The following is a 288,358-nucleotide window of genomic DNA, read 5'->3' as shown; positions in this document are numbered from 1 at the left end:
GTGCTGATTTTAACCTAAAAAGCAGAAATGTTTTATGAAAGACAGAGGAACAACTACAACGAAAGCACTCAAACTTGCATTTACTTGAACTTGAGTACCCAATGCTGTTTTTGAGGTACTGTCACCATTCTATGACTGATTAGATGATGGTGGGCAGTGTCAACCCTACAGGGATAGGAATGCTTAAAAGATGTTGTTTCCTTTGTCGTTCACAAGGTTTTTTTGACACAGCCCATCACCGAAGGTTGCTAAAGCAAGCATTCGTGGTAAAGGGGGAGGGGTGCCTTTTCTTAATCTATCATCAGTTACAGGATTAAAAAAAAAGAGTGCTTGGAAATAAATAGTCAGAGGGAACCAAAAAACTGATTCAGGGAACTCACTAATGACAAAAAGGGTTTTATTTATAACCGAGACAAAAGTCAAGTAAGGAACCACTGTCAGCTGATAGCGTTGTATACATTTATGGGTTAAGTTTTACTTCCGCTTACGTGCTTCTACCGTAGCTTTACATGCTCGAACCCAGAACCTTCCCTAAGCTAAAGATCTGGCGAACCAAAGGCAATTTGCACCCCGAGTTGCATGCGGGATTTCCACGGACCTCAGATTCGTTCCCGCCGGGACGGAAAGTTTGAACCGGCCGCGCTTCTTGCGAAACGGCGCCACTGCAGATGGCGCTCCAACACCGCTCTGGGGAAGGGGGGCGAGGCTGCGTCCTGGCGCCACGGGAGGCTGACGCAGGCCCGGGATAGGGGCGGAGCGCTTCGAGCGGCGTTTACAGCCGTCGCCGCCACTTGGTTGGAGGGGTCTCTGACCGGAGTTTTGCCGGCGAGTTTCTTCTTTCGCCGGCCCTCCTCCGACCCCCTTCCAGCGCCATGTACCGGGCCCTGTACGGCTTCCGGTCGGCCGAGCCGAACTCTTTGGCCTTCGCCGTTGGCGAGACCTTCCTGCTGCTGGAGCGGAGCAACCAGCACTGGTGGCTGGTGACCCGGGCGGGCTCCGGGGAGACGGGCTACGTGCCGGCCTCTTACCTGCAGCGCCTACAGGTCAGGCAGCGGGCAAAGGACGGGCGAGGGCAGCGGCGGGGTCGGTAGCCACCGGCGTGGCCGAGACAGCTTTGGAGGTTTCTGCTGCTTTTCTGGCGGTGGCAACGCGCGCGCCTCTCAGAAGCGCAGGGTTAAGTGCCCGCAGGTCCGAGGCCCAGGCTCGGTGCCGGTGGTGCGCCGTGGTGGGACCTGCCTGAAAATCAGCCAGGCTAAAGGGTTTGCTTCGGGTTTTTTTTTTAATTAAAAAAAAAATCCTGTTCGGAACAGAATGGTTCTGTGTATGGAAAACGGAACTAAGCCTGGCCATCAGTCATCATTGCACATTTCCATATCCATGTAAGGTACGGTTAGGCAGTGGCATAGGTAGGTACTGTATTGATGTGGCTGACACTGATGATAATCAGTGGGAAGATCTTGTGGAACTTTTCACGTAGGTGCGAGAAATACAAGGAATGTAGGCACTTGCTATCTTACAGGTGCAACTTCCCAAAAGTCAGGCATGCTAAAATAGAAAATGGTTCACCTCCATGTGAAGCCACACAATGGGTGCACTGTTTGGAAGTGTCTGAACAGGAGCAGGCCTTTTTCAGGGGTGATAAATTACTTGTATTATTATCTATTTGCACTCGATGGAGGCTCAAGTAACAAGGAGGCGCAAAGGTGATTTTGAGAGGGAGAGAGACTGTTTTATATTCCATTTCCTCGGGAAGGAAATTCTGCACTGATTCTTTCCTACTGTTGCTCTGTTACAGATTTTCTGAAGTTCTATTGTTCTTGGGATGCGCTTTTCCCATCTATGTTTTCCTGGAACAATGAGCTTCTGTGTGGGTTAAGCAAACAGTTTCAACTGTAATAAATATTCCGTAGAGGATATTGGCACAATCTTATTTTGATAACTGCATTGGTATACAAAAGAAGTAGAGGGAGATGGGAACATCTGTAGTCTTTTCTACAAACTCTAATGAGAGGTAAAACGATGAAATTTTTGTGATAGTGCTGGGCATATAAGGAAGAAAAAGTGAATGTAACAGAGAACATATTGATTTTGACTTTGTGCCGTCAAGTTATTTTTGACTGCTAGCGACTGCCTAAATAGATTTCCTCCACAATGATCTATCCCTAACCTGGTATTTCAGGTCTCCTAATTATGCACTGATTGCTATTGTGAGGCCATCCATATTTTTGCTGATCTTCCTTCTCTTTCCTTCTGCCTTATTCAGCTTTAGAGAATCAGGTCATTGTATAATGTGTCCAAAATAGGATAATTTAAGCCTGATTATTTGTGCCTGCCTCAGGTGAGAAATTTGGATTGATTTTTTTCAATGATCCATTTGTTTTCTTGCCTGTCCATAGTATTCTCCAGCACCATGATTGGAACATTCTTCCAATCCTGCATTTTTAAAGTCTAACTTTTAGTCTGGTAGAGTGTTACAGGGAATACTGTATCTTGCATGATTCTGATTTTTGTAGGTATAGACACGTATTTGGCATTTGAGTATCTTTTCCAAGGCCTTCATGATTGCTGTTCCAAGTGCTAGTCTGCAGTTGTTCTTGACTGCTTGCTCCTTTACGATTGATCCTAAAAGGCAGAAGTTATCCACTACTTTGATATCTTCATTGTCAGTTCTAAGGTTGTGTTTTCTGCCTGTTGTCATTATTTATATTTAATTTAATCCCATGTTTTCACTGTCTTCTTTGACTTTTAGAACATTGAATAAAAAAGGAGGGAGCATGTAATGATGTCTAATTTGTTCACCACTCTGGAGCCAATCTTTTTTGCCATGTTCTGGCCACACTGTGGCTTCCTGACCTGAGGACAATAAGATCTTTGGGGATTCTCATTTTTCTGAGCACTTTCTGCAGCTTGAAGTGATTGATATAATTAAAGGCTTTTCTATAATCAATAAAGCACACACTGTTGGGTTTGTTTGTTTGTTTTTTTGGTATTCTTTGGCTTTCTCAGTTATCCGGCATATATCAACAGTGTTCCTCTGCCTTTTCTAAAGCCAGCTTGTATATCTGGCATCCCTTTTTCCATGTAGAAATCTAATTTTCAGTGGATGATCCTAAGCATTATTTTGCTGGCATGTGAAATTAAGGATATTAAGGTCTTACTCCAACATTTCATTGCAGAAGGGGAATCAAAGCTATATTAATTTTAATGTTATTAAGTAGAACTTACATATGGTTGAAACAAAACCAAATATTATTTGTTTAGTCTACATACTACCAAAATGTCTTGGTGAACTACAAAAACATGAATGATGGCAAGACTTCTCATTTACTCCTGATATATTCAAACATTTAAAGCTTGTAATGGTTTCCCATCACCAATATCCAACATGTTATAACTCCACTGTAAATCTTACAAACCTATTGGCCATGGGGAGAATCCATGTAGAACACTGAAGCCGAACGGTATATTGTCACGTGTAAAATGGTAGTGGTGGTGGAATTTGTGAGTTGAGAGATAAGAGAAGGGTCTATCTTGCAATTATTCTCAGATATTATCTTGATTGATAGCCCCTACAAAGGGAGAACTTGAATGTTGTCTTCAGTATTTTATTATGTTTCTGAAAGTACATGCTTGTACATGCCTGTATATGTGTGTCCATTTGTACCAATAATTTGGCATTTTGCTGGGGAAGATTTTTGAAGCAGCCATTTTGCATCTGTGGAAAGAGTGCAAGATAATAAATGCATGGGAGAGCCGCTTTGGCTGTAGCAAGTCTATTTCTCCGATGTAAAATATAATAGAAAGAGGCTAATAACAGGCCTGCTCAACTGCTGATGAGGGGGCCAGTCGGCTACGCATGAACAAATGTTGTAGCAATAGTGGCAGTAATTATAGCCAAGTCAGACAAGTTTGCAATTATGGAAAGTGAAAGAACAGATTGCTTCAGCCCAAATAGGAATCAGAGTGATGAGTGATAACACCCTTTTTGCTAATGTGAGGGTGTATTTAGTAAAGAAGTCCTAAGGAGAGCATAAACATGAAAATGAGCATTTTCTTTGCATCAGGCACCCTTTGGGCTAAAGTGTTTTTGTCCTGTTGCTGGAAATTACATGTGGTTCTTCTGGGTTTGAGGGGTCTTAATGGAAGAGCACAGTTTGCCTTTATGCAGGTGGTCCTCCTTCCCCACCAATAAGTGGCAGTTTTGGTGTGAAGCGACACCAGGACCAACTCTTCTCTCTGCTCTAGTGCTGATCCAGTTCACTGCCTCCCACATAACAGATGTTTGAGAAAGGAAAATCATTCATGCATGGGCAAACTACATGACGAGCATCACTGTCAGTTTAGCCTTAAGTTATGTAAACAACTGTTCTTGTTTTGGGATTCATGTAAATGAACGTGAATGAGAAGAGAAAGCAAGGTAGGATTGTGCATTATGTCTCTCAGTATTCTCTGATTTTTAAGAGCCCTCACTCAATAGTAGAGTATTAGTTTGACAATTGAAGAGCAAAGAGAGCTATGCACTGTCCTGCTAGTTAAATTGTACAATAGAGCATCTACATATTTTGCCTAGAAAAAAAGTGTGACATACATATTTGCTTGTGTTCTGAAAGAAAAAATAGTCTTTGCCCCCAATTCCTTTTATTTATTTATTTTATTTTTTATTTGGTTATTCCTTGAGCCCTTCTAAATTTATTGCTGAGGCCAATATTAGTTTAATGTCTTAGTCTATGCGTACTCCATTTTGGATGACAAATGGCAGCTTTTCCTCAGAAAAAATATTCCTAAAAGTTGGCAATTTTTTTTGCTCTGTTGTTTTCAAGTTTTCAATTCTAGAGCTTTGCTTCAGGTATATTCTTAGTATTTTCCCATCCCCATTTTAATACCATCTGCCATAGTTGACAGTTATTGAATATGATGGATGTACCATCGCCAAACCTATGCATATCTTTGGAATTTATTTATATTTAGTTCCAAATATATTTTATAACAAGTGCTGGATTTAACCACCTATTGACCAACTTGTAAAGTTGGGCTTAGGTATCTTGCCCAGCTACTTCATTTAAATATTGTAAATAGTAATGCATCACATTTAAGAATACTTTTGGTCTAAGCCATACAATTAGATGTCTAGAAGGCAGCTATGACCACAGGCAGTTTAACCAGCCTTAGAATTACATCTTGCTCAATATACTTCAGTCTGGTTATGATTGCACATACATTAGATATATAATTATTGAGTTGCTGTATATTATCGTGTCCAATTTAAAACTTCAATTGCCACAATATGCTTCAGCTATTATTAGATTCCCCTTTTATACTTTTAATTACACTGCATGTCATTCATTTTTGGGGTGTAATTCAAGACCTAAAGATAATGCTTAGTTTGTCTCGCTCTGTATAAATCTGAGTGCTCCTCAAGATTTGCTGATAACATTTCAAGATTTTCAAAACGGTAATTGATGGAAATGTAGTAGAATACTTCTTTTGTTGTGTATACTCAATATAAACATTCCTGTCACCGCAACTTGATGTAAGGAGTTCAGAGATGGTCATGATGAAAATACAGGTGAAACTCGAAAAATTAGAATATCGTGCAAAAGTTCATTTATTTCAGTAATGCAACTTAAAAGGTGAAACTAATATATGAGATAGACTCATTACATGCAAAGCAAGATAGTTCAAGCCATGATTTGTCATAATTGAGATGATTATGGCTTACAGCTCATGAAAACCCCAAATCCACAGTCTCAGAAAATTAGAATATTACATGCAATCAATAAAACAAGGATTGTACCTAGAACAATATCGGACCTCTGAAAAGTATAAGCATGCATATGTACTCAGTACTTGGTTTGGGCCCCTTTTGCAGCAATTACTGCCTCAATGCGGCGTGGCACGGAAGCTATCAGCCTGTGGCACTGCTAAGGTGTTATGGAAGACCAGGATGCTTCAATAGCGGCCTTCAGCTCTTCTGCATTGTTCGGTCTCATGTCTCTCATCTTTCTCTTGGCAATGTCCCATAGATTCTCTATGGGGTACAGGTCAGGTGAGTTTGCTGGCCAATCAAGCACAGTAATCCCACTGTCATTGAACCAGGTTTTGGTGCTTTTGGCAGTGTTGGCAGGTGCCAAGTCCTGCTGGAAAATGAAGTCAGCATCCCCATAAAGCTCATCTGTGGAAGGAAGCATGAAGTGCTCCAAAATCTCCTGTTAGATGGCTGTGTTGACCCTGGACTTAATGAAGCACGGTGGACCAACACCAGCAGATGACATGGCTCCCCAAATCAACACAGACTGTGGAAACTTCATACTGGACTTCAAGCATCTTGCAGTGTGTTCCTCTCCATTCTTCCTCCAGACTCTAGGTCCTTGGTTTCCAAATGAGATGCAAAAGTTGCTCTCATCAGAAAAGAGGACTTTGGACTACTGAGCAACAGACCAGATCTGTTTTTGTTTAGCCCAGGTAAGACGCTTCTGATGTTTGTTGTTCAGGTGCGGCTTGACAAGAGGAATACGACATTTGAAGCCCATGTCCAGGATCTGTCTGTGTGTGGTGGTTCTTGATGCACTGATTCCAGCCTCAGTCCACTCCTTGTGAAAGCCCCCAACACTTTTGAATGGCTTTTTCCTGACAATCCTCTCCAGGCTGCGGTCATCCCTGCTGCTTGTGCACCTTTTTCTTCCACACTTTTCCCTTCCACATAATTTTCTATTAATGTGCTTTGATGCAGCACTTTGGGAACATCCAGCTTCTTTTGCAATTACCTTTTGAGGCTTTCCCTCCTTATGGAGGGTGTCAATGATGGTTTTCTGCACAACTGTCAGGTCAGCAGTCTTTCCCATGATTGTGATTCCTACTGAACCAGAGTGAGAGACCATTTAAAGGCTCAGGAACCCTTTGTAGGTGTTATGTCTTAATTAGCTGATTAGAGTGGGACACTTTGAGCCTAGAATATTGAACCTTTTCACAATAATATAATTTTCTGAGATTGTGGATTTGGGGTTTCCATGAGCTGTAAGCCATAATCATCTCAATTATGACAAATCACGGCTTGAACTATCTTGCTTTGCATGTAATGAGTCTATCTCATATATTAGTTTTACCTTTTAAGTTGCATTACTGAAATAAATTAACTTTTGCACAATATTCTAATTTTTTGAGTTTCACCTGTATATGGCAACCATTATAACACAGTTTTGCCTGGGAAAACAGAAAACATGAGAAAGAAACTCAACATTGCCTGACCTTGGCTTTCTTTGCCATATGAGGGAAGGAAGGAGAAATTCTGTTAGGCTTTCAAGATTCATTGATTATAGACTTCCGGTTTGAGCGTCTCCGGTGACAGACCGAAACCGCGACTGTGCGGTTTCAATCCGTGCTCGCTGCTGGAGCGCCCTGAGCTGGCTGGTTTCGGGGCTAAGCCACCCCGTAGAGGTGGTGAAGAAGGGGGAGACTGCCTGCAGGGTTGAGGAGAGCCGCATCTCTCCTCCTCAGTTGGCCATTACTCCCTTTCCCGAAGGCAGTTGTAGCGGTGGTCAGAAATGGCCACCACAAAGAAGAACTCGACTGGAAAAGAATGTGCAGGAGGAAGATAAGAGAAAGTTTTGGTTGACCGGGTCAAACAGCATAAGCAACAAATAAGGTACCCTGGAATTTAAACTAAAAAAAAAAAAAAACACTGTTCCCAAAGAAGATTTTTAAACAGCGAAGGAGAGAGAAAAGGGAAAGGATTTGGTTTTTTTTCCCTCCTTTTCCTTTTCCTATACTGACAGCTAAGAGACTTAAGCAAGAATTTGGGGAAAAAAATCCACTTTGACATTAATAGGCATTTAGTGCTGAAAATAAAAAGTCAAAGGGATAATAAAGATTTCTGGATATTTAAAAGCTTTTGAAAACAGGAAAGGAGAGAAAAACAATAAAAGGGTAGGATCTGGAAGGGAGGAGAGTGCCTGGAATTAAAAAGAATTTACAGTAAATTCTCAACAAGACTTCTAAAAGATACATCTTAACTGAAACATGGCAACAAAATAGTAAAACCCCAGGAAGAGAAAGTGAAAAAAGAAATAAGAAGTAACAGCTCGGGAGTATTTGGATTACTTGGTGATTCTGGATTCTTGGTTACTGCATTTGAATGACTAAAATCAATCGGGTGGTTGTTTAAAAGTGTCTAAAATGGCTCCACTCTTAGACGAACTGAAAATGGAACTTAAAAGGTACAAAGAAGATGCACAAGAAGGGAGAGGTTCTTTTGGCTTTGTATTTCAGTTCTTAGAAATTGAGATTTTGAACTATGAGAAACAACAAGAAATGCCTGCAGAACAAGAAGATTGGGACAAAGAAGAAGCCATCTTTAATGAACAAGTAATCTTAGGTGGGGAAAAAAAGGAAAGAGGGGAAAGAGAACGGAAAGTTTAAGACTGGGAAAAACAACCCCCAAAAAGAATAGATTGAAAAATAAGTATAAAACCAGAAAGCAACCAAAGAGGAAAATGCAGAAGAGAAAATTAGAAGTAGAGAGACAAGGGGGTAAAAAGGGGAGGGAGAAGAAGAGAGGGAAGAAAGAAAGGAAAAGAAGTTATAATGGACAGAAACAAGATATAGAGAAACAGGGCCTATTTAGAGATAATGGGTGAAAATCTAATTGAAAAAGGGATTCTGCAAAGGTACATAAGATAGTATTGTTATATTAGAAATAGAAATAATTTCAGACAATATGAACTATGGTTAAAATGTTTGATAAAATAGTTATCGAAATTTAGTGGAATGTTTGTCAATAAATAAATGTAATAAAGTGAATACTTAACGATTTATAAAATGTGAAGAGAAATAAGGGAAAAATTAATTATGGAGATTATACGTGTCTTTAAGAAAGTATGATATTTAATTGAAAAGAAATGTTAAAGATGTTAAGACTTTAATGCATATTAATGATAGAACTGAATTGGAATGGAGTGAGGGTTTTAATTACATATATTTATAATCTTTTTTTTTAAAGAATATAGCATGTATTATAAGAATGTACCAAGCAGAATTTGATTGGAAGTTATGTATTATGTATTATATTGAATGTTACAACCTTAAGGTATATATTGAAGTTTAAATAAGAGTTGAATGAATAAAATTAAAAGATATAAAGGTGTCATACTCCAATTAGTAACTACAGGAGAAAATTTGTTTAATGAGAAAAGATAATATGAAATTGAAACAGGACAGACAAAAATTTAAATATAATGATTTGAATTGAGATGAGATAATCAAAATAAAATTGAGAAAATTAAGAGGGGAAAAACTATATAGTAAATGCAAAATAGTAATAAGATATGGAATAGAACACAAAAATGAGCATGAAATTGAGTTTGTATCTGTATAAAGAAATGTAACCCGAGACCATGCTATTTTCAAAAAAGATGTTTTACTTGTATTATGGTTTTTGTGTGTGTGAAAACCCAAATAAAACTTTAATTAAAAAAAATTGTTGATTATAGTCTATATTGATAGAATTCTGGTATTTCTAGTGGTGACTATTTCCTGGCCAGATCAACCTTAGGTTTATTTTAACTTTTAAGTTTCTTTTTTCTCTACTGGCAATGTTCTCTTTTGTTATACTTTCATTTCTGGTTTTTATTGGCTGTGTGTTACTTATTCGCATGCTTTCTTTTTTTCTCCATATTTTATTTGTAATTATTGTTTCCTGGAGTTACTTCTGCAGAGATGTGCAAAATGTTTTGAATGCAAAGCATTTGGTTCTAGAAATTTCCTGTTTCGAACTAAAAATTGCTGCTTTGACTTCATAGGAAGTGTCCTGATCCTGTTGTAATCTCAGAACACATTCCTTTTTTTCACATTTGAAGTGGAGGCCTTTTGAATGTGGAACTCTTCCAGTACAGACTGTGTGCTTTTACATTTCCGTAAGACAGGCAAAAACATGATAATTGTAAAATAGAAAAATAAATGAAATATGGACACTCTGAAAAAAAGATCATTACTATATATTGTATGTGCATGTTTGGAGCTCATTATAATCAAATTCAGAGAAACAAAAGGTAAAGTTATGTAAGCACGAAATTTTGTATGGATGCCAAATCTAGCAGTACAGAGGTAAATTTAAAAATATAGATTCTACACATTTAAGGCACAAAAATGAAAAATGCACATTTAGTGCTTCCTTATGGAAGAAAACCATCTTAGACGTTCCTGCAGTTTTTTAGAATTACTGTGAGTGGTGACACTTTTGTCACTGTATTTAATTGATAAGAGATGGGGAAAAAATAATAGCTAGCCTTCTGATGAGGAGAGTAATTTTTAAAAATCCTTTACTTTCCTTGACATCATCTGTGCTAAACTCAACAGAGGAAGATCACTGTATAATCAAAGGGTTGGTTGGAATAACCATACAGAATAAAGATACTTTGATTCCTTTCCCCCATACCCCTCCAGACGAACCCAATCTGCACAAAGAGAGGTTGCTGCAAAGATCAGGGCTAAGGCCCTGGCGCCCAAGAAGATATCCAAGGCCGAACTCAGGGCTGAAAAGAGGAGGCATGCTGCCTTGGAGAGGCAGTTTGCAAAGACCCTGGAGCAAATGAGAGGGCAATTGCAAAAAGCTCCCCCTCCTGGGGAATTACAGGTTTGCCCAGAGGGTGCCTCCAGTGGGGGGGAGTAGCTACCTCCACCAGCCAGCTCCCATCTTGGTCCTCTGAAATAATTGAGGAACAATTCTGCCCCCAGGATTTAAGCAGATCTGGGCCCAATTTTAAACAGGCCCCTTGGGGTGCCCCTCAGCAACAGATCATCCAGGGTAGCTTGAGGCCTAGGCCTGAGGCTACCTTTACACCCCTGGCTGCCGGCCTTCGCCCAGCTGACCCACCCATGGGTAGCAGACCTGATGAGATACAAGATATGGTATCTGTAGCCATCAGGCAGGGCCTAGCAGAAAGATTTCAACAGCTTCTTCGCCCTTTGTCCCCACTATGGCTCTATTTCCGGCCTACTCCCAAGGCATTCCTCCTCAGCAGAGGGGTTTCCCCGACATCAGGAGTATAGTGGCCCTTTTACCCACTCAAAGTGGGGAGATTATGAGGAGAGGGATTATACCAACCCCTCCGATCGCAGTCACTCCTCAGGGTCTGAGCAAGAAGAAGGAGAGATCAGAGACCAAAAATTATCAGATGAGGAGGATTTTTGGCCTGAACAACCTCCCTCGGCTGTGGTCTTTAAACCTTCTTTATTTAAATCACTCCTTAAACCATCACAAGGTTCTGGTCACTGCCCAGTTGACTCCTGAGGAGGTGACACCTGAACCACAGGGGGATCCTTCTGTTCACAGGGACTCCCTCTTCTTCAAGCCAATAGTCTATACGAAGGTTCTCCCCTCTCTGTTGTTTCTCAACCTGGTTAAAGAGCAGTGTGCCTCCCCTGCTGCAGGGCCTTGCCCCTCATCTCACGATAGGCAATTCTATAATGTCGGTCCCTCCTTGGCAAGTGCTCTTGCTGTGCCCTCTGTTGATGCTTCAGTTGTAGCCTCGTTTTCCTCTTCGGGCACTCCCACAGATCCAGAGGATGTACTCAAGGCCGAGGACAAACGATCCAAGCAGATGCTCAAGCGCACTCACTAGGCTGCAGCTTGGGCTGTCCGGGCCTCGACTGCAGCATTGTTTTCCACAAGAGTTTCACTCCGCTGGTTCCATCGACTACAAGATTGGCTACCACCAACAGATTTCAGATTGCATCAGGATCTGAACAAGATTATCGCAGCAGCGGAATTCACGGCAGAGGCCACTCTCAATTCGGCAAAGTTCGCCTCCAGGACCATAGCCTCCTCGGTGGCTGCAAGACGGCTCTTGTGGCTGCGAAATTGGCAGTCTGAATCTTGCCAAAGATGGAAGCTGGCTTTGGCTCCCTGTACAGGTGACAAGCTCTTCGGCGACACCCTAGAACCTTACCTCATCGAAGCCAAGAACAAGAGGAAGGTTCTTTCTTTGACAGGAAAGAGAGCAGACTACCGCCCAGCTCCTTACTTCTGTCCTTCTTTTTTTTGGGCCGAGCCTAATACTCATTTTTCCCGACCCCAGAGGGTGTACCCCCCACACCAAGAGCATCTGGCAGACAACAACAGAATATGCGTAAACGGCCCTTTCGTGGAGGAGGTCATTCATTCTGACGCTCCAAGTAACAATCTGTTTTCCCCCCAGTCGGAGGTCGTTTGGCATTCTTTGCCTCCAGATGGGAGGAGTCAACATCGGACACCTGAGTACTCAGTATGGTGAGGTCGGATTTGCAGCTAGAGTTCCTCTCGCCACCCCCAAATTTTTTTGTGAACTGTCCCATATCTCGGGATAGTTTGAAATGGGCCCTTATGGAATCAGCCATCCAACACCTGATGGACACAAGGGCCATTCAACTGGTTCCAGTGGCTCAGTGAGGGCTTGGCTTTTACTCTCAGATCTTTGTGGTCCCAAAAGCATCAGGGAGGATGGCGAACCATCCTTGACCTCAAGTTTGTGAACGAGTTTATCCCATGCAGGCGTTTTAAAATGCAGACCCTGCACTCAATCCTAGAGAGGGTTCGGGAGGGTGACAGTAAACCTTGGACTCTTGTTTCACCCTCTTTCCTCTTGCATTTGTTTGTTCTCTGCATTCTGCAACTATAATTAGGGCTAGCTATGTTTTGTTTTGAAAAACCCATGTTATTAAGTCTACCCTATTTAAAATAACTGTAGGTTATCTTCACTGCATTTCCAAGCCCATATGAAACAGTAACATGTGGTTTACAGGGATGCAAAATAATCTGAATGTTTTCTTCCTTGGTAAGAAGGAGAGGGAGCTTGTTGCAACATGTTCTTGCTCATGCATTTTATAATTGGCTGTACTTTAGTGTGATGATTGAACCACAGCATTATGATCTAGCACGGGATAGATACTGTATTCCATCAGGCCTTTGAGATCTATATATTCGTTTTTCAGGGCAAAATTGGGCACACTTGTATTTTGCAGTTGACATAGTTGCACTAGACATCTTAAGAAATTGTAGCATTATCTCATTAAATACTGTGAATTAAAATTAGCTGAATAAAGGGACTCAGTACCCTAGATTGCTTTTCCTTAAACTGCTATTCCTTAGCAGTTAGAGGGAAAGCATTAGCAACTCTCCCCATGGGGAAGATGGCAGCTTCAGTGGGCCTGTTTTCATTCTTTCTATGGTTTAGGGAGAAAATAAATGCCTGCTTTTCTTACAACACTGCTGATTTAGTCAAGAGCACCTTCCCACCCATTCTGATACACATCTTTAGAAACAGATAAAAATAGAGTTGCACCTTTATTTTTATTTCCTTCAATATAATAGTTGAGGTGAATGAATTGTACAAATGCCATGAAATGAACTACATTTCTACAGCTGTAGCAATATTGCCAATATTTAATGTTTAAAGCCAATCTTTTGTGCCTGAAGTGTTAGCTAATATTTTGTATACATGATTTGATGTAACTGGCATTGGAAGGCACAATGGAGCTATCAGGTGCTGTTGCTGAGACTATGAAGTATGACCTTGGCTGTAGCATCAGGTTAATTGCCCGGAGTCATTAGACATGCTTCTACACTCTGCACAATTATTAGGCAAGTTGTATTTTGGAGGATTAATTTCATTATTGAACAACTACAGCGCTCTTGGTCAATCCAAAATGTTAATAAACCTCAAACCTGAACATTTAAGAAAGTAAAAGTGAGGTTTTGGAGAATATATGTGTGCACAATTATTGGTCAATTGTTAGTATGCAGAATTATTATGCAACTAAATGAAAAATGAAAATTTGCCCATCTCACTCATTTATTTGCATCTGTTAAAGTGAGAATAATAAACAAACAACTTGAAATGTACAAATAAACATTTCTGACATATCACACAAAAAAAATCATGACCAACATAGCCACCCTTCTTTTCAGTAGGTTTGGGAGTTGAATTTGAATCCATCTTCAACCAAAAAAGGTCCAACTAACTCACCTTTAATAGTACCAGTCCATACCAGTATCCCACCTCCATCTTGCTGGCATCTGAGTCAGCCAATTTTTTTTATAGATCCAGTGAAGTATTCTTTTCTAAGTCATTATCTTGGGTTGTTAGTAGTACATCTATTGTTTAACTTGTCAGATAAAATTTATTCTAAATCTGTCATTTCTTCAATAACGCCTTTTGGACGTGACTACTGTCGTAGTTGGTTAAGGTGGCTACTAATTTTTCACTCCATTCTTTAAGGATCTCCTTCAGTATTCACATTGTTATATCATTTTGTATTTGATAGGCTTGCATAAAATTTTGCATTTGATAGGCAGACTAAAAACTAAATCTTTATTCTTCACTAGAGTCCAATTTATAAATCATGAAATTATTTATGTCTGTTATGTCTTCCAAAAACCAAAACAGATCTATTGCCCACAAGAAGCTCTTGTTCTTTATAATTAACTACAGAATTTGAATGTAAAAGTTTCAGTATTCAAATTTATCTGGTCCCATAGTCTGTTTATAACTTTCCAAGATCAAAGTCTTATTTAGCTTTTTGCTCTTTATTTCAGATTCTTTAAGTTCTTAAGCTTATATTTGATTTTGTCTTTTGTTCACAGTTGAAGATAACTTCACCCAATGAAGCCTCTTCAAACTTATCATTCTAAAGGTCTAATAGCTTAAAAAATCTTAATAAGCAATTTGCAAAGGTAATTAGAAAGTGAGGTTTGTGAATTTAGTGTGCTTTAAAATGTTTATGAATTCTGTTATCTTCCATCACTCAAACCTATGGAAAATTGCTGTCCTGCCGTCTCCTTGGAAAAAGTAGCCGTCCAGAGCCCATATAGACAATCTCCTGCCCTCTCCTTATCCACAAGGGTTCCAAGAGACTAGACTGGTTCCTTTGTCTTTGCTGCAGTCATCGGCTCTGCAGAACTATCTTCCGTTCATCGTATCTCCTTTAGAAGTCAACTGCAATAGAAGCTTTTATCTGAGACAGAATAATTTATTGTTGGAGACTAAAGTTATATATGAAGTAATAACAAAATCAATTTAAAAGCTTCCTTGGGAGAAACGGATTTATTCTTTGTGTCAAGAAAGGGAATAGTTGCTGAATACGAAAGAAAATCCAGTGTAACAAATGAGGGTCTTACCGTTAGTTTAAACAGCTCATACGTTATCTTAATAATAAAACGTAATTACGAAATGGAAAATTGGATCTGCTCCAAATTTAATATTTTAAGTTAATATTTGACAATCTTATACCCACCAATATTTGACAATCTTTTACCGTCCGAAAATATTGGCATCACAGATTCCAGCATGCTGGTTGTTTTGGTTTTGTTTCCATTATACATATATGTGCCCTCTTTCCCTCCCGTGTTCATGTACAACTGAACTGGTAAATGCCTGATTGGGGCAGAGTATTATATGAAGATTTATTTCATTTTTATTTATTTATTTTACCATCACCATATACAATCTGTTTGCAAGACGATATTGGGAAAATGCCGCCCTATTTATAGACTACTAATATATTCTTTCGGATAGAGAAAGATAAGACATTGTACTTTTGCCTGCCATGACTGTTGTCATCAACAATGAAATGAAGATGAGTTGATGTAGCCCTCAAAGAAGTTTCTCTTGTTTTGTCAGAAGAAATGGAGAGGGGAATGTTCATTTGTCTTGAAAGTCTACAGTACATCGTATAAGTACAAACAGTGATGTAATTATATGGGCCAACTTTATACAGAAGAAAATTCATGTGAAAGCAATTGATTTCATGCTACACTTTCAACTGGTTTGCAACTAGTGCTGCATCTGGTGTAGAAGGAGTCCTAGAAAGATGATTATTTTCAGACTATGTAGTTTGGTTTCACAGATTAAGGAATAAAGAAAAAAAATCTTTGATTGCAAACAAGGTGTGGATTAAAGGAATGCTGCATTTTAAAAGTAGGACAGAATTTTAAATAGGATTGAAGTGCTGTATGGAAGTAGCCAAAGCAATATGATTTGTGGTTTCAGTGCAAGTGAAAACTCTTATTGTAAAATGAGGGAGTGACTGGTCAACAGCCAGATCATACTCCTTTCATCAAGTAACAAGATCATTATATGGCAAACTCCGCCCCTTTCATATTTGCATGTGATATCACAATGCATATACCGGGGTCCCCAAACTTGGCAACTTTAAGACTTCTGGACTTCAATTCCCAGAATTCTCCAGCCAGCTATGTTGCAGTCCACAAGTCTTAAAGTTGCCAAGTTTGGAGACTTCTGACATATACAAAAGGGGACAGGGTTGCATCATTCTGACCCTGCCACCCCTAATTCTCCCTGCTGGAGATTCCCACACCTGGTAGTTTCTAACCTTCAAGGATTTATGAACTGAGCTTTCTCAGTTCTCTCCCCCAACCTATTTTGTATTTGCTTACATTGGTTCAATAGTTGGGTGTGATTTGTCCTCAGCATTCCCATTCTTTCACAAACATAAACATCATCAAATAATATGAAGAAAAACATGAGTCAACAAAATTAAGGGATATTTCTGGGCTGTTATTGCTGGCAGGATCCAATACTTTTCAACCCAATACTTTAGTTAAAGTTATTTCAGGAAGGTGTGGCAAGGATCTGTGTTGTTTAAGAGTACTTTCTCTAAATTTGGAGAAAGGTGAGATGATAAAAGTCTTCCTGCCTTCAATAATATTTCAGAGGCACCCTTAACAGCGATAAAATTTCTCTGTTTTCCAATATCTGTGTAGCAAGTCTCATCTTTTTTATCATAAAAGTTATTCATGTTGGCTTAAGACAGGGATCCCCAAACTTGGCAACTTTAAGACTTGTGGACTTCAACTCCCAGAATTCCTCAGCCGGCTGAGGAATTCTGGGAGTTGAAGTCCACAAGTCTTAAAGTTGCCAAGTTTGGAGATCTCTGGCTTCAGACAAGGAGATACTTTGGAACACCAAGGATTTGTCTGCCCCTGTGAGGCTGATCTCTGTATTTGTCTCCACCCACTATTAGGACTGTCTTTCTCTCTGGTGAATGGCCACATGATGGTAGTTTTGATATGAATGGGAAGCCAGTCAATATTGTAGAGTGCCTGCCCTTGCTAGTTTTATTTTCACAGAATCATAGGGCTGGAAAGGACCTCAGAAGTCTTCCAGCCCCCTATTCAAGACAGGAGCCTTATATCATCCCAATCAAATGGTTGTCCAGTGTATTCTTGAAAAACTCCAGTGAGGGAGCATCTACAACCCCAGGAAGTAAGCTATTGCACTGATTAATTGCTCTTACTATAAGATTTTTTTTCCTTTTGTGCATTCTCTTTTCTGCTTATGCATTCTCATTTAAGCAGAATGAGCACTCCAGCATTGTCAAGCTAGTTGAGAAACCAGGCATATTCATCTCAGTGTTGATTAAATCAAGGTATTTAAGTCAACGTGCCTTTGCTTTCCTGGACATATAGGATCTGGCCAACAGTGCTCAATTTTGAATGCAATGAAAGGAAACGTGGAGTTTTACAAAATATGCTATCTGTTTTGATTGTCACTTTCTTTCAGAGAGATAATGATTTTTTCCCCTTTCCAAACAGAGGAATGAATGTCCCAGGAGCGTATATTGTTATGCAAGCAGCACTATGATTTTTCCCTCTAATATAAATTCTGTTTAGATGGCATATGATCAGTCAGTCCTTCTCCATTAGGATTTGCTCATATGATCAAGAAAGAACCTGATTAGAAGACTAAAGTCAAGGCATATGTTACTTGACCTTAATGTAAGGGCAGTAGAAAAACTAACCTTGACTGAGGCTAAAAAATGTAGTCATCAGGATTGGGCCCAGTTGTTAAGGTTCAGATGGAAACCAGAACTGAGTGTTTAGTCAGGAAGTTGAAAAAGATTCTAAAAGAAGCCAGTATTGTATAGTAGCCTATTAGGGCTAAGTAAATTTGATGATGAGCTCTTGCAGTTGTCTGATTTGAAGGAGTGTTCTTTTTCAATGCATTACTTATGCTTTACCTGTGGTTGATTTCCAGCAAAGTCTTCTCTGCTGTAACTCCGCCCCTCTGGGGAGAGGTTTCGCCCTACCCTCCTATCCTTCCACAAGGACAAGAAGACTTGCTCTGCCAGTTGGCCTGGAAACCTAACGGGAGTATATCACTGGAGGTGGCCACTGGGCTAATTAGCTGACCATACCTCCACCCGGTGCTTCCTGCTCCTCCTCCGCCCATCATTTTAATTTCATATTGTTGTACCTCGATTGTTTATTTTTATTGTTTTATTCCTTTGTTGTTCTGTTTACGTTTTTTAATCATTCTCCCCTCCCCCCCATTTTATTATACGCAAAGTAGCCCCACGGCAAGATGGGCAGCAAATAAATTTAATTAATAAATAAATAAAGTCACAGAACTGATTTACGAACAAATATGCAGAAATGCAAGTTAAGCGATGAAAGAGAAGGGTGTTTAGTGGTGGAAACAGAGTTATGAGAGTGAGCACTCAGATCTGCCTTGTTTCCAGTATCTTAATCAGACGTGAACTTGCAAGTGACAATATTTTTTGAAGGGAGAGATCGGCTTGGTGGCTTTTGATTGGATTTTCAGACTGCAGATTTGGTTTTTTAATTAGCTTATTGTGTGGTTAAATTTAAGCTGTGTATCTTCTGCCTTATTATACTCCAGACTTTAGTGTTCCCTCAGAAGGGAAGGGTTTTTGTGATAAAGAGTGTGTACAGTGAAAATTTTTGTTCCTTACAGTTTATTAATCTAATTTCAAGGCTTCTCTCTCCTACTTCTATCTTCCTGTCTTCATCAAAGCCTCTGAAGATCCAGTTTGGCTCTGACAGCTCTATTAAGCTGACAGTTGAAACTTAGGTGGAGTTGTTAAATTCGTTTATATGTGTTGTGATTAAGGTTGGAAGATACACACACATGCACACACACATTCTTAATCTTTTTTCTGTATTACATATTTTTTTCTTTATTCTCTTGCCCCAAGTTCAGTTTGTATTAGTTGTTATTATTGTAATAATACATACATACATACATGCATGCATACATACCTTTTCAGTACAAAAAGGGGACCCAAACATCTGAGTTAAGATAGGACAGTTAACATTCTTCTTTCAGATGAAATTAATAAGATCTTTTTCTCATCGGAAAACTTTCCCTTTCTCATCGACCCTATGAAGATTCTAAGAGATGACAGAAAAATTGGGTGGCCTCCTCCAGGACAATCATATATATGTAAGGTTGTTCTAAAAGTCAATCATCAAACAGTGATGTCAATTTTCTGTTTAAAAAAATATATGAAGATTTTCTTACCATCATTATTAGTTTCTGGTCACAGCCCTAACTTTTAAGATTATATAACTTGATTATTGAATATCAGCACAATGTTTTGCTGGGGTTTTTTTTAAATTACAAAGCTATAAAATGTTCTTTATTTTATGCTATTTTCATGTTGTATCCCAGAAGAAGATAGAGGCATACTACTTCCATATGGCAGTATGGATTTTTTTTCTTGTAGTCACCAGAAATTCATCCCAGCTTGTTTGTGTAACTCTGGATAAGCATACAACAGACTAAAACAGAAAATCTTAAAAAGAAGAATCCTCATAAGAAAAAAAAAAAAAAAGAGCCAGATTGGTGTTATGATTAAAAGCACTGGATTAGAAACTTGGAAACTTTTAAGGTCTAATCCTGCCTTAGGCATGAAGCCAGCTGGGAGATTTTGGGTTAGTCACTTTCTCAACCCTAGAAAGAAGGCAAAGGCAAACCACTTCCGAAAATGTTGCCAAGAAAACTGCAGGGATTTAGAGATTGCCGAGAATTGTGACAAACGTAAGGGCACACAAAAAGAAAAGCAAGGAAAAACCACCCCAAAATGTACTCACAGAGAACAGCTCAAGTTGAATCTGCAGCATCAGTGCCGTTTTTTCTACCTGCCATGTAAAATGTCAAGAGAGTGTGGGAACTTTCTTCCCCATTTTTTTGGAGGCACCTTCTGGTATAGTTGCAGATGGGTGGAGAAGGGATCATGGGAGATGAGATTATGTGGGTGCTATCACTCTGATGTTTGTGGTGGGGCATGTTAGAGGGATTTTTGCTGCTGCTGCTGCTGCTTCTGTGCGCCCCTTATATGGATATGGGAACATTCCTCCCTCGTTCATAAATGTGTTTTCCATGTTGCAAAGATATTTTTTCAAGAGGCAGCTGGACTTTCTGGTTTTTCTTTGAAGACATTTTGCTTCTCATCCAAGAAGGATCTTCAGAAAGTCCAGCTGCCTCTTGAAAAAGCACTATTGGGACAACCATGACCTGGAAAACTGAGAATCTCCATAGTATTTTCCATGTGTTTTTCCTCTTCTTATATATTGTGACCTGCTATCATCTAGATTCATTATACCACTCTACTCTTTCCCATGATTTCACGTGATATGTGTTAGGAATATAAGTCACCTAACAGGTATTTGGGTTAGAAATATATAAACCAGGATAAACATTTCAGTACTATATCTTTAAGGGAATGCAAGAGCATGCAATTGGGTGTGGTTTCTCAAACGGCCATAAGATGGAGCCAGAAACCTGGGTTGTTTAATCTGAGTCTCAGAAGAGAGTGTGAGTGTATCTCTGTTTCCTTCTGTTGGAAAGTATTGCCGTTGCTCCATTTTTCCTAATTGACTGATATTACTGGATTTAATGTAAGTCTGTTACTGAACTGTTTTTTGACACTGGACTTTGATATTTGGATTATCCCTGGATTGAAAAACTGACTGATTTACCTGTGAATGACTTTTGGACTGCTTATCTTGAACTTTGCTTAAACTGTCTGGAAGTAAAAACCTACATTTACTGTACAATGTATCTGTGTACTGTGTGTGTATTATTCAAACACTACTCTCAAATACGTCTCCCTGTATGCGCTCATTCTCCTAACGGGGAATTACCTCAATAATATGCAGTCTGTGATAAGAATGGGTTGCATTTTAAGACTGTTCTAAAAAAGCTCTTTTGCAGATTAATCCCTTTCTCCCTTTGTGGGGATAATTGGCAGCATTGCATTACTGGCTAATACACTTCTTGAACTCTTGACAATCTAAGAAGATAATAAAAAAGAGTTAGTATTGAGCTAATAAAAATAAGCTAGCTTCTACAGGACTGGTATAAAGAAATTTCAATACATCAAAGTGCAATATAGAAATTGTAATTATTAATAGAGATTAAGATAAATAGCACTACCCCAAAAGGCTTATTTGAGTGTATCTTCAGAAAATAAATTCTAGGATTAAAGTAAGCACTTGAGTTTAGCAGAGGGCTTTTACAGTCAGTTCTAGATACACACACAAAATGATGTCAGGGATAAATTAAAGTTCTTGCTTTAATTTCAAAGGAATAATGATTTCTAGGTCAGGAATAGGGTAATGTGCAATTTTCCAAAATGTTGCCAAATGTCATCTCCCAAATCTTTTAGCTTTGAATGCAATGCAATATAGTACAATGCAATATAATACAATACAATATTGTAGCGATTTAACAATCGGCATTGGTGAGAAGCAGTTTTTGTTGTTGCTGGTCTTTATTTTCTTCCTCTGATTATTTGTCAAAATAATTCCAAAATCCAGAATAATTGCCCCAAGATGGCTGCTATTTACCAAAAATGTGTAGCAGAAGCAGGGGTGGGATTCAAATTTTTTAACAACCGGTTTTGTAGGAATGGCTTAGGTGGTGGGCATGGCTTGGTGGGCATGTGACTGGGTGGACATGGCTTGGTGGTCATGTTATTGGCTGGGTGTGGCCAACTCATCATCACATCAAGGCATGCATCTCCTCGCCTGGCCACTCATGACTGTGGGGATGCTGCAACAGTCGTAAGTGTGAAAAACGGTCATAAGTCACTTTTTTCAGTGTCATTGTAACTTTGAATGGTCACACAAGCAAAGTACCAGAAAAGAAGGAGAAAAAAACTCCGCAGACGTTCCTGAGACAGGAAGTCTAGTCCTGCCAAAAATGGTTCTAGAAATTAACAGAGAGGCAATGCCAGAATGTTTCCTTCCTTCCTTACAGGATTAGGCCAGTAATTTCTTCTAACAACCGGTTCTCCGAACTGCCTAGAACGTTAACAACCAGTTCTAGCGAATAGGTGCGAACTGTTAGAATCCCATCCCTGAGCAGAAAGAAGTTCAATTGTGAATCAGTATTATTCATCTACTTTGGCCCTGACCTTCTGTTTAAAATATAAAGTTGCCTTTTTCTTCTTATAGCTCTGCAGATTTGTTGCCTCCAAGAGCCAACTCCTCATTGCTAATGTCTTAATGTTCATGCCATATTTACATACATACATACATACATACATACATACATACATGTTATTCAGCTTTGTTCGGGTATTTTCCCACGTCATTATAGTTGTGCTTTTAAAGTTGTAGCAATGTTTCGGCAGAATCTCATCTGCCATCATCAGGCTTCTGTATTGTGTTCGTCTGTGAGTCAGACTTTTACAGTTGTTTCAGTTTTAAATTTGGGGCTAGCCTACTGCTGTGCCAGAATGGTTTTTTCTTCATCCTGATTGGTTGGGAGTCTTGGTCTGTATTGGTCTTGGAGTTTGCTGTGTTCTGCTTGATTGGTGTTTCTAATATCTTCTGTCTGTTTTGTGGCTTTTTTTGTGTCTTGATTGGCTGGCAACATTGTGTTCCTGTATTGGAGGCTTTTAGTGCAGCTTGGCTTCGAGTAAAAGCTTTCATGTGTTGGACATGTGTTGGACCAACACATGAAAGCCACAGGTCATAGCATCAACTTCAACGGCACCGAAACCCTAGCCACTGTAGAAAACCCCAGCCACAGAATTATCAGAGAAGCCATAGAGATTGAAAAAAGACCTGAAAGCATGAATAGAAGAGATGATTCCACCAGACTGTCAATTATTTGGAAGCCTGCGCTCACAAACAAAAAAATCTCCACACCACTAGTCAGGCAAACATCTGGGCACAAACAGATCCCCCCTGATACCTCCAGCTCAAACACACCCCAACCAGGCACCCAGATGAAACCTAGCTTCCTAACAAATGATAGCCGTCCATTTACTTGAAGCCAAGCTGCACTAAAAGCCTCCAATACAGGAACACAATGTTGCCAGCCAATCAAGACAAAAAAAGCCACAAAACAGACAGAAGATATTAGAAACACCAATCAAGCAGAACACAGCAAACTCCAAGACCAATAAACACAGACCAAGACTCCCAACCAATCAGGATAAAGAAAAAACCATTTTGGCACAGCAGTAGGCCAGCCCCAAATTTAAAACAGAAACGGCTGTGAAAGTCTGACTCACAGACGAACACAATACAGAAGCCTGATGATGGCAGATGAGATTCTGCCGAAACGTTGCTACAACTTTAAAAGCACAACTATAATGACGTGGGAAAATACCCGAACAAAGCTGAATACCATACATGTAAGTACCCGCAAAAACTTAAGAAAACATATATGTATGTATGTATGTATGTATGTATGTATGTATGTATGTATATGAAATATTGTTGTACGTAACATCAGTCTCATTATTAGAATGATAAAACCTGCAGGTTGGAAGTCAAGGGGGCATTTCTCAAAGTAACCCAATTTATCTTTTTTTATCTTTGATAAATACTGTAGTTCCTGAAGACCTGGAGAATCATCACTGACAATGTGTTGACCTGGCTGATTAGTAAGAGTAGTGACATAAAAGTGAAGGAACAGATGTAAAAAAGATGTTGACAGAAATTTGAACAGTTGGGATGACATAGCAGGGAAGGAGATCTGAACAGAGGAGCTAAAATATTCTATGCCAGAATAGCTGAAGTTCCCTTTCCCAGCCTGCTTGTTCACATAAGAATAACTTGGCATACAATGAATTGAGAGTAAATAGTCTGCCAACAAGCAATCTGTGAAATTCACACCCACCAGCATACTGTTGTGGATATATATAGGAATAACTCTTGCTCCAGTCAGATTGTGAAGATAAAGTGATCATTTTCGGCTTATGGGCCTGTTGTAACTTTTCTTCAAAATGGAAAATGCCACTATTTTGCTGTCATTTTACACATCTCAACCAAAAATAGAACTATCATCATCAGGGATAGGGCTTGCAGTGCTTTGTATTCAACTGCAAAAGGCTGCTTTGGAGTACATAAAGGTAAAGGTTCATCTTGCACATATGTGCTAGTTGTTTCTGGCTCTAGGGGGCGGTGTTCATCTCTGTTATAAAGCCAAAGAGCCAGTCTCCATGGTCATGTGGCCAGCAGGACTAAACTGTGAAGGTGCATGGAACGCTGTTACCATCCCATCAAAGTGGTCCTTATTTTTTCTACTTGCATTATTATATGCTTTTGAACTGCTAGATTGGCAGAAGCTGGGACAAGTAACAGGAGCACTCTCTTACGCGGTGCTAGGGATTCGAACCACTGAATTGCCGAGCTTTCTGATGGACAAGCTCAGTGTCTTAGCCACTGAGCCAGCAGGTAGTACTTACATAATATTTTCTGCCATTCCTTAAAGCAGCTCTGCCTTCCCAGTTGCATTACAATCTCAGGAAGATACACATTTAAATATGTGCAAACCCATACATTCCCAAATGCCTTGCTGGATCAGGCCAAGGATTCATCTAATGTGGTTCATAAAAATATCCACCCCTGTGTTGGTTTGGAGGCTTATAAGGACTGTCCCTTTCAGTAATTGGTATTTAGGAGCTTTCAGTCTGGAGATTTTGTTCACCAATCATGAGGTCATGAATTTATAGAAAATATATGGTATATGTTTAACTTTTGGCAAACATATATCTATGGAGATTCTCAGTCATCCAAGCCATAGTTATCCCAAAGGTGCTTTTTCAAGAGGCAACTGGACTTTCTGGTTTTTCTTTGAAGACATGTTCCTTCTCATCCAAGAGGCTTCTTCAGCTCTGACTGGATGGTGGGGAATGGAAGGATGTATAATCCTTGCAACAGCTGGTCATTTGCATACTTTTAGTGAGTCATTAAGGCAACTTGGAGGTTTATCTGTGTCATCAGGGTCACCTGAGTGATGCAAATGGGTATGGAGCCTTCTTGGAACTGTTGATAGGATTGTGTTGTAGACTGGAAATATTTTGGTAGATACGTAGTTGGCATTCCTATAAATAGTGTAATAGGAAAAAGGTGCTGTATTCACAAGGATTAGACGTGGGTCCTCAGCTCTTCAGTATTTTCATTAATGATTTGGATGAAGGGGTGGGGGCCGTTAAGTTTGAATGGAGATCTAATACCTGGAAGACAGAATTCTAAACAATCTTGGTGGGATAAATGTTCTGAAAATAACAAAATGAAATGAAATAGGGTATCAGGTTTGTCATTTTGGAAAGAGAAGTTGTTGTAATTCATTTTACTTGAGACTTCCCTTAAAGACAATATCAGGAAACTTCTACTGACATAAAATGCAATAGCTAGAATGCTTGCAAGGAGACTCTAAGTTGCAGTAACTCACTCTGCTGGTTGCCTATTTTATTGTTTGCTGATAGCCACTCATGCCATATTCATCTCCCATTGAATTACTGCAGCATATCTACATTGGGCTGGGCTTGAAGACCATCCAGAAGCTACAACTGGTTTGTAATGCAGGGGCTCATTCAGTTCTGGGTGCTCTGTGATTCATTCAAATAACAATGCTGCTGCGTGAGTTGTGAATTCCCTTCTAGAATTTGCTTTAGTTTTTGAGTCTCCTTTTAGATTGCAATGCCAGCATAATATTTGGAATACCATAAATGGGACATGCCCAGGACAGAATAGAGTGGAAAAATTATTTACCATCATCTGGATTTTATGCTTCTATTAATACGTTACAAAGCAACATTTGCCTTTTTAGCAGCTGTATCACATTGTTGGCTCGTGTTCAATTTGTGATCTACTAGAATGCCCAGATCCTTTTCACTTGTAATGCTATCAAACCAAGTCTCCCCTATCCTGTACTTTGTTTTTTCCTACTCACATGCAGAACTTTTTCAATCGTCTTTTTCTAGATCTTTAAAAAAACTCATGTTTCTCTTCTAAAAGAGAATTTCAGAATATTGTGTTATCTGCAAATAGATAAATCACTTTATCATCCCCTTTTCCTTCATGATTAACAGCACAGAGCCCAGTTCAGAGCTATATGGTTCTCCACTTGATAATATTCTATAAATTGATATAGAAGCATTTAATATTCTCTGGGTATGGCCATTTAGCCACTTATTAAACCATTTGACAAATGGTATCATTGAGCTAATATGCTAGTGTTTTATTAATATGCCAGACTTTGTCAAGTGCTTTGCAGAAGTTAATGTATACTATTGCCATATTATTTCTTCAATCTATTAAGCTGAGTAAACTCTGTGAAAAATGAAGTAAAGGTTAGTCTGATTTTACTTGTGGGTGACGAACCCATAGCAGGTCCTGTTATATGCCTATCTACACAAACTCACAAAAGAGTTGTTCAATAATGAGCTCAAGGACTTGGACTTTACTCACTTATACACATTAAGCTTGACATGTTTGTAATTTCCAGAGTGCTTTCTTTGTTGAAAAACAGGAAAAATTATTCCCTAGATATCGAGTTGTTAAGAAGTAAACAAGCCAAGAATTCACCAGACAAATCATGACTCTATTCATTTACAAACTGATTCTGGTTTGTTCAATAAACAATAGTTAAAGCAATATTTTAGCATAGTGGGAGATATGTAGATATGAATTGGGTAACTTTTTAAAATTGTGTTAGTCCTTCAGGGTTGTTTTCCTCTTTAATCTTGTCCATCAGCAAATATCATCTAAGGATGATGGAAAGTGGAATCTAGCAAGAGAAAGTTGCAGGGATGTGTAGTCATGAGAGAAATATAATGGTAAACACAAGGAAATTTTGCTCAATAAGAAGATGAGAGAACTGCGGGATTAGAAGAATGGATCATTTAGTAAACTCAAAGGTGTTTTTTCCAAAAAGCAACTCAATGAAAGAGTAAGACAGATTAATTTTACAATACCAAGAAAGTCCAGTTGCCTTTTAGAAAAAGCTCCTTTGGGAAAACTATGCCCTGGATCAGGGGTGTCAAACTTGAAGGCCCGCAGGCCGGATGTGTCACGCACAGGCCATGCCCACCCCTGTTCTGCAAAGGCAAAAAAGTCGCAATACGTCTCGCTATGTCACGTGACGCGATCGAATTTGACACCCATGACCTGGATGTTTGAAAATTTCCATAGACATCATTTAATGAGGTAAAGATCATTTGGGGCCCATATGGATACAAATAGGATGTTGACATCATGTGGGAATGTTCCCAAAGTGGCTGCCTTAGTAAATTTGACCCGTTACAAAACTTCAATTTATCTGTTGGATTTCTGACAGAAAGCATTTTATTTCCTAAATATATCTTTGGGGCATGTGGAGATCAGAAAGCATTTTTAGAAATAAAGATTGTGCTTGAGGCTATTGCTTTTTTTTGTGGCATGCTCATGTCTCATTTTTTTTTAATTAAAAGAATCCAAAAAAATAAAATCAATGGGGCATGCATTGTTCAGTTGGCATAATTAACTCTCCATAGCTGCAGTACTAAATGAATATAGCTTAACTATAAATTCTAGTGTTTCATAATTCATAAAATTAAAGTTGATGAGCAGATACCGAGCAATCCTAAATATAGGTTGGCTTGTTTCTGATTACTGTAGAGCAGGGGTGGGATTCTACCATTTCACTAGAACCAGTTGTTAACATTCTAAGCTTTCTTCTTCATTCTTCTTCGTTCTTTTTGCTTTCCCCCCCAAAAATGTGTGCCCAAGAGTAAGCCTATCTTGTATGTATGTACGTACCATATGTACTGTATGTCTATATAAAATGTTACATAGCAGAAAAAATTTATATATTTGGAGTATAGGGTTTTTTTGGAAAGTAAGTGATGAGACCAGTTATAATTTATAGATAAGGATTTAGTTAGGTACTGGCAATATTTTTTATAGTTCCTTAAACAGGTAGTCCTTGACTCATAACCATTCATTTAGTGACCATTCAAAGTTACAACAGCACTGTAAAAAGTGACTTATGACTGTTTTTCACAGTTAATGTACAACCTTTGCAGCATTCCCATGGTCACATAATCAGTATTTGGGTGCTTAACAACTGGGCCGTATTTATGATGGTTACAGTGTCCTGAAGTAATTTGATTACCTTTTGCTGCCTTCTGACGAGCAAAATCAATGGGGATTGATTACTAACTTAATGACCATGCTAGTAACTTAACTGCAGTGACTCACTTAACAACTGTGGCAAGAAAGGTTGTAAAATGGGGCAAAATTCACTTTTAACAACTGTCTCACTTAGCAGTGGAAATTTTGGGCTTAATTTTGACCATAAGTCAAGGACACCTGTAAAGTATAAATATTTAGGTTGCTGTTAGAAGTTAGGGAAATAACCAGAACAGAAGAATGTGTTCTAGAGTGTTTTTATGTATATTTCATTTATACTTATGGTAGTAGTTATTTCTACTTTACTATCTAGTCTAGAACCTCAGCCCCTTGTTATTTGTATTCTATTATTCTAACAATAAAAATATATTTTAAAAACAGAAGCTTCATCTGTATTTAATTTAGTTAGGCTGGTTTCCACTCCGCATATAATGGATTCTGTGGGGATTTTTTTAGGTGCTATAGCATAGTTGAATCCTTTGGTTAGGACATCTGTTTCTGTTTTGGTGAGTTCTCTGTTGGAAACATTGTATACTAATTGTTTCAGGTGTTGTTGTGCAACACAATGTTGCCAGCCAATCAAGACCAAAAAACGCTACAAAACAGACAGAAGAAACACCAATCAAGCAGAACACAGCAAACTTCAAGACCAATAAACACAGACCAAGACTCCCAACCAATCAGGATGAAGAAAAAACATTCTAACAAAGCAGGAGACTAGCACCAAATTTAAAACAGAAACGACTGTGAAAGCCTGACACACAGACGAACCCAATACACAAGCCTGATGATGGCAGATGAGATTCTGCCGAAACATCACTACAACTTTAAAAGCACAACTATAATGACTTGGGAAAATACCCGAACAAAGCTGAATACCATACATATAAATACCCGTGAAAACTTAAGAAAACAAATATCAGACTCTATGGGGAGGAAATAAACAGCCGGACCAAAACCTATGAGAAACTGGAAGTTAAAAGAGCAGGAATACTATGTGACCTCAAATTCCTAAGCAGCTGCAGAGACAACAATGCAACACTGACCTGCTTCAAATTAGCATTTCATCACAGCACAGCAGCTACCAAACGTATCCTGAAAAGAACTGAAATGGCTCTACTCAGGAATGAGCTCCACAGAAAAAGATTCCAACTTGACCAGTTAAACAAAGACACCTGGAATTGAGCAACAAAATCCACCCTCTACTTTGGGACAAGATCAAACAACTCACAACTCGGAGAGCTGAAACTGAAACCACTTACAAAAATGACAAACTCCTGAAGAAACTAATGAAATTAGAACATGATAAGAAAGCCCCCAACAACTCACAACACCTGAAACAATTAGTATGCAATGTTTCCAATAAAGAACTCACCAAAACAGAAACAGATGTCCTAACCAAAGGATTCAACTATGCTATAGCACCCAAAAAAATCCCCACAGAACCCATCATATGCTGAGTGGAATCCAGCCTAACTAAATTAAACACAGTTGAAGCTGATAGAATAAGACACCAAGTCACTAACATCCTATGCACAAGCATACTTCCAGCAGATAAAGGTAATGCCACAGTAGTAATGGACAGAAAAGACTACAAAACAAAACTGACAGACCTACTCCAAGACTCCACATACAAACCATAAACACGGACCACATATCTGGAAAAAATAACCAAGAAGAAAATCATAACGAGCAACATGAGCAGAGATTCAACAGACGATCATCCCAAGAGAAAAATCTTCCAGATGCCCCAAACTATACGGCCTCCCCAAAATACACAAAGAAGGCATACCTCTGAGACCCATAGTCAGCTCCAGAGGAGCACCACTACAAAACCTAGCCAAATACCTAGCAAAACAGCTACAGACCCATGCTGAAGCAGCAGCTTCACATGTACAAAACTCATACCACTTCTTAGAAATGATCAAAGATCTATTTGTGGAACAAAAAGATCTGCTTGTAAGTTTCGACATGGTTTCACTATTAACTCAAGTTCTGATAAAAGAAACCCTAGAAATAATCAGATACAAATACCAACCACCCAAACACCTCATGGAACTAGCAGAACACTGTTTAACCAACACATATTTCATATACAAAGATACAAGCAAATTGAAGGAGCCCCCATGGGATCACCACTGTCACCCGTTATTGCAAACCTGTTCATGGAAGAATTCGAATCCAGAGCCCTGGCAAATGCCACCCACAAACCCAAACTATAGTTAAGATACATTGATGACACATTTGTTATTTGGCACCATGGAAAAGAAAACCTAAACAATTTCCCAACACACCTAAACAGCACACACCCCAAAATCAAATTCACCATGGAAACGGAAACAAACAAACAACTACCATTCCTAGATGTACTAATCTACCAAAAAACAGATGGCACACTAGGACATACCATATACCAGAAGAAAACACACACCAACCTCTACCTTAATGCCCAATCCAACCACCACCCAGCACAGATAAACTCCATGGGCAAAACGCTAATTGCCAGAACCAAACACCTGGCAGACAAGACACATATAAAGACTGAACTATGCACCCTGACCAAAGTACTGACAGCCAATGGCTTCCACAAAAGCAAAATCACAGGCCTGATCCACAAAAACACACTGAGACATAATAAAGACCTAGAAGATGAACAGACCTATGGAACAGCTGTCCTGCCCTACATAAGAGGCACTACAGACAAAATCAGTAAGATACTACACAGGCATCACATCAAGACTGCCTTCAAAACAGACAGAAAAATAGCAGCCATCCTAAGAAACCCCAAAGATAAAATTGACCTGGAAAACCAAGGCATATATGAAGTCCCCTGCGCATCATGTCCTGCCACATACATCGGACAGACCAATAGAGGAATAAGTACCCACCTGGATGAACACAAAAATGCAGTAAGAAAGCTGGAACACACTTCCTCACTAGTCCAACACATGAAAGGCACAGGTCATAGCATTGACTTCAATGGCACCAAAACCCTAGCCACTATAGAAAACCCCAGCCACAGAATTATCAGAGAAGCCATAGAGATTGAAAAAAGACCAGAAAGCATGAATAGAAGAGATGACTCCACCAGACTGTCAATTATCTGGAAGGACTTGCCTAGATGGTTGCCAGGAGCCAACACTGACTTGGAGGCACAAAAAAAGTGTATTTATGTATGAATGTGTTTGTGTGTATGTATGTATGTATGTTGTCCTCACTGAATAGATTAAGACGTGGCCTCTGTGTGTGGTGTTCCAAAACAAGGATATGAAGGAGACATTTTGTCAACCATTTTATGTGTCATCCACCCAAACAATCTTCATATGGAATAAAAACCACATGAGCAGTAAGATGTCAGAGCAGAATAGGGATTTGTACCAAAGCAACTGGGGCAACCACTGTGGAAAAAAAAAACCAAAACATAAATATAATCATTTTCACAATAATCAATCCTGTTCTTGAGCAGTTACCCATGTACAATTCGTGTTGCTTTTTTATCCTATTATTCCCTCCAGTTCTTTGTTATTTCAGAGAATAATGACAAATATAATATTGGGAGTAAAGTTTTCTGTCTCTTACAGAAACTATACACACTACTATCTAGTTGTCAAGATCTCCCATCCTCAGAAAGAAGAGTTGATTTTCAGGTGTGCAAGCCTAGTTGAAACTGCAGTAGCAACCAGAAACTGGACTTGTCTACACAAAGGGATAGACTTTAAACTATTTTTAATGTGTTTTTCAACCAAGGTAATATTAAATTTCTTGTGCATTTTGAAATGCCATAGATTATTAGCAACATTATCAGTGGGTTGAATTATTTATTTATAAAATTTATTGATGGCCATATTAACATTAAGGTAACTCTGTGATTCTCTGTCCCTCTCCCCCCTCCCTATATTTCTGTTGGGGGGGGGGTGCGTGCACACACACACACACACACACTACACACACATAATATGAAATTGATACCTGCAAATGCTATCATCCAATTACAGATACAAGAGGATGAGGGCAGATATTTGATACTTAATTATTGCAATAAGATCCAAGCAGTAGTTTTCAAGTATCAGCGGAAGGCAGTAGATTACTGCAGTAAGGAAACCACTCTATATTTCCTGATTAGAAAATAGTTTCAGAAATTTTGGATGCAACCAGGCTTGGAATTTAACCCATAGTTGTATTCACTATAAGGCAGAAATTATATTGTGCCTTTGGTAGAAAATGGCAATTAGAATGTTCAGGCACTGGACTAACACCCAAGAAAGAAATGGTGAAAATATTTCGGACTCTTTATATAGAAAAAAAGGGAGAAGCATGCATAATCAGAAGAAGATGAACGTGCCATTTTCATATCCACTGAAGCTGCATGGGTTCAAGCTAGATGAAAGTATAGGACTTCTTCCAACTATGCCTTATCTAAAAGGCAACTGGACTTTCTTGGGGTTTTTTTTCCCCTTTGAAAATGTTTCACTTCTCATCCAAGAAACTTCTTCGGTTCTAATTATTGCACAAGCTGTTAGAATTGTAGAAGCTTCTCGGATGAGAAGTGAAATGTTTTTATAGGAAATAAACCCAAGAAAGTCCAGTTGCCTTTTGGAAAAAAATACCTTTGGGACAATCATGACTTGGATGATTGAGAATCTCCATAGACATACAGGACTCCTCCAACTTTTCAACTCAGCAGCAAATTAACTCCCCCATCTCAAAGACTGAAACAGCTATTTTGTCCCAAAGTAACGAAAAGTGGTTAGATAGTGGTACCTGTAAATTACACATATAGTAGCTGCAAACAAAATGATCTGCATGGTTCCCATCCCGGTGACACTCTGATAGACATTGGAAATCTGATTATTTTTCCCGGTTTGGGACAGGGTGATGGTGATCCCTTGTAAGATTTGGTTTGCTTTTTTGTGTGGTTCTTTTTAATGCACATTCAATTCTTTTTCTCTCCCTCCCTCTCTCCTTTACTTTCTGAAATGTAAAGCACTCAGTTGTGGGATGTTCTTAAAATCAGGGTTAACAAATACATCAGTAGAGGAAACCTTCGATTCTTGCCACACTGCAAGAATCAAAGCAAATCGCTAGGAGGGAAAGAAGTGAGATTTTTCTTCCCTGACCTTGCTGGGTATTACTGACTTCTTCCTGCTGTTAGCTGACAGATGAGTGATGTGTTCTCTGCTAGCCAACTGAGCTTTAGAAAGTTTATGGGGCAGCTAGTGGTTGCACATGCCACCATTTTTTTACAGCTGCGGGCTATGGGCAATTGCATTTGCTACTAGAATGTAATGGTGACCAACTTGGACAGTTATAAATGAGGCATGGACTAATTTAATCTTGGTGGTTGTATGTCAGTTCTGTCATCAAAAGCAATATGTTTCTAAATATTAGTTTGGAGAGTATGACTAAGAAAGTACTATTGTGGTCATAACCTGCAATGTTTCTTCAATTTCAAATTCAGAATAGAGACGGAAGGACTTTGGAGGTCTTCTAGTCCAACCTTGTGCTCAGGCAGAAGACCTTCTACCATTTCAGAAAAACGGCTGTCCAGTCTCTTCTTAAAAACCTCCAGCGTTGAAGCACCCACAACTTCTGAAGGCAAACCGTTCCAATGATTAATTGTTCTCCCTGTTAGGACATTTCTTCTTAATTCCAGGTTGCTTCTCTTTAACTACTGTAAAAACAATGCTGTACTGAAATGGTGTAGCTTAATTCTTATGTACTTACGAATTCTCCTTTTCTTTTTATGCCTTAGACATTATTAACATACACACACTTTGATACAAGAAACATGAGGTAACTGACTTTCTTCTTGATTATGTTGATAAAGCAACTAGCAGATTTATATTTTGCTTGTAAACAATGTAGTAGTTTTTGAAGGACAAATCCTCAGGATGTTGCTTCCATCTCATCCCCCAATCTAGAGTCATATTTAGACTTTCTAATTTGGAACTGAAACTTCCGATGTGATCGGTAGAGGAATGAACCATGGTGAGGCAGTGAAGGGCAGTGAACTGCTGAGACCTACTTGACTAGCATTTCTGTGGCTATTTTGGCTTCTACTGTCGACTGGACACCTGCTGTTTTTCTCTTTATCCTGGAATATTGAACTCAAAAGAGTTGTCAGGCAGGAATTCCGCTGTTTAATGTGTATGTGTGCTGGATGCAAGAGGAAGAACAGCGGGGAGGAAGATATCTGAACATAAAAACTCTGAGAGCTTCTTATCTGGCCTTCTTTGCTTTGTATTCAGATCAATTCTGCCAATCACTTAGGCAGATTTTTAAGGTTCTCAGATTTCAGGAAACAAGAACCACCTGGATTTCTGGAAAGTTCTTCATTGCTAGTAGGGTAATGCTACAGCATCTTGAAAGCTCGTTCCCACTATACTTATATTTGCAATTTATACTTTGGGCTCAATTGTGATTGTAAGTCAAGGACTACCTGTACTGGGAGCTATACTCTTGCCTTAGGCATGAAAGACAATAATTATACTTGCAATTTCCCCACTATACTTATATTTGGCATAGTTAAGGCAGAGTTGCTCTGAGTCTCTTTCTCACACTTTCACCTTTCCTAGGGTGGATGTGCCTCCTTTGCCACAGTTCTGTTTCCTCTTCCATTTTCTTAGGAATCAATAGACATCCCATCATAGAAAGTGACTCTAGATAGGAAGCAAAAGAAAGAGGGGAATCAATCAACTGTTGCCCTGATAGCTAATTTGGTGTAGTGATTAAGGTGTTAGCCTAGAAACCAGAAGACTACAGGTAGTCCCCTACTTACAATTGTTCATTTAGTGACCTTTCAAAGTTACAACAGCACTGAAAAACGTGACTTTTGACCATTTTTCACAGTTACGACCTTTGCAGCATCCCCATGATGATGTGATCAAAATTCAGGTGCTTGGCAACTGGTTCATATTTATGGCGGTTGCAGTGTCCCAGGGTCATGTGATAATCTTTTGTGACTTTCTGACAAGCAAAGTCAATGGAGAAACCAGATTCACTTAGCAACCAGATTACTAATTTATCAACTGCAGTGATTTACTTAACAACTGAGGCAAGAAAAGACATAAAATGAGGCAAAATTCACTTAACAAATGTCCCACTTAACAATAGAAATTTTGGGCTCAAAGTCAAGGACTACCTCTACTGGGAGCTATACTCTTGCCTTAGGCATGAAAGACAATTGGGTGACCTGGGGCCAGTCACTCTCTCTCAGCCCATCCCAACTCACAGAATTGTTCGAAAACAATAGAAGACAGAAGGGTTATTATTACATATGTTTGCCATCTTGACTTATTTATTAAAATATAATAAAGGTGAGATAAAATTCAAACACATACAAACCTGACAGCAGGGCTGCCCAACATTGGCAACTTTAAGACATGTGAACTTCAACTCCCAGTATTTACTAAGCAAGGACACTCCTGCTTACAGTAAATTTGGTGAGGAGAAACAACACTGTCCAACCCTAATGCTGATGTGTAATAAATGTAGGTTGGGGTGGTGGTGGTGGTTTTATTAATGTTGTTTTATTTTCCTCCTGGTTCAAAGATGGAAAGAAGAACTCTTTAATGCAGCCTGGGGAAGAGCCAATGTCAGAATAATTTATTTCATATTGCAAAGATAGTGCAGATCATTCAGAACTTGAGTACTTTTCATCTGCCTGAGTTACTACAAACCTGACTAATATTCATGAAGATTAATACATCCAAGTAAAATTCTGGCTCCCTTGGGCCCTGTCCTAAAAATCTTTGAATGAAGATTTGCAAGTTGGTTAAATACTTGTATCTCAGTTTTATTGTTTTACAAAAACCTTATAAATGTTTCAATTCTATCATGACATTGGGAATTGCAAAACTTCCCTGTGCTGAGTTGAAACAGAAGGCATTCAAAGGAATGTGATTGCCTCAGTGTTTGTTGAAATGGTTAGCATTTATTGAAATGTGATCTTCCAAGAGAAGTAACAAAGCTATTCTGGAGGGAAGTTCCTACATTGTCAGAATGAGGGTTGATGCTGATATGTCCATCCTGGACACAGGAGCTATGCACAATTTTCAAACAAAGCACAATAAGAAAAGCTGTTATCCAGTATCTTGAGGCACCAGCCAGCCTGAAGACAGGAGATGGAGCTTGTGTTTCCTGCCCTATTCTCCTTAGGAGAATGTGCCGGGTGCTACTTTCCACCATGATCTCTTAAGACCTAAAGTAACTCATAGAGCAGCAGCTGCTGTCAACCTGACCCAATCACAACCTTGAACGCTCCTTGCAAGAAGGATGCTCCTACAGGTCATCAGATCCAGCCATTGCATTGCACAGCAATGTCCCTTAAAACACTGCAGCAGTGAACAAGAATATTTAGCAACAATTCCATAAAGAAAGTACATTTATATAATCTTTCCTTTGGTTTAAAGCTAAAAATGTGGCGTATGTGTTTAGAGGGGCTTCATAGCAATTTGTGTTTTAAACACTACTCTTGAGACATAGGTTTTGCCAAATTGTGGGCACTATGCAGGGTATTGCAGATGTAAATGCAGCTAGGACTTGAGATACAACAGGTCATTTAATAATTGTTCAAAGTTTACAACAGACACATCAAAAATTGCCTATGACTCTATTTCAAAGTTATGATGACTGCAACATCCTGTGGTCTTTGCCCTTATGACCAACCCCTGGGATACTGCAGTCTCTCCCCCTTCCCACCCCTGGGACATTGCAATGCTTGGTCCTGCTTCCCACCTGCCTCACATGCCACATGTGTCACCCATCTTTTGAAGCTCTCTGGACTTCATATTGGGGAAGGAGGGCAGGCCAAATGCAGCCACATTTTGTTCCACCTCCTTGTGGGCAGGGACAAAATGGCATCCTCCAGACAAACTGCTTGATTTTGCTGCCTTAATGAGGTCTGCAAGCGCTGCAGAAACTTCTGAATGCTGCAGAAAAGTTTTACAGTGCCGTGTAGGCCCTGTTGAGACAGCATCACAAAGCAGTTTGTCTGGGGGATGCCATTTCATTCCAATCCCAATGTAGGCATCATTTTGTGGGTAGGACAAAATGGTAGCCACTTCCAGAACTGTATCATGCGGTCACACAAAAAAGTAATCCATTCCAGTGCTCTGAAAAGCCTTGGGGCTCTTCACTTGGTGAGTGGGAATTGGGACTTAGGCCTGATGAGACCTGGTAGGAGTTGGAAAAAGCCTATGGGAACTTAGCGGAAATGGTAAAAGGTATTTTTTGGGGTGGTGGACCCAAGTGGCAGAAAGCAGAGCACAGGGCACAGGGTGGGGTGGGGGAAGGCCTTGGGAGGATCAGGGCAGATGGGCCTGTGCTAGGCCTTCAAGGGCCTTCTCCACCGCTGAGGCTCCCTCTGCTCCACTTAATGATCCGAGAATTAACAATTCATAGGGGAAACCAAGGATGGGGAGAGTCGTTAGGTCAGATGTTTCTCGTAACTACCACCACAACATTTAACCATAACGGACAGGCTCCTTTACAGTTGTGTGTCAAGGGTGTCCTACGATATAAGATTAAAATGAAAATAAGACCGCACTTGTCAATATTTCATTTCAAAATGTAACACTTGAGAAAGCAAATTCCATGGAAAGCATTTTAACCCAGCACCTGGGCCACATCTGGCCCTTTCCAGTCCTCATGAGGTCAATCAGAAATAGGTGTATGCCATGCACACAATACAGCTGCATGGCTTTTACTTTGAAGGTGCCTGCAGTTTTTTTTTCCAATTTTCGTATGTGTGTGCATGTTACCTACATGCCTTCACAGCCTATTGGTTTGACCTTACACAACAGTCCTGGTTTCTCATGTGACTCCTTGGAAAAATTAATTGCTGACCCTGCATTAAAGGTTGGTTGAGGATTATATCTCCCGTTGATAAAGCACTACATTGTGCCCAAAACGTTGGGCCCATTTGATCATGCAGTTTTTAATATTTTCATCTTCCATATTCATTTTCAATAAAAGTGTATAATTTTGCTACATTTTAGCAATAACATGCTCATTGTTAGCGCATAAATCCAATTCAAAGTAAGTTTTCTCATTTGTAAAATCATAATTCTTGTTGTCCAATTTAAAATTTTCTGTCAACTGAACATAACCAATTCATTGACAAGTATGACCTTCCATTTCCAGTTGTTCTCTTGATTTTTATTGATTTTAATTTAGGCTTTCCTTCAAAACTGGTCAATGCTGTAAGTCAGCATAGATCAACCAAGTTTATGTAACTATCATTTCTTTTCTAAAAAAGCTTTTTCGTGTGACAGCCATAAAGGAATCTTGGGAGTCAATCTTGCTTTATACCTATTTCAAACTCAGTATTGCCGCCTAATGAAGTGATTATTAAAATCTATATTAATCTTTATCATACCATAAATAGCTAGCTACCCAAATGTCAAGTTGTATATCTTTCTAATTCTAATAATCTCCTATTTCTCAAAGTTACCCAATATATTCATTCATGTCTTGTTCCCTTCTGTATCTGACATGGTTTAATTAAATCGCCATTGACACATATTCTTACCTTCTGAGACCATGTGACTCTCTCTTCCTTTTCAGGCATCAGATATTGGTGAATTATGTTCACACCAGACTTGCTACTACCACTTATTATACAGCTGTGAAGAAGACTTTCTTTTATATAACAATGTGCTAAACATCTTTTGACTTGCTTCCATGCCTTAATGCGTTCTGCTGCCAAATAGACGCAAGGAAGGTCTTTTGTATTGTTTAAAGGGGAAAGTTGATTTGTGAAGAAGTAAAATCAATTAAGTAAAAACGAGTATTCTCCCATGAGCTGTTCAGAGCATCCAGTAGTGGGAGGTGCTTCAGTCTCTGCATGTCTAGGCTGGGCTTAATTTGTGGAACTCTCCTCCTCCTCCACGGGACTCCTCCCCAGCGTTCCCCAGTTTTTTGCTTAGCCTCGTTGTGGATAGGCAGTGCTTTTTGTTCTTCCTTGGCCGAAACAGGAGTATTACTCAGCAGGTTTGGATATAGTCCAGTTCGTTTTTTCAGGCTTTTAGCCTCCAAATCACTTTACGATCTCCCGACGTTAGCTCTCTCCATCTGGTCGTCGGAGATCATTTGCATTTTCGGGCAGCGCTGTTTCATGCCCGAAGCGGCGGGTGGCTTCGGCATTGCTCCGAGCTCCCCCCCAATCTGCTTGTTCTACCCCCTGCCATTGTGATTCCATATTTCCTTTCTCTATAGCGGCAATAGCGGCAGGGGCATTTTCGCTCTCATCCGAGTCATATCGTTGAGTTTTCCCCTCAGAACGCCATCTTGGTGTGGAAAGCAGTAAGAATTCTTTCCACCCCTTCCCCCGCCGTTCCTTTGAGCTACAAGAAGAAGCTGTCGGAGGCATTTCCCCACGTGGCAGGAGTTTGTTGCTGGGAAGCATGCGCGTGCCAAAAATAACACCCATTGTTTTTGCCTTTACTTAAAAAAAAACAAAAAACTGCGTGGCCGCGCTATTTGTAACTCGAGCTGTGTGAGGTAGTTTTCCTTCCCGATCAGAGGTTTTTCCTTGTGATAACCTAAGGAATTATTACACCTCGTTTTCTTATCAGATTTGAGGCCATCCATGTATTATTGTTGGCTTAACCCTCACAGCCTTACCCAGCGGCACAACAGCGAGCACCCTGGCCCGTGTCCGCCTGTGCAGGGAAGCTGTTGAAGCCCTCTCTTTATTATCTTGGTCTTTCAGGTGTTCTTAATTTGGCTGTTTGGATATTCACTCTATCAAGCTGTTTCTCTATTAATTTATATATATATATATATATATATATATATATATATATATATTTATATATATTTATATATATATATATATATATATGGGTGACTTTCATTCACTCCAATAATAATAATAATAATAATAATAATAATAATAATAATAATAATAATAATAATAATATTCAGTATTAATATCTTAATAAGGAAATATATTATTACTGTGATACGACTCATATATACATATATTTTAATTGAAAACAAAACAAAACAAGGGGATAAGATATTATCAGGGCAACTGGTCCCTTCTTGGATCAGGCCCCTGGGCTTGCCAACTGCCTCAACAGTATCGCTTTGAATAACGAACATACTGCATCTCTTTCAATTCAAAATGGCAGGCGGTAGTAGCTCTCAACCCTCAACATCAAGGGTCAAAGCTAAATCTCAGCACAAATCCAAGCCAACAAAAGGTCATTCTAAAGCTTCAGAAAAGGATGCCAACAGGCGCCATAAAGCATTAGAAAAGCAAATAGATAGGTGTGCAAGGGAGGCACACGGCCTCACAGGACCTTCTGCCCCCCAGTCCAGTACTGTCTACCTCCTCCTCCCCCCCCTGATCTCTCCCTCTCATCCAGACACAGCTTGGTTTCCCAGAGTCAACAGGCCCAGTTACCTGGAACACAGACCACGCAAAGGGCTCCTGAAGCTATATTCACTCCGACGGATGCCGGTCTTCGGCAGGACGACATTCTTCCAGAGGAAGTTCCAGAGAGAATGAAGGCATGGATGGAGCTGGCAATCCACCAGGGAATTGCAGCAGGTCTTCAACACGCAGTTCTGACCAGGGAACACCTGGTAACCACTGACTATGATTCTCAATCTCTAAGGTTGTTGACCAGATCGGAGCAACACTATACCCAGGTACAGTTTCAGGGGGACATGCCCCTTCAGGGGCTGCAGGAGGAGGAGGAGGCAGAAGAAGTGGATCACATTGATCAAATGGAACAGATTGGGTCAGGATCAATACATGACAGTGACCCGGCCCTGTCAGAAGCAGACCCCCTAGAAAGTGGGATGTCTGAGGATGAGGGCCTTATTCCTGATCAACTATTCAGATCACTTTTGTTTAAGACAAAAAACATTGCACGCCTGAACAAGTTGACCCCTTCTACCACTCCAACTCCTTCAGAAGTGGGACCAGAAGATCTAATTTTCAACCAACCAGTAGTCGAGGCAGATGTGATTCCAGTTCCTCACATGTTTTCAGACCTGGTACAGAAACAGTGGGCGTCTGCAGCGGTGTACCCTGCCCCCACGGAATATGACAGGAAATATTTTAATTTGGCCCCTGATTTCTCAAAATTGTTGAATACTCCCGAGGTAGATGAATCTATACTGGGATTAGTGTCCTCATCCTCCATTCCCAGTGAAGCGCTGGAGGCATTAAAGCTGGAGGAAAAACGAGCCGAGCTAGCCCTACGCAGGGCCCATCAGTCTGACGCGTGGGCCATCAGAGCCACGGCCGCTTCCTTCTTTACCTGTGCTTCTCTCAGGTGGCTCCGTCTCTTACGGGAGCATGTCCCTAATTCCAACATTAGAGCGCACCAAGATATTGCAAAACTAACAGCAGCCGCTGAATTCTCAGCTGACGCAACTCATCATGTGGTCAAGTTTTCAGCCAGGGCCATTACCTCACATGTCACAGTGCGATGCTTACTATGGTTAAAACATTGGCAAGCGGACATTAAACACAAATGCAAGGTGGCTTCATCTCCTATTGTGGGAGACAGACTCTTTGGCCCTGCCCTTGACCCACTGCTAATCAAAACCTGAAACAAAAAGAAAATTCTACCTTCCCTTTTTCGGAAGTCAGATTCTAGAAACCCTCAGTCCTTTCAGAGGGGATCCTTTCAGCCCTTTTATCAGGGATTCTTCTCACCCAGATACCAGAGACCCCCATCTTTCAGCAGCCAGAGAGGTTCGACTTCGGGGATAGGAACAGAAGGGGTGGCCAATCCAAGAGATCCTTTCGAGGAGCAGGAAATAGGTCTTTCCGGCGTCCAAGATAACTCCCCGGACCCAGCTCCCATTGGCAGACGCCTTAAATTATTTGCAGACCAATGGGACTCCTCAACGTCTGATTCCTGGGTCAGAGACACGATCAGATTTGGTCTTGCGCTGGAGTTTCAATCCACTCCCCCAGACTTTTTCATGTCATGCCCTGTTTCCAGAGTTCCGGTTAAACATAATCTTATGGAAACAGCTATCCATCATCTACTGGACATACGAGCCATCCAACCAGTAGCTACTAATCAACGAAGGCGAGGTTTCTATTCACATCTTTTTGTTGTTCCCAAAAGTTCAGGGGGGTGGAGAGCAATATTGGATCTGAAACGTCTCAACTGTTTCTTAGTATATCGCAAGTTTAAAATGCACACCCTGCAATCTATCTTACTTTGCATCAGAAAGGATGACGTACTTACGTCCATAGATCTAATGGAGGCGTACCTACATATTGCTATTCGGCCTTCCCACTATAAATTTCTGAGATTCTGTTATAATAACCACCATTTCGAATATGTGGCCCTTCCTTTCGGACTAGCTTCTGGCCCCAGGACCTTCATGAAGGTTCTTGCAGCGCTAGCTGCTCATCTCTGTGATATCCCCATACGACTCCAGTGTTATCTTGATGACATCTTGATTTTGTCATCTTCCGATCATCAAGCAGTCAGAGATGCTCAGAACACATTACAATCCCTACAACAACACAGGTTCTCAATAAATTGGAAAAAGAGTCATTTAACACCATCGACTCGGTTAACCCATCTGGGGGCAGTCATAGATACGGTGGAAGGCAAAGTTTACCTGTCACCAGATAGACTAAATAGCATTCAGCAATTAGTTAAGGAGATCAGGGGTCTTAAGAGGGTGTCCCTAGCAGAACTATCAAAATTGTTAGGCAAGATGATCTCATGTATATCTATCATTCCTTGGGCCCGGCTCCACACTAGTTCCCTCCAGTGGTTCCTGCTCCCATACCAGCGCTCTGGCCGAAGCAACTCCAAATACAAGGTCAAGGTAACATCAAAGGTCCTCATATCTCTCCTCTGGTGGACCAGACCAGTCATCAACAGAGGCTGCCTCTTCAAAGAGCCACACAGACTTACCATCACCACCAATGCCAGCCTGTTTGGATGGGGGAGCGCACATTCAATCGCTCACAACCCAAGGCCGCTGGTCCGCCATAGAACAGTTGTGCAGCATAAACTGGCTGGAGCTTCGAGCAGTACACCTGGCTCTCCGCAGCTTCCTTCCACAGGTACGCAATCAGCACATACTAATATTGACCGACAACGTAACAGCGAAAGCTTACATAAACAAACAGAAGGGCACACAGTCGAAACATCTCATGCGGGAAGCGGAGCGTTTGTGTCGTTGGGCGGAGAGCAACCTACTTTCCATCAGAGCAGAGCACATTTCGAGCCTGTCGAATACACAGGCAGACTGGCTAAGCAGGGCCACGATCGATCAATTGGAGTGGCGCCTCCATCCGACTCTGTTTCAAGAGGCGGTCAGGACATTTGGACAGCCGCTGGTGGTGGACCTGTTCGCTTCTCCCCTCAACGCTCAGCTCCCGAGATTTTTTTCCAGGTACCCCTCACAAGGAGCGGAGAACTTCAATTTGCTCCACTGTCGTTGGCCCCCGGGACTTCTGTATGCATTCCCACTTCCATTGCTTCCCAAGGTCATCCAGAAACTGCTAGATGAGAGGGTGGAGCTGCTTCTAGTAGCTCCTTACTGGCCCAGACGGCCGTGGTTTGCAGACCTCCGTAGTCTATCTATATCAACACCATGGAGAATTCCGCCAGACAGGGTCTTGCTAACCCAGGGACCCCTTCAACATCCAGACCCTCAATGGTTTCACCTGACCGTCTGGAGGTTGAGCGGAGTCGTCTGAAAAGCGAAACGTTTTCCAACAGAGTTATCTCCACCATCCAAGCTGCCAGACGCCCCTCAACAACTCGCATTTACAATGCCACATGGTCCAGTTTCTGCAAATGGTGTACCGAGTCTCGAAGATCCCACCTCTCCTTCTGTGGCTCAAATCCTAGAGTTCTTGCAAGAGGGACTTGACAAGGGATTATCACCTAATACGTTGAAAAGACAGGTGGCGGCCTTGGCATCAGTTCTCACTTGTGAAGGTCTACTATCTCTTTCCCATCATCCATGCATACAGAGTTTCCTTCGAGGAGCCACAAATTTATGCCCTCCAGTGGTTATCCCACCTGGGACCTTTACAATGTCCTCGTTGCACTCACTAAGGGCTCTTTCGAACCCTTGAAATCGTCAAGTCTCCAATTTCTGACGTATAAAATAGTTTTCCTTGTAGCGATCACTTCTGCTTGTCGTATTTCAGAACTTGCAGCTTTGTCTATCAGACAAGATCTTTGTGTTTTCCATTTTGACCGGGTGGTCCTTCGTCCTGATCCTACGTTTATTCCCAAAATTAACTCGGCCTTTCATAGGGCACAAGAGCTGATACTTCCTAATTTTTGTCCCAGACCATCCCAAGGGTTGGAACTACAATGGCATAGGCTTGATGTGAGGCGAGCATTGCGAATGTATATTAACCGCACAGCAACTTTCAGAAAAACGGAAGCCTTATTTGTGTCGTTTCAGCCCAGCACTCAGGGATGCAAGGTCTCATCTTCTACAATAGGCCGTTGGCTACGGGCCGTGATAGCGAAAACGTATCAGACTCAATCACTGCAGGTACCCAGGGGCATAACAGCTCATTCAAAATGGAGTGACGCAACATCGGCAGCGTGGACCACACAGGCACCAATAACTGAAATTTGTCGAGCCGCAACCTGGGCCTCTCCATCCCCATTTATTAGGCATTATAAAATAGATGTGTTTGCATCCGCTGAGGCCTCCTTTGGCAGAAGAGTTCTGCAACGGGTCCACAGGGACCAGGAGGGGTTTCCAGGCCAGACGGAGTCCCTCCCATAGGACAGGCCAAGCTTTGGTATGTCCCACTACTGGATGCTCTGAACAGCTCATGGGAGAAAGGGCGTTGGTACTTACCTGACACGCCCATTCTCTTTGAGCTGTGAAGAGCATCCAGCCCCACCCTTTTTCCATCTGGTGGGGTCCTGTTTCGGCCAACGTATTTGTTAGGGCATTGAGGACGAGGGCGTTTATTTCTCTCGTCTTCGCCAAAACTGGGGAACGCTGGGGAGGAGTCCCGTGGAGGAGGAGGAGCGTTCCACAAATTAAGCCCAGCTAGACATGCAGAGACTGAAGCACCTCCCACTACTGGATGCTCTTCACAGCTCAAAGAGAATGGGCGTGTCAGGTAAGTACCAACGCCCTTTTCATGTAGGGTTGAGGAAAACTTGAGCATGGTTAGAAAATGTTGGTTTTCTTTTGCCTAAATAGTTACAATCTCTTAATATTTCTTTTTCTTTTTTTCCCTTTTGTTCCTGTCGTAGGTGGAATTGTAAAATAGTTTCTAAGAGAACTGAAAGTGGCATTGTTCATGATGCAAACATTCCTTTTTCGTGCCTGTTTTAAACAAATGGTGTGAAATGTTTATCAGGGAAGACAAAAGAGCAATGTTACATTTGATACCACTTTTCAGTGAGTGGAATGTATTACATTTATCCTTTAGGCTGTGTTTTTTGTGAAAAAGTTTGTCCCCCCCCCCCCATACATTTCTCTTTATCTGTCATTGGAGTAAACAGTCTTTGCTCTTTCTGTCTGTTTCTCTATTATGTGGCTTTTATGGAGATTATCACTGAGAAGCTAGATGTTGTTGTCTAGACTATATTTATCTGTTCTCTCAATTACCTGTATCCTTGCTTTTTTTTCTGTCTCCTCTGCCAGAGCAAATAGGACATGTATCTGTAGTGCAGTCCTCACACAAATGTGGATTGCTAAAAATAAGAGGGCCTGGAATAATGGCTCAGCAGTCTGAGCATTTGTATTAATTTATTGTGAATGTGTATCTTTTATCTTCTCTCAGCTGACCCTCCCTAAATAGTACCAAAAGCCATGCTAGCTGGAAATTACAGGACCTGACTGAATCTTTACACATTTCTTGGTCACCTGGGAGGGAAGGCTACAGAAAGCTCATTAACAGTTTGGAAGTGGAATAGATGTACTAGCCACCCCTTCTCAAGTAGATCCGCTCAGTGGTAATCACTGCATTTTGTAATTTTATCCCAGTCTCACTTTTTCCTTCCTACAGGTCACATGTCTTGATATTATTTGATAAGAAATGAGATGGAAGAGTTGAATAATTATCAAGATGTGGATTAACGAGCCATGTGGTTTAAAAATTAGAAATATCTCACATTTACTCGGAATAAACAGAAAAATTAACACACAGCACTTGTTAGGGGGGGAAAGGAGTATTTCATAAAACAGATCCAGAATAACTTAGTATACCAAAGAAATATGTAGTATTCAACAATCTGTACAGTCCACCCTGATCTTTATCTGGGTCCTTAGCTATGAAGGAAGTCAGTGTCACCTCAACTTTAAATGGCAGTTGTAAACTTGAGAAAATTAAATCTCCCAAAGACATTTACAGGAGGAATCCTATATTATATTAATCTACAGTATCCCAAAACCAGTGTTAGTGCTATGAAGATCTATAAGCTATTCAACAGATAGTCCGTACAATAATTTGCATGTGTTTTACTGTAGATCTTTCTTTGATTATTTTCAAAGTAATACATGTGCAATTTAATTCTCATGTGGAATTCTTGAGCTCTTTTTTTAGTAGCATTTCAGCCATAGGGGTATCAATTTTTGCCTTACATGCTAAGAGACATTGAGAAATAGCTTCATGATCTGTGTAAATGGTCGTACATATTTGCCCCCTACAATCTTGTGATTGTATTTTGGGCTCTTGGCAAATTATTCACATTTATGACCAGTTGTCACGTGCCTTGCAATCATATGATCAATATTTTCAGTCTTCTCTGCCAGCTTCCCTGAAAAGTCAATGGCAGGGAAGGTTGCAAGTGGAGGAGATGGAGGATTTGAGATCTATTCCCCCAGTGCTGTAAGATTTCCCCTTCTCTCTGTGCAGGGAAGGGAAATCGTTCCACACGCATTCACTACTTTTCCCCCCTCCCCCAAATGCTAGAGAATGAAGGCAAATGCCAGCCTTGTGAAAAGCTTAGATTTTTGGGGAAAATGCTAGTGAACACCAATTGTTCTTGCAATCATTTGGAAGGGCCCTTCTCCAAATTGCATGATTTGAAGAAGGAACTTTCCGAGCCATCATGAGAATTGGGCCCACTTGCAGATGGTCTTTTGTAGTCAACAGCTGTAGAACAATGCAAAGGTACATGGACCTGAGTGTAAATGAGGTGGGGAGAAGTCCTGGGCCTCTGGTGGGAGGCTTAGGCGTTTCCCTCATTCCATCATGCCTGGGAGGCCTGGACCCTCTCCCAGTGCACAGTTTAACAACCTGCACAGTTAGTTAATGACCACAATTGGGACAGCTACCAAAGGATTACAGTCATTGAGAGAAACAGTCATATAATATCTCACTTAACGACTTCCGACAACTGCGATTCTGGGCCCAATTGTGGTCATAAGTGGAGGACTACCTATAGTAAGTTAAATTTAAGTGTTCTCCTTTAATTGTAATCTGTAGTTCTTTCTAGTTCTAGTGTTCAATCTTCCAAATCTCATCCTCTCATTTCAAAATAAAAGCACTTTCTCATAAGAAGGATTCTTACAGTTAATTCCAAACTGTTACTTCAAAACCATCTGGACCCTTAGTCCACTTGTAACTTTCCAGAATCAGCATCCTAATCATCCTTTTGTTGTTTATTCCAATTTTTTAAGTCTTTAAACTTGTTCAGTATTTAAAAGGTTTGGAGTTTTTTTTGCTAAGAATTGAAGGATCTCCACCCGCATGTTGTAAAACCTGTGGATCCAAAGTTTCCTCATAGTTGAAAAGGCAAGCAATATCTAAAAGTGATGGGAAAGGGAGAGTGCAAAGCATGTTGTTTTGCATTGTTGTTCCTTGCCAGGAGCAAATTGTATAGATCCCTTGTGACCAATTTCTGAATTCTTGTCTGGAGAAGAATTATGAAGAGCCAACCTAATCTCTGGTTGTTCATTCAGCATGGTCATCGGCTACGCTTCTTCGATTTTTCTTATCCGGAAGTCAAATCATATGTATTTTCAAATATGGACTAACTGCAAAGAAAGGATAAGTGGCTTGTTTGAGAAATTTGGGCTCAGGAGGATAGATTAAAGAAATCAATAAGATAATAAAAGGGATGGGGAAATGGATGGGTAGAAAATTACTTTTCAATCTTAAAAAACAACAACAGAGAAATATGCTAGCTTGGTATTTAATAAGAAGTGCTTCTGTCTTATGCTGAGTTATGGAAGTGGCTTCTGTGTCTTATTTTTCTGCAAAAGGACATATCTTTTTGAGGTTCATTCATGTGTTTCAGAAAGAAAGACATTTAAAATGAGCAGTTATACCATACCGCTGTAACCATTTTAGCTCCAGTTCTCTGATATATGCTTATACCCATGTGCGTATGCAGTATTGAGAGAAAGATAAATAAATTCATAGGGTTGATTTATTGGGAGACAAAAAAATGTTTTTACGTAATGCCAATTATTAATATCCTGGAGATCACCTTTTATGTTATGATTGCATATGATGGATGTTTTACTGATGCATGTTTTTGCAAACTGCCAAAATTTTGGAGCTGATTTGGTGATATTCAGAACAGATAGGTAGGTAGATAAGTTAACAGACAGTCAGAAAAGCAAGAGAGAACAGAATGACCAGTCTTCTCCCCCATTATACCAGATAAGAATATTCAAAGGATAAAATTCCTCCTGTAATAAAAGACAATTTCTGATCAAAACAATTGAATTATGCAGAACTATGTTTCCGTCTGCATCTGAAAGAAAACAGTCTGTTTTGACTTATGTCTGGTATAAAACGTCCCCAGTATGCATATTTTTTTGCAAATACATCTTCCCCAAAATAGCTCTTCTGCTTTTTTGCCCACACTTGGGGCAAAAAAAATGATACCCCAAATCTCTTGCTACAGACCTATGGTGATTGTGATTTAAGGTTTACTTCTAAATGCATCTTGAAATTACTTTTAAGAATAATTTGTTGGCATCCATTTTGATCAGAAAGCGACAGTGCTGGAATAATCTCCATTTTAGGGAATAACTAATCCCACAAACTAGAGCCCACTGTAACTACATAGCCAAAAAGGCGTTAAGAGTTGTTAACCTAATCTTTCATAGCTTTTTCTCTGGTAATATTACACTAATAACTAGAGCATACCAAACATTTGCTAGAACAATACTCGAATACAACTCATCAGTCTGGAACCCACATTACGTATCTGATATTAACACAGTTGAAAAAGTCCAGAAATATTTCACAAGAAGAGTTCTCCACTCCTCTACTCGTTGCAGAATACCTTATGCCACAAGACTCGAAATTCTAGACCTAGAAAACCTAGAACTACGCCGCCTTCGGTCCGATCTAAATATAGTATATAAAATCATACATTGCAATGTCCTACCTGTCAATGAATACTTCAGCTTCAACCATAACAATACAAGAGCAAACAATAGATACAAACTCAAGGTTAATCGCACCAAACTTGATTGCAGGAAATACGACTTCAGCAACATAGTGGTCAATGTCTGGAATACTCTACCTGACTCTGTGGTTTCTTCCCCAAACCCCAAAAACTTTAACCTTAGACTGTCTACTATTGACCTCACCCCTTTACTAAGAGGTCTATAGGGGGCGTGCATAAGCGCACCAACGTGCCTACCGTCCCTGTCCTATTGTTTCTTTTATTTTTTTTTATTTTTCTTATATGTATCCATGTATTCATAATTACGTTTTTTCTTATACCTATTATCTTGTAAACAATTGACAAAAATAAATAAACAATAAATAAATAAATTTCTGTTGTTAACATAGTCACGTCTTATAGGAGAAGGCAAAGCCGTGCTCTTTAGATCACAATGAAATGCATTCAAAGAACATCTCAAGGTTTCTTTAAATTTTGTGCTGATATCTTTACATTTTACAAGGACAGCTTTGTAGAGAGACGTGCAGACTGCTCTGCTGAGCCCTTCAATTCTCTTCCACTTACTGCTAAGAGAATCCTTGGGATTTGGATTGCTAGTTTACCGTTCTCTTTGTACATTTTTCTCACATCTAGCTAGGAAAAAAAATGTAACTAGTGGCACTTTCTTTTGTGTTTGTCCCCTGAGTGGACAGAGAAGTGCCTTTCCATCATTAGTGTTTTATTAAAATACACTTAGATTTACCTATGTCCCTCATAACTTGCAAATGATACTTTGCTGCTTTCTTCATGTGGGAGGCTTCATACCAGACTCACCGCTGGTTTCATTGATCCCTTTCTCTCTAATGCCTGCCTCTTTGCAGCTGGTCATTTTGGTTGCTGACAGGGGATTGTGTGATGGCAGGCAGCTTTTCTTTCATAACTATGTGTTGATGTTGGCTATCGATCAAGCAATGAGCCAAGTTTCAGCTTGGGAGTGAGGTCATTTTATTCTTCCTCTCATTTCCTTTGCAGTCAAGTCCATGCATATATCTAAGAATCTAGGGCAAATTCCCCAGTTCTACAAAGAAATATTTTCTGCAAGTATGGCCTTTTGCATCATTTCTCTTTCTGCTACAAACGAAAAATAATATACGCTTCTGCTTACTGTGTATCCATCCATACTCTTAATTTGCATGCAATGATGGAATAGAAAAGGAAGGTGTGGCTTTATAAAGAAGCTGTCAGAGGTTTTATGTATCATCTGATTTAATCTCAGTGCAGAATAGTTTTTAATAGGTTTCACAGAAACTGTTCCATTTTATGAAATGATAAGCTGCGTTGAAGATGTCCTGAAGGAAAGGAGGAATGCAAATCTAACAACGAATAATTTTCTCTTTTAGTTAACTTGAGTAGAAGATAGTATAAGTATTTTAGTTAAGTAACAGGTTTGCTATTAACTATTTACCATTTACTAAGATTAATTCTTCCAGTAGCTGGGGTGTGTGTGTTGAAATAATATTTAAATTGCTTTTCTGTAACCAGGGTATAGAAAAGCAGTCTAAATATGCTGTTTGAGAAGTATGTAAGGTATCAATTTTTTGAGAAGGGCTGATGGAAATCATGTTGGGATTTTGATTTGTATTATCTTGATTTAAAAGAAACATTTCTGTGTTTGAATGGAGATCATATTACTCATTCCTTTCAGCTTCAGTTTATGTATAATTCGTTGAAAAGTGAATTTGCAACTAAAATGTCATCCTTGATATTGGCAATATGGTTTACCTCAGTGGTATCAAACTTAATTTGATTTCATTGAGGGCCACATCAGGATTCTGTTTGACCTTGGGGAACTGGGTTGGGCGTGGCCAGCTTGACGTCATTTGTGTCAGAGGTGCCTGTGCTGGCCTGAGCGCTCTGTCAGTGAAAACAGGCTGCCAAGCTCAGTTTTTGGCCTCAACGGCCTCCTGCACCCTTCTGCCAGCGAAAACGGAACTCAGGTGTGGCCGCCTATGCCCCCTTGAGCTCCGTTTTCATTGGCAGAGGACTGTAAGAGGCCATCACAGCCCTCCCAAACTCCATTTTCTCTGGCAGAGGCACTGTGGGCAGGTTCTTCGCTGTTTCCAGGGTGACCCTGCGGGCCAGATCTAAGCATCCCATGGGCCAGATTTGGCCTGTGGGCCTTGAGTTTGACACCCCTGTTCTACCACCTGGTCTTACCTAGACAGCCACAGAAAGAGAAAAGCTCACTAAGTCAGAATGTTACCATTTATCTAGATTTACTTCAAGGCAGAGTTTTTGAAAAAAATGTTTACTATCAGTCAGGATTAGCAGGGTAAAATATCTACCTGGCCTCACTACCATATCTGAGGGATTATGCAAGACCCAATAATGTAAACTACATAAATGAACTATCAACCTATCAAAGAAAACCTCAAATATATTTAATCCAGTTTATTAGAAAAGTTCTGTTGTCCTTTATAAATTAGCACAGTGCAGTTTCTGCCTCCAGTTTATCATAACAGCGACTAGGGACAGCTTCATATTTTAATCTAATATATTCCGATTAATTTTAATTAATGTTTAATAATTGTTCACTGCAATGATATATTTCCCCACAAGAGAAGAAGCTTGAGTATATTACTCTTTCTCTCTTCTTTGAATACATATTCATATTGGCCAAAGTGACTGACTGCCCTGTTTGTTGAGGTGATGGCTACAGGAAAGAAGTAGAATTTAATGCATGAAGATATGTGCTGGCTCCCTCCATGTACTACTAATCAACTTTTTTCTCCAACAAGTTAGGAGAATGGAAATCCTTTTTGTTTCCAAAACCTGTTGCAGTAAACCAATTGTGATATTTTAACTGTGATTAGTTTCCTTAACATTAACTGTTGACTCTGAACACCTGTAACATGCTCAGGAACTAGCCATTAAAAAGGATTCTATTTGCTTGTGTGACTGTTACTTCTATACTATCTTTTTGTTTAAATCATGTCAATGTTGCATATCAAAACAAAAAGGATATGAAATGATGAATTCAAGTGACCATGTTTTGCATTAAAAATAAAAAGGTGAAATTTCCATCAGGCCAGTGTGATTTTGGCAAATGTTCTCATCTTTTGATCTGCTGTGGTGATGACCTAATTCTGGAACCTTTTAACTGGAAGCGCTGAAGGAACTGGCAATTAATAGGATAAAGCACCATTTTTTGATGTTGTGATGCTGTGGAATAAATGGAATTAACAGTTGCCACTTTGATTTAAATTTTAATTGGGGTTAAGACAGCAAAGCAAGTTTAGAGCAGATAATGGTTAAATATTATGCCTGCGCAGGACGACATAGTAAAAAAAATAAATCCACCCAGATGTTTGCTTGCTGGTTTTGTTTCTTCGCTAGCCAGGGAAAACATTCAAATTGTTCTTGACATGTGTGGCATGTTATTGCAAAGCCTTTTCCTCAGTATATGAAGCATCTTGCTTTTAATTCATTATGTGACCTTTGAAATGAAAATGCTTTGGGTCTGTGCTGTTTCCTCTAAATTGGGAGAGACAGGGAAGAAGTGGAATATTATTGTATTTTATCTGGCCTTCCCAAAGGAAATGAAAAGCTTGGTTTGAAAGGTAAATTTTTTCAGGGATATGTCATATCTAATAGGCCCATCACCTTAAATATGTAAATTACAAGCAGAGCGCATGCCTCCATCCATCCTTGGCATAGCCAATAGATCCCATTTGTCTAGAAGAATGCTTTTCTGAAAGATATGATTATTCTAGAACAAGTTCTTTGGTATGACTGGCATTTAAACATAGTGTTTTGAAGAATGACATTTAGAGAAATAGTCTTGCAGGAGTGATTTTTTTATGTGTGACAGGAGGGAGGGAATAAAAAAGAAAAATGGTTGAGGGCTGGGTTATAAAAAAGTTTTTGTTATTGCTAAATAGCATATATGTGTTGAAATAAGACAGCCCTAATTTAGGTTGAGTTGCCCCTGCCTTCCTTACTATATTGTCAGCAAATCTGGGACACTTTTTTCCATTTAAAAGGTAATGGGGAGGGAGGAATCTTCCCTTCAAAGTAAATACAGTATTTTCCTGAATGGTATCAAAATCTGAATCATCTGAAGTCTGAAGACTGTGAGCCATGACTGCAAGAGGAAGGAAGATTTTACTTAGAAAGGATGAAGATAAGCTTGTTCAGAAATTTTGAGGAGCATCTTGAATGCTTGAATATACATTCTGTGGATTTTATTGAAAAGGTATCAATATTATAAAGACAACCTAGGTGGCAGAAGATGAATCTCATCTTAGTGATAATCTCGAGCAAAAGTTTAAAAGTGCAGATTTAGCAAACAACATAATTTTGTTTGCTCTTAGTATATTTTGTCAGGGAAGTTCAAAATTGATTCATTTCTGCAATTTCACCTTTGCCTGTAAAAAAAGATAACTAATAAGTGCACGTGAAAAGACGTCTCTGAATTGAGTGAAAGTCATGTCAACTCATATTATCAACCAGTGACCACTTTCACAATTTCCAATACTCCAGTATTAAATTGGACTAAATAACCCTGTGGCCTGTTGGGTCATCATTTGAGAGAAACATAGTGCATGCAGTCTGGTGTGACCATAGTGAATATTTAATTTTAGAGTGACCATATCATTTTTACTCCAATGCTGGTCTTCTGATCATCTAAGAAGAGTATATATCATAAATGGGAAAAAAATAATTGTAGTGGCAAATAAACTAACAATAGGACAAGATTTATTTACCTGAGCAGATCAACAGAACAACCATAGGCAGGCAAAAAAGCAATGGGAGTGAGAGCAACTTGTGACTTCCTGCTGGCTTCCCCGTTGACTTTGCTTGTAGGAAGCTGCAGGGAACATTGAAAATCATGATCATGGGACAACAGGGACTATGCATCTGCCACAATTTTGCAAATACAACTTGGCAGAACATTATAAAAATTTCAGTGCCACTGGAGTGATGGGTCCCACATATTTATACATTCTTTAAGTTAGTGGATTTTAGTACCTTGATTCAAAAATTATTGCAGTATAATGCACCATTTGGATTAACCAGAGGGTACAAACAAATAAACACAATGAAAATTTAATAATATAGAAATAGAAGATTTTGGTCATATCAGACTGTACTGCTTTTCTGTCAAAGAATGACCCAACAGGTTGCAGGGTTGTCTAGTGTTAATGAAATTTTAAGAGAAAGAATAATAATACCTTTTAAAAAGATGCACCGTGTAAATCTGATAATAGTAGCTTTGGAAGTATTTTGTGTGCATACTGTTTTGCAATTTGTCACAGAAACACAGTTCAAGGAAATTTCAGCTGAAGTATTTAATGAATGAATTACTGCAGGTGAGATTGTAGGAGAACAAGGGAAACCTAGATGAAACTATCACTAACAGATCTTTTGAATATCTGAATTGTTTATTTTAGCTCATAAGCATACATATTGTTCGGGAGAATGATGCATATAAATTGATCTTGGTCTTCATGGAACAATTATGGTATCTCATTATGGCATTGAAAGAAGATTTATAAGCAGTGTGGAATTTTTTTTTTAGATAAAATGAAATAGCAATATTTTATTTGTGTATTTTCTATGAAAGTTCTTTTAGATAATTTCTTTCAGATATTCCAAATACTGTTTATTGTTCATTGTTTCCTTTCAACTTTATCTTTAAGTTCAAAGCAGTAACATTTACAGTTAACCTAAAAAAGAATGTATGTTAATACACTGTTGTTAATTCAGTTCAAGATATATTGAACTGTAACTCTCATAAAACCCTACTGTCTAGAAATTGTGGAGGTTGAACCTATCTAGGTGAAGTCAAACTAGGGAAGGCTGCTGATAGGCCATGGCTGGGTGACCTCAGGAAGTTCAGCAATTAAGATTTGCAATATTACTTGAAGGCAATATAAAGAATAATTACTGTTTATTATTTCAATATAAATTTGGAGTGTAAATAATACTTTGGTACAACATGCATTGCATAAACTTTATATAAGCTGAATGGCTTACTTTGGAGAATAGTTATTACACTCTCCAGTGCCTGAAGGTAAATACAGTATCTAGCTGCTAGATTTTTTTCATTGCTAGGATATGGATGGAATCTAACCCTTTGGTTTTTCCAAAAATGAGCAGTGATAGCAAAAAGAGATAAATGTAAAATTATTGCCTATCTTACAATGAATGTAGAAGAGTCACTATGGCAATTTGAATGTGAAATTGATCTGAAGAGCTGCTTTGTACCTGTGAAGTTTTGGTATTGATCTTCATGTAATGAATTGCAGGGACTTCAGGGCCTAGGATGCGTGAGTAGAACTGTGATGTATATTCCACTACTGTCAGAACAAATGTTTTTTCTATTCCACCAATAAATCTTACATAGACAAAAGCCTTTTTGTATACAGAAAAAAACACCGTTCATTCAGTTTATTTCAAAAGAATTTCCAACAAATACCTTTATCAAGTAGTAAATGGAAATGGATTTTGTTATAAATGAATACTGTGGGTTATAACTACAAAAAGATTGAGCATATTTCAGAGGCCACCTGTGCAATAGATTTAAGATGACTACATTTGTCAATTCCATATTGTTATTTATAAACCTTGATGGGAAGATGAATATGCTTAATGTAGCATGTGTTGTGTTCCTTAGGTGCTAGAACAAGATGTGGTTCTGCAATCTATTGATAGAGCTATTGAAGCCATTCATAATGAGGCAATGAAGAATGGAGGAAAATACAACTTGGAACAAAGGGATGTTCTTCAGTAAGTAAAACAAACAAAAACATTCAGCACAGTATATGGTTATCTGAAAGAAAACACAAAACACAATTAAACTTTACATTGTCATAATTAAAACCATGCTAGGTAATATAAGAAGTACTAAGCTGGCTTTTCTTTCATTCATCTTTTCTCCATGTAGCACTTTATTTAAGTCACATGGTATGGTGATGTCTCTATTTTTTAACATCTTGTTTCCCCCTTGGAGTGCCTTTGTTTCCAAAGAATTGAATATTGATTTGCAGACCAGTATCAATGTTTGTGAAGGCATAGCATCATTTGAAAGAGTGGAAAAATGGAAGAGAATGATTGAATATCAAGATGAATGAATCAATGAATTAATGAATCAATCTAAGAGAGAAAGCAGTAGTAGTATGCTGGAAATAAACCAGAGAAAGTTACAGATAAATGAGATTAAAGGCTAGGTATAGGAGAAAAGGAAAATTGGACTGCAGGAAAAGTCAAGCTAAAGAGAGGATGTATTGATAGAGCAGAAGAATGTGATTTTTTTTCAAGAATCACATTTGATGTAAACAAATTTCTCAGATGACTATTCAAATTATGATATCACTAATTCAAAAATCCTCTTAACTGACAAAATAATGACTTACAGTGGAGCTAGATGCTCTGTAATCTAAATTAAAAGTGGTAGTCTAAAGCTAAAAGAATCTATGATCCATAAATGATTTTAAAGTCCAGTTTTCATCAATCCTCACCATTAGCCATGCTGATTGAGACTGAATCCAGTAACATTTGAAAAATGATCAGATTGTCTCCATCCCTGTAGCATTAATCTTTTGTAGTTGAATTTCCTCATGGGGTAATAAGGAGCTTCTTAGTTCCCTATACCTTAGTTCATATAGGTAAAGGAAATAGCTTGATTTATCCCTTGATTTAAAAAAAAGTGCTCATTACGTATACAGATTTCAGCTCATTGTATCGCTGATATATTGGACATTCCTGAAACCTACCTTCTCAGTGTGATTCTTTGCTACATTATCAGAAAATTGATCCATCATCGAAAGGAAACAGTTTCCCGCAAAGGGCATTCACTGTCCACTCAAGGAATGACCTCATCCACTAGTGATCATCTGGATCTAGCCAGGCAACCCAATGGTGTCTGCAGAACTGGATATGAACGACACCACAGTTTGCCTAACAAAGACATCCAGGAGGAAGAAGGTGACCTTTACCAGGTAGGACCTTTGCTTTATTTGTAAGTTTTCTCCAGCATGCTCGAGTCTAGGCAAGCAGAACCAATTGCTTGGCTGGTGTTAAGATGTACTGTTGACTCTCTATATTGATCCTGAATAGGGAAAAGGAATGAGTAAAAAGCTGCATTTTACCTACCAGAGTGAACATCTGTTAATAAATTTTGTTCACCTGCTGACTAACTTTTTTGTGAGTTAATGGAGAACAGTGTTTTCAATAGTCTTACAGTCTAAGACCAGTCAAAAATGAATGGCAGCAATGACTTCTTCATATACTTTGATGATTGCAAAAGATGACTTTTGCAAAATGGCTGTTTTATGTTAGACTAGGCTGGGGTGATCTAGAATTTTATTTACTGGTTTTTAAGTATCTCTAGGAATGAAATTTATCAGGACATCCAGCAGTATCACAATATACTTTTAAAGAGTTGATTGTGTTGCAGGAATATATTTTTAGTATGCTACTGTTTATTATCTCATTCACTTCTGCCAATACTCTCCGAGCCTTAGTTAAATATGAAGAATTTAACTGATTATCAGATCTTCATTGGGATAATTGTATGGCTGACTGAGTGGGAATTCTGAATGCAATAATTTCAACCCATCTCAGAGCACCTGATTGGGAAAGGCTGCCTTAAATATGTTTTGTTACTAATGTTAAAGTAAACTAAACTTAAACTAAAAACTGAATGCAGAAAAGGTGAGACAGAGACCCAGTTACATCAGCTGTTCCTGTTAGATATCACAGAGAAGGCATTCTGAGAGTGCCATTGGCTAGGGATCTGTCCCTGATAGATCCCAGAAGAAGTGCTTTCTCTGCTATGGCTCCTGTCTTATAAAACATCCTTTCCCCTGAAATTAGATTGGCCCCGTCCCTTTTGATTTTTCAAAAGGCCCTCAAGACTTGGTTACACTGCAAGGCCTGGGGTTCCCAGGGAACTAGAGGTTTGTCTCCTCAGCCCCACTGCTGAGGGGGCCATTTCTATCCTCCCTTCACTCAGGGTTAGTATTTTTGTTTTTAATATTATTTACTGCTGTGGTTTTTAAAAAGATTTTTATCTGTTTATATTAGTTGTTTTATTTATTGTTGTATCCTGCCCAGTTTCCTTTGAAAAGATGGGTGGATGTACAAATTTGATTAATAAATGACAGAGTTTTATGTGAATATTATTTTGCATATATGTTTTTGTTAGTTCCGAAGTTAATGATATAGCAGGGAAATAAATTTCTGCAAGGTACAAGCTTATGTCTTAGTTAAATGAAGGCAAGCTCTTATGATTGGGAAATACAGGAGAATGGGGAAATTAATGTTGATGGAAATTGATGGAACAGGACCTGTCGCCTTCCAAAATAACTTCTTTTTGAGTGTTGACATCTGTACCCAAGAGAAATAAACTCATTTAGCCTTTGGGCTTTTTTTTTTTTGTGTGGAAAAGAAGATAAAAGCTAGTTAGATTTTTTCATGGGGAGAAAAATGAAAGGCAGAACTCCTCTGCCCATCTCTATTCCCTGTCATGATCCTTTTGTATCAGTGAAGTGCATTGACAAATAATGGGAAGACAATTTCCTATAATCCAGTTTGTGGCCAATCTCTTCTCAGTGTATTCCAAATAGAATGTGCTTTGCACTTTGATAAATAGATGATGTACTCAGAATCAGGATGAAATATATTTGTATTTGGGGTGGGTGAGTGTGTGTGTTTGTTAATGATATAATTTTTAAACTTCAATCTCTTCCCTTTAATTTGAAAAGTGATTTTCTAGCTTTAGGTTTAATTTTTGTTTTCTAAATAGCCTGTTTCTGATTAAATTGATTAAGTACTGTTTGCATCTGGGAAACGAATATGAAGGGCAACAAATCCCCTCTTTCTGTTAAAATCATTGGATAGTAGGATTTGAAGAATTTTGAGTGCTTGGAGAATGTGTAGTCTGTTTCCAGATGCTTTGATAACATAGGGCAGTTTTCTCAGGTAAGATAGAGCTGCTGTGGAAATAGGTTTAAAATGCATATTCTTTTGATCAGCATACATTCAGACTTCAGCAAAATACAGTTTGGATATCTGTCTACCATTGGCCATTTCCCTCTCATCCCCACCCCCCCATGCACACTTTCTCCCCAAAAGGCCTTTCTAGCTCACAGTGACATGATCAGCCTGAGTTTACATATTCTTAAGATTACAGCCATTTGAGAATATGACAGCTGATCTGGTCTCAGAGATGAAGGTTTATAAAAGGAGAAGAAAATGGACAGGAGGAAACACTGTCCTACTCTAATGCTTTTTATTAATGTATTTTATTAAATTTAGACGCCAGATGATTATGGACAGCTTAAACTTTCAAAAAGCAAAAGAATAAAAAAAAAACATACAAGCAAGCAAAAAAAAAAAAAAAATAACCAACATGGACTCAGTTGAACCATTCTACCTCAAGACCTAGGAGAACAGCCTGGTTTTCAAGAACATTCAGAATATCAGCAGAGTGACAACCATATGGCTCTCTGGGGGAAGCTGTTTCAGAAGGCAGGTGGTGCAACAGAGAGGAGGTAGCTGGTAGATGACCCTGTTTAATCAAAGGCACCTGGAGCATACCCATTCTGTCCAATGTTACTGGATAAGCAGAGACTATTGGAGACAGGTGGTCCCTCAAAGAACTAGGCCCTATGCTATGAAGGCCTTATAGGACACTTTGAATTGTACATGGAAGCTAATCACCCACCAGTATGGTTCATAAAGGATTGGGAACCCATGGGTATACTGTGGCTCTCCCATTGCTGCTTGCACCATTGCATTCTGGACCAGCTGTAGCTTCTGAGGAATGAGGATTATAAACAATAAAAATCCAACATTAAAATAGGGCCATGCAAAAAAAAAATTATACCTGCATCCACTATATACTTATCCAATAATTGGTGGGGTCACGCATCATCCTTTTCTAGACATGAAATGCATTTATAGGAAAGAAGCAACCTAAACACGCCCAGCCCTAATATGTACTGTATATTAATAAAATAAATGTTGCATTAGGATATATTGTGACCTGATACACTGTTTCTGAGAAAATAGCTCCATGTCATTAAATCCAACTGGCTCAAGAAAAGAGGATCCCATCTGGCTGTAGTTTTGTAGATAGGGTGTGGTTTGTTTGTTTGTTTTTGATCCAGCCATCATTTGTATATCTTGACAGCTGGAGTCAAGAAGAAGTCCCAAAGTGCAAAGTTGCTCTTATAGGGGACATGTTGCTCCATCCAAAGTAAGCCTCACATCCATCCCTGAATCCAGTTTTCTTCTTACCAACAGCACCACTCTTAGTCTGAATTTAATTTAATTTTGTTCTCCTTCATCCTGCCCGTTATCTTGATTGCTCCTGTGGAATTAAATAAAAGAAGCAACAGAACTGGCACAAGCATAGTGATGGCACCCCATTCCAAAGTTCTGAATAAGTTCCAAATAATCTCCCCAATGGTTTCCGGTAGATATTGAACAAGAGGATATGATAGAGCTTCATGGGACACCATAACACCCACCATCTCGATGAGTCCTGGCAAGAAAGACTGCAATCTCTGCAAAACAATTTCCCTAAGGCCCAAATTCTCCAGATGTCCAACTCCATCAGGGGTGTTGAAAAGTGCCAAGAAATGAAGGAGATCTAGCAAATAGCAGCCCTTCAAAGCATTCCAGGTCAGGAAATAGGAACTACTGGAAGTCTGATTTATTTTTATTAAAAAGGTGACAGAAAGCCTGACAGAATTTTGATTTCATTCTCTCTTATATTCAAGAGAATCAAGGTGAGGAATATTGAGTGTTCATCACGTCCTGGTTTTTTTTGGCCAAGCTCATGTTTTCCTAATGGCTGCTACATACAGTATCTTCCTCAGGGCTACCTCAGTACTCCTCCATACCAGTGTTGCATTTCTCCTCACTGATTTCCAATGTAACTCATTTGCTGGATAATCAACTTTCATTATCCACCTTGAACAGCAAGGTTATAGTTTTCTCAACCATCTTATTCAGAAATGGAATATTAGAGCCTGGCTTATAATTATAAAACTCTTCGAGGTGCAAAGAGGACTTTTCAATAAAGGTCACATAACTTTCTTTTTTAAGTAAGTGGCAAGACTTTTTTTTGCTGAAGAAGTCATTAATCATTTCTGGTAACTATGGGTGATTCCAGTGTGACTAATTAGTTAACCAGGTGGGGAAAGAGTTGAGCAAGCAGATGGTGGGCCTTAACTTTTCCACATCGTCAGTATGTATAAGCAATAAAAAAAAAACACATCCATATGAATAGGAACTTCCTCAGTATTGGAATCTGCAGCAAATTCAGTCTTTTCTACAAAAATGATGGAAAATTGCTCTCAGCCAGCTTCGAGCTGTTCTGATTCCCTTCCCTCAATATCTTAATGGAAGAAATACTGTGCAGCATTGAAAAGCTTTTGCAGAACTCTTCAATGCAAATGCAACAGAGGTAGAGAAGAAGTAAACCCTCTCTGCTATATCCATTGTCACAAAATAGGATTGCATGCAGGCCTTGAGGAGAACTCAAATCCATGTAAAAATCAAATTGTACCCAGATTTTCTGCAACAGTACTCCAGCCTACTATTAGTCTGCTTCATCCCTTTCAATAGTCTGGTGCCCCAAGATGCCATGTGATGTCTGTTGAAGAGAAGAGGGCATTGAGGAACCATCTGGATGAATTTCGTGTGCCACAAATTGGCCAGGTTTATCAGTACTGATGACAAACTAGGCTGGAAATTTGTGAAGTTACATTCAGAAAAGCATCTAGATCCATCAACCCACTTGGGTTAAACCATCTTAATTACTCCTGTATCCCAGCAGAAGTTTATAGAAAAATGCTATCAGTGTCAAAAAAATGTGCAGGTGAGTCCTTGGGTCATGACATTAGGTGGGCCTGGATTTGCCGTTGCTAAGCAACACAAACATGGTCAGGTGTGGCATCACTTGACCATGCCATTTAGCAACAGCAGTTCCAGCAGTCCTGGTTGCAGTTGTTAAGTGAGGACTGCATGGATTCTTAAGAAAGCATCTTGCATGACAGTGACTTCCAACTTCTTGCTGGCCTTCCCCTTCTCTGGGAGCCTGGGTTCCAATTATGTGACCCTGGGGGATGTGCTGCAACACCTGGAACTCTGAGGATCAGTCATGTCCACCTCATTCAGCATTCTTACTAAGTTTGAACAGTTGTTGAATGAGTGGTCATAACCCAAGGACCGCCTTTCAGAGTGAGCTTAGCAGACTGAGATGTTAAATGCATCCCAATATGTTGTCTGAGAAACAGACTGTGCTGCATAGTCACACAAGAACTTATATCATTATAGAGACCGGGTCCATATTGTGTTGTTTCAGTGCTGCTGAGACAAAGGAAATCAAGTGTTAAGATGCTGGTGTAGTGCCAGAGGGAAACATCTAGCCCAGGGGTGTCAAACTCAATTTCATTGAGGGCCGCATCACGGTTGTGTTTGACCATTTTCTCTGGCGGGCCAGTCCTTCTCTGTTTCCAGGTTGGCCACGTGGGCCAGATCTAAGCACCCCGTGGACCAGATCTAAGCCTTGAGTTTGACACCCTTGATCTAGCCCATCTTGCTGTCATCCCTTCCTCCAAATAAAAGAGAAAGCCTTGCAGTCAGTATTCCCAACCCTCTTTGCGTCCAGAAAATGTGTAAGACTTTGAGAAGTGGAGTAACTGGAGGAAGCTCTGCACCACTCAGTGCTTTTCTTGTCATGGGCCTCTGTGAGGAATGATGCCATCGTAAATGGCCTTTCCTACTCTGAGATGCTTTTCCTAGTCTAAATTTTTTAAAAAAAGCTCTGGATGCATTAACATGAAGGAAGCCTGCAGGGTTCAGTCTTTTGTCTTTATCCTTTCACAAGGATAATTTGTTGCATGGATCACTCCCAGTGCCTCTAATGTGCACATGGCTTGCTGCCTCTGCAAAGGGGCTGTGAGCGATAGAGAGTGTATGTGTTTGGCAGGTCGGTGCAACAGGAGTCTGGCGCTTTGCTGAACATAGCAATTAAACATGCAGCTTTTTCTGTCTTAAAGGAGGGAGGGAGGCAACACGTGTTCCGATGTTGTGCTAGGTTCATACAGGAAGCTGATTATTAATGTTATCCTCTAGAGGCATCTTTCAGAAATGAAAAGAGCACTATTGGGACAAATTTGCTGTTGCCTAGAAAATAATGTTTTTGACACATTACCATTGCTCTCGCTGATGACATTGATTGTTCTAAAATGCTTTCTTCTAGATTTCTGCACAGCCATGCCGTGCCACTCCTCTTATTCCTCCACCACCAGAGAAACGCAAGAATGTTCAGACAACTGCGCCCATTAAAAGTAAGAAATTGTCTTGCATGTTGATACTATTGAGGATCGAAGAATGCTAAATATCACCTTCACTGGCTTGGCAGCAAGTGGCTCCTTGTTCTCTTGAGGATGAAAAAGAAAATACTAGTGAATTGGCAGGAAATGGAACTTCTCCAGAGATGGGCCACTTGTGGTCTTTCAGATGTTACTGAACTCCAGCAGAAAAGTACACAATTCTTAAAATTTGTACATTTCAAAATAATACATGCAGAGTGGAGTTTTTGGGAATTAAATTAAATTGCAGTCTGATCTGTAATATGTATTTAGCATATCTTTTTCTCTTGAATCTAGTCCAACTTGTTTCCAAATAAACTCAGGCTGTCAGGCTGAAGCTTCCATTTTATTTTGTACATTTGCTGATCAGGTGAAACATATAAACTTTTCTTCTGAAAATAGACATTCCCATTTGCACACACAACCTGATAATGCAATCCTGAAATTTGTTTTCACCATCTAAAACTGGTCACAGCATATCTAGGAGCAAGTTTCTGAGAGGAAATGTCATTAAAAATATGCTTTTCTATTTCCTCTTCAAAGATAAATGATAGAAGGAACTGCTACTGTTCCAACTTTCAATTAATGTGGTCTTCTGGCACACGGGAGAAAGCAAATAGGAAAAAAGCCCACAGCATCAAACTGCCACAGATGAGGAACTTGACATAGATTATTTATTGTATGATTTCATTTGAGGTGAAAGATGATACAAAAACATCCATATTCTTGTATTAAATTAAAAGTACAGGATTAGGAACACACAATAGCTTGTAAATTTGGCCAAACCATTCCAGGTAGATCATGGTTCAACTGGACTGAAACTCAGAACTTTTCAATTATTCTGGATTTCTGCCAAGGCAGAGTCTAGAACAATCTTGCAGGGACCGTGAGACAAAGGTGATAGATCTTAATACTCTCTCTCCCAGCTCCTATCAAGTCACATGCCCAGCATCTTTCTTCCTCTTGCCTCTCCTTTGTCACACCTGAATTTAAGCAGTGTACAGATAGTTCTTGACTTACAACCACTCATTTAGTGACAGTTCGAAGTTGCAGTTTCACTAAAAAAAAAAGTGACTTATGGCTGTTTTTTCACACTTATGATCGTTGCAGCATTCCTGTGGTCATGTGATCAAAATTCAAACACTTGGCAACCGACTCATATTTATGACAGTTGAAGCATCCAGGGGTCATGTGATCTCCTTTTGTCACCTTCTAACACTTAATACTCAAATTACTAATTTAACTGCAATGATTCACTATGGCAAGGAAGGTCATAAAATGGGGCAAAATTCACTTAGCAAATGTCTTGCTAAGCCACTAAAATTTGGGACTCAATGATGGTCATAAATCGAGGACTACTTGTATACCCAAACCCCCCTACCCAATCTTCCCTGGACATTCCTTCTGTTAATCTTCTCTTATGTTCCACTCTCACTATCTCCAACCCTGGGACATCTCTGCCAAACATACATGGTTTGGTCCATGCTTGGAAAAACCACAACTAATTTGTTCTGGGTAGAGACCATTCAAAATTGTCTATGTTTAACCACTGTATCTTGGACAAGCAGGAAGAGAAGGTTCCATAATAAATACTATTTATTTCTTTAGTCCTTCTAGATTACAGGTAGAGATTTCCAGTTCTCCCTTTAAAATAGATGGGAAAATTAAAAGGGTGTTTTCTGAAGCTCAGAAAACGGGGGTCTTAATACTTTATTCTACTCTATACTTTATACTTTAAGCACCAAGAAACAAGAGTGATCTAGGTGAGCACAGGCAGTCATTTGGAACTGTTCGGTACAGTTAAGAGTTTTGAGGACATGTGCCTAATTCTCTTGCAAATGGCTGCTGGGGTGGAGAATTCCTATTTAGAAAAATGTTGCCTTGGTGTAAAGGGAGACTCTTAAAACATCCTTTTACCAATAGGTAAAATGCTTCCAGCCACCTCTTTCCCTGTATCTTTCCTTCCTCGTAATCTATATCCAGCTAATTTTGGGGCTGGTGGTGGTGGGGTTTATTTTGGACTATAGAGATCCTAGGGTAATTTGAATAAATAAAGCTGATGCTAGGGGCTGGTATTTTGATTTGCAGAAGCCAATTTCCCATTTAATTTTTCCTTCGTATTAAAAATACAAATTAGGTGGACCGGGAGCCCAGGAAAGAGAGATGGAAGATCTCCAGGGATTGCTATTCATGTGTGCCCTAAAGGCCTCATTGCATACGGCTTTGTTAAAATGTTTTCCTTCGGTCCATGAACTGGCAGAAAAGCATGCTGGTATATGAGTTATGGGTGCCCTGATTACCAAGTCCTGTTCTCTCTCAGTGATACAGTTTGTAAAATAGTAGATTGCCACGTAAAACCCATTTTTGACAGAAGCAATGGAACCCTTGCAATACACTCATTGATGAGAGAATCCTTATCTGTTTTCAGTTTAAATCACAGGTGTCAAACTCACTGCGTCGCATTGCTGTCACATGACATTTCGCAATGTGTTTCCCATTCGCGGAGCTGGGGTGGGTGTGGCCTGCACGTGATGTATCCAGCCCACGGGACACCAGTTTGACACCCCTGGCTTAAATTGATCTGTGAAGCTCAGAGTTCTAGTCCTTTTTAAAAAAAACACAGATGGAGTGCTTTTTCAAAAGCTTGCTAAATCTGTGTATATTAAATACCTGTAAGATCTGGCATGTGCTTCAGACGGACATGTCTGTTCTTGAACAGATTCTTGTGCAGAAGCCAGATGTTGAGCCTCTCGGCTACAAAAGCCATAGAATATAGTGCCTACATCTGGAGAGCAGGGGATATTCCTGCATCTGCCAAAAGTAGACAGTATAGAAACTGAGCAGATCTCAACCCTTGTCTACATCATCATCCACCTTATTAACAAGATGTCCTGCATTATGTTCACAATAAAAACTGCACTGGGAGAAGATGGAGAACACTAACATTGAAACAGCTAAATATAAGCAACCTTTGGTTTAGGATGAGATTCAGACAATGACTTCAGGATATGTCATATAAACAGTTATTATAAAGGGGCACATTCATGTTGCAGGCAGGAGGACATGAGAATGAGTCCAAAGTTAATCAGGTGTTAGAATCAGTATTGTTGGCATTTGAATGCAGAAGTGTTTTTTCTTCTTCTGCAGATAAACAAACTATCTTTTTTGCTGCTTCAAATAATCTTCCTTGTTGTAACTATGAAAGACTGGCTGAGAGGAACTGAGTATTTGGTGGGATGGGAAGATAAGGAATAAAACACAGGAAGCACAGACAGAATCTTAAATAAGACAGCTCAGCATTTAGATTGTGTGCACAAACAAGCATTGCTTACTTGGAGTTTGGCAAGTATGGAAATTTATTGTTACAAAATACAATAAGAAAACTATATTCTTCAGGTTAGCCGAGAGAAATAGATTGTACAAGTCTAATTCATTAACTTTTGATTTATTAGGCATAGTCCATGCACTGCAAAAGTCCTCACTGATTAATTCCATTCCTTAACAATGCTGGCCATGTAAATGTAAACATTTAGAGCTCAAGGAAAGCAAAGAATGGATTCATGTAGTATTGGCAGTTGTGGCTCAGTAATAATGAAGAAGGATCTGGGAAGCCTGGAAAATGTCATTCCCTCCTGTTTAATGATGAGCAGAAATGACCTTACGAGACTATTGACTCCTCTTGCAAAGAGACACAGCCAAAGGACGGTCACACTTGCAAGATTCTCTTAATGTAACTTTATGATAAAGTAGAGTTAGCTTGTCTGACTGTGTTTCCTGCCTGGTCTCTCAGAGGACTGACAGCCAGATCTCAATGAAGCACTTCCCAGATGTATTCTGTGCTTAGTCTTTTCAGCAATCATTGCTGTAGCCAAAGTTCACTTTTCTGCAGAACTTGTTGAAAATGCATTGGTTGGCTAACTGGACCATGTAATTAAAACAATACAACAAATCAGCATGAGTTTATGTTTCAGTTACATTCACAAGACATATATCATCTGTACTTGATTCCCTAGTGCTGAAGAATTTGGAGTTACCATTTCTCTCTCCTGGGTGTAAATGGGTCATCAGCATCTGAGCCATAGCTATTAGGGAATAAGTGGATTTCAAGTCCTAAGGCCACATGAGTGAGGAAAAGGAGTCAATTGTTTTCAGCCAGATGTGAACCTCTGCTTTTAGGCAAGCTGTGTACTGTTTTCTCCCGTGCTCCATGAAAGCATTGCATAAAAAATCATTGGGGATTTTTAACAATAGGCTTCTTTTCTCTCTTTTAATGTCAAATAAATGATGCATTATTAAAAAAAAACAATATCTGTAGGCATAAAATGAAAAGTATTGCCTAAAAAACTCTGCTCCTGCATGGATACTTTCCTGTCAAAACACGAAAACACCTTTCGGTAGAACAGACATCTCCTTTGCTTCAAAAAGATTGGCGATCAGGAATACCCAAGAGACAGTTAATACAATTTTGCTTTGAGATAAATGAACCAAGAAAAGTAGTTTAACTACTCTGAAAGCTTCCGCAATAAGGTTCTTAATGAACTCTTCCTTTGCAGTTTTTTTTTTAACCCATTCTCTTTTCCTTTGATTTTGTTGCTAAGATATGTCAATTGTTTCCTTTCAGATGCAGTTGGAATCACTTCTGGGTCAGTTTCTAGCACCTCTACTGAAAGCACAACTTCACTGGATACCTCGTACACGGGTTCCACAGAATCAGGTCTCCCTACAGCTACACCCAGCCCCGACAACACTCCTCCCCCTGTTCCTAGCAGAAGTGCCCTCACCATGGCATCCTCCAGCTTAGATACGAGTCCTGTAGTGCAAAGAAAGCATGGGAGTGCCAACAAATCCCCTCAGACCAAAAGGGCTGCCCCACAACCTCCTGCCCAAATGGAGGTTTCAGATACAGGCGGTGAAAAGACCTTAGAAACAAAGAAGACCACACCAGCCACATCTACAGGGGTAGAAAACTTTGATTCTCTTTGCCTGGAAGACGAGAAGGCAGCCAATACAGAGGAGGAGGTGGAACAAGATTCATCTGGCCTAGTAACCACCGTGCCAAAGACGATAGGGGCTGAGTTGATTGAGTTGATCCGCAGGAACACAAATCTCAGCTATGAGCTCTCCAGAGTTGCCATAGGGGTAGTAATTGGGCATATTCAGACTTCTGTTCCAGCCCTTAATAGCATCATGGAGCAGATTCTCATCTCACTGGTGGAAAGCAAGGTAGGAGACGTGTTTCTTTTCGCCTCCATAGAATATATGTTAAGGCATTGGTGCCCGATATTTCTGGCATTCTGGACCAGCAGGAGGGGGAGAGGTGATGGTTCCAAGGGAGTGGTGGGGTAGTGTGCGCTCATGCACACACATACCACTCACACAAGTGCACTCACACAAGTGGAGCTGCGCACATGTGTGTGCTCGCCCGCCACTTCCTCAGCCCAATTACAATTTCGAATTATAAGCCATCCAGAGTCATTAACTGAGATGGGTGGCTATAGAAATTGAATGAATGAATGAATGAATATATAAATAAATAAAGCAGTACCAATTTGGATGGTTTAGGAATTGCTCTGCAACTTGGAAAAAGAAACATGTGTTGCTTAGGGGAAAATACTGGAATATATGATACTGTAGACCTAGAAAATATGGCTCCTGATGTTGTTGTTTTCTGCTTTTTTGTACGCTCAAAATTATCCTAAGGAAAGAAAAGAGACATTTTTCCTAGCATAAGGAAAATTTGGGTGACCTTAATATGTAATTCCACATTATATTCTAGAGAAAGTTTCTGTTTTGTTTTGTTTCCCTCAGCAGATACGAAATGAGCTAGAAAAGATTGTCACTTAATGGTTTGGGGAAGAGAAAAGGTACCCTGGTTTTTGTTTTGCAGGAAGAAAAGGAGGAAGTAATAATAGAATAAGATCTTCAGTGCTTAAGGGGATTGTGGAGGCTGTGTAAGACATTATACAGTACCTATAATCTCTGTGAAGCTTTATATGTCAAGGCTATATCAAAAATGGAGACACTCTTTTCTTCAGCCAACACTTTGCCTCCCATCTGATTAACTCAATAGAAATGGCAGGGCCTTCATACCTTTAGTTGTTATGGCTTTCATTTGTATTGGGGTAAAAATGTTGCTCTACTTTACATTTAATTTCAGCTCAATCTTGGATTACGTACATGGTTTGCAATAGTAGCGAATATGGTATGTGGTGCTGTATATGGTGCTGTAGGTTACCTTTCGAAGCACAATAGTTACCATACTACGAGATATCTCACGTAATTGCATCATTGGTCAGGGCTTAGCAGTGTTGCATGATCACAAAGGCTCCAGTGGTGCCAGTTCATTGTCATGAAGATCCTCTGATTTTTAAATAGGAAATAAGATTTGAATGAAGCAAACTTCTGAGATTGGCCAGAGGATTTTTTTTTTTTTTACAAATTCATGCAATAGTGGATAGTCATCCTGGAATACTTATTTCTTACAGGTAAGTTAAATCTGCCCCTGGGCAGAATGGAAGCCAAAATGTATCTAATCCTTTTTTTCCAAGTGAAATAAGAGATCATCATTGATTAAAGCTTTTCTCTGCTCTGAACTAAATCTCTCACCTTATGTTGGGGAATCATATTATATTCTTTAATTACTTGTATCCCTTTATTCTGTCTTCCTACTTTAAATTAAAAGTCAAAGCACTACTTTACTAAATCAATTTTAAAATCCATTACTACAGACTTATTCCCAGTGTGCTCTTTTGAAGGATGGATTGCTTGAGATTTGCCTGGTGGTTCTGTGCATGCCTTAGAAAGATAAAAGAGGACAAAATACATTCCAATCTCTAATGCTGTGTGTAGCCTGCTAGGGTACCCTAGCATACATTCTGTATGTTACTTCTACTTATTATTACTTCTACTTCTCCAATTTACATACATCACCTTAAATGTAACAGGAATGGAGGTGAGCTGGCCAAGATAGTTCGGGATCATTCTAATGTATGGCAAGAATATAGGGGAAAAAATTCAGCACAACAGCTTTCCCCAGTGTTTTGAGCTTCTATTTATCTCCTTCATTATTTTTTACAGTAGCATTTTAGTTCAAGCGGCTGATGTAAGGAGAATAGCATTTCACATTATGACCAGGGGTTAAAGGCCTAATAACACATGGAATAAATTCTTGGGGTCATAAAGCCATGGGACAGATGTCATTGTGTGCATGTTCTTCTGCTTCCACACATTTCATATTAACATAGAAATGTGGCAGATAGGCAAGCAGGCATCTCCCATCAATCAACAGCTAAACATGCCAGGCGTGCATCCATCCCTCATTTAATAAGTGCACTTTTAAATTATCGCTTTTACAGCTGCATGCAATGCTTAGCATTTGGTATGTATTAAGTTGGGGTCGATTGAAGAAGCAACACGCAGAGAATAGTGACTACAGCTCTTTATTGAGTAGATCAGTACAACCCAGTCCCTTGCCTGTCCGACAGCTCGCCCTTTTAAAGGGAGCTGTTGGACAGCTCAACCAATGAGCTCAACTTATCTTACCGCCGGAAAGGCGGACCAATGAATTTAAACTATTATATCCCGGTGGAAAAGCGGACCTGAGTGAGGCCTTCGTTCCTTGGCTTCACTTCTCATTAGCATATTCAATACCATGTACTGTATGTAATATATATCTGGAAGTAGGATGGAAATGTATCTACAAAAACTAGTATTTATTGAAAGTTTGAATGGAGTTTGAAATGTTCACCTCTCCAATTTCATGTTAATCCTTTTGCCTCCTCTTTCCTCTTTTCTAAGTTTGGTCATTGTTCCTCTGTATAATTCCTGCAGTTCCTTTGCTTGCAATATCTGTTACCTTCTTCATCTCAGAAAAGTTGGTTGCTATCCAGACGAGTAGGGAAGGCAGAGACAAGATTTGACTTAAGCTCAGTATTGCTATCCTTTAAAATTTGGAATTCCCTTGCTATGAACTCAGCTGGGGAATAAATTATGCAGAAGTTGCATCAAAACTCTCTTTTGAGAAACTCTTTAATGTTCTATTTCTATGCAATATTTAGTTTTATGAGTTCTGTGTGGAGCTGAATGGAAAGTCATAATAATACATTATAGCAGACTTTCCTTGTGTGCATATTCCTTTCTCTGTGCATATGAAATATTCCTGCTAGAATGCTTCTGAGCATTGCTGCCTGCATGGAGGGAAACAAACAGACCTGGAACTGAACAAGTAACATGTTAAGAGGTACCTGTTACCGGTTGCCACTCTAAATAAGGATGGTTGTCAGGGCTGCCACATTTGAAACAAACAATAGACATTTGGGCTTAGTAATCATTAATACCCAATTGAACTTCTTTTACCTGCAGATATTTTGTTGCTCAAGGAAGGGAAAAAACTGTATATATTTGTAAGTCATTGATATAGGATTGCCATGAACCAAGAGTGATTAAATAAATAAATCTGGGGGAAAGTTTGATTGCTAGCCCCAAAGATGGTAGGAAAGCTTGAAAATCAAGAAAGCATAGTAAAGTAGCAGAATAGTGGCAGGCAAGGAGGGTCTCATTCTTTCAAATTCTGCTGTTTTCTGCAATCATTAGCAGCATTGTTCTGTATAGCATGTCTGGTACCCAGTAATAGTTATAATTACAAAGGTAGAAGAGAAACATGCGGTCATTACTCCGTCCTGTTTGCATAAAATTTTCAAAGAAATGACCTTAGAGAGAAGCTCAATAAATTGTATTAAGTGTCTATCTATCTGTCTTGGCGCTGTTGAACTGTGCTACAGGTGAAACTCGAAAAATTAGAATATCGTGCAAAAGTTCATTTATTTCAGTAATGCAACTTAAAAGGTGAACCTAATACATGAGATAGACTCATTACATGCAAAGCAAGATAGTTCAAGCCGTGATGTGTCATAATTGAGATGATTATGGCTTACAGCTCATGAAAACCCCAAATCCACACTCTCAGAAAATTAGAATATTGTGAAAAGGTTCAATATTCTAGGCTCAAAGTGTCCCACTCTAATCAGCTAATTAAACCATAACACCTGCAAAGGGTTCCTGAGCCTTTAAATGGTCTCTCAGTCTGGTTCAGTAGGAATCACAATCATGGGAAAGACTGCTGACCTGACAGTTGTGCAGAAAACCATCATTGACACCCTCCATAAGGAGGGAAAGCCTCAAAAGGTAATTGCAAAAGAAGTTGGATGTTCCCAAAGTGTTGTATCAAAGCACATTAGTAGAAAGTTATGTGGAAGGGAAAAGTGTGGAAGAAAAAGGTGCACAAGCAGCAGGGATGACTGCAGCCTGGAGAGGATTATCAGGAAAAGGCCATTCAAAAATGTTGGGGACTTTCACAAGGAGTGGACTGAGGCTGGAGTCAGTGTATCAAGAGCCACCACACACAGACAGATCCTGGACATAGGCTTCAAATGTCGTATTCTTCTTGTCAAGCCGCTCCTGAACAACAAACAACGTCAGAAGCGTCTTACCTGGGCTAAAGAAAAACAGAACTGGTCTGTTGCTCAGTGGTCCAAAGTCCTCTTTTCTGATGAGAGCAACTTTTGCATCTCATTTGGAAACCAAGGACCCAGAGGCTGGAGGAAGAATGGAGGCACACACTGCAAGATGCTTGAAGTCCAGTGTGAAGTTTCCACAGTCTGTGTTGATTTGGGGAGCCATGTCATCTGCTGGTGTTGGTCCACTGTGCTTCATTAAGTCCAGGGTCAATGCAGCTGTCTACCAGGAGATTTTGGAGCACTTCATGCTTCCTTCTGCAGATGAGCTTTATGAGGATGCTGACTTCATTTTCCAGCAGGACTTGGCACCTGCCCACACTGCCAAAAGCACCAAAACCTGGTTCAATGACCGTGGGACTACTGTGCTTGATTAGCCAGCAAACTCCCCTGACCTGAACCCCATAGAGAATCTATGGGGCATTGCCAAGAGAAAGATGAGAGACATAAGACTGAACAATGCAGAAGAGCTGAAGGCCGCTATTGAAGCATCCCGGTCTTCCATAACACCTTAGCAGTGCCACAGGCTGATAGCTTCCGTGCCACACTGCATTGAGGCAGTAATTGCTGCAAAAGGGGCCCAAACCAAGTACTGAGTACATATGCATGCTTATACTTTTCAGAGGTCTGATATAGTTCTAGGTACAATTCTTGTTTTATTGATTGCATGTAATATTCTAATTTTCTGAGATTGTGGATTTGGGGTTTTCATGAGCTGTAAGCCATAATCATCTCAATTATGACAAATCACGGCTTGAACTATCTTGTTTTGCATGTAATGAGTCTATCTCATATATTAGTTTCACCTTTTAAGTTGCATTACTGAAATAAATGAACTTTTGCATGATATTCTAATTTTTTTAGTTTCACCTATACCTTATTAGAGATTGTAAAAAGGTGCTCATGTTTAAAATGGTCCTTAGCCTTCTGGAGTAATGAGGAAGAAGATCGAGAAAAACATACAGAACAACTTCTGCAGGAATACAGCCAACTTGGCACAATGGAAGAAACATTCCATCTGTTCGTACTGAAAATGAAAAGAGAGAACGTTCCCTAAATAATTATATTTTTTTGCGGGGGAATAAGATGGATAGTTTCCAGCATATTGTTTTCCACTCCAAATTAAAAACATCATACCCAAAATTGCTGAAGACAGATCTTGGTTTTACCTATTATTATGGTTTGTCATACAGTCAGCTAGATGTTCACACTAGATTTGGCATTTTTGTTCACCTATTGAGTCCTTCCCAAGCACCTGGGGTAGGCAGATGTGAATGTTTGATGGTGTTACAGGTATCGTCACAGAATGTAAACTGAATGTAAGCTGCCTTTTGTAATTGACTGATAGTGAATTTGTCAATGCCAATGGTGTTCAAGTTGTTTTGAGATTGCGTCCAAGTCAATCTACCTATTACTCTTGGTACTACCTTTGTTTTCTTTTGCCACAGTTGTTTTATTTCTATTTGCAGGTTGTTGTATTTTGTTATCTTCTCCAGTCCACTATCCAGCCTTTTTTTGGTCTTTCTTATATAGACAGTTGTTAAATCTTGGGTGGCAGGTGTGTGTGTCTGTTGGAAGTCTAAAGTCCCAGAGCAGTTTAACTTTTCATTTTCTATTTATTTATTGTGTGATCCCACTAGTTCTTGCTTGCATGCAAATGGTGTTTCTTGCAGATTTTCCAATGCACTATTGTTGCTACTTCATCCTGCCGTTGTTTGTAGGTAAATCTGTGCAATCTTGGTGTAGGCAGCACTTGCCATCTGTTGCTGACTTCTCAATTCTGGCTTTGTATGCATTTGTTCTTATGGCTTGGTCTTGTGCAGCCAGAATTAGCTCTTCTGTCTCTTTCTTCAACTTTCTCTGCTATTAGCTATTACTGGGTCTTGTTATTATTTGCTTCTGCTATTTTTTCAATGTATTGGCCATGTAATGCTTTGTTTTCTCATGCCTTATTTCTGTTCTTCATTTGGTCTTTCTTGTAAGCCAGTTTGGTCTCTCCAATATTTAGGAGGCCTTTCCTGGTATACTAGTTTCAGTGCATCTTCTTCACTATCCTTCAGATATTTTTCCAATGCCCTTCTTTCTTCTTCAACCATCTGATATACTTGCAACATTCCACATGCACCCATTTTCCTTGGTAAGAAGAGTCTGTCAACATTGCTGCATGGATGAAGGGTGTGATTCATTGTCATTGTTTTTCTGGTCTTCCTATCCATGGTCTAAATACCATGTTTGATCCAGCCCACTTTTCTAGCTGTATATCAAATGATTGGAATTGCCCAGATATTGATTCTGACTCCATATCTATTGACTCCTTATATTTCTAGGCACTTGATTATCCAATCATATGGCAGAGAGTCAAATGCCTTCCTGTAAATCAATCCATGCTCCATTCAAGTTTTTACAATGATGATGATGATGATGATGATGATTAATCGCATAGTCAGCCAGATGTTCAGACTGGGTTTGGTATTTTTGTCTACCTTTCGAGCCCTTACGCAAATCTGGATGTTTGATGGTGTTACAGATATCACCACAGGGTGGAAGCTGTTCCAAGTAAAACTGCCTTCTGCAGTTGACTGATGGCAAATTTGTCAATGCCTATAGTGTTCAAATGGTGCTCAAGTTGTTCTGGGACTGCACCCAAGGCGCCTATTACTATTGGTACTACCCTTGCTTGCCTTTGCCATAGTCATTCTATTTCTATTTGTAGGTCTTTGTATTTTGTTATCTTCTCCAGTTGTTTCTCTTCTATTCTGCTGTCTCCAGGCATTGCCACATCCACTATCCAGACTTTTTTGTCTTTCTTATCGACAGCTGTTAAGTCCGGGGGTGTTATGTGGCAGGTACCTTTCTGTCTGGATTCTGAAGTCCCAGAGCAATTTAACTTTTTCATTTTCTATGACTTTTCCTATTTTATGGTCCCACCATAATAATTGTGATTCTTGGGATCTTCCATATCAGGTGGTAAATAGCTGCCAGCTGCTTGACCTGATCCCAACTACCTAGGGAATTCTGAGAGTCAAAGTTCAGAGATCTTAAAAGTTTTTAAGGTTGGGAAACAGAGCCCTAAGGAAAGCCCTTTCCTTCACCACGGGCCACCTTTAAATACCTTTTATGGCCATGGAACATGGCTACAGGCCCCCAAGATTTAACTCAAGATTTAAATCATAATATTTCCTCAAGCCTTCGCGCGGACTCCCTGTAGTGACATCGTGCCCCCCCCAGGGGTCTGCAGGCCACAGTTGAGAACCACTGCCCTAAGGCATATGCCAGCAGTTAGACAGAAAAGAAAACATGCTAATAGAATGTTATTGTTTAAGACTGTTTCTGGGTGGGCTTGTTTTAGAAAACTGGTGGATGAGGGAACAAGAAAATAGATTTGAATGAGAATAGTCATCCAAAACTAACAAAGCAATGAACCCTACTTATAATGTTATTTCAGGTTTTATGTTATTAATTAATTATAAATGCAATAATCACATTCAAATTCATCTTTAATTCCCTCTAAATAATCATCATCAGAGCCGTACATCAACTAATTTTGATGCTGAATTTTTGATGGCCACTTAAGGTTCATACATATTAATAAAGGATTTAAGGTTGATTTTAAAAGTCCAACATGTTTCTTTTAAAATATCCTAGTTTCCCTATCTTTTTAAGTATTGCTGCTGACAGATAGTTTTCGAATATACTTCGTTAGATTCCTAAAATTACTTGCAGGGATATGTAAGGTTGTACTTTTTGCCATACTTTTGAAGAATATTGGCTTTTGTAATCTCTTGGGCTTCATATAGAGGTAAAGCATTTTCAATGCATCTATAAACCATATTTTATGTTTTTCCTGTTCTGACATCTGCATTCTGTTCCCCAGGAATTCCAGTAATGTAGAAGTGGCATAGAAAGATATTATATTTTTTCCCTAGAAATGTCATCAAAGGAAGCTAACTCATAGTGTGAAATTAAAATATTCCAATTACATAATTTACTATGTGAGTCCACAACTGACTCTTTCATTTTTATGATTAGGGTTTAAAAGTGGTAGGTATTTGCTTAATTTAAAGTTGGGGGAATAGCTGCGAACACAACACAAGGTTTTTATATTAAATACCACAGGGTGTCTTGAAAAGCTAAAAAATATGTGAAGAATGATGATTGTGCCCCATTTAGGGGAGGTCCAGGGGCTAAAGCTCAGAAGTATTGTTGCTCTGTAGTCAGGCAGACCCTCTGCAATTTCCCCCTGTGGGAAGTGCTCTGGGCTCAAATTTTAGTCTCCTTACAGCAGGAGATGAAAATGGAGCTTTTCTGGAGAACATTTGGGGTCTGATGCTAAATGGTACCTGGGATATCAGATTTTGTCTTTGATTGGAAGTTTATATTCTTTTAATTGTTGCTATTTTATCACATGACATACAGTAGATCACTGGAAATCTGCTTACATTGTGGCAGGGTATAAGTTAAATTAAAGATTTGTTATGGCTGACCCCAGGGGTGGGATCCGACAGGTTTAACTACTGATTCGGTGATTTACAATGTGCTTCCCTGCACGCTGCATGGACAGCTGAGCAGCGCTGTGTGCAGGGAAGCAGCATTTGAAAAAGCACTTTTTTCCTGCTTTTTCAACCACAGCTGTGCCTCGAATGGCAGCTGAGGTTGAAAAAGCAGGAAATAAAGGTCAGGTAAGAGCCCCGGTGGGCGGGTGGCCAAAACAGCAGCAGACATAGAACTGGTTCTGTGTCTGCTGCTCTTCAGAGCTACCGGTTCTACAGAGCCGGACAGAACCGGTAGAATCCCACCCCTGGCTGACCCACTATATAACATAAGCTTAGCATAAACTCATAATACCAACAGGCAAAAATAATAAAAAAAAAACACCAAACAAACAAACAACTGTTGCAAGGCGCTTTAAGAATACTACTCCACATATAGGTGGCATGTCTCAATTCTCATCCTGGTCCAATGCCTGAGGAGAGAGCCCTCCAGATTTTGGGGTAAGCTGTAAATATATAAAGCTAAAACGAAAGAATATCTCAAGTAATATATAAAAGTCTTCTATTAAGAGAGGTCCTGAAAATATTTTTTTTAAAAAACCCAAAACAACTCTGGGAAGATAATTTGGGATTGAATCAAATGTATTGCATATGGCACACTATTATTTTGAAAACCTGTCACAGCAAATCATCAGAAATTGGCCATGAAGATAATCCAGAGCACTTTCTTCCACAAAACTTTCCTCACATGAAATCAAAACTTTAGTGATAGTGTTAGTGAGGTTATAAGCAAATTGGCACATGTTGCTATTATTTGGTGCCAGTGCCCAAATAATCATTCTTTTTGGAACAAACATCTGATGAAATTGAGAAACAGACTCATCTAGCAGTCCTTCACAATGAATCCTGCAGTTAGTTTATCATTCATTTTCCTAATGCATATAAATTGGTGGAGCTGGAGAAATAAATCCAATTCCTGTAGCAAATATGTCAGTGATCGACTGTTATTTAAAAGTATGGTAAATCGCTTTGGCTGAAAAATTGCTACATGGCAGTTCATAAAGCTAACATCTGGCCATCATCCCTTAGCTATGTGTAAGTTATTTGTATAGATAAATGTACAAATAAAATATTATCCTAGATTAAAAAATGAATATAGATACTTTAAATGCTATCAGATTGAATCTTCATGATATAAAATTCCATTTTCAGGAAGCCATGAAAGTTTTGACAAAGTCTAAGTATTTGGCATATGTTTTTGTTTATAAATCAGGCTTTATTTTAATACTCGGAATCAATAGCAAATGAGGAAGGAAATGTTAAAGGAAATAAGCTGATATGATTATTAAGACTGAAAGCAGCAGGGATTTTTATTTTATTTTTAGTAAATCAGATGTAGGCCGATTTCAAGCTTGCAGGATATCTTGTGTTTTGAAATCCATTATTCAAAGTATATTGTGACAATTGGCAGAAAATTCTGATTTTTAGAAAAGAATTATGAGGCTAGCAATTATTTGAGGATTGGAATTAAATGGAACTCACTGCCCTTCTGTGCAAAAACATCCCTAAATTGATTATATTGAATACCAAGGGTGGTTTGTTTTTTTTTCATTCTAGCAATATAATTTAGGATAATGGGCTGGCTCCTTCCATTGTTGCTATCAGAATGCTGTAATGTTAACAGATGCTTAAAAACTAATCAGGCTTGGATTTTGTTCATAGGATAGCAGAACTAACAGCAAATCCCAGATCTGTGTGCTAGATTGGGAAACACCTCCATATTATTTTCAAGAAAGTTACCAGGATACTTCCATGAAATCACCAGAAGTCAAACTCACCTTTATTCTTCTGATTCTCAAAAAAGAGAGGCAAAGAGGCTAGCAGGATTGACTACAGGCCAGTCAGTTATACCTTCTGCCCATCGTAAACAGAGCCATTAAGAACCATAGCCTTTATTAGACTACAGGGTTCATTCTTGGGGTGATGGTTTCCAAGACATTTATGGAAAAGAGCAATAATGTGTTGCTCCTTCTGCTAAAAGGTCATACTTTTTATTAGGACAGGGTTAAAACACGTAGTAGATAGCTGTTTATCTGTTTTTTATCCCAGACTTCTATCAGGAACTGAAGGTGGCACACGTAGCACTTCCTTCCACCTCTCCCCACACCCCCAAACAGGAGGTATTATTTGTCATCAAGAAGCAAAACTATTCTCTTAAGTAATGCCAGTGCTGTTCCAGTTCAGCATCTCAAGTATAATGTCTCTTTCCTAACAAATGAAGGAGGTAGGAAGAAAATATAGCCGTAACAGTGTCTTGTTTACTTTGCATATTAAAATGATCAGAGTGATAGGAGGAAAGGGTTCTTATTAACTTTGAACCTAAAAAAAAACCCAGGCAAAACGTTTGTACCTTTTTCTAGTTAAATTTTCAGACACTTTGTTATCACATTGTGATAAAATCAGTCTGGTGTTTCGAGCTTTATGGGAAAACAGGAAGTACCCAAACTTTGGGGGGAAAGATTCCAGGATTACCCAATCACAAAAATTTAATAATGGTTTCACAATTCTCCTGTAATTGTGAATTCATTTGATCAGTCATGTTATAAATATAGCTCTTGTAAGTTCAAAACCCTATCAGTTTTAAGGTTTTTGAATTGCCATCTTTCTCACAGAAATTACTGTGCAAAAAGATATTTTATGCTAATATTTTCACTACCTTGGATGTACGGATCTTCAAGGAAAGTGCTTTTTACTTAACTAATTGTTAAACATATTTGCCTTCTGTTTCCCAGGAATCTGAGTGGAATAGGCATTTTTGTTTTCGGGATACTACTATAAATGATACTTCTTGTTGTGTTCTATAAGTGATATTAACCTCATTCAGCCTCCAGTGATACCTGTGAGCGATGAGAAAAAAGATCAACTTCTTTGATTGTTATATCGTGCAGAAAGGCAAGATACATACGATGGTAATAGTAGTCATCATTATCATACAGTAATCCAAGTGGATTTGGCACAGCTTTTTACAGCTGAAGATGATGTACTGATCTCCTGTGTTCTAAATTAGCATATTTACAGGGTTGTTGTTTTTTTAAAAGAAAGTATTTGAAATCTTTGTAAACCAAAAAAATAGCAGGAGAAAGATGGTTGGCTATGTTTGCCACCTATTTGAAAAAAAATAAAGGTGGGGTACAAATAAGTAAAAAAATATATGAAAGGAGTGGCTATAAGGTAGAGGGAGGGGGGAATCTTTGTAAAGCAGATATTGTGTTTGAAATTTTTAATTTTCATTTGAGTTGGTTCTGCCTGAAATATCATCCCAACTACAGGTAATTCCAGAAAAGATTTAGTTGATCATTAGCGTTCTCAGAAGGCAAATGCAAAACATTTTTGCGAGGTGAATTAATCAGAATGCAAAACATTATCCCCTCACACCTCCAAATATTAAATTTATTGAAAACCAAATATAAGGAGAAAAAGATAATAGCTGCTATATGAATTATAATACCAAATCACAATATTTATTTTTATTTGTTTGTTTGTCAAACATGTATAAGATAACAAGTATAGGTATGAACATAAACATGAACGAAGGAAATAAATACAGATAAATGGAGACAGTAAGGCAGGGACAGTAGGCACGCTGGTGTGCTTATGCAAGCCCGCTTTAAGGACCTCTTAGAAATGGGGTGAGGTCCACGGTAGACAGTTTGAGGTTGAAGCTGTGAGGGTTTGAGGCTGTAACAATGGAGTCGGGTAGAGCATTCCAGGCGTTGACTCCTCTGTTGCTGAAGTCATATTTTCTGCAATCAAGTTTGATATAATAATATAAGGTTATTGCTTCTCTAATACAGTAATAACTTTCATATGAAGAAACTTCAAAACAGAACGCTGATTACAGTAGAGATAATATTTGTTTATGCAGGAGAAAGAATGGCAGAACCTGAGGATGGAATGAAAAGAGGAATCTGCCTAGAATTCTTGCATAGCCACAAATGGGTCCAACCTGTCTTGAGTGCCGTTGTCCCTTAACTACGGTAACTCTAACCAAGTGTTTATCATTAGATGAGAAGATTCCTGTCTATAGGCTTTAGCAATAGATCAGTCTAATTGAATCTTCACATGTGGACTTGATCTTTTGCACCTGACAATTTAGCAACTGCAATTGTGACTGACAACTCAGTTGTTAAACAAAGCAGTCACTAAGTGGAACTGTGACTGTCCTTGTAAACACGTTTCCTTTGTTTTACAAACATGTGAAGGTCATGAATGTGAGAAGTTACTTTTTCATCACTGTCATAACTATGAATGGTTGCTAAATGAAGCAGTCACTCAGTGAGGAGCATCTGAGCAAACAAACTGCTTGAAATCTATTTTGCAAGATCTTCTAAATTAATATCAGTGATGTCATGCAAATGAAGAAAAAAACTATAGCTAATACTAGGGAAGATTTCATTAATTGTTAGGATCATTTTTCTTGGTTTTTCCTGTTTTTGAGGCTGATAAAGCTGAGTTGCCACAGATGGAAAAGTCACAGGTTTCCCTCATGACAAAGGCTGGAAAATGACTGGCCAGACAAATCAAGATAGAGGTTGTAATTGCACCTGAAAATTAAGAGTACAAAATATTTAACTCCCTAGATGTTCAATCAGAAATCTTGTATATGTATCTGTTTGGTCCTTCTCTAAAAACCTGCATCTGTCTTTTTCTCTCAGAGGTAATGAGTATGGCAAAAGCTTCGCGGTGACACAGTTGATGCTACCAAATGTGCTCTGTGTTAGAGAATTGTCTTTTATTCTTCTCTAGCTCTAGGAATCACACACAGTTCAGAAGGAATTTGCTATCTGTTGAATTTATAATTGTATAATTATTATACAAAAAAGCCATCACTCTGCTAAACAAATAATTCCCTCAACACTGTTCAACTATTTACTAAGTCTGCATTACTATTACTACTAATCTTCTCGTCACTCCTTATCACCCATCCCCTCCCATTTGTGACTGTATGATTGTAACTTTGTTGCTTGTATCCTTATGATTTATATTAACTGTTTCCTTGTATGATTTGATTGCTTATTGTACCCTATGACTATCATTAAGTGTTGTACCTTATGATTCTTGACTCTTGACAAATGTATCTTTTCTTTTATGTATGCTGAGAGCATTTATACCAAGAAAAATCCCTTGTGTGTCCAATCACACTTGGCCAATAAAGAATTCTATTCTATTCTATTCTATTCTATTCTATTCTATTCTAAGCAATAATAGAATTCTAAACAATTCTATCATTGCTTTGCTGAATTTCTGAGGAATAATAAATCAGATGATTCTGATTATCTTTATAAAATATCTTCCTTTGTTTAAGAAGCTAGCAAACATCTGTTGAAAGATACATTAAGCTCTCCTGATGATTAAGACCAGAAGAAAAGAAAGAAAAAGCAGTGCCCTGTTACTTTGGACCCCTGGCCCTTCAGGTCCAGCAGTTTCTTTTCACAATTCTCATAGATTATCATATATCCTAATAAATATCGTAGATAATTGTTTTAGAAGCATTTGAACAGAAAGGCTGGGGAAACAGTGTGGGGTGCATGAATGCAAGCTTGGGGAGGCCAGGGAAAGAGAAGTGGGGCTGGGAAAGAGGGCATGGTGTAGGCAAGAAAAAAAGGTTTGGGGTGCATGCCTATGATCACACAGAGGCCCCAGGGAAGGAGGATGCTTTTGGCTGCAAGTGGGCAAAGGGGGTGCTGTAAAGGCCAGAACTTCAAAGACCAGGTGTAAGTCCCTTCATTCAGTGCCATTGTAACTTTAAACATTCACTGAACAAATGGTCATAACTCGAAGACTACCTATATTGGAGGGATAGAAATTCATACACTTTTGTTTCTCCTAGCAACCGTAGCAATGGGCCCTATTTCAAAGAGGCACATTTAGGGTTTCCATATAAAGTTATTCACCTAAGTATTTCAGAAAACCTGTAAGTCTAGAAATCTACATATTTTTCAAAAGAAATGTGCTTCCATAAATAAATAAAAAAAGGATGCACCATATTGCTAGATAGTATAGAACATATGTCAGATATTAGCAACTATTTGAAAAGTATTTGAAAAGTTGGAGCATCTGCGGTAGTACCTCCTGTTAAAATGGTGCATTATTTCTTATTCTTTCAGGATCTCTGTTCAGGTTTGCCTTCTGGCCAGATTTGCCATGATGAAGAGAGATTGAAGGTGATATTTACAGATATGGCTCGGCACAAAGATGATGCCCAACAGCGCAGTTGGGCCCTCTATGAAGATGAAAATGTCATTTATTGTTATTTGGAAGAACTGCTTCAGATTCTGGTAATTCGTTGCTTTGGCAGAGACAGGCTCTTTATAAAGTTTATTTGCTCAGCACTTAGATTATTACAAATGGAAAGCAAGTGATAAGATAGCTTAATGCCTGGATGGGCGGTTCACAAAATAGAGACCCTTGAAATCAGGAGAGGCTCACATTTTTGGTGCCAACCGATTAAAATTCTCAAATGGAACAATAAATGTTACTTTCTTAGTGAGATAATAATAACACTCCTAATGCTACAGTCAAGTTAGATGAGATCCTAAATATTATGTTGTTGCCTCTTGGGCTAACTCATCTCAAGTATAGTCAGAATAAATGTTCCAGTAATTGTCAAACTCATTAGACAATTTTTAATCCTCTCCAAGTGGATAATAACATTCATCTTTCATCTGGGTTTGGCTCTTTTTCAAGCAAGTTTATGAGTTTACTCCAAAGGCTCTTAAGTATTTCTTCCTGTAAGAACGTATATAAAACAGAATTGTTGAGAGGGAGAGAGAAACATTCTTGTGGGCAAAGTCTTTCATGTACTTTAATGTACGTACAGTTTTAACACTACCAACATTGGAAATAGACAAGATTTTGGAATAACATTGCCTTTGTTGCTCTCTTCTGAACATTGATTTTTTTCCCGCTATTCATTTTTACAGACAGATGCAGATCCAGAAGTATGCAAGAAGATGTGCAGGAGGAATGAGTTTGAATCAGTATTATCTCTTGTGACATATTATCAGATGGTATGACATTGCATTTAGGGCATATAAGTTTGACCAAATCTTGAATAGTTTAATTCTTCCTTTTATATTAATAAATTTGAGCAGAAGTAAGACAGCATAGTTATAAGAAAGCTCTTCCCACTCCCCCGCCCCCAAATTTCTAGGTTCTCTTATTTTAGGTGTGTCTTCAATCGGTCTGACTAATTAGTAAAAATAGCAGGCAAGGCAGCCTATACTAAAGTATGAACTTGTGGGCAAAGTATAAGAACAATGGCTAAATTACGAAGTCTGGTGTGACCACACTAAAACAATAGAATATTCTCAAAGGTTGCTTTGGATTCTCTATGTCAGGAAAAAAGTGGATGGAAATAACAATAACATTCGGGGTAAAATGCATGCTTTTGTAGGAGATGACCAGGCTGAGCCCAAGGGAAGGGTCAAACGTGTCATCAGTCTCAAGTCCCTTCATGCCCACAAGAGATCTAAGTTCAGCCCACCTTGAATTCCTTTGACTTTTTATCTGCCAATTTGCTTTGAGCATTAGTAGTTCAGATTCTTGTAGAGACCATGAGTTTTCAATACATTTTTATATTCATTTTAAACTGCCTGGATTTCCTGATTTTCCCATGCTTGACAGCCTTGTTTTCCCCAAAAAAGTAGAAATAATGAATACCAGAGTCCCTCCTAGCAATTTGAAAGCTAAATGTAGCTTCCCTACTTTAAGGAAGAGAAGTAGCAGCCTTACTGGCATTGGAAAGATTCCCACAGGTGCCTTGGAATATTAGCAGATTGTTCCCATTTCTTGGTTAATTGAGACACATCTGTGTATTGGGTTGGAAATTAAGCTACAGGTAGTCCTCAACTTGCAACTATAATTGGGATTGGAATCTTGGTCATTGAGGGAAGTGGTCATTAAGTGAGATGGCCACTTTTCTGCTGGCAGCCATAGCCCCTACAGAACATTATTCCCCCTGAAGTTTGGCAGGCCTCTCTCCTTCAAGCCTTCTGAAAAGTACTAAAGACCTGGCTTTACCCCCAAAACACTGGGATAGCATCAGGGGACTGCATGTCAGGAGCCCGACTTAATGCCAGGTGTTGTTTTAATGTTTGCTGTTTTAATCGTTTAATATGATTTTTGTGTTGTTTTAATTGTGATTGGGAGTCATCTGGCGTTTGGTATAAGATGAGTGGCCATACAGTATAAATGTTTTCAATAAATAAAATAATTTGTTTACTGAAATTATTGCGGTCAGCATAGAATAATTATTTTCTGAGTTTACCTGGAATACTTCACTTTCTGAATAGCAAGTAAAAGAAACATACATTATTTATAGTTAGGTATTTTGTTAATTAAAAACAATTTTCTTCTTAAGGAGCACAGAGTTTCATTACGCCTGCTGCTTCTGAAATGTTTTGGAGCAATGTGCAATTTGGATGCTGCTATTATTTCTGCTCTGGTTAATTCTGTTCTGCCAATGGAGCTAGCCCGAGATATGCAAACTCATACCCAAGGTGAGGCATATTTTATACAGTAAATCTTCCTATAGCTCAGACAGAATACAAATTTTTCTTTTACTGATGATATGTTACTACATTTTGAGGCTCTTAAGGAGTATATTCCAAAGCTATATTGCAATAAAGATGCATAGTGATGGTCTGTGTTGAACATGATGTTGTGGAAAATCTGGATATAGATTTAACTAATATATAGTAATAAAGTTATGGATCATCACCTTTTCCTTTTCACTGAGAATCCCTGATACGGGTAGTTAGGGGGGGAATTACATTAAAGACTATAATGGTAACTCCTTTATTAGAATATAGGAATGCTATAGGCACAATATATCTTGAAGAATTTGACAATGGACCCCATAACATGCTGATGGCAAACTGTAAAGGTTGAACTGGAAGATGAAAATGTAGAAGATAATACAGCTGGTTTGAAATTCATTCACCAAAACAAGGCTATTTACTCAATGATTTATCATCAGTTTGGGGAAAAGTATTGACAGAGGTGTCCTAAGGTTCAGTTCCTGGGTCTTCTATTCTTCAAGGTTCCATTAATTAATTGGTAAAGGCGGAATACAGATCAGATTTGTGGATTATATCAATTTGAGCAAACTGGCTAGTATCCTAGAAGACAGAAATAAAAATCAAAACAATATTGATGAATTAAAGAAATGAACAGAAAGTAACAACAAAATTTAACCAAGACAAATGAGGACTTCACTTAAGAAATAAAAACCAAATGTGTAGATATAGGATTGAGAATATATAAGTGGGTATTATTACATGGTAAAAGTTACTGGAGTAATAAACTGAATATCAGCCACTAAAAAAAGAAAATGCTAATTTTGGCTGCACCAACAGAAATACAATTATAAGAAGTAATGTTTTCACTTTATTCTGCTTTGGTCAGATCCTACTTTAAAGACCAAGTCTCATTTTGGATACAATGATACAGAAAAACTTGCATAGATTTGGGAAAAGGAAATGAGGGTAATTGGCAACTACAGATTAAGACAATTTGTTTATATTTCCTATTTCTAAACTGCCTATCTCCCTCAAAGAGCAGCTCTATTGGTGATATGTTTAATATTTAAAAAGAGAGAGAAAGGAAGGAAATGAAACCACTGTCCAAATATCTGGAAAGCTATCTCATAGAAGGTCAAGATCTATTATCTAACATTTGAGGGTGCTGGAGACTGAATTAAGTTACATTAAAAGAAGATAGATTCTGGTAGAATGTTAGAAAAAAAAACCTTAATATTAAGAGCAACTTGACAATGAAACCAGTTACCCAGAGTTGCTGAATTTGTTCAGAGATATCTGTTGGAAATGCTTTGTTTTGGATTTCAAAACTGAACAGCAGATTTGACTTGATCCCCCAAATGGCCCTTTCCAACTCTATAGTTCTATGAAGTTTTTGGTGGTAATCAGTTTTAGCAGCAATTTTCAAAGGGAATCTCTATTTTCCTCGTAGTGCATGACAATTACGTACTGTTATGGAGAAATGAAGAAGAAGGCATGGATGTGGCTAGAACACAGCTTTTTTTTCTTTCTCTCTCTCTCTCTGTCATTTGGAGGAGTTAAAATAAGAACCATGGATTGGGCAAAGTTGTCTGTCCAACTCCCAGAGCTCTAAAACATACCGGAGACTGGTGTTTTACAGTTCTTCATGGCAGCATCTGTAAGGACACTCTGGGTGATCCCAATTCCTCTCCTTCATACAGAGAGGAATTCAGGGAGCCAGTTCCTTCATCGGCTTCATTTTCCATCGTGATCATTGGTTCCACTAAAAGTGAAGTTATCTTAGTCTGCCATTGCTTCCCTGGAAGTCTGCCATAAGGGTGGTTTTAAGGTGGGATTCCGATACTCTTGAATAACTTTTATATTGGACTTCAGCTTTGACAGCAAGAACCATCATTGGCACTTGATGGAGCCCTTGGAGAAACATTCATTTAATATTGGTGAACATTTATTGGCTGTTAACAAAAAGCATGGAAAATTTGCCATAGTTGTTTTGTTAATATATTGGCTGTAGCATCAGCAGGTAGCAGCAGAAGCTAAGCATGGTCCGTTCTGCATGGTACTTAAATAAGAAAGCCCTTGGAACTCAAGGGTTGGTGGGTGAATGACAAGGTTGGAAGAAGACAGGGACAGGTTACTTCACAGCATTGCCAAGAAAACTTTATGCATGGCCAACATTGTCTTATTGGCAGGACAAAAAAAAAAAAGCACTCAATCTTTATAATTAGATAGATTACCTTTATTTTAAATGACATATCACTAAAAAAATCTGATTTAGTAGGAATGACATTTCCATCTAGGATTTAAATAGATCATATTAATAAACATGATCAACTGTTTTAGTATACAGTATTTTCCTTTTAAGAAAAAGCTTTAAGATAAAAAACTTCTAAGAGAATACATTGGAGTGCATTTGCCCTAAGTATCAAAGACAGCTGATAAGACACTAAAATGGCCTTTCTCTACTGCAAACAGAAAAAATATGATAGACACAGAGGGCTGAGCTGGAGAACATTTTACATTTGATCAAAGCCCTGCTCTATCTGGGTCTGAATCTGACCATCAAGACTGCTGGGCAACCTTAACAAAATGAAAAGGGAAACCCTGAATAAGTGTCAAAGCCATGTTAGAACTCATTAGTAGGGATATGCAGTGCTTCTTGTTCAAAGACATACAGGTGCCTTGGAGTGTAGGTATGAATGTAGCACCTATGTACAGTTGTTTGAAGTAGCCACACCTTTCTCTGGGAGAAGATTTGTTGGGCTGAAGAATTCTCAGCCAAATGTGATGCATCATAAAGCATCCTTTGAATACGAAATCCTATGTAACTGTAATAACTACCTTTACACATAACAATGCAATTGCTATAGGATACATTCTGATCCCAGTACTGGATATGGCGTTTTTTATGCCTCTCCTTTTGAGATTTGGCTGTGTACACATACGCACTCACTAGTTTTCTTTTTATCATCGGAGTTTATTGATTGTCTGCCATGTCAGAAGACCGAATATTTCTACGTTTGTTTGCAGAACTTTTGGGACACCATTTCTCTCTGCAGCTTGATAGTGCAGATTAAAAATGATGCTGACACTTCATGTTAGCAGGATGATTGCCTCTGCTTCAAAAAGGGGTGCTGGCTTGCCGCCACCTAAACAGCAGGATTCAATTCCGTCCCTCACTAATTTCAGTCTGTTACATTCTGCTATATTCAGTCATTTCCTCTAAGAAATCCCTGCTATCATTCATTCAGTGTTTATATTCTTTTACCATTGTATTTGTTGGCAGCCAGATAAATGGGGAGTCTCATTGTGTCTTTATCTTCACCCTTTTCCTGTCTTTCCAAGTCCACGTGCATAGCCAGTTAACTCACACAAAATATGCATGTTGTGATAGGGTTTTATTTTTTTTGCGTTTGTGTTGTCTCTTGATACTTCCTTGTAGGTAGGACATTCCATCTGTTTGGTGTCAGACTCTGGCTTTGTGGTTGGTATTTCTTTCCTAAGTGGCATGAACTTAGAGTGGCACTATAAGCACCTTCACCTTTTTACTATTGCTGCTACTCTTACACTTAATTCTGCTTTTCGATGTCCAACAATTCAAGTCTATCAGCAGAGGGACCCGTGAGGTTAGAATAGGAACCCCTCACAAGTCCAGCTACTGAGGTATCAGTTTCAGAAAAAAATGTGTCTTATCTGTTTGCTCCTTGACATGTTTTCTAACCAAAGCTTGTCTTTTTCATGGCTATGTGTTACATCTATTTTGCATGCATGTCACTGCTAATGTGTTAGACTCTTCATTGATTGGTACGTGTTCATTGATGGGCAAAACTATCATGACTCTTTCATTGATGTTCAAATGGTGGTTCATTTAAAATAACAATTGGCAAAGGAGGACTGCAGCAAAAGATGCCGAGCACTTTGCACTGCTTTCATTCCTTTCTAAGAGCTATTTTGTAACTCAGTGCTTGGGTGATTTTTTTTTTCCCCCACCCCATTGCTGTCAAAGAACTGTAAACAGGATTTCTCATGAAAAATGACTTTGCATGGTATAGTGATGGAAGCTTATTTTGGTGCTAGCCACTTGGGTATTGAGGCTGATCCATCTTCTGATAGATTGCAGAGTGTCTAATCCTTTTTTGTGGCTGGCAGAGATCAGGGTAATCCTTGCTGACTCTCAAGCAACTCAGATTGGTGCCAAGCCTGCAGTAGCTATTCCACAGCATCCCAATTTTAGCTTCCCAATTTTAAAGAGAAACATAGGATGGTAAAACACTAGACTCTACCTGATTTTGATGAAACAATACAACACCTCCACTAACACTGGCATTATGGCTGCTGCTTGGTTTTCCTTTGTGATTTATCCCACAGTGTTTCTTGGCTGTAGGATTTTACAATATCCTTCTGAAAAGCTTTATATAAGATACAGCAAGGCCCAGTTAAACTAGAACAGTTGTAATCTGGTCTCTACATCAACTGCCCCAAATTACTGTAGACACAACGTCAATGTTGATCCTGCTTTCTTGAACATCACCTTTCCCCTGCTTGCTGCTTTGTTTTGCAGTATTTAAAGTAAAATAAGATGTACCTTAATGTTAAGTTCAGAAAATGTTGATGTTGACCCAAAACTGTAGGAAAAGCATTTTTCAGACGCTTCTGAAAACTCGTTTAACTATGTGTGTGCTGCCATGAGCTGCACAATATTGTGATTTGCAATATTATAACTTCAGAAGAGAAAATAGTTGATTGTTGCTTTCCCCATAAAATTGTTTGTAACTCCCCTCTTTTAAAAAAAAACAAAAAAAAACTATACCTGTGATACAACAATGGCCTTTTTTGGTAGAATGGTTTGCTTGGGACACTCTTATTTCCTTTAGTTTAAGTAACTAAAACAAATCTTGTGATTTCATATTAATGCATTTATGGAATAATTATGTTGACTTACCTGCTGTCTATTTTTTGAAGTTCTAGTGATTTGATGTAATTGTTGCAGATCTTGAATTATCCCTGGTCTTTCCCTGTTCAGCAAGTAACAGCTACTGGCCTTTGTAACATAGTAGCAAAATATAATGATATATTTTATACTTGAATTGCCTTATACTGGAAGCAGTGAGCTAATTGGAGCATGGATATTGGTTCATAGATGCCTGGCTTGTCCCAAACAAAGCATGAACTCCATAGGTTAAAAATCCTGGCAATGTTTTGTTAACTGCCCAAAGGCCATTCGTTCCTCTGCCAGGAGAGTAAATGAGTAGAATTCAAAGTTACTCCTGGTTTTTCATCTCTACAGGTAATTTGCCTGTAGAGATGAACATAAGGCGAAGGGCTCAGAGAAGATGTCAGAGAGAACCAGATGTGGTCTGTCAGCTGCCAGTTGTCATCCATTCCCTTTGAAAAACAGCTACAGCTGCTACAGTGATAAGTCTGTAGGGCTGAAGCTGGAAAACAAATTTAGCACAAGTGGGGAGATAAGGAGCGTGGGGGGAAGAATGATGCAGTCTTCCAGAAAGTTGGTTGCCAGTTTGGTCCAGTGCAGGGGTTTCAAACTCGCAGCCCACAGGCCAGATGCATCACATGCTGGCCGCGCCCACGCCCAGTTTAGTGAAGGGGGGAAATGTCCCGATACATCACATGATGACACCGTGACAATGCAAGTTTGACACCTCCGGGTCTAGTGGTTAAGGCATCAGGTTAGAAACCAGGAGGCAGTGAGTTCTAGTCCAGCTTTAGGCTTGAAAGCAGGCTGGGTGACTTTGGGCGAGTCCCTCTCTCAGCCTGTGAGTCACAATTTTTAAATGGCATACATACCCTGTACTGAGAGAGTGAATGGGTGTACAGTGATTTTCAAGCTTGGCAGCTTCAAAATGTGTGGACTTCAACTTCCAGAGTTCCCAAGGCAGCATGCTGGCTGGAGTGTTCTGGGAGTTGGTCCACACATCTTAAAGTTGTCTAGCTTGAAAAATATTGCTATAGAGTATATCTCTTTATTCTGTTTTATATCAGAGCAAAGGGAATGCATCCAAAGCATGGACCTCTCTGCTTTCTTTTCACATTTTCAAGAAATTTAGGTCAGTCCTGCCAATTCTGATTCAATAAATCAGAATTGAGCTACCGTGTTTCTCACATAATAAGGCCGGGCCTTATTTTTTTTTGAGCCCCGAAAAAACGGCTAGGCCGTCTTTTCGGGAGTAACTTAATTTCCCCCCTTTCATCCTCATCTAGAGCGCCCCGCAGGCAGCCTCGCCACCAGCCGCTCCTAACGGGCGATCATGGCGAAGCGCAGAGAGCTCCCTACTCCCACCAAACACCTTTGCTGCAGACCCAAGACCTTTGGCACCTGCCTCTGTTGCTTTCCCTTCTGCCCATTCCGCTGCCGTTTGGAGTGCCGTTGGAGCTGCTGCCGCCGTTTGGAGCTGCCTCTGCCGTTTGGAGCTGCCTCTGCCGTTTGGAGCCACCGCTGTTTGAAGCTGCCGCTTCCGCGTTTGGAGCACTACCGCTGTTTGAAGCACCACCGCCACTCCAAACACAGCGGCAGCTCCAAACACGGAAGCGGCAGCTCCAAACGTGACGGCGGCACTCCAAACGGCGGCGGTGGCTCCAAGCGGCAGAGGCAGCTCCAAACACGGAAGCCGAGCCACCACCGCCATTTGGAGCTGCCGCCGCTGTTTGGAGTGCCGTTGGAGCTGCCTCTGCCGTTGCCGTTTGGAGCCGCCGCCGCCGTTTGAAGCTGCCGCTTCCGCGTTTGGAGCACTACCGCTGTTTGAAGCACCACCGCCACTCCAAACACGGCGGCAGCTCCAAACGCGAAGCGGCAGCTCCAAACGTGACGGCGGCACTCCAAACGGCGGCGGCGGCTCCAAACGGCAGAGGCAGCTCCAAACACGGAAGCGGAGCCACCGCCGCCGTTTGGAGCTGCCGCCACTGTTTGGAGTGCCGCCGTCACGTTTGGAGCTGCCGCTTCCGCATTTTGAGCACTACCGCTGTTTGAAGCACCACCGCCACTCCAAACACGGCAGCAGCTCCAACGCGGGCGGCAGCTCCAAACGTGACGGCGGCACTCCAAACGCGGCGGCAGCTCCAAGCGGCGGTGGTGGCTCGCTTCCGTGTTTGAGCTGCCTCTGCCGTTGGAGCCGCCGCCGCCGTTGGAGTGCCGCCGTCACGCGTTGGAGCTGCCGCTCCGTGTTTGGAGCTGCCGCCGTGTTTGGAGCGGCGGTGGTGCTCCAAACAGCGGTAGTGCTCCAAACGCGGAAGCGGCAGCTTCAAACGGCGGCGGCGGCTCCAAACGGCGGCAGCAGCTCCAAACGGCAGAGGCAGCTCCAAACGGCGGCGGCGGCTCCAAACGGCAGAGGCAGCTCCAAACGGCAGAGGCAGCTCCAACGGCACTCCAAACGGCGGTGGTAGCTCCAACGGCACTCCAAATGGTAAGTCCCCCCACCCTTCCCCCTATTTTGCATGTTTTAAACTAGGCCTAAATTTGGGGGGAGGGGCTTAATTTGATTTTATGCCTAGAAAACATGCTGGGTCTTCCTATTGGTGGAGGCCGTATTGTTGGAGAAACACGGTAGAAGGGAGCTTAGAGGTCTTCTAGTCCAACCCCCTGCTCAAGCAGGAGACCTTATATCATTTCAGACAGATAGCTATCCAATCTTTTCTTAAAAATCTCTAATGATGAAGACTTACAATTTCTGAAGGCAAGCCATGCCACTGTTAATGGTTCTCACTGTTAGGAAGGTTCTCCTTAATTCTAGTTTGCTTCTCTCCTTGATTTGTTTCCGTCCATTGTTCCTTGTCTTGCCTTCTGGTGCTATGAAAAATAAGTTGACCCCCTCTTCTTTGTGGCAACACTCAAATACTAGAATACTGCTATCATATCACCCCTAGTCCTTCCTTTGTCTAGACCAGCCATGCCCAATTCCTGCAACCATTCTTGATATGTTTTTGTGTCTTTTTGTTGCTCTCCTTTGCACTTTTTGTAAAGTGCAATTAGTCTAATTAATTTCCAATTAATATATCTTTGTGTGATTGGTAGTGCCAGCTGATGGAGATTGATAGTCATGCCATCCCGGTGTGAAATAAAATGACACAGGGGATAGGAAAGGGACAAATTTAGTATCAAATAAATTTATGCTAGTCGTCTTGCAAGATGGATAACCTAAGCATCAGTCCTTATTTAAATGACTTTCATTGGATTATTCATTATTGCATATAATACCACAACTCCGTATATTTCTTCATGGCTTGATGATCTATTATAAATAAGACAAAGTGTGTTTTGTGGTGGCCATGTGCCTCTTATGCAGCATTTCTCACATAAACCCCTGTTGGAACATGCCAACTAATTAAGATTCAGGAAAGACAGCGGATGTGATTCTGTGGAGCATTCATGTATAGATGCTGCAAGTGAAAATTATGCTGTAGTAGGAGACTCTGGGACAGGTTGATGCATGAGATCCGTATGTGCTTTGGAAGGGAAGCAAAACTGCACACCTGGAATGTTACCGAATCTCAGAAGGCTTCCACTCACATTTGCTTAGACTGATCTTTCCCAGAGAAAATATTTCCCTCGTTTTACAGAAGGCACTTAAGTTATAGCTAGAGGATACATGTGTATTATATTAAATGTACTTTATATGGAGATCTATTTTTAACTTTTATTTATTGTTAAATATTGTGCTTTTTTTCCTGTTGGGAGTTAAGTTTGAAAATAGGCAACAACAGTCAACGTGCTACAAAACAGTCTGTTGGGAATGATAGTCACCTAACAGTTGGGTTGGAAATATATAAACCAGGATAGTAATTTAATACTGTATCTTTAAGAGAATGCTGTAACTGTGATTGGCTGAGGTTCCTCCGACAGCCATAAGATGGAGCCAGAAACCTGATTTCTTCCTCTTCGTGCATTTTCCCTATTGCCTTCTGCCTGATCGTCATTCTGCTTGGATTGCTGTGAGTCTTGCAACTGTTAGCAAACTGTTTACTGAACTTTGTTTATGATACTGGACTTCATTTTTGGATTATCCCTGGACTGATTGTATTGAATACTATCTGCTTTAACCATGTATGATTTGTACTGTTTGTTGGACTTTGTTTACCCATTTACAGGAAGTAAAACCTACATTTTACTATTCGGTGTATCTGTATGCTGGTTGTGTGTTATTCCTCACCACTCTCACTACGTTTCCCTGAGTGCACTCATTCTCCTAACAGGGAATACCTCAACACAGTCCACGTTAGTGGACATAAAGCGTTAACTTCCCCTACCTATCCTACCTTATTTTATAAAGGGATTGTGCATAAATTTTCATAAGGGTTTAAGCTTTAAGATACATCTGAAAACAGGCAACCATCCAACTGGTCACAATTTTTGCCCAGCCAACAAGTAGCTAAGAAGTTAATTATTATGTATTTGAAGAAAATGACCTAGTTGCTTAGCCATGTCATAAATCTGTCTACTTATCTTACAGATTAACCAGCCTTGTCAGTTTTTGGATTTCAGATTTTCTGAAGGGTAGTTCAAAACAGAAATATGTCATCTGAATGCTTAAGGAAAAAGTGTCAGAAAAAGGCACACAATAATTGGTTTTAATATAGAATAAGCTGGTGTCAAGCACTCTAACACATTGCTAGTTCCTACAATGAGTAGTGCTTCCTAATGTATCACAAGGAAACTACACCCGTGGTTCAAAAAATGGAGGAAATGTCTTTGAAGCTTTAACCAAATTAGAAGAAGATGATGATGTACACCAACTCTAAAATGATACTTGTTATAGAACATTTACACTCAAGGCTTCTTTGTGATTGTTGTGGGCTAGTATACAGTATTTTATACTGAGATATGTACTAATTTAAAATGTCCATATGTGGTTTGGTTTTTTAATGCATTTGTTATATATACTTTTCAGTTGTGGCTGTATAGATGTCCAGCAGAGAAGATAGATTATGTACTGAAAAATATGGTAAATTCTGAGACTATACATGCATGATACTCTACCATGGCAATATTGTTAGAGTTGAAGATTTTTCTTCCCTCCTAGATCATCAGAAGATGTGTTACTCTGCACTGGTGCTGGCAATGATATTTTGTATGGGAGAACCTCTTCCATACCATCACTATGGTGAGAATGATTTCCAACAGAGGGAGAAATAGATGGCAAGTAGCCATTTAATAGGACTTATGTACTTCTAGATCTCTCTTACTCTTTAACTCTGTTGCATTTCCAGATCTCTCTTATTAATTTGGAAAGTACCCAAAATATGATAAAATTACTTAAGTCCTTAACAGAAACTGGTAGGCTTCAGGGATTCTAGAACAAGGTCCCAATGTTCTTTAAACCTTTTGCATTGTATGTCAAATATATGTGTTATTTTTAATCTATCAATATAATAAACATTCTGATATACAACATCAAGAGAATCTATGCTATCAGGTAGCACAGAAGAACTTTAAATAAAATAAATGTCTAATGTTGTATTGGAACTAAAAGGTTTTTTTTTACTGCATTAAATAGATATAAAAAGACCCTGATAGATTTGGGGGATACTTTAGAAAGAGCAAAGGGTAGCTTTATTTATTTTATTTATTTTTATTTGTCAATTGCTTACAAGATAATAGGTATAAGTAAAAATATAGTTATGAATACATGGATACATATAAGAATATATATATATATATATGGATCTTTGGTTATTCGGGTTTTCTCCCGCGTAAGATTCAAAGTATCTAGGCAACGTTTCGGCGAGGTCCCACTCGCCATCTTCAGGCTGGTGCTTACGGCTTAGTGCCAGTGCAAGCAGTGCAAACATATATATATTCTTACGTTTTTGCGGGTACTTACATGTATGGTATTCAGCTTTTTTCGGGTATTTTCCCACGTCATTATAGTTGTGCTTTTGCTACAACTTTAAAAGCACAACTATAATGACGTGGGAAAATACCCGAACAAAGCTGAATACCATACATATAGGACAGGGACGGTAGGCACATTGGTGCGCTTATGCATGCCCCCTACAGACCTCTTAGGAAAGGGGTGAGGTCAATAGCAGATAGTCTAATGTTGAAGATTTTGGGGTTTGGGGAAAAAAAACCACAGCTTATAGTGTAGGGCAACTTGCTAAACAGAAATGAGTTTTTTTAAAAAACCTCAAAGTAGAAACTGATGCAATATCTGGATTGCATTTTTTTTTGTTTTTTTCACCAACAAGTAAAAAGCAATAAATCACCAATTTATCTTCCAAGCACTGATCCAGATAACCCTGTTTCTTCAAACTATTGTTTGTCTAGCAGAATAGATAGCAACTTTAGGGGCAATAGCAAAGTATTAAAGAAGATGTCAATTCCCTTGGAATTTTGGGCGCAACATGTGCCAAGCAATGTAACAGAACAAACATTGATTTTGTTGCATCATCTTGGTGTGATCCTACAATTGTTTTTGTAAGATCAGCTTATTCTCATAAGCTGTAGAGCTTTCATAATACCGTATTTGCCGGCGTATAAGACGACTTTTTTGCCCTGAAAAACATGCCTCCAATTGGGGGGGTCGTCTTATACGCCGGGTCATCTTATATGCCGGCAAATAGTAATTGGGAAGCACTGCGGCTGCCCGCGGCTGAGGCACTTTTGTGCACCGTGGAAACGAATCCCGTGAAGCCGAAAGGAGCAGCCAGCCTTCTCCCAGCTCCCAAGGAAATGAGGCTCGCACCGCCCGAGCTCCGCTGAGGTATCCGGCTGGGGCTGTCAGGAGTTGTTACCGCTGGCGCGGCTCCGCGCAGCTCCAGTCCCGCATTGCCTCGGGAAGGGAAAGGCAAAACCAGGAGCCGCTGCTGCCATTGCAAAGCGCCGCCGCGGCTCTTCCTTTTTGCCTTTCCTTCCCGAGGCAACTGGACTGGAGCAGCACTGAGTCAGCGCCACAACTCCTGACAGCCCGCCGGATACCTCAGCGAGCTCGGGCGTCGAGCCTCGTTCACTTGGGAGCTGGAGAAGGCTGGCTGCTCCTTCGACTTCAATCGTTCCACGATGCACTAAAAATGCCTCAAAAAAAAAAAGTGCAAAAGTGGAAGGCGTGCGGAAGAGAGGCGAGTATATAACAAACTATATTTTGAGTGGAAATGTTGGGGGGTCGTCTTATACGCCGGGTCGCCTTATACGCCGGCATATACGGTAGGTATAGCAAACAAAGATGGGTGGCTAATGTTTAGGCCTAATTGTAACTAGACAAACTAAGTCCACATGTGTTTCGTGATGTTGTAGGTAAGGAGAGTTATCCCTGGCATAGAGATAGCTTTCAAGAAATCTGCTTCTTAGTGATGAAGGGTTCAATTTTGGAGTGGGAGTCTTTCCTGAATCTTCAGTAGAAACATTAGAATGTGGCCTTCAGGCAGACAGTGAGAAAACTCACTTGGCCTTCAATCTCCCCAAATGCTTTTCCTCTCAAATTGAAAAATGGATATTGGGAATTGCAACTGTGCATGGGAGATACAAGAAAAGCAATAGTGAAAAAACTGCCCGTTTAATCTTCCCTCCAGAGCCGCATTTCCCCAACCTTTCCAGGTTGGTGGTGAGGGGGGAAGTGGGGATGGTTTTGTGTGAAGGGCAGGTGCATACACAGCTTCATTTGTGGGAGCAGTGGATAGGCGCACCCACTATTTGCGGAAGTGAGGCTGCAAGTGCTGGGCACCTGCCACTTGTGTGAGTAGGGCTGTGCATGCATGCTAGTCTATCACTCATGCAAGTGGGGTTATGCACACGTGCCAGCCCGCCACTCACTCGGCCCGGTTGCAAATAGGCCATAGCCTGGTAGTGGGCTACGGCCCACAGGTTGGAGACCCCTGCTCTGTCTAGAGCATATCCTTCTCCCCTCCAAACTATTCTCTCCCCACCCGCTACTTTAGAAATCTTCCATGGGAGATCTGAGTTCATGGTATAGGTCTACAAATAACCTGGAATTTGTCTCCTACATATCTCAGCAACTAGTGGCAACTAGCTTCAAGAATGGCTGGTTTTAACCAGCAAGGCTGTTACCCAGCTCATGTTAGAGTTAATTCTTTCCATGTAATAATGCAATGTCTCTGTCCTTTATTTTTTTCTACAGAGCATCTCAATTCCCAATTTATTCAGTTCCTATTACATGTGATTGAAGATGGACTTCCCTCAGATAGCACAGATCAGCTGCCAGATCTATTCATTAATGTTCTCCTGGCTTTTAATCTTCACATTCCAGGTCAGTAGTGGAAGTTTTTCCCAACTGAGAATATATTGGGGTTTCAATTAATGTGGAACTTCTTTTCATTGTCATAAGCTACCTTGAAAACACCCTCAATTTCCACATGTTGTAGAATAAGGTATATTCTATGCTTCAGAATTCTGGAAGTAAGAGGGTAGATATTCTTAAGTAATGCTAAACTTTTTCCTAAACTTAACCAGCCAATCCTTAAACAGCTAAACTTGGTATGGCAGCGCAGTGCCCCGCGAACATCTGATAAATTGTCCCAATGTTGAGCAAGGTTGTGGTCGTTTTCTAAAAGATCCTCTCCCATGTAATCCCATTTCTACAAAGATAAAAACTTTGTAATGCTGTTGAAGCAATGGCTGAAACTTCAGGAAGACCCTGAGGTTGCATGCTAGACTTGAATGGGGAATCCCCACCCCATCCAAGACAAAAAGTTTTTAAAAATCCTAGATCCAAGGGGTCCAAACAGCCACAGCACTCAGTCGTGACAGGATTGAGCCTGAGTCTGTTCCTTCCCCTACTCAGACCTGAACAAAGTCCAGACACTGTATTGTTGCCATCCTCTCCCTATTCCTAAATATCTCTTTTCTCCCAAAGCTAAATATTTTTCTCCAGAGATATAAAATTGCTTCTTAAGGGAATTTCTCATTAAAACTTTCTCCTCGGGCAAAGGATGGACACGGATAGCCACCTCCGGCTTCAGAATTAAAACAAAATTTATTGAGTAAAATGAGCCCAAGAAGCACACTGTCTTTAATCCTGCATTTGGTTACATCCCCATCATAATACTAGGCATTCCTCATGACTTCGCCTGCATCCGTTAAAGTCTATGCCAGCCACCGCATCCTGCAGTTAACTAAATTAAGAACCATATCTTTAGTCTGAATCTCTCCAACACTCATGAAATAAATTTATATTCTAATATTTTGAGGGCAGGGTGAAGAAGCATTTTCTATTTTAATTGTACACATGATTATTTATAAGCCTCATGTCACCTCTTAATTAGCCTTTTGACAGGCTATCCTGTACTACATATAGCCTCATTAATGTATTACAGTGCATTCATTTCATTCGCAACCCATGGGAATGATTTATCTTGAATCAGATGTCCCCTTGCTTCTGCTGCTTTCCCCTGTGACTAAAGCACATGTTGGGAGAGTGTGGATCCCATAATCCTTCATTTTGCAACTAGAAATTCACAGTTGTAATAATGAGATAAGATTTCAGCTTTGCTTATCACGGGACTGCCTTGCATTTTATAATACCACTTCATAGTCCTGCTGGTGTGTAAAAAGCCTGGGTTGCATGGGTTAAAACTTAAATAATCCTCCGCTTCAAGGGAGAGAGCACTTCACAGGACTCTTGTCAGTGTAATTCTACAGTTAACCAGGCATCTTCCTCTTTTTAGTGAGTGGCAGATTTTCTGCTGTGCCCTATGAATCTCATTAACTGTAGAAGCATTGGAGTCTCTTTTACAAAGATATTCTATTGGACAGTACTTTCTTCTGGAATGCCTGCTCTTTCATATTCTGGCCAGGCTGAAAACCTTTTGGGAAGCAGCTTAACTTATTCTGGCTGGTAGTGATTGCAAGCTTTAAAAAAAAGAAAGAAACAAAGCAAGACACACAATACGCTGTCTTGCCTCTTAAATCCCAAGCAGTTTGGCACGTTCTTACACTGTCACATGGTGGCTGTCATATCTTAATTGCTTAATGCATTTATAAATGATGCCATCCCACATTGCATCATTTTGATGGAGGAAGGAATAAAAAAAACCCACTATAATCAGCAGCTTGTCATATAGATGAGGAAAAACATCATTAGTATTTGGATGGTGATGTAGTTTTTTTTCCCCTTTGAAACACAGAATTAATCATGTGACCTGATCAAGTTCACTTTCTTTGCTCTTTTATTCATTATTTTCTTTCCTTTGTTATGTGGCTTAATTAGAAATTAGCCAATTACATCTGCAGGACTACCCAGCTTTGGAAAATATTCTTTTCTGTTTGGGATACAGTGGAAAACCATGGTGTACTGTATGACACAATAACATAGATTCCAAAGGGAGAAGCAATACCAGTGGGTCACCACTGTGGGGCGTTGGTATGAGCTCTTACTAGAGATTTCTTACCAGCTGCAATAAAGAAGAGTAAGTGCGCTCAGTTTTTAAAAAATATTTGTGGGAATAACTTAGACTTTTTAGTTAATTAGATGCCATTTATTGATTGAAAAGTTAGAGAGATTTCAGCTTGTTTGTCATAATATAAGTCTTCAAGTACAATTCCATTGCATAATAAAAAAAAAACTACATTACCATCCAAATACTAATGATATTTTTCCTTATCTATATGACAAGCTGCTAATTATAGTGTTATTTTTAATTCCTTCCTCCATCAAAATGATGCAATGTGGGATGGCATCATTTATAAATGCATTAAGCAATTAAGGTATGACAGCTACCATGTGACAGTATAAGAACTTGCCAAATTGCTTGGGACGAAGAGGCAAGATGACATCACAGCGTATTGTGTGTCTTGCTTTATTTTTTTTTATCTTTGCCAAAATAGCATTTTTAAAGAATATATCAGTACAAAATTCCCATAATTTCCAAATAGCCTGGCTGGAGCATATTCAGATTGGAGAAGTCTGGAGTAATTCCTGATGAACATTGTACAACCAGCCTGTTCTGAAATTAAAACAGTAATGCAACCCAAGTACTTTGCATTAATTTATCAAAGCTTCTGTGGTTTGTTCTATGACTCTTAAAATGAGAGTTGGGGTTTATTTTTTATTTATGTGTTATGCAATTTATTTTATAATATTACATTTTATCTCATTTCCGACTTACAATTACTCACTTCTGTTTTTTGAGAATGAATAATGCTCAGATTCTGTGTATCAATTAATTCCTTCAATAAACAAAATCAATATGGAATAATGGCAAAAATGCACATTTTAGAAGTAATGCTATTGATTGTAGAGTTGTGCAAGTAAAGAATAGGTGCAGTTAGGTATTCCAGGCCGATAAAAGATTTAGGAGGTAGTTTCATAAAGAGATATCTGCAAACTTAGTCATAATTATGTTGGTTGTTTTTTTAAAGAACCATATACAGTACATATCCACTTGGGAGGTGACCAAAGCGTGACCAACTGATCCAAGAAAGAGTGCAATTGGTACAGAGCACAAAGCACTATAAAGCAGAGGTCTCCAACCTTGGCAACTTTAAGACTTGTGGACTTCAACTCCCAGAATTCTCCAGCCAGCTCTGCTGGCTGGAGAATTCTGGGAGTTGAAGTCCACAAGTCTTAAAGTTGCCAAGGTTGGAGACCTCTGCTATAAAGAACTCCTGGCCATGGCTGCCATCTGCTCTTTAAACAGGAGTCAAGAAGGATCTCCAAATTTTATAACAATTCTGTTTTGAATAATGCAACCCCATCTAAACTAAAGATGGAAAACCATTGATTCAGGAGACCCTAACCCCCAAAGTACTTCCTCTTCCTGCTAGGATTGAAATGAACCCTGTTCTTCCTCATTCAGACCCCCACAACTTCCAGGCACTGAGACAGAAACTCAGCAGCATCTCTTGGCTGGCCCGGGATGGGCATACATGGCTGAGTATCATTGCCATATTGGTGACATCTCACTCTTATGTTATTGAATGACCTCACCTGGTGATTTCATGTAGATATTAAATAATGGGAACATCAAACCATGAAGCATCCCATACAAGATGATTTATTGGGCAGATCCTGGAGGAAAGAGGAGAACTAGCATAATTCCATGTTTCCAACTCCCTGAATCAGTCCAGAATTATACCATGGTTCATGATGGGAAATCATGATAGGAGATCAAAGAGAGCAAGAAGGAATGCACTACTCTCATTCTGCTCCCTTCAGGTGCCGTCTACAACTAAAACTAATGCATTTTCAGTTCCACCTTACTGGAAAGGGTCCAGGTAATTTAAAACATAGCCCTTTGAAGCCACAAGACAATCACCTTCTCTAAAAAGGAATGGTTATAAACAGGCTGCAAATTGTCCAAAATTGTCCAAAACTCTAGGAATGGCTTCTTGAGGACAGAGCAGATTGCTGACTCCTTAAGGGATAGCAAAACTGATCCTTCTCAAAGATTAGTTGACAGATCTCAAAGACTGCCAACTAGACCAAATCACAGGTCTCACCGGGCAACCTTGGAATGATAAGGCTCTGACACTGAGATGATCCAAGAAACCTGTCCACTTCCTTGAGAATAACAACTTCAGGATCAAACTTAGCCCAGGATGTGCTTCAATCAACTAATAAACCCTCTTCTTGTTTCTTAGTTCCAGAGCATAATGTGATCATGGTTACTGTGAAGAAGCACTCTAACATCAAAATATTTACAGAGAAGCTGCTACTGCTTCTGAATCGTGGAGGTGAGGTCTCTTGCTGTTTTATTATTTATCCAGTTTGAGACAGAACTAATGGGAGAGTTGATCTAGGAAACTAGAGGCAAAGAAAGATCGGTAAACAGCCTCTCAGTTCCAGGAGGTTTCTGCTTTTTAAAAGGTCTAGGTTAGGAAAGCGTGTCCAGCATCTGCATCCGAGACATTGACCTGCTGAAATGCTGGCTTGGTTTCCGTTCAAATGGCCTGCTATTAAACGGTTTCCTAAATTGTTTGTCCTTGTAGACAAACACTTGCAACACTGGGATCATGGTTCCTAATATAACCAAAAAGAGCACGATCTTGTCTTCATGAACACCCATCCCTAATGCCTGTGAAAATCAGCCGCATTCTCTTTTCTTCCTTCATAAGTTTGGTCATTGACTTCCAATGAAGATAATGTTCCACACCCTGTGAAATTTCCCAGTCCAGGATATGAGAAGCATGATAGCTTAATTTATTTCCCTATATCTGCTTTGTATGCCACAAGAAAGCTACAGTCTGGCTTCTTAGGGGATTCTTTTCTCTCCCCCTCACAAAAAAACCCCTCCTCCTCTTCCATCTTTCAATTAGTTTAACCACGGATTACTTTTTCCAGCAGTGAGCACTGTGTTAAATCTCCTGAATCTGCAGAGCCTATAGAAAAGCACTTCATTTAAAATCTGGAAAGCCTTATTTCTAGACAGCCTAATACCATTGTATCCATGCTTTCCTCGCAAAGCTTTGTGCAGTTTAATGCCTTTAGGAACAAAAAGGCTATATTTGTTTGTGTGTGAAGAGATAAATGTGTACTCATTTTGAAACAAAGGAAAAATTAAATCAAATTATTTTGTTTGAAGATTAATAGATTCCTTTATTTCTGGTTTAAAGTGTTTTTTTTTCCAAATGAAAATTGTGTTCTTTTCATATTGCCAGCCAGGAGCTGATTTTAGTTTTATATTACTCAACAGAGCTTTAGCTTATTCCATTGCGAAAATGTCCATTCTTTGAAGAATCCACTGAATATTGAGTAGCAAATTAAATTTTTCCATAGAAGCCTCTTTAGAGATATGTCCTGCTTTATGTTTTTTAACATCATGGAAAATATCCATTGGTTTCATATTTCTTCATATAGACAGCAAAAAAAAACCTATTTTTGAAAAACAATTACTGGTCAAATAAAATGTTAACAGTTGTTCATATATTAAAACATAGACTGGTTTACTGCAGCGAAGGGCCAGGTAGCTACTTTTTGCCCATTTACACATTTAATAGTCCACTTGCACCAATATTGTTCAATGAAAAAGAGCATTTTGACATTTGATTTCAATGGCCAAAATTACACCAAACCAGTGCTGTGGATTCACATCATTGTAGGTAGGAAAAAGAAAGACACTGTAGTTCTATGAAACACCCAAGCACTCTACATGATTATCATACTCTAGAACTGACACTGAAAACTCAGGGCATCTCCAGTTTATACTTCAAATGGAAAAGGGAACCGAGAAGAAAAGTGTTGCAGAAGTGTGAATTGAAGGACAGGTTTGAGGGGAAGCTCAGGGTCCTAGCTGTAGAAAATTATATATCAGAGAAAGGTTAATGAATATAGATTTATTGACACGGAAGGCAAGATCTCAAGGAGATTCTCATGGAAAAAGGAGATGTCGCACAAGAAGAAACTTGAGTAAACGTAGCTTCTTCCACCAGAATATTTTAATATCAGGAGAGTTTCATGAGCCGAAATATTCTCTTTCAGACAATTAACCTGGATAATTAAAAAGCACACAAAATTTTATGCTTTATTGATACACCTGCTGTCATTGTAGCTGGAGTCAGTTCACTCTATCTAATGTTTCCTCTCTGGAATAATTTTCTTTAATAAAAGAATGTAAGCTGTGGCTTGGAAGTATTCGATCTGCCTGTATTGCTCATTCATGCACACACTTCCTTCCAGAATCCTTGCTGGATTGGTCTGAACAAATGCTACTGTAATGCCTGTACCGTGTTCTATGGAATAAATGACTGCGTTTTTGCCTAAATGAGAAATGGCAGCGCATGACAGAATATCCCCCTTTCTATTCTTTTTTATCAGATGATCCTGTGTGCATCTTTAAACATCAGCCCCAGCCTCCGCATTCTGTGTTGAAATTTCTTCAAGACATCTTTGCTTGCAAGGATACTGCGAGCATCTTCTACCACACAGACATGATGGTAATGATCGACATAATTGTGCGACAGATTTCGGATCTCTCCCCTGGAGAAAAGGTATAAAACCCACAGGAGGAAAGGTAGTACTAGATTTTTCTCCTCAAGAGGGAAAACGTGACAAGATGAATGTTTGGCGCAGATATGAGCTAGAATGGTAGAAGAAGCTTTTCTCTCTTCTGTGATCTTATTGCTATAAAATGAGAAAAGGAATCAATGGTCTCCCATATCACTAAACAACAACTCCAGCTGCCCTAGTCAACTCAATCAGTGATGGGGGGGTGTTGTGATTTAGGAACATCTGGAGAGCCAGAGGCTGTTCTAAAGCATGTACAGTCATCTCATATCTACAGAGTTGAATAGATTAATAAGATCTCATTTAGATTTAAATTAAATTAGATGTCTATGGTAGGTAATAGTCAAGCTACAAATTGCATTAATTATGTGCCTAATTACCTAAAGTGACATGCACAGGATTCTGATTCAAATTAAGACCACTTTGCACATGGAGTGGAAGTTTAAACTGCTTGCTCCCACTCTTGAGCTTTTCCCACGCAGCCGAGATAGAGGAATTAAAGAGAACAAGAAGAGGATGCTTGCTTCCTTTCAGTGCCAGTAGAAGATTTTCCTTTTATCAATGGAGGCATTATTAGGATACAAGTCGTGACATTTCTTGCTGAATTTATAAGGAAGCTGTTCTTTCTCTTTTTCTTCTTTTTTCAAAACACTATTTAAAGAAAACACAACTTTAAGGGCATTTAATCAATGCTTATTATACACTGTACTCTTGTTTTTACTTCAGAATAAAAATCGAGGACGATTGCAATCTAATGAAAACAATGATATGTTTAACTTACATGAAATAACCAGGAACATTTTTTTTATTTATATATTGGAATTGTTGCCTACAAATAATTGTACTTTCTGGGATCAGAGATACCTTTTCTGGTAGTAATGGCATGTCGAAGCACATTATGTTAATGCTATAGATTCTGCATTGCCTCCAAAAACCAATTCAAGATGTTACCATTGAAATATGAAGTCATGATGGATTTACAGATGGATTAAAGCTCAGAATGCTGCATTTGAAATTACCCAGATTTTTCATAACAGATGCAAAACAAATCTTGAATGGGTACAGATGTGTTTGGTTCTCAGTCTCTCCATGGTAAGAGGGTGCATCATAAATAAAATTATTTGGAATATTTTTTTAAAAAAAATATGTTTGAAGAATGTACATTCTAACTGACAGATTCAGCTCAAATGTTTTAAGGTCTACATTTCTAATCTAATAAATGTAAGCAACTAACTGCTATGTTTTGAGAGTTCACTTTACGATTATGACAGGTGAACTGTGAGGATTGCAGCTGGCCTCAAAAACTGGACTTTGGGTGGGAGTGGGGAGTTGACATTGAGCCCATGTATTTTTTTCTTCAAAGAGAGAGAAGGACTTGAAAGGGGAAATGTCAATATAACTTTTAGATTCCTTTTTTTTATCATACAGCTTAAGTAAAGTATTATGGAAAACTATCCAGCCAAACAGGTTTTTCAAACTACTTGGGGTGGGGGGGGGGCACTTATTTAGACGAACATGAAAACAAGAACAGCTCAAGAACTCTCTCAAGTTTATTCTGATGGCTTCTGAGGGAGTTCCTGCACTTCACAAGGATTGGCTCTTTCCAAAGCATTTGTCTTTCCAGAAGGCTGCCTCCCCCCCCACCTCAATTTCTCCTCTTTTCTCAATTGTTTCCCCCACCCCACCCCCCCGCTGTCTTCTGCTCTTACAGCTGCGGATGGAGTACCTGTCTCTGATGCATGCCATCATGAGGACCACCCCATACCTACAGCATAAACATCGTTTAACCGACCTGCAGGGGACCTTGCAGCGCATCATGGTGGAAGCAGAGGACAGCCAGCAGTGCCAGATGGACAAAATGATAATCCAAGAGATTTATAAAGAGTTTCCAGAGATAGCTCCCGGAGCCAGCTAATTGATCAAAGGGAAGAAATAGTGTGGAATAAAAAAAAAATACCTCTTGTGGCTATGTCTTTCCCATCCTTTCCACTAGAGCTCCTGCCTTATAAGACCTGCAGGGGAGCCCTGGAGTTTCAAGGGAGTATTAAAAGGCCCAACAAAGGAAGTTTCCACATAGATGCCCACCAGCGTGAAGTGCATTAAAAAATGGCCTTTCTGGGTCTGTGACTGGGGTTGGGGGAGACCTCACAGATTAGAGGGGGATTTGGCTTTTTAGCGCCATCGGCATGATTTGACTGAAAGCAGGAGAATATTATTATTATTATTATCTCCCCGGTGATTTTTGCACTAAAAAAAAAAAGGGACAAGGGTGATTTAAATAACTTTATGCTGTCCTTAAGATCGCAAAGCAAGAAGTCTCCATCATAATTACCTGCTTCTTCACACATTTGTTGTTATGCAGCTAGTTACAAAATGGAGTAAGCCAATGATATGAACAACATATGCTTCGGTAATTTCGTGTCCGCAACATCTAGTGCAAAGTTGCTACACTGCTAGTGATGAGGGGGAAATGACTTGTTTCTCCCAATGTGCCCAGTGAGTTTTCTGATCCATGTATACCTATATGGGTTCAACATGCCAAGCTCCATTCATGACCCTGATCCAAGCAAGCGCCCGCTCGTCTTAAATGCTTAATCCAGTGGTGTTTACATCTGAGTTTCTTGCACGCCGAACAAGGACAAGAATACTGATTGTCCAGGCACTGCAGCAAGAGATCCTTCAAACAGCCTGCTACTTAGACTCACCGTTAAGGCGTACCCTCTTTGAAAAACACTGCTTCTTTCCTGGTATGTGCTAGTATTTTTGCCTCTGGCACTGCACGTATGAGCACGGTGTCTGTAAGTGGCAACGCACAGTGCGTGATCAGCCTGCGGGTGTTTTTTGCCTTGAGCTTAGTAGCAATTGGTTCTGCCTAGCTTTACCTTTTTTTATGTTCAAAAAGCTACCTGAGCCTGATGTCTGCTACTGCTGCTCCTTAATATGCACAAGTTGGGAGATACCTAATTCCTCCAGATCTGCTGCAAAGTAGATTTGCCCCCTTTCCCATTGGGAAAGCCTTTGATGGACTGGGGCTGTAATATCTCAATAAACATGCATGCTGCCACAGCTCTTTATAGTGGGTAAATAAGAGCTTTGCAACCATTGCTGTAGCAGTAGCCTGTATTTGAACTGGAAACATTTGGATAACCTCTATAAATCTAATGGATGCAGAAATAAATTTGAAACAGTTCCTTAGGATAGGGCATCTATTTGACAGCAGTGTCCATCTAGGGAGCCTCTGTCATTTTCTGTCTTTCAAGTAGAGAATCAATACATGTGCCATCCAAAATAAACAAGCAGATATATATATATCCCTTGTGAATGTTGAAAAGGACTTGTATTTTCATAGAATCAAATTCCTTGTGAATGTTGAAAGGGAATTGTATTTTCGTAGAAGCAAATAAATGTAGTCCATAGAGAAAAACATTTCCTCATTCTTGTCTCATTCGAGAGCCTTTCTGTGTTGCAGGGTGTTGTGTGTGTGCATTATGAATGGCTACATTCCACTACAGTGCTACCGCCTGGCTAGCCTAATGCATCAGCATTGTGGATTCAGACTTTTATTTGGACCTTCAAGTAGCAAAAGGAAAACAGAAGTGCTACTTATTCAGATGCATGCCATCCTCTTACTCTCCCTTTCATGTCCGTCCTGTTTAAAAGTATGTTATGCCATGTAGCTATATTTTTAAGCCACCTAAAACCACAGAATGGGAGTTTGTGGCATAGAATTCTTGGACTAAAACAGAAATGCGGGATGGCAAAATTTAAGAAGAGCTGGCCTTGTAAGAAGTTTCACACAAACACTGTTTATTTTGGGGGCAGCTCTCTTTGTGAACCGAGACTGCAGCCTAGACTTATTTCATCCTAGGAAAAGAAAACTTTGTGGTAATCCCCTCTTTGTTCTGTTCTTCCCATCCCCAGCAGTGTTTGTACAAGAAGGAGCGAAATAGCGAAGGGCCAGTTTGTCACTGGGTTAGAATTCTGATCCAGAAATAACAATCTGAAGATTCATTCAGCATGGCCTGGGCAAAAATGAGTGTGGAATAGCAATGTTCTACAGGACAATTCAACCGGGTTAGAAAACTGAATGCAAAAACTCATGGAAATGTTGTGCAGGTTTTTTTAAAAACATTGAATATCCAGGCAAAAATGTGATGTGTTTTGAACTTGTACTTCAAAACATATTATCAGTGTAGAAGATGAAATAGATTTGCCCCATGTTGTGTGGCTATATAATTGGTGATAGCAAAGCAATAATTTTTGAGTCTGGAAGATAAGGCTGATTTCCATGTTTCCATCTTTCTAAATTTACTCTTGAAAACACCAAGCAGTTTGGCAGGTATAAAATGGGTGAATGCAGCAAGAAAACCACCCACTCTTTGAAATTGATGGCTTATATTTGATGCATCATATATATAGCTAAAGATGACAGCTTATTTATTTATATAATGGATTTTTAGGGCTCTCCAGCACAATCAATGTAATTTTAGACAGTGTGTAGCAATCAAGTCAGAAAAGATCTGTTACCAAATGTGAGTTTGTGTGTCATTATGTCAGTTGTGGACTCCTGGCAACAGCCTCGATTAATCCTTGCAATTTCATGGCAAGATTTTTCTCAGTGGTTTGTCATTGGCTGCTTCCTTGGGCTAAAAGAGAGTAACGGGCCTAAAGTCATCCTGCTGGCTTTGTGCTTGCTCACAGTTTCCCAGTGTCTACCTTAATGCCTTAACCACCTGTTAAGTGATTGTTCAAGTGAACAAACTTGTTCACTTTTACATTTTTAGGACAGCAGTATACCAATATCATATGAGTAGCATAATCTTTCCTGAATGCTATTTTGTTCCAGTCCAAAGAATTCCTCATTTCCTTTGCACAGATTCAATGTATGCAAGGAAGGAATTGCCATGAATCAAACTAATGACCTATCCAGTGTTTTGCCTGGCAGAAATTAATCTAGATCCTTGTGATTAGATCTTCAAGAGGTTATTGCACTAATGAAGTACTCCATTCCTTGCCTTTCCTCCCAAATTTATTTGGACATACTGACGACAATCAATGTCAACATGAACTAATGCTGAAATAAAGCTATAAGTACACCTGTTGCCTTTGAATTTGGGTTGCTCAAAATATAATATTTCAAGCATTTACCTTCCAGACCAATTCTTCCATTGCTGTTGTGCCAGTTCTTCCATTTAAGAAATTGGTTCACAATGTTAGCAGCTACTACTGAGTATGAAGATCTCTGGCAGGATCAAGATAGGGGTAATGCATCTGTTCTTGGTCTACTTGACTTCTCACCAGCTTTTGATACTGCCAACCATGGTATCTTTGTGAAGCAGCTTCAGGGGCCGGGAGTGGGAGGGCACAGTATTGTCCTGGTTTAGTTCCTTCCTCCAAGGCTGTTGCCAGTGGGTATTGATCAGGAGCAGAAGACTTGCAGGGGTCAGTGCTTTCTCCACTCCTGCATGAAAACTCTGGTTGAGCTCATCCTGGGGTGAGATATACCATTTCTACACTGACAATACTCAATTGCACATCTCTACAAATGATGAGTTAAGTGATACTACAGTATCTACTCCGCTTGGAATCAAGTCAATGCACATGCACAGAGAGTACAGTACTACACTCTGTGCCTGAAGGCTGTTGAGGTATGGATGAGGAGCAAAGAGTAAAACAACCTAGCAAGATAGAATGGCTTTTGAGTGTTGGAGCTCTTTGGCTCATGGGGAATTACCATCCTTGGTCATGGATGGGGTTGCACTGCCTCAGACTGGTGACTGTGCATAATCTGGGGCTTCTCCTGGACTCCAACTCCTGCTGGAGGAACAGGTGGCAGTCATAGCCAGGATGGCTTTTGCACAACTGTGTATAGTGCACACATTCCTTCTCACAGTCACCCTCACTGTGGCTATATCCCCCATTTACATGGGGCTGCCTATGAAGAGTATCCAGATGACTCAAATGTTGGCTTAAAATGCAGTGGCTCACATCGTATTGCCAAAGCCCAAATTTGTGCATGTGATGCCTCTTGAAAGAGCTGCACCGATTGCCATTTTGCTTCTGGGTGCAATTCATGCCATCTTTAAAGCCCTGCATGTCTTGGGGCCAGGTTATTTGAAGGACAGCCTTGCCCCAGTTGCGGTTACCCAGCCCACTGGAGTGCAGGACATGTTGGGGATCCCATCTATTAAGGAAAAACATTTCTGGGTCCAAGAAGAAAGGTTTCTCTAGTAACTCTCTCCCTATGAAACATTCTCCTAGACATAAGATTGGTCCCTATTTTGTTACTTTTTCAAATGGTCCTGAAGACATGGTCAGTGGGCTTGGGGACCCTGGGTTGAAACAGAGCCAATCAAATGGCTTGTTTGATGTTGTTGGACATCATGGGGAGGGGAGAAGATGAGGCATTGGGGTTTTAAACTTTTTTCATTGGTGTATGCCACCCAGAATCATTGTGTGTGAGTTTGGGGCAGTATAAATTTGTTTAATAAATAAAATACTGAACAGCGATCAACTACTATCTTTTCCTTTCCCCCACCTTTATTCTCTTTTAGCACTCAAAATTGGCTCAGGCCTGCAATGCTTGTCTGCCGACCATGGTGCCAGTATGTCTGTGAAGCATTTTCAACAAGTTGAGAAAGAACTAATATTGCCGAAGTGCCTGATAAGGCTCCTCCACGATATTGTACAGGAGAATGAAAAGGTTTAGCCAAGTACTTATATATTGATAAGCGTCTTTGTAACTGTTAGAAAGCAAAAGAGACAACTTGCCAAACAATTTGATCGGAATAGAGCAGGCCCAGCATTTCATGAGATGTTAACTCTTGAAATGGCTCAATGAATTTCCTACAGGAAACCTAAATACTGTCCATATAAAGGTGCCTTTATATATTTCTGTATGAATGGATTGTGTGTTTTCAGCCCCCATTGAGCCCACAGATGTGCAATTTAGTCATTTTATGTAATTTGATGTTAGCTATTTGAGGAAGTTCAAACAAGAAGCAGAACAATGAGTACCAACTCTACCTCTATTGTAAGGTTACATTAACAAAATCGACAATAGCAATGCAAGATTGAAACTACGGGAAGTCCCTTCTGAAATGCTTCCTACACCTTCTCTCCTTTCTGTGGGCAGAGATACCTTTTATGTGCTGGTTGTCCAGCCTACAGCTCTTCCTCCTGTCTCCCAAGGTCATTCACACACATACCATTACACCTTGATTTCCTTTTTTTGTCATTGCAAAATTTGTACCTTTTTTATACATTGGGTATTTCCTAAAGTGCTAAATGAGCATAGATAACATTTATTCTAATGTACAAAATGAAGGGATTTTGTCTGAAAGCAGTTTGTCACTTTTAAATTTTTGATTCATTAGTCGTCAACAGACAAGCCTTGCTCTATGTTATCTGAGTCTCCAGAACAATTTGTACTTGGATTGACATTTATAGAGGAGCCGGTTACCTTTTCTCAAGGAGGTATATGAGTAGTCCTCAACAAGCATTTGTTTCATTTGTTTGTATTCAAAGTTTGGGCTCTTGACACTTAACAACCACATGGGCTTTTCAACTTCCCTCCCCTCCCCTCATCTCTGGCTTTTTAGCCCCCTGGACTCTCCAGCGCCTTCTGACCTTTGCCTTCTTGCTCCTTTGGCTGGTATGCCTGGCCTGACTCTTTGTCAGACAGTTGCTGGTCACACGAGGCTTTCTTCCCCAGATCACACATGGTGGTTTCCTCATGAGGAAAATGGCCACCCAAAGCCAGCAGCCGCCTCATAAAGTGCCAGGCCAGGCATACCTCAGCAGCAAAAGCAAAAGACAGTAGACGTCAGTTGGGGCAGCAGAGCACAGGGGGGCAGGGGCCTCAGATATGATGTTTGAGGCAACTTTGGCTGAAACTGAAGTGGGGCAGCTGTGGCTTTGTGCCACATTGTGTTTTACACTGTGAAGGGCTTTGTGCTGCAACTCAGGAGCTTCTGAAGCCCAGAGCCATGATGTTCCAAGAAGCTCCTTTGTGGCCAGTGGTGGGATTCAATTTTTTTTTACTACCGGCTCTGTGGGCGTGGCTTGGTGGGCATGGCATGGCTTGGTGGGTGTGGCTTGGTGAGCGTGGCAGGGGAAGGATACTGTAAAATCTCCATTCCCTCCCCACTCCCCTAACCTGCTTGCCAGCTCCATTCTCCTGTGCAGGGCAACAAAAGAAGACCCAGCCAAGCAGCTGGGAGGCAGAAAATAGATGGGGACAGGGCCAGTCAGAGTGGTATTTGTGGGTTCTCTAAACTACTCAAAATTTATGCTACCGGTTCTCCAGAACTGGTCAGAACCTGCTGAATACCCACCTCTGCTTTGTGTCATGTTTCTGGGCCAGCCTGGGGCTGCTGAGGTTTCCAAGAGCAGCCATAGATTTGTGGTGTGGCTTAGGAGCTTCTTGTGGCCCCTGAGCCAGGGTGCACTTGCTACAATGTGGCAAGCAGTCCCAGAGCCCCGGTTGTGGGGCTGTTTGCCATCTCACAAGGCATAGTCCTGGGTGACCAAATGGACAGAGATGGGGGAGAGAGAATAGGCAGTTGGGGGGAATTGAGGGGAGGCAATTCCTTACCTTGGAAGATCTGAAGCTCGGGCTCGGAGAACCAAATATAGAATGGCTTGGATAGGTATGGGTCCTTGGATAACAACCGCATCACTTAGTGACAGGAATTCTGATCCCAATTGCTCTAGTCTTGTCTATCATCACCTCTAGTCCTGGTTCCAGTGTAAATCATTGACACTGATTTGTATTTTTCCTCCCCAAATTGTATAGTGGTGTTTTTTAAAAAAGTAATTATCAGGATCCAAATTGCTTCTGAGGTAGAATTAATAACTAAAAGCTGCATTTTTCTCTGTTACATTTGTAAAACCTCTTCAGTGCTGAACTGTGTTCAGATTCATTAATATTGCTTAATGAAGGGCCTTTGATTTCTACAAGTTGCACGGCAGAATTTTAAAAAATTGTTTTTAACATAATATATTTACATTTTTAACTTTTTAGCAGTTTATCTTTTTAATGTAATATATCAAATCTGATTTTTTTTTAAAAAAAAGAACCCTTGTTTTCAAGAACTATTTCTGCTAGAAGATCTTCTAATATACATCCATATATTAGAAGATATATATATATTCCCTCTGAGTCTGAAAATCGTTAAACCAATTAATAGACCATAAGGTACAATCAGTCTCTGGAAAAAAAAAAGTTGGTCACAATCCCTTGGTTCCTTTTTCTCACTGAAATTGCTGCACATTTTGGAGCTGGTGAAGCTCACCCATCACCCAGCATTTCAGACAAAGGCAAAGCTTGCCTGTTATTAGGAAAAAGCGAGTGCTGAATATAAAAAGATGGGAATGGAAGGGGTAATCAGAGCTATCGCTATTATCCCAGCTGGCAGTTCCAAATGTCCTGCCTGCCTTTTAGAAAGGAAAGCAAGAAGCAACCACGAACTTATACTCCCATCCACTTACAAGCCTCACACCAGCTTGGTTACTTTCCTCTAACATGTCTTTGTTTCACAGTGCCACAACGACAAAATGCTTCTTTTGTAATACCTTCCTGTTCCTACATAGTTAGCTTTCCTCCATGTTTCTCAGCTCATAGCTTTTCCTAGATTTTCTAACAGTATTCTCTGCCTTGTTTCGTAGATTAGCCAATTGTCCAGTCATGGATCTTTTTATTTTATTTTATGAAGGACTTTGACTGTATACTGTTTTCTGATACCTAAAACTAAATCTTAATAAGGCTGTAAGCTCCTGTTATTCTTAGAAAGATACTGAACTAGCTTTATGTCATGAGAACAATGTCATTCATCTCAAATGCTAAAAAATATTGCTGTCTCCTTTCCAACCCCAAGTAAAGAATTTGTAGTATTTGTGCTATTTCACTCTTCCCTAAGATCTAGGATAGTTGAAGATACTGTTGTAATATATTGTATGTGTCTGTTATTTTCCCTGGAGGGGATAAATCAAATTAAAAATCAAGGCTCTGCATTCATATAAGCCAAATCGTGCATGGCAAGGACACCAAGAATCCATATTAACATTCCTCTTCTTCACTTACTCTTGTTTTGGATTTATCACAGAAGGACTTTGGATCTGCGTTTTATCACACAGAAATACTACGAATGCTCCTGGGTGTGGAGGTGAAAGCCACAAGGAGCTACTTATCTTTTTTAAGAAGTATTCTCCTAAGACTAGGCTACTAAATCTTCTTCACAACAGCTGGAAGAAGAGAGACTGCACAAATTCTGCCCAACCTCAGCTCCTGATGGCAATAAACATCAGTTTCAAGGCAGCTCATATGATGCAGAACTTATAATTATCTTGCAAGTATAGACTCTGAGCTGCTTGAAGTAAATATCCCTGCTTCTTTCTAGGATATATCCAGCTTAATCCTAAAATAGAATTAATCTGAAGCAACTAGAGTGGACAGTTATTGATCTGTCCAGAACTTGGGGAGAAGGAGGGGAATGCAGGGAAGAGAAGTAAATTGGAATAGGCCAGTAGACAGTGTTACCAAACATGTTGGTTTCATTTTAAAAAAAGTTTTACCCACACTTGTCCCTAAGGATACAGCACAACCAAACACATCATTTTCCATCACTCTTCCCATATGTATACTGTGTTTATAATCTGTGAGTTTCTGTATCTGGTCCCTACAGCTTTAAGGCTTGTAGAAATCATGTGTTTGTCTTTGAAAACTGCAGTCAGGAAGCAGGTTTATAGAAAATATCCCCAAATCCATAGTTCTTGGAAAAGTATGAAGAATCTATACCTTTCAAATAGAGTAGATCTGTGATTTCCCCCTACTCTCAGCCAACCTGCCGTGACACTGCAAGGACCACAATGCAGAAATGTACATTGACTTGAATACAAGTGGAGTGTTTTCTTGAAGGTCATATAAAGATTTTGCACTAGCAAAATTCAAATTCAGGGAGCTGAATACAGCTATAATCTCTCTCTAAGAATGGAAGTTTGGAGCCAGTTTGCTATCCAAAGTGTTTTACCTTGATGAAATGCTATCCGTTTACATGAACAGCAAGCCCTCTTTTCCCATTTTCACTGGGTAATGTCAAAGTAATCAAGGGTTGCCCCCCAACTTTTGGGACATCAGGGACCATGGAGAGAAGTTTTCCTTTGGACCAGAGGGAGTGTGGTTTCATGTGCTGCCTACATCCTGTGGAAGGGGCTTCGCTTGTTTGTGCAGGTCAGTTTCTGACCTGCCATGGACCCCTACTGGTCCACAGATCAAAGGTTGGGGACCCCGGGTATAGATGAATGAAGCAGAATGCTTGGACTTCTTGTTGGCCAACAGAATGGATAATAGGATAAGAATACTGTACATTGTGAAGGGACATTGACTATTGAAAAGTCATTCTGGGTTTTAATGGTTTCGGCTCACAATTCTGTCAAGCAAACAAAACAAAACAATAGTTGGGGGCAATATGTTGACTCTGGAAAACTGCTTAGAGAGGACTAAGCACTGTGAAGCGCTATAGAAGTCTACGTGCTATTAGGTGTCATCAAATCGGTGTCAACTTTTAGCAAACCACATAGATACATTTCCTTTGACCCCCACACTACTCCTTCAGTTCTTCCAATGGAAGAGCCAGTGCTGCTCCAATATAGGCCAATCACCTTGCTGCTGGCTGTCTTCTTCTCTTGCTCTCACTTTTCCCAGCATCATAGTTTTCTCAAGAGAGCAAGTTCTTCACATAATATGATCAAAATATAGTAATTTGAGCCTGGTTAATGTGTGTCTTAAATGAGACTCATCTCCCCCTCTTATCCATCTGCAAACAGCAGCATTATTTATAAAACTGTGTGATTAATCAAATGACCACTTTTCTGCAACATCATCATAATAGTTTGGCTTTTTTTAAAAAATAGAAACATTTTTGTCATAATTGCTGATGTTTACAGTTCAGAGGACAAATAGAGTTGAATAAAAGGAGACCAGTGTACTGCACATGCATCTTAATATAGATAAATATTTGATTTTTTTAATTCACTTTTTTCCAATTCAAGTGGTTTGATAGGCAGGGGTTGGTCATGCACAACAGCCTTCACAGTCTCATTTGTTCCATAAAAAGCAGTCATTTTCTCCAACTCTAACCTGATACAATGAGAAACCAAATAATATATCTGTAATGACAAACGTTTGCCTGACAGTGGGGAAAAAAATCTTCATATAGGGCTGTCAGCTGCCTTGCTTTTTTAAACCAAATGGATCCAAATTGGTAATTTTTCCCATCTTAAGAAATGCTGCTGCATTACTGTACATCCTTTCCAGAATTCAAATTAAGGCAGTATCTTTTGTAGCCACCTTAAAGCAGAGTATTTTTTTTTTACTGAACTTCCAAGAAGTATGCACCAGACATGATGGTTAAAACAGAAGATAAGTGGCAGGAGATGGAATATGTCTGTACCAATTTAGTTGTATTTCGAATGTCTTCTTCTTTCCATGAGCTTTTGAGAGAGACTGATACTCCGTGGAATTTGTATAGCTAGAGTTTTTAACATTTTGGCTGTGATACACTATAGCAGGCAATGACATTTTAGTCCAGCCTGAACCTTGTCGTCATATTTAGTCCATATAGTTATGTGAACCCAGCATATTTGATTAATTGAATAAGCATAATTAAGAAATGTAAGTCTTAGCACAAACACAACTATTATCTGCAAATATAACCTGCTACAAAAATGGCTAGAGCAGCAATTACAAATGAGATAAAATCTATCTAAAAGAAAACATGGATAACTCTAAAGTGATATGCTATTAAGTGCTTCTACAATCAATGTTCCATCAATTTTGTAAACTTATAAAGTCAGTTATATGAATGTGCACACACCCATCTCACTGTTTAAAACGGAGCAACAATTGCCAGTGGCAGAGAAGGTTGACGGATCCTTGAGATTTGGAGTCTTTTTTCCTTTCTCAAGAGAACAAGACTTCTGCTGATCATAATGTTACTTCATGTGACTGACAGCAAACAGATGTTTCTCGTCTTTACCATCAGCTACCTAATAACATAAAACTCATTCTGCAAATCAAAATGTTCCCTAGATAAGCAGACCATAGTATTGTTGATGCCATGCTACTGACAAGAAGTTGAAAGTTACACTTAGTTTTAAAGTAATAGCCAAGACCTATTTGAAACTTGAAAGTTTAAGAAATTTAAGAAATATCTATACCTTTCAAGAGTAGAGCACTAAATGTTAAATTGTTGTTTCAAGTAGGCAGTGATGAAGAATATTTCAGTTTGAAAATGACTGATTTTTAAAAGTAGAGATTTTTAGTTAGTGCTTTCAAGTCAATGTTGTCATATGGCAACTATCTGGACCACATCCTGCATTTTTCTTGGCAAGATTTCAGAAGTGGTTTAACATGCCTCCTCCTCTGGACTGAGAGAGTGACTGGTCCAAGGTCACCTAGATAGCCTTCGGGCCTAAGGCAAGACTAGAACTCACGGTCTCCCAATTTCTCACTTGATGCCTTAACCACTTCACCAAACTGATTCTCTCTACATATAGATAAAACTATTACATTAATTCAACTACAGCTTGCTATTTTTGTTTGTTTGTTCTACGCTGCCTATCTCATCTAAGTGACTGGGTGGTTTACAACCAGGGGTGGGATTCAAAATTTTAACAACCGGTTCTGTGGGCATTGCTTAGGTGGTGGGCGTGGCTTGGTGGTCATGTGACTGGGTGGACATGACTTGGTGGTCATGTTATTGGCTGGGTGTGGCCAACTCAATATCACTCACATCAAGGCACCATCTCCTCGTCTGGCCTCTCATGACTGTGGGGATGCTGCAACAGTTGTAAGTGTGAAAAATGGTCACAAGTCACTTTTTTCAGTGCCATTGTAACTTTGAATGGTCACTCCACACAAGCAAAGTACCAGCAAAGGGGGGAGGAAAAACTCCAGAGAAGTTCCTGAGACAGGAAGCCTAGTCCTGCCAAGAATGTAATAAGGGTTAATGGAGAGGCAGTTTCTGTAAGCAACACCAGAATGTTTCCTTCCTGCCTTCCTTACAGGATTAGGCCAGGAATTTCTCCTAACAACCGGTTCTCCGAACTGCTTAGAATGTTAACAACTGGTTCTAGCAAATAGGTGCGAACTGGTAGAATCCCACCCTTGTTTACAACAGCAACATTTTGTCATTGATATGACTACTGAGGGTAATGATTGGGATGGGGAAGCTGTAACCTTCTGCTTTTGGATTACAAAGCTATCTGGTATGGTTTTGTAAGTGCCCAGTATTTCTCACTATTGGGTACATGGGCTGAAAGTTGAAGTTCTGGAAAGCCACAGCTCCCTCACCCTACATGCCAGTCTCCAATCTTATCAAAGATAATTTTGATCTTCATTACCTACGTTCATCATTTCTCCTGAACATCAGTCTGCCTTCTATTTGTATCAGCTCTTCCTTAGCATGCCTATGGCATAGTTTCTGAATTCCCATTTCACATTTTTCTTAGCTAATTCTTCCCAACTCCTAATTATCTATTCTGTCCTGCTTTTCTGATCATCACTTAGCAGTAAGGTCTGTTCCTTGTCGATCATCATGTAATTGCTTCATTTCTGCAAGTAGCTAGCCGTAAGCAAGGCACAAGGCACTGCAAGCTAAATAAAACCTAGTTAACATTTGTTTTATTATCAGCTGCTGAGGTTGGGGGTAATTGCTGGACATCTTTAACCTTATTTCCATTCAGTCAGACTATGCCAGAACTTATTTCCATCACGTTCTACTTGGGAAGTCGCTTCTGCAGATTAGTTTTCTCTCCTCTTGGTTGAAATAATGAAAGCAGCTCCTATCCCTCATTTGAAAAGTTCCAGTAGACTTCTGTTCTTCTGAATGACCTGCTGTTTAAACAGGTGCTAAACTTTGTGTGGTGTTAATTGGTTGGCCTTTGGCAGAGCAATCTCTATCGGGGTCCTATAATTGGATTTTTGTAAGTTGGCAAGATCACCCCATTATTCAAACGTGGAAATCTAAATGCAAAGGAATAGTGACAACTAGGATTAAATAGGCTGCAGACCTGTTAAATATTATCTCACTTGAGCAAATAATTAGATTTTACTGCCACTGCGGCAAAGTTGAAAGCTTGCCTGATTTTGTAGTGTTCACATGCCACTCAGAAGAAGGCTTGCTTTCTTCCCCGTCTGTGACCATGATAGAGAATTAACTTGCAAAGCCTTTTTACATGATTGGGTGTCTGCAATAATAGCCAGCCTTAAACTGAACAATCCCGATTTTGCAGACAATGAGCATCTGAGAGTTGCCTTTCCACAGTCGTAATGGGGACAATAAACCTTTGCTTGGAATTCTCTTATAAGCTCAGCTTCTATTAAATCATTGTAGCAGCATCTGATTAGCCAGCTGAGCACTGGCTCATGCCATCCACATGCCATAACCAGGGGTGGTCAGGGCTGTACCACTGGAAGCCATCATTGGAACTGGCAATGGAATATTAACCCTCTCATACAGAGCAGAATCCAATTTCATCAGCTGCCTTAGCCGAGGAGAGTCAGGAATGTTGAGGTTATAAAAAAAAAATCCAGGAATCAGTGCCTAAGACTTAGCATATCTAAAGTCTCTTCTGATTTTCTGTTATTTAGCTGCAGGTGTGATGTTTCTCATTCTGGTGCCCTTTAAAAGAGCTATAGCTTCCATCACCATCAACAAGAAAGATGGTTAGATTTGTAACTTAGCATATCTGGAAGAGCCATACGGGAAAATAAAATTTTGACTGGTTCCGTTCAAATGAGGGAGACTTTTCAGCCAAAAGGAAGAAATCACTTTTTGGTCTACAGTTTTATATTCTTCCTTACTGATTCAGTGACCATCTAAACCAGGGGTGTCAAACTTGCGCTGTCATGGCATTGTCACGTGACATATGATGATTTCCCCCCCTCCCTTTGCTAAACCAGGCTTGGGTGTGGCCAGCTCATGATGCATCTGGCCTGCAGGCCAGGACAGCCCTGATCTAAACCATGTTCCATTGAATACATTGGAGGCGGTCAATGTTTGAAGCCTATAGGCAAATATGTTTGTTTTTAAAATATGCAGTGAATTATTCAAGGAGAGCTAATGTGGTGCAGTGTTTAAGGCACCAGGCTAGAAACCAGGAGAATGTAAGTTCTAGTCCCTCCTTAGACATGAAAGCTGGCTGGGTGAGTTTGGGCCAGTCAATTTCTCTCTCTCAGCCCACATCATTCAGCAATAAGTTGTTCAGTCAATTCCTGTTTCAACCAATGGATCAACACTTGATCTGGGGGTGAGAGTGGGGGAACAGATCTAGCACTTGTGACAAAACATTGGGGGGAAAAACAGTGAATTAGTTATACCTATTCCTAATATATTTCCAAATAGTCTATTTCAGTGATCCCCAACCTTTTTGACGCCGCGGCCCGGTACCGGCATCAGCTGGGCGCCGCGGCCCGGTACCGGCATCAGCTGGGCGCTGTGGCTCGGTACTGGCATCAGCTGGGCGCCGCCATCTTTTTTGGATGAAAAAGTGCTTCCGGTGACCTCACGGAAGCACGTTTTCATCAAAAAGATGGCGGCGCTAGCTCGTGAGCTTTTCCGGGTAGAAATGGCTTTCTACCCGGAAAAGCTCACCAAGCGCTGGCGCCGCCACCTTTTTGATGAAAACGTGCTTCGGTGAGCTTTCTACCCGGAAAAGCTCACCGGAAGCACTTTTTCATGAAAAAAAGATGGTGGCGCCCAGCAAGCCAGCGGCCCGGTAGGAGTTGTTCCGCGGACCGGTACCAGTCCATGGACCGGTGGTTGGGGACCCCTGGTCTATTTCATTGAACAATTAAAAATTTAGTCTGTTAAGTCAGAAGTGAATGAAAAATATCTTGATTTCTATGATCACTTTTTTCTCTTAATTAAATTGATTAAAAATCCAAGTTGTGCAATTCTGTAACTCAGCTGCAGGTTGGAGCCATTTAGGGCAATATTATACATTGTTTCTAACCCTTGGTTGAGCATATACAGTGAAGAACACCTTCTGATTTCTTTCTGGATTGCTCCAACCCAGCAACCTCCCCACAAGGATCTGAATTGTCAAATGGAAAATCCAAAACTCAAAGATGTTGTCAGTCACCATACCACCAGGAATGTTTCTGAAGAGGTAGCTTCAAAACCTGTTTTATGTTGAGTAGATATTTAAGGATTCCAGAGTAAGTTCTGCTGTGATCAATAGACTTGCCCTTAAATTTGAAGTACCCAACTATCTTCAGGTAACAGAATCCCCACCAGTAATTTAAAAATGCTGCACAAGTCTTATAAAACCAGAACCACTGTTCAGAAGTGGAACACTTCATAAAAGAAATAGATTTCCCAAATGCTTGATTCATTTAACAATGGCTCACGAAACATAGCGTCTTTTATTCAATTGATTTTTCTTCAATGCTTTTTTTGTTGTAGTTTTGTTGCTGGCACCTAGCAAATGAGCTGTTAGTGCTGTTGCAAAAGAGCAGTGAAATTCCATATTAGGAACAAGGGTGAAAGAAGGAGGTGTGTTCATACTGCAATTTGTCTGACAGGCCTTTTCCAAGAAATACCTGATGTCACTGTATCCTGAGCTCAGAATAATACATAAATTAGCCCCCTTGAACAGGACTCAGCAGATGTGGTGATTAACCAAGATCAGCTCCTGTTGGAGCAAGGGGAGAAAATGGATGAAACTGGTCTCCACTGGCCTTGAGGGAGTTGGCAATTCTTCCAGAACAAGCTCCTGAGTTTTAAAGTTGAAATGTAATTCTTGTAACAAGTGAATATTGCTCCTTGAAAATTAAAAGGAAGAAAGCTCTTCATAGTGCCATATGGATATGAAAGAACCTAGGCTGGTGTTGTAGCTAATAAGATATAGATGTAATTCCAGCTTTTATTTGTTTATTTCTTTATTAGACTTGCATCTGTCTAGCCATTCGATTAGACTTGCATGCCATCCATCTCCCCTAGATGTGCAAATACAACGGGTAATAAAAAATCATTTTCTAACCAATGCATTTATGACAAAATTTTGTATGCCTAACAAAAATGCACACAAGAATGAGAGTAATGCTTTTGTAGCTGTACAAGAACTTTATCAGAATGAGACAGCAGTTACCAGTGAGATATATATATGTATGTATGTATGTATGTATGTATCCCTCTCCCTTCTTGCCTCCCTGCCTGCCTGCCTGCCTCCCTCCCTCCCTCTGTGTGTGTGTGTGTGTGTGTGTGTGTGTGTGTGTGTGAGAGAGAGAGAGAGAGAGAGAGAGAGAGAGAGAGAGAGGGAGGGAGGGAGGGAGGGAGATGTATTCAACCATTTCACTTAACGATCAAGTTATTGGAATAGAATTCAGTTGGCTAAATGAGGAAAGGGTGTACCAGTTGCAAGCATATTCTTCACATACACCACACGGATGGATGGACAGACAGATGGACGGATGGACGGAAGGACAGACAGAGTCAAAAGTAGCTGGAGGTTTATTTGTAATGAGATTCCAAACAGTTAATTTCTTCCCCCTTCACCACATCCTGACCAAGATAGAGCTCCCCCATAACTGTTATAGACATTTTAAAAGAATGCTCCTATATTTTACTGAGGGAGGTGTCAGATGTGGGGAAACAGAAAGAGGTGATCCAAAATACAAGACAGTTTCCCTCTTGTTCTCTTGGTTATCTGATGCACACCAAAGCAATGGAGATATTATAACAACTAAAGGAAGATTCAATTGCCAGTATGGATTGGAGGGATTTTAGATGAATATAGACCAATATAATTTCCTTCCTGTTAGTTTATTGAGCCAGGCAGTTTAGGTAGAGTGCTGAGGAGTCCCCTTGCTCTAGTTTCAATATAAAAAATGCCACAGATGAAAAGAGTCCAATTCTCAAACAAAAAAGGAAGTATTCGTCTTTTGAAATGACTCCATAAAACAAGGAGTATATGTCCAAAAATGTTGGGCAAGCTAAATAAAATAATCACTTTGAAGATCATTTTCTTGCCTTCTAATTACTTGCAGGAACACTTGCTCACTGGGTTATATCCCATTTCTTTTTTGTAACTGTTTTTTTTTTTCTATTCTCTTTCCATCTTAATTGATATTCCTCATTTGGGACTGAAAGTATACATTAATGTACACTCTTGCATGTGCCCCAGGCTTACCTGGGAAAAGAAACATTGGACACATGGTAAGCTGTAAGCACAGCTCCAGAAATTCTCTGCATCTTTAATGCACCAAATGCATTTATCTTTCCCTTCATAATTTTGGATAGAGAGAATGGTTCACTGTAGAATGCACATTTAAAAAAAACAAAAACCAATGAGTAGAATTCAGTCTACTTTTCAACATAAATTTTAGTGAACAAAAAGAAATAAAGTAAAAACAAATGCCATGCTTCCTATATGTAATCTACACTGTGTATATGTCACTCTAAATGCAATCTTCTCCTTCCCTATTTTAATTTTTAAATGAGCTTCCTGGAAAGTTAATTTTTACCCACCTCCATCTCTTCTGATGACTTAAAATCTATTTTGAAGAGAAATCCAACTGCAGCACTATAAAACGAGAAGCTCCAGCTAAACCCACATTGTTTGCCTGGAAGTGGCTGGCATCTTCCTTGCATGCTAGCTTGCCAAAATGTAAATATAGGGAGTGGTGGAGAGGAATTAATAAACTGGGCATCCTGCAGGCACTCAAGACAGATTAAGGATGCTGAAATTTCATCAGGCTATTCCATGCCTGCCTTCCTCAGGTTAGTGCTCTTGAAATGTGCTGGGAGAGAGACAGTGTGATGTAGTGGTTAAGATGTTGGATAAGGATCAGGGAGACCCAGGTTCAGATACAGATTAAGAGGTGGAAGGGACCTTGTAGGTCATCTAGTCCAACCCCCCCCCCAAGCAGACCCTATACCATTTCTGATAGATGGCAGTCCAGTCTGTTCTTGAAAGCTTCCAGGGATGGCGCTCCCACAACTTCTGAAGGCAAGCTGTTCCATTGGTTAATTGTTCTCACTTTCAGAAAATTTCTCCTTTAAATAAGGTTGAATATCTCCTTGTTCAGTTTCCATCCATTATTCCTTGTCTGGCCTACAGGCGCTTTAGAAAATAGCTTGACCCCTTCCTCCCTGTGGCAGCCCCTCAAATATTGGAACACTGCTATCATGTCTCCCCTGGTCCTTTTCTTCACTAGACTAGCCGTTCAAATCCACCTTCAGATGCTAGAAGCCTATTGAGAGACTTTAGATTATGGTTGTAGGGAAAAATTGAAGGATGGAATACTAAATATGCGAAATATGCAGGAGAAGCAGGATAACCTTCACTACCATCCACATCACCATGGTGGAAGATGTTAACTAATACATCTGGAAAGCACAAAACTGTCTGATGTCATTCTAGATCTAAATTTTTACTGAGCAACATGTATTGATTATGTGCAACAATAATTCATTTGAAGCCCCTTTATTATATTTTACCTCCAAGCACCCATGGTTTTCCTCACCTCATATATCCTGCTATAGCACCACAATCATACACCCAAACTCTAGTTTGGGCATTTTAAGATATCATCTGTGTTCTCACAGCACATTAAACCACAAACTAATCAACTATTTTAACCAAGAGTGCTATTTGAAACCAGAGCCTGTGCTTAATATTTGACTTGGTGTATGTTGTGTAAACTCAGGAAATTGGTTAATTGAGCAAACGTTGGTTCAGTAAACCGTGACTAATCACAGCATGTGAACACAGCCTTGCTGAGCATCACAGGAGGCAGTAGAGCTGAATCTGAGTTTTGTTGTAATTCACAATCTCATTGTGGCTGAGACAGCTAACCTGGTGTCTATAACCAAGACCTGGTGGAACCAGAAGAGGGATTTTCCCCTCTATGAATTTTGCCCGCTAAAGTTTTAAGCATGGTACCAGCTGCAATGATAAGGCAGGGGGCATAGAGCAGCAGTTGTCGATCAGTAAGTTTTAACAGCTTTCAGTGGCACTGTCCCCAAAATAACTAGATGTGAATTCCTGTGATTGAAGTTCACCATTAACAATTCCCAAAACCAGAAAAAAACAAATTACCCAAAACAATAAGGAAGCTTCAATCCAAAAAGAAATCACTTTGGCGGAAAAACAAATCTGGTCACATTGCCAACTTCAAAAGCCGATGCAAAAATTTATGCCACCAGATAAAAACGGAATGCACCAATTATCACATTAAACAAGAAGAAAACCTTCTACACACCAATTCCACCCACGCTTTCTAGAATTTTATAAACAACAAACTAAAAGACTCAAGGTCCATCCCAACCCTGAAAGGACCTAATGGTAAAGACTGCAATGATGATACTATTAAAGCCAACCTCTTTAACACATTCGTTGGCTCAGTATTTGTAAACAGCAATGGATCATGCCCAGTATTTCCTAGTTGAACCACAGACAACTATAATGATCTAATACATATTGATTTTACAGAAGACATTGTTGAAAAAGCACTGTGCAATCTAAAACCATCTCTATCTATTGGACTGGACGGAATATGTGCCTACTTCTTTAAAAAGCTACCCACTGCCATAGCTGAACCTCTAAGCATAATCTTTGAAAAATCTTTCAGGACCAGCTCCTTGCCAAAACTATGGTCACAAGCCACGGTCATCCCCACCTTCAAAAAGGGAGAGCCCAGCCTAGTTGAAAATTACAGACCAATCTCTTTATGCTGCGTCACCTGTAAAGTCATGGAATCAATTATTAACCAATCCATCATCCTCCACTTAGAAACAAACAACTTACTCTCTAATAAACAATTTGGTTTTAGGAAAAAACTATCATGTAATCTGCAACTCTTACACTGCAAAAACATATAGACTACACAACTCGATCAGAGCAAAGCAATAGACACAATCTACATAGACTTCTGTAAAGCCTTTGATTCAGTGGTACATGACAAACTACTCCTAAAACTAAATTCTTACGGTATCTCTGGACACCTGCACTATTGGATAGAAGCATTCCTGTCAAACAGACAACAAATGATCAAAATTGGGAGCGTCCTATCAAATTCTGTACCTGTCAACAGTGGTGCCCCCCAAGGCAGTGTTCTAGGATCAACTCTTTTCATACTCTACATAAATGTGATCTGTGATTATATCAAGAGCAACTGCATTCTCTTCGCTGATGATGTAAAGCTATTCAACACCACAGACAATACTGCTACCCTTCAAAAAGACCTTGACTATGTATCAGAATGGTCAAAGAAATGGCAACTTCAAATCTCAACAAATAAATGCTTTGTCCTACATATTGGCAAAAAAAATCAGAAAATAAAATACAGGCTGAATAGTCAAGACCTTGTTGATGATCCAAACTCTGTCAAAGATCTTGGAGTATTCATCTCAAATGACCTAAGTGCTAGAGCCCACTGTAACTACATAGCCAAAAAGGCCTTAAGAGTTGTTAACCTTATCTTACGTAGCTTTTTCTCTGGTAATATTACACTAATAACTAGAGAATACAAAACATTTGCTAGACCAATACTCGAATACAGCTCATCAGTCTGGAACCCACATTACATATCTGATATTAGCACAGTTGAGAAAGTCCAGAAATATTTCACAAGAAGAGTTCTTCGCTCCTCTACTCATAGAATACTTTATGCCACCAGACTTGAAATTCTAGACCTAGAAAACCTTGAATTACGCCGCCTTCGGTCCAATCTAAGTATAGTATATAAAATCATACATTGCAATGTCCTACCTGTCAATGAATACTTCAGCTTCAACCATAACAACACTAGAGCAAACAATAGATACAAATTCAAGGTTAATCGCACCAAACTTGATTGCAGGAAATACAACTTCAGCAACAGAGTGGTCAATGTCTGGAATACTCTACCTGACTCTGTGGTTTCTTCCCCAAACCCCAAAAATTTTAACCTTAGACTGTCTACTATTGACCTCACCCCTTTCCTTAGAGGTCTGTAGGGGGCATGCATAAGCGCACCAATGTGCCTACCATCCCTGTCCTATTGTTTCTTTTTTCTTTTTTTCTTTTTTTATTATTTTTCTGTATCCATGTATTCATAATTATGTTTTTTCTTATACCTATTATCTTGTAAGCAATTGACAAATAAAAATAAATAAATAAAATAAAAATAAAGTTCAGTTTTAAAGAGCAGATAGGTTTGTTGTTGTTAAACCATTCTCCCTGCTATCAACCAATCTCTCTGCCTGCCCTGCTAATAATCTATCATGTGATTAGTTCTGGAAGACTTCCATTTGTCCTCATGTGATGTTCTAGAGTTCATAGCCACAATGTTCCTGTCCAGTGCTGGGATTCAATTTTTTTTTTACTACCGGTTCTGTGGGCGTGGCTTGGTGGGTGTGGCAGGGGAAGGATATTGTAAAATCTCCGGTCAGGGGTGATATTTGCTGGTTCTCTGAACTACTCAAAATTTCTGCTACCAGTTCTTCAGAACTGGTCAGAACCTGCTGAATACCCATCTCTGGTCCTGTCGCAGATTGAGGGCTGATTCCTACAAATAATGGAAATGGTATATTGAGTCACCTATGTGTAAATTGAGTGGCTATATACTGTACATTTATGTAATACATAAATACAATAAAATAAAATATCTTAGTGTAACTTTGACATGATTTGAAAGTGAAGGACGCAATCTTCAGTCCGATATCACAAGCACATCATGCTCTGATTGCTTTTTGGTGTATCAGTGCTGTTTCCCCACTCTCTACAGAAAGACTTATTATATCAGTCTGCTATAGGTGACGAATTGACTCAGAAGGGTTTCAGAGGGAAGTTGCGTCGTCCCTCCCCGAGAATCTATTGGAGAGTTTCATTGAGGTCTTAATGACTGGTTACACAGATCTTAGAACAGAATGCTTCTCTGTGACCTCTCATTGTATGTTGATCCTGGATGGCTTCTTGGTTTTCCCAGGTGTTTCAGGAGATGAAACAAGAAAGATTGTTTGAAACAAGAGAAAGTCTTGTTTGTTGGGAAAATCTTCATCAAGTAAATTTATCTTCAAGCTCTAAAGAAAAGAAAACATCATTACAAGCTTAACAACTTGTATGCTAGAGCGGACTAAAGATTTTAAGCAGAAGGAAAAATAATAACATGATGTTGATGTCAGTTAATACTTGGATGAACATGACACAAAATGTTATAACATCAGAAATATTTTAAAAAGCATATTTGAAGAATGGAGCCAGAAGTTAATGACTGCAATATCAGTCAGTACTATAGAACAGTAGTGGGATTCAAATTTTTTTACTACCAGTTCTGTGGGTGTGGCTTGGTGGCTGTGGCAGGGGAAGGATACTGTAAAATCTCCAGTCAGAGGTGGTATTTGCTGATTCTCCGAACTACTCAAAATTTCCGCTACCGGTTCTCCAGAACCTGCTGAATACCTCCTCTGCTATAGAATCAATAACTGTTGTCAGTAGTGATATCTGCTTCTATGGATAGACTATGTTTAAAAGATGTTAATGAAGGAATGATAGATGTGAAACAAATTTTATGTGACAAGATAGAGAAACTACATATTATGGAACTATAAACGACAAGACAAAAGAATGATTTGGAAATGGACACTTCACTGGATATACAAAATAAACTTGTTGAAGATTTAAAAATTAAAAGGGAAATACCAATGATAAACCAAGAGAATGACTTAGAAAATACTTTCTTATTGGATTTACAAGAGTCTTGTTAGTCTTGAAAAAAAATTTGTGCAGTGGGATAAAGAAAAATTGAAGAGAAATCAACATACATCAACATTTGATTGAATTAAAAATTAAAACTTTTAGAAGTAAAGGGGATACCTTTTTGCAACTTTCTGGCAACCCTTTGTGGACTTTTTGCTGACACTGGGATTAAAAAAATAATGTTTTATGGATTTGCTTATCGGTAAGCGATGGGATATGAGATGAAGAGCTATCTCTTTGTAAACTTACAGGGGATTAAGTTACTAAATTGATTTATACTTCTTGTGACAAGGGTTGGAATTACTTCTTTATATATTTCTTTTTCTTTATTATATTTTTTTTCTTTCTCTTTTTCCCCTGGACTTTTTATTCTTTCTTTCCATTCTATTTTCTTTAATGTTAGTTTGTATTAGTTTTTACTACTGTAATTTAAATTCTTAGCATCTGTTAACCAAGGTCAGCGATGATCAATGTGCTGATGGTCCTCAGTTGGATATCTGGATTCTTGGTCAACCAAGTGATGCTGCCAAAGTCTTCTCCCAGTATCTAGAAGTTGTGAAGTTCTAGATGGAGAAAAAGTGGCTCTGGGTTCATGGACTTCCCACTTCTGGGGATTTTCCATGTTTAGGTTTACTGGGTTGCACTTTTCCAGACAGAACTGATGCACAATTTAGAGACCACCCCAGACTCATAGCAACTCTTGGGGAACACGTGGAGGATATGACCCATAAGATTATTTTACAGAAATCTGTGTGATCTATCATCTGTCTGTCTGCTGTCTGCTCTCCCCCAACCCCTTCTCCCCTCCCTCCCTTTCTCTCCTACATAGGGATGGCCCTGAAGACCACTTGGAAGTTTTATGTCATGGAGAATACAATGGCACAAGCAGTTTTGGGCGTGTCATGGTATGCCGACAGAATACTTGTGTTTTGTGATCTACACTGGTTATTAACAGACTTCCAGAGGGCAATTCAAAGCTGGTGTCACCTGTAAAGCTTCTCATAACATGCAGCCTTGTTTCTTGGGGGACCATCTTCCTCCTATAACATCTACCCATCCCGTAATATCTGACATGATTCATGTTCTGTATTGTACATTAGCATTCTTGTAATACCCGTTTCTGATTGGCTAGGACGCGCGACGATCTGATTGGCCGAGCAAGCCACACTGATTGGCCCGCTGCGAAACCCCCGTGATTGGAGGAAACCGATCACGGGAGATTCAAAGCGGTGTCATTGGCCGCGGCTTGGCTGGCAAGTTCAATATAAGCCGCCACCAACCCTAGCCGAGCCGAGCCGATCTCGGAATGAATAAAGAGCTAAAAAGTCACTGAGTCTCACGCCTTCCTTCCGATCGGCATACATGACAATTCAAGTGCAGTCTATTAAAGCAATTCATCTGATGGGGTCCAGGAGGTGGGCTTTTCTAGCACTGAATAGCATTCCTCCCAGTAATCTGAAGAGTGTGGGCCCTCTCTCTTTTAGATAATTGTTAAGGCTTGGATTTTTCTTTAGTCATTGGGCCTAAGTATGGTATAAGCCCATTGAGGGTTGATTTTGCTGTTTGAGACTGTTACTGTTTGATTGTGTCTGTTGTCTTTTTCTATGAGCATCTTTTCCTTTTTGTGGTTTTAATTTATGGACTGATTATTTATGATTTTAATATGACCCAGAGTCATCCTGAGTAGTCTACAAGTGTGATAGATTGATTTTAATTAGTCTGCTTTAAATCTGGCCAAATTATGCTCATATCTGCAGGACTATTTCCATATGGCACAGGCATCTTTTTGTATTTTCTTAACACCTTTTCTAAAAGCAGCAGTATAAACTCCTCCCTCCTACCCTTTGCTTCTCATTGTTCTTTTTCCTAATTCTCAGCTCCTGATGCAAAAACAATTTAATGTAGAATTGTACTTTAATGGGAACTAAAATTATTTGCCACTGTAACCCAAAATAAGCTTTGGTACACCCATAGCCTACAGCTCATGACCAGGAAGCATCCATTTTCAGTTTGCTCTACTGAACATTTCCTTGTAGGTTTATTCTTCACCATCTTCTTATGTCCATCTTTCTACTTACTTCTTCCTCTGCCTTAACATCACTCTTGTTATCTCCTTTAAGCTAATTTGAGTACCCTTACAACATCTTTCAGATTTCTCTTAATACTAGATTCCCCTTCTCTCTCTCTCTCTCTCTCTCTCTCTCTCTCTCTCTCTCTCTCTCTCTCTCTCTCACACACACACACACACACACACACACACACACACACACAAGACCCTTGACAACTAAATACTTTCATATTTAGGATCCCCTTTGTCGTCTTCATTCTCTTTGATGAATAGGTGATGCAGCTAGAGATGTACCAGATAAGGGAGGAATTTCTACCTATGCTGGACCTTCAATATCTTCCACAATTCCTGCCTCTTTCCCAGCCTCAGAAAAAAATCATTACAGGAATATTACTAGAACTGCCAGATTTCGGCTACAAAAATCCAGATGACAATTCTGAAGAAATATAAAACTTCCTTTGCTATCAAGACCATTAAGCCATTAAGACTTTTTCAACCTATAACAGGTAGCCCTAATATTGAAAACAAACAAGAAAGAAAAAAAACTCATACAATTAACTCAAAGCAGAAGCAAAGGTGTTCATGCCAGCCTTCTATGTGTTACATGCATGCTTGTTATAACCTTATATGTATTTTGCAGGTATGGAGAAATCTAATTTTGTTAGAAGAGTTGCAACCCGACTCTGTCTTCCTTCGAAGCAGGTGTCACAATATTTCTAAGGATGTTAAGTGGTAGTAGCTCACTCACAATAGCAAATTGTGATTGAACTCAGTATCCAGGGTCCTTACAGAGAGACAGCTTAACAATTACAGAACTTGTCAAAGGGAAGTTGCTGTTTGAGGTTTCTAACAATTAAAGTCACATTAAATTGCCATTCTATTTTTTCCATGTTTTTTACTATCTTAACAATTTTGCTTCGTTCAATCAACATTATTAATAACTAGCTTGATACCCGTACTTTGCTACAAAACTATGTGGCCAGGCTTAGTTTTGAGGGAAGAAAATAAAGAAAAAAAATTCTGCCTCTGCCTACCAGCATCCATCAGTATTCATCTGGCTAGCATCCTGTTAGTGTGTGACAGAATTGAAGGCTGTTTGTAAACCAAAACAGTATTTGCTGTGTGAGCAAGAAGGAGAAAACAAGGAGCTTGGGTGTGGCTTAGCTCAACTGTTCTGTACTAAAGCTGCTTGGGGCTGTGAAATTGAAATTGAAACTCCTCTCCTCTGCTTGTGTTTTGCATTTGGGACAGATTTCTTTTCAGGTGGGGAGGGGGAGTAGAACTCCTTAGCATCAGAGCATGTTAATAATAATACATGAAATTCTAATGCTGTGATGGTCATTTCAAAAAATCCTTTCTTAATGAGCACCTAGAAGCCAAGAGGAACATACGTGCCAAATTTCAAGTTTGTAAGCTCTACCATTCTGGAGATTTTGTGATGATGTGTGAGTGCTTTTTCATTTTTATATAGAGAGAGATGAATCATATCTACTGCACTTTGCTTTCAGTATGCTGGTTCCATGATCAAATCCTGGAACTTGTCTTAACTTTTGCTAGTAGAACACACAATAAAACAAAACCAAATGAAGTATTTGCTGTCTTTGGTGTAGTAGGGTGTTGAGCTATACTTAAAAGTGCTTTGTCTCCTGTCAGTCACCTTAGAACACCTTAGAACACAGGTGTCAAGCTCACCGCATCACGTTGCTGTCAGATGATGTTTCATGATGTTTTTCCCATTTGTGGCGCTGGGGTGGACGTAACCTGTGCATGATGCATCCAGCCAGCAAACCGCCAGTTTGACACCCCTGCCTTAAAACACATTAGACTACACAAAGCATTGAAAGTTATTTTTTAAAAAAATTAGACTTTGTCCCAAGTATGGACATTGCACTTTTCCTAGTACAGTAGCCTGTCTTTTCAGGTTTTTGTGTGAAGCAGGAAAAAATGTTCGTTTTAATGAAACAAATAATGAAAACAGGGCTTCTTCAGTGCAACCCTTAGATTTATCAATCATCTTCTTCATCTTCATCCCTTTTTTTTAGGCTCGTATGGAAACTGAAAAAAAAATGTCTGTATTTGAACAAATAGAAAACATAATAGCATCTATTGTTTTCTAGCAAGTAATTAGCACTATAACTCTAACCAGCACAATAACACCTACAGAAGGTAAAGTTTGTATGTTCTACGACAGGAGTAAGAACCTCTCAAGTGAGTCCTTACAGGAGCACTGATGATGTTACCCAGTTGGGTAATTAAAATGTCTGCAAGAAAACCCCCCAAGCTCAGAGAGCACCAAGGACCCCCTAGTCCAACCCTTTTCTTCAATGAATCCTTACACTTGCTCATTTTATTTATTTATTTATTTGATTTGATTTGTCAATCACTTACAAGATAATAGGTATAAGTATAAACATGAGTAAGAATACAGGAAATAGGTACGAATAAATGGGGACAATAGGACAGGGACGGTAGGCACGACTGTGCACTTATGGCACAGACCTCTTAGGAATGGGGTGAGGTCAATAGTGGATATTTGAGGTTAAAGGCGTGGGGGGGTGTTAAAGGATGTAACAACAGAGTCAGGTAGTGCATTCCAAGCATTGACCACTCTGTTGTCGTACTTTCTGCAATCAAGTTTGGAGCGGTTAATATTGAGTTTGTATCTGTTGTGTGCTCTTGTATTGTTGCGGTTGAAGCTGAAGTAGTCATTAACTGGTAGGACATATATAATTTACTATATAAGGTTCTGTTCCTTTGCCCATACGTAAATGTAGTAAAGAAAGGGGGACTCTCTTTCACCTGACAATGTGTGCAAAACAAACTGAGGGAGCTTTGCTCCCCTAGGTTTCCTCAGCAGGAGATAAGTCAACCATGACTGGCTGCGGATTCTGGTACCTGTGCTACTACTACCACAACTGGAAGGGGGCGTGCCTGGGTAGAAGAGGCTCTCCAGGACACGCCCATGCGACCAAACACCCTCCTGGAGGATCGCCCAGCCTTCCTCTATCCAGTCGCCGTCAACTGCTTTGGCATCCCTGATTGGATCCCGGAGTTCTAAATCAACACGTTGGACAGCTCCCTCCACGGTCGAAAGGCCCGAATGGAATCCAGACGCGATCCTCTCCTCCGGATCTTAGCGGCCTTTCTACCCACATCCCTTCGCCAGTCTTAGCGAGACGGTCGCCACCCTCATCCTCCCAGCCTCTTTCCCCCACCCTACCCCCCGCTCCCCCCCATCCCCACGACCCAACCTGCCCACAGTGAAGATGGCGGAGGGGTTTGCTTCACCCGTCTACGCTATACGGGTGGGCGCTACCACGGTAGGGCGACAAGAGGGGGGTTAGCCGGGTGGGCGGAACGGACCATCGGGGCAGCCGGGAGCCATGTTGAGGCTACGGGAGGAGGCGATGCCGCTGCCTCCGCCGTCGGCACGGAGCGGGGAGAGCCGAGGAAAAAGCCGCGGCAGCGCCGCTTCCAGATAGATGGTGGCGGCGGCAGCCGAACCTGGCAAGGCGGCAGAGCTCGAAGCGAGGCGGGGCCGGGGGAGCAGCGCCAGGCCAGGGCAGCCGGCCAGGGGGGCGGGGAAAGAGCCGAGGGACCATGGCTGAACCGCCGCCTCAACCTCCGGGACCAAACCAGCGCCGTCCTCGCCAGGATCGCCGCCTGGAGCTGCTGCTGCTGCTGCTGCTTCTCCCTTTGTTTCGCTTCAGCTTGGGAAAGCCAGCGGGCAGAGGGGGCTTGGGCTGCATCCACCGGGCGAAGCCGAGCGGTGGTTGGCCGGGCTGCGCTCTCTTCGGGGAACTAAAGGAAACCTCGCCGTCCGCCAGGCTCCGGGAGGACGATCGGTGCTGCGCGGGCTCCCTCTCGCAACCTCTGGCGGGGCAAAGGAAGAAGAACGGCAGCTTTTCTCGCGGGGGATCCCTGACCCCACCTTGGGAAAAGAGGACGATCCGCTGCCCGGTTGGTACCCTGGGACAGCCGGGCAGCGCTTCCCCTTGCTTGTGGATTATAAATGCTTCCGCACTTCTTCCGGATCCTCCGAGGCCGGCAAGGCTCGGGAAAAGCCGTGCGCGGACTACCTGGGCATGCCTGGCGAGGCTCGCTGGGGTTGGGGTGGATTCCGCGCAGATGGGCGTCTACTCGAGCCCTTCCAATCAACGCCCTAGGAGGGGCTCGAGCCAGCCGGACAATGGGGTGTCCAATGGGATGAAGGATCCCTTTCCAAATCGTTTTAACAGGACTCCAACCCGTCTCCGGCGATTCCACCTGGGTACAAAGCTATCTCGCCGCCTTCAGAACTGCACCGACCTCTGCTTGCTGAGGAGCTCCGAGCGCTCGGCCAGCCGAGCTAAGAGAAAAGGCGGCAGTCCCTCCATGCCTCCGTGGTCCTCGATTATGCGACTGGCTTCCTTTTCCCGCCCGGGAGCCCGTTCGCCTTTCTGCAGGTGGTTCACCCTGCTGACCTGCCTTCAGCTCTGCCTGGGGCAACCGCTGCCCCGTGGAATTTCCCGCAGCTGCTGCTGCGCCGGCGAGTGCTGTGGGAGCAGCCCGGAGCGATGCTGCCTTTGTACCTGGACCAGAAAAGGCTGGGCGAGAGCCGCTTCGGCGGTTTCAGCAGCTCGGACAGCTCCCTCTGCTTTTCTGGGAGCCAATCCCAACGTAGACTGGAGAAGGCGCGAGCTCCTCTTCTCTTTCCCTCCATTCCACTCGACCAAAGGCTGTTTACAAACTCTTTGTTTTGAGGTGAATTTTAGGAGTCCATCAATCCCGGGATTCTTTCCCTCCCTGCCCTTAAAAGCCCCTCACCCAGCTCCTCAGAGTGAAATAACCTATTCCGCGTGTGCCAAGAAGAGGAGCCGAAGAGAAGGGGCGCCTCTGCCCTTGCTGAGGGCTCGGAGGGCAGCCAATCGTCACCCCCTCTTCCCTCAGTATAATTACCAAGTCCAGGTGGCTGAAAACCAGCCTTCAGGCACCCCAGTGATAACGGTGGCAGCCCAAGACTCTGATTCGGGGGAAGCTGGGCGGCTAGTCTATTCCATGGATGCTCTGATGAACAGCAGGTCTCTGGAACTGTTCAGCATTGATTCCCAAAATGGCCTCATCAGTACCACCGAAGTTTTGGATAGGGAAAATATGGACCTACATTACTTCCGAGTGACTGCTATAGATCATGGGATTCCCCGTCTCTCTGCCACCACCATGGTTGCAATCACAGTTGCAGATAGAAATGACCATAACCCAGTATTTGAGCAGAGTGAGTACAGAGAGACGATCCGGGAAAATGTAGAAGAAGGCTATCCCATTTTGCAGCTGAGGGCCACCGATGTGGACTCTCCACCCAACGCCCACATCCGGTATCGATTTGTCAATGAACAAGCCGCTCACTCTGTCTTTGAGATAGATTCACGGTCAGGGCTGATCACTACAAGCGGGCAAGTAGATAGGGAGAAAATGGAGAAGTATTCTTTGGTGGTGGAGTCGAACGATCAGGGTAAGGAGCCCGGACCTCTGTCCTCCACAGTTAGAGTGTATATAACAGTTCTTGATGAAAATGACAATGTCCCACAATTTAGTGAAAAGCGGTATATAGTCCAGGTAAGAGAAGATATAAGGCCCCATTCAGAAATTTTAAGAGTCACCGCCACTGATTTAGACAAAGACAACAATGCTTTAGTTCATTATAACATCATCAGTGGTAATAGTAGGGGACAATTTTCAATTGACAGTGTGACTGGGGAAATACAGGTGGTAGCTCCTTTGGATTTTGAAGTTGAGCGAGAATATGCCTTGAGGATACGTGCCCAGGATGCCGGACGTCCTCCTTTGTCCAATAACACCGGCATGGTTAGCATCCAAGTAGTGGATATTAACGATCATGCTCCTATCTTTGTCAGCACTCCGTTTCAAATATCAGTCTTGGAAAATGCCCCCTTGGGCCATTCAGTAATCCACATCCAGGCCGTGGATGCGGATTATGGAGAGAACTCACGCGTTGAGTACAAGCTCACTGGGGTCGCTTCTGATACCCCCTTTGTAGTGAACAGTGCCACGGGCTGGATTACTGTGAGTGGCCCTTTGGATCGAGAGACTGTTCAGCACTACTTTTTTGGGGTAGAAGCCCGGGACCATGGCTCTCCCTCTTTATCCGCTTCCGCTAGTGTCACCATCACTGTCATGGATGTAAACGATAACCGGCCCGAATTTACCCAGAAAGAATATCTCATTCGCCTCAACGAAGACGCTGCGGTGGGGACTAGTGTCCTTAGTGTAACAGCAATTGACCGGGATGTGAATAGTGCCATCAGCTATCAGATAACAGGTGGGAACACACGGAACCGTTTTGCTATCAGCACTCAAGGAGGAGTGGGATTAATCACCCTCTCTTTGCCCCTGGATTACAAACAAGAGAGGCGATTTGTGCTAACAGTGACAGCCTCTGACCGGACCCTGCACGACAACTGCCATGTTCATATCAACATTACGGATGCCAACACCCACAGGCCGGTGTTCCAGAGTGCCCATTATTCAGTAAGCGTTAATGAGGACCGTCCAATTGGCAGCACGGTGGTGGTGATCAGTGCCACAGATGACGATGTGGGAGAAAATGCCAGGATTACCTACTACTTGGAAGACAATATCCCCCAGTTTCGGATTGATGCAAACACGGGCGCCATCACCCTGCAGGCAGAGCTGGATTATGAGGACCAGGTCACCTACACCCTGGCCATCACCGCGAAAGATAACGGGATCCCCCAGAAAGCAGATACAACCTATGTGGAAATCATGGTGAATGATGTCAATGACAATGCCCCTCAGTTTGTGAGTGCTCACTACCAGGGTGTCATCTCCGAGGACAGCCCTCCCTTCACAAGTGTGCTCCAGATCTCTGCCACTGACAGGGACGCCCACGCCAATGGACGGGTGCAATACACGTTCCAGAACGGAGAGGACGGGGATGGGGATTTCATTATTGAGCCCACCTCTGGGATTATTCGAACTATCCGCAGGTTGGACCGGGAAAGCATTCCTGTTTACGAACTCACTGCCTATGCTGTGGACAGGGGGATGCCTCCCCAAAGAACCCCTGTCCACATCCAAGTGTCGGTGCAAGATATTAATGACAACGCTCCGGTTTTTCCGGCCGAGGAGTTTGAAGTCTTTGTGAAGGAAAATAGCATTGTGGGTTCTGTCGTGGCCCAAATCACAGCCCTGGATCCAGATGAAGGACCCAATGCCCAGATTATGTACCAAATTGTGGAAGGCAATATCCCTGAGATCTTCCAGATGGACATATTTTCGGGTGAGCTCACTGCCCTCATTGATTTGGATTATGAGACCAAGCCTGAGTATGTCATTGTGGTTCAGGCCACTTCCGCCCCGCTTGTCAGCAGAGCTACAGTCCACATGAAACTCATTGACCAGAATGATAACACTCCCGTTCTGAAAAACTTCCAGATCCTCTTTAACAACTATATCTCCAACAAATCCAACACCTTTCCTTCCGGTGTGATAGGGAAGATCCCTGCTTATGACCCAGATGTGTCTGATAAGCTGTTTTACACCTTTGAACGCGGAAATGAACTGCACTTGTTAATTGTCAACCAGACCAGTGGAGAACTCCGACTCAGCCGTAAACTGGACAACAATCGTCCCTTAGTAGCCTCCATGTTGGTGACTGTCACAGGTAAAGATGATTTTCATTTTTTAAAATATATTGCATCAAAGTTGGATTTCCTTGAATTATTAAAAAAAAAAAACAGCTTGTTTGTTTTTCTAAATCTGTGGAAGCCAGAGATAGGAGAAAGCAAGCGAATATAAAGAGACTTTGATAGTTAATTATATTAGCAGATCTTTTATTTATTTTTTTCCTAGTTTCCTTTAGGGTGTAATAGCTCAGTGGGCACCAAAAAGCAAGATTTGATTGCTTCCTGTTATCTCATGGCAGACTCATTTCATAATATATTAGATGGAGCCAAGTTCCTGCCCTGAAGAGTTTACAGTCTAAATTAGATTAAAGCGCACACAAAGGAAGGGAGAAAGGATGTAAATTGATAAGTGAAACCTGCCTGCTGCACAGAGAATGGAGATGCTGCTGGCTTCATTTCTCTGTTTCTTTTCATGCTACAGCAAAGATAGTCTAATCAAATAGGAACCCTTGGAAAGTTATAATGATCGTCTGTGGCTTTTGAGTTAGAGGAAGCATAAGTTAGCAACAAGTGATGAAACTAGGAGTTTGTCTGACTGCAGCTTTCTCTGCCTACCAGATAATTGGAACTCAGGGAAAGGCAGGAAGAATTACTCTGAGGGGGGGAAAGGTATCAACGAGGACAGTGTTTTTGAGCTAAAATTGCCATTTTGGATTATGTTTCCCTATTTTGCCTCTGGACTAGCCAATAACATGAAGGCATCAGAGTTTTCACATGGATAGCAGGCAGATCGATGTAATTTTCTTGGTACTTAAACATTCTTTGTCTGGATGGGAAGAAGCCTTGATGGATTTGAAAACTTGCAATTTGTTCTTAAATGTTATATTCTCTCTCTTTCCCTTTCTGTCTCCCTCCCCCCTCCCCCCCTCTCTCATGTACACACACACACACACACACACACACACACATTCAGAGGCTTGAAGTATTTGGGTAGCATGATGAAAGGATTTATCTATTTAAAAACATTTAAAACTTGCATTTTGTCCTCAAGGAAATTAATGCAATGTATTCCCAAGATCATATTCTGCACATTTATTGCCACATATCCAATGTGTTTTGGGGGCTTGCCTGAACAGTTCTGAGGTTCTTAGGTGAACCCCTAAACACATTGCTTAAGTGACAATAAATCTGCAGGACGTAATTTGGAGAATGCATTGCATTAAATTCCTTAAAGAAAGGCTCAGGCCCATAACATAAATTCATAATGAAGATAATGTGCCAGCTTGGACAGTTTCTTTCCCCTAATAAACAACAGGAGTCACAGATCTGACTTAAGGTGCAAAGATTCTTGGGACATAGGACATAACTTCTAGGCACGTTTATAGCTTTAGTGCATTTCCTTTTAAGAATGAAGTGCTGGATATATGTGCTAAATGCATCTAAAGCTTCTGTATCAGTACATTTTTCAAAAGCCATTGTCTTTCATTTTATTCATCTTATTATCTTCCAAAAAAGCAAGATAATTTGAAACCCCACCACCCCCAATGACTGATTGGATATTGCTTTGGCTATCTCATGGATTCAGCCAGTGAGCCAAAAGCTTGACTTATCACTCCTCTTTACTGCAAGAAGGAAACAGTTTCCACCAGTAGGTATCTTAGCAGATTTAGCCCAGGCCTCAACTATCTCATAAGCAAGGCTTGGCTTCTTGCTTAGATTTAATTAAACCAGCCCTTTCTCATTAAATAATGTGATGGGTCTGATTACCATGTCATGTCAATATTTATGTCTTGGCTATGATCATTTCTTTGTCCTCTCTGCTCAGACTCACTATTCATCTTCTTCTATTTCACGTTACATGCAAAATAATCATTTGTTGGTTGGTCATTTGCCTTGTCCATTTTTTTCCTAAAATCGGTTTAGAAAATAGATTTACATACCAATTCTTGTAACTATCAACAAATTATCAGGGTTTGGGGGGAGGAAATGCTGATAGAAACTCATATTATCTTTACAATATATGAGCTCTGCATTTATGTAAATACATATATCTCTATAATATTCCCTTACATTGGACAGCCATTGTTACAACCATTTCTTACATTAAGTCAGAAGGGTTTACACCAGGGCTCTTCAAACTTGACAGCTGTAAGACTTGTGGACTTCAACTCCCAGAATTCCCTCTCCAGTCATGTTAGCTCTGGAATTCTGGGAGTTGAAGTCCACAAGTCTTACAGCTGTCAAGTTTGAAGACCCTTGGTTTTACACCAATAGCCAAATGCAATCAAGGAAAATGTATAACAAGGCCAAGGATAGGATTCTAATAGCACGAGGTCTTCCAGTTCTAAGCTCTTCCTATAAGGCCACCACTCCACTACGGTTGCAAGATGGAGGGAACTCCTATCCTGCTTACCTTCTGGAAGGCTATTAAGGCCCAGCCTTTTCTCTAAGCGTTGGGCTATGATGGAGGATGAGTCCAGCATTTGCATTCTTCAGGTAGTGCTGTGGTACCTCGTGGTACGTGAAAGTTGAAATGTGGTTGCATTTTTAATGTTCATGCTTGGTTGTTAGCCATGTTGAGATGTTTTATAGAATGTGGGTGGAAATGTCACTTTAACAATAAATAAGTGGCATGTTTTACAACCGATCCCTAATGATGTAAAGAAGAAGAAGATCTTGGTGGCTTGTAGAAAGTATGTTCAGGAAGTTCCTCTAGAAGGAGAAAGAGGAGAGAAGGTTGCATCTGTATCTCACAGCCTTCATTACTCAGCTGTGTCTGGGGAGACTTACATTATTCGTGGCTGTCTGTCTCCACATCCTAGTTAACTGCCTCCTTTTTCTTCCTGCCATGAGATGATTAGGAGGGAATGGTTGGGAAAAGGTTGGGAAAAGGCAACCCCCATTTCCTTCTGAAGATAGGGACAGGCCAGGCGGACATGTTCAGGGCAGTCAACTCAGGCTCAGCGCTCGATTAGGGCTCCTCAGGGGTTAATTGTAACTGCAGGGTAGTGCAATATTATATTCATGCCCCCAGAGGGAGGCAGGAGGAGGGAGAGCCATGCAGGCTGATGATTGGAGAGCCACATTGACCTTTCCAGGAGCCTGCCAGGGTGCACTCGAGTAAACTCAACCTCTGAATGCACTTAAAGGCTTGCACAAAGGTGGGAAGAAATCACATTTTCAGGCTTTGCCTTAAAGTCACTCAGAACCACACAGCTCGTGAATGAGGACGTTCTCATTTTTCCAGTGTGAAAATGAGGAAAGAAAAGCTTAAGCTCCGGAAGGCAAAAAGCATGGAAAGTGAATTAGGCAAAGAAGCCACCCCTCGGGCTATGAATAAGGGAGGGGCAGGGAGGGGCAGGGAGGGGAGGGGTGGCCCTGCGTCTCTGGTTGGATTTGGTAGTTATTCAGGATGTTTTGGCCCTTCCGTTGGAGAACAACTGATTTCTTGCAGATTTTTTAAAAAAAATCTTATTATTGCTCTGCTTTTAATTTCAGTTGTCTACGGAACAGCTTCTGTTCCAATTTGATACAGTGGAACCAAGGATCAACCTGGTGGTTGAAATCAATGAACAATTAGTCAGGTCTTAGAGAGAAAAGGAAAGGGATAGTTTGTGAAATGGATCTTAATGGATGAAACTCTTAGCTTTGTTGTCAATTATGCACGACAGTCTTAGACTGTAACAGAAATACATTCATTTGCTTGCAAAACAGGATGCAGTCATTTTTTTTTTAATTTTAAAAGGTGATACTGATATTAGACTGTAGATAGGTTTAATTCCAGTGAAGGGTTTTTATTTTATCCCTTCATTAATTCTAGCCTCTGGGCATGCTTTGGACATGTGGCATCAATTTCACCCTGATGCCCAGCTAAAATTACCGTGGTTAGCAGCTAATATGGATATCGATCTATTTCACAAGAGTGGTATCAATTAAGCTCCACTCTGCTTCTGATGTCATCTATCTAGCTGGGTCAAGTAAAGCTGGAAGGCTGGTTCTGATTCTTTGGCCAAATCCAGTTCCTGTTTAACTAATACAGCTACTATGTAAGATGTGAAGAAACTCTATTTCCTTTGCATCCATCTGGCTTTGGCAGATATCTCTAGTGATTAAGAAAATTGCTTGAGGAGCCTATGGCCTAAGGCTCAAACTTGTAGTCCCGAATAAATCTTCCCAGCAGAGATTTTTCATGTCTTAAAAACTATTGAATATTCTGCAATGCAAAATTTATATTCACATATACATACAAGCAATACATACATACAATTCATGTAAATGTTAAAATTGAGGGGAAATAACTATAATGGACAAAATATCAACAGGAACAATTAAAATAAAAGTAAATATATGTTTTAAATTATAATGATCATTCAACATTAATAAATTTCCAGGCACTGATAGTTAATATTTGTGATGGAATTAAAAATAATTTTATTCCATAAGAATCAGAGGTAGTATTCAGCAGGTTCTGACCAATTCTGGAGAACCGGTAGTGGAAATTTTGAGTAGTTCAGAGAACCGGTAAATACCACCTCTGACTGGACATTTTACAGTATCCTTCCCCCTGCCACACCCACCAAGCCACGTGCACAGAACCGGTAGTAAAAAAAATTGAATCCCACCACTTATAAGAATGATGGAATGAAACTTTTTAGTAAGTATAAATTTGGCAGGTTTTTGCTAGATTCACCTTCAAAATTCCTTTGAAAGGCATAGCCACTTTAAGTTCATTGATCAAATGCCTTGAATGTTGCGATTTCTGAGGTCAGCATTATGTACAATTATTGTTTTGCATTGAGAATGCTGTTTATTTCTCCTATGTGGAATGAATTTTGCACAAATAGCAATTCTGTAGTATAGTAGTTGAACTGGTACCAGAGAGATCCAGGTTCAAATTAACTCTCAGCCAAGGAAACCAAACCACTAGGTGACTGTGGGGCAGTTTCTTTCTATCAGCCCAACTTACTCCCAGGGGAGAAAATGAAAGAGGGAATGTTGTGTGTGCTACCTTGAGCTCTTGAATGATAGGCAGAACGTATATTTAAGAAATAAATAAATAAATTGATGACATATAACATTGAAAGATGAATGCTTGATATTGTGGCTGACCTTATTCAATCCTTTAGTGGCTTAGGATCAGTAGAGGTAGAGTTGATTTCTGGGTCTGTTACAAATGCATGTCCTCTGTTGATACTTCAGTGTCATCTCTTGTTCTCAATTCTGAGTAGCATCTTCAGATTGGGGAGTTGTCTGAAAAAAAATAGAACAAGGCAGCCCAACCAAGACTTGTGACAGGGAAGTAACTCTTACTAAGATCATGGATGACATGTAGGAATGTATTATTTCCCCTGGGGATTTTAGATGAGAAGAAGTGGTGTTTTGTCCCTTTTTCCTACAACCGTTCTATAAAAGATTACTCAAAGGTATATGATATATTTTGTTGATCCATCCTTGGACATTGTAGGCCTTGGATGTGAAATCCATTTTTACATCCCTGATGAGTCAGAAGAGGTGCAATTGTATCACAGGCTCTGACTAAGCAGATGGTGATATATTATGGTATATTCTGAATAGAAACCAGAAGCAAATAGTTGTAGGTTACAAATGGTTCCTAATAACACAACAGTTACAATGCTCACCATCTAGAAGATAACTGGTCTAAAGTGGATAGAAATCCGAGGTGGTATTCAGCAGGTTCTGACTTGTTCTGGAGAACTGGTAGGGGAAATTCTGAGTAGTTTGGAGAACCAGCAAATACCACCTCTGACTGCCCCCCCCATCTCTTCTCTGCCTCCTGAGTCCCAGCTGATTGGCTAGGTCTTCTTTCGTTGCCCTGCACAGGAGAACAGAGCTGGAAAGCAGGTTAGTGGGGTGGGGAGGGAATGGAGATTTTGCAGTATCCTTCCCCTGCCTCGCCCACCAAGCCATGCCCACAGAACCAGTAGCAAAAAAAAATTGAATCCCACCACTAATAGAAATATATGTCTCAACAACACCTATAATCCCAAAATAAAAATATCTAATCATAAAGATGTCATTACTGCTTGTCAAATATGGGATAACCTTTTTTGGGGGGAAGTTAATATATGTTAATGTGAATAAATATTTTCCTTATTCAGATATTGCATCCAGCTGGCAAATCATTCATATAGTCCTTCATGCAAAGGCTAGAAACTAGATGATACTTTCCTAAGTGGCTGTAGGCACTAAAGAAGTCTGATCACTTGAATAATTGTGAGCAATTCCAGCATGCCACCAGCATTCCTTTGCAGCTAGAATTCTCCATTATAGCAGCAAAATATCTCAGAGAGGGGCAATAATTTGCCATTTGAATTTCCATTCATTACAAAGCAGCTGACATTCTCTAAACATCATTAGGTATTTAGATGCACCAGCATGTGTTTGCTGTCATGCCATCAAAACAACAATATGCTTTATTCCACTGAAATCAATCAAAATATTTTAGGCCTGAATTCACCTTCGTATTTTTATAAAGAGGTTCCATCTTTCAGATTTGCTCCTTGTAGGATGATCCAGGGTGGTTATTTTCAGGGAGATCTACAAATTAAATTTATTTAGACTGTTTATTTTTATTTATTTATTTGTCTCTCACCTTAAATATGTTTACAAACAAGACAGCAAACATATCCAACATACCTTCCACCTCCTATTTTCCACACAACAATAACCCCTGTGAATTAAGTTGGAGTTTGGTAGTGTTCCCAGATTGAATGTTTTAATCTCTGCATTTAAGGTTTCAAGGGAAGAAGCACTTTAATTAATTAAATTAATATAACACATTGTGAAAGTATTTATCCTCTAAAGTACTTCCATTCTAGAAGGTCCATATGAGGAATCAATTAGTTGTTTATACTTGGCTAGAAATTTGTGGTGATAACTTTATCCTTTATGAAGAATAGAGTTTTCTTTGGGGTGATGAAGTCTAGTTGTCCTGGTGAACTATAATTTATCAGATTCAGTATACCGGAGATTTTGGTGACCCAAAACCAGAATCTCCCCAAATGACTTTTGGAAGAGCCGTGGTGGTGCAGTGGCTAGAATGCAGTATTGCAGCCTAATTCCACTGACTGCAGATTGCCAGTAGTTTGGCAATTCGACTTTCACCGGTTCAAGGTTGATTTGGCTCTCCATCCTTCCGAGGTGGGTAAAATGAGGACCCAGATTGCAGAGAAAACATTGGAAATTCCCTTATCATGCCCTGTATAAACATATTCTCCACTTGTCCTCACTTGTCTATGCTAACTGGTTGGGATCCAGTTTATTTGTCATGCACTATTATACAATATGAGGGACGCGGTGGCTCAGTGGCTAAGACGCTGAGCTTGTCGATCAGAAAGGTTGGCAGTTTGGCGGTTCAAATCCCTAGCATCGCGTAATGGAGTGAGCTCCCGTTACTTGTCCCAGCTTCTGCCAACCTAGCAGTTCGAAAGCATGTAAAAATGCAAGTAGAAAAATAGGGACCACTTTGGTGGGAAGGTAACAGCATTCTGTGCACCTTCGGCATTTAGTCATGCTGGCCACATGACCACAGAGACATCTTTGGACAGCACTGACTCTTCGGCTTTGTAACAGAGATGAACACTGCCCCCTAGAGCTGGAAACGACTAGCACATATGTGGGAGGGGAACCTTTACCTTTACTGTACAATATTGTACAATATACCTGGTTCCTGTACTGGGATTCCTTATGTGAGGAAAGACATGGGCCAGAATTTCAACAAGAAAGCATCCACTGTTTTGCTGAGTCTGGAGTGTCTATTCAACCTAGAATTACAGGGCCGGAAGGAACCTCAGAGATCTTCTAGTCCAATCCTATGCTCAAGGCAGGAGGCCTTATACCATCCTGATCAAAACCTCCAGTGATGGAGTACACATAATTCCAGGAGGCAAGCTACTCCATTGATCAATTGTTCTGTCAGAATTGAGTCTACTGGTGTGTGAAGTAGGGCATCAAGCCTCAAATTATGCTGCCTGTTTTTTTTTTTTAGGTTTAGAACTTTTTTCTTACCCTGTTTCTCCAACAATACGGCCTCCCCCAATAGGAAGTCCCAGCATGTTTTATAGGCATGAAATGAAATTAAGCCCCTCCCCCCAAATTAAGGCCTATATTAAAACATTCGAGATGGGGGGGAAATGGCGGGGGGGCTTGCCGTTAGGAAGTACTTTTGTTGCACACCCGGATATGGTGCTGCCTGCATTGACCCCAATATGAAGTGCCCCACCAACGCCGAGGTCAACATCCAAGCCATCGCTGCCTGCCCGCCCGAAGATGCAAGGGGGGGGAATTAAGTTACCCCCGAAAAGACGGCCTAGCCATTTTTTCGGGGCTCAAAAAAAAATAAGACCCGGCCTTATTATATGAGAAACACGGTATGTGTCCATGGTTTGGATTACCGGCACTCCAAAGAGACTGTTTTGTTTTTAACTCCTGACCCTGAATCTTAAAGATCTGGGAAGAATAAACTTCAGCTGGTTTTCTATATCTTTAGTGTCAGGTGTATTTGTGTTATTCGTGAATTAGCCCCTCCCTCCTCTCACTAGAAGGGATTGTGCCACAGAGGGACGAGATCATTGTACAATACTAACATCTACCTAGAAGCATGCAGTATATGCCTTGTTGCTCCCATCCTAAGTACCTTTCTTACTTTTTCATGTATGTATATTTTGAGAGGGAAACTCGATGAGCCTGGATAGGCCTTTCAGGTCATTCAATAGATATGACTATCCCAAGTGCCTCTTCCCTAACACTGTTGGTCAGGATGCTGAACAGCAATCTATTTCCAACGAGCATGATTCTTTGCTAATTCCAAATGAAGGAAAAATAATACACCCAAACATAACCTCTATGCTATTCCCTGGATTTGCATTAAAGACGTAGGTGCCAGGTGGCCCACTCTAATCAATGACCAGAGGTTCATCTTGATGATTGGATTGGATTTTTTTAAAAACAGCTGCTGCAGACACATCACAAAAATAAGTAAAATGTTAGTTGGGTATACATCTGATCCTACCCAGTTACTGAAATCGTTTTTCAACCCGCGCTGCTTGGAGTTGACTAGAGATATCAGAGAATATGGAGAATAAGCCGGTTAGGTGGGCCCTGCGTTCAGGGGTGGGATTCTACAGGTTCGCACCTATTTGCTAGAACCAGTTGTTAACATTCTAAGCAGTTCAGAGAACCAGTTGTTAGAAGAAATTACTGGCCTAATCCTGTAAGGAAGGCAGGAAGGAAACATTCTGGTGTTGTTGCTTACAGAAACTGCCTCTCTGTTAACCCTTATTACATTCTTGGCAGGACTAGACTTCCTGTCTCAGGAACGTCTCTGGAGTTTTTTCCCCCTCCTTTGCTGGTACTTTGCTTGTGTGGATTGACCATTCAAAGTTACAATAGCACTGAAAAAAGTGACTTATGGCCATTTTTCACACTTACGACTGTTGCAGCATCCTCACAGTCATGAGAGGCCAGGCGAGGAGATGCGTGCCTCAATGTGAGTGATGTTGAGTTGGCCACGCCCAGCCAGTCACATGACCATCAAGCCACACCCACCAACTAAGCCACGCCCACAGAACCGGTTGCTAAAAAATTTGAATCCCACCCCTGCCTGTGTTGTATGAACTATGTGATAAAAATGTTAGTTCTTCAAGAAGAGACTCCTTCTTGTGAGAAACACAGTCAAAGAGCCACAAAATAGACTTTTCCCCCAGCTCTCTGAACCACATAGCCCACAAGCCTCAGAACGTTTCTCTCTCTCTAGTATTCAAAAGTGGCAGAGGGATAAGCTTGTTGCACACTAACTATTGTGTGCCAAACCAACTGCTGCACAGTTGAAAGCCTTGAAAGCTACACGTGAGGAAATCTGCAGGCTACCAGAAAGTGCGAATATTCACCAGCTCCACCTCTTCATCAATTGCCAGGCATGCCACTTATTCAGAGCAGCTGATTAAAATTACTCCTGTGGGGTGGGGGGGGGGAAGGTTGATGTTTCCAGGCCTTTTGTATGTAGGTTGAAAGGTAGGGAGGGGGAAGGGTCCTCCTTTTAACCATCTGCTGCCCTTTAGCAGAACAGATTGCGAGTTACTTGAAAGGCTTGAGCTATTGCTAGGGTCGCATTGCAAGTATTTAGAAGATAGCGTAAATATTAAAAAAAATATCTTCAAGGAAAAACTCCCTCTTTCCCCCTGACTCTCTCCCTCTCCCTTCCCCCTTCTCTCTCCCTCTCTCTCTCTCTCATATAGGTCTGTTATACAAAGCAATTATCCAAATAGGGAAGTGTAGTTCATGGCACATTAGTTTTCAGACTTAAGGAAGATGTTCCATTCCCCGAATTCCAAACCAATGTGTTCAGGTATAAAAGTATGGCAAATGTATTAGCATTTTAGTACTTCAGTATTTACAGCCAAGGTGAAATAGGTTGTTCCACATTAGCCCTTTTCCCCATAATGGATGTCAGTTTCTTCATGAATTGTCATTTGTTCACTTCATTTATTTATTATCTTAGGGAAGAAACAGTAAGGGAACGGGGGGAAAAGCAGTACTCTAGGTGGAGAAAAGGTAACTATGAATATAATGGTCAATACTAAATGAAAGAAAGATTTTGCTAAACAAAACACTTCTAGATAAAGATTACCTTTTGTGTTATTATACCTTTTAAGGATACAAGTTCTTAAAATAAAAATAAACTAATAAAGTCATGCTAATTCAACATAAAAATGTAACTGCTCTTCCAACCATGAATGCTAGTTTTCTCTGTTGATGGGCACTTGTCACAGAAGGGAATAATCCATTGGTGTGACAGTATGAAACTTATCTTGCTCTAATCTGTCCTTTAGCATTTTAATTTTTCATTCAGCTGATGACAGAAGAATGTTATCTCAGACATTTTAACAGGCTCTACTATAGAAAGAACCATAGTCTTGCAAGTCCATAGTGACTCTTGAACACAACTAGCGTATTTCAGTGGGAGATCTTTCTGATGGATTGTGCCCCGTGAATCAAATCTTTTTCTCATTTTACTAACCCTAGTTGCAGCCAAATGTCACTGTTAGTCATTTGATATTTTTAATAGGATATTTTATTTGGCATGATTGTTATTACAAATCTTTAAGAGGAAAATGCATTTTGCATTGCAATCAACTTAAGAAACCACAGCTGTAGCAGTATTCTTTCCAATGTTCTTCAGTCAACAATAACATCAAGGTCCATAAACCTGTTGCTTCAAAAAAAAAAAAAAACAATCCTACTGTATGTAGGTCTCAGCAAGGCCAGTGCTGATTAGGAGACTTCTTGGAACCCCAAAAATATTCAGAACTGTACACCGCATTGTAATTAACATTTAAAAATAATCCAAGAGCAGATGAAATATGCAGATATCTCATCTGCTCTAGCTACAGTTCTACCATCTGAACTGTCAATTCATTTAACGCAATAAAAAAGAGTAGTGATTGCAATGGCTTGGATGGCTTTGAGCCAGTGGTGGGATTCAAATTTTTTTACTACCGGTTCTGTGGGCGTGGCTTGGTGGGCGTGGCAAAGGAAGGCTACTGCAAAATCACATTCCCTCCCACCCCCCTAACCTGCTTTCCAGCTCCATTCTCCTGCGTAGGGCAACAAAAAAAGACCCAGCCAATCAGCAGGGACTCGGGAGGCAGAGAATAGATGGGGGCGGGGCCAGTCAGAGGTGGTATTTGCCAGTTCTCTGAACTCCTCCAAATTTCCACTACTGGTTCTCCAGAACTGGTCAGAACCTGCTGAATACCACCTCTGCTTTGAGCATGCAATTTGCCCTAATCAGGATTAGAGATGAATGGGATCTTTTAAACCTCCACCTTCAATGAATCTGCCCTATGTTCCACCCACTTAAAAGCCAACTCTCAGAGGCAAGAACAGCATTTCTCCTTAAGACTGTGGTCTCCCATTTGATATGCTCCTTTAACCCGTGAACCTGTAAATTATTGCAGGTCCCTTGAACCCCATGGAAGATGATCACGAGAGTTCCAGTCTTGGTTTTATGGTTCGGGTTTCTAAACATTCCAGGAAAGGAAACCAATTAAATATCTCTTTGATCATCAGGCCATAAATAAAAAAGAGGGACTATGATGCTTCAGGGTACAACAATTTCAAATAGAATAGAATATAATTCTTTATTGGCCAAGTGTGATTGGACACAAGGAATTTGTCTTTGGTGCATAGGCTCTCAGTGTACATAAAAAAATACATTCATCAAGAATCATAAGATACAACACTTAGTGATAGTCATAGGTTACTAATAAGCAATCAAATCATACTAGGAAACAAATAAAACATTATAAATTATAAAGATACAAGCATCACAGTTATAGTGATAAGTTGGAAGAGATAGATAATACGAAGGATGAGAAGAATAATAGTAATACTGTGCTGGTTAAACAGTATATAGAGCGTGCTGGTTAAACCATATATAGTTAGTTTGGGAATGAGAGCTGTCCCCTTAAGGGAATGCTTCATGGGAAATGTAGTTAATGCCTCTTGGGAGATGTAGTTCATGTCACATGGTCACATCTGTAATCCTGATTGGTCACTGAATTGACCTCTGGTTGGGCTGGGGGAGTTTTGGTCATTCTTACCTGGAGGCCAGCATCATGCTGGAGTCTTCCCTTGTTGTATCATTATGGGATGAAGATAACTATCTTTTCACACTGTGGAGGTGACAATGCAAAGATTGGACATTAGATGAATCTCAGCATAATTGTGAGTTATACCTTGAGGATGCCTGATATAACCCAATAAAGTAACTTTGTATGGAAGCCTTTGTAGTGTTGAACTGCCTGTCTCTATATTCAACCAGAAAATTAGAGACTTGATAAATACAGTCTTAGCAGTGGTGTGATTCAATTTTTTTTACTATCAGTTCTGTGGGCGTAGCTTGGTAGGCATGGCAGGGGAAGGATACTGTAAAATCTCCAGTCAGGTATTTTCCAGTTCTCCGAACTACTCAAAATTTTCACTATTGGTTCTCCAGAACTGGTCAGAACCTGATGAATACCACCTCTGAGTCTTAGTAAATAATTTGACAGTGTTGTGGGAATTAGTTGTTTAGCAGAGTGATGGCATTCACAAAAAAACTGTCCTTGTGTCTAGTTGTTGTGGTGTGCAATGCCCTATAGCATTGTTTCGAAGGTAGAAGTTGAAACAATTTATGTCCAGGATGTGAGGGGTCTGTAGATATTTTCACAGTCCTCTTTTTTGACTCGTGCAATATACAGGTCCTCAATAGAAGGCAGGTTGGTAGCAATTGTTTTTTTTTCCTGCAGTTCTAATTATCCATTGAAGTCTGTGTCTCTCTTGTTTGGTTGCAGAGCCAAACCAGACAGTTATAGAGGTGCAGATGACAGATGACATTGACATTAATTTAATGCCTAATTTTTCATGGGCATATTTTTATCACCTTCTTGATAATACTGAAGAGATTTGCGGTTTCTGTCTTTTATGGTGCTTTTTTAAAAAATTGATCTGTCTAGCCTACAGCTCTGCTATTTCCTATTTGGAACTCCAACTAAGACCAGGCTCTGCTTAGATTCACAATCTAAGGCCAGTCAGATGCTACCATTTGCTGTATATGGTTAATGACTATTTTGCAGCGCTTAGTATAGGTAAATTTTAAGCGGAGAGTTTCCCAAATGAGCTATTTCATCTCCTCTGTTTAAACTTAACAAGAGCTTATGTCTGCTAACCTGCTATCCAGTTAAGAATTTTGTTTAATAGCTACACTCTAATGACATGGCAAAGAAAATGGCAAACCTTTTATTGTGCACTTAATGTGAAGGACTGGACAATTGGTATCTTTGAGGCCAATGTTCTTAACCATTTTTTGGAGTAGAGTTATGAAACAACAAAGCCAGGTTTAGAATTCAGGCTGACCAAGTCATCATATAGCCAAAAAAGGAGGGTTGACAGCAAACTAAATCAAACTCTAAGCATATTTTCTTTTCCTATCCAAAGAAAGCAGTAATAATGCAGGAATATATAACCTAGCTAGCATAAGCAATCAGAAATAGATGAAACAACCAGAAATCAGTGGGAGAAGAGCTAGGACTATAACAGTAATAATCTTAGAGGGAGGGGAGCTAATGATTACATCAGTTAGTTTTTAATTCTCTCACTGTTGCCACCATGTCTGTCTCTCGCTCCCTCTCCGTCTTTTCTTCGCACACACATACACACCCTACCCTCAGTCTCTTCAACACATAAAGGCTTCTAGAATACCATGACTTTCAGCAATTTCTGCAACGAGTATGGAATATGACATTTAGGACTTATTGTTTCTTCTCTATCTTTTCTGTTTAATACAACATTCAGGCTGGCCCATATAATAATAAAAATGCAAATTATAAACAGGAGCAAATGTAGTTCAGATTAAAATAAAACCAAATTCAAAGTCTATTGTTAAAATAATAAAAGCTAATAAAAAAATTGATGAAAGATATGTATTTTTTACGATATTGTTAGAGGAGTCAATGTATTTCTTAGGGAGTGCGTTTTAAAGCCTGGGAGCCACACAAGAGAAAAACCATGTTCTGTATAAAAGAGATTTGAGCTTCTGGCAATAGAAAAGTTGTTTCTACTGACAGGTAGGTAACTAACAAGTTTATAGCAAGAAACATGACCCTAGAGATAATCAAGCCAAAGGTCAATAATATCTTAAATTGAGGCCAGAAGGCAACTGGTAGTCAATATAGACCATCTGTGATACCATAAATTCCACAGTTGACAGCCTGGCTGCCATATTTAGTGACTACTACTATTTCCAGACATATTTAAAGCCCCATATAATGTATGTTATATTAGTCTGGATGTGTGCTGTAACCAACACATGGAAAACCATTGCTAAGTCTAACTAATACAGGAAGGCTCACAGTTCTTGCAGTAGCTATAAATAAGTTGCTTGCCATATCAACCACATGTCGTATGGCTAGCTCAGGACGAAGAAACACTCCAAATCTGGACAGATATTCTGAGAAAGTACAGCCCACACACCGTGAGCTTTAAAACTTCCAAAATCCAGCTTTTCCTTCACCTCCATCTTGCCTGAATTTAGTTTCATCTTGCTCTTTCTCATCTAGCACATTATTAAGTTAGGCAATTTTTCAAGGGTACTGATTGGTTCCTTGGAGTTAGAACAAGGGTCTTCAAACTTGGCAAGTTTAAGACTGGTGGACTTCAACTCCCAGAATTCCTGCGCTAAAATGACTGGAGGAGGAATTCTGGGAGCTGAAGTCCACCAGTCTTAAAGCTGTCAAGTTTGAAGAGCCCTGAGTTAGAAGGTAGAGAGTAACAGAACCAACTGTCCTCAGCAAACTGATAGTGCACCATTCAGAAGCTCCAAATAACTATACCCAGCAGTTTCATTTAGATGTTAAGTAGCAAAGAGGATGAGTCCTGAGGGATACCATAGGTAGGTCAACACCCTAAATGTAAAACAGTAGATGCCTTGGATACCTTTTGAACATATCCCAAAAGGAAGTGGCAGGTTTATTTATTAATTTACTTACATGGCCACCCATCTCAATTTATTTTGGTTCAGAGAAGGTTTTTTTTCAGTAGGTACCTTTTAAGCTGTTAACTTTAGGTATGCAGGGACACATCCTGCATTCAAAAATATATCAATCACCTTCCTTCATATAGCAGAAATCAGCTTGGGTGGGTAAAACCTGAGCGAGCAAATGATGGCCCCTCATTCTCTCCCTGTACCCTGTCTCCATCCATAAGATCTACAAGCTGAAAAGAATTAAGAGGAACCTGACAAGCAGCTGCCAAGGTTATTTTCTTGTGACCTGACCCAGCTCTGGAGTCTAGATTAAGCTGAATCTGATTGATTGATATAAATTGTTCACAGTGAGCTTCCAACTGTTTCGACTCCCTCCTCCATCCTCCTGACAGAAGAGATACTGCACTCCATAGCAAAGTATTAGTAGCCTATTCTGTGCTGACACAGTGAAGGCAGAGAGAAGTATTCCTTTTCCCACCATGACAGTGTAGGATGCCAAGAGGGGCCCATTCCATGTCCAACCCATCATAAGAGCCTCCTCCCTTTCTATGTTAGCCCTTTGCTTCATCTCTTGTAGCTCCTTGATAAACCAATGTGCAATTGAGCTCTTTAAAGAGGAAAGGAGGCACAGAGGGCCCATAATGTCAACAGCCCAGGCCTTCTCTGCAGATCAGTCAAGGCTTTAGCAATGGTGTCAGATGATAAGATAGAAAATTCCCCAATTGCATTTAGAGAAACTGGATTGATTAGATACCATGGGATCACTCGTTGGGATGGATCGTTTTAACCATACCTTTACCCCTGCAGATGTTTATAGCAGATGTCAATCTACAACAGACTAGGAACAACACAGTTATATAATTCCTCCACTTTCAGCTCATGGGTAGCAGATGGACAGGAAATTGTAATTCTGTGCTGCCAGCAGTGATCTACCAGATTTTTAAATATAGCAGATCTCTTATCAATTGAAACAACTCTCAGTCTTTTGGTTCATTCTCTCATAGTGGGTTATATCTGGATCAGTGCGCAAAATTCAAATTTGGATGGATCAAACTTTCTTCTGAATCTTGAGCTGCTCTTTTTCTTAATTTGGATGTTTCCCAACTTCCACTTATTTATAGCATGTTACTTTTTTTATACCTTAAACGCCATTGCCTCATAGCATCTTTCCTCTAAAATGTTAGAAACCCTGGTTTGATTTTTTTTTTGGGGGGGGAGCCTCTTTGTTTGAACAGACCCAAAAAAGCAATTCATTTACAGCTTGTACACTTAACAATATTTCTGGGAAATTGTTTTGATCAACAAACAGCAATCAAAGATAAAATACGATGGTGAAATGGTGCTGAAATGTCCTGATAGTAAAAATGTGTTTCCAACATCTCTTGCTGTTGACTTGCTGTGAAGGCTTGAACTTTGCACCTTTCAAGGATAGGAACTAGTCATGTATGGTTCAGAAAGAATCAACAAGCAGGAGACATCGGCCGTGAACTCCCTACCGCATCAGGCGTTCTTTTCTAAAAGGCTTTGTTCTCCACAGACGGAGGGCAGCACTTATAACGCTGTCCCCATGCTTGTGGTGAGCCAAGTCATTTGGATGCCTTAGAACAAGGGTCCCCAAACTTGGCAACTTTAAGACTTGTGGACTTTAACAAGCATAGCTGGCTGAGGAATTCTGGGAGTTGAAGTCCACAAGTCTTAAAGTTGCCAAGTTTGGGCACCCCTGCCTTAGAAGGACAAGGCAACGCCCTTATCCTTTTTAGAAACAGAAGCCAAGCATTTTGGCAATTGAATCACTTCCGTTCTGGTGAAGCATAAAGATATTGTATTGAATTAATAGTTTGAAAGTTTGAATTTAGCTTAAAAGCTGAAAGGACGCTAGGAGACTATCCATAAGAGGCATCCCTCATGTGCTGAACAGTGAGGGGATTCATTTTTTTTTACCACCAGTTCTGTGGGCATGGCAGGGGAAGGATACTGCAAAATCCCATTCCCTCCCCACCCCACTAACCTGCTTTCCAAAGAAGACCCAGCCGATCAGCTGGGACTCCGGAGGCAGAGAATAGATGGGGGTGGGGCCAGTCAGAGGTGATATTTGCTGGTTCTCTGAACTACCCAAAATTTCCACTACTGGTTCTCCAGAACTGGTCAGAACCTGCTGAATACCCACCTCTGGTTCTGAATAATCTGGAGATTTTAGCAATAGCACTTAGAGTCTATGGAGATTCTCAGTCTTCCAGGTCATGGTTGTCCCAAAGGTGCTTTTTCTGAGATGAAGAAGCTTCTTGGACGGGAAGCGAAATGTCTTCAAAGAAAAAACAGAAAGTCCAGTTGCCTCTTGAAAATAAGCACCTTTGGGACAATATCACTTAGACTTACATACCGCTTCAAAATGCATGACATGCCAATCTTTAAATAGGAAATCCTGCTCCCTTTGTGTATTTAAAAAGGAAAATGCACTCTGTGTATGCTCAAAAACTCTTCAATCTGTTTTTCAAATGCTTTACCATAGGGCCTTTGGCTGATCATTGGTCACTTTTGGAATCAAATCCTGGCAAATCCTGGGACGAATAATGGCTGATCAGGGACGAATAATGGCTGACTCCCTTTCTCTACTCAAACATATGCATACTCCAGCTTTGTCCCTGAATCAGAAAGGCCACCCGACCCTTTGCATGAAACCAAAAGGGGAAGATGGAAAAGAGCAAAGCACATCAGCCTATAGAAGAGAATATCGGTAGCTCAGGGTTGAAATATGGAATCCTTGATGCTCTCTGAGTTTCCCCACATCAGCCCAGCCTGCTACTAAAGAGATTAGCTCTTGTTTCCTTGCACTGATGCTTCTGCTTTCTCTCTGATTCTCCTCCCTCCCCAGCCTTATCCCCTGAGTTCCAGGGTCCCCGGTGTCAGCACGGGAGGATCCTTTTGGATATTTGCAGGATTGAAATATCACTCTTTAAAGGACAAACAAAAATCAAACAGAAACAGCAGTAGCAACAGCAGGGGGCAAAAACAAAAAACAAAAAACCAACAGTAGCAATCATTAAATCCGCATGTTCTGTAAACTACAAACACCCTAGAGAAATTCAAAGAGCTGGTGTCTGGCCCAAGAGTTGCAAAGAGAAAAGGAAACAATCAGATCTAAGTCAGACAGAGAAGGGTATTCTGTGACAAGATTTGGTGGCTACGGGGTCAATGTTTCTTTTCTTTCCTCTCTCTCTTTCCCTTAGAATGAGCTTTCTTTTTTCTTAAAAGACCGTTTCCCGTCAGAGCTTGAAAGGGGAGCAACCTTGCTTATTAGGCTTGCCTTGCCCCAAAATAATCATTATAGGCTGTTTGTGTCTACACCAGATCCTTAAATATAGTAGAGAGTGGTTCACATGATATCTTGGGCCTAATTTGTTACAGCAGTTCTCACAACTTCCATTGATTTGAAGGCCACCCCTGGCTATAGCAGAATTGCAGAACCTTAATCAGAAGGGGACTTGGATCCCTCTTCTTTCATGGGACATTCTTTGAAGAGTCTCTATTGCCATCCATATTCTTCAGACGGTATAGCTAACTGATACCGTTGACAAACTGAGGGATTGTGAGAACTAATGTAACACATCTCCAGTTTCGAAGAAGGTGCTTTAAAAAGATGGCTCAGAAACCGGGTGGATGGTGTGTGAGAGTTCTTTCACACATTGCGGTGTGAAAAAATTATTTTGAATTTGTCCAGAGGAACCTCTCTTGTAGCTCCAGTCAGGTCGAAAGGGAGCTGTCCAAGATGACAAGCAAAGCATTCATCCCTTTGTGCATTTTCCCAATGGACACAATTGCGTGTTCTGCCTCAAAGTTTAGTCAGCACATCAAGAGAAACTCTTTGACATTCCTTGCCATTCTGCAGCTCCCATATTTGAGGTAAAGGCTCCTCCACATTTGGTCTTTTTCTTTTGGAGATTTTGTGAATATGTCTGTGCAGTTTTCTTAGAATTAATGCAGAAGTTTTTGCTTTAGTTTCTCCCTAGCTGTAGCATTCCCTGGAGGTCATTTATCCAAGTACTAACTAAGTTTAACTGTGATTACCATCTGAACTCAGACAAGGTCAGCCTGGAAAACTAAAGGGATTGACCTGCTATGCTGGCCTGAATATATTCCTCCTTCTACTCTTATAACCCTGGAGTTTTTCCACTCACAAATCTATTGAGAAAACAAAGCTAGGTGGCAGAACCCATGACTTCATCTTAAGCCATATTTCATTGCTAAGTTTCATCTCTAAAACACAAGGAGAACATAGCTAAGGCACATGCACTATTATGATTTCCTAAAGAAATATTAATTTCCAGTGTCTAGTTTGAACCTTTTCCAGACTTTTAAATATAATATAATTAAATATAATATTGAAGCTTACATACTTTTTAATATATATACTGAAAGCCAGTTTGGTGTTGTGGTTGAAAGTCCTAAGCTAGAAGCTGGGAGACCAAAAATTCTAGTCCCACCTCCAGCATGAAGCTATCTGGGTGACTCTCTTTCAGCCTTAAGAAGAAAATATTCTGAAATGGTTGACAAAAAAAGTGCATGGACTTGCCTCACCTCACTTTATTACAATCAAATCTACACAGAAGCATTGCCTGTAAAAAGGATGTGGACAATATCTATCATTCATATTTTCCACACCCGTTTGATTATTAATCCCAATCATTTATTTATTTGCTTGTTGGATTTATATCTTACTTTTTGCCCAGGAGTTTCAGGTGGCATATCTAACATTCCCTCCTCCAATGTTTACTTACCACAACTGTCCTAAAAGATAAGTTAGGCTGAGGGAAAATGACTAGCTCAAAGTCACCAATGAGCTTCTGGCCGAAGGATTTTGAACCTGAGTTCCCTGGGGCATAGACCAACATCTAAAAACTAGACCATATTGGCTTTGGTCAATGTTCTACACATTGAGCATGTTGAAGTTGCATGTTGAAACAAGAGCATGTTGAAACATATTCACTTCATTCATGGTTACTCATTTAGCCCTTAATGTATAACATAGAAGAAGATTGTAAATTCTTGCCTAAGATCTTATGAATTAAAATTCAAAACAGGGAAGGTGACAGAAGAGAGGAGGCCAATAGAGGCAAAAGTAGATTGAAAACAATATGCTTTAAAACAGACCCAACCCCAGGCTGCAGCCCACTACCGGCCATGGCCTATTCAAAACTGGTCGTTGGGAGAGATGGTCAAGCACATGAAGCTCCATGCAAGTGGAGGGCACTTATGCTCATGCACGAAGCTCCATTCACACACACAAGTGCCCTCGCACGAGTAGAGCTTTGCACGTGAGCGCAAGAACCCTCCACTCATACACGAAGCTCCATTTGTGTGAATGGAGGGCGCTCACACACACCACTCGCACAAAGGGAGCTGTGTGCATGCATGCGCCTGCCACTCACATGAGCTGGAAGGGTTGCGGACTGCTGCTTTAGAAAGATTTATATACTGAGCTGGGGTGGCACAGTGATTAGAATGCAGTACTGCAAGCTACTTCTGCTGAATCTTGACTCAGCCTTTCATCCTTCCGAGGTTGGTAAAATAAGGACCCAGAATGTTGGGGGCAATATGCTGACTCTGTAAACCACTTAGAGAGGGCTGTGAAGCACTGTGGAGCAGTATATAAGTCTAAGTGCTTTTGCTATTTAGATATATAAAAAAACATTTTGATGATTCATTCTTAGATATGCTAATTTCAGCATAAATGTTTATTAAACTTACACATTTTCTTTGGGCCTTTTCCATCTGTGTAGTGCAGAGAATGTTCTGTTTGATATTCAAAGACTACTATAATCAAGGGAAGAGTGCCAGATGCAAAACCCTTAGATTCTGTTGTTCCTATCAAGTCATTCTCTCAAATGATTTTTCTCAGATGGCCATATATTCTTCACCAAAACAAAGGAAATCCATTACTAAACAATGAAACAAATTTCCCTTTGTAAAGCAGGAAATAATTACTATGTGTACAGCATGCGTAATAATATGACAAGTTAAAATACAGCAAATCTCATCATAGGGAAGATAGCTATCTTAGTATCCACCGATGACAGACCACTTTGTGCCTGTCTTGTTTGTTTATTCATTCATTCATTCATTCATTCATTCATTCATTCATTCGTTCGTTCATTCATTCATTCATTTATTTAGGCATGTCCACTCTACCCCAGATCTACAAAAGAAGGATTGTTAGTTATTCCCTACTCAGAGTAAGGCCAGTTAATATAAGGTTGATTTGAGTTATTGCCATTTTTTAGGAATTAAGAGAAATGCTTTAAAATTTCATGCTGCTTTTTTGTAGTTTATCGATCACAGTTTATGGAGATGCAAGTTTGTTTGTTATTCTGATTCTTCATTTGTTACAATTATTGAGAACCTCGTTTGCTTCAGAATATATGCATAAAAATCACATTTGTCTTGTTGGTCATTTTTCCCAGTTGCCTGCCTTGAATGTATTTTCATTGCTGCCTTAGTTCCTTACTTTTATGAAATTCTAATGGTGTGCTTTATTTTCAGTCTACTATCCCTTTGCTGCAAGAGGTTAGGATTCACAATTTGGACCGACTCTGTAAAATATTTGGCTTTATATCTTTCCTGAAATATATCACAATATGTTGAATTAAATGGGTTAAGTGTGTAGATGCAATTTCAGTAGAAACAACTCGATGATTGAAATTTCTATTAAGTCTCTGGGGTAAGATTAATGTTATTAAAATGAGTATTACAGCAAGATTAATGTATATTTTAAGAGGGATTCCACTGTTAATCCCCATTAGATATTTTACACAGATAGATAAGTTAATGAGAATTTTTATGGCAGACTAACACCCCTTAAATATCATTAGCCAAACTGAGATTTCCTTATACTGAAGGTGGTTTAAGCCTATCCAGTTTACAACTACAGGTAATCCTTGACCTAAGGCCAGTCACTTAGTGAACATTCAAAATTACAATGAATAAAAAAAGCTACTTACAAGCCAAATTTGAAATTCCAATGGCTCCTCCTCCCACCATAGTCACCTGATCCCGATTTGGGTGCTCCACAGCCAGATTGCATTTAGGGCTGCTTGCAGCATCCTGTGGTCATGTGACATCAATTAACAACAATATTTTTTTTGTCAGAAACCAACATTCCAGTTTCTGGCAAAAAAAAAAAATATTCATTGTGGACAGTGGTTCACTTAATGACAATGATGTTCACCTGACAACCACCACATATGCTTACCACATGCCATGTTTGCTTAGCACCTGTTGAAAAATAGGTCGTAAAATCGGTCACATTCATGTGATGACCCACTTAATGACTAGCATGACTTATGACTGTAATTCCAGGTTCAATCATAACCATTAGTCAAGGTGATGATTATAATGTATAGGAAGATATACAGGTAAGTCCTGGACTTATGACCATAATTGAGACCCACATTTCTGTTGCTAAGCAAGAGAGTTGCTATGTGAGTTTGGCCCCCATTTTATGACCTTTTCTGCCAGAGTTGTTAAGTGAATCACAGCAGTTGTTAAGTTAGTAACACTTTTGTAAAGAGTATCTGGCTTCCCCATTGACTTTGCTTGTCAGAAGGTCACAAAAGGAGAAGATCACGTGTCCCTGAGCCATTACCACCATCATAAATATGAGCCAGGTGCCAAGCGTCTAAATTCTGATAGTGTGATTGCTTAGGAATGCTGCAACAGTTGTAAGTGTGAAAAATGGTCATATGTTGGCCTTTAACATCTGCATTCTCTTGAAGCAAGGCATTCTCATAAATATCCTCCTATTTGGGTCTATTTAGAGAGCAGATTATGGCCTCTCCATTTCTCCCCCCATTCCCTCCCTTTCCATGTCAATGAATAATTTCTTCTCTTTGCTTTTAGACTTACTTCCTCCATTCTTCCCTTCCCTCCCTTCTTCCTTTCTTCCCTTCTTCCCTCTCTCCCTTCCACATTCTCTTAATCCTGTAGATGTCTCCCTCTTGTGCATGTACACCATCATTTTAGCTACATTAAGAACACAACTCAAGAAATTTAAGTTTGCTGTTAGTATATAGGATTACAGAGCTCTGATAATGCAGTGGTTGAATATTCCAAACTGCTGAAAGGAAACCATATTTTGATTATAAATAGCTACAAGTCCATTCTTCCATTTCTCAGCTGGAGGGGAAAAAATAAAGAAATATGTCTAAATAACAGCTGGAGGGGAAAAAAATAAAGAAATATGTCTAAATAATAGTATAAAGAAGGTAAATGTATGTGGCCTGGAGCACGATAACTGGATATCTTCTCTTCCAAGACCTCTTTTCCAGACAGGGACTGTTCCATCACAAACATGTCATCCTGGGGCTAGATTACTAACCACCCACCCCCCAATCCTATTTCCCACACACAATGACTGATGTCATGTATTGTTATGGGCATAAAAAGAACACTTTGAGAGAAGGACCCAGCAAAGAAAGAGTCACGTGCTCACAAAGTGACAGGATGCATCCATGCGCATAGCCACTCAAAAGGAAGAACATCAGAAGTTGTTTCAGACGAAGTAAAACCAATGTTCTAGTTATACTACCAGCCTTTGGTCTGGTCTAAGGCTGTTCCAGGAACTAGACTTATCTTTTTCCCAAGGGTGCTTTTTCAAGAGGCAACTGGACTTTCTGGCTTTTCTTTGAAGACGTTTCGCTTCTCATCCAAGAAGCTTCATCAGCTCTGAAGAATTAGGTAGCTCTGAGCTGAAGAGGCTTCTTGGATAAGAAGCGAAACATCTTCAAAGAAAAACCAGAAGCCCCAGCTGCCTCTTGAAAAAGCACTTTGGGGACAACCGTGACCTAGTTGACTGAGAAACTCGATAGACACTTAGCCTTATATTTATATTTGCCCTGCTTCAGCAATAGATGCTGGTAGAGAGAAGCAAGATGTGGGTGAAGACAGCTGACAGCTCCATCTGACATGATTCGCACTGCCTACCTAGCCTATCATTTTTCAGAGAAGTGAAAGCTGTGGTCCCATCAAGAGCATTGAAAAAAAAATGACTCCATTGCCAAAAGTTAAGGGAGGGGGTCCAACTTGTTTCTTCATCTCAGGCAATGACATATTTGGGGCCAGCACTAAGTTCTGCAGAAGTTTTAGGAAGGGAGCTTTTTCCAGCTCTACCTAATGACACCCCCAGAGATGGTCCAGGACTCACACCTAAATACTTGTGTTGATGGCCCTGTTGTGTGGGCTTCAAAAATTTTAGCCAAGGGTTCTCCGCCCGGTTGCTGGGTGGGTGTGGCCATGGTGGGTGTGGCCTAGTCAGCCTCCTGCAGGGTGGGCGCGTTTTTGCCCTCCCTGGGCTCCGTAGGCTTTCCTCAAGCCTCCGGGAGGGTGAAAATGGCCTCCCTGGGCTTTAGAGGCTCTCTGGAAGCCAGAAACTGACCCATTTCCAGCCTTCCTGAACTTCTGGGAGGCCTGTTTTTCTTTGGCCTCCCCAAGCCTTCATGCGCACCCTGCACTTACCTGCATCCAAAACGGGCCACCTGGGGATTCCTGGGAGGGGAGGGGTGGGCGGGTCCAGCTAGGAGTGCGATTTGGGGGTTCTCTGAATTGCACAGGCTAGATGGCAGGACCTATTTGGTCCATGGTCTTTCTTGCAGAAGATAGCCCTGGAGATGCAGAGCTAGTAAAGGCTCCCCCAATGGCAAAGAAGCAATCTATAGTGCACACATTCACTGCACATCCACAGCTTGCTATTCTTATTCCTGTTCATTTGTTTACTTGCTGAGCAAACAAAATGTCATATGCGGAGCTTATGTACAACAATATATTCATTTCAAAATAGATATCAATATGGATGTGTGTGTGTGTGTGTGCGTGCGTGTGTGTGTATGTGTGTGTGCACCTGCATACACAGATGCCTACATATACAAACAGGTGTACGTTTATGGAAAACCTGCAAATGTTTTGAACATCTCTATTAAATATTTTTACCCAAAGTTAATCTGGCAGAAAACATATTGAAATAAAACAATCTTTAATTAAATGTTTAAGCTCTTGCTGTTTTGTTTATCTTTTGGCCGAAGCAATTTTCCATGGAAGTTTTGATTCAAAGAAAAATAAATATACTTTAGTTTTTCCATTTTTTATTTTGACAACAAACCTAGTGGTTAACCATGGGAATCAATTTACATCAATATACATTCAGAAAAATAATAAAGCTAAAGACGCATTGTCAACAATGGTTGCGTGAGGTTCATGAATTTTTCAAAACATACATCTCGAATGACTAATTGGGCATGGGTAATTACCTACCATGACTAATTACCAGAGATAATGTTATCTACCAGTTATTGAAAATGCATTCCTTTGATCCTAATTTAATACATTAGCTATCTTTACTACTATATCATATAGGCTCTTAATTTGGAGATTGCTGAACTAAACCATTTGGCGGATTATTTGCATTTTATATTAGTCTGAAATGTAATCAATATATGACTTTTAAATTAATGTATCCAAAGTTCACATTAATTTATAAATCTAGGAATGCCTTTGCTGAAGTAAACTGTGTGACTTTCTTGCTTCTCCTTTCCTGGCACATTCTATGTCCCCCTCCCTAAATATAATTTCCAACCAGCAATCCTTAGGCAAGAAAATGTGATTAGGAAAAGAAGCAATCTCTATACAAGACAAATGATAAACTGCATACAAGTTACTATGTCTAAGATGGAGCACTCAGTTCAGTAGTAAATGGCGAATTCCTGTAGGGTTGCTGTAAAACATTTCTGTAGTGCTGTAAATTTCCCCAGCCCTTTGCTGAGAATCAATAAAACATATCCCTGCCATGAAAAATGTATAGATGAAAAATGTCTTATGATTTAAATTACTTGAAAGGATCACAAACTTTTGTAACTGAATTTTTGTAGAATTTTCCCTTAGTTGCTGACCAGCAAGCCATGGTCAGTTTATTTTGAGTTGACAGTTTGGTAACCGTAAAATTAATTGCTAATAATTTACACTCTTTTCTTTTATCCATCCTCCATGCCAAAGCTCTTTGCTTCAGACTATGTCTGGGAATTCACTATTTCTGTTCTGTTCTCTTATATGCTAGACTACTGAAAAGTAGACCCTTGGAACCAATGTTCCTGTCCATGGGTGGGCAGGAAAAAATCAATGAAAATAGCTTATCTTACCTAAAGTGAACAATTCATTGGTCTGGTAATTGTAGATTTTGATGTGGGGGCACGTTCTAAGAAACAGTTCCCATTTGATGATAGGGTTGCAATGTCAGCACCATAAAAGGGCTTGGACACTAACCATTTATAGTGGACATAATACTGGACTCTGAAAGTTAGAAGAGCCAATCCATACAAAGTGTTTTTATATGCCTAATGACTTTAACAGGTCATTAGTGGGGATCCTATTTTAAAGAAATTTTATACAATAATTTCGGCTCAGTCTGAGGTGGCCAATTCAACCTGAACCTCTCTTCATAGTAAGCCAGTCTTCAAAACAGGGTTTTGTTCAAAGACTTTGAAATAGTGTAGTGTGATAATCTTAATTTTAGGTCACATTTAAATTATCATAGGGCTGCAACTTTGCAACACTATAAAGCCTGAACATTTTATCCATGAAGTCCATATCATCACATGTATAGGCTGGACTTGTCTAGGCGGGCATATGCCAGCCTTCTTCCACCTGGTAGCTGCCCTGATGAGTCATCTACAGTTCCAATAATCACCATTCAGAAAACTACCAATAATTGAGATGGTTGAGTTTGAGTAATGTTCCACACTCTGGAGGATGCTACCATGCGGTTAGCATAATATTTTTCCCCCCTCATATGATTGGTTTCACCATATGAAAACTAACACAAACGTTTCAGTGGGTCATATGACAAATGACAGTTTCATGTTTTTGTATGCTAAATTGTACTACAGGTAATCCTCAACTTACAATCACAACTGAGCCCCACATTTGTTGCTAAGTGAAAAATTTGTTAAGCAAGTTTTGCCCCATTTTACAACTTTTTTGCCACATTTGTTAAGTGAATCGCCACAGTTGTTACATTAGTAACACGGGTCATTAAGTGAATCTGGTTTCCCCATCGACTTTGCTTGTCAGAAGGTTGCAAAAATTGATCACATGACACCAGGACACCGCAACCATCATAAATGTAAGTCCGTTGTCAAACATTCGAATCACATGACTATGGGGATGTTACAACAGTCATAATTGTGAAAAATGGTCATTTCAATGCCATTGTAAGTTTGAATGGTCACTAAGTGAATTGTTAAGTTGAGGAATATTTTTGAGAACACTATTTGTCAGGATTCCAGCAATTGCCCTAATTAAATCATGATTCTTGAGCCAAACTTCAAAACACTTCAAAGGATTTATTAGAGGCGACATACTGGCACTGCCCTGTATGAAGCCAACTCTGGCATATGTAATTTACAGTCCCCTGTGACCCTATTTCCCTTCTCCCCCTGGGTGTCTCATAAACCAGATTCTCCAATTGAGCACGTTCACGGGCTGGGTGTCATCATTTACGTTCTCCAATTAAATATATTTGCGGACAAAAGCTCTGGTATTTTAGTTACAATCTTTTAAAGATAAGAGTTGGAATGTATTTTTGATTTCAAACTTCTGCACTGCTCTTCCAGATTTCCTCCCCACCCCCTTTTTTTTAATGGCAACTACTAAAACAGGCATAGGAATGTTTTATGAGTTGACATTATTTTTAATCCCCTCTCCTCTCCATTTTGCAGATGGGATCCACAGTGTGACAGCCCAGTGTGTCCTGCGTGTCATTGTCATCACTGAAGACATGTTGGCAAACAGTATCACAGTACGCCTAGAGAACATGTGGGAGGAGCGTTTCTTGTCACCTCTTCTCGCCAACTTCCTAGAGGGTGTGGCTACTGTGCTGGCCACACCCAAGGAGGATGTCTTCATCTTCAACATCCAGAATGACACAGACGTCGGAGGACAAGTGCTGAATGTCAGTTTCTCGGCAATGTCGCCCCGGAGTGGCCACTTTTTTAGTTCAGAAGAGCTTCAGGAACAGCTATACATGAAACGCATGACCCTCACCTCAGTCTCCATGCTGGAAGTATTGCCCTTCGATGACAATGTTTGCCTTCGTGAACCCTGCCAAAACTACATGAAGTGCATCTCGGTGCTCAGGTTTGACAGCTCATCTCCTTTCATTGCCTCCCTGTCCACCCTCTTCCGACCTATCCACCCTATCACAGGCTTGCGCTGCCGCTGCCCTCAAGGCTTCACTGGCGATTACTGTGAAATGGAGATTAACCTCTGCTATTCCAACCCCTGCCTCAATGGCGGAATCTGCACCCGCAAGGAAGGAGGTTACACCTGCATCTGCCGCCAGCACTTCACAGGTCAGGCTTTCATTCTTCTGGGAATGGAGGTGGGGCTGTTGGCTACAAGTTTTCAAAAATGCTTCCCTATTTAATGGCTCTATTTGGGTGTGAGAGACTTCACACCCACTGTTAAAGAGAGGCTCTGCTCGCATTGCGTAGTATACCCAGCAATGCTAATTCTACAGCAACTAATTTGGAAATTAGCCAGTTCTACCCCTCTTTGATGGAAAGAGAGGACCAGAAATTTATTAGCAAGTGAAGGGTTTTGCTGTGTATCAGATATGTATAAGTAGAAGCTAATTAAGTTATGTATTGATGAAGAGGAAGATGCAGTCATGGTATGCATTGTTGTCTACCACTTTCTTCATGTCAAGAAATTTTTCAACAATCATGGTAGATTTGTAAGTTAACTAGCCATTTCTTACATGGTTTTTCAGGTACTGGTTGTTATAGGGAGGACTGTTTTGTTTTTCCATGATGGTTTGCTTCTGTGTATAGAAAGTCTTATTGAGTATGTCTGCAATTGCCCATAGCAGCTCTTTACAGTCTTACTCAGAAAAGCGTCACATTCACTAAATACTGTTATTTTGAACTTGGCCAAACTTTCCGGATTGCTTTCTAGACTAGTTTTCTCTTCTTGTCCAATAGTTCATGAATGTTGTCTCAGGAAATTTCAAGGTACCTGGGATGACCTCACCTCAGCCATACAAGAAGCAGTTAGAGCTTCCTCAAATATTGAATTATAACATCTATCCCATTGCAGTTGTATGGCTCCATAGTATGGTGTTTTTATTATGATTTTATCTTAATTTAATATATTATCTCCTATATTGTATTGTCCACAAATATTATCTCTATATCACTATATCACTATATCCCTCTGTCTGTCTTTATCTATTTATCTGTCTGTCTACCTATCAACACAATATTTAAACTAAATTTATATATCAGTGATTGCATGACCTCTGTAGATGCCACATGTTAAATAAAATAAAAATTCCTGTCCAAGATAGCATGGCAAGAGAAATTGGGGTAAAGGTTCAGATCAGTGCCTAGCTGGGTGAAATCTGCATCCTTTTCATGTGGCTTCCTACACAGTCTGGCTTCAGGGGAACACAGTTATACAAAATCTTGTCAAATAACATTGTTCTCATTTTAAAATCAGCAGATATGGTGACCATTGGAGATTTCTGCTATTTTTTTAATTTGAATATAGGGGCTGCTATAATTGGTCCAGGAAATTTGATGTTTTTTTATGTCATATTGGTAAACTTTACAGGAAACAAAGGGATCGATGTACTGGGTGGGGCTGGCTTCTGCTGGGTATTTTGGGGTGGAGAAGTGAGTGATTGAGATGTTTTTAAGGACACTTCTAAAGCCATCAACTTTAAGAGCCGTAATATACTGTGTTGTATTGTGGGTGGAGTTATCGCAAGCCATCCCAACCAATCCTTGCTGCCCGTTGGAGAATCTTATAGACCCAATCATTGCTCAAATTGTGGTTCCAACACAGTTTTATTTATTTTTTATTTGCTTTATTTGATTTGTCAATCGCTTACAAGATTATAGGTATAAGTATAAACATGAGTAAGAATACAGGAAATAGGTACAAATAAATGGGGACAATAGGACAGGGATGGTAGGCACGATTGTGCATTTATGCACGCCCCTTACAGACCTCTTAGGAATGGGGTGAGGTCAATAGTAGATAGTTTGAGGTTAAAGGAGTGGGGGTTAAAGGATGTAACAACAGTGTCAGGTAGTGCATTCCAGGCATTGACCACTCTGTTGCTGAGTGTTTGTTTAAACACACTCCTGTCATTATGCAAAACAAATGTTGCACCCTGATGAAAGCGATCCCACAAAAGCTAAGTGTTGTAATATGACTCTGCAGATTTAAACATCGGAACAGAATGATATAAGTAAAATATTTCCATTTCTTTATTTTTCATTTGGTTTGGCTTGTGCTCCCTGCCCAGCCAGAAATAAAGAAGCAATAATCCCTGTCCTCATAAATTCATTTCATATCGGATCATTATAGTGGATAGAACAGAAGCTGGCTGGTAATTAAATTACACAAGGATTTAATTGTGATCTGGAAAAGTAACTAGCTTTACTCTTGAAAAAAAAAGACAATGTTGTCTTTACTCAAAAACTTAGCAACTGTATTTTTTCTTGAGTAATTCATTATTATAAGGGTGAAAATAAAGTGCTAGAGGAAGAGAAACACTCATGCTATTGTTTGGATAAGATTCATACTTCTGAGTCTCCCTTGAAAGCATCTTCAGCAGTTTGCAACCTGTCTCATGTTTCACAGCAAAAGTACCAGCCAGTTGTCAATATAAATTCCAACTGCTACCCATAATTAGTTTCTGTTTGCTGAGTTAATCCTTTACATGGTATTGCCTGGAGGTAGGGGGGGGGGGGAATCCTCAGTTGAGTGATATTTTTTCAGGAATGCAACTAGAAATAAGGAATGAAAAGAGTGAAAAGTTGCAGTATCAGCAAAGCTCCAGCAAAGCAATACTATCAATGGACAGGTGATATAAGATCTTCCAACAGATACCAGCTGCTGGGGAGGAAGTTAGCAACCTTCCTGTCTATGCCTGGGACTTCCCAGATGTACCAGGTTGGCAGGGGTGGGATTCTACGGGTTCTGTCCGGCTCTGTAGAACCGGTAGCTCTGAAGAGCAGCGGACAAAGAACCGGTTCTGTGTCTGCTGCTGTTTTGGTCCACCCGCCCACCTGGGCACTTACCTGTCCTTTATTTCCTGCTTTTTCAACCTCAGCTGCTTTGTGTGACACAGCTGTGTTTGAAAAAGCAGGAAAATAGTGCTTTTTCAAACGCTGCGCACCTATGCGCAGTGCTGCTCAGCTGTCTGGGCAGCACAGCTCACAAACATCTCACATGCACGCACAAATCGTAAATCACCGAACCAGTAGTTACACCAGTCGGATCCCACCCCTGCAGGTTGGCCACTATTATGTCAATGAACACTGGATCACAAGTAGTTCTTGACTTACAACCATTCCTTTAATGAATATTCCAATTTATGAGAGTGCTAAAAAAAAATGACTTATGGCCGCTTCTAATATTTATGACCACTCATGTCATTACAGCATTCCTGCAGTGACATGGTTGCCATTTGCAATCTTCTCAAGAAGCGTCCAACAAGCAAATTCAATGGGGCAAGCCCAAGTCACTTAATAATTACAGCGATTCATTTAATGACTATGGCAAAAAAAGTTGTAAAGTTGGGATGCAATTTACTGAATGACTGCATTGCTTTGAAACAGAAGTTCTCACCTGAGTTGTGATCATACATTGAGGACTGATCTTTAGTTGAACCTTTGGGCCAATACAGCCTAGCTCTTACTGTAGTCTCTAGCTGTACTGTTCTTTTAAGTTCTGGCATAAACCTGTTTGTTTTTTATCTATTGTTCACTGTATACTTATTTCTTATGAAAGAGTAAAAATGTCATTATCGGTATTCATAGCCAATTTACTTTGAATTTAGATAGATAGATAGAATCAGGGGTGGGATTCTACCAATTCTCACCTATTCGCTAGAACTGGATGTTAACATTCTAAGCAGTTCGGAGAACCGGTTGTTAGAAGAAATTACTGGCCTAATCCTGTAAGAAAGGCAGGAAGGAAACATTCTGGTGTTGCTTACAGAAACTGCCTCTCTGTTAACCCTTACTACATTTTTGGCAGGACTAGACTTCCTGTCTCTGGAACTTCTCTGGAGTTTTTTCCCCCTCCTTTGCTGGTACTTTGCTTGTGTGGAGTGACCATTCAAAGTTACAATGGCAATGAAAAAAGTGACTTATGACCATTTTTCACACTTACAACTATTGCAACATCCCCACAGTCATGAGATTCCAGGCGAGGAGAAGTGTGCCTCGATGTGAGTGATATTGAGTTGGCCACACCCAGCCAATAACATGACCACCAAGCCACATCCACCCAGTCACATGACCACCAAGCCACGCCCACCAACTAAGCCATGCCCACAGAAATTGTTAAAAATTTTGAATCCCACCCCTGGATAGAAAAGAATTGTTTATTGGCCAGGTGTGGTTGGGCACACAAAGAATTTGTCTTGGTGCAAATGCTCTCAGTGTACATAAAAGAAAAAATATGTTTGTCAAGAATCATAAGGTACAACACTTAATGATAGTCATAGGGTACAATAAGCAATCAAATCATACTAGGAAACAGTCCATATAAATAGTAAGGGTACAAGCGACAAAGTTCCAGTCATACAGTCACAAGTGGGAGGAGATGGATGGTAAGGAGTGATGATGAAAAGATTAACAGTAATAGTAGTGCAGACTTTGTAATAGTTGAACAGTGTTGAGGGAATTATTTGTTTAGCAGAGTGATGGCTTTCGGGGAAAAACTGTCCTTGTGTCTAGTTGTTCTGGTATGCAGTGCTCTATAGCATCGTTTTGAGGGAAGGAGTTGTAACAGTTTATGTCCAGGATGTGAGGGGTCTGTAAATATTTTCACAGCCCTTTTTTTGACTTATGCAAGTCCTCGATGCAAGTCCTCGATGGAAGGGAGATTGGTAGTAATTGTTTTTTCTGCAGTCCTAATTACTCTCTGGAGTCTGTGTCTGCCCTGTTGGGTTGCAGAACCAAACCAGACAGTTATAGAGGTGAAGATGACAGACTCAATAATTCCTCTGTAGAACTGGATCAGCAGCTCCTTGGGCAGTTTGAGCTTTCTGGGTTGGCGCAAAATTTGACTTTTGTGTAGCCTATCCTTCTAACAGAGGGAGGAGGAGAAACATCTTGGTCATCTTTCCATTTTTCTTTTTTCCCCATCTTCTTCCACTGGTGCAAGAAGAACAAAGACAAGAGGGTGGGAGAGAGTCCACTTAGAATGTGACGATCTTCCTCTAGACTTACCCAAAGCAGCTGGGATTTACTGAATAGCCCAGGGATATCAAACTCACGTCGTCATGGAGGCATCACGTAACGTAGCAGGACTTTTTCCCCTTCGCTAAACTGGGCAGGGGTGTGGCCAGCACGCAGGCCGGGAGTTTGACCGCCCTGGAATAGCCACTGCTGGTAGAAGGGAAAGGACAGCAGAGCACAACTTTAAGAAAGTGAAAAGGCAAGCTGCGATGGGAAGGAAGTAGGACCTATAAACAATAATGGCCTGCCCAACCATCCTAATGAGATTACTGTACTTCAGGCTTTCCACAGGGCACATGCCTCTTTCGGTGGTACCGTGTCCTTTGTTTGTAGGGGACATAACAACTAATGCAGCAGCAGAGGAAAGTACAAAATATATATTTAATCTACTTGTTTGCCTATCAAAGCAAACATCTGATGGTTCTGGCGATCAGTCTCCAAGTGCCATTTTCTCTTCCCCAATTGTTGTCTGCTTTAATTAGTAAATGCTTTACATATAGCAATTTTTACTTCTCATCCTGTGGGGGTATTTTCCTAGGGGTGGGAGGGAATTACTATTTGTGACATATCACACAGAAACTGGATAGCATTTGACCTATGTATTTTCCTGTGGCAATGTACAATTCAAAGAGGCCCAAGCAGAACTAGGCAACCTGCTTTGTTTGCAGAATACCGCTGTTCTGGGTTCAGTAAACTGGCTCCCATAACCATCTGCAAACTAACTTCTTTGCAGTTGATTTAAAACAAATCTAATTTCCAGATGGAGGGAGAGGCTCTAGGGGACAATTTTTCTCTCTCAACCTTTGCAAACCTAATAAGAAAAAAAAAAAAAACCCCACCAAGCCTCTAATTAGGAACTTCACAGTTTGCATTTATTTAAAACATTTATATATTTGCCCGTCTTAAGCCAAGTAGAAAACAAACAACACACAGGTATATAATAAGTTGTATAGCCCAGGCAGGTAAATAACTAAACAACATTAAGTTATTGACCTACTGAATTCATTGAGAGTCTTATCAAACTGAGAAACTAGCAACCTTTTCCCTCCCCCACACGTGCTTTTTTTCGTGAACAGACTGAGCAGTCTCTTTAAGGGACAGTCATCTGGCTGCTACATCTGTCATTGCATTGATCGACCGACTTGACTCAGCTGAAGAGGCTTGCTAGGCCAGTGTCCCCTTCCTCCCCCACTGCTCCATAAACTGTGCCCTTAATGGAAGAGGGTGGACCATCCTAGACAGGAGAAGAGCCATGTTAGTCCATAGGGGCAAGAAAGAAGGGGGAGTCTGGTAATACCTTGTCCAACTAACAAATTTTATGAGAAGGCATCAGCTGTCATGAGCTGCATTTCATGTCATCCACTGCATGGAGTGGCTGCACTGAGGAGATATGGGAAAGGTGGAGGCGACTAGGAAGGAGAAATAAGTTGCCCCTGCAGATTACATATGATGCAGCCTGCTAGTATCTTATCAATTAACAATTGATAAAGTCTATTGTGTTTGTTGAGACCTTCTCAGATTGCTTGAAACTTTTAAATGTATATCAGTTCAGAAACTTCTCACTCAGTGGTGCTTTCAAAAGTCCCATGTTTCCAAAACAGCCACTCTGAGATCTGGCACAGAGTGCTGTTCTTCAGTCAAAAGTAGACAATAGCTGTGCTCCCTTGTAAGAACCTTCAAGAATGGAAATGCTCAATACAAGATCTAAACAAATTAATTCTCCTGCCCAGCCCATCAATGGTAGCAGTGTCTTAAGGGATCTTTGAATCTGTATTCCTTTATTCTGGTCCATCCAATCTAATCAAGCATCAGCCTTCCCCCAATTAATTTACTGAACAATTTCCTTATAGGTAAAAACCTGCTTGTCTCTGTTTCTCATTCCATTGGCCAAGCAAGATACCTGAGTTCTTTGTAGCCCCTGAGCTTCCCTGTAGCAGCATCTATGGGAATTGGGAGGAACTGGCAAGAAGGTGGATGGAGCATCCTGATACAAGCCCCACCCTTGGGGAACTTATATCACAATACACTGTTCATTAAGTGGTTAATTCTGACAATCCCAACCCCTGCAGGCATAGCGGAAACCTTGGCTTCTGTTCCATTCTGCCCCGACCCCTCATCCAGGCACATATCCCATAACTCCTTATTTTTATGTCTTTATTAACACCTGGGTTTTATTTCTGTCTCCCTGCTCCTTAGGAGAAACATCATTTGAACAGAGGTTCATAATTTTAATGTCCCCATGTGCTCTAAATTGCCCAACAACTATTACTAACTCTTAAATTCTTTGCAGAAATTAAGAGTTAATTAAATGGAACTGTATCTACATGGAGGGAAGTATGCAGTGGGGTACCCCAAGACTCTGCCTTAGGCTCAGTACTCTTCAACATCTTCATCGATGATTTAGGTGAAGGGAGGGATCATGAAATTTATCAAATTTGCAGACACCAAGTTGATAGGACTAGCCAATATTCCAGAAGATAGGCTCGAGCTACAGAAGGATCTTGACAGACTTGAACACTGGGCCCTATCTAACAAAATGAAATACAATAGTGAGAAAAGCAAAGTTCTACATTTAGGCAAGAAAAACAAAATGCATACGTATAAAATAGGTGGTGCCTGGCTCAATAATAGGGATCTTGGAGTCCTGGTGGACAATCACTTAAATATGAGCCAGCTCTGTGCTATATAGTTGCCAAAAAAGCCAACACAGTCCTAGGCTGAAGAATGAAGCCAACGCAGTCCTAGAGGTGTAGAATCAAGATTACATGAAGTGTTAATACCACTTTATAATGCCTCGGTAAGACCACACTTGAATATTGCATCCAGTTTTGGTTGCCATGATATAAAAAAGGATGTTGAAACTCTGGAAAGAGTGTAGAGAAGAGCAACAAAGAAGATTAGGCGCCTGGAGGCTAAAACATATGAAGAATGGTTTCAGGAATTGGTTATGTTTAGTTTAATGAAAAGAAGGTTTAGGGGTGATGTATTCCAATATCTCAGGGGCTGCCACAAAGAAGAGGGGGTCAACCTATTTTCCAAATCACCTGAAGGCATGGCAAGAAGCAATAGATGGAAACTGGTCAAGGACAGAGAAGCAACCTAGAACTAGAGATATTTCTTGACAGTTAGAAGAATTAATCAGTGGAATGACTTGCCTCCAGAAGGCAAGTGCTCTAACAGTGGAGGTTTTAAAGAAGAGATTAGACAACCATTTGTCTGAAATGTTATAGGGCAGGGGTGTCAAACTTGCAGCCCATGGGCCAGATGCGTCACGAGCTAGCCACGTCCACCCCTGGTTTAGCGAAGGGGAAAAAAGTCATGATACGTCACATGATGATGACATGATGCCACGAGTGACATCCATTATAGCAGTTGTCGCCAACCAGTGGGCCAGGGACCACTGGTGGTCCACGAGAAAATTTTGGTGGTCTGCAGAGAAATGTCACCCCCAAAACACCCCCCAATTAATCCAGGCTGCATGGGAACACAAGGCTGCGCCACCCACATGGCCTGTGGGAACACAAGATTTGCATCGCTTGCATTGTGAACAACACGAGGTAGTGAGTGGAGGGGGGAAAGGGTGGAGGGGGGAAACTTGCCCCACTCGCCCCATGCACTTCACGTGGCCACCGGGCTGCTTCTTTCCACTTCTTTCTTCTTCTGCTTTTGGCTGCACGCAAGGAAAGTCTTTCTCTCCCCCAAACTCCGCCAGAAATGAGTCTTTGGGATCCTGCAAGGCAACCTGCACCAAGAGGCTGCACCGGTGCGACAAGTCTCACAAAGATTCATTTCTGGTGTACTTTGGGGGAGAGAAAGAAAGACTTCTGCTGCTTCTGCTGCTTTCCTTGCATGAAGCCAAAAGTCAGTCAGTCTCTCTCTGTCTCTCTCTGTCTCTGTCCCTGTCTCATTCTCTCTGTCTCTCTCTCTCTCCCTCTCTCCCTCCCTGAGAATGGAGCTAGAGACAGTATCCTGCAATCCCAAATAAAGAATGATCGATCGGTAGGATAACGGGGTATGGAATTTTCCTGCAGACTTTTTGGGGGATTTTCCCAAGGTCTCTGCTGCTTTTTGCAGAGACCCTGGGAAAACGTCAGCAAGCCACCATCAGTAAAATTTCATATTAGTGGTCCACAGGATTTTAAATTATGAGTTTGGTGGTCCCTGAGGTCCAAAAGGTTGGCGACCCCTGCTTCAGCAGAGGATTGGATTAGAAGACCTCCAAGGTCCTTTCCAATTTTATTATTCTGTCCTTTAGGTTCTTATCCCTTGAGGTCCTCTATTTACAGACCTTTGCAAGCTGAAATTTCTCTACCACATATCTTACCTACCAAATTTCTAACAACTAGCACCAAACTTTGAATTCCATTTATTATTCCTTAACTCTAAAGCAACATGCAGGATTGCATAGTTTAAATAGGAAACTGCCCTTCCTTCATTTTATTATTAGTACTTTTTCTCATTTTTTGTTGCAATCATTTCTCTAAATTTTGACAAGATCCAGAATTTCAGTTCAACAATGAAAATGGAACATATCATGGTTGGGTAATGCTGTAAAGGTTCAGCTGAATTTCAGCTGTCTGTCAACCTTTCTAAGTGACTTTATCTTGTTGTCTTCCCATAAGAATAAGCACAACGAGAGGATTTAGGCAACTATATGTTTCCTGAAATTTATCTATATACAAAATTACCTATATAAAGTGCATTTTATGTTATAATTTGCATTCAGGCAAGATATTTCTTTCTTTCTTTCTTTCTTTAAGACATATGTGCTGCTAAATGGCTATTTGCTTTTTCAGCAAGAAAGGAAAATCGATTTGGTTTGCCTGTTAAAACACAGTCATACAATTTTTACTTTTTGAACTAGCATATATATTGCTTTTGAACTTTTGAACTAATATATATATTGTACAATACAGTACAATTCATTTTCACCCTTCTGTAAATTGTATTTTATAATGTAGTTCCCCATCAAAACAAAAGTGCAAAAATATAGACACAAGAGAAAATTGCATAGTAAAAGACACACATTAGGGGAAATTGTTTGCAAAGAGGCATATATAAAGGGAAATGCAAAACTACAAATTTTCAAGAAAACACACACAGGTTTGTGTTGTGACTCAGAGGTCTGAGCCTGCCTTGTTAGAAGATACAGACTTAAGCAATGAGGAAGAGAGGGATTTGGCCTCGAGATTTGAGCCTGCTTTGCTGGAAGACACAGACTTGAGCCAGGAGGAAGAGGAGGATTTGGCTCTGAGGTTTGAGCCTGCTTTGCTGGAGGATTCGGAATCATCTTCCTCCCCAGGACCTTCCTCCCTGGTTGTGCCTCAGGTGTCGGCAGATAATCAGGAGAGCGTAGCGGAGCCTCTGACTGAGGAATGTTGGTTTGATGCAAGGCAAAGACGTAGACATAGACGTGAAATGCAACATAAAAGGAAATGTCAAATCAGGGACTGAGATGAGAGACTGACACGCCCCTCAGGAAATAAAAGGGGGCATGTTAGCTCTGAATCCTTCTTCGGGACAACTTGTTTATTTGGGATAGAAGCTGACAAATTCTCTGTGCTGCGGCGTTTGCCTTTGATTTATGGTCTTGTCTTGTTATTGGACTTGGCAAGCAGCTTTTGGAAGACTGCCAAGGACTTCTCCAGCCAAAGGAATTTAACTCTGTCATTCCTGGTCCTGTCTGTTTATTTATATTCCTTTGGAAACTTGGACTCTCACCTCGTGGTCGCAGGTGAGACAGAACAGGTTTTGATGGAGGCATTCTTTAAAAAAGGAAAATTCAAGGGCAAAACCAAGAAAATCTTTACAAAAATGCATATTCTAATTTTAAAAAATCTAAAATCAAATACTATAGTATATGTACATGTATTTTTAAAAGACAATTCAGTTTCCATATTTTTCACATGAATGTGAAAGACTGTATATTAAATGTAAATGTAAAGTTAAACAACCAAAATAAAGACAAAAGTGAGTTTTATATATAATATAAACCTAATATAAAAATAACTATATAGTGAGGGGGGGAAAGAAAAGCAAAAAATTCTGTACTAAATTACCCATGGTAATAAAATATTTTCCAAAAGAATCTTAGAACTTGTTTTTTAAAAACATATAAAAACCAAAGTAGACTAAATTAAAAATGCAAAAAAACCCACTTATCTTCTAAATTACATTTTATTTAATTCTAAATATATATTTTAAAAATGCTTAAGGAAGGCAAAAATATTAGCGAAAGTGAAGCAAGCACATTTCAATTATGTTTGTTGCAGAGACAGCTACTGAGATATCATTGACCAGACCAAGCATCATTTGAGATTTTATTTCCCACATTCATTGTGCAGACGAAGAAAAATTATACACTTTGTGGAAAAGAACAGCAGACGAGGGACCAGTTTCTCAAACTGTATCTCCCTTGTCAAAAGGAGTTTGAGATTGCCACTGACAGGAGCAATCTTGCCTCTGTATGGTCTTATGAAGAGATAACCAAATCAGCAATAATGAACCCTTAAGAGGTTTTCAGGTCATACATTTAGAGAAGAGTTCAGTGGTGGGATTGAATTTTTTTTACTACCGGTTCTGTGGGCATGGCAGGCAGGGGTGGGATTCAAAATTTTTAACAACTGGTTCTGTGGGCGTGGCTTAGTTGGTGGGCGTGGCTTGGTGGTCATGTTATTGGCTGGGTGTGGCCAACTCAATATCACTCACATCGAGGCACGCATCTCCTCACCTGGCGTCTCATGACTGTGGGGATGCTGCAACAGTCGTGAGTGTGAAAAATGGTCATAAGTCACTTTTTTCAGTGCCATTGTAACTTTAAATGGTCACTCCATGCAAGCAAAGTACCAGCAAAGGAGGGGGAAAAAACTCGAGAGAAGTTCCAGAGACAGGAAGTCTAGTCCTGCCAAAAATGTAGTAAGGGTTAACAGAGAGGCAGTTTCTGTAAGCAACACCAGAATGTTTCCTTCCTGCCTTTCTTACAGGATTAGGCCAGTAATTTCTTCTAACAACCGGTTCTCCCAACTGCTTAGAATGTTAAATAACGATTCTAGCGAATAGTGCAAACTGGTAGAATCCCACCCCTGGTGGCAGGGGAAGGATACTGTAAAATCTCATGTCAGAGGTGGTATTTGCTGGTTCTCTGAACCACTCAAAACTTCTGCTACCGGTTCTCCAGAACTGGTCAGAACCTGCTGAATACCCACCTCTGGAAGAGTTCATATATTTCCTCAACTGTTACTTCCTGACATCCCCCTGTGGACCTAACTTGAGATATCAAGAACAAAATGGAGAAAGCTGAATTCCTGGCTCTGAATTCAGACTGAAAGGAATCTGCTTTTTCCATCATCATCTCTTTCTTCACTTATTTCCTTAACTGAAACTCCTTGATAAACCCAGGTTGCACCTCAGGACCAGTCATTCAAGAGAGAAACAATCACATCCAGAGCCCTGGTAACTTTCTGGTTCCAGATGCAGAGTAGAACTGTTTACCAGGCTGCTGAGAAAATCTCCAAGCACTTTCAAAAAAAGCCATCTGGATCTATCAAGCAGTTTGGGCTGACTGTTCAAATACAGCCAAATCATCCTCACAGAGATCAGTATTGTGCATCATAATTAGAAAATGATCTGAACACAGTTAGGAATTAGTGGCAATAACTCCCATATCTAGATCACGTGCCATCTGCTCTAAAGTAAACATTAGATCTAACAAGTGGCCATCTCTAGTAGACACAGCTGAGATAACCTGGGACAAATTCAGGATTGTCTCAGCCATGAAATCCTGAGTTCCTCTGAACACCATCCCAAGAGCATAATAGCTGAAATTCCGCAGCACCGTAATCCTTGGAGAACCCACCAGCAACCCAGCAATAAGATCTGGCTGCACTTCAGGAAGGATTGCCGTTGGGCAGCAGGGAAACTTGGGATGCAAATTTGGAAATGTTACCATATCCTTAATGCGCTGAGCTGTAGGAGATAATGCAATCATAGCGTATAAATTCCTGTTCCTTTCTGGATCATATCACCTGCTCTTTTTATTATCCTCAGTGGGATCACGCTGACTAAGGCAAGCTACTGTAGGCGAGAAAAGCACAAAACAGGAATGAAAGCGATTACACCCAATGTTCCACCTTTCTTAGAGGTATTAGAAAGAGCTGTGTTTTATGACTGAACAGTCCCGGGAGACTGTGTATTTGGGTTGCTTTATATCAGGGGTATTAAACACGCATTGTCACGGCATTGTCATGTGACTTTTCCCCCCTTCGCTAAACCAGGCGTGGGGGTGGCCAGAGCGTGATGCATCTGGCCCATGGGCCGTGAGTTTGACAACTTTATATGGTGCTAGTGTTGGGCGGGTTGCTTAGAAATGATCTAATACAAGGGCATGAGAAAAGCAGTCTCCATGATTTGATTAAAGGCCCATCTAGTCCATCATAGTTTCTCAGCTAAGTGCTTCTGAAAAGCTAATCAACAGGACATTAACTGGTCCCATTACCCTTGCTGCTTTTCTTTCGAAATGGATATCAAGGCAATTATTCCTAGGCACCGCCTTGCCAAAGATGATTCTGCCTGTCCTGTCTGAACATCTCAAGGAGAATTTTCTCAGAATATTCTGTCAATTGGAAACACATGGGCCTCTATGCTCTGGAAGATTCTTTACAACCACATAAAATCTCATGTCATCTTGTCATCTTCTATATTCTAATATCCCCTTAAGAGCCACAGTGGCGCAGTGGTTAGAGTGCAGTACTGCAGGCTACTTCTGCTGGCTGCCTGCAATTTGGCAGTTCAAATCCCACCTGGCTGAAGGTTGGCTCGGCCTTCCATCCTTCCGAGGTGAGTAAAATGAGGACCCAGATTGTTGGGGGCAATAGGCTGACTCTTTAAAACTGCTTAGAGAGGGCTGTGAAGCACTGTGAAGCGGTCTATAAGTCTAAGTGCTATTGCTATTGTCAAGCTTAATTTCCCTATTCAGTGAATTTGTCCGTGTGGTTTTCTTCTCAAGGATATGAAAGAGACTTGCAACTGCCTTCTTACAGTTCCTGTCTCTGCCACCCAAGTATTAGCCGGAACTGATTTGCTTAGAGTATTTTTTACGTTTAGTAAACACATTAACCAACCAAGAGATTCTGGTTAGACTTTCCATAGCTACAGATAGCCTTTGACTTACAACAGTTCGTTTAGTGACTGTTCAAAGTTACAATGGCACCGAAAAAAGTGACTTATAAGACATAAGACATAAGAATTTATTTGTCATTACACTCGCAAGCGGTGCAACGAAACTCTTCCACAAAGTAAAACTGGACAAACACCACTAAAGAAAAAAATTAAACTAAACACAACCAACCATACAATCATCTCTATGCAATTTAAAAATGTAAATACCCCATTACTCTCAGCCATTTAATTCCACAAAAATCTTATGACCCTGCATTCAAACTCAAAACTGCACTTGGATAAAAACTGTTCTTAAATCTGCTCGTCCTTGTTCTTACCCTAAACCGATGGTAATAGTTCAAAGAGCTGATGTCCCCATTCAATATATTAAGTATCTTCCTCTTACGCTATTCCTATACAGACTTATGATTGTTTTTCACATACAACCATGGCAGCATGGTCACAGATCAAAATTCAGATGCTTGGCAACTGACTTATATTTATGACAGTTGCTCTGTCCTGGGGTCCTGTGTTCACCTTTTGCGACCTTCTGACAAGCAACGTCGATGGGGAAGCCAGATTCATTTAACAACCATGTTACTAACTTAACAACTGCAATGATTCACTTAACAATTGTGGCAAGAAAAGGTTGCAAAATGGGGCAAAAATTTTCTGCTTCAAGGAAGGTAAAGAGGAACAGTTTTTGCATTTACTATCTGATTATCTGTCTAGGATAAAATCTGGCAGGCAGCCATTCTTTCCTCCCGCTATTGGAATTAGATCTGTGTTAAATTTCCATGCAGGTTCTGAGGTTTTTGCTATCTTGTGCAGATTATTTCTAATTATGAGTATGATTCAGTTAAATGTAAGTTTAATTAAAGAAGACTAAACTCTCAGTTTTAGCAATTGAAGCAGTTGTCTGAACTCACCTGTACTATGCTGAGTGAAGCTTTCCAGCACATCGTCTGAAAGAATGAGATCTCAGTGAAAGTAAAAGTGCCTTAGTCTCCTGTGCTCCTCCCGCTCCTCCTTCTCCTCTTCTTTCTTCTCCTTCTCTTTTTCCTCCTTCTCCTGTCCAGACCAAACTTTAACTCCCAAAATGAAGCCACCTTCTTGACTTTGTCCATTGGCCAAAAATAGGTCATTGTCGGTACATTGTAATTAATTTATCACTTGCAAAGAGAAAACTCATTTCTATCACTCTGATTCATATTGAAAGGAAATATGGCCAGGTTACCTGACACACCTTATACTGGTGAAGTGTTTAGTGAGGAGTTTGGCTCGTCAGAAGGATGATGCCTGTGAATGCTGATAGTTTGGTTGCAAATTCCACATATACTGAATGGTAAATAGTGCCATCACGTGGCTGTTCAGGCAAATGACAATATAGGCAGGGCTAAATGATTCAAGAGCTATCTTCCCCAATTCGACAGCCGATATTTATTTATTTATTTATTTATTTGATTTGCCAATTGTTTACAAGATAATAAGTATAAGTGTATACATAGTTGTGAATACATGAAATGGGTACATATAAGAAAAATAAAAGAAGAATAAGAGAAACAATAGGACAGGGATGGTAGGCACGTTGGTGCGCTTTATGCACGCCCTACAGACCTCTTAGGAAAGGGGTGAGGTCAATAGTAGACAATCTAAGGTTAAAGTTTTTGGGGTTTGGGGAAGAAACTACAGATATATTGGAGTTGCCTTTAGCCACCATGATTAGGAATGCTGGGAGTTCTAGCTCCACCACATACAGCCCCACTTCATATGGTACAGTTGCCCAGAAGCGATATATTTTAGAGTATAAGTCCTGTAGATTGCAGTTACAATTTAACTTTTAATGGGTGTATCACTGTCAATTGCCAATGCCAGAAACAAATCATACTATTTATACAGTCACAAGCATGATTGTCATATTATCTTGGAAAAGGATACCTTCTAGGGCTACCCAACAACTTAAAACTATCTCCATCACAGTTGTCTCCATCACTTTTTCACAATTGCATTTATAGACGATGGCAGTGATGATGGCAAAATCATCATAGGTAGATTTTAGTATCATGCTACACCTTTCAATATCACATCATCAAGTTTTCCTGGCCATTTCATGTGACTGTTGAAAAACATTGGAGGTAGAATGTAATCTGAAGGGATCCTATAAAATAGCTTCTGTTTTGAGGGAGACCTGTCTTAAATCACACCATTTGGACTCTACCACAGAGAGGTAAAAGGTACCACAGCAAAGCACTATCTTCAATTCCTGATCTCTGAGAGGATTTAGAACAGGGTGTCAAACTAGATTTCTTTGAGGGCCGGATCAGCATTGTAGTTCTCCTCCATGGGCCATGAGGGGGAGTGGGGGGGAGTGGGGGGAGAAATGGGAAGATGAGAAGTCCTGCAGCACTTTTGCCAGCCAAAACAGGGTGCATGTGGTCCATTTTTGGCCTCCCCAACCTCTAGCAGCATTCTGACAGCCAAAAATGGGCTACATGAAGGCCTCCACGTGGCCCATTTTTCCTGGCAGAGGCACCGTGGGCCAGTCCTTTGATATTTCCAGACCGGCCCCACAGGCCAGATTAAAGCACCTGGCGGGCCATATCTGGCCCACAGCCCTTGAGTTTGACATCCCTGATCTAGAAGGATGCCACAGTATCAAAAACCGCTAATTCAAGAAAGACTGAAAGAGAAACAGTTTCTTCATTAGTGTAAGCCTGAAACTGGTGAAATAAGATTTGCTGATTCACCAGAAAAGATGTTTTTGTAAACAAGGGACTGATCGCCCAAATATGTTAGAACAGTTACAAGTAGGCATATAGTTTTTGAGTTAAAATAGCAGAAGGAAGAAGCCCGGGATTTAAAACTCAAGATTAACTTATACAGAAATCATGGTTCCATTTTCCGGTGCTCTTAACTGGAGAATTTCTTCACATATATGAGTACCTAATTTTCTACACTAAATATATTACCACTGTATATATTACTTTTTTTTAAACAGTATATCTACTTTAAAATGCAGAGCAGGGAGAAATATTTGATTGTCATATCTGGTGTCAAGCTCTGGTATCCAATCCTCAAACAAAAGTATCCATGACATCAATTATGAGAGCAGCCAACTCTGAAATTTGGCCCTTCAATCAGGTGAAATCCCACTTGAATTGCAACATTTCCTCCATGATTACCATCACTTTTTCAACCATTTTACCCAATTGTGGATGTTTGAATATTGACCTCTAATTGCTTTTTTTTAAAAAGATCCACTGCAGGCTTTTTCAAAGTACAAACTTCCTTGAGTCAAGCATCCTTGCTGGTAAACCCATGGGTACATGCATGTATCACCCAGTCCCAGTGGCATAATTTGCATGACTTTTTTTCATTCGGAACATCCAGTGGTTTTCTTCCCTAACTGTGGCTGACCTTATTTAGCTTTCATTACAAGACAAAGTCAATTTGGTGTTGCAAGTTGTTGCGGCAAAGGCTTTTTTGGAAGTCTAATCTGATTTTTAGATCTTTAGATAAAAAGACATCCTTCTTTTGCTCAGAGTAGTCTTTGTGATGTTCACAAAGGGATTTTCTAACAATTTATGTCTAGAAGTTACAAGCTACATTGTGCAATGATGTTAGTTAGAGCAGGATCCCCAACCTTTTCGACGCCGCGGCCCGGTTCCGCGCGTCAGCTGGGCGCCATGCCCGGTTCCGGCGTCAGCTGGGCGCCGCCATCTTTTTTGACGAAAATCACTTCCGGTGACGTCATCGAAGTGATTTTTCGTAAAAATGGCGGCGCCAGCGCTTCTGGTGAGCTTTTCGGGTAGAAATGGCTTTCACCCGGAAAAGCTCACCAGCGCTGGCGCCGCCATCTTTTGAAGAAAAATTGCTTTTTTACCAAAAAGATGGCGGCACCCAGCAACCAGCGGCCCGGTAAGGCTTGTTCCATGCCCGGCACCGGTCCGCAGACCGGCGGTTGGGGACCCTGAGTTAGAGCATACCCTCCAAACAACTTGGCCATGGACTTGGGTGTCAAAAACTCAGATTGATCCAGTGTAACTAAGTAAAAAAAAAAAGTTACCAGACAGTCCCATAATTCATTTTTCTTCACTAGCAGCAACCAGGCTGGTCTGACCAGAACAGACTTCATGCGAACAAACACACTTACACAAAAATAAATTGCAACTAATTCATTAGAGTTTTGATGATCAAATTCTGGAAGGAAATGGTTAGTAATATGAATCAACTCTGTCCCAACTTGAAACGATTCAAGCTGAAAATAGGGGCAATAAGGCTGCAAATGGGCAATAAGCACAGAGAAATCGTGGGGGGGGGGGCGGGGCGGGGGGTGTTTCTGCAGATCTCATCAAAGTTTATTATTTCAAATTGGCTTCACACTGCCTTATCAAATTTGAAGCACATTGTTGTCCACTTACACTCTTGTCTTATCACTTCAATTTCCTCAAGTCCTCTAAAGGAGACTGGAGAGCACCCTGGGAGTGATAGTATCAATTTACCTCAGCAAATATTCTATTTCATGTAACAACTGGGGTATTGATAGAAACCTTGGTAGGATTAATCACAAACCTTGCTAGGCCATCTGGAATCCTTATAGATCTAATAGCCTTTTCAGACAACCATCTTAGTAGGTCCAGTAGTTTTACAGAGATGAGATGTAGCCATTTAACCAAATGATGAGCCATTTATGACAGTGGAGAGAGCCTTGAGATCCCACCAGAAATACAAATATGGCATAGCATGGTTTTAATATTAACATAACGTAATGCAGCAGAATATAACGTAGTATCTGTGTGATGTTTATATGTTCTTATATGACAGGAATCCCACTTCTTTCTTTTACTATAGCTTTTGCCTTATTCTGTCTCAGAGGCCCTTTGATCATTTCATTTCTTCTTCTCTTCTTTTCCAATAGGTGACAACTGTGAAGTGGATAGTCGGGCAGGACGTTGTGTTCCTGGAATATGTAGGAATGGAGGCACTTGCACCAACTCTGCCGATGGAGGCTTCCAATGTCAATGTCCACCCGGAGGCTTTGAAAAACCATTTTGTGAAGTATCTGTACGCTCTTTTCCTCCCAAATCTTTTGTCATGTTTCGAGGTTTGCGCCAGAGGTTCCACCTGAGCCTTTCTCTTTCGTAAGTTCTGCTAAGAAGCAGCTTTGTAAGAACTGCCTTTATCTGCCATTGATGATGTTGAATTTTATCTTGCTGAACTCCGTTATATATTTGCCCTGGCTTTCCAGTTAGATTTTCTCTTTATATTGGGGAGCGGAGGGGAATTCCCAAGATATTAGTTCTATCAAACTATCTTCACAAGAGTGAGATTTAAAAAAAAAAAATTACTAGGAGAATTATTACAATAGTTGGCAACTCTCACTTGCTCAAATGTAAACAGAGCAGAAATTCAACAAGGGCAGGTTTCCTTAAAATATGGTACAATGATTAGTTGGGCTCTATTTTGTCAGTTCTGGGGGGAGGGGAGATGACAGATCTACTCTTTATTGATGGTTTGATAGTAATATAATTCTTTCTGCAGTCATAATACCAACTGGCAATTACATTAACTGACTTGAGTTTTGGTACCGGGAAAAATTGTATGAAAATTCCAGAAAAATTTAACTACTTTGTTCAAGTATGTGTGAAAATTCTAACTCTTTTATATTTCATCACTAGATTTGCCACTGTAGAGCGTGGTGGTCTCTTAATTTACAATGGACGTCTGAATGAGAAACACGACTTTCTGGCTATAGAGATTGTTGATGGGCAGGTCCAGTTGAAGTACTCTACAGGTGGGTGTGGTAGATGGGTCCATGCTTTCGTCACTGATGTCCCCAAGAAGCTGCCATTGTAATATTGAATGGTACTTACTATAAAATAGACTTTTTCTGTTGAGAATCTTATAGAAGCTGCACTTTTTTCAAAATTAGTACCATCGCTACTGATTAATTATCAGAAAAGTCTTCTAATCCAGCAAATAAGGACATTTGGGACCCTATAAAGTCCCTTGCCAAATAGAATAGTCCTTTATTACAAAGTGGTAGTCACATTTCCAACCACAGGAAAATTTAGATACCAGTATCTGGGCAAACACGAAAAAAACAAAATACTGTATTTTGCACTAGGCACTCTTTCAACATTCCTGGTTTTTTTTTTTTTGAAATAGTCATTTGCTGTGGACAATGGGCAGTCGGTATTCTAATTTTGAAGCTTCAGGTATTTTGTTTCAAAATAAGCACTTCAGTCTGCAACTTCTAATGTGGTCCATAATTCAACTTGCAGAAAACTTCTCTATATGCAAATTTGTAGTTGGCAGGTGTTGCTAATCTTTGTAAGAATGTTCGCTTTAATCAATTGGAAGGGTTGCAGAGAATTAATCTTTAGACTAATATACCGGATTCTGTGTTTGCACCCATTAAATTTGCATGGATGATCTGTACAAAAATGCCAGTTTGTACTTTGCAATTTGTACAGTCGGGTCATGTGATCGATTCTGGGATGATAACCCAGAAAATTTTTAAACTATATTTATATCAACATAAAGATATATGTCTGAATGACATGATAAGGCGGGAATATGGAAGATGGCAAGATAGTATACTGTATCTATAGATGCATCTCTGAATTCACCTGCTCATATGTCCACATAGCATATCAAGTCTACAGGTTACAAAGATTCAAGTGCTGTCAGAATGAATGCTGGAAGCCATGTTCTGTTTTAAACTGCAGTTTGAAACCTTTACTGGCATGCGACATAATAATACTCCAAACCACATCCTTTATTCACAAGATTCTGTCTGATTATGCAGAAAAATAGGACAGGTTATTCAACTTTAAAGATAAGGTCCAAAACAGAAACCACCTGAACATAGTTACTGTATTACAGAAAATGGCTTTCATTTCCAGGGAGTTAAAAACATCAGTAAGGCAGGCTGCAGTCTTGTTACTGCAGCATTCTCCCTTGCTTAGCGCAGAAAATAAAAATCAGATTTGTTGTGTTTTCACCTTTTCAAAGAAGAAAAAGGATAGTTAAGAAGTGGAGATCTACAGTTTTCCTTATGAAAGTTCAGCTAGCGAAAAAAATATACTTTGATGTTTATTTACCAAATATCTAAAACAGTTAAATGCAAAATAGAGGGGCCAGGAAGGAACAGCAGGTAAAAATTTACATTATCTCTATATCTCTAAAATCTCATTCAAAGGGTGCAGAAGCTTTGGAAACAGTATTGTAGGTAACTAGCACACAATCTGAAAGAGAGTAGTTGTTGGTTATTCCATGCATAACCCATTTATGTATACAAAAGTAGTTGAATAGAGCTGAAAAGTGGGACACCAGGAGCTGTTCTTCTGTTTTGCACTACAAAGGGGACAATTTGGTGGACAGAGTTAATACAGCCAATATTGATAAGGAAGGCATTTTTGCTACTTTCCCTAATGAATCCAGATGGAGTATTGCTCATAAATATTGATACTAAGTGTAAAATCAATATGCTTTCTTTCACAGCATTCTAGGTTTTCTTTATAATGCAGAAAACATTAAAGGAGTATTATGTATCCAAGCAACGTCTTTTTTTTTCTTGTGCATTTGAGTGTGTGTACAGAGCATTCCTATAAGGTTGACTTACACTAGCATTGGTGATGACATATGAATAATTATATAACCCAACTTTGACGGAGGATGTTCCTGCCAAACATTAATGGCTGGATTGATCAAAAAGCCAAATGAATGGAGTTTATACTAGAACTCATTTTATGGATTTAGGGCCTTCTTTATTTTATTTTATTTTTAAATCCCACTTTAAAACATTCCTTGGGATCATCTTCATGGTTAGGATTGCCCTACATAGGAAAGAGTGTTACTTTTTTAACAGCTTGGTGGGCTGCAATTCTGATCTTGGCATGAGTGGAGAATGAAGAACACACAAATGTCATGTTGCAAAGGTGCTTTTTCAAGAGGCTACTGGACTTTCGGGTTTTGCTGAAGAAGCTTCTTGGATCAGAAGTGAAACATCTTCAAAGAAAACCCAGAAAGTCCAGCTGAAAAAGCACCTTTGGGACAACCATGACCTGGATGACTGAGAATCTCCATAGACACAAATGTCATCCCAATCTACTTACTGTGGGTCTAATATCCCTCTGCCTTGCAGGGGAATCAAGCACTGTTGTTTCTCCATCTGTACCAGGAGGGGTTAGTGACGGTCAGTGGCACACGGTGCAACTTCATTATTACAACAAGGTAGGCACAAACATTTTTGTGTTGTGGTGGTTTTCTCGTGGTGGTGTTCTGGTTGCATTTGGAGCACAAGTTGTGGTCCATGTGTTCAGTCTTCTTTTTTCCCAGGACATCTCCCAAATTCTTTTGCCACATAGAAAGTAACTAGCTTTCAACATTGTACTAAACTATGCTTTGTCAGACATAAGAAGAAGACCATCCACTTGAGTACATTTTCATTTGGGTACAAATGAACGTGGCTGGGTCCACACAACACACAAAAGCAAAATGATGTAAACATGGTTATGACTTAGCAGATGTGTGAACCTAAGTTAGGTCAATAAGAGCTGCCTTCTTAAGCATAGCCGGAGGTATTCGGTGTAAAAACATTGATAAAAATAAGTCAAATGGGTTTTGAGTCAATGCTAGCATAGAAAAATGCTTTTGGCATTAAGATTTCCACAGGAGGCAGTGAGATGTAAACAAGATAAGTAAATATAGTCAATAGTTGGTAAATATACAAATTACAAATGGCACAATGCTACGAAGAAAACCACATCACTCCGTCATCTTCTTCCCAACTGGCACTTTTTGCATCTATTCCAGGTGAACCTTTTGTGCTTGGTATATCTAAAAATTGGAAAATGCCCAACTTGATTCTGCTAGCTTGGTTCCGCTAGCTCACATACATGCACACACACAAACATATATACACACATCCCCGAACAAAGGAGAGAGAATTGTCTTTCTTTCCTCTGGGCTATTTCGAATATTGGAACTTGGCAGCAACTCCAAGGCAGGGCATGAAGTAAAGGGTCAGCAGCCTTAGCACCTCAACTTCAGTCCTAGCTGACACCCCGAAAGTCTGCCTTGCATCATTCCTCAAGGCATGTCAACCTTGGGGAATGGCACAATTCCTCTTGCAGGCCAACATTCCTCAGGATCTGCCATATGCCGCTTACTTTCAAGCAATGTTCTCTTTCTGCTGAAGGCCCTTGCAGCCTACCTGAGGCTGCTCCAGATCATACAAGGCCTTCTTTCTTCTAGCAGCTTTGGAGAATGCTCCTTTTTTTTGGCCTCTGTAGCCTCTGAAACCCGTATGAAAGTACACCCTGCTCTTGTGTGATTTTTGGAGGGTCTGGAAGCCCATGAGAGTACAGTCTCTCACGTAATTTTCACTGGATCCAGAAGCCAACTGAGAGTACACCCCATTCTTGGATGGTTTCTGTAGCCTGTGAAAACCATGTGAGAATGGGACATGCTTTCAATGACAGTTGGGTGTTGGTGAACAATGATGTGTCATCCAAAACATTGTGGTGTGTCACCTTTGACATGTGTGTCATAGGTTCGCCTTCACTGTTCCAGATTCTGCTATCACTGGGCAATTGGACCCCAAGGTTGGGAGTGATAGAAAGTACATTGTAATGATCTCAAACTATTAAATGATCTCACCATGGGCTTATCCCCATATTGCCCTATTTAAGTGCAATATTTTTAAGTCTGTTAGTATGGCATTCCAAAGATCAACAGAGTTTAAAGATATAAATGCATTTTCAGTTATATACTTACATTTATATCGCTATCTGAAAGAATTATAGATTTTCAAGTAAGGGCTATGTTGGAACAATAGTACAACCCAAATTCACAGATACATGGTGTGTGTGTGTGGTGTGGGTGTGTGGGTGTGTGGGTGTGTGGGTGGATGAATTCTTTACCAATGAAATGCAAATACTAATTAATATTTTTTGTGTGATCAAGATTTTATGATTTATTTTATTTATGATTTATTTTAAAATAAGCTGAATGAGTTCCTGAATGTTTTGATTATTTTTGTTTTCTTTTTCTTTTTGTATTTTTTTTCCTTTTTTGTGTATTAAAGCAAGAAAGAGAGAATAAAGGCTTTTCATTCCCATGAGAATGGCAACCATCATGTATAAAGCTTTCTACTTTTTTGGGAAACTTGATTCCACACTGAGAATCTATTGAATGAGTAAACAAATATGGCGACATCTCATCCAATGGAGTATCAAGAAACACCGGTGTGTGCTTGTATGCTAGTTCTCTAAGTGTAGAGTTATTTTTTTTAAAGTAGAAAGGTATAATCTAGCTGAATTCTGAATTAGAACAGTGTTAGTGGAGTGTACCTTAAGCCAGATGAAATGTAACAGTGGTATTAAGGAAAGACCTATTCAGCTTTGCTTTATCATTTCAGCCCAAAATAAACTCCCTGGGTTCAGTGCAAGGACCTTCCACAGACAAAGTGGCCATTCTAACAGTGGATAAATGTGATACATCTCTGGCCCTACAGTTTGGCAATGAGATTGGGAACTATTCCTGCGCAGCAGAGGGAGTACAGTCCAGTTCCAAAAAGTGAGTCTTTTATATTTTTCAGCTAAAGTAAAACAAAAGTGCTAAGTGTATTTCCCTGTCCTGTCCTGCCCTGTCCTTTTTTTTTCCTTTACGTTATCACCCTTGGAAGCCATTTTTCTCTTTGGAGCTTTGAGGCTGCCACATTCAGTGCCTGGGAATTTGGGAGGGGGGATTTCATAGTGAGGTAGAAGAGTAGACAACATTCTTTCTCAGAGAGTCAAGGGCATGTTGCTCTGCACCTGGAGGGAAGTGACCGGAGGGATGTCTCCAGTTGGGATGAAGATTTGATTGGGCCATGTGGTGGACTGACGGATGGACCTTTGATTCTCTTTTGGGAAGGGAAAACTCGGAACTCTCAGATTCTGGTTTTCCCAGATGTGCCAATATGACAACTCAAATCAAATGGAACTTTGAGGAATTGCTTGTCTTGGAGTTTATTGGTTTGGAGTTGGTTAGTTGAAACGTTGACATTAACCTGAATCTCTAAAACTTCAACCAGCTTCCTGAGAACCAGGGGCTGTCTGGGGTCCTGAGCCCCGAACGCTGACCTTCCTGCCAGGTGGCATGAAGACCCTGGGAAGAGATGTCATACATCTTTTTTTCACAACTTCACTCTAGTTCATGCTCAGTTTGAGCCCTGGAAAAGGGAAAGAGGAAGCTCCATAATATGGTTTATAATACACTGTAACCTCCGCAGGATGAGCCATGTTTTCATCATTACTCATATGATGCCTGCTCTCTGCAAGTAATTATTCAGCCCTTGCCTAATTAAGCAAGCTTGCAAAGCAACTGTAGTTGAGTTTTGGTGACCTTGTCTTTAATTGCTTTTCCATACCTGGGGGGGTAGGGGGTGGAATACTATTCTGTCAGGCAGATAATCTTGAAAGTTCCTGCTTGGTGGTGCAATGGACTTGCTTGGGCTCAAACATTAAGCTTGTTTAGAAAAAAATATTTTTACAACAAAATACTCTTAATACTTTCACCCAACATTACCAATTTGCCAATATTGACTAAATATTAGTGGGTCTTCCTCTCTCAAAAGGCCAAGGCTTGGGAATATCCAGTGACGTTTTTTGACAGAAAACTTCAGTTCTTCACACACTGTTTAATTAACTTACGGAATTTGTTGTCCGGAAGACATTATGATAGCCACTAATGTGGATGATTTGACACGGGGAATCAGATAAAAGAAGAGGTCTGTCAAGGGTTATCTATCCTGAGGATTCCACATTATCACCGTGTCAGAATTAGCATGCTCTAGACGGAAGTTGGAATTTATCTATCAATTTTTAGGCCACCCAATTGTCAGTGGTAGGAGAGGAATATATCTCCCTCTCTGGCTTATAAGCACTCCAGAAGCAGCTGGCTGGTTGTGTGTGTGTACTCAATAAGTAGCCTCTTCATATACCTCAGTTTTTGGCTATGTGGATTCTGTCTTTCCATAAGTATTAGCAAACAAAACAAAACAAAAACTGCTGATTGACCACACTTTTCCATTTTGGACTTAAATGCAACATTACAAAAACAGATTTATGATGTCTTTGTAGCATTGGTGTGTGTGTGTGTGTGTGTGTGTGTGTGTGTGTGTGTGTGTGTGTAGAGCAACTGTTACAAATTCTACTCTCGGGTCTTTTTTTCCCTCCAGATCTCTGGACCTTACAGGGCCTTTGCTGCTTGGAGGGGTCCCCAATCTGCCTGAAAATTTTCCAGTGGAGCACAGAGAGTTTGTGGGCTGTATGAGAGATTTATACATTGATAGTAAACACATTGACCTGGCATCCTATATTGCAAACAATGGGACCTCCATAGGTAAGATCAACTGTTTAATCACCCTTAATACATGATCTTTCCTCTTCCACATCTTCTCTTTTTTTCCATTCCAGAACACCTGGATTAAAATTTATTGGAATAAAGAAACAACAACTGTGATTTCCCAAGTCATCATTTTAGACCAAAGCAGTGTTAGCTGACTTCTTACATTAAGAATTCTGGCAAAAGAAAAGTTGACCAAATGGAAAAAAAAATCACTGTATCTTATCCAGACATCTAGTGTGGGTTGTACCTTCTCCATCTCTGTTATGAATGTCATGGGAATCACATACTTCATGTGCCAAGTCAGGAATGTATGGCCAGCCCAATCCTTAGGTTTCCATCTTAGATGTGTCTGCTGCTTGTTTGCAGTATGTCTACTCTAAGTATAACTAAGTTTAGATCAGGGGTGTCAAACTCACAGTGTCACATGACGTATTGGGACTTTTTTCCCCTTTGTGGGGGGTGGGGCCAGCAAATGACGCATCCAGCTGTGAGTTTGACACCCCTGTTCTAGATCCTTCCAATTGGAAAGAAAGGTAATATTTCACAGCAGGGGGTTCTGATAACAGGGGTTATTTCTGCCTATCATCAAGCTGAAGATTCCAAAGCATATTTTCATAGTCTAGAAAAGTTGGGAATGAAGGCTAAAAGAGACATTATTTCATGTTTACTGTTTGGTTCTGCCTATCCACTTGTGCTGTTCCTCTGTCATGTCTGCAGGTTGTCATGCCAAACACTCCTTCTGTGATTCAAATCCATGCAAGAACAGTGGCACCTGTATTGTGGGCTGGTCTTCCTTTATATGTGAGTGTCCCATAGGCTTTGGAGGCAAGGACTGCAGACATGGTGAGTATAATAGAGAGGGCTGGAAAGCACTGTGAAGCGGTATATATGTGCTATTGCTATAATACAGAGCAAGCTGAATGGACAATTGAGCATAGGAGAAGATGGTTTGACATTGTAATGGGAATACAAACTAGAAAATAGGGCCCCAAGAAAGGAAGGAAGTGGCTGCGTGACCAACAACTTAGTTTACAGAGAAAGATAGCTAATAGTGTTCTTGAAATTGGCCAAAAAGAAACAAATAGAAATGGCTTTGTTGAATATTTTCTGACGTTCCAAGGGATATTTCATGATCACATTTAGTCTTCTATAAATTGCTACATGTTTGTCCCATCAATAAAGTCTATCTACATAGAAAACCTTATCTACTAAATTTCCAGTTAATTTTGTGAAAGTTGGAATTCCTACTCTCTCTGTACTCATTCTTTGAACTCCTAGTGAAAAGTTTGGATAGAAAAAAGTTCTACCTTCCCATCACTTCAGTCCAACAATGAAGGCTTACAATTGGGCATTGGCAGCCTGCTATAACATTAGACACTCATAAAGGATTTCATTTTGAAGCTGGAAGAAAGCATAATTCAACATATTTATGTGCTCTTTCCTATAGACCAAATAGGCACATGGTGGTTTACTTAAGTATTCATAAGCATGTACAAAATCTAGAATAAAAAAAAAATCAGCCATTGTGTAGTTCGAAGTTCTAAAAGCTTTTTTGTAGATTTTCAAATATATTCCCTTTGACGCTGCCTCTCTACAAGGAGTGGACAGATCAGTTTATTTCTTATCTCTTTCATACACCTATTCTTTTTATTTATTTAAGCATTCATATCTTGCCTATCACATCTATAATTCTAAGTATATATATGTGTGTGTGTGAGTGCGTGTGTGTGTTTTCTTAATGGTTGTGTTTAAAATAGTATTTTTTCAAATGGCAAATTACTGTAAGAAATTTATATAATTTCTTACAGTAATTTGCCATTTGAAAAAATACTATTTAAACACAACCATTTTTAAGAAAAATATTTTCTCCCAAGTCTGAAGGTATTTTGTCTCAAGATTTCTGAATATATTTCATCTTAAAATATGCATTTTGATATGCAATTTGGCATGTGTTTTGAGCTAAGAGCTACATTGCAAAATGCAGAGGTGTGAAATCTGAGGGGTTAACAGCGTTCCAATCTGTTTGCATGTTAATTGGAAATGTGCCAATCTGTTGGTTGTTTTTAAATACAAATTGAACAAAACCTTGGGCATTTGTATTTAATACTCTTCAGTTTCTGCTATGGAAGTCTGGGCATTTTAAGCAAAATTATATTTCCAACCCCATGCAGATTATTATGATATAAATGTCTCTGATGTAAAAGTAGCTTCAAGCTTCTCCCACCCTGAGCTTTTCTCTGCTTCATTGAATTCCAGCATCCTCTATCGTCTTTTTCTCTAGCTATGCATCATCCTCACCATTTCCATGGCAACAGCATCCTTTTCTGGGACTTCAGGAATGAAGTTAAGATTTCTACACCTTGGTATATGGGCCTAGCATTCCGGACACGCCAGGCAAATGGAGTGTTACTTCAGGCCAATGCTGGCCAGTACACAACCATACTATGTCAGGTACCTACATTGTAGCTGCTCTGGATCTGTGCTGCTATAAAACCTTGCATCCAATGTTCTGTGAGGCAGTCATATCTGTTTGTTTTTAAACTGAGCTCTTTTGATGTATCAGATATGGAACAAGTATACCAGCAATAGTTCTCTTTTATAAGAGAATACCGGGACCCCACAGATTTGTAATGTCCGACTATATTTAATGGCACTGTTCTATTTCGCGTCAGAGTAGAAAGACTTATTCTTAACTGGAATAACTCACCATCTGTTTGTAGAGCATTTGTGAAAAATTATGTGAAGTGCCTGAACTGTCATAGCCTTACTCATAAAACAGAATTTGCTCTGTGCTAACTATGCCATATCTTTAGCTGGAGTCGGGCCTGCTCTCCTTTATGGTGAATAGGGGACCTGGACGCACTGCCAAGATTCTTCTGGATCAAATGCCGTTGAATGATGGAGTGTGGCATGACCTCCAATTCCATCTACAAGATGCTCGAAGTGGCCATGAGGCACGTTACATTATCACCCTCAGTCTGGATTTTGGATTCTACCAGGTAAGCTTTGAGGCTGAAGGGAAAAATATCCACACTGGGAGAAAAACTACTTAGATTAGGGCTTGCATTCTTCCCTGTAGTTCTATATTTCCCCTCCTCCAACAGTGTTTTTGACAAATTCAGGACCCTCAGTTTGACAATTAACTGTCCTTCTGTCTATCTAGTTGGGATCAAAGCTGAAGCCCCTGTTTTTGTCTGCATTTTTCTTGGTGGCATTTGAGGAAATTTTGTTTCCATAGTTTCACAGAGTATGGATGGTAGGGAACTAAAAGGTTAACTGATAGATCCAAGTAAACAGTGGTGAGCAGCACGTACCATTCCCATTCCTTGTATTTCTTTTCTAAAGGATACTGTGGTCATTGGCAATGAGCTTCAAGGCCTGAAGGTGAAACATCTGCATGTTGGGGGAATCCTAGAGTCTGGTAAAGTGCATCATGGTTTCAAAGGCTGCATCCAGGTGAGTTCCAGCAAACTTCCAAATATCAAGGTTTCTCCATTTTTCTATCTCTTTATTCCTAGAGGAAATTAAAACCCATTCAGAAGCCAAAGGCAACAATTGTCATTGATTCTTTTTTCTATTTCTTTCCTTTTTCTTTTCTTTTCTTTTTCTTTCCTTCCTTTCTTTTAAAATGGCAATAAATCTCAGTAGACCATGATAATTAAGATCTCTGAATAATCAGAAAACCACAAGATCATTTTGCAAAAGTTACTCAGTAGTTTTTGCACACTGATGCCCTCACTTGAAAAGGTTGACAAAAATCATCCATTACAACGGAGAGCTAAAAGTCAGTAGAAAGTATTCTTGGTAGGCTATGCTAGCCTAAAGAATCCAATGTTCTGAAATTCTTTCCATTAGAATGCAAACCTTTTGATGCAAACCTGAGCTTTATTTTCCTTTTTTTCCCACCCTTTGGGTTTCAGGGAATTCATCTAGGTGACACAGCCCTGGGAAATGCACTGCCCAAGCCCGGCAGCACTGTGAATGTAGAGGCAGGATGTACTGTGCCCAACCCTTGTGAATCCAACCCTTGTCCTGCCAACAGTATATGTCAGGATCAGTGGCAAAGCTTCTCCTGTGTATGCAAGCCAGGTAGGAGATGGATGAACAGCTCAGACTACAAATCTTGTTTTGGTCTTTATTTCCTCATTTTCCTTGTTCCGTTTTGTTTCATGCGGTTGGTCCTTTTCTGTATATTCTGTACCATGTACTTTTGTACCCACCACATTGTCTTTCTTTTTGTTGCTGTTCCTGAAGATTCTCCCTGTGCCCCAATAAAAGCCACCCATCTCTATCAGTGGTGGGATTTAAATTTTTTTACTACCGGTTCTGTGAGCGTGGCTTGGTGGGTGTGGCAGAGGAAGGATACTGTAAAATCTCCAGCCAGAGGTGGTATTTGCCGGTTCTCCAAACTACTCAAAATTTCCACTACCAGTTCTCCAGAACTGGTCAGAACCTGCTGAATACCCACCTCTGATCTCTGTCCAAAAGGGTAGACATAAAGAGATTATTACGCAATGGTATTTTCTTCTAAATGTGAACAGACCCTTGACCAAAGATTGGTTCACTCCTTCTATTTGGGATGCTCATCCTCTTCCACCAAGCGCACTGTTTGGGGGGGATGCACATGGAGCAGTGAGAGAGGGAGGGGACTCTCACCTAACCAGCCAGATCAGTCGAATCAACACTGGCAATCAATGGGTTGACAGATGCCACAGCCAGATTGCCCCCACATCCAGGAAGCATACAATGGTTTCAGAATGTTGGCTTTTGAGAAAAATCCACCAGGAATTGAAGAGAATCAAGGATGAGGGGTGGGGTGGGGTAGGCAGCATGAGGGAAATATCCTCTTCGTTTTGAATGTGTAATCATGCCCCTCCATTTGGTCATCTCCCAATGATTTCATTTCCCCAAGATTTTTACATGACACCTAGCCATTCTGAAATTAGAACGAATATCCAGTTCAGTGATCAAATAAGCCAAAACACGCAAATTAAACAGGTTTGGATGATATACCTATTGTGCCTTTGGCTTTTTTCTTTTTCTTTTTTTGTAAGTGTAATTTGAGGCTGGAAAAAAGAAAGGGGAAAGAGAATGGATGTAGGTTTCACAATGCCCTGTTATGACCCATTTTAATTAAAAAAAAACCCACCAGGCTTTGTTCATGTTGCCCCTCTTTAAAAACCTTTTATGATGTGGATGTGAGGCATTAATGTTGAGATGCGACCCTCCCTGTATTTTATTCTAGGATATTATGGTGGGAGTTGCCTGGATGCCTGTCAGCTGAACCCCTGCAAGAACAAGGCAATGTGTAAGCGAAAGCCAGGTGCTCCCCATGGTTATATCTGTGAGTGCGGAGAAAATCACTTTGGACAGTACTGTGAGCACAGGTGAGATCAAGGACAGTTTGTGGATTTTAGCCTCTTGTGGATCTAAGAAATGCTATTCTCACATCGAGATAGAATTTTCCACTCTGGGGACTCTGTGTCACTAGCAATTAGGGGAAGAATGATGGGGAAATTAGCCTCTGATCATAAAATTTTCTCTCTGGGTATCCTTTTGCTTCTCATCTAACACCTGACTTAGATAACACTTGACACGATAAATTTGCACATTGGAAGCTCTGTTGTAGTTGTGTCCCCAAAATAGCAAAAACAGAAGAGTCTCGAGCTATTCATAGTCAGGGGTCTGTGTTCAGCTTAACAGGTACAGCGGTAAAGATTGGATATAGCGACATGAGGTAGAAATTGCATAAAAGTGAGATGGGCAGCTATATAAATCAAGCAAATAAATAGCTAAATAAAGGAAGATGGTAATCGTTGTCATGTGAAAAGAAGACCTTAAAGTTCTATAAACCTTTGGTTTTTTAAAAAAAAGTTTCCTGCGTTTGATAATAGCCAGTATTTTCAATGTGCATAATTGGTAATGAAAGACACGATGATAGGCTATAAGGAAGGCAACAGGCAAACCGGTCTCTGCATTTTATCATCCTTCATTGCCTTCTTGCCCAATTGTCACAAGCAAAATTAAGTGATTGTTTTGAGAATACTTGTCTTGCTTGGGTGATAGTTTCATCTAATGGAAGGATGGGGAGAAAGTTGGGGATACGAATGAAAAATAATAATAACCAATGACACATGTCTTTATTCATGCTGAATATACTCTGCAAAAGAAATTCTGTGTCCGGGGAGCCATCCCTTGGAGTTGCCCTCCATGCCATTTCCAGTCACTGAATAGACCATATCCCCAATTTCTGTTGACCCAGAGACAGAGCAAGGAGTACATGGTTGCTGTTATTTGCTGCTTTGTCAAATGTCTGCGTTTTATGTTGGGAACAAAAACAATGCTTTGAGCAAGACTGAAGCATTTTCCCTAAGAATGCTTGCTTAGTGCTATTTATTTGTCCAGTGTTCTGTTGCTTCTGCACCATTCAAAAACAAAATGAATAAATAAAAAAAATCAAGAATAGTTACATCTGTTGATTGTGGGTTCCACAGTGATCCTATCAGTACTGAGAAACGTGCAACTAGTAGGAATTAATTTCATTATGACATCACAAAGCTAGAGATGCAACTAATTAATTTTGGATTGGGCAGATATTTTTGTTGTGTTAACATAAACTCTTAAAAATGCCTAAGGCAGGGAGGGGTTCTGAAACTGTAGGTTGCAACCCACAGAGGTCAGGATCAAATGTGAGTAGACGTTGCAGATATTTTTGTCCTTGCACACGCAGTGCTGCATCGTTTTCAGAAGTTGCTCCCAATTTTCCCGAAGAAGCTCAAAGTAAAATCATGACCTTTTTTTTTACAATTGTTTCTATAAAAAACAATACATGCCCCAAATAAACAGGGATATGGCACAGGAGCATCTCAAAAATCCAAATTTTAGGAATTATGAAAAACTAAGCCAGCTTACTCTTCAAATATGGTTTGAAATTTAATGGCTTTGTTAATTTTTCATGAAAAAAATATTTTATAAATCTATAAAGCTCTATCCTTGGTTTATCTGATATATCAGATTCAGTTATTAGAAAAGTATACAGGTAATCCTTGTTTAGCTGGTATTTGTTTAGCAACCTTTCACAGTTTTACAACGGTGATGAAAAATTAAACTATGTGACCAGTCTTCACATTTATAACCTTCACAGGTCTGTAAAAAGCAAATGAAAGCTGAAGTGAGACCATAAACACCTTTTCACTAGGCAACTCCTTTGTTTAACAACCAAGTTGTTTGTGCCAACTGTAGTTGCTAAATGAGGACTACCTGCATTCCTTTCTTGTCCAATCCTAGCCCCCTCCCATCACTAGTTTTATTCATGTGGTTGGAGGTGTCACACAAATGTTACATGATCATAGAACTACATTGTTTGAGAACTCCTGGCCTAAACACAGAATTTTTTGTGATTGCTTCCCTCCTCCCAGACAAACACCAAAAGGGATGATTTTTTCCATAGACCCTTGCATTCCAGAAGTTTGCCAAAGTACAATGCCCGTAACAATTATTATTATTATTATTATTTAATTTATCCAACATCCCATCGCAAACTTATCATAGTACGGTATATTTCCACTTGCTGCAAGAGCAACAATGAACTAGTGGCCTGGATGCGAACATCCATCCACCTGACTTTTTTCCCTGCAGGATGGATCAACAGTGTCCCAAGGGCTGGTGGGGGAATCCAACATGTGGGCCCTGCAACTGCGATGCAGCCAAGGGATTTGACCCGGACTGTAATAAAACCAACGGGCAATGTCATTGTAAGGTGAGGGGAGAGATATGCCTGTTCTGGAACTCTCTGCCATCAATAGATTCTGATGCAACATCACTTGCCCGTCACCTGCAGTATTGCCTTTCATCTCCATTCTTGGCTCTTTGTTCACCTTCCATTCATTCCTGGCTTTTGGGAGGTGGGGTGGGTGGGTGTCTACATCTTTCCCTAATGTCTACTTTCTGTTTCTTTCCTGCTCTGCTTTCGGAACCCATATGGGCTCTGCTCACTGGGTTCTTGTACAATCTTCCTTTTTTCCTTCTTCTCCCAGCCTGTCTTCCTGCCATGTCAGCACACTACTCCTTGTCCTCAGCTCAGTGTTGCAGGACTCAGCAAAGAGGTCTAAATGGTTGAGTGTCCTGTGGGAATGAACCTTTGGGGAAATGGCTTTTCATTCTGATGCCTCAAGATAGTGATGGATGGGGAAGAGCCATAGCAGATGATGTCTGAAAAGTATTGTAGGAGCTCCAAAGGGACTGACTTTTTTTTTGTAATGTAAGAAGAATCTGTCCGTGCTGCTTTTTATATCTTTCTAATCTTACTGGTTGGATTGGCTATCAGTAGTTTCCTAACAATGGCCCTCTTTTTATCCCACCAGGCCTCCCCATTTCTCCTGCTGTTTCACTAGGCTCCTTGTTTTGGCCCTTTCCCCCTGCCTGCAGTCTTGTCAAATCCTTCTCCCCTACTGCTCCTCCTCCTGTGACCCAGCTCTCTAACCACCTTCCCCGCCCCTCTCCCTTCTTCCAATAGGAATTCCATTACCACCCGAAAGGGAGCGACACCTGCCTGCCTTGTGACTGCTATCCCGTTGGCTCTTCCTCACGGTCCTGTGATCAGGAAATGGGTCAATGTCCTGTGGCCAGGTGCTGGCCGCCAACCCCTCTTTTGCAGAGGTCTCACGGTGCCGGTGATCGCTGAAGATGGATGGATGGATGGATGGATGGATGGATGGATGGATGGATGGATGGATGGATAGATAGATGATAGATAGATAGATAGATAGATAGATAGATAGATAGATAGATAGATAGATGGATGGATGATAGAGATAGATAGATGATGTTAGAGATAGATAGATAGATAGATAGATAATGGATAGATAGATGATAGATAGATGATAGATAGATAGATAGATAGATAGATAGATAGATAGATAGATAGATAGATAGATAGATAGATGATAGATAGATAGATAGATAGATGGATGGATGATAGAGATAGATAGATGATGTTAGAGATAGATAGATAGATAGATAGATAATGATAGATAGGATAGATAGATAGATAGATAGATAGATAGATAGATATGATAGATAGATAGATAGATGATAGATGATAGATAGATAGATAGATAGATAGATAGATAGATAGATAGATAGATAGATAGATAGATGATAGATAGATAGATAGATAGATGATAGATAGATAGATGGATAGATAGATAGATGATTTATAGAGATAGATAGATAGATAGATAGATAGATGGATAGATAGATGATAGATAGATAGATAGATAGATAGATAGATAGATAGATAGATGATAGATAGATAGATAGATAGATAGATAGATAGATAGATAGATAGATAGATAGATGATAGATAGATAGATAGATAGATAGATAGATGATAGATAGATGATAGATAGATAGATAGATAGATAGATAGATAGATAGATAGATAGATAGATAGATAGATGATAGATAGATAGATAGATAGATAGATAGATGATAGATGATAGATAGATAGATAGATAGATAGATAGATAGATAGATAGATAGATAGATAGATAGATAGATAGATGATAGATGATAGATAGATGATAGATAGATAGATAGATAGATAGATAGATAGATAGATAGATAGATAGATAGATGATAGATAGATAGATAGATAGATAGATAGATAGATAGATGGATGATAGAGATAGATAGATGATGTTAGAGATAGATAGATAGATAGATAGATAGATAGATGATGATAGATAGATGATAGATAGATAGATAGATAGATAGATAGATAGATAGATGATAGATAGATAGATAGATAGATAGATAGATAGATAGATAGATAGATAGATATGAAGATAGATATGATAGATAGATGATAGATAGATAGATAGATAGATAGATAGATAGATAGATAGATAGATAGATAATGGATAGATAGATGATAGATAGATAGATAGATAGATAGATAGATAGATAGATAATAGATAGATAGATGATAGATAGATAGATAATAGATAGATGATAGATAGATAGATAGATAGATAGATAGATAGATAGATAGATAGATAGATAGATAATGGATAGATAGATGATAGATAGATGATAGATAGATAGATAGATAGATAGATAGATAGATAGATAGATGATAGATAGATGATAGATAGATGATAGATAGATAGATAGATAGATAGATAGATAGATAGATGATAGACAGACAGATAAATAGATACAATGTCTAAAATATTTGATGTACTGTCTTTAGTATTTCATTTTTTTGGAACCAAACCCAATAAATTAATATAGATGAAGACTATTTTCACATTGTCAGGAAAAAAGAAACACATTAACCAAAAGAAGAATTATAAGATGCCCAGAATTGTTGCAGAGTCAGATGGCCTCGAATTTGAAAAATAAAAATTTGAAAATACATTTATGGCTGTACATATGACACAACTGCTCCAACTAACAATGTATTTTATTTTAATGAGAAAGAATGTAATAAGGTACTTGCTCAGATGTGCAAGTACTGTGTGTGTGTATTGGTGAATGACCTCCTATTCTCCATTCGTTGAGAATCTTTAAAATACAGAATAACGGAATTGAAAGGGACCTTGGAGGTCTTCTAGTCCAACCCCCTGCTCAAACAGGAAACCCTATACCATTTCAGACAAATCACTATCCAATCTCTTACAAAACTCCAATGATGGAGCACCCACAACTTCTGGAGGGAAACCTTTCCACTAATTTTGTTCTCATTCCCAGGAAATTTCTCCTTAATTCTAGGTTGGATCTCTCTTTGCTGAGCCATTACATACATTACTTCTTGTCTTGCCCTCAGATGCTTTGCAAAATAGGTTCACGACTCCTCACTGAGAACAGCTCCTCAAAATGGGAAGATTGCTAATGTGTCACCTCCTAGTCCTTCTCTTCATTAGACTAGTAAATAGACTAATAAAATGTGCACTGGTCTGCCCTTCAGCTGGGGCAAAGGTTAGAAACTGATAACTCTCTACAAGTAGCTCAATTATAACTCCAGTTAGTCTCAGCCAGCATAGTCAAGATAAGGGACAGGGATGGGATTCTATTGGTTCGGACCGGTTTGGGCGAACCGGATGTTAAATTTGCATCTGGTTCACCGAACCGGTATTTGAACCTACTGGCTGGCCCCGCCTACCACACCCCGCCCCTCCCAAGACTCTCCACACAATCCATTTTCGATGCAGATAAGTGCAGGATCCACGCGGAGGTTCTGAGAGGGGGGGGGAAATGGCCTTCTGGAAGCCCAGAAATGAGCCTGTTTCCAGCTTCCAGAGGGCCTCCAGAGCCTGGGGGAGGCCATTTTTGCTCTCCCAGAGGCCCAAGGGAAGCCTCTGGACCTTTGGGAAGGCAAAAAACAGCCCTCCCGGAAGTTCTGGTAGGCCACGCCCACCATGGCCACGTCCACCCAGCAACTGGGCAGCAAACCAGTTGCTGGGATTTTTGAATCCCACCCCTGATAAGGGATGCCTGAAAAAAAAAAAACCCAGCAACATTTAGAAGCTACAAGCCAACTCTAAAAAAAAAATGTGTCAAAGAGGCGGCTTTACAAGCGGATTTTCAAAAGGACCTGTGCCCAATGGTCGGTAGGCCCCCCCCCCCCCCCCAAACCCCCCCCCCACCCCTGATAAGGGATGCTGGAGATGGAATTCAGCAACATTTAGAAGCTACAAGTTCCACACTTCTAAAATGGGAATGATGTCAAATAGAAGGCTGGCTTTTCTAAAACAAAGACAGCATGCATGTATTTTCAATAAAGATAACACAGAACACTGTGCCCAATCAGTATATTCATTGCCTGAGGCCAAATTTCAGAAAATTCAGTCTTTTTGTAATATATGCCTCTCTTTTAAAATAACTATTTTTAACCATTTCCCCAACAGTCTTATTTTTGGAAAACTCGTTTGTTTTAGAGGTTTCTTCATCCTTCAGTTCGTTTACTATACGTGTTCTAGCTGCAAGAAATATACACATACAAAATGTATGCTTTTATACATTGTTCCAAAGTAGAACACATCAGCTTTTTTGCATCCTAATCATTTTTCAATTTATTGTAAAACTTTCCCAAATACATTTGGATTTAATCGTAAGGTCTCCATACATTTTTCAACATAAGACATTTCTCCTGGTCCCTGCCTTGTGAGAGACCTTGTACGGATTGTATGGATCACAACTGATTTGCTTTCTCTGTTTCATTCCACAGTACTCTATGATGCTTGTCCTAAGTCTCTGAAAGCTGGGGTATGGTGGCCTCAAACCAAGTTTGGCCTGCCAGCTATACTGCCTTGCCCAAAAGGTTCACAAGGTAAGTGTTTTCCTATTGTAATAAAGTTTATGGACAGAAGAGCTGTATCCCATTATATTTCAGCTTTGTCAAGGAACTACAGTACACATACCTTTTTCACTAAGTCACTCCATGTCTTTCTTCTCTCCACACAACTTCTTCTTTCAGCACTGGCCTGATTGTCAGCGATTAATATTATTAATATAGGTTTGAAGGCCTTGGAGTTTGTGAAGTAAAACCCAAGGTGTTTTCCTGACAATTTATTTGATTGATTGCTATAGTCAGTGGTACCATATTGTTGATTATGAACTCATCCTAAATCTCACAAGGATGAAATTTAACTAATAGTTTAATAAGTTCTCAGGAGCAGAGGTTCTCCTACCATAACTACCTCCTTCTCTTACCTTTCTGGTGATGGTGATAGTAGTACAAAGGGAACCAGTTAAAGCTACTGAAACCTTCAGGCCCTGGTAGACTGTGGGCAATGAAGCATCTAAAAAACTTTGCTCTGAGGAGCTGAGAGTGAGACGGCAATAGCCATCAAATCCCCCTATTAAAGCCACTGCACCTATCATGGTTGCCGTTAGCAAGGAAGACTGGTGGTAAAAGGATTTATTCATGGGAGGCCTCTAGGCTTTTTTATATTCCTGATGTTGTTATTGGCAACCTGATGGCACCTTACCTCTAAATGGGTCAAATTTTCACATCTTTTTACTTCTTGTGCCAGGAAGTGATCCCTTACTGATTATCTTCCTTTTGTTCTTAGCGATGATGTGGGGGAATAGCAATAGCAGTTAGATTTATATACCGTTTCATAGTGCTTTACAGCACTCTCTAACAGGTTTACAGAATCCTCATATTGCCCCAACAATCTGGGTCTTCATTTTACTGACCTCAGAAGGATGGTCAGGATTGAACTCCTGGCAGTGAGCTGAGTTAGCCTGCAATACTGCATTCTAACCACCACACCACCATGGCTCCTGGGCTGCAGTTAATTGGACGATTGGACAACACACTATATGCATTCCCAAATCTGGATGTGCTGGTACTGCTTTAGATTAGCTTGGTCTATTAGGCCCAAGGATATGATATTCCACCCCCTGCTCCCCAAACACACACTCTTCAGAGTGTTTACCAACAGAATAGGTAGTACAATCACCTCATTTAACTCAATGCTTGCTTAAATCAAGAAATGTTTGGGAGCTGGAATCCCATGTTGGTTCACCTCACTAAATGTTACAGAGAAGTCAGAATTTCCTAAACATAGAAATCCATTCCAGGGAAGGTCATTCTCCATCAAATATATTGCTTAAAAGCGTTTAATGTTGTCCCTTTTCTCCACATTTTTCTTTTGTGCAGGTTTGCGAGGTACAGGTAAGGCCTGTGGCTCTCCCCCTTTTCCCTTCCTGCTTTGTCAGCACTGCTCTGTGTGGCTTTTCCATTCCCTGCTCCTGCCTAAGGCACCATCAGATCCACATTTCCCTCAGATGCTCCACGGGCTGCTGGCTCTGTTTTGATTGCCTTGCCTGGCTCTGGTTTCTTTGTAATCCTGCCTGACCTTCAGCTTCTTTACCTTGTCACATAACACTAATCTGCAGAAAATCCCTTGTAGTCATCTGCAACCTGCTCACGCTTATTTGTAGCACCTTGATGCTTTTTATGGATTTAGAGAAATTTTAATTGGCGGGGAAGTCTGGCGTTCTAACAGACAGATGTCATATCTTGGTGACAGATGCATTTGGTTCCCCTGCTTGCTTATGGGCTCTGCTTAAAAGAAGAGTGACATTTGGCGCTCAAATGTTGTTGAAAACTTGATGAAGAAACTAAGTAAGACTTTCATGAGGAAGTGAACAGCTTCCTGTAGTGTTGGCTGTCTTGATTTCAACTGGTTAGGAAAAGTAGAGAAATTGCTGTTTCACTTCATCAAAGGAGTTCTATCAAAATATTATACATGCTGCCAGTCCCTGCTGTAGGGTTTACCTTTCAAAACCACAAATAAAATTGCCATAGGTGTCACTTCAGAGAAGGAAAGAGCACACTGACATTTTCTCCCCCTGCAAGAACAAGTTTGTCTGCTATCTTGTAAACTCAGTTTTGGACACCATTATGTCCTTTATATTGTAATAACGATATTTTCTTCAGATAATCAGGCTAGCTTTTTGATGGATGATGCCTTTCTGCATCCCATGGTCTCTTCAAGTATGTGGAATCCAGTACTTTCTTCCAATAGCATGGTAGCTGAGGATGATCAGCGTTTGAGACTTCCATATCAATTTAGAAACCAGACTGGAGAAATCTGGTTCTTATAGTATTGGCTTATTTCATTCAGTGCTGCATGTTAAAATTTTCAGCTCTCAGTGGGGAAATATATTTCCTATTTCTTTGAAAAGAGAACTTTCTGAGTTTATCTGCCTGAGATCCTTTTACAAGATGTATTAAAGACTGAACTTAAGATCCTGACTATTCAAAATTAACTTGCTGCCACATGAAAAATTTAAGGACTCCTGAAGATAAATCAATGCAATAGTGGCGATAAATCAATGTGCCTGATTTGGTTTGTGAATAGTCTGTTGAATAGTCTGTGAATAGTCTGTTGAATACTCTGCTGGAACAGAGTTTAAATGTGAGAGCAGAAATTTATCATTTTAAGTATATGTTTGGATCCATCCAGGGGTGGGATTCTACCAGCTCGCACCTATTCGCTAGAACCGGTTGTTAACATTCTAAGCAGTTCGGAGAACCGGTTGTTAGAAGAAATTACTGGCCTAATCCTGTAAGGAAGGCAGGAAGGAAACATTCTGGTGTTGCTTACAGAAATTGCCTCTCCGTTAACTCTAATTACATTCTTGGCAGGACTAGACTTCCTGTCTCAGGAACATCTCTGGAATTTTTCCCCCCTCTTTTGCGGGTACTTTGCTTGTGTGGAGTGACCATTCATAGTCATAATGGCACTGAAAAAAGTGACTTATGACCATTTTTCACACTTACGACTGTTGCAGCATCCCCAGTCATGAGAGGCCAGGCGAGGAGATGCGTGCCTCGATATGAGTGATGTTGAGTTGGCCACACCCAGCCAATAACATGACCACCAAGCCATGTCCACCACCTAAGCCACGCCCACAGAACCGGTTGTTAAAAAATTTGAATCCCACCCCTGGATCCATCATGCTTGACCCTAGCAGAACATACACATTTCAACTTGTAAAGCAGCAAAGTGACCTGCCACATTTGGAATTAACAAGGATTCAACTGTTCTCATATAAATATCTTTCCCATTCAGATCATTGCCGAACACACTTCTAGCAGATGGTGCAGATCATGCACAAAATGTTGCTGTTTCTGATACTGATTTTAGCGTTATGAATGTCACAGTGCTCCCTTTAGGCACCTGTGCTACATTTTATAGTTATAGATAGATATAGAAGAGGTGCATCTTCTATTTTTGTGATCCTGGTGGTGTTTAAATATTCTAGAAAGCTGCATGGCCTATGTCACAGATATGGACAACTGCATCCTTGTGTCCTATTTCTTAAACAATATTTGGGACTGTCACATTTCTTTGTTTTAGACTCATAAATACTGAATTTGTAGAATGTTTAAGTACTTTCAAAAAAAAGAATGCAGGCGCTGGTTTGGCTAAATTCTTCATAAATACCCTACACTATTTTCACTGTTGTAATGTTGTTGTTGTTGCATAAAAAGCAACTTCTAGGGATGGTGATGTGGCAAGAGTAACTGGGGGAAAAATCATGCTAAACCTTTCTGTGCTTAACATCTTATGCTTCAAATTGTCTAGTTCTATTGAGTCATTTATACTTATGGATGGAAATGTGAGGCTGCATTCACAGTATGGATGCTAACATGTCATGTGCACCTGTCTTATCTGTTCAATCATTGGACTTGCTACATTGGGTGGCAAATCTAGAATATGGAGTCATTTTCCAGGCTAGTTTCTATTATTATGAAAAAGTTAAAAGTTGAGGGTAGATGTTAATGCCTTATTTTACTGCACCAAAGTCAATGCCTTTTTTCTCTTTTTTCCTTGCTTTCCCTTGCATTATCCATTTCCCTTTATCCTTCTCCAATTTCCCTAATATTTACTTTTGTGTTCTCTTTGTATGTCATATTATAAATAAGTTTTAAAAGTATTGTTTTTAGCATCTGGAGTCATTTTCTCCAAAACTCTAGTGATGTTTGGTACTTGCAGCAGGCACTCTGTTCATGTTAAAGTGAATATAATCCTCTTCAGATCTTGCTGCCTGGTACAACATGCCATGACAGCAATAGTAGGGGATACAAGTACACATAGGAAAAAATGTTGTGAGTTTGTTTAGAATGAATGAAAACAGTTCCCTGTTTTTTAAAAAAATCTCACAGCTATGTACATCTAGAGACAGATTTCTAGCACTCTCTTGCATAGTTCCTTTTGAATATGCTACATAATTTCTCCACCAATTTACTCATTCTTAGACAAAGATTAAGTTTCATTCAAGAAAGTGTTCATCATATTTATCCCATACAATGAGCTACATTACCAATGAAATATTGCTAACACTATTTTAGCAAAGCATTCCAGTCAAAGATTTGACAAATGTTCACTTTTGCTTTTAGTGAACGGTGTGTTTTTGAATTTCAGTAACATTTGACATCAGTAAATGTAGGGAACACAGGTTTTCTTTTGGCAACTCCAATTTTAGAAAGATCCAGTTCATTCTCAACCATACACAAATTGGAAAAAGAAAGGTGGCATTCAGAGACTGATAGGAAAAAAATAGCAAGATTATATAGATTATATAATAATCATAATATAATTATATAATATAATTATATAATTATATTATATAAGATTATATAGATGTATTCAGTAAAGCTTCTAGCAGTTTTGAAAGAAATTATTGGAAATAGCAGGTTCACATAATGTGATATTTGTTCTTTATTTATTTTTATTATTATTTTTGTCACCAAATATTTAGAAGGTATTGTGCCATATCATATCTTAGACATTGGTAACATGATGAATGATTTCATTTCTCAGTAATTCTCCCAGCATGATAATAATTAAATCCAGCATTTGGGAGAGCCTCATAAAACCTAAATTAGTGGAAATGAAATCAAAGCTGCCATCATAGCGAACAACATACAGCTGCTGCTGAAGCATCTGTCGATCCTCCTCTGGATCTGTTCCCTTCATTGGTTGGTCTTTAGGGTTAGTGAAATTGCCAAAACGCCATTGACAAAATCACGCTGTTGGTCTAGTGCTGTGGGTTTTAGCCCTGATGCTCCTTTCCTGGGCAGCAACCACAGGAAAAGAGCTGTGGTTTCCAATTACCACTATTTGTAAGTTTCCACTTTTAAGTTGACATTTTGTCTCGACTCAGGTGCAGCGGTTCGATATTGTGACCAGGAGAGAGGCTGGCTGGAACCGGATCTGTTCAATTGCACTTCCCCTGCTTTTAAGGAGCTCTCAACATTGGTACATCTCTCTCTGTCTCTCTGTCTCTCTCTCTGTCTCTCTCTCTGTCTCCTCATTTCTCCTCTCTCCTTCCTTCTCTCCATTCACCTGTTTTCCCATGTACTGTGCTTTTCCAGAAATGTGATAGTTATATGAGATGATCTACTGAGAATTCAATACAAAAACACCCCAATTTAGGTAGGAATCGTAAATATTCTTTCTGTAAAACCAGGGTTGGGGAAACTGGACAAATTGTTTCTATTAGCAGTCCAAGCGGTGGTTGTTAGTACAAAGAGAGCATTCAAAGTACAAAGCTTGTCTTTGAGATTAAAATGAATGAGGCTATAAACTCTGCCTTCTTGGGAAAACAAATTCACCACTCAATTGAGTCCCAAAAGGCAGTTAATCTGAAATTAGGAAAGCGGAAAACTGTCTCCTTGCAGAGAGGATCTTCTATTTCTTTTGTATAATTAGTTAGATATTTATGTTGGATGAGGGCATTTGAGTAATAAGGGGGAATTTAGCTCCCACAATGAAATGATTGTCTGTGGATACCCCTTGAAAGTCTAATATTTATATTAACAACATACATATCATTTGTCAGCTTATTAACGCTTACTGTATTAGTAAGAGGAAGGACAGGGGTAACAAAAATAAATGCATTTAACAGCAACAAAGGTAGTCTTCAACTTACGACCACAATTGAGCTCAAAATTTCTGTTGCTATGTGAAACATTTGCTAAGTGAGTTTTGTCCTATTTTATGACCTTTCTTACCACCGTTAAGCTGCTAGGTTGGTAACCCAGTTGTTAAGTGAATCCGACTTCCCCACTGGCTTTGCTTTTCAGAAGGTTGCAAAAGGTGATCACATCACCCCTGGATACTCCAACCATCATAAATATGACACAGTTGCCAAGCACCTGAATTTTGATCATATGACCATGGGGATGCTGGAACTCTTCCTAAATTCCATTCTGAAGAATTATTTTTTATATAGTTTTCAAAAAAAGGTGGTAGGAAGGCATGGCCCATTATCTAAAGTTAGATGGTTCCAACAGAGAAGGCTATTACCAAGAAGGTTCAACTGCAGAGTCCTTGTTGATTGGATTCCTTGACAGTGGAACCATTATCAAGCTACCTCTCCCAAATCTTACTGGACAGGGAAGTTCAACTCAGATAATGAGGTCTCAAAAATATTCAGGCCCTGAATGATAGAAGGCTTGAAAAGTGATGACCAGCATCTCAGAAGCCAACTGATATTCCCATGGTACTTTCTGCCAACAATGTATATCAGAGTCCAGAATCCAGATTTCAGATTTCCATCAGTAACTTGAGAAGTTTCCTTCATCTCTGTTTAATATGCCCCTGTTTAATGAAGGAGATGGAGACAAACATTCACTTCTGAGGGGTAAAGAGAGAATACCCTCTTCTTTTCTGATAGCTGGAAAGCCTGGAGAAGAACGAAACAGAACTGAACACCATAGAAGCAAAAAAGCTGGCCCATCAACTACGGGCAGTGACGGAACAGATGGAGTCTTACTTTGGGAATGATATTCATATTACCTACCGCCTGCTTTCTCACTTGATGGCCTTTGAGAGCAGACAGCATGGTTTTGGACTGACTGCTACCCAGGATGCTCACTTCAATGAGGTAAGAACCCCTTTTCAGTTGTGATATTGTAAAAGTGACACAGAATCCTATTAAGTAGGCTTTTCCCTTGAAGAACAGTGTGAATATTTATGAGAGTTTTAGTAAAGTGAGCCCAGGATATACAACTGATGGAAGACCTCTAGGAATTCAGAATAAAGTGTCCTATCAGCAGTTATTTTTAATGCCTTAAGAATCCTTGAGAAATGTGGGTCGGATGCATCATGTGTTGGCCACGCCCACCCCCATTTTAGCGAAGGGGGGGAAGTTGAAATACATCACGTAACGACAACGTGACGACATGAGTTTGACACCACTGCTGTATGATATTAAACTAGTGCCATTAGCTATAGTAAATGCTGCCCTACAATTCCCCAACATCCTGCTTTTTCTCCTGTAAACAATATTTCTCTGCTGCTGAATATAGTTTTTATAGTTTTGGAGTGGTTTACAATATAGTAGAAGTCATCATATAAAGGTATAAAATGCAATTAAAATCCAAACAGTGTAAAGAAAAAAATCCAAATAGCAAAATCTATATAGGAGATCTAAAAAGAACAGACATTTTTAAAGCTAAGAATACCTGGGGGAAAGGATTTTTTATTGCCCCATCCCAAGCACATTGTAGGTGCCACAAATTAACTTGGAATAGGCATTTCACACTCTTTATCTAGCAGCTTCATTCTATGCCTCACTTGGAATGAAACCCAAGAAAATGTTGATTAGACTAGGCACCCTGGCCCCAAGTTTAAATCATTTTAAGAATAGTTTGATTTTTCATTACTTATTTGCTTTCATCTAGCAGTAGATAGTTGGCTCTTTACAGACCAGATCTGGTAGCTTTAGGTTTCCATAATTTTCAAAGCCTCAGGATAAATATATATAAGTGTGGAGAAGGATGGCTAGGCAATTAGAAATGATTATTTAAAAACACTATAACCTGATAGCGTGAGTTGTTGGTTTGCTTATCTGTGGGGTCTTTTTTTAAGCAATTAGCCTCTTCTTTCTCTTATGTCAACCAATTGATATACTTTTGTTCTTTTTCATACAAAATGATTACATACTAAGACCAAAAGGGGTCTTTGGGGAGCAACACTTTTGTTTGGACAAAATGTTTAGAAAGCCAACAAGCTTTTGTTTGTGCCATAAAACTTGTTAAGAGTGGTGGTTTTTTTAGTTTAAGAAAGTATCCAGGGGTTTCTGGTGACATGAATAGAAAGCTCTGAGATGCAATGCTACAGACACCCCGCAAAAAAACCCATGGTTTTCTGAAGGTAAAAGATAATTTAATAGAAAAGAACAAGCCTGCCTGATCTAGATTCTTATAAAATCTCAGAGTAGTATGATTAAAACTTCATTTTAAAACGCTCACCAGTTATTATTCTTCCAAAAAGACCCCATTTTACAAATTAACTGAATAAAGAAATGTGTACACGCATTCTTATGATATTCAGCCAGATGTAAGTTCCAGGAGTTAAACTAAATTTATTTCAGTTATGTACTATCCAAGAGCAATGGAATGCCTTGTGTTATTGGCCTATATATGCCATTAATGTTCGAAATTTAGAAGCGTTTCATAGCAGGGACTCATTGTGGGACTAGGGCAAAAGTCTATATCCGTATTTAAGGTGTGTGGATTTCTTAAGGATGGTTGGGGAATTCTGAAGCTCACACATCTTAACATTGCCAGTGTTAGAAACTCTGGTCTGTACTGCACCTGTGTTTTTATGTGTGGTTAAAGGCAGTGGAGAGGGTGGTTATGTTGATTGAAATCTACCTAAACGTTGATCTTCTCTTTAGAACCTCCTCCAGGCTGGCAGTTCAGTTCTGGCGTTGGAAAACCAGGAGCACTGGGACACGTTGTTGCAAAATGATCAGGGAACTGCAGCTCTGATGGAACAGCTGAAGGACTACTCAGGCACTTTGGCCAGCAACATGAAGCTCACCTACCTCAATCCTGTTGGTGTGGTGACCCCCAATATTGGTAAGTAGAAGCCAGGTCAGGGGAGGAAATCTTCACCCTGTGCTAACGTCGGAAGAATAGCTCATGGACCCCATCCTTCTTGAGGTCAGTATGAACTGACTGTGCTTCTCTAGCAATCCGTGACCGTGGAACTCTTGGCTTCCAGGCAGCTAAGGATTTGCTGAACGGTTCAGTACTAGGATACAACAGGACTTTTTAAAGCATTATTAAGAATTCTCTGCTGTCTTGCACTTTTATCAAAAGCGAGCAGACAGGGTTATTATTTGAATGGAACGGGAAAGAAGAAGCTTCTCGATCTGTTTCTAGCACATGGGATGAAGGGACCGTTAGACATTCAGGAGGAAGACGGGCTTGAAAAGGACGTTCAGAAAAGAAGTAGGAAAGGAAAAGTGACAGGCACCCTTTCTGTACAATAACCAGCAAAACGGTGATGGCTCCAGTCAGCTGGCAGAGATCAGAGACGCTAACTTACAATTTGAGGCTGTGCTGATCCACGTGAGACGGCCAGCCTGATCAGTTGCAAAGCGATGTTGTATTAAACAGATTCCACAGGGCATTGCTTGTCCTTTGCTTTAGGGAATTGCTCTCCGCACTTGCACTGTAGCCACAAGAATGCTTGGTTTTTGGAAGCTGCAAGGCAGGGTGCATCCCTCATTTAGAACGGATGGATGATACATTCCTGAATTCGTGGCAGGATCCTGAGGAAGGGAAGGAAGCCAAATGACAAATGCAGCACTATACCATTGTAATGCAAACTCCTTTTGTGTTGGCACTGAGGTATTGCAGGCATGTAGGAAGGGGCAGAGATTGCATTAGAGTGATGCAAGGTTTTGATGAATGCTTCCAATCTTATAGACACTTCCGTCATTGCATATAAAGACTCAGTCAGTGGAGATCAGACTTGCATATACCTTTTAAGCTGCACAAGAACATATTTCTTCTTAGTGTTCTGGGCAAGCTCCTGCAAAGTGGATATAACAGAATAATAAGTGAGAGTCACTTCCAGAGTTATTTTTAAATATAAATATGTACATATTCATACCTCACGGGGGTAACTTTATTACTCATATGTAAAGTGTTCCTAAGCAATCACACAGTCTCACACATTTCTCACATCTAATGCAAAAATGTTTTCCCTTTGTCCCTGAATCTTCCCGGCCTTGGACAAATCTGCAATTTGTATGACTCCGAATACCTCCACTGCAGTCTGAGCAGAAAGCTATTCTTAGGATCAAACAATACAAATACTGTTATCCATTAGACTTCTGGTTGAACATAAGGAGATACAGATTATTGGAGTACTTGCTCTCTCACCACATGCTTGGACGAATGCCTAAAGAGGATTAGACAGACTGGAAATACTTTCATTTCTATTTTTATCAAAATACATATTTGACTACAGGACTTCTGTTTCATCCCTTTAAAAACATCAACACACACCTGCTTATGTAAATTTCTGAAATATAAATATTTGTGTGCATTTTTTCAAGTCTTCTTGGAAGTTCTTCTTCTAGGCACATTTTTAATGATATTTTTCTCCTATTTTTGGAGCTGTGAACTGAATAGCTAAGCTTTGAAATGAACATCTTCCTCTTCAGTTCAGCATTCAGTTGCAGCATTCAGTTCAGTGTTCCCATGAACATTATAGGTATGTTATTTTGTATAACAATCCTAATGCAGTGAATTTTCTCTTTGTGTGGCTCTCTACGATTAAAAAAGCACTTTGCAAAGTAGCCTGTGAGCATAAAATATATAAGTAATCCTCACTTAGTGCCCAGTACTGAGACCAGTGACTCTGCTGTTAAGTGCTGCATTTGATAAACAAAACATCACACATGTCTGTGACAGGCTTAAGATCTCACTCCCTCTTCAGTTGTTAAGCGTGCCCACACTTTAAATGTTATTTCCGCCTACTCTATTAACTCTGATTGTGGCAGGCCAGTTGCAAAGCACACGAATGGTGATCAAGTGACTATGGGATGCTGCAATGGTTGTAAATGCATACCAGTTGCAAAGTGCCTGAAGGGAAATCGTGTGACTGCATGTGAGAATTAGTTGCAAAGCTATTCTTTTGTACTGTCATAATTTTGAACATTAAACAAAGCCATCTGTAAGCTACCTGTTCTTCATAAAGGAAAGGACTACCTGTTCGTCATAAAGGAAAGAGGCCAGCCATTTCTACCCACAGCCATAGATACAGTTAACGTCTGTTTAAATTGGAATGAAATGGAATGGAGTGGAGTGGAATGGAATGGAATGGAATGGAATGGAATGGAATAGAATAGAATAGAATAGAATAGAATAGAATAGAATAGAATAGAATAGAATAGAATAGAATAGAATAGAATAGAATAGAATAGAATAGAATAGAATTCTGTATTGGCCAAGTGTGATTGGACACACAAGGAATTTGTCTTTGTGCATATGCTCTTGGTGTACATAAGAAAAAATAAAATACATTCATCAAGAATCATAAAATACAACACTTAGTGATAATCATAGGTTATTATAAGCAATCAAATCATACATAGGTTACTAATATGCAATCAAAACATACTAGGAAAACAAATAAAATATAAATTGTAAAGTTACAAGTAACATGGTTATAATCATAAGTGGGAGGAGGTAGTACTAGGAAGGTCAGAAGAAGAATAGTAATACAGTCTTAGTAAATAAGTTGACAGTATTGTGGGAATTAGTAGTTTGGCAGAGTGATGGCATGGAAAAAACCATTCTTGTGTCTAGTTGTTCTGATGTGTAATGCCCTATAGCGTCGTTTTGAGGGTAGAAGTTGAAACAATTTATGTCCAGGATGTGCGGGGTCTGTAGATATTTTCACAGCCCTCTTTTTGACTCGTGCAGTATACAGGTCCTCAATGAAAGGCAGATTGGTAGCAATTGTTTTTTCTGTAATTCTAATTATCCGTTGAAGTCTGTGTCTCTCTTGTTTGGTTGTTTTGGTTGCAGAACCAAACCAGACAGTTATAGAGGTGCAGATGACAGAAGATGGCATTGTCTCTCAGACCTAATGCCTGAAGCCTCTTTTTTTCTTTTCCCCCCTCACAGTGCTCAGCATTGATCGCATGGAGAATCACACCCATCTCAGAAGACGCTACCCACGTTATCACAGTACCCTCTTCCGTGGCCAAGCCATGTGGGATCCCCACACACACATAGTCCTCCCTCACTCCGTCCTTACCCCCCGCAAAATAGAAGGTAAGTGGCAATTTTTTTTCTGAACTCCCCCAGGCCTGGTTCAAAAAACAACAACTGAAAGAAGTAGCCTCCTTTTCCACATCCTTCCCAAAAATTGCTTTAGAAACTCTCTTTTCCTTTTTTTTTTCTTTTTCTTTTTTTGCTGTTCTTTGAGAGGTGTCATAGAGGAAAGAAAACAAAAAGGTGAGGGTTTTCATGTCTCTTTTGGACACTAAGAATGAGCTGTGACTTAACTTCTTGCATAGGTGATTAATAGCTCAGGAGCCAGAGGCTTTGTCTGCCATTAGAGAAGGTCCTAATTGAACTGCTGGTCCCTGATGGGGAAATACCACCTACTCAGCCTTATGACATTTATTTGACAAGATGGCTTTCCAGAGTTTGGGGGGTGGGGTCATTTTACTTCAGAATGACTGAATGTGGCCTATTATGTTCCGAGGATACAGCTGAGATCTGAATATACATCTAACTTATCCCATCTGGAACTACCTTCCAGATATTTAGACTCAATAACATCTTCCCCAGTCCAGCACATCAGAAGCGGGCAGATTGGCAAGGTTGATTTAAGATTCTTGGGAAATAACACACTGACAGTCTCAGGTCTTTCCTTCCTTGGCCTTTGTCTTTCTTCAAAGGCAACTGTGCTATTGATTCCTTCTTGTTTTGCTGTCTTGATTCCAGTTCCCACCATGACAATAACTGCATCAATTAATACTGAGACCAATGTCACAATGGAAAGTCCTCCCCCAAGGCATTCTGTCCAAGAACCTGAGCCTGCTATCACCATCCTCATTCTCATCATTTATCGCACTCTTGGTGGACTTTTGCCTGCCCGCTACCAGGTGGATCGGCGCAACCTCAGGTATTAGTCTTCCTTCTCTACTGAGTTCTTTGCAGCCTGGCATGTTCCTACCAATTTTAAATGCCTGTGGTTTGTTTTATGGATAAAGGCAATTAGTTTGTAATCAACAATATCACAATTGGATTGTTGTGACACTGGATATCAGTATTGCTGTCTGAAACAATCCAGCCTTGATGGTGTTGCCAAGTAACAAGGCTTCTTGGTTCCATACAGGTTGCCCAAAAACCCTGTGATGAACTCCCCCATTGTGACTGTATCTCTGTTCAGCAACCACACTTTTCTGCAGAACAATTTGGAGGAGCCACTCATGCTAGAATTCCGCCTGCTTGAGACAGCCAACCGCAGCAAGCCCCTCTGCGTTCAATGGAATCACTCTAGCCAGTAAGTTGACTGTGGGTCAAGTCACTCTTCAATGGAGCCATGTATCCTTGTATCTTCAGGCTTCTGGAAAGACTTATGTCTTTTTAAGGTGTGTTCTGGAATTTCATCTCCTATGGACTATAGGCCATTAAGATAGCATAGTGGCAAAATTATTGGTTCTCTTTGGTCTCGCCTGTGGAATCCACTCTGTTGAGAATGAAAGTAATCAAATTCAGGCATCTGCTGCTAGAGGCCTCAACTCAACTCCCAGCATTCCCTAGCCAATTAAGGTTACTAAGGTTGAGAAACTTAATCTATGATAGTGGAAACCACATCTGGCATAAATATGGTCATTGTCTCTCATTCATCACAGTATCTGTAGTGTGAGGTATCTTAAAAAAAACACACCTTAACAATCTTTCCTTTGAACCGTATCTTTTTATGGATTTCTTTATAACTGCAGGATTGAGCCCACTGGTTTCTGGACAGCACGGGATTGTGAACTTGTGCACCGAAACACCACTCATGTCCGCTGCCATTGCTCCCAATTTGGTACTTTTGGGGTGCTGATGGACAGCTCCCACCGAGAGGTAACTGGGTTTCTTCAAGCAAAGAGCGTCTGCTTTTTAGTAGCGCATGAAAATGTCTTTTATAGGGGTGAAGACACCAGTAAAGAAAATGCCCCAGTAAAATAGATGTACACCTTAATTTACAACCATTCATTGAGCAACCATTCAAAGTTCCAATGGTACTGAAAAGAATGACTACAATCAGACCTCAAACTTGCAACCCCCCACTGTTGCATGATCAAAATTGCACTTGGTGTGTATTTACGATGGCTTCAGCATCCCAGAGTCATATGATTACAACTTATGACCTTTCCAACTGGCTCACAACAAGCAGCCAATGAGACAAGTCTGATTCTCTTAATGATTGCAAGATTCATTTAACCATTGCACTGATTCACTTAACAACCATGGCAAAAGGATAATAAAATCTCTCATGACCTACTTAACAATTGTTTTGCTTAACAATAACCATTCTGGTCTCAATTGTGGTCGTAAGTTGAGGTCTACCTCTAATCATAGAATATATTTGGTCCCTCATGTGCTTGCTAATCCATGTTGAACTAAATGTTGAACTAAATTTACTACAAAGAATGAGAGAATCTGTTATGTCTTCCTCTTACCATGTAATATTCAACCATTTTTTTACCACAGAGCTGAAAAAAAGGAACTAGTTAGATAGATGACAGTTTTAAAAAATAATTTTAAGGAAGATGTATGTAAGGGTGGGGGGGGGAGGAAACCTGCAAGCAACTTTGCCTTATCATTATGAGGAGAAATAAGAGAAGTATTAGTATATTTGCCTAATGTGTTTTATCAGAACTTAAATCTGGAAATAGATTTTATCTTGGGTTTTCTTCTTTTGAAATTTGTGTGTGTGGGCGGGGTTCTGATCTGTCTTAACTGCATATGTTGTTTGTCATTCTTGAATAGGTATGTAATGCGTATTCTGTCATGGCTCCTTCACTTCTTAGAAAGATCATAATTGACACGTTTGTTCTGCTTGCTGCATCCATCATCATTTATCATTCTATGTGATGAATATATAGTTTTCATTTGCAGAATTGTTACCAGGCAGCAATTATAGATAGAAGTATTTTAAACAAAATATATATGGATGTATGCCTCAGCAGGTGGCAGCACCTGCCTGGCCTTTCCTAGATCCTTTCCCTGAACTGGTTCAAGCCTAGTTAGTCCTTGGGTGGGAAGCTACCAGGAAACATCAAGATTAAAAGCTAGACTTTTAGCAAGATTAAAAGTCAAAAAGTACCTCTATGAGAAGATAGTGACAAACAACTGCTATATCATTGCCAAGCAAACAACATGGAGGTGTCCACAAACTTACCAGTAGTCAAACTTGACTTGAAAGAAGCAGGGGTTTATTTTTAATGGGTTTGATGGGATGTTTTTTTCATTGTGATGATGGAATAATGATTTTAAGACGTTGGTGTAATAGACATCTATGGTGCCAACAAGCAACCTGACTTATCCTCTTGTGTTTGGTTTTTCCTTACAGCAACTGGAAGGTGACTTGGAGACGCTGGCCATTGTGACTTATTCCTTGACATCTCTTTCTCTTCTATGTCTGCTGCTGACCTTCTTCTTTCTGATATGCCTGAAAGGACTCAAGTCCAATACTCGGGGAATCCATTGCAATATTTCTGTCACTCTCTTCTTCTCTGAGTTGCTGTTCCTCTTCGGTATCAATCGTACTGAAAATCAGGTGAGATGGAACAAAGAAGAGAAGCAAGAGCCCTGGTGGGTAACGTAGTAGGAAGCAAATGGGAGCTTCATTGGATGGAAAACAGTAGGCCTAAGAAGACCTCATCTCCCAGAACTTGAAAAGTAGGAAATCGGGGTTATAAAATGAGTGAGTTGGGGACTAGACCAGCACTTATGCTAATTAAACAAATTGCTCATATATTGAAATGTCTACATAAATCTGTCAACACATTCCCAGATTGTGGATATAAGACATTCAGTTTTATCTGATATTTTGAAATCTTCATTCAGTATCCAGCACACTCTGCTGCTAGCTGTGATAAAATATGATGTTCATGGTGATATCATGAATAAATGTTGTGATTATATACTTGCAGTTTGATGTTTGACACAAGGATGTAAGTCACTATACATGTCTGATCATTTTATTGATTATTATTTTAGCAAATTTATACTCCCCAGAAATGACTCTTGCACCTGATTCTCCTCTGTAGATGTCAATACCAAACATCACACTCTGTGCACCAGTGGTAATCATGTCAATAAAACCATTTAGATCAGAGGGAATGTGGCACTGTAATCTGACAGACCCACCACCCGTGAACTCAAAGAAGAATTTAGGAAAAGCATTTTGCAATATTAAATTCAGAACAAATTAGTCATCTAGAAGCAAAATGTTTAGTTGACTTTATTTGGATGATGTTGGTTTTACTTTTTCAGTTCTTCTGCACTGTGATCGCTATCCTGTTGCACTACTTCTTTCTCTCTACTTTCGCTTGGCTCTTTGTGCAAGGCCTTCATATTTACCGCATGCAAACTGAAGCTCGCAACATTAACTATGGAGCTATGAGGTTCTATTATGCCATTGGCTGGGGGGTCCCCGCCATAATCACTGGTAAGTGCAGATGTGCTTGAAACAAAACAGTTTTTCTCTAGCACGCTCCACAGATCTCTAGGCTACTACAGCTCTTGTGTCTGATATTTATCTGATATTTTGAAATCCTCATTCAGTATCCAGCAGTCTCTGCAGCTAGCTGTGATGATGCCCAAAAGATGATGTTCGTGGTGATATCATGCAAAAATGTGATCGTTACACATATGTGATTATGTTAAATTGGTGAAAAGGTGCATCGCAGGGCAATTTTTTTTTAACCAAGATACCTCAAAAGGGTTAACAAACAGAATGTGTGCAAAATCCAGGACCCGTGACTCCTGTGGAATTGAAATTTGGCAAATTTTATAAAAAGTTTTATGACATAATATTATGGTAAAGCATGTTATGACTTAATACAAAATGTCATAAAAATATTTCCTGTTCTATGGTCAATGACTGTGCTATACAGTTCAACATGGGCTTACTTTCAACTGAATTTTTAAGAACTTTTAAAGTGCATTAGAAGCTCTGCCACTGTTGAAGGTATTGAGAAATCTGGTAAGGAAATATTTCTGAAACGATGAGCCCCAGGCCACGCCTCATCTAGTAATCCTCAAAATTCTATTCTGGAAAATTGGTAGCTACAGTCCCAACACTGGATTAGACAAGGGTGATTCAGAAAGGCAGTACAGGTCCTGCAGTAGATACATTAAACCTGCATAGTGTGTAAAGCTGCGGTTTCCCATCCCGCTTCTGCTGTCACGATATATTGGGCTGCCCTCCTAATGACCCTCCTAGCCAGCATAGTTGGTTGAAGATGACATCAATTGTAGTGTGTGTGTTTGTGTGTGTACATGAGTGTATGAGTGAGAGAAAGGGGGAGGGAGGGAGAGAGAGTTGGTGCAGCTGGAAATTTGTCCAAATTTAGGGAAAACTGCATATAATCCTTAATGCCCAAATTACATTTTATTGATTGCCAGTCCTTAAAATGTGCCAAGATTCGTTATTGTATTCTCAACTTTCACAGTTCAAAATCCAGTTTACTTTTATGAGGTGATTAGGAACAATGTCACAAACAAGGATTCTCAGTAACTATGCAGACGAATTAAACCTTAAGTAAAACTAGTTCTGCTTGCAACATTCCAGGTTTTTCTTCATCAGAACCAAGAAAATCCAAGGTGTGGGGGCAGGGAGAAGGAGCATTTCCAGAGGGATATGCAACCTACCTTGGTCAGGGGCATGAAAATTGTAGTATAGACTTTATCTTTTCTTTTCTTTTAATCAGGATTATCAGTTGGTTTGGATCCAGAAGGCTATGGGAACCCAGATTTCTGCTGGATTTCCATCCATGACAAACTGATTTGGAGTTTTGCAGGGCCCATAGCTCTTGTCGTTCTGGTAAGCACGTCTTGTGATTGATTTATATTAAATCTGTTTTGCAAAACTCCTGAATAGCCATGTAAAAGTGTCCATTTGCTTAGCCAGGATGCTAGGCTGAAGCCCTTCCTTTTCCATCCTCAGCCTATCTGCTCCCTGATTTGCCATCCCCATGCTTCCTTTCCTTGCCATGGCTACGTGGACTTTTACACTATACTCTTTTTTTCTACTTTCTACCACTTTGTCTTTATTTTCCTTTTAGCATCTCTCTCATGCTACTCCTGGAGACTGGCATTAATGAATCTTTTGGAGGGGCTGGGGGACGCATCTGTTATACTTTCTGCACTTTTTGAGGGTCTATCGCAATTCTAGAAAGGAATTAGTGCACAGAAGGCTTGTATTCAGGGGCCTGTTCATGTTAGCTATACCAGATAGTCACCCTTCCAAGGAAGGTGTGTCTGGAGGGGAATGGCATAGGGAGGATAAAGTTGGTGAGCAATCTGTTTTGCTTAGTGCCAAAACTACTGTCACTAACCGCTGAGTTTGTTTCCAGATGAATGGGGTTATGTTTCTTCTGGTGGCAAAGATGCTGTGCTCACCAGGACAAAAGGAAGCCAAGAAGAAAGCTGTGCTGTGAGTATTAACTAATTACAATGGTCTGCTGAGGCAAAAGCTTGCTCTGCAGCTTAACCTTTGTTGCAAACATTTGTTCATCAATGTTCACCTTCTCCATAAGTGTTTCTCCTCTTCTAATTAACAATAAAAACACTTTGCCTGCTGTCAGTCTTGCTATAATCTCCTTTCCAGTCTTCCAGATGTCCTCTGCCTCTCCAAAAAGGATGTTGCTGGAGGCAGGAAGTGTGAGTCTTATCACTGCTCGCTTATTGCTTGAGCCATATATAAGTTGGGGCCATTTCCTGGTGTGTTTTATGGGTCCGTGTCTGAACTATGATGAGTGGGCTAACACTACTGATAGTTCTGCAACAGTGTCTCAACCTGTAGTTTAACCGCATATTCTAACGTCCATGTCTGCCTCTCTGGGGGGTTCTTTCTCTCTGTCTGTCTCCAGCATGATGATGCGAAGCTCCTTCGTTCTGCTTCTAGTTATTAGCACTGCTTGGCTCTTTGGTCTCTTGGCTATCAACAACAGTGTCCTGGCTTTCCACTACCTCTACACTGTCCTCTGCAGTCTTCAGGTAACTCTCTGAACTAGGTTGGTGGTTGGGTGAAAACTATGGAGCCGTCAGAGAGGAAGGTGTCTCTGTTCTGCTGGCAACTGTCCTGCAGAGCGAGTTAAATCCTCGGCAAACCTTGAAGCTGCTGTCTAAGAAACATTTCTCCTTCAGTTATGCTAAAGATATTGACATATTGCTGGATCCAAGGCACTGTGTCTGCAAATCTCCCTGCATGTTTTCATGGGTAGTCTTCTGTGCTGAGCTAGGCTGATTGTTCCATTTTTCTATGCTAACGGTCTACAATATAACCAATTTTCAAACTGAGCTGGATACCTGCAGAAGACAGCAAGGAGTACAATATTTTTTTTTTGTTTCATAAGTATCATTAGACAACGAGCACCAATCAAATAGCAAATGGAGTGATGAAGGATGATAGTCTGTCCACTGGAACAAAAATGCTGAATATACAGTATTTAATTATCATTAAAAAGAGAAAATAAGGATTAAGTGAAGAGGAAGGGAAGAATAAAATCTCTATATATTATTTAAAAGTAATGGAGAATCTCTTAAGAGATGAAATAGCAGAAGCCAGTGAGGGGGAGGGGGTGGAATGAAGAGTGAATTTGACTGAATGTGGGTATGAATTCATGCTTGAACTTGCACCGTATCAATAGGAAAGATGGAAGGCGGATGCTTTATTGCATCTGTGGATTGCATCCAGTGGCCTTGTTTAGTGTTGCCCATTCCCTATTAGGGAAAGATGGCTGGAAAGAGCTGCAGCCAGGTCACTGAGACTATATTGTGCTGATAAAATTGCTCACATTCACTTAACCTCGGCTCTTCATTGACAGAATCTGGTGTTGCAATGTGTTTCTGAAACTCCTTTCAGCCTATGGCGTATCATGTGTGCTTTCCAGCATTATGTCTGCCACTGAAAAACTTGATTCAAGTTCTCATGACTCCTTTAAGGTACCCTGCAGGAATGTTATGGGTGGGGCCCCCAAAGTGGCCAACACTCTTTGAAGGATGACGATTTGCCACCTTCCTTGAGTGTGTGGGTGGAACCCTCACTCCAAGGATCCACTAATTTTGAACAATTCTGGTCTGGTCTCCAACCTGTTCTTAGTGGAAAGCCAGATTTAGAACACTCTTGAAGAAGCAGATTATTTGGGCTGGATCAGTCCAGATTCAGACTCAAGCAAGGGGTGGCTATGACATTGGTCAGTGTTGTAGTTGATTATATTTGTTAGGTTCTGGTTTGAGGGAGTGCATCCTTTTCAATCCTTTTAGATTTCTCAGCAATATTTGACACTGTCAACCATAATATCCTGTGAAACCTTGGAGCTGGGGGCACTGTACTTCAGTGGGCCCACGTCTTCCTTAGAGAACAGAATTCCAGCTGGTAGCAAAGAAATATCAGCCCAAGGGTTGTTCACATATGGACTCTTTCTTCATTCTTCTCCTGCTTAGCATCTATATGAGATTGCTGGGAGGGGTCATCTGTTGATTTAGGGAAGACATCATCAAGACACTGATAATACACAGTGTTACATCTTCATCCCATAAAATGCTGAAAACGCTCTAGAAATCTTGACGTTATATCTGAATGCTGATGAGGATGCAAGGCAACGTTCATGTAGAAGGACTTTCTATCAGTTCCGGTTATAACTTCTGGTTATGAAAAGGGGAGTCCATAATTTGGGTTTCATTCTGCATTCACAGCTATTGCTAAATAGGCAAGTGAAAGCTGTGGTCAAGAGGACTTTTTCCAACTTCAGCTGCTGCACCAGGGAAAGCCCTGGCAAACAGTGACTGCACTGCACTCTACTGAATATATGAGGGCTGTCTCTGAAGTTCACTCCAAACTCCAATTGGCCCAAAATGCAGTGACTTGTATGTTGCTAGACCAGAGTCACCATAATCATATAACACCTATTTTGTACTGTAGAGTCACTGCATTGGTTGTCAGTATATTTCTGGTATAGCTCAAAGTTCTGAGTTTAATCTATAAAACCCTATGTGGTTTGGCACCTGGCTACTTGCAGGACCTCTTTCTCCCCATAGAGGTGACTTATACAACCCACCTCTTACATGTACCCCAGAAAAAGTCCTCTAGAGATAAATAGACAATGCTTTGCAGGGGCAGTCCCCATATTCTGAATATCTTCCCTCTTGAAACTAGATTAGCACCTTCTTTATTGACATTCCAGAAATCATTCAAAGCCAAAGTATTTCAGAGGATATTTGGGGATCATTTGCATTCATCTGCATGTTTATTGCATTTTTATTTGTTTTATTTGCTTTTTATATTTACCTTATTTTTTAGCATGCATGTTATGCTTTTATTAGTGTAAATACTGAGTTTACAGTAAGTTACTTAATGGTAACTGGCTGCCTATTTGTTTCAGTACTGTTCATTTGCTAATTTATTAAGACTTTCTTTGACTCTACTGAGTGTGCTACAGGTATACAGTAGATTAAGATGCTTCTATTCTGATTTTTTTTCTGGTGTATTGTTCATAAATAAGACAATTTCTCCCTCTAGTGGAAAATAAATCATTACATTTCTTCTGGCTACAGAATTTAAGAATAACACAGCTTAAACACATGGGATGGGATGAGAAGGTGCCCTCTGGAAACTGACAAATTACAAAATTCAGCATTTCTCACCATTGTCTATGCTAACCTTTGACTGCTAAGCATTCAACAAGCCTTGGAGGGCTACAGGTTTTCTTATTCCTATATGAGGGTTATATCATAGGGAAGAAGTATTTTGAGTGTCACATTCATTAAAAAAGGATGCTAGATGATCAGTTTTGTTAATCTACACCTCTGTCATGCCCCTGGTGGAGACTGACTCTGAGGGAGAGGAGGAACAGCTGACAGGGAGTGGAAGTGTGGCTCCAGAGGTTGTGGAGGAGGCTGGGGAAGGGCAGAGGCTGGCTGTGCAGTCAGAGGAAGATCCAGGCCCATCCCCTCTCCATCCTAGGGCATACAGGGAGGAGAGGATATGGGAGAGATGTGGTCTATTGGGGAGGAGAGGGCCTTGATCCTCTTCATGGGCTGCAGCTGTGACAACTGGGTAAGAGAACAGACATGCGTATGGGCGAGTGCTGGAAACAAAGCGTGGAAATATCTCTAGTTTATTGTTCCTCTCTGAGTTTAGCGTCCTTCCCAGTGTGTCTTCTGATATCTGTGGACATCTTCAAGCCCTTATCTTGCCTGGTTTGTGTTGTTTTTTACTCTTTATAATTTAAATGGTATTTCCTCCTTCTTGTAACTGCTTGTGTGGGAGTTTTTTGTCACCAGTCAAGGATATTTGGAACTTGGAAGCAACGTGAAGGAATAAAAGGGGCTTCTCCTGTTTTTTTGTGACTGTGTTTAATTTGTATCACACCCTGGGTCATCACATCCTGTATCTCATGAATGGTATTGGCTGGAAGGCTGAGCTAAGTTTTAATCCTGGCCTGAGACTCTGGAGAATGACTGCCACAGGTATTCCTGGTGATATAGGTCATCTGATCTGGATGCTTTAAGTTAGTGGTTTAGGTTGATTACTATTTTATTTACCAAAAAATTCATGTCTTCTTCTCCCATGTATTTCCTGAATGTTTTCCTATCCAACCAAATCTATTTAGAGGTGGGGAGAAGTATACTTATCCCAAAGGTGGTTTTTCAAGAGGCAACTGGACTTTCTGTTTTTTCCTTGAAGACATTTTGCTTCTCATCCAAGAAGGCACTTGAAAAAGCACCTTTGGGACAACCATGACCTAGATGACTGAGATTCCCCATAGACAAGAAGCATACTTGCTTGCTAATCCAGTGGAGGCTGCTATCTGGAAGTATCTCCCATGATCCAGAGTGGGTCTCTCTCTCTCTTTTTTCTGCAGGGTTTGGCAACACTGATTCTATTCTGTGCAGTGAACAAGGAGTTCCTGGAAGCCTGGAAAGGGGCTTGCCTGGCTAAGAAAGGCGAAGAAGCCCCCAGAAGTGGCCAGGTATGGACTGGGTGGAGATAAAAAGAGGTTCCTTTGTCCTAAGTCTCCCCATTCAAATACACTTTTCCCCTTAAAAGTCCTTAAGCAGTGCCTTGTTTATTCACTTGATTTATTCTTTACACTTTATTGTATTTGTTTGCTTCATTATTATAGACCAGTGATTTGATATTCTTGACTGACTCAAGTCTTCTTCCTACTGTTTAAGCTGGTCCTCAAGATAGGTTGTCTCCTTAATATACAGAGAGTCAAATAGATCCCTCTTGTTGCTTTCCTATGTTCTTCTTCCATGTCAGGGCCACAATGCCTACAACAACACAGCACTATTTGAGGAGAGTGGCCTTATTCGTATCACTCTGGGAGCCTCCACAATCTCGTCTGTTAGCAGTGTGCGCTCAGGCCGTACTCATTCTAGCCAGCGGGGCTACCTCAGGTAGGAAGCTTCTCCACAGCATGTCCGAATACATGCTTTGGGTTAGTTGTTTTTTCATATGGAAAGGTGGGATAAGTTTTAATAAGTAAATACATAAATTTATCTAAGGAGAATTGTCTGTGGCTTAGTAAGGGTACCATTTCTTCTGGAGTCCATAGCAGACTCCTCAGCCTTAAATATTGTATTCTGCATGTGAGCAGGGTTTTGAAAGCCACTTAGGTAATAATGCACCAATCTCATCATTATGAGCCCCATTGATTGTTCTTCCCTCCATTCCCCAATATATGCTCAGCTAGAATTTCATTGAGGCCTAGTGGGTATACAAAATGGATGTTGACAGAGGGAGATGAAGTGTACAAAGAAGTAAACATTGTGATTTTGACCCAATGGCTTTAAAAAAAAACTTCTCCACCCCACCCCCAATTCACATGTATTTTCACTCTTTAAAAGATAATACAGTATGAGCATATCTGAATCATCTCACTTCCCTGCACCAACCAGTCAGGTAGCTTTGGAAACTAATAAGCAGAGAGTCAGCCTTTTCCTGTTGTCGTTTCTCATCAATTTATACAAAATGTCAGGTAGCCCCTGGAGGTAGCAAGCCAATTTACTCCTCTGTAACCATAGGTAGCTTTATGATCATGATTATGTCAAATCCCCCTTTAAATCAATCATCACATCTAATCCATTTTTACAAATATGTCACATTTACATATTTGACATTTACCTGTGAATCCCTAAACAATTTAGGATTGGAATGCAGGAGAATGCCTTACCATCCCCTATATAGATCTTTCTAACCACTAATTTGGAGAATTTGGCTCTGCAAATTCTCTGTGTCCCTTGACTTTTATTTGACATCAATCAAGTTCTTTTCCCTTTCCCCTTCTTTGGAAAAAAACGTTTCTCCAGAAAGAAAACACATGAGTATTATTACAATTGAACCATACACCGTAAATCTTTTTACTCATGGTCATTTGAAAACTGACAAAGATACTGTTGTTCTACTAATGGGATTTGTGTGGGTTGTATTATGATATGCCCTGTGTTATAATGTAAACTAAAAGATGATACATATGTACTTAAAATATGGCTTAATTGTCTGCCTATCTCCATCCTTCCCCAAAAGGGCAGGATGAGAGTTCAGAAGGAGGAAGCAAGTAAGAGCCATGGTGGTGCAGTGGTTAGAGTGCAGTACTGCAGGCTACTTCTGCTGGCTGCCTGTTGCCAGCAGTTCAACAGTTCAAATCTCACCAGGCTCAAGGTTGACTAAGCCTTCCATCCTTCTGAGGTGGGTAAAATGAGAACCTAGATTGTTGGGGGACTCTATAAACTACTTAGAGAGGGCTGAGAGGGCTGTAAAGCACTGTGAAGCAGTATATAAGTCTAAGTGCTACTGCTATTGCTAAGCCACCAACAGGTGATGCATTACAGTGCCTATTCGTGAAGAACAACAGAGTCATTGGTGCTAGATATCAGCTTCCTTTGCTGTTATGCAGCACGAGATTGTTTTTGCTTCCTCAGCCTTCCCTGTTCTGACTGATTGGTAGCTGCTGGCTTTGAATTTATCAGATAAGTATTTATCTAAAGCACAGCAGTTTTTCAGGGCTTGAAATAGATTCTGGCTTTGAAACTCCTCAGAAGTGCCTGGGATTTTGGGTTTTGCCAGCTCTCAATGGATCTATGTATGTTCTGTGTTATGAGTTTCAGAGAGAACATGATAGCACATCAAGGCTCGGCTCTGGATCACAATTTGCTCAACCATGCTGGCCCCACTGACCTTGACGTAGCCATGTTCCATCGTGATGCAGGTCCAGGTAAGGATAGCTTTTAATGGGTATAAAAGAGAAGGCTCTCAACCCTGGATCTAAAGCAGAGGTCTCAACTTGACAAGAAATATCAGTGATGCTGTCTATCAAATATTTCTGATACCAAAGTCTGTGAGTATCTGCAGGTTTTCCTAAGGAAGGACAGGTCTTAGGGACAGGCCTAACCAGGACTTTCTTATTGAAACAGCTTGTTGGCACACTGACTTGACTTGGCATCAATGTGGTTGATGACATGCTTTGTGATTTTGAATGCTGATTGTAATGTAGATGATAAGGTCAACCCTCCTTTCAATTTTGCAAGCTATTTAACTTTTGAGTGATTCATATCCTGGGAAGCTGTTCCTCCTTAATCTTCTTCCCCCTCTTCAAATATCCCCCATCTTATCCAGATCAAGACTCTGATTCAGACAGTGACCTCTCCCTGGATGAAGAACGCAGCCTCTCAATTCCCTCTTCAGAGAGTGAGGAAAATGTGCATCTCCGGAGCAGATTCCAGCGTCCGTTCAAAAGGGCAGCCCACAGTGAGAGGCTCCTCACCAACCCTAGTGACACTGCACCAAAAGGCAGGTCCCAGGACACTGAGAACATGAGGGGTTGATGGGGTGGGAGGGAGCAGGGCTCAGGATGACCAGAGGCTGGGTTGAGACAACATGCTAGCATAGCTAACGTCAGAGTAGGAAGGTCAAGGTTCACTTGACTGTGGGAATTCACCTCCTGCTTTAGCTTCTTGTTGCAATCATCCTGTTCAGATATAGCATGGTGTATGAACTCAGGAGCTGTGCTTTGTTCATCTAGATTTCACTTCGTTATGTTGTATGAGGCTTTTACATTTTATCTCTATATTTTACAATAAAAACAATACACACAAGTATGTGTGTGTGTGTGTGTATACATATATATACACACATATATATGTATAATTGTATGTTTATATGTGTGCGCATGTGCACTTTTTCAGCTATTAGCAAAAGAAAAGGGAAAGCAGTAACACAGCATATTTATGATAAATCAGAAAACAAAAATGCAAAGCAAAAAGCAAAGGAAGAAACATAAAAAATGAAATGAAAAGATCAATGTTGGAACTATTAAGTAAATAGTACAATAGCATCACGTCTTAAACAGCCAATTAAATCTCAGACAAATGGAATCCCATTGATCGTATTTCCCAGAGCATTAATAGGAAGCCAGCTCATATATAGTAGAAGTAAATAAGTATTCCAACCAGGTACATTATAGTCTTTCCACTGGAGCAAACATCTTTTTTAGCTGCTGCTGCACAAGTACAATAAATGCAAAAAAATTCATACTTTGATAGGTTCCAAAATTTTGGAATAAGATTGAAGATCACATTTGCTTCTTTGTCTTTTTTTAATCATTCTGTTTACAATTCTGTGAATATTAATACTATGTCAGTCTAGAGCAGGGGCATCAAAGTCAAGGCCTGCAGGTGGGATCCGGCCTGTGGGGGCGGCCTGCAGTGACTCTGGTGGCTAAAATGGGCCATGTGCAGCCTCCTGCCCCTCGTTTTCACCCTCCATGGCCTCCTGCAGCACTCTGCTGGCCAAAACCGGGCCAAAACCAAGCTGAAAAATGGGCTCAAAATGGGCCCAAACTGGGTTGTAAACGGCTGAAAAACAGGCTGAAAACGGGCTGAAAAATGGGCCCAAAATAGGCTAAAATGGGCCCAAAATAAGCTGAAAACAGCCCCCAAATGGGCCAAAACGTGCCAGAAACAGCTGAAAAACGGCCCAAAAATGAGCCACGTGGCCTGTTTTCAGCTGGCAGGGTGCTGCAGGAGGCATCCTTCCCATTATCCCACCCCAGTTTGCAAAATATTACATGAGAATTAGAAAGAAAGATGACTTTCACAACTGATTGGCGAAGAGTATATGTATTAAAATATATAATATATATTGGAAATGAGATAAAAATAAATAAGTATATTTTTCACAAGCGAATCTTTTTGAACTCCATTTTATTGTAAAGTAAAATATAAGTCTCTATTCCAATAAACTCGATTAATTTATGGCTCCTCTGCATATAGAAAGTCCCTTCCAATTCATAAAAAATTGTAGAAATTCTCAAGGTGATGTCCAGTATATTATTTGTAGTATAAGTGTGAAATATACAGTTGGGCAATTAGTAATTCTGAAGCATAATATGTTAGTGTGCCACGGTCCTAGTAACTTCACTCCATGCATTGAAAACAATTTGATCAACTCAAGAATGAGCATATGTATACTGTGGCAAAGTGTTGTATTGATTTATGAGATGTCCTGCGCTCTCCCTCTGTATATCTGAAATGTTCTTCCCTAGATGTGGATGGTAATGATCTGATGTCCTATTGGCCAGCACTGGGAGAATGTGAGGTCCACCCCTGTTCTCTCCAGAAATGGGGCTCCGAGAGGAAGCTTGGATTTGATGTTAATAAGGATACGGCCAACAATAACCAGCCAGACTTGGCTTTAACCAGTGGGGATGAGAACTCTCTCACTCAGACCCAACGGCAGAGAAAAGGTGAGATGACTTAAAGCACAATCAGCCTACAATTCATTTGGGGTTACTCTCTCTATTTTACATGGCTGTTTGCAGGATAATTTTAAGGTAGGCAGTCACTTTCAGGTAAAAAGGGGTGGCCCCTCAGTCACCTGATCATGCCTATCATTTTGAAGCAGTGACCATCACTGCAGGTATGCTGGCTGTCAATGTGTGGGCAAGGAACCTGTCTACACAATACAGCTCAATAACAACTATCAGTCATTCATCAACAGAGTAACAAGTTACTATTTTTGGAATGCAGAACCCCCATCCATTTCTCCAGACAATGCATGATATCCCATGAGCCGTTGGACCAGGTAAACACTGACAAGTTTTCAGCAGCCTTTCCCCCATTCATGGAGCAGACAGCAATGAGGGCAAAGGGAGGAAATGATAAATGGTATGGAATCCAAGTCATGACTTGCATAAAAATGTACAAGCTTCTCTCTTGAGGTGCTTGTCCCTGGTGTTTCCCTTCCTTCTGGCAATCTTCCATTTCCCACAAGTTGTATAATCATCTACTTAATTGAGGTCAACCCTAGCCCCATTATCTGTCTCAGCATGGCCACTCCCTTCAGGCTAATAGCCTCCTACCAATCTTCCTGCCAAGAAGGTCTGTGAGAAGAAAGTATCCTTCAGAACCAAACAAAGGAAGAAAAGCAACAGCATAGGAGACAAATGCCCTTCTCACAGCAAATACCATAGGTGGCATAAGACAACAGGTGGAAATTGAAAAGAACATTACTCCAGGCTCTTTCCTGACATCCAGGAAACACCTCCAGGCCTAGGAAAACAAGACAGAACACACAGGATCTCCTACACCCCTCCCAGCATGGAAGTGGTGCTTCCCAAGACAATTATTTGAAGCACCATTGTTTATTTACATTTGATAGCATATAACAATGTGCCAGTGAATATGTTCAGAACTCCAGCACCAGAGGCTCCATAGAGTGTTGTTTTGTTTCTCCACATTTGCAGTCATTGCTTCAAATGCGGAAGGAGTGGCTGAAAACAGCATTCATATAAGAGATAGATTTCCATGATATAGGTAGTCCTCATTTAGTGATCACAGTCAGGATCGACAATTCAGTCATTAAGCAAGATTGTTGCTAAATAAAACCACGGCTATACTTATCATCTTATTTCGGCTTTCCTTTGAAGAACTGTAAAGGTCATAAATGTGAGGATTGGTTGGAAAATTACTTTTTCATCACTGTTAATAAACAAAATTTACTAAATAAGGACTACCTGTAGTCACTTGGGGTCTTGCAGAATAATGCTTAGATATTCCCCTTCTCAGGGGCCCATGGATGCAGAACAGATGGCACTCCATCAGCCCTTCAGATCCACTGGCACATTAGTTTTACTTAAGGGAAAGTCCATACTGGTACCTCCCCAGAAATGGATACGGCCACCAGTTGGTATATGAGCTTTAATTCTGAACTGCATTATTGTGAAAAACACTCTTCCTTATAGCTTGAAGCTCCAGAATAACGTTTTCTCAGATATGGAAATAGCCACCAAGATTCTCCCCACTTTGTCTTGCTTTCTTAAATTTCTTATGTCAAGTTGCTAGAATCTAGAATCTGAATCATCATGTTACTGTCCCTTCCTTCCTTCCCTCCTTCCTTCCTTCCTTCCTTCCTTCCTTCCTTCCTTCCTTCCTTCCTTCCTTCCTTCCTTCCTTAATAAATATTTGCTCTGGTGTTTTTTTTAAAAAAATCATGTTTTTGCATGTAAAATGGCTGAATAAATAGTTTTATGTTTACTGAGATACTAAAGCAAAACAGCAACAGTCATTTATTCATCAGGTCGTGGGAAGAAATCAGGGTAGGTTTATTGTTTTTTCCCCTTTTCACCTTCAGTGGGAGACGAGTGCCATCCCCTATAGTCAGAAATGACTAGTGGAGTAAAATCCTCAATGAATCCAGAGGTGGGTATTCAACAGGTTCTGACCAGTTCTGGAGAACCAGTAGCGAAAATTTTGCGTAGTTTGCAAAGTCCCACCTCTAACTGGAGATTTTACAATATCCTTCCCCTGCCACGCCCACCAAGCCACGCCCACAGAACCGGTAGTAAAAACAATCGAATCCCACCCCTGAATGAATCCTATCCTTTCCCTTCCCTTCCTTCCTCCTTCACCTTTGTTTTTTTTTAAGGAAAAGAAGCAAAGGAATAGATATTGGTTTGAATCGGGAGGTCTTAAAGAAGGGTTTGAATGGACGAGAGAACTGGACTGCTTGGGAAAAGCAACTGTTCCAAACAAGGTTGAGCCTGATAACAAGAATCAGAAAAAGTTAGTGGGACTGACAGTGGTGTCAAGGATTGGGCAAAGCAGAAAGAGAGAAAGAGGAGGAGGGGGAGGGAGAAGTATAAATCAGTGAAAAACATGTATGCATTTCAGACTAAAGTTGATCCAGAATAAGGAGGAAAAGAGTGCTGTTACAGAAATGGGAGAGAAAGAGTTGTTGCAAGGATGTGTATCACATCAACACACACAAAAAAAACCTGGAAATAATTCCAAGGGGAGAGGGCCTTCAACTTCTCACTTTCTTCTACTCTGTTATGTAGGCATCCTGAAGAATCGCCTCCAGTACCCTCCAGCTTTGCAAGGCCTTTCATCTGTGGGCAGAATGACCAATGATCTTTCCTGGTACAAAACCTCCACCTTGGGCCACAGGGCAGTCCCGGCTGCTTCTTATGGCAGAATCTATTCAGGAACAGGCAGCCTCTCACAGCCAGCAAGTCGTTACTCGTCCCGGGAGCAGCTTGATCTGTTGATGAGAAGGCAGATATCCAGAGATCAGCTGAGCAGAAACACCTCTGGAGAATGCCTAGAAAATATGGCAAGCAGGCACAGGTCCCGGGAACAATTGGATGCCATTATGAACAGGCCTGGGTCAAGGGAGCCCCTGGACACAATCCTCGATCAACATGGATCTAGAGAACACCTTGCAAGCATACCCAGCAGGCATGGGTCTAGAGAAAAAGTAGGTGAAATAGCTACTGAATGTGATCCAAGAGATCACAGGAACACTCTACCCAGAAGGCAGACATCTAGAGACCATCTGGATTCTTTACCCTGTAGATTTGGGTCACGAGAACAGCTAGACTGCGGTGGGGCAGTAAGAGAAATCTCTAGAGAATGGCTTAATACAATGCCCCTTAGGCAGGCCTCTAGAGATCGAATGGACACCTTGCCAGCCCGAGATACTTCTCGAGAACAGTTGGATCTGCTTTTTAGAGGGCAACCTTCAAGGGACCAACTAACATCAGCTAGGCATACTTCAAGAGAGCATCTGGACATAGTGCCTGGCAGGCAGGATCCTTGGGAAAATATTGAGCCTCTTTCTAGGCAGCAACCATCTAGAGAAAATCTTGAACTTCTCTCCAGAAGACCATCTTCTAGAGAAAATCTAGAAGCAATCCCTAGCCGTCACCCTTCCACAGAACAATTAGACATCCTTTCTTCTATCCTAGCCTCTTTTAACTCTTCGGCTTTGTCATCAGTGCAGTCATCCAGTACTCCCTCAGGCCCACAGACTACCCCCACCCCTTCTGTGGCACAGGCATCTTCTACACCTTCCATGCCATGCACTTCACCACCTCGGTCTGCAACATCCCACAGCATTTCCGAGCTGTCACCAGATTCTGAGTAAGTGTTACCCCTCTACTGACTACCCAAGTAAAATGAGTATGTTTAGAAATTTAAACCCGCCTATTGAAGAAAAGACATGCTGAATTAGAAGAAGCTTAAGTTCTGCTTGAAGGACTTGCAAAGGTAATTGCATTTGAAGAAGTCTTTGGTTTTATCATAGGTCTCTCTCTGTCCTGTATTCAGTATGCCGATCATAGTTAAAGTTCACCATGATCATGAGGCCTAACGCATACCAGGATTTGACTGAAAGTTCTCGCTGGGTAGCTTTCAGCACAAGATCTATTAAGTTTTATGTATTTATGTAAATTGATATGCCGCCCATCTCCCCAATAAGTGAACTCCAGGCAGGTTACAGATCATAAAAAGATAAATAAAAAAGCAATTTAGAATTTTAAAACTATGAAAAAGATTAAAACCAAGAGACAGTACAGGAACAAGGTCTTTTTACCTCGAAAAACCCCTTCAGCAGCAAGCACTGCTTTCAGGGCCCCAAGCCAACCTCCAAAATCAAGTTTTAATACCCTTCCAGAAGGCCAAAAGGATGGGAGCAATCCTCTCCTCCAGTTATACCGTATTCCACAAGGTTGGGACCACCGCTGAAAAGTCTCTTTTCTTTCACCCTGTCCAATGGAATTCCTCAGTACATGAGGAGGGCCTCTTAGTAGGTCTCTTTCAGTGGTCGGAGTGAGGTGGACTAATCCCATTGGGGTGAGATGCTTCCTCAGATGCTTGCTGCAAAATTATGCAAAGGAGTGCATAGCAGCACTAATTTTTTTTTTCTTTGCTGCCATTACTTCTATAGTATTCCACTTTATGGATGCAATCTAATTACTCCCGCCAGAACATACTAGACAGAGGTGATATTCAGCAGGTTCTGACCAGTTCTGGAGAACCGGTAGTGAAAATTTTGAGTAGTCCAGAGAACCGGCAAATACCACCTCTGACTGGAGATTTTACAGTATCCTTCCCCTGCCATGTCCTCCAAGCCACACCCACGGAACCGGTAGTAAAAAAAATTAAACCACATAATGTAATGTCATTTAAAGGTCATCCTGGGGAGAGATAAGAAGAGTGCTACTGCCAAGTTTCCCTTTGAAGGTCCTTCAGAAAATGATACAATTTGGTGGCCAATATCAATAAAGTGACATAAATAGAATAAAAACAAAGAAATGAAAAATGACTTAGCTTAGTTGCTGGTGGGTATTTTCAATCTGCAGTCACTAGTAGCACTTACCAAACTATACAGAGTAAATGTCAACTTCTTTATAATTCACTATATCTGTCATAGCTTCCTCTAGAGAATACGGAAAATTATAATTAGTGAAATGCTAAACTCCATCACTGCTACCTACGGTTCCTAGAGACCCCTTTAAGGGATGCATACATGGGACATTACTAGATGTTTCTTTATCTCCATGTGGATCCCTAAATCCCAATCTTTCTATCTTGTGGCTATCATATCATTTGCTTTGTCTTCAAATCTTTGTGACCTGGCACAATGGAAGGTGCTCAATAACGCTGCTGGCTGATCCATAAAACCTCAATTCACCTCCTGTGTAGATCTATAGCCACATTTTAAAATGTCCTCAAACTAATATACTGTAGCTATGCCAAAGGCAGTTGGCAACAAATACTAGAAAGGAATCCAGCATACACATTGATAGTAAATTGCACTGATAAATTAAAATAGACCATTCACCCTTAGAATCTTAAAGTGCCCTGGGAGAATTCTGAGACCTACCTGTTTATGTTTATGGTTGTAAATTAACTAAAAGCAGCTTGAACACTTGATTATTTATTTATTCATTCATTCAATTTACAGGTAGTGCTCTACTTACAATCATTCATTCAGCAACCTAAGTTACTACCGTACTGAATGAAGGGAATTACAACCTGTGCCCGAAGTTACAGCCATTATAATGCCCATATGTCCAAACAATCAAAATGTGGCCACTTGGCCACCTGCCCATTCTTATGTCCACAGGGGGCGCCGCAACTCCCCCGCCCTGCCCACCTATCTCCCCCCACACACACACACACACCATCAGTGCCCTTTTGTGCCACTCTGTGTCCCACTGCCCCAGCTCAGCTCTGCCATCTTGTTACCCAGGCTGGCAGGGATCTATGACAATTTTCTGCAGCCAACTTGCCACAAACAACTTACCATAGAACAACTCGTCACAGTCAACTCACCGCAGGACAGTTTTCTGTAGGAAAAGAGATACACTAATATCAAAGAAATGGTGGAATAGAATCGTTAAAGAAAGGATGCAAAAGGAGGGACAGAATGAAATGTGAATGACAAAAATTAAAATATTTGTTTATTTATTTTAAATAATTAAATCGAATTGTTAAATTGTCCTGCGATGAGTTGTCTTGCGGCGAGTTGGCCATGAGGAGTTGTCCGATAGTGAGTTGGCTGTGGTGAGTTGACTATGGCAAGTTGGCTGCAGGGAGTTGGCTCCCCCATTTTTCAGAATGCAGGGTGGCAGTGGTGGCTGGGACTGGGCAAGACAGGATGCAGGGAAGCCAAAAGGGCACATTGGGGGAAGAAGTTGGTGGGTGGAGGGAGTTGGAGGGAAGGCAGTCCCTTACCCTACTGAGTCTTGGGGCTGGCCTGAAATGGCTTGGATTGGGGTGGGGATCTCAGCTAATGACCAATAAAATTGGGTTCCACTTGCTAAGTGGAATGAGCCACAGTGGTGTAGTGGTTAGAGTGCAGTACTGCAGGCTTCTTTGCTGACTGCAGGCTGATTGCAATTTGGCAGATCGAATCCCACCAGGCTCAAGGTTGACTCAGCCTTCCATGCTTCCAAGGTGGGTAAAATGAGGACCCAGATTGTTGGGGTCAATATGCTGACTCTGTAAACTGCTTTGAGAGCGCTGTAAAGCATTGTGAAGCGGTATATAAGTGTAAGTGCTATTGCTATTTCTAAGTGATTGTTAATTGATGTAGTCACATGATGTTTCACTTTATGACCCATCATTTAATAATCACAATTCTGATCCCAATTATGGTTGTCATTCAATAACTTCCTGTAGCTGCCCTTCTCCAATATATGGTTCTGGATGGCTCAGAAAGAATTACAAAACAAAATAAAACACCAAAATAATGTAAATATAATGATTGAAGAAAATAAAAACCAAGCAGCAAAATTCATAGCTGAGCTATTCTATGAATAACCAACAATACAACCAGATTTATCTCCCTTATTCCCAGATCTCCGGGTGGCAAAACCAATTTTCAGAATGTCTCAGGGGATGATTTTCTTGGGGGTGGCAGGGATGCCATGGTAGAAAAGTCTTTCTTGACCCTGCTAGACAACAGTCCCTGGCAGATAGGCAGATAGAGCATGCCTCTTCTGCCTGATGGAATGGTAGATGTGATTGGAGAAAGGCTGTCCTTCCATTTGACCATGAGATAAGAAAAATATCAGCTTATGCCCCACAGTATATGAAGCTATTGTGCATTTCAGCCCATCTGACTGTAATTCAAGTCACATTGACAATGCACAATGTAATGCTTTTGTCTTATTTTGAGGTGTGGTTTGGAGAAGAATTAGTGGCCCGGGTCATGTTCCCACAGCATGCTTATTTAATTCCTCTTTAGTTCTGTTTATTATCTTCCCACCATGTTTGTCACCACATTGGGTTCATGGGAGTGGAAGGGTATTTCTGCATCCTCATTAATCGCTATAATTGATTCTGAATGCAATGTTGTTGTTGTTTTTATTTCCTCAAGAGAAGTGGCTGCCTCAGTTATGCCTTTTGTTTTTGTTTTTTCCCCTGAGAAGATTAACAAGAAGTGAGGGTCATTCCTGAGGGGCCCAGCTGCTGTGAGAAGAACCAAGGGGCACTGCAGGACCAGGCACTTCCAGCAGAGGACCAGGATCCCTCAGAGGGCCTACAAGAAAGAAAGAAGAGAGGCTTTGTGCAAGCAGAGACCAACTATGCTCTCCTCCAGCATTCAGTGGTGGAGAATTTGGTGGGATGAGAATCAGCACGATGCACTCACTGGACTGTGGAAAAAAGGTGTCTGGGTGCTACAGGGCCCCTCTCCCCATTCAAAGGGACACCCTGATGGGAAGGAGGGAAGCTACCACACCATGGGCAAAATAGCATCTCCAAACTGGACCAACTGAAATCTTCCTTTCCAAAACCATTTTTCTGTACTCTGTGCAAACACGACAGGGTGGGATGGCTGCAAGATGTGGGCGCGGGAAGGGTTTTATACATTTTTGTATCTTTGTAATCAGAGAGAAGAGAAATTTCTATGGTTATTTTTACGGTTCTTATGTTCCCATTGTTGTGATGCTGATCTTATTTTCTAGCTGTCCATGATGCATTTGGACTGTGGCATGAGGCGATGTTATGCAGCCTTTCCCGATAAAGCTCAAGGCAGAAAAATGGAGGGACCTTTTCTTGCAGACTTTTTTTCAGGTTGTGTGTTAGGTTGGTCTTGTTGAATGTCTATATCTTATCTCCTCATGAGCCAGCAGTAAGTGGCAAGTATTGTGCTGGGACAAGGGTATTCTCACTACTAAATTAAGTCAGCGCATTTGTAACTGAGTTCTAGGATCTTATTTGCTTTGTCATATATTCCCAGTCTAACAAGCCTGGGACCCAAAACAGCTTTGTATACTTTCTAATGCTAGAACAATTACACATTTTGGCAACCTCATGTATTTATATATTCTAACAGAGTTGTATTGATACTCTTCCTGGAGTGTCTATTGTATTAGCAGGGTGGAATCAGACATATTTTTGAACTTGGCCTTAGTTGAAATTTGATTTGGCACTGGATGCTGTCTTTGAAACACACATGAAAGTAAGTTTTTTTTAATATTTTTTTTTAATTTGAGTCTATTTTCCTCCTCCTCTCTAGCAAACGTTTTACCCCCAAAACAAACGCCTGCATCTGGTAACTCTGTGTGTGTGTGTGTTTGTGTGTGTGTGTGTGTGTGTGTGTGTGAAGCTACAGTCATAGAGGTTTTTTTCTCCATTGCTGGTGTATTTTTATAGCTCTATATATCCAGCAAGGAGCTGTAAGATTGGGATTTTTCTCTCAATGTATAAGCAACATGGCCCCCAGTAAATCCATGTCAGTTTGCTGCTTTAACTGGGGATCCTGCTGAAGTAATAGTCAAGGTGTCAAAATTAGGTATTCCTAATTTTGGAATACCTAAAATTAGGTATTCCATACAGGTATTCCTCAACTTATGATTCCAATTGGGATCAGAATTTCTGTTGCTAAGCAAAGCAGCTGTTAAGTGAGTTTTGCTTGATTTTATGACCTTTTTTGTCATAAGTGTTAAGCAAATCACTGCAGATGCATGAAGTCGTTAAGCAAATCAGGTTTCCCCCCATTGGCTTTGCTTGTCAGAAGCTGACTGGGAAGGAAGCAAATGGCAATCACGTGACCCCAGGATGTTGCAACCATCATAAATATATGCTTGTTGCCAAGTGCCTGAATTTTGATCATGTGACCGTGGGGGTGTTGTGGCAGTCACAAGTGTGAGGACTGGTTGTAAGTCACATTTTTTCAGTGCCATTGTAACTTAGAACAGTCACTAAATTGATGGCTGTATGTTGAGAAGTACCTGTACAAAGAACCTCAGTTCATCTGACTCTTCCAGGATATTTGCATGTCCCATCTCACCAATGAAGAAAGAAGAAATTTCCAGGAATTTCCAAACCTCCCTTTTAAAGGAGTCCTTTTTCCCCAGGCCAAGGTTCTTGACACATTGCAGCGGTGTATATTGTTGATATTACCCACATCTACTGAGGTTCTTGCTATTTAAATAGGGATCATTCGCATATTTACTTCAAAAAGATGCCTTGGGGGATAAACTTCTCTTTGCTTTTTTACAATTTATTTTTGTTGATTCTTTGGACTGAAAGAATTTCCCGTATGAAACAAACTAAATATTTAAATCATTATATCCATACCCTTTACAGAAGGATAAATACATTCTGCTCTAAACCAAATGCATTTCTGGGTGCTTTAGCAAATTATATTTCTCTCAAGGACCTGTTTTGATTTGGCTTTAGAATTATTTTTTAAAAAAACAAGGAGAAAATAAGATTTGTAGCCAAAGTCAACTTTGATGGTTATCTCCTTGAATTTACTGTAACAAGAAATTGTTGTTGCACAATAGCATATTACAGCTATTGTTGTAGCATATTACAGCTAAAATCAAAATGAAAAAAGAAGTGCAAAAAGAAAGAAATTAAAACTGGTGTTCTGCATTTTATTTCTCACCACTCCTACTTTGACCATGAATTTATTTCTTTTTCATCAAGAGAGTACTACAGTCTTAACCACCTCTGAACAGGCTAAGCTAATGAAGTTTACTTATGTTGGGAGGGTGAATACATCCAAGTCACAAAGGTGAATACAGTAATGAAAGCTACTGTGCAGTATGAAAGAGCATACTTGTGTTGTGGAGAATGAAGGTGTTACACTATAGGCAATAAAAGCTTAATACTATGTACCCATTCAGATACTCCTGAATTATTATCTTCTTCAACTCTGACTCTTCTATTGGAGAGTTGCCAGAACCACAAGTGCAGATTATCATAACAACATGCCACATCTAATTAGTTTCTCTGGTTTCTATCATGGACACGTAATTTGACCAGGAAGTCAACAATACATTTGTTCTTTTCCATTACACAAATTATGTAATATGGAGTATGTGACCTTTTCTTGAGAAGAATTGCGGTTTGGTTCTGAAATCATTTCCCATTTTCCTCTTTCATATCAGAGAATAGATCTTCATACAAAGAGGTTTTTTCTTGGCTGTATATTACCGAAAAATAACCAGTCATAAATGTTTAACTAAGAGATTTGGGGGTGGAGGAGGGTTGAGGGTGGGAATGTGTTTATCAACCTCAGTAACTTTTAAGGGGTACTGACTTTGACTCCCAGAATTCACCAGCCAGCATGCTGACTGGAGCACTGTGGGAGTTGTAGTCCTTACATCTTAAAGTTGCCGAGGTTGAGAACCACTGCCCTAAAATATTTTATTTCCAAATACTTCATGAGAGTATTTAGCTTTTCAATTAAATCTGAGGAAGTCCAGCCTTGCACAGAAGCTGTACAAACTTGTCTCTCTGAATGGTTGTCTAAAATGCCAGCTCTGAGAGAACCCAACTTATTTTATTTATTTTTTTATGTTATTTTATTTATTTGATTATAAGGTTCCTCAAGTTCCTTGGCTGTGTGCTCTTGTTCATTTGCAGCAGTAATACCACTTCATTTACTGTCATATTGCAACCATAGAATTCTTTAGCTTAATTGTTAAACAAAGTGGACTTTCCCTCCCCAAACGACAGACTGTGGAATGCATTGGAGAATAATTCAAATCTTTCCCTTTTCTCCTTTTTTTTTGTCATGGCAATTAAACCAATTGAAAGGATTTTGTGAGGAGTGGTGGAAGGAATAGATGTCACCCACCTCTGACAACCACAAAGTGTAAACATTGATAGTTCCCAGAATAAACATCAGGGGTCCTCAACCTCGGGTTGGTGGACCAGCACTGGGCTACAACATGCCAGAAACTGGGCCGTGCAAACAAACGAAGCCCCATTCACGGCATGCAGGCAGCATGCGAAACCACACCCCCTCCAGTCCATGGAATACCCTCTCTCCTTGGAAGCAGCCCCTGGTGCCTAAAGGGATTGGGGGCCACTGAGCTACATTATCCGGGAAAAGACATGGCTGCTTTAAGAGTTATTGACAAGGGCCAAATGAATTTCCAAAAGGTCACTTTATCCTTTCAATCCAAAATCTGCAACTCAGGACATATTAATAAACAATGTGGATGGTTCGTGGAACTCTGAGTTTTGTGTTATTTTCTAAGTTGATTTATGTTGAGATTGGACTACCATTTGTCAGAAATGGTGTAGGGTCTCCTGCATGGGTGGGGGTGGGGGTTGGACTAGATGACCTACAAGGTCCCTTCCAACTCTGATTATCTGTTATTGGTTATCAGGGGGAAATGTCATCTGGATGGCCCCTTCTAGCACAGTGCCTGTATCTTCTTTAAAAGTATGGGGGTGGGGGGGACTGGCAGCGTCTCAAGTTTGGTCACCTTCATCCATCTGTATTGACACTGATAAAGTCCCAGAGTCCTGGGCCAAATCATCAACTAAGTTAGGGCTCTGATCCAAAAAGCACAACCGAAATGCCTCTGGAACGTCAACCAAGCGGAGAAGCAACAGGATCAGTGTAGTGGCATTAAGGCAAGGAGGGAGTGGTGTCTCAAAGATCACTGTCAGGGATTAATTCTGAGCCAAGCAGAGCCCAGGGTTATAAAGCTATCTGTCTGCAACATGTGTTATCAATTCAGCAGTCGTGTGTGACATCTGTCAGGTAAGAGAGGACAATCCTTACATTCCCTTACAAATGCCCCTGAAAAAAGCCAGAGCTGTAATTAACAGATAAATAAACAGAAAACTGAAATAGTTCTGTTGGGATAGTGGTAAAGAGTTGAAATGGAGGTAACAATTTAGTAGCTCTTTGAGGGTTAAAATTATTTTCATTTGAGTTTAATAAAAGAAATGTTAAAAATTAATGCTATAAACCAGAACTTTTGACCACCTGTCCCAAGAGCTGGAACTGACTCTAAAGCTTACGGTGATGCATACTTATGTTGAATGTTGTACAAATGGGATTCAGAAAATATTGCAATCTAGATTATATCTGTAGCAAGCCATAGTCTCAGGTGCTGCATCATTCCTGCTCCCATTCCCATGTTATTTCCATGCTTCTCTTGTAGGTTCCCAGCTTGCCAAGAATGGTTATGCCGTCCAAGGCTTTTTTCCTAAATATCAGTTTGTGCTCTGGCAATTACTGGCAATGAAAATATGATTTAATTTGTTTCTGAACAAGGTGTGGGGAGTAAGATAGGATCTTCCTTAATTGTTGTTTAGCAATTTCAGTGAATTATAGAGGAGAGAATGCATATTGGGTGTACTTTTCTGCCTTGGTAGCTTGAGACAATTTTCATCACAGAATTTTAAAATATAGAGTTTTGTCCTTGTAGCATAAGCAACTATCTAGTATAAAAGGAGGATCATGTTTCTTGGTGACTTTAAAATACCCTGTTTCTCCAACAATACGGCCTCCCCCAATAGGAAGTCCCAGCATGTTTTATAGGCATGAAATGAAATTAAACCCCTCCCCCCAAATTAAGACCTATATTAAAACATGTGAAATGGGGGGGAAATGGCAGGGGGGGCTTGCCGTTAGGAAGTACTTTTGTTGCACACCCGGATATGGTGCTGCCTGCGTTGACCCCGATACGAAGTGCCCCACCAACGCCGAGGTCAACATCCAAGCCGTCGCCGCCCACCCAAAGATGCAAGGGGGGGGGGAATTAAGTCACCCCCGAAAAGACGGCCTAGCCATTTTTTCGGGGCTCCAAAAAAAATAAGACCCAGCCTTATTATATGAGACACACGGTAGCATGAGAGACCTTCAGGAAAAAGCAAAAACAATTTTGACCATGAGAAAGAAAATATTACAATATCCAAATTAAGGCAAGCCTGACAAAACTAAGGCACGTTTAAGATTTAGGAAGGTTTACAAAATAATGAACAAGTTGCCAAGTTGCAAATCCCTTTTTCAGTAAATTGATTAAGAATAATTTTAAAAGGAATGTTAAAAAAAAAACACCTAATGTCGCTGGTGAGCAAGCTTATCAGATTACAGTTTTAGAGGAAGGTCTGCAAACATGAACATTCAATCTGCTCAAGTTCAAGAATGATAGGAAATTTTGGCTTCCAGGATTGAAATAAGAAAATAATTGTTGGCTTCCATTTTTTCAAAACATAGATCCAGTTTTTAAAGTGAACTTGGTTTCCAGTCAAAATCCTATCCCTTAGTAAAGTATGTTGATGTTTTAGTGAGTGGAAACAAGAGATAGATCAATGGGCAATTTTACTTAAGGAAACTGGAGATAATTCCAGCTCTTTGTATTAGATAAAAAGAATCAATAGAACCCAAACCAGACCAAAGGTCTGGACAATATATACCCTCAGATAATGCAGTCCCAGCATGTAACATCACCTTCCTCCTGTGAAGGGTCCTAAAGCACAACACCTACATTTGGTAATTGTTATGTGATGCAAAAAGCAAATAGAGGATTGTTGACCATGAGAGAGAGAGAGACAAATGCAGGATGGGTAAAGCCTTATCGAGTCAACTATTGGAGTCAACAAAGCGGCAAGAGATAATGCATTTCCCACTTTTTGTAATAAGGATAACCTCTGTAAAGCCCCAAGAGCGAGCTGATAAAGAGTAGTTGGAGCCTGATGGTGCTTTTGACATCATATAAAGGCCTGCATTTTTTATGAATGCAGCTGCATATGTTCTGAGGAAGGATGTTTGTGCACTCATATTTAAGAGAATTAAAAGCCATCCATGGTAAAACTTCAGCTGATGGTATTTTAGTGAGAAAATATAAAATCTTTTTTTTTTCTCCTCTGGGAAAAAAAGAACAAAGACTGGTAGCAGATTTTTCTACTCTTGACTGATAATTATTATGGGGAAAGGTAAAAAGCAAAGGAAAGGAAAATTTCCTTCATCGAACCATCTTCTATTCCTTTTGACATTTTTACTGATGCCTACCATGATGATCCATGCTGCTCTTGAAGGCAACAGAGGTTAGGCTACAAAGAGTCTGAAAATATGGGTGAGCAGTTGACCCACCCAGCTCCCAAATGTCCTCCACCATGTTCTAGAATCTCTAGCTTGGATAGAGAGGACTGAGCTGGGAAGTTTAAACTTACCCTGTAACTCTGAAAACTCTCATCTCCTGATGCAATCTGGGAGATGGTGATGTCTCCACCCCACACAGAGAAGCTAATTGGAATGACTATAAAACCCTATTTCAAGACTGGCCCTGGAGAAAGGGAGCATCTGAATGCAGCAAACTCCTTAGGGGTACAGAAGAAATTGGGTGGTAGAAGCAGCTCCTAAAGGGAACAAGATCCGGATGCTGTGACTTCTGCTTCCTCGTAGGCAGAGTGAAATGGATCGGTGAAATGCCTCTATTTAGGACGGCTTCCTCAGTTAGGTTTTGACATGTTCACAAAGCATAATCAATATGTTCTTAAAAAAAAATTGCCCAGAGGGAATACAATAAAGTTCCCATGCACTAGCGGAATTACAGCAAGGATGTACTTTTTAAGCGGGGAGGTTGCCTTAAGGTTGCATTTTCAAAGGGAGATGTTTTGCCTCTCAATGTTCAAAATGATTTTCCTCCCATGAGTTCTATGATGTTTAATCGTATCGATTGTTCCCTGGATCTGGTCAAACACCACATATTCACAGGAATGCATCTCAGCTTGGAATGAAGGTAATAAGTAATGAGATCAGAACATTAATTGAGACCCTACTTAGAATCCGATAACACATTCTTTCCTTGCTTTTGGCAGAGGGAAAATCTCTCTTCTGAAGTTGATATTTGCTTCTGGTAAAATTCTGTAGATTTTCTGTAAGTGAAAAATATCTCTTCAAAACAAACCCTTGTTTCAAAAGAGAGCTGTTCCCTCAGATCTTCAGCAGAGCGTCGTGGGGGTGGTGGAATTAAATGCCTTCCCTTGCCTACTCTGGCCCGATTTGCTATCAGGTTCCATCACTATTACCAGACCAGGACCACCCGGGCAGCAGATGCTCATGGCGTTAAGAACTGCTACAAGCCATCCAGTCAGAGCTGAAGAAGCTTCTTGGATGAGAAGCGAAACGTCTTCAAATAAAAACCAGAAACCCCAGCCGCCTCTTGAAAAAAGCACTTTTGGGGCAACCATGACCTGGATGACTGAGAAACTCCATAGACAATTGTTAGAAGACTTCTTTTACCTGCAGATTGTATTTCTTTCTTGTAGTTCCACTTGCCTTGCTCCTGAAATGCTCAGGGAAAGTTTGAAAACCAAAATGCCTTAAGAGACCAGAGTCTATGCATTTAGTCATTTGTCCTTTCTGCCATGCCTTAAACTTCCTTTGCATGGCATTTAGTTTCCAGAAACAGTTGGAGAGGGGGGGGAGGGAGGGAGAGAGAGAGGGAGGTGGGAGGGAGAGAGAGGAGGGAGGGAGGGAGGGAGGGAGAGAGAGAGAAAAAGGGAGGGAGAGAGAGGGGTAGAGAGACTGAGCTCAGTTTGGGTTGGGCCAAACTGAGCTCAGTCCAGATCATGGCTATTGCAAGACCTGATTGATCATTCTTCTGCTTCTTGCCTTTCCCATCCATGTAGCCACACTGACTAGCTTCTGTATGGGGTGGACTACAGGGCCCCTGCTATTAGTCTGTGCACCTTTCCTTTGCTTTCCCAGATGCTTGCCCACAAAGATGTTATCACAGCCCCTTCCCACATTACCTGACAGTAAAACAGACCCCTTATGCTCCCCCCCCCTCTTTATGACAGCATTGTTGTTCTGATGCTACAAAGATCACATCAACAGAATATTAGGGTTGTTGTTGTGGATAAAATAGGAAGCAGAAGGAGCATTCTGTATATTTGCTCTTTTGAGTTATTTATAAAAACAATAAAGGTGGGATATAAACAAACAAATCAAAAATAACTGATTATACTTTCCTTTTTATGATCTTCTGTAGTCCAAGTGAACTCTGTGGCACAAAAGAAATGGCAGTTAAGCTTTATAGGAACAAAAGTTGTAATGCCACTAAGTTGTATTTTACAGATTTTTACAAAACAATAAAAGGCATGGAAGGACAGGAGGTGGGAAAGCAAGGAGAACATGCCTCCCCCAAGCTGGGCAGAGTTCCCATTGGGTGAGAAGTGACCATTCAGAGAGTGGGGGAAATAAAATCACTGCAGCCAGTTGGAGGTGAGGCTGTCACTAGAATGGAACAAAGACTGTTTTCTCTGAAGGGTTTGAGACAGCTGGGGTCAACCAAGGGCAGTTTTGAATCAGACCTGGAAAACCCAATGCAGGGGCATTTACCCTGAGCTGGAGATGGGAGAACAATGACATCATCCTTTCCTGGACTTAGGGAGCTATATAAGTGGTTTCTACTGGCAATGGCCCAGTAGCCCCAAGCATGGCTCAGCCCTCCCTCTTCTTTCTTTCTTTTTAAAAAAAACCTTTCTCCTCAGGAGCCATTTTGTTTGTACAGTATAACTACTTGGATATCTACCAGTTGCTTTAAGACATGTCTCAGGATTTTAAAATGTCAGGTTCTTTTCTTTTTTAATGGATCCCTTTATTTTAAAAAATTCAAGATAGAACTCAAGGATCCTGGTTATATTTTTTCCCCCAAACCAGCAGATCATATTTACTATGCATTTTATTCCTTTGCTTAAATTATATTGCAATGCAAACTCTGGTTGTCTAAGATAAAATTTAAGAACTCAGAATAGAAAATGACAACCCCACCACCCAAGAAAAAGATCACATTTTTATTCTGTGTTAAAAACACGTGGCTTCATTAAACACATAGAAACCAATGGAACCGCTTGCTCTTGGAAGTTGTGGGAGCGTCATCACTTGAAACTTTCAAGAAGAGACTGGGCTGCCATTTGTCAGAAATGGTGTAGGGTCTCCTGCTTGGGTGGGGGAGGGGTTGGACTAGATGACCTATAAGGTCCCTTCCAACTCTGATTATCTGTTATCTACATGGGTTTGTTAAAACACATAGCTGTGTAAACACAAACACACACACATAACTACAATAGGCAACACCAGTCATCGCTAAATTAATGTCAACCTCATGGACTTAGCATTGATGGTGCTTCATCTTTTCTTCCTAGTCTCAAGGCTGAACCACAAAACAGGTGGAATCGCTGCAGTGGGCATGGAGGCAAATGGAGACCCAGGTCACTCCAAGGCAGAAAGGGCAGGTGAAGTGCTGAGTGAGTCTGAGCTAGAGAAGATCGGCCTGAGAAAACAGATTTCACGGGTGTCACTTTCCACCCAGATCAGAAAAATAAGGTAAAGTATTGCTAATCCATACTCATAGCATGAACAATCAGGAAAGCATGTTTCAGATTATGAAACGATGACTGAGAAAGGGCCTTGGGAAACATGAGGAAAGTAAGCTATTGTTTCTAAATGGCAGGTGCTTGGAGAGAAATAATGACAGGAAACAGGGGGTCCTTGACTTACAATAGTTCATTCGGTGACTGTTCAAAGTTACAACAGCACTGAAAAAAATGACATGACCATTTTTCACCCTTACCCTCATTATAGCATCCCGATGGTCATGTGATCAAAATTTGGACACTTGGCAACTGACTCATATTTATGACTGTCACAGTATCCTGGGATCAATTATGGTCATAAATCAAGGACAAAAGAACACGTTGCCCTCAACTCTGAGGGAACAAAAGAACAATATGCCAATGCTACAGCATATAAATGGTTTCCCATTCATGAAACTCTTTGGTCTCTCTTTTATGTTTAGACGTTTGTGCTATTGCTGAGGTGATTAAACTATCCCAGTTCTCAAGACCTCCCTAATTTGGGGAAACTTTGAAGTTTGTACAAACAGAAACTATTTCTACAATAAGTTTGACCATGGGGTAGAGAAAACAAAAAACTGAACTGGAGAGAAGTGTAAACATCACAAAAGAAGGTATTGTGGACTGGAATAGGGAACACTAATATAGTATTTCATACTGCAACGTTACGCTCCAGGCTGTGCTCCACAGAGAGTGTGCCTCAGAAAAAGAATCACATGGTGCATCCAAATAATTAGAAAGCTTGTATATAAGAGGACGTGAGATGGGATTTTTGATCTATGGAAAAAGGTTTTAGCTTTCTCTTTAGTGCCCACTTGCAAGGCTTCTTCTGTCTGCAAACATTCAAACTTGTCAGATTTTTCTCATGCATTATATATACATGCGTGTATATATGTGTGCACGCGCATATATACATACACACATACATAAGCAATTTGTTTTACAAAGTTAAAAAATCTGAAACAAGAAAGAAAGAAAGAAGAAAGAGAAAAAGATGTTGATAACAATAAAAAGCAAAAAAGAAAATATTTGAAGAAGCAACTTCAATCTTCTTTCTTGCAGTTATAGACAAATGAGAAACCCCTTTTCCCAGTGGTGGGATTCAAATATTTTTATTACTGGTTCTGTGGGCGTGGCTTGGTGGTGTGGCAGGGGAAGGATACTGTAAAATCTCCAGTCAGAGGTGGAATTTGCCGGTTCTCTGAATTACTCAAAATTTCTGCTACCGATTCTCCAGAACTGGTCAGAACCTGCTGAATACCACTTCTGCTTTTTCCCCTTCTAAATTAGATAACACGGTTCCCTTGTCCCCATATTCAGCTCGTATTAATCAGTAAATTAAAGGTATGTGGTAACTGTTCTCTACATATATATTAAATAAGCTAGTTGTTTGGTCTGTTTTGCCTCAACAAAGATTGCAATTTTGTATCTCTCCAAAAGGAAGCTTCCATTGTTACACAAAAGACAAAAGAAAGTAACCTTGAAAGGACTTGAGCTAGACATTGATTGACTTTCTTCATGTACTTCTTTATATTTTATTGGTGATATTTCATTGCTTCTCATAATTATTGTATTTCTCTGGCTAACTTTGCTGCCTATCAGGTCTGGGAAAGTGCGTGAAGAGATGAAGCTGCCCTCGGTGGAAGTGTCCATATGGGCCAGCACCTGGAAACTAGTACTGTTCAGCTCCTCCGCTCCCCTCCCCTCCCCCTCCCCACCTCCATTATTTTTTAAAAAATATGATTCTTTGGATTGTAGCTAACTATTTTTTGCCAAGGGCTGGAACAAAATCATGCCTAACAACTGCATGCTCTGTTGCACTTTTAGAATAATAAAAAAAAAGGAAAGGGGCGGAAAGGTTATGGCCATTTGTTGCACACAATTAGTTAGGAGTAGGTGGAGCAGCTCCACCTCTGCTTTTAGTCGTCAAAATGTCCAGAATTCCAATATTGCAACTCTGGAATTTGATCTTTTACTGCAGGATAATGTGGCATGGCTGTTGTGTTTTTTCTCCTTGAGTGCACATCTATCATAGGTTCTGGGAGTGATGCACAAATTTACCTCATGGAATGGAAGAGATTCCCAATTCTTTCATTGCCCCTCAAACTCCATGTAAATTGAAGACCCTGCTTTCCTCTTGCAAAGGCCTTTGTCCACCTCTTTTCCAGATGCTCAGGATCAACTGCAAAGAGCTTGCTACTTCGATTCCTGCCCATCCTTAGCTGGTTGCCACGCTACCCAGTCAAAGAATGGCTACTAGGGGACATCATCTCAGGACTCAGTGTAGCAATTATGCATCTCCCACAGGGTATGTTATCTGAGATCTTCTTGTGGGTCCTGGGATCTTGAGAAAAAAAAAATCCTCTGACCAACTGTACTGGCCCCGCACACATTTGAGTGGAGAACAAGAGTTGTATAAATAACCTTGCTGTGCCATTATCATCTGCTTTTCAAGACATCGCTTGCCCCTTTCTGCTTGCTTATCTATCTATCTATCTATCTATCTATCTATCTATCTATCTATCTATCTATCTATCTATCTATCTATCTATCTATCTATCTATCTATCTATCTATCTATCTATCTATCTATCTATCTATCTATCTATTTATCTATCTATTTATCTATCTGGTGCTGTACAGTATAATCTATAAAATTAACATTCAAATCAGAATAATGTAAGATAAAAAGTTTAAAATTATAAAAATACCATTATAAAATTGCAAAATTCCAAGATGCGGAGGGGGGGTTAGCAGATGTTAATACAGGTGTGCATGTGGGGGGAGGGTGTCCCATGGCTGTGTGGACCTCTGTGTCCTCAATGCAATGCCAGGTTTTGACCCCTTTGTGGAAGGCTAGAAGATTGGGAGCTTTCCTCACCTTTGGTTGGAGCAAGATGTTCCACAAAGCAGGAGCAGTGGCAGAATAGGCCCTCTTTCTTGATCTCTTGCCAATTGCAATTCTCTGACTGACAGGTTCTGTTCCTCTGGACTGAACTTTCCCAAATAATTTCTGATACTAAAGCTATAGTAATAAATGAATGCTAGGTAGAAATAGGCACAGAAAAGAAGTTGGAAAGCTAGATTCCACTGTCAAAATTCAATAGCAATATGATTGACTTTAGCAGGGTGAACCTGGCTTGGTTTTTATAGAGATTGTAGGAAGCCTCTGGAAAACAAACCTTCACACATCATGCCATCTTGCTTTCTCTCCACAGTGACTTAAATGAATTACTTCTAAATTTCCTCACTGAGATTTGGGGCTATGTGGAAGAGGCTTTATAAAGATGGTAATGAGGGCAATTTGCTTTCCAGGGCTTTTCTGTTCTCATTCCTTCTATAAATCACACCAAATCTAGGAACCTGAAAAACCTGGAAGTCCCAATCTTCCTTATTCTTCTGGTAAGGGTGCCTGTAGCTTCCCAAGTGGTTATAGGATCAAATTGTAGCTCATTATCCTGGGAGAATGTCCACTTCTGCTGCAGGAAAACTTACTGAAAATCTGCCTTTGCTTTTGAATCATTACTTTTGAAAAAGATGGAACTAAGTGGCTATTGGAAAAAAAACCTTGGGGAAAAAATGGTACCGTATTTGCCGGCGTATAAGACGACCCGGCATATAAGACGACCCCCCACCAAAATATGGTATTTAGTGGGGAAGAACTGCAGGTGTAAGGTGTATTGATCTGGGGCTTATGCAAATTGTGGTTCAAACATCTGGAAAGTAGTATTGCCTATTCTTGTCCAAAGTATTTGACACACATTAGCAAGTTGGTGAGGAATTACAGGAGGAGGCCATAAATATTTCCTACACAAGTGCTTGATGGATGAATAAAAACTAGAATGAGTGAAATAAAAATGAAGCGCTAATGGCATGTGTGGTAACTTCCACTTCTATTTTTCCAAGGTTTGGCATATTCACTCCTAGCTGGGTTGCCTCCAGTCCATGGTTTGTATTCAGCCTTCTATCCAGTTCTGCTGTATTTCTTTTTTGGGACGTCCAGACACATCTCTGTTGGTAAGCAAGGAATGCTCATTTAAATGCCTAATAAGATCACCTTTACTAGAGGGAGACCAATAGCACCACTAGCAATGAACCATAGGATTAGAATTCATAAATTTGGGAATCCCCCCCCAAAAGACTTGAGAAAAGAGTATCAAAGAAAGCACTTATTTGGGCAACTGGAAGCTGTAGCTGCAGCGATATCCTTTTTAGACTCTGTTTTTAAAATGTGCTGAGTTTTCCAGTTGGCTGGCACGGTACTTTTTCCACATTAAGCAGAAGAGAAGGAGAAGAACAGTGAGGAGCAGAGGTGGTATTCAACAGGTTCTGACCAGTTCTGGAGAACCGGTAGAGGAAATTTTGAGTAGTTTGGAGAGCCGGCAAAATACCACCTCTGACTGGAGATTTTACAGTATCCTTCCCCTGCCACGCCCACAGAACTGGTAGTAAAAAAAATTGAATCCCACCACTGATGAGGAGGGCGAGCAACAGCAGAAGAAGAAGTAAGGGAGGGACAAATGATAGCACAGAAGAAAGATGGGACAGCAGGACCTTCAAAGTATCTTGTTCTTAAATTTGACAGCACCTAAACATAATATTGGATAGTACGTCTCTGTTAACAAATTTGGCAGCACAAATTAATTTATTTGCCCAATTGATAGATGTTTGTTGTATCATACTATGTTTAATAATATGGTCTAAGAAAATAGACATCCTTTCCAAAATCTTTTGAGATTAAAAAGGTTCACTCAGACCTTGGATATCTTCCCACAGGTCCATTTGCTGTCATTTCTGTGATGTTAGGAAGTATGACAGAGTCACTAGAACCAAATGGGAAATATCTGGAAGTGATTGTTGGCACCAATAAAACGTTTGTCAATGAGATCCGGAGGGATGCAGCCCGAGTGGAGCTGGTAGCTTCAGTCACCTGCTTAATGGGCCTATTTCAGGTAAAATGGGTGATAAACATGCAGTAAAAACCTGATTGTGGTCAACTGTAAACTGAATCAATACCTAAAATCTAAAAATGAGAAATATTGAATTTGCTTTGGTTCTGAGGCTGAAAGGGTTGGTCCTACTGTTATTAGGCAGGGTGAAGTAAAGGTAAAGGTTCCCCTCCCACATACATGGTAGTCGTTTCCGACTCCAGGGGACAGTGCTCATCTCTGTTACAAAGCGCTGTCCGAAGATGTCTCCATGGTCATATGGCCAGCATGACTAAACACCGAAGGCGCACGGAGCTCTGTTACCTTCCCACCAAAGTGATGCCTATTTTTCTACTTGCATTTTTACATGCTTTTGAACTGCTAGGTTGGCAGAAGCTGGAACAAGTAACGGGAGTTTACTCCATTACTCAGTGCTAGGTATTTGAACCGCTGAATTGCTGATCTTTCTGATCAACAAGCTCAGCGTCTTAGCCACCGAGCCCCTGCGTCCCTTGAGGTGAGGTAGCTGCAGTTAATGTGGACAGTGACACGGATATGTTGGAAGATGAGCGGATTAACAGGAGATGAGGGTGTCAACAGGAAGAAAAGAGAAGACAAGGTAAGGTGTATCATGCATATGCAGAGAACTGTGAGGAGTGAAAAATCCCATTTCCTGAATAGTTCATAAGTGTGTGTTCTAAGAGCTGCTGATTGTGCGTTGTGAGTGACTGAGCAGATGCTTCCTGCTTAAGTAAGGAACTGAATTTAAAAATAACTGGATTCCAGGGAGTGCAATGGCTTCCAAATTATTGAAACTTCTGCTTTCCTGCTTAGCAATAGTTAAGCATTTGTTCTGTTTTCTGGGTCACCATTAGCTCTCTGGGCTAATGATGTCTTAAGAAAAATATGCTAGAATATCCTGGGAGAGTTTCGGTTTCAGCAGGTGTAACTTCACCAATGATCTGTTTTTAGGTTGCCCTTGGCCTGCTACAGTTTGGATTTGTGGCCACCTATCTTTCAGAGCCCTTGGTGCAAGGTTATACCACAGCTGCTGCAGTCCATGTGCTGGTTTCCCAGCTAAAGTATGTCTTTGGAATCAGCCTGGAAGAGAAATCTGGACCATTGTCACTGATCTATGTAAGTACAGACAGACACACAGAAGTTGTGTTTCATCAGTATTCTTGTGTCCCCAAATTATGACTTCCTCTATCTTGCTATTTTCCCACAGACCTTTGTGGAGATTTGCTCAAAATTACCTGGCACTCACACTGGTACTGTGGTCACTGCTTTGATCTCTATGGTTGCCCTTTGCCTCATCAAGCTACTCAATGACAAATTTGATAAGAAGCTTCCAACACCTATCCCCATTGAACTTCTCACGGTAACTTGTTGGGCGATGCTATAAGATTATTGGCTTGTCTGTTTTTTCCTAAAATGACTATGGAACAGCAATACAATCAGTGGTGCAGAAGTCATGACATAAATCTGTTTAAATCTGTTAAAATTACAAGAAAAAACCAATTAGCATAATATCCCCAAAATACCACCCCTCCAAAGTCTAATTATTAAAACAAGATGAAAACTTCAAGGAAATAAAATTATTGGCATTATACTCAGCAGAAGGTGAATGTTTAGGTATTTATAAGGAAAATGCACCATATTTTAGCTGCCACCAGCCCCAAAAGTATGCCTAATGTGATTTACACAGCTATCTATTTCACAACTGCAATATGAATATATTAAGTAATGGCATATATTGACATATATTCAATAGCGGAGGAATGAAATTGGAAATATTTTACTCCTTAGCCACATGTTTCATAATTTTCCCCTATTGTCACATAAAAGGTCCAGTTGAAAAATGATGTTAAATCTTTCAGCCAAAGCTTTCAGTAGCCACAAATAGGCCTGGTTCTCACGTTCTACATGTCTGCTCTGGGCATGAATTTCCATGCCAGGATCCAGAAGCCTTCCTGATCACTTTTCAAGATTCTCTTTGGGAATAAGGTTTGGCTGGAATGAGTTTTTAGTTGGGGTTTAAAAAAGAGCAATCATTGGAAGGAATTTGTTTCCAAACAATTCTGGGAAGGAATTAGTATTAGCTTCTATTACATTGTGGTAGAGAGGAATAATTTTTTTATTTTGTTTCCTTGGAAGAAATACATTCTCTTCATTGAAATGAAGATTTTATTTTTAAAGAAACAAAGGCAAGAGAAATTGAAAGAGTAGGAAACAAAGAGTTTAGAGAGCTCCTTCTTAAAATCTAAGTCTCAATTTCTAAGCATTCAAGTATGCTTGATTTTAATCAAAAAGCCAAGGATTTTGGTGATTTGCCATCTTATTGAACTGTCTGTTATTATAATGGTTAATTACTTCGATAATGTCATTTAGTTTAGGTAATTTCCTCTTTTAAAAGTATCTCTGTGAGATTTAAGTTGCTGAATGATATTTTTAATTATGCACACTGCTGCTTTATTGCTGTTATGGTTTATCACACCATCAGCCAGATGTTTAGACTGGATTTGGTATTTTTGTCCACCTATTGATTCCTTCCCAAGAACATGGGATAGGCAGATATGGATGTTTGATGATATTACAGGTATCATCGCAGGCTGTTCTGAGCAAAACTGCCCTTTGCAATTGACTGGTGATGAATTTGTCAATGCCAATGATGTTTTGTTGTTATTATTACTGTAATAAAATAGGATTCTGTTTGGTTTTTTTCATGACAACAACTTACCAATTTACACACTCTTTCAAAAAGAACCCAAGGTTAAAACAAAATGAAACAAAATGAAGAACTAAGCAAAACTGAGATATTTTGCAAACTGAGAGATCACTGCAATGCCTCTGTTGTCAGCAGCCATTAGTGCTGCATTTTCAGAGTCTCATTTCTGAGACCCAAACGAAAAGGGTTAGAGTGCTGCAGTGGTTGAGTCTCCTCCGCTCTCATTATGCACCTGAGGAATGCCTAGCTCAACCTTCCCCAATCTAGTGGTTTTTTTTTTTAAAACAAATTTTATTAATTTTTGAAATCAATACACAAACAAACAAAACATAGAATATAACAACATAAGAGATCTTTTCTGGAAAAACAAATAAGGCATCTTATTTAAAAACAAAATAATTCCAAATTATCATATTTCCATACAAACACAATTTCATATGTATATTTATCTTATCTTCAACTTCATATCTTTTCCCAACTTCTCTTTATTTCTCCCTTTCCTTCTATTCAATTATATTTCTTTTACCTTGAATTATATATATTCATTGTATCCATCTGCCTTATTTACAATTTCATTATTCTCTGCCAACGTTCTTCTAGGGTTTTGATTCAAACATAGACAGACATAACACAAAACATAAATACATAAAACTTCTTTTTGGAAAGCGGCTTACCCCGGGTTACATCTTTTTGTACAGACATAAATCAAATTCATGCTCACAAATATACTATTTCATATCTTATTTAACATTCTATATTCTCTATATGTTTTCTCTCTTCTATTCACTCTCTTAATTCTATTTTATTTATTTCACCTCAGTTTAAATAATTTTACTTGCATCTTTTGTCCGTTCACTTTCAATTATCTATTTATCTTTTCTTTCTAATACAATATTTTTCCTGTGATCACTGGTTGAAGTATGACAACTTTTTATCTTTCCCCTAAATTAAAAACTTAGAATAATACATACTTTCCATGCTGATTCTGCTTAGTACATTCTAAATACTACATTTTGAAATAATCAAACAAACAAACAAAAAAGAGTATTGAAGTTTATAATATAGTAAAAACAATATTTCTTAGGAAATTCAACTCTATTGTTAAATCTTAAACATTTTTATAAATTCCCTTTATTGCATTATTAACTCATGTAATATTTCAATTTTCTAACTCAGTTTCAAATACTAATATCTACAATACAGTCTTATGTACTTTCGCAGAATCATTTTTTAAGTTATATTTTACCCTTTGTCTCTGAAAAAAACTTTTTTTTAACATCTTGTTTCAAACCTTTATGACTTCTCTTTCCTTTTTCCTTTCCTTTCTTATCAATTCTAGCCTTTTTGCCCCCCCATCTCTCAAACCCCACTCTCTTAATCTTCCCTCTTTGTTGTATTTCTCTTTTCTGTTGCTTTCTGACATTATCTCAATTTTTCTTATTTTTCCCTTTCTTGGTTGCTTTTTTAAGTTCTGAATTCTCCATTCTCTTTCCCCCACTTCTGTTTTCTTCTTCCACTAAGATTATTTGTCCATTAAAGGTGGCTTCTTCCCAACCTTCTTCTTCATCCTGTTGTTGTATTTCTTGATAAGTAGAAATCGCCATTTCTAAGAAGTGAAAAATAGATCCAGAAGAGCCCTTGCCTTCTTGTTCTTCTTCTTTCAGCTTTTGAAATTCCATTTGTAGTTCTTCAACCGATAATGCCATTTTAAAAAAAAAAAAGACAACCCAAATGTTTTTGATCTTTCAAGAAATAGTTCCCAAGAATCCCAAAGTCACAAAGCAAATCCAAATCAGAACAAATTGTTTCATTTAGCACTTTCTTCTTTTTATATTTTCTCTTCCTGGGGTAGAATTCAATTACACAGATCCAAAATAATTTTCTAGAAGTTTTATCACCATTTATTTCTAGTCTCATAAAGTCCAAGCAGTCTCCTTCAATACAATCTTAAAGTAAGTTCTTTACCTCTTCCCTCCCACTTATAGAAAAAAAAAAGATTAAGAATTTTTTTAGTTTATAATTCCAATATTCAAAGATCTTTTACCTCCTTGGCTTTAAGTTTCAGGTTTTTTGTGCCCAAGCAGGTTTTCCAGATTCCCTCTGCTATTTCCGTGGGGAGGGAGAGTGAGAGAAAATAACTTTCCCTTTTACTTTTCTTCCGCCACTTTTACAGCCTTCTTTAAGAAACAATGTATCATTCAAGCAGTTTAATTTCCAGGGTATTTAAGAGTTCCTTGCTGTCCCGGTTCAGCAAAAAAAAAAAAAAACTTTCACTTTCTCCAGCTTCCTCCTGCACAAATCTTACCCGGCTGCAGGCTTCTTTGTGGCGGCCATTGCTGACCGCCGCTCCACAGCCTTGGGAAAAAGGAGTTTTGCTGGCTGGGGAGGGGGTTTGCGATACCCCCAAGCCCCTGTCCGGATCTCCTCTCTCTTCGGTTGCCTCTACGGGGCAACCATATCCTCCAGAACCAAGTGGATCGGAGGAACTTCGGCAGCGAGCGCAGCAGGAACCGCGCACGATCGCGGATTTCTGCCGCCGCCGAAGCCTTGCAAAACCGGAAGCCCCCAATCTACTGGTCTTGAGAGATCTTTATGCTAGCTGGTGTTTGGGAAATTCTGACCCAACAGATAAGAATGAGGCCATCATATTAGACACATTGCAACCTATTAAATCCCTTCATCTGTGAGCAGCATTAAATTACAAAAGAATATTATTTGCCTCCCTGCCTTCTTTTTTCAGATTATTGTCTCCACAGCAATCTGCTATGGTGCCAGCCTGAACAACAAATTTGGGATTAGTGTCGTGGGCGATATTCCCAAGGGGTAAGTGTTTCTTGCTGCTTCCCCAAATCCACTGGTCTTAGAGCCATAATAAACCAGATTAATTGGTTTCAAAGCTGATAGGTGTCTCATTTGGACTGCACAAAATGGAGGTTCCCTTCCTGTTTGCTGAATACCCAGGACACAGCATATAAGTGATACTTGAGCAGGGTCCGCAGGATTATCTGGGCCACTATGCATCCTCTTCATGACCTGTTTTCCTTGTTACCTTCTGGGAGGAGCCTTCGTGGTATCCAAAGCAGAACATCCAGATTCAGTATAATACACACAGAGAGAGAGAAAGATAGCATGGATATGTGTGTGTTATTTATTTGCATGGGTAGATATATGCTTTCTTTTGTGAGCAGGCAACAGAATTTCATTTTCATTTTTATTTTTTAACTTTCATCATACCTTCTTATTTATCTTTCTTTTGTTCATTTCATGTCTACCTTCCAATCAGCTATACCATAAGTTCCAAATCTTGTCGTACTCTGACTCCTCTTTGTTTTTGAGTTCCATTGACAACCTGAATTTCATTTCTAATGAGGGCCAGTATGCTCACAGTAAAAAAACAACAATAATAAAGATTATCTTATCTTATCACTCCTCTTCACAGCCCGGCCCTGGGAAATTGCCCGTTCCTCTCTTGTTTTGCCTTGCGTTACCTGTACAGCAGTATTGCCTTGGGCCATCTATGTTTCCTTATTGTAGATTGAGATCTCCTGAAGCCCCCAATGGAAGCTATTTTGGACAGACGATAGGGAACGCTTTTGCCATTGCTATTGTTAGCTATGTCCTTTGCATCTCCCTTGGGAAAATCTTCGCACTCAAGCACGGTTATAGTGTGGACAGCAACCAGGTAAGACGTTTGTTATGGCTTTCCTTATCTTGGCTTCCTGAGGTTCTTTTCCTCTTCTCTGTTTGCCTTGATTTCATTTTCTCTCTTGATTGCCTTGTCCACTGTCTATGATCTACTCCTGTTGCAGGTAGTTCTCAACTTACAACCATTGCTTAGCAACGGTTCAAAGTTATGAAGGACCCTCCCAGGAATACTAATGACCTAGCTCTGAAATTCCAATGTCTGCTCCCCCCACTCCCCTGCAATACCATGACTGCAGGTCAGGTGCTTAGCAACGGGCTGCATTTAATGCATCCTGCATGACCACCTTTTATGATGGCTTTGCCAAAACCTGCCATTTACTTCCAGTTTTCAGCCAAACCGCTCCGTAACAAACCATCAATTCACTTAACAATTGCTGTGCTCATTTAATACATGCAGTGAACTGCTTTGTGATCACAGTTCAGTTAACCACAGCCACAAAAAAGGTTGCAAAATCAAGTTAGTCACATGAGTGACCTATGTTATATCTTGTTCAGAGTATTGCAGTGTAAATTCCGCAACAGAAAAGTACACACAGATGACTGAGGCTTCATTTATAAAGTAAATTTTTCAATACCACTTGTAGATTTCTCCAACATGGAGCAAACTCAAACAGAAGCAGACATTCAGAGCAGAACAGCAACTCAGGAGCTCAGAAACAGACATCAGTTTCACTTTAGTTCAGCAGACAAGCAAGACACACAGCAGAGGAGAGAAGCAGTTTCATTTTCAATAGACAGACTCAGAGCTTAACGTAGCTTCAGAGCTGCAGAGTTTAATATAGAGCCACACCTAGGCTACTTCTAGTTTCAGTTTCAAAACAGTCCTCATTGGCTGACTTCGTTGCTATGCCTATTCATTGGCTGACCTTGTTACCATTCCAGTTCATGAATATACTTTGACATAACTGTTATGGCTTATGGCTATATTGGGCAGGCTCCATTATAGTCCTAAGTCGAGAACTACCTGCACTGTACTTCTAAGTCAAGGGATGGGCATACAGCCTCTTCCAAACGGGTTTTTCCCCCCTCTCCAAATAAAGAAACGTACATTGAGCTCTTCTCAACTCTCTTGCAGGAACTGATAGCCTTGGGGCTCAGTAACATCACTGGTAGCTTTTTCCATTGCTACAGCATCAGCTGCTCCATGTCCCGCTCCCTAGTGCAAGAAAGCACAGGAGGACACAGCCAGGTAAAGCCCAGATAAGCCTGTAGCCGTTTTCTGATAGGAGGAAGGAATTGTGCAGAAGGTGGAATCAATCAAATGGGTGGATCGAAGAACAGCTCAGTGAGAACTAATTGAAAGGCATGCTGGGATAGATGAGATCACTCGGAGGAATGCAGTGGTACAGTTAGCTTTAGAAATTACCTCAATGAGTCTTGCAGTGGACTGAGGTTGGGCTTGTTTATCCCTAGAAGATAATTTTATTTATATTATGGAATATAATAAAAAAATACATTTAGAGTATTTTTTTAGTATTTTGCTGAGTGAGCCGTGAATCTGCTCACAAATATTAAGTTGCCTTGAATATGCTGCTGGAATTAATATGGTTCGAGCCTTTATTTCATCACTATTCTCTCTGAATGCATGAGACAAATAAATGATTGAAGGCTGTTTGGCTTCCTGTTTTTTGAAAAAAACAAACCAATATCCACCATGCCCTTAAAAGTGAGCAGTTTTCTACACTAATGTTTCCAGATCTTTTTTGCACTATGACTCCCTCTATCTCCAGACTGCTCAGACAATTGGAGAGACAGGAAATAGAGCTCAAGGCCAAGTAAATAATAAAAGTAAATATGTCTCAAACTGAGGCAGACATCCATTGACTAAGTATATGCAGTTTTCCGATAATGATATGGAAGAAGTTTGCCATTTACTTCCTTTTTTACTTTCCAGTTATAGTATCATAAATTGTGATATTTAGAAAGTACTTTTGGAGATCATTTTGTCCAACCTCCTGCCCAGTGCAGGAATCAATTATTGCAGCATCCCCCTAAGCTGGCCATCTCATCACTTTTAAAATCCCTAGCAAAAGACAGTCTACTGCCTCTCAAGCAGTGGTGGGATTCAAATTATTTTACTACTGGTTCTGTGTGCGTGGCTTGATGGGCATGGCAGGGGAAGGATACTGTAAAATCTCCAGTCAGAGGTGGGATTTGCTGGTTCTCCGAACTACTCAACATTTCCGCTACCGGTTCTCCAGAACTGGTCAGAACCTACTGAATACCACCCCTGCTCTCAAGTCAGTCTCTTCCACTGTTGGCTCTTAGTGTTAGGAGTTTTCCCTGATGTTGAACTAAATCACATTTTAAACTTATTCTTTTTTCTCTTCTCTTAAGAAACATCTCTGAACAATTCTGCCCTGTATTCTACATGACAACTCTTCTGATACTTGAACTCCTCTTGCTGTCTTCTCTTCTCCAGATTCAACACATCCATTGCCTCCAACCATTCCTCATAAATTGTTCCTTCCGAAACCTTGACCATCACGGTTGCTCTCCTTTAGACTCACTTCAGTTTCAATATACCTCCTAAAATGTAATACCCAGAACGGGATGCAACATTCTCAATGGAGATGCCAATATCCCATCCAAAATATTCTAGTTTATATTCTACCCAAAACGGAGTAGAGATGATTGATTTCTCCACATTTTCACAATTCAGTGATGCAGCCTAATATTGGTGTGTGTGTGTGTGTGTGTGTGTGTGTGTGTGTCTGTCTGTCTGTCTGTTTGTCTGTTTGTCTGTCTGTTTGCAGCTACATCACACTTTTTGTTTATATTCAGATTGTGATGCATTCAGATAATCTCTTGTGTAGCATTGCCAAGTGTGGGGCCCCTATCCTATATTTATCCCCAAGACATTTTCTACCAGAATGTAACACTTCGTTATTGGCTGTGCTGATAATCATCTTTCTGACCAGCTTGTTAAGGATCGCCCACATAATCTCCTAAGGAGTTTTTTTTTTTTTATTCTCTCCATTTTTGGGTCTTCTACAAATTTTACAATCTTTTTTTAATCTCTTCGTACAACTCATTTTTATATATACGGGTCAGCACTAGGCCTAAAATGAAGCCTGTAGTACATTACTTGAAACTTTCATGTATCTAGTTTGATTTAAAAAATCATTGACATATTCTTATTAGCTACCTTTTTTCAGTCACCTCTATATTCCTCTAATATTAGTATTACAGCCTGCTTTACTAGAATCTCATGGGTGGGGGTGTCAAAACCCAAGGCCCACAGGCCAGATACGGCCCCCGGCGTGCTTAGATCTAGCCTGTGAGGCCACCCTACAATCAGCAATGGACCAGCCCACAATGCCTCTGCTAGCAAAAACAGAGGGAGGGCTGTGCGCTGTGCACCACCACCACCACCACAGGCTCCATTTTCGCTGGCAGAAGGCTGCAGGAGGCCATCACAGTCGAAAACAGAGCGAGTGATATCGAGCTGGCCATGCCCACCACGCCCACCCCTCAAGGTCAAACACAACCCTGATGCGGCCCACAATGAAATTGAGTTTGACACCCCTGCTCATGGAAGTCAGGCACTTTGCTGACATCAAAATACATTGTTCCACGTCAATCTCCTAAATTGGTCTCTGTGAAAAAGGGAAATCACATTGGATGGGCATGACTTGTTCCTGATAAACAGGCACTGCCAAGCAAGACGTTGTCTTCTGAATCCTCACAAACTGTCTAATAATCTGTTCCAGAGTTTTGCTCAATATCAGTATCATACTGACCAATCGGTCATTACCCAGGTTCTTTTTTCTCTTTTCATAGTTCTAAAACTTTCTGTCGTCTCCCATCCATGTAAATAACCAGGCCTGACCCTGCTTAGTTTTGGGGGCCTAAAGTCAGCCAAGTGCTACCATCTGCTGTCTTCAAAACCTGATAACAAGCTGAAACTGGAGGAAAGTGAAATTTGGGGTTATTTTCTTGCATTGTGCAGCCTGCTTTGCAGTCAGTCGTTTCCTGTTTTCTATTTTGCAGGTGGCTACAGTCATCTCCTCTCTCATCATCCTGGCAACCATTTTGAAGATTGGAGAGCTTTTCCACGAACTACCCAAAGTATGTTCAAAAATTAGACTGTTCTTTTTAAAAAAATAAGTAAATATCATTGAGATACAGTGAATATTGAAGGAAATATTCTACAAATACAGTGATAATATCAATATGACTTTATGAGGTTTGTATTGCTCCAGAAAAGGTTTATTTTTATTGGAAGACTCTTCCATTCTTACCCATTACTTGAATTGAAACTTCCTACTCTAGATATTATAAAATAGTATCTTTGCCATTTTCTTTTAGGCCGTCCTAGCTGCCATTGTTATTGTCAACTTGAAAGGCATGTTCAAGCAGTTCAAATGTATTCCTGTACTTTGGAGATCTAATTTTATCGACCTGGTAAGTAGAAGACTTCAAGAAGAATCCGAGGGCAGAAAGAGACTGATGGATGGCCATAAATTCTGCTTTGGACAAGGAGCTAATTTAGGTTATGCATGCAACAGGGATGTATGATGCAGTGTAGGAAGTTAGCACCACCCCTCTCCTGGAAAATTGAAATATCCTAGGAAATATTAAACAGGCAGAATATTTCTCCTAAAAAGAGGAGAAACTCAAGAGCAGAAACTCACCTCAGAAGCAGAAGCTCAGCCCCACCTTTGTTAATGGGTGGGCCATTAAGGCCTGGGCCAGAATACTTTACATAACAAAGATCTCCAGGTAAAGCTATAGCAATTGCCAAAAGCCCTTTTTAGTGCATCATCATCATCCAGCAAGGTTCAACCAAACCTGGAACTCAGGACAGCCTACAGAGTTGCCTCTGGGAGCCTGACAACCAATCAGAATACAAGCTCCAATTGAAATCCCAACAAAGGTTATAAAACCCAGGCATTCTCAGCACCTCAGCCTTTTTTTTAATCTCTTCCTTCACCTTGAAGCATGTGATCATCCTTCCTTTTCACTCTGGAGCTCCAGGCCATGTGTTCTATCCACCATTAAACCTTCCAAACAGCCTCCATGTTTCCAGTGTCTTTTTCCGCACTTGGAACTGAGCCCAGAAGGATATTTCTTCCAACCGCAGTTCTCACACTCAGAAACAGCAAAGAATAACAGTATTATGTAAGTGGGGGGGGGGGGAATTCCAGTAAAAGTGTGCTAATTTTCAACCACATTATAAAAACAAGTAGATAAATAAAATAGTAAATAAAAACTTATTTCTCCCACCACCACCACCACCCAACATTGTTACAAGTGATAGTGTTCAGATGTAGTGTTGCATTATATCTAAGACTAATGCCGCTGTTTCTAGAATGCAGCAAAAAATGCCATGTGGCACATACATTTCATCCTATAGTTTGGGAGGCCACTTACCCATAATGATAATGCAGACCTTGGACAAAGAAAACTGAACATACTTAGAAAAATGATATTAAAACCATATCATACTTAAAGGACATTCAGATATAAATTGTAGACCACTCACTTCCATAGATTTGAGGCTGTTACACATAGATTCCCAAAGGCAAGGAGAGACTGGATGTGTTACGTACTTTGGAAGGTGAGGATGATGATGATGATGATGATGATGATGAGGAGGAGGAGGAGGAGGAGGAGGAGGAGGAGGAGGAGGAGGAGGAGGAGGAGGAGGAGGAGGAGGAGGAGGAGGAGAATTAAATTTGTATACTACCCAAATCTCAATAATTCTGGGCAGCTCACAAATTCAAATAAATTACAATGAAACAATCATCTTCATATTTATGTATCCCATAGCTAAGATACAATGGAACAATAACAATGTCCTATAAAGTTAATTAAAAGCATCTCTGCACCATCAGTAGCCTACCTGATATAAAACCAATTGTTTTCATCTTTTTAGATACCTCAACCAGATTACTTGTCTATAGAGATTTTCAGTCATCTAAGTAATGGTTGTCCCAAAGATGTTTTTTCAAGACTTCCAGAAAGTCCAGTTGCTCTTGAAAAAGTACCTTTGGGTCAACAAGGTTAGGCAGGACCACTGGCCAGCTGCAATGGGATGCTATTCTGCACCAATTCATATTTGCTAACATAAGTCAAAAATAACAACTACTGAAATGTCTCCCTCTTCTAAAACTAAATGGCAATTCCAGTGATGCCTTCAGTATTGTTGTTATTCTCTCGTTCTCATCCCTCCAGCTTATCTGGCTTGTAACTTTTATCGCTACGCTACTCTTGAATCTTGACTTGGGACTGGCAGCAGCTGTGACATTTTCACTCTTCACTGTCATCTTCCGGACTCAGATGTGAGTATTACACTAGGTAGCAAGATAATGGGAGGAATAGATTTGGGAATTGCTTTCTACTAGACTTTTATAGTACAGTAATATAAGGCATTTATATTCTGTCCCATTTCAAAAGATTCAGTTTGATTTGTTCTAAGGTAAGATAATATTAAGAAACTGAGAGGCAGAACAATGCTAAGTAAGCAAGTAATCTCTCTCTCTGTGTGTGTGTGTGTGTGTGTGTGTGTGTGTGTAAATTATCAGAATGTGTTAGCCAAAGGTAAACATGGGAACTGTGGTCCCTTAAAGCTACTGAATTACACTTCCCAGATCCATCACCATTGGCCATTCTGCCTGGAGGTGCAGGAAGGTGAAGTTCAGCAGTATTTAGCAGAAGACAGACTCCAATTCACTATTGATGGAACTGCAAATTTCAGTACATACTGTATATATAATTAAATCAAAACTCTGTTATTACAATGAACCAAGAAAAGCACCTTATAATTATATATCCAACCAAAGTATTGGGATTTAGTATTTACTGGTAACTATATGCTAAATCTATATGTTTAATCTAATCTGTGCTAGCTGAACAGATTTAAGGCATATAAACCATTCTTTCTTCATAATCAGAGTATAAATACTTAAAGGGTTGTGTTACATCTTTTTTCATTATTGCAATCTCTCAGTATCATGCGCAGGGTGGGATTCAAATTTGTTAACAACTAGTTCTGTGGGCGTGGCTTAGGTGGTGGGCATGGCTTGGTGGTCATGTTATTGGCTGGGCGTGGCCAACTCAATATCACTCACATCGAGGCATGCATCTCCTCGCCTGGCTTCTCATGATTGTGGGGATGCTGCAACAGTCGTAAGTGTGAAAAATGGTCACAAGTCACTTTTTTCAGTGCCATTGTAACTTTGAATGATCACTCCACATAAGCAAAGTACCAGCAAAGGAGGGGAAAACAACTCCAGAGAAGTTCCTGAGACAGGAAGTCTGGTCCTGCCAAGAATGTAATAAGGGTTAATGGAGAGGCAGTTTCTGTAAGCAACACCAGAATGTTTCCTTCCTGCCTTCCTTACAGGATTAGGCCAGTAATTTCTTCTAACAACTGGTTCTCCAAACTGCTTAGAATGTTAACAACCGGTTCTAGCGAATAGATGTGAAGTGGTAGAATCCCACCCCTGGTCATGGGTAACATTCAAAAGAGTCATCATACTTGGCTGGCATGTTCACTGACAAGATGATTTATCTAAAATTACTTCTATAAACAATTAATACAAAATCTGGTAAAGAAACTTTGACATATAACTATATAAACAAGCAGCTTCTTTTTCCATGTGAATTCCAGATATAGATGTCAAAATGACCTATTATGAGAGCAGGTCAAACCATTTGCTAATCCTTTTTCTCTTTTATTCCTTTCCTAAGGCCTTATTATTCCATTTTGGGGCAAGTGTCCACCACAGGAATTTACAAAGACATTGCTGAGTATCATAAAGTAAGTATATCATGAAAATGATTAAAAGAGATAGTTGTCGGGAACTGTATAGAAAAAGGATATTTACTACTAAACTTTCTATGCCACTCTTTCCAGACTGGCTCTGAGCAACTTACAAGGCAATGCATTAAAGATCATTTATTTTATAAACAGGCAACACAGCACATAATATTGTGGAGTACTTGGTGCTCTCTGAACTTGGTTATTTGCTTGCAGGCATTTCATTACCTGAGTAGGTAACATCCTCAGTACTACTGACTGTGGGGTTTACTCTCCATTTATATGCAGTGGCTTGCCCTGCCAGTTTTGATGAGAATGTGGTTTTCTCTTTGGTTGTTCTTTAATTAAGGTATTGTTTTCCACTGGATTGTTCCTCTGGAGTTAATTCCTGCTTATCTTATTGCAATATTATTATAATAAATAACCGGGAGCAGGACTAAATAATATCTCCTATACTATTGAATAGTCAAGTTTTTACAGTCCTATGAAACCCTCCAGGGAAGAAGTATTGCAGTTCGGAATGGGCAAGCTGATCCACAAATGCAGATCACCACCATGAAGGCACAATTAGGCCCCGATTCCTGCAGGGGCAGAGTCCATATTGTGCTTGTTAATCCTCTGCGAAACCTCCTCTAGCCAAGAATTATAGTTATTATGGTGGGTTTAAATGACACAGCTGACACTGCCTCCCTGTGAATTCTGAGAAATTATGTGCCCAGTAAAACAACAGAGAATGATCGGTAAAACTGCTGCGCTTACAATCAAGAGCAATCTTATTGCCCAGCATTTCTGCTTCTTTTGTGGAAGCTGGTCTCCTGTCAGTCTTTTCTTTCTTATTGTGGAAAAAAATAAAAATATTCTAAATTATAATGGCCTGATCAGGCCCGGAACTATCATGTCTGGATTGGATCAGACTCCCACCATCTTTAGATCCTATTTTACACATATCCTGATGTTCTGGGTTTTGTCTTGTTTTTTTGAAAATAAATAGATGGAGTTTCTGATCAAGCTCTATTTATTCTGGTCTTTGAATATTAGCCCTATAATAGTGTTCTTTTCCTAACATTTGGGTTCCATTTTTATCCCACAGGCTAAGGAAATACCAGGTGTGAAAATTTTCCACTCCTCTGCTACTATCTATTTTGCTAATGCTGAACTGTATGCAGAGGCCCTTAAAAAAAAGGTGAGAAAACTTAAGAGTTTGCTCTTGTATTTGCTTGGTTGCTCATTCATGGCAATCTATGACCTGTCAAATAACTTTGGGTTGTATTCCACTGAGAAGGAATCCAGAGACAGATGCTCTTTCAACCCTCGCGTGGGAGTGCCCTTGTGGTACATTTGATTCACTGACCTGAAATCAACAGGATCAAATGCTTCGCTTCGTGCATTTTTATTCCAAATATGTTACGAAACGATGAAAGGCTCTGAATTAAAGCAACAACATTAAAAGCAGGGCAAGGGTCAACCTGCCTTTCTTATCAAAATCCACTTTCAGGCATATCAAAATTGCTATAAATTTTCCCGAGGGTGTGTGTGTGTGTGTGTGTGTGTGTGTATGCATGCCTCCCTTGGAGTAAAATATGTTTTTAATTGATGATGCAGACTAGGAAAAATTTATAGGAACTTCAATTTGCCCAACTGTCTCAATGTTCTGATTAAATTCTGCGTTTACTTTCCCTGTTTACAGCTTATTGTAAACCTTGGTGTGTCATCTTCTAATTTAGAATTTCCAAGGTGGTGCATAACTGATGATAAGAAATAAAATAATACTGGTGAATGAGTGGACTGTGTGAGATGCCAAAAGCTGGGGGAAACAAATTGGTTTTTGCCTCATGCATGAGAGATAATGAAAGTTTTGAAGGCAGTCATCCTCCTCAGAAACCTTCTTCCCATTCCCAAATCCTTTTGCCATATTCCCAGACAGCCAGAGAACAGCCTCTGAGGAAAAGCGTTGTGAATGATAACAAGTGGACAAAAGAAAAGTCATTTCCAATCCACTCCCCAATCACCTACAGCAGAGGTGATATTCAGCAGGTTCTGACCAGTTCTGGAGAACCGGTAGCAGAAATTTTGAGTAATTCGGAGAACTGGCAAATGCCACCTCTGACTGGCCCCTCCCCCATCTATTCTCTGCCTCCCAAGTCCCGGCTGATCGGCTGGGTCTTCTTTTGTTGCCCTGCACAGCAGAATGGAGCTGGAAAGCAAGTTAGTAGGGTAGGATAGGAATGGAGATTTTACAGTATCCTTCCCCTGCCATGCCCATCAAGCCACGCCCACAGAACCGGTAGTAAAAAAAAATTGAATCCCGCCACTGAGTCACAGCTTCTCCCAGGCTGTGTAAGTAAATAGCAGCTCCCTGAATTATATTCAGAAATTGACCAAAAATTAATAAAGGTCTTTATCACATATCAACAGTCTTCTTAATCAATGACTGGTGCCAATTAATAGCTCCTATCTTCTGTTTTGAAATAAATTCTGTTTCTAGGCTGTCCTCACAGCTAAGCAGACCCTATAGTGGCATAATCTAATCATGAACTTACCTGACATATATAGCTTTCTCTTTAGTGAAACTTTTCTTACCAGATATCAATCCATCAGATTATTTCAAATATCAATTTACTTAAACCCTGAATGGAGCCTTCTCAGTGTGTAAACCCCACCATACAAAGCTTCTGTTAAGAAGCCTGGTGAAGTGAAAATGAGTAAAATCTTGGTGTCTTCCAAAAATACCTGCAGGATATGATTTTAAAAAAATCAAGATGGGAAACGTAACAATACAATCAAAGCTCTGCCTGGTTTTGATATGCATTGATGCATATCAAATTGATGATACTGATGATATGCAAAAACAGGCCGAGCTTCAATCTTACCATTGTGTCTGCCATCTTGACTTTTTGACCACAGCCCATCATGCACCAGAAAACTGGCAGCTGTCCATTGCTTCCTGAGATATAAGTACTTGTCTTTTTTATTTATATAGTGTGGCATTGATGTGTGTCATCTCATTGAAAAGAAGATGAAAGCTCTGAAAAGGAAGCAAAAGAAAGACAAAAAAGAAGCCAAGGTACATTTTCTGACTAGTGGTCTTTTTTTCTTCTAAATTCCAAGCAGAATATTTTCCACACAGACACCTGGATCTGGTTTATCTGTAGATAATCAAAAAAGGAAGAAAGAGATCAAACTAATCTTCACTAATCTGCAGCCTTTCAAATATTTTGTATACTGCATCCCCATTATTTACAAATAGACGTGGATAAAGAGGTCTGGCAGGCTGGCTGGCTGGACTGTTGTATCACCATTATTTTCATATATGATATTGAAAACTCTTATTCTCAGAGCACCGCAGGTATACAACTCTCTGCTTTATTGACGCAACACAGAGCAAAAATCCTAAGAGTCAGGTTTAGCCAAAACCAATATCCCTATCAGTTCCACATCAACAGTTTATGTAGAGAAAAACAAAGTCTTTATTCAGCTTTGGATATACACCATTATTTGTTCACATACTGTACTGAACTCTCATTTGTTTTAACTGTAGCTTGTGCACTAAGCTACTGTGGCATAGCATGGCACCAACATACCGTTGTCATAACTTTTGTGATTTTTTTCCTTGATTCAAAATTAATTCTATGTTTCTTAAAATGTCATATGAAGACAAAGTTCTGTGAACATTGTGATATATGTTTTCCTCTTGTTTTTGGTAACAGAAAACTGCTAAAAAATCTGGAGAAAACAACCCTGGATTTGAGGATGTGGAGATGGATGCAAAGTCACAAGTACTGTACCATGTACAATCATTTTAAAAAGAGAACGTGCAGGCAACATTGCCTAGGCATTTAGAACATTACTATACCTGATTAAACCCATTTGCATACTGTATGTATGCATTTCTATGTAAATGAGCACCTTTAGCTTCAAAACCTAGCAAAGTAGACATTAAATGTTCAATAACCATGCAACAAAAGTGGTAAGTCTTTGCTGAGCTTCCTATGTCAATATGGATTTACAAGTGATGCTTTCTCCAGTCGAAGTTTTCCAGGATCTGAGATTTCAGATCAAAAACTGGAGTTGAGATGGACATCTGTAGGTAGAGATGAAAGAGGTAGAGCTATCCCATTTAATTGATAGAGATGCACCTGATGAAATCATACTTACTGTATATACTCGAGTATAAGCCTAGTTTTTCAGCCCATTTTTTGTGCTGAAAAAATCCCCCTCGGCTTATACTCGAGTCAGATTCCCTCTGAAAAAAAATGGTGTGGAGTCGCGGCCTCCGGCGGCAGAGACTCCCAACAGCCCAAGCCGGGAAGGGAAAGGCAAAAAGCGCTTTGCCTTTCCCTTCCCGAGGCGGCGGGACTGGGGCGCGCCGGCGGTAGTGACTCCTGACTCAGGGGCCTCCGAGGGAGGGGAAGAGAGTGACTCCTGCCTCCCGCTGTCATCATCATCTTCTTCTTTTGGGTTAGTGAATCAATTAAACCTTTCATGATAGTGAGATCGTTTCCCAAATTAATTATTTTTATTTTTGAAATTTACCAGTAGCTGCTGCATTTCCCACCTCGGCTTATACTCGAGTCAATAAGTTTTCCCAGTTTTTTGTGTAAAATTAGGTGCCTCGGCTTATATTCGGGTCGACTTATACTCGAGTATATACGGGTATGTTTACCAATACAAGGCAACTTTTTAATTACAGTACCAATATTCAGCTGATCCACATTATCCCTTCCCACAAATAGATTTCTCACTGATTTGTATGGACCTAATATTCATTATTCTCAGCAGTGCCTGATCATACACAGTATTATTTGTGCAGTTAGCAATGTAATACTTATAGCTATATAATCTGTTCACAATACATTTCACTAAATATACTTTTTGGACATTTGACAGGTGCATTCTGACAAAACAATGCAATTCTGAGATGTTGTACCACTGTGCTCACACATATACACATGATCATGCACGCACAAACACATACACAGGTACATGCACACACAGATACTTTATTGCTCTCAAATACTAAAAAGTAGTGAGATGTTTTTTACCAGGCTAGTAAGTTGTCATGATAGTACTTTCAACGTGATACAACCACTATTAAGATAAATACAAGAAGAAGATCCAGTTTATTCATATATATTTTTTCCCTAGGGAAATTTGCATACCCCCTATGTCCTTGTTCATTGCCTCAAAAAGCTAGCATCTGAATCCTCTGACGTTCCGAACATTTTTCTGGGTTCTAAGTTAAGGTGTGAGAACCCAACATATGATTACGATTTGTCCACGTTTCCAGCAGAACTCAGTCCACACCTCTCACACGCCACACATACTCTTAAGAGTAAAGACAACCCCTGGAGAATCTCTCCAAGTAATCAACTCTGCTTCTCCTTCCTTGCAGGAACCAGAGGAAGGCATAACAGGTACTGAAAGCAATGGAAATGTGATGGCTTGGAACCCCCCAAATCATCACCAGCCACAATCATGTGGCAAACCCAGTTTAAATGGACTGGGGCTGGAAAAGCCTTCTATCCACTCACTCATTCTGGACTTCAGTTCTGTCACCTTTGTGGACACTGTCTCCGTAAAGACCTTAAAAAATGTAAGGATGAGGAGAGCTTTCAGGTGTATGGCTGTGCCACATTTGGGAAGAAAGGTCAACAGACCTTGAAGGAGGAAGGTGCAAGGAATAAATGCCACTGCCCCAGTGGCAGATTAAGGCTCACTGGTGCCCTAAGCACTGACAAATCTTGGTGCTCCCCCCTCCTTTGTACATATTGTACAAACAAAGCCCTGTTCTCAACTTTGTGGTGCCCCCTTTGGGCCTAGTGCCCTAAGCACTTGCTTAGTCTGCTTGATAGTTAATACACCACTGCATTGCCCACATGAAGTATAGATTTCACTGCTTTCTTTTCTTCCTGAGAATCTGACAAAAATTCCACATTTGTTCCAAGTTCCTGTTTGTTGGAGGGAAGAAACTGAACGTAACATCTATATGTATTAGTCATATGTACAAAATGCTAAAGTTGATCGGGTTCTCCAGCTGAGTTCTGGACTGAAGGGGTTTTTGAGTTCGCTGCAAATTCTGACCTCTCCTGCCTCCTCCTGACTGCTTAAATCAATTTCTCTGCTTTGGTCGCTTCTCCCCAGCACGTGTATGTGCGCTGTAATTGAAGTGGTTGGAAGGAACTCAAAATGCCAAGATTTATTTCCCCAGCTTTTCAGAAATAAGGCTCTTTCCCGTGGAGGATTGCTCAGGGCCACTTCACTAAACTGAAAAGGATTGAAAGAACAAATGGAGGGGGAGAATATGACTCGTTGAAATAACTTTCTAGTAAATCCTTTTCAACTCTGCACCTTCCCATTGCGATGGACTTTAACTCCCTTTAGTGTGCTCTCAGGGGATAATGGAAGTCCAGCTGCAAAACATCTGGATCGTACTACCTTAAAGGAAAACTCCATGAGCAGTTTCCTGACCTAGCCTAAATTGGCCAGCTGGCCAAACACACATATTTATACCTGTATTTCAACTCTGCTGTTTCTGCTTTGTTGCCTTCTGCAGATATTTAAAGATTTCCAGGAGATTGAAGTGGATGTGTTTCTTGCTGGTTGCCATGGTAAGAAACACCAAGGAAGTTATTACCTTGAGAGTAGGTGTACCTTGAATCAAATGTTCCTCTTTTGGCTCCAGGCCCTCATCTTTCCATCCAGGTCTGACTCATCAGCATTTAGGAGCTTCAGCATTGACTTACTAATGGCCATTTAGCGACAGAAGTTACCATGGACACCCCCCTCCCCCAAAGCTACTTACAACCTGATTTCAGAGTTCCTGTATCAGCTCTCTCCCTGGGGTTACATGATCACATTTTGAGTACTCAGCAACCAGCCTGCACTTACGGCCCTTTGCAGTACCCCACAGTCACATGGCCATGATTTAGGATGGTTTTGCCAGTGTTTGCTTCCGGTTTCCAGCAGAAATTGGCCAGTGGCATACAATGGGTTCACTCAGCAACTGTGACATTAACTTAACAACCTCCACATTTGCTTAATGACCACCACAAACAAGGTTGTAAAATTGGGTACAGCCATGTGATGATCTACTTTACAACTGTCAAGACTTGCGATCATAACTGTCTGGCTCAATTACAGTCTTAAATCAAGGACTACCTGTATGGGTTTCAGCAAAAGGCCAGACCAGCAGGGTCAGAGCTGCAAATACAGAAAGCCATTAAGTGGCAGTAAAGAGACAAAAAAAATTATTTGTTGCCTTTAAGTATTAATCTATACCTTTGCAGCCCGGATACAATCTGACTAAAAACTAGGATATACATATATCATAGTTTGGAATTATTTAAGAGTCCCATGAGGATAGCCTGGGAAAAATCAACCTTTTTCTGAAGTATAACTCAACCTCTGTGGAAATTTCTGTTAAAGCAAAAGTTTAAACAAGTCTCCCCATAGCATGCCACCCACCAGGCTAATAGCATTGCCTCTCCCAGATTGTGACCTTCAGTTGTATTGTGCAACACTAGCTGGAAATATGAAGGTGGTAGTTCAACACAACCAGATTCAGGGAGGCATACAGTATGCAGTATGGAGTAACAACTGGAAGTAATTTTGATCAAGGAAAGAGAGTACAAAGTTAAAGGGGGTGTAAAAGTTCCTGGTCTTGAACAGACCTTCTAGTGAGAAAAACAAGAAGGAAATTCGCAAAATAAATGTTCTTGCCTGGCCTTATTAAAATGGGAAGATAGCTTTCCCCAGTCTTGCTTTAGTCCAGATTTATTGGACTAAATGAGATGTAACACTGACTGGATCTATCACTAGTGTTCCCACCACAAATAGTAGAGGTGCCCCTGTCAGGCAATTTACTGTTCTTCTCTCTGCAGGCACTGTCATTACCCAGCTGGAAAGAGGCAATTTTTTCAATGAAACCATAACCAAGAGCCACCTTTTTGCATCAGTGCATGATGCAATTACTTATATCGCCAGGAACCAAGAAAAGAGCATGCCACACACTGACACTGTAAGCAGTTAGTCTTTTTCTTCATAACTTAGAAAAATCTACCCCTCACACAGATCATGCAGGTTTTGTAGACTGCCTTGGTGCTATTTTGCCACTAGGCATATCTCTTGAAACAGTAGGGCTAAAATATTCATTTTCCTTGATGATCTCATTGTATTTCCATGCCAGTCAGTCTTCTATTTTTTCTTCTTCTTCTTCTTCTTCTTCTTCTTCTTCTTCTTCTTCTTCTTCTTCTTCTTCTTCTTCTTCTTCTTCTTCTTCTTCTTCTTCTTCTTCTTCTTCTTCTTCTTCTTCTTCTTCTTCTTCTTCTTCTTCTTCTTCTTCTTCTTCTCCTCCTCCTCCTCCTCCTCCTCCTCCTCCTCCTCCTCCTCCTCCTCCTCCTCCTCCTCCTCCTCCTCCTCTAAACTGTAGGATTTATACTCACTCTTTTACAGCCCTGCAAAGGGAAAACCATGATTCATGTGCTAAGATGATTCTCCATCTCCATGCCAAATCATGATTTATCTTCCCCATTTAATATAGATTAAAATAATATTTAAAAACCTTTTGCATCAAGGTAGGTCTAGTTGTGTGAATGTGTGCATATGCCTTTGAGTTAGTGTTAATTCTTGAAAACTGCCTGGATCGGATCCTGCAGTTTTCTTGGCAAAATATTCAGAAGTGAAAATTTTGTATTTCCTTTTTCCTAGGGCTGAGACTGAGTGACTAACCTGAAGCCACCCAACTGGCTTTGTGTTTAACATGGGACTAGAACTCACAGTCTCCCAGTTCTAGAGCCTTAACCATTTATTATTTTTATTTATTTATTTAAACTTATTGATTGCTCAACTCCAGTGGACTCTGGGTAGTATAGAAAACTACACTACACCAGACTGGCTAATATATAGACCAGGTTAAATGACTCTTGTAATGAACTCACTAGATTGGATGAGATAAGCCATCTCAAACTACCCTGTAAAGCAGGGCTACAAACTGAGCTCTTCTAAGGAGTGCTTTGATTTCTCTTTGGGTATTGTGAGGATTATTTATTTATTTATTTTATTTATTTATTTGATTTGCCAATTGTTTACAAGATAATAAGTATAAGTGTATACATAGCTGTGAATACATGAAATGGGTACATATAAGAAAAATAAAGAAGAATAAGAGAAACAATAGGACAGGGACGGTAGGCACGTTGGTGCGCTTATGCACGCCCCCTACAGACCTCTTAGGAAAGGGGTGAGGTCAATAGTAGACAGTCTAAGATTAATCTATATCTAACATATAGATTACTATATGTTCATCTCCATAGCAGTTCAGTTAAAAATTATGTCAAGGTATTTTGTGTTTAGAATTAGAAAAACGATCTTCCATGGAAAGGAGGATATAAAAAGAGAAGATTTCTATCTTGGATAGTTCTTCCTTGGTGTTTTGTCTCATGGACGTATACAGATGTAGCTCCTTCCATGATATATATGTACAGCTAATATGAGATGCTCAATCTTTGTAGGTTGACTACAACACTAACATGTAATCCAGTGAGCAGAAAACAGGCTTACATCTTCAAGATGATGTTTTAAACTATGTTGCTAATGAGGTATGACTCATCACCATTACAAATCCAGAGAAGTGAACCATTACAAGTGTGAATGCTTAAAAACTGGAAGTTGGACATGCCTTTTCATGGAGACTCAACTTTGGAGGAACTGAGAACTGATTGTGTCCGAGAAACTTTGTTCTGGATTTTTGAGCACTGATTCTTCTAGTTCTCCTGAGAAAATATTTCATGCATCAAAAAAGAATCCCTCTCAGGTACTGGAATTTGTTGCTATCCCTGCTCTTGGGATAAGGATTTTCTATTCTATCTGCCACTGGATTTGGTGAGAAAATTGAGCATTTACAGCATGTTTTTGCCTTTGTGATGATCCTAATCAACAAGGAAAGGCAGAACGTGTCTCTTACATGTTTGTTTGTTTGTTTGTTCCTTCCTTCTTGGACTGGTGTTTTAATATCAGGTCTTAGAAAGTAAGTTTTTCATACTTTGAATTTCTTTGGTCATGCCTGGATGCCTTAATATAGAGAAAGGAGTTTTAGCCCACATGCTTTGCATGAAGTATTCCTAATATTTCCTGATAGAAGGATCAGATAGCAAACAATAAGAAAATTAAAGACCTGTGATTAATTTAAGATCCTGGACAATCAGCATAAATCAAGGTTAGCGATACTGGTAAACAAGGTAAACAAGACCTCTTGTTGTCTGTGGAGATTCTCAGTCATCCAGGTCATGGTTGTCCCAGAGGTGCTTTTTCAAGAGGCAACTGGACTTTCTGGTTTTTCTTTGAAGACGTTTCGCTTCTCATCCAAGAAGCTTCTTCAGAACTGGTTCAGTTGCCCTCTTGAAAAAGCACCTTTGGGAAGACCTGTGCTTCTTCTTTCACTAAAATTGTTTGATTTTAGTAGACTTGATTACAATTTACTGAGACAATGCATAGGACACAGGAAGTGGTACTTTTATCGCAAAAACTGTAAGAAACAAAGTATGTATGAATTATGAAGTCATTGTTTCTGGTGTGGGGAAGCAGGAGTTGAACTCAAAAGATAAAGAGAGGTCTGGTTTAAGAAAGCTTTTTTTGGGGGGGGGAATCCTATTAACATGAATTAAATGTGTGTACAGGTAAGTTCTGTGAATATTAAAATGCAGCAACTGTCTCCAGAAGCAGATGTCGTGAGATGGACCATGCCACCATTCTCTAACACTGCAAGGTGTTAGAGAATTATGAGTTACATAACCTGCCCTGAAACATTAAGCCAGTCTGTTCAATATTCAGGCCAACAAACAGGCCAGAATCCACAATGTTCAGATATATCCTCAGTGTCCTAACTGTTTTATCAGCATAAATGTCTTTATTTGACTCTTACATTTTATGCACTACTGTTTCTTATGCTTTGAATAGATATCCCCCTTTTCTTTGTTTGTTTGTTTGGAATTTAACATTAACAAAACGTATGTTTTGTGGTCTGTCTACACACAAAATAAATATATTTTTACTGGAAATGTTGTATTTTGATAATTTTGTCAAGGTTGCTCCTCAGTTTCTGCCTCCTATAGTCTCCTTTGACATTGAATAGTACCTGTTATGACAAGAGATATAAATAAACTATTTGTTAAGTTTTAAAGTTGAAGTGGAGATGAGCAAAGCAGACAGGAGAAGTGTGACAGGAGAATGGTGGCATGGTCCTGGCCTAACAACCTCAGCTGAGACTACCAGAACTGCCATCACTAAGTGATGTGGTCATGTGATGTTTAACCTAATGACCCCTTCACTTAGCAACAGAAATCCTTGGGCCAGTTATGGTAATTAAGCACAGACTACCTGCACGGAATGCCTATTAAGGGAAGTTGAATTGAAAGATATTTCTGATTTTAAAATTGGAGGAAGGGACATCAATAAATTGTATTATGCTGATTACACTGCCCTGATAGTCAAAAAAGCAAAAAACGTGCAAGCTCCAGAACTAAAACTAAAGATAAAAAGGGCAAACTAGGACAACAGATAGGGGGGAAAGGACAGCAGATAGAATAACCACCCTTAAAATTGGCATTGAATATAGTACAGTAGTGTAGCTTCTGCCTTCTAGGATCAATCATCAACAGTAAAGGAACAAGCTGTCAAGAAATACTCTGCAGACTGGAACTTCCGGTTTGTCGGCTTCGCGAGCGGCAGGGATTTGCGAAGCTGCGCGATCCCTGCCGCGCTAGCCGTTTTTGGGGCTCCGACCCAGACGGGTACAGAGCTAGGCTGCCCTGCAGGGGCAGCTGAAGGTAGGGGGGATCCGGAGAAGGGTTTGGGGGTGTTGCAGACCCCCTCCCTGGCCGGCAGAACTCCCTTTTCCCAGGACGGTGCAGCGGCGGTCTGTAATGGCCGCCACAAAGAAGCTGGCAGCCGGGTAAGAATGCGCAGGAGGAAGTGGAGAAAGTGATTGAGAGGAGAAAGTTTTTCTTGGCTCCTAGGACTCTAAGACATATTTAATAAAATTCCTGAAAAGTATGACTTTCTGAATAATACCTGCCAGAAGAGGAAAAAAGCGGCTGTTTGAAGGTGCTGAAAGGATAGCTTTCCCTCTTTTCCTACGGAATAAATAACTGGATATTAAGAAACCTATTTCTTTTAGGTGAAAATTGGTTTTAAGCGATGAGTGGGAAGAGAGAGGATTAAAAAGAAAATATTTGTATGCTAAGACTTTGTTGGAGCAGATGCCTTAAGGATTTGAAGACTAGAATATATTGTAATAAGATTTTAAACAGATTTGGACTTTCTTTCTCTTGGATTGATATTACCCCAGAAGGAGAAAGTGAGAACTCTGCCTTGGTTTGGACTGACTGATAACTTTGGGACTGTTTTATTTTTTTTATTTTCTTTTGAATATTCTGGTTGTTGTAAGAAGAAAGAAGGGGAAAAGAAAAGAAAAGATTTATAATGGCTCTTTCTGTTGAGGAACTAAGAAAAGAATATGAACAAGCAAAAAAAATGGTAAAGATGGTGTGGAAGAAGCTTTCCTTTTTTTAGAAATGGCGCTTACTAATTATCAACAAACATTACAACAGATGAAGACAGCAGAGGAACAAGAAAGAAAGGAAGGAGCCATTTTTAATGAATCTCAGAATTTGATCCAGAAAGAAGGAAGAGAGAAAGAAAAGAAAAGAAGAGAAAAGAAGAAAACTAAAGGACTTAAGGACTTAAGATCTAAAAAAACATTTAAGAAAGGGAAAAATAAGGTGCAAAACCAATATGATGATAGTAAACAAAAGGAAAAGGAATACGACAGAGAAGGGAAGCTGGTAAGGCAGAGGCCAGAAGAAGGGGGGGTAGAAAGGTTTGTTGGGAGAAGAAAGAAAGGGAAAAGGTGGAGAAAAGCTACAATGTTTTGAAATTAAATGAAAAAAAGAAATTTTTTATGGATAATGGATAAAGTATAATTTTTTTTTTAAAAAAAAGATTTTGCAAGGTACATAAGATGAGATGGTAGTATTGTAATGGTTTAAGAGTTGATAAGAGATTAAAATGTTAAAATGTTTAAAAATGATTGGCTTTAAAACTTAATAATAGGGGAGGTTTAGAATATTGTTTTAATTAAAGAGTTTAATAAGACTATGGTATTGATGTTATTATAAAATTTTTATTATAGTATCTTTTTTTAATATTTGGATTTATTGTCTAATTATGTACTTAATTATGTTGGATGTATTAGTTAGATAGAATGTACCAAGCAAAATCGGATTGGGTATTAGATATTATTTTAAAGATTAATTTGATTAACTTAGGGGGGAGATAGAAAGGCATCATACTCTGATTAATGATTTCAGGAGAAACTTATTTTTTTTTTTTATAAGGAATGAGACAAAGGGATGATAAAAAATGGACAAAAGATATAAATATAATGATTCAAATTAAGATGATTAATTAAGATAGAAGTAAGAAGTGTGAAATATGTGGGGAAGTTAATATAGAAGGCTTAGAATGGTAAATAAAATAAGTAATGATATGTAAGATGAGCATGAATATAATTGAAGTCCATGAAGAGAGAGACACCTGGGTCCAAGTTACTTTCCAAAAAGATTTTTTTTATGTTTTGTGTGTTGTGTGTATATGTCTTTTTGGGGGGGAGAATTAGTTAAAACTTGTAGAAATATAGAATGAGAATAATGGTAACTAAGTCAGAAAGAAACAGATGAAATAATAATAATGATATTGAATAAGAGTAAAGAGAAGTAAAGAGAAATTGAATAAGAGGTTTTGGTATGTTGTATGGAAATGGTTTAAAACAGAATCATAATTTATCTGACTTGTTAAATTGACAATGAAAAAAGGTTTAAACATGTAATGAATAATGATAATTTGTGTGTTTTAAAAATTAATAAAACTTGTTTTTTTAAAAAAAAGAAATACTCTGCAGACTAATATTTGGTACTGTACAGCAGCCATAAAGGCCTGAGAAAAGGAATTTCAAATATGATGTCTCTATATCTACAATGATAAGAATAGTACTGCTCGTGATAGTCCCTGAGATATTCTGTGGAAGCAAAAGTTCCACAGAGTTGAAGTAGCAAGATAGGAAAAGCAATGATAGGAAAAAAGCCATAGTGGCACAATGGTTAGATTGCAGTACTGCAGGCTACTTCTGCTGACTGCCGGCTGCCTGCAATTTGGCAGTTCGAATCTCACCAGGCTCAAGGTTGTCTCAGCCTTCCATCCTTCCGAGGTGGGTAAAATGAGGACCCAGATTGTTGGGGGCAATAGGCTGACTCTTTAAAACTGCTTAGAGAGGGCTGTAAAGCAGTATAAAGCAGTATATATAAGTCTAAGTGCTATTGCTATTGATCCCTTTGAATGTTGGTGTTGTAGACTTCTGAGAATACCATAGACAGCCCCCCCCCCTTCAAAAAAATCCACCCAAGCAAATGGCTCATCAGTCAAATCAATCCAGAGTTCTCACTCAAAGCATAAATGACCAGGCTCAAATTATCCTATTTTTTGACGCATTATGTGATGATCCAGATATCTGGAAAAGGCTCTGATGCTGAGAAAGGTGGAAGGGAATGGAAGAAGATACCAGCAGCCAGGTGGATGGACTTAGTTACACTGGCAACAGCTGCAATGTTAGAAGACCTGAAAAGACAGATCCTTGGGGAGAAAATCTATGTGGTTGCTAGGATCAAAAACTGGTTGATGGCACTTAATCAATCCAAACACAGTTGTTTCCTAAAGTTGGGGCTTAAGAATATTCAGTCTTACAAGAGTCTTGTCATTACATAAAAGCCACAACTCATCTAAAGTATGAATAGGTTAGGAAATGGCAAAAGAAAGAAATCCACCACCCTCTAGTGTATAACTGCAGAAAGGACAGATACTTTCAAAAAATTATTCCAGGAATAGATGCGAATATCATTCAGAATAACAAAATAACAGAG

General features: G+C 40.1%; 2 protein-coding genes across 3 annotated transcripts; both read left to right on the top strand.

Moving 5' to 3' along the window:
• Positions 1-521: 521 nt before the first annotated feature.
• On the top strand, positions 522-108,388 carry NCKIPSD (NCK interacting protein with SH3 domain). Of its 2 annotated transcripts, none has more exons than XM_087954710.1 (13): positions 522-1,043; positions 56,219-56,331; positions 57,350-57,542; positions 63,821-63,908; positions 68,554-69,155; positions 84,102-84,272; positions 84,918-85,004; positions 86,357-86,495; positions 96,545-96,625; positions 99,599-99,727; positions 104,059-104,151; positions 106,232-106,404; positions 108,132-108,388. In XM_087954710.1, exons 1-13 carry the CDS (start codon positions 873-875, stop codon positions 108,333-108,335), a joined length of 2,244 nt encoding a protein of 747 aa, XP_087810836.1. In that variant the 5' UTR covers positions 522-872; the 3' UTR covers positions 108,336-108,388. The 2 variants fall into 2 exon arrangements, with proteins under 2 accessions (XP_087810836.1, XP_087810837.1); XM_087954711.1 differs by lacking the exon at positions 522-1,043 and adding an exon at positions 14,616-14,704.
• A 28,098-nt stretch (positions 108,389-136,486) lies between these two features.
• Positions 136,487-284,437, top strand: CELSR3 (cadherin EGF LAG seven-pass G-type receptor 3). Its single transcript, XM_087954169.1, has 57 exons — positions 136,487-140,916; positions 169,181-169,813; positions 188,796-189,018; positions 189,556-189,671; positions 192,027-192,115; positions 194,304-194,461; positions 196,107-196,270; positions 196,994-197,119; positions 198,558-198,727; positions 199,090-199,275; positions 199,622-199,732; positions 200,197-200,365; positions 201,522-201,663; positions 203,915-204,035; positions 204,792-204,948; positions 208,422-208,610; positions 209,949-209,963; positions 213,968-214,062; positions 215,483-215,692; positions 217,490-217,673; positions 220,740-220,889; positions 221,568-221,748; positions 221,962-222,129; positions 222,572-222,698; positions 224,191-224,397; positions 225,117-225,291; positions 226,556-226,668; positions 227,201-227,280; positions 227,717-227,843; positions 231,713-231,820; positions 232,114-232,250; positions 233,961-234,067; positions 234,469-234,642; positions 236,396-236,596; positions 239,189-240,272; positions 243,496-243,568; positions 251,617-251,641; positions 254,052-254,232; positions 256,430-256,569; positions 258,167-258,277; positions 259,037-259,212; positions 260,161-260,325; positions 260,417-260,569; positions 264,657-264,739; positions 265,451-265,598; positions 266,697-266,810; positions 269,615-269,692; positions 269,933-270,028; positions 271,802-271,908; positions 273,320-273,389; positions 274,480-274,572; positions 276,370-276,453; positions 277,097-277,165; positions 278,782-278,982; positions 279,943-279,997; positions 281,270-281,406; positions 282,899-284,437. Exons 1-57 carry the CDS (start codon positions 136,833-136,835, stop codon positions 282,920-282,922), a joined length of 12,864 nt encoding a protein of 4,287 aa, XP_087810295.1. The 5' UTR covers positions 136,487-136,832; the 3' UTR covers positions 282,923-284,437.
• Positions 284,438-288,358: the final 3,921 nt, after the last annotated feature.

The sequence above is a fragment of the Notechis scutatus genome, chromosome 2 (assembly GCF_049901735.1).
Source record: "Notechis scutatus isolate UNSWTSFEM ecotype Mainland chromosome 2, rNotScu1.2, whole genome shotgun sequence".
Taxonomy (NCBI): Eukaryota; Metazoa; Chordata; class Lepidosauria; order Squamata; family Elapidae; genus Notechis; species Notechis scutatus.
Note: the sequence above shows the minus strand (reverse complement) of the source record. Positions and strands in the feature narration are given on the sequence as shown.

Bases quoted from the DNA above. Each gene is read 5' to 3' on its own strand.
- NCKIPSD (XM_087954710.1), top strand. From the start codon at position 873: ATGTACCGGGCCCTGTACGGCTTCCGGTCGGCCGAGCCGAACTCTTTG. The intron at 57,543-63,820 runs GTAGGACCTTTG...GCTTTCTTCTAG, and splicing joins AAGAAGGTGACCTTTACCAG to ATTTCTGCACAGCCATGCCG. The intron at 99,728-104,058 runs GTCAGTAGTGGA...CTTGTTTCTTAG, and splicing joins TTTTAATCTTCACATTCCAG to TTCCAGAGCATAATGTGATC.
- CELSR3 (XM_087954169.1), top strand. From the start codon at position 136,833: ATGGCTGAACCGCCGCCTCAACCTCCGGGACCAAACCAGCGCCGTCCT. The intron at 224,398-225,116 runs GTGAGATGGAAC...TTACTTTTTCAG, and splicing joins TCAATCGTACTGAAAATCAG to TTCTTCTGCACTGTGATCGC. The intron at 231,821-232,113 runs GTATGGACTGGG...CTTCCATGTCAG, and splicing joins AAGCCCCCAGAAGTGGCCAG to GGCCACAATGCCTACAACAA.